At 38.1% G+C, this 288,358-nt stretch overlaps 2 protein-coding genes and 2 pseudogenes across 6 annotated transcripts; 1 reads left to right on the plus strand and 3 right to left on the minus strand.

Annotated features, from left to right (window-relative positions):
• Window positions 1–18,979: 18,979 nt before the first annotated feature.
• Window positions 18,980–199,440, minus strand: CRPPA (CDP-L-ribitol pyrophosphorylase A). 3 transcript variants are annotated; one of them, XM_080665299.1, is made up of 10 exons: window positions 198,957–199,440; window positions 186,552–186,828; window positions 174,454–174,603; window positions 155,577–155,681; window positions 148,919–148,964; window positions 126,326–126,423; window positions 111,030–111,122; window positions 110,465–110,557; window positions 96,129–96,260; window positions 18,980–22,039 (listed from the first exon to the last, which is right to left on the minus strand). In XM_080665299.1, the coding sequence occupies exons 1-10, from the start codon at window positions 199,175–199,177 to the stop codon at window positions 21,935–21,937; spliced, it is 1,320 nt and encodes a 439-aa protein (XP_080521425.1). In that variant the 5' UTR covers window positions 199,178–199,440; the 3' UTR covers window positions 18,980–21,934. The 3 variants fall into 3 exon arrangements, with proteins under 3 accessions (XP_080521425.1, XP_080521426.1, XP_080521427.1); XM_080665300.1 differs by lacking the exon at window positions 96,129–96,260; XM_080665301.1 differs by lacking the exons at window positions 126,326–126,423; window positions 148,919–148,964.
• LOC308245974 (ferritin light chain-like) lies at window positions 33,565–35,148 on the plus strand (annotated as a pseudogene). The gene is made up of 3 exons: window positions 33,565–33,641; window positions 34,553–34,712; window positions 34,765–35,148. The product of its transcript is annotated as a ferritin light chain-like (transcript).
• On the minus strand, window positions 93,735–94,381 carry LOC308246925 (large ribosomal subunit protein uL1-like; annotated as a pseudogene). The gene has a single exon. The product of its transcript is annotated as a large ribosomal subunit protein uL1-like (transcript).
• Window positions 199,441–245,072: 45,632 nt separating the features above from the next.
• SOSTDC1 (sclerostin domain containing 1) lies at window positions 245,073–249,073 on the minus strand. Its single transcript, XM_080664637.1, has 2 exons — window positions 248,779–249,073; window positions 245,073–246,314 (listed from the first exon to the last, which is right to left on the minus strand). Exons 1-2 carry the CDS (start codon window positions 248,981–248,983, stop codon window positions 245,899–245,901), a joined length of 621 nt encoding a protein of 206 aa, XP_080520763.1. The 5' UTR covers window positions 248,984–249,073; the 3' UTR covers window positions 245,073–245,898.
• Window positions 249,074–288,358: the final 39,285 nt, after the last annotated feature.

The following is a 288,358-nucleotide window of genomic DNA, read 5'->3' on the forward strand; positions in this document are numbered from 1 at the left end:
GTGGGTTTCTGCTTCCATATGTAATACTGACAAATCTAAAGGACAGAAGTAGAATTTGTCAACAGTGATATGGTTGCTTTATTCTGAGGTTATATAATAACATGCAGCTGGATAAAAAATATATTACAGTACATTGAAGGAAATCAGTCCATGTGTCCTTAGATGCATTCATTAAACCCAAGCGTAGAAAAAGAATGCAAAATCACATCATAGCTTTGAAAAAGGTAAAGGATCCTCCAAGCCAAATGAAGGTAGAGCAGACAGTAGTAAAACATAATCTCAAAGTTACTGCATAGCATAGCCAATTGTTCTAGGGTGTTTTTTTTTTAAGTTCCCACTATAAAATAAAAGTAATCTATTTCTAAATATTTTAACATATAATCCTTTCTAAATCTGATTCATTTCATATCCCTCAGGTTTTCAAACTTCTACTTTTTCCTAAAAGACAAAGATGAGTAAGAAAATAGTTTTTAAATATAATAAAAACAAAATAAGTATTTCCCAAATAAGCAGTACTTCTAGAAGAAGGCACTCTATTTCATTTTCCTTTGGTTACTGGTAATCTTTGACTCTCACACAGGCAAAAGAAGAAGGTTCCAATAATTAACCTTGTGCTGTTGACCTAACCAAAATTAACTGGCTATGCAACAATTTCGTTGTCCATATAAAAACAGGAAGAGAGATTTCCCCAAGTAACCCTTATTCACCATGAGAAAAACAGCTGGCCCCCTCTCCATGTACGCCTGTGGGGCACGGATGAAAGGATGTATATTTCTGATATCCTCTCTTGTAAATGGGTGGGTGTGTTTTCTTTTCCAGTGGAAATGTGCCAGCACTCAGTTCCTGAGAGGCGGGGACCCAAGAAAGTCTGGTCAAAATATTTAGAATTGTATCTTTATAAGATGAGGTCTGTGGAAATGAACAAAGTTTCCTTAGCAGTGTCACAGGGATAATCACTACAGAACCACAGTGGAAACCTATACCTTTTCTTCTGACGAGAGGAGGGAACGATTAATAAGAAACACTGCCCTTCCAACAACCAAAATCAAAGTTTTAGTACCAGACTTCTTTGTGTCCTGTTTTCCAGTAGTTCTGCTACATTTCCCACAGTACACTGCTGGGATTTTTTATTTTTTATTTTCGCTACGCATGCTCACACATCTGTTGCACATGTGTGATCAACCGACGAGATGTTTTGAGCCAAATGTCCTGTTAAATGGACAGAGTGGGCATAGCATTCCTTTGAGAGTTAGATTTGGCCTCTGGTGGATTGCCTCTAAATGCAATGGTGTAATAAAGAAAAGAAATCTGCTCATTTGAATTGCATTGAAATGAACTGTGTCCTCCCCTAAAATACCATATGGTAATGATCCCTGGAGGTATGGCCCATAACACCTAGGCCTGGCAGACTCCACTGGAAGGCTGTAAACGTCCCTGTGCAGTGAGACTGTGAAAGGCAAGATAGTTGACAAGAAGCATGCAGGGTGAAACAAGAATCCTATCTGATGTCCTTCAATCAACCCGAAATGAAAGAAAGTAGACTGAACAAAGAAATCCTAGCATTCTGCTTGGAGAAATCCTTCTTCTCTCATTAAAAAGCAGTTCTTGGATCTCACCTCCAGTAAAGTGAAACCGTATGGAAACAGAGCTGTTTCACCTGAGCAGTAGCCAGAGTTTCTTTGCAGCAAATTATCTCAATAAGACTCAAGTGCATGTCTGTGAAGCAAAATGCAGCCTTCATAATCAAACCTCCACCAGAGCCCAGAGCAGATGGAACCAGTAACCGGAGACGCTGAGAGTCCTGCCTCTGCTTTGGCTAGCATTCAGCGAACCTGATCCTGCCGCAGGTAGTAGCTAGTGGCCTGCATGCCATTCTATGAAGTCTCTCGAGAGACACAGGCGCGCGCACACAGACAGACAGACACACACACACACACACACACACACACACACACACACAGGCGCACGCACACGTGCACACACACACCAGTCTCTTTTAGCGAAGAGAAACTATTCAGGTGAAATTGGTGGTGAGATACTGAGGTGCCTGTGTGCCAAATAATAGAAAAAATAGGCTATTTTATCCCTTACAGCACTGAGGCACTGCTATAGAAATTAGAGTATTTTATTTAACTGCAATAAAACCCCAATAGCCATTAGTAGTTGTAAAATTTTCACTTATATCAACAGTTCAATTCTGGTCTTTACTTTTATCTTTCTTGTAAAGGAACAAATTTTCCACTGATTTAGTCTATAATCAAATATATTTATAGAAATAATATGGGAAAATTACCCCAAGACATAAAGTTATTCCTACCTGATTTGTTTCTATTTTAATAAATTCAGACATAAATGGTGTATGTCTGTTCATGGGTGAAAGAATTCCTAAAACTATAGTTTCTTCTCAATCCTCCCTTTTCCTATCCTAGAAGCTTTGACAAATAAATAAAAGCCCATCTACTTACCCAACTTTAAATATTGGATTTATGTACTTGTTCTTTATTTCCTGAAAATTTAAGTGTTCTTTTTCATGTCAAATGTGACTTAGCACTTTGATTTCTACAATTCCTTTGTGATCATTTTGAGATATTCAATTATATATAAAACATAGACATTGTATAAGGAAACTAGTAGCCCCGCGCACGAATCCGTGCGCCAGTAGCTCTCCGCGAGGCCTGGCCACTCCACACCCGCTGCCCAGAGGCTCTCCGCGGCCCACAGGCCCATCCGCGGCCAGGCGTGGAACGCTTGCTTCGTCACTATGGCATTCCACCAGGCTGCTCACGCTGCCCGCTCTCAGCAGCCACCCTCCCCCCTGCCCCCCCAGGACTGGGGGACTCCGGCGGGGCTGAGAGGACTGGGCACCGCCATCTTTGTGACAGATTGATGATTAATTTGCATATTACCCTTTTATTAGATAGGATAATAGCCGCTAGCACATACTGGGCAGTTTTATCTTAAATTAGTTAAAAGTAACTCGTTTAATCTTAACCATAATCTACTAAAACTGGTATTTTTATTGGCCCCATATTTTACAGGTGAGGAAATTGGGATTTACTGGGATTTTGTAATGTGCCTAAGCTTATAAGTAGGCGAGGCAGCTGAGGTGTAACCCATCTTGTTTCTGGAGCCAGAGTTCTGAAAGGTCTGTTACACCATCATGTCAGAGGGTTTTGGGTTTTTGTCTGGCTTGGTTTTTGAAATCCAGGCTCTAGAATGGTCATTTCAAACATGTCTTCCCTAAATTCTGAAACCATTGAAGGGGGAAATTCTCTTCACCTCAATCATTTCATAGTACTTTTCAAAACCATTCTGTAACAATATTTTTCCTCCTTCAATTCTGAATATTTGCCCTGACTAAAGTATTCATCCCTTGTCTTTAAATTCTGCCTCTCATAATATTATGGAACTTAACTTTTTCTTCAACCTTTTGTTTCATAGGGAAAAAACACACAAGTTTCTTTAATCTTACCACAGAAATCACCTTTTTCTCTTACTTTCTAAACCAAGCTATTTTGACAAAAGTAGAGACCTCTGAGTAAAAAATACATAAATATATTTTTTGAAATATTTTGAAAGAAATGTGCTTTAATTGGAGTCTTCATATTGATAAGGTCTCTCCCTCTCCTTGTTTGAGTCACTTTTATTCGAGGACCTCTATGAATTTGGGGATCAAAATATGGCTATTGGAAATCATGTAGCAGGCAACTGACAAGTCCAATGATATCTATATTTCAGAATAGCCCTCATGGTATTAAGACGGGTGTTCCTTTTTTTATTTATGATAAGATCTTCAAATTTGAAACACCAGATAAATGTCAGCCTCTCTTTGCCGCTGATAAAGAGGACACTGGAGGCTGAAGCAGTCCTCACATCTATACATTACAAATCTGTTCATCATCTGAACAGAGGAACCGAGCGCAAAGTGTGTGGGAAGAATATTTATCTTATTTTTACAGATCAGAAAGCGAAGGCATAGAGATTAAACTATATTTATGAGGTCAATAAAAGATCAGCAGAGCTGTGATGAGCCAAATCTGCATTCCACAATAAGTCTGAAAATAAATTGGATTTCCAAGTCATATATTACCAGCATTTTAAAACATCTTATAAAATTAATATATTCATATATTCATGCCTTTCATTTCAGCTCTAATCTAGGCTATCAACAATTTATCAGCTTCACAGGAAATTCCCAGCACAGTGTGCCAACTGATTTAAAAGCATAAAGTCCAAAGGAGTCACATCCAGATATATATATAATATATATATATATATATATATATATATATATATATATGCATTTTTTAAATTTGCAGGACATATATTTATAAAATGCTCAGTATTATCTGTGATAAGCAAACCTAAAAGTACTAAATTTGCTTTTAGATGGGGACAAGATTAGGGAAGTACAAACTCTCACACTTCTCAGCTCATTTCTATAGCTGTTTTCTGTAAATAATGCTACAAATTGCCCTGAATATAATTTGGGTGTACCTGTATTTCTTTTTTGGATCTTTGGTGTCTTCTAATCATTTTGAATCTTAATTATTATAATAGAGGCTTGATTTATTCTTTTGGGCATCAATATCAATAATTCCTACTTCTTGCTGAATTTAATAAAATTGTTAAATATGTTTTAATAAAAGCAAATAGCATTTTCTACCCATTAGGATCTCCAAGACTAGAAGTAAGTTCTAAGAATATTTTTAAAATATATATATTTATTTATTTCAAAGAGGAAAGGAGAGGAAGAGACATAAACATAAATAATGAGAGAGAATCATTGATTAGTTGCTTCCTGTACACCCCCTGCTAGAGACTGAGCCCACAACCTGGGCACATGCTCTGACTGGTAATCAAACTATGATTTCCTGGTTCATAGGTTGATGCTCAATCACTGAGCCACACTGACCAGGCACTAATAATATTCTTAATAATTCTTCCAGATACTTCATTTTTGAATTCAAGTTAAAAAAATAACATTTATAGATTCTCTCTGTGTCTCTCACATGCAGAAATAAGCAAAAAAAAAAAAATCAAAAATAAAGATTTTGCACACCAGCCTCAGAGGGGTGCCTCAGAGACTTTTTGTTCAGTTTGCTCTCCAGCTAGCGAGGATGTGCTGTGTGTTAAAACACTCCTGTCTGTCTAACCAGGACTTAGAGCCCAGCAACACCTCTGCTTGCTTTCTCTCCCCCCACCTCCCTTCCCAATGTCCTTTTACTTCCTAATTTGCTAAATCAAATACTAAATCATGAGCGATAGCCTACAATTAGCCTTTTCAATTAAAATGCAGAGTTCAAAGTTGACTCCAGAATGAGTAATGGCTTTTGAAAACCACAGCCAGCAGGCAGCTGCCAGATTATTACAACAGTTTATTTAACCTCAAAACATCTGATCAATTTTATTATCTCAGCAGAAGGGAGCCATCCTGGAGAGCGGATTTAAGATATACTGCTCAACCTAAATGCCTGAGAGAAAATAAAAGTTCTTCGATGCTATGCATGTCCTTCTGCCATCACTTTGCTGAGAAAACAAACTGGAATCATACTTTCTTCATTTGAAAGTCAACAGAATTAAAGACACTGAATGCAAAAGCATCATGACATCAGCTGGGGCAGGAGTGCAAGGAAGGGGGCCAGGAACAGACAATTTACAAAATTACAAGGTTTAGAAACATTCAAACATCCGGCTCATGATGTTTGGGGTTTTTATTCATCCAGAAAGGAGACACAGAGAGGGCCGCCAGCCTCACCAAAACAAAAAAAAAAATGTCACGTTTCCAGAATCCTGACTTGGCTGTCTCCACAATGCTGAATTTACTCTTCTCAGATCTGCTCTAGGGATTGAGGGATGCAGGGAAGGGAAATCGCATTGTACAAGTGGGCTGAAGGCCCCTCAGAGCCCTGTCTCCCTGCAGCCAGGCCAGAGCACACAACCCTCTGGCCTCCACAAAACCTCTGGGGATTTCTCCCAACTCCTACTTCCTGACCCTTCCCCCATCCTGTGGGCCTCCCCTGCAGGTCTTGGGATTCAGTCTCCCCCGGTGCTTCTGGGAGCCCAGTGCAACCTACCCCATAAACAGGTTGCGCTGCTTACTTCACCTTCCCTATCCTCTTCTACGAGGAGGCGCCGGTGGATAAGAACCCAGATCTTCAGCTGGATTTCTTTTGTTGTTGTTGTTAAATATATTTTTATTGATTTCAGAGAGGAAAGGGGAGGGAGAGCGAGATAGAAACAATGATAAGAAAGAATCGTGGATCAGCTGCCTCCTGCACACCCCACACTGGGGATTGAGCCCACAACCTGAGTATATGCCCTGACCAAGAATTGAACTGTAACCTCCTGGTTCAAAATCACTGTGCCACACCTGCTGGATGACCTTGCTGGGTTTTAATCCCAGTTCCATTATTCACTGAGAGAAAATTCTTGGGCGAGTTACTTTATTTTTCTGTGGCTCAGTTTTCTCATCTGTAACTTAATCACTTTGCTGTGAAGATCGTGTGTCAAGTGCTGAGAACTGGGCCGGGTGCGTAGGAAGTGCCATGGAAGTTTTAGCTGTTTGTTTTATCGTCCACTCGGGGAGGGGATGCACTCTCTCGTTCCCTTTCGCTCTGGACCTTGCCTGTTGGACTGTCCTGGCCACTCTCAGGCCCGGCTCCCAGCTCTTGGAACATCTCAAAATAGTCTGGAAGGAGAAGGTCAAACAGCTAGCTACCTGGGCTATTCTTGTGTCCTGATGTTGGGGTCATGTTATAAGAAAGCTTTATGTACCTCTCATCTTTCCAGCAATTTAACCACCTTGAATATGTCCCAGGTAAACCCAAAATACAGGTAATCCCCAATTATAGTGTCCAAAATCTACCACCAGTCACAGCCACACAAATATAGCTAGATACTAAATCCCATCACTGCATTTAGTATTGCATGAGTATTATATCTTGTGTGCTCATTTCAGCAACTGTCGACTTGAAAGAAAGAAAAAAAAACATTCAAAAAACAAATCAATTTAGAAAGTGTTCATGAGAAATAAACCATTTTTACAAAAAGACATCCGTATCCCCCAAAAAATAAATAAATATATAAAAATCATGAAAACAATGTTTAAAACATATTCTTTCTTTGTGTTTTATTTTCTGTCTTTTATGTCTATTCCCCAATCCCATTTCATTCTTCCTTCCTAACATATTTGATAGCCTTGAATTCCCAGGAATTTTATATAACATACAATGTTATATGTATATTTTAATGCAAAGTACATTGATTTATACCCTAGTAATCAATAAAGGTTATTGATTTATAAAGATTTTGAATCGTTCTGTGTTATGTTTAATCTTTCAAGAGTGTTCTTGCAATATATATATATATATATATATATATATATATATATATGTAATTTTGTGTACATCTAGTTTGTTGCTTTTATTTATTTTTTTTATTATTTTTTTAAAATATATTTTATTGATATTTTACAGAGAGGAAGGGAGAGGGAGAGCTAGAAACATCGATGAGAGAGAAACATCGATCAGCTGCCTCCTGCACACCTCCCACTGGAGATGTGCCCGCAACCAAGGTACATGCCCTTGACCGGAATCAAACCCGGGACCCTTCAGTCCTCAGGCCGACGCTCCATCCACCGAGCCAAACCGGTTTTGGCTAGTTTGTTGCTTTTAATTACTGCAGAACATCCTAGAGTGTGTGCCCATGACATTTTTACCTAATCTCTCAATGCATGCTATTTAATTAACAACAACATACATATTAGCATCTGATAGTCAATCTCATATTTGACCAACCTGGTCTAAACTCACAGTGATTCTGGTAATTCACTGAAGGAATTTTTTTTTCTTCCAATATTTTGCATAAGAGTTTACCACCTGAATTATCCAGACAAATGATTCTCTCTTTCACTTTCCAGTAAAGATACCACTCAGAAGCATTAGCATTTTTTTGTTTTGAAAGCTGATTGTTGGCAACTGACATGTTTTGTTGGTAAAAGTAAATATCTTGCAGAGACACAGACCAACATAAAACACAGACAATTAAAAGCTTTGTGGAAATAGGCCATGAATAAAAAGTAAATAATAAGCCAGCCATGTTTCCAGCATCTACAGCATTTTAATTATAAAAAATGTAGGATATGCATGAGATCCCAAAGATGTTTATTCTCCTGCCTTGCAGCACTATTCGACATACTGCAATACTGAAAACAATTTAAATGCCTTTCAATAAGAACCTGGAGTCAAAATAAAATATGGGATTTTATGCAACTCCAAAAAATGAAGTAATTCTGTAAGTACTAACACAGAAACATCATAAAAACACATTGTTAGTGGAAAAAGCAAGCCACAGAAGAGTATTATTCAGATGATCCCATTTTTGTAAAAAAAAAAAAAGTAAAGGAAATACACGTTTAATAATGTGAATATATAAAAGATCGTGCAGAAAATATCCAGGAAGATTCAAATTGCACAGAGGGATAGCAAAGCCTAAGAGAAGGGGGAAAAACATTTTACCTTTTAATTTTTGCCTGCTAGTACCATTGATATATTTCAGGTTGATTATAGCAAATATTAATTTTATACTAAACTTTCCCCAACATAAGGAAAATAAAAATATAACAAATAGGCCTGGCTTTTGAGGAAGGTTAGAGATTGGTTTTATTTACAAATTGGGTAATGGACAATCCGACCCACTGACAGCATCCTTCAGACAAGCAGAGGCAGATGTAAGAAGGAACCAGAGCAGATAGCTCCCTCACCCCAAATCTCTTACTAAAAGGCAATATAAAATCAAAATAGCATAGCTGTTTCCACATGGACATATCACTTGAAAAGATGTGTGTGTTTTTTATTGTAATGAACTGAGAGGTTAGGAAAAAACTATTTTATAGCCATTGATGCTGACAGTAGGGTAACTTAAAAAAAATTAAAAAGTTTTTAAAATAGCTAAGATGCTATGAAATTAACTTTTTATTAAAATATATTTGAAATAACACACCTGCACTGTTTCATTGATGAAAAGTATGTAAATGCACTTTAAAATGTATTTTGCCAATAAAAAGGTAATATCTCAATTTTTCATAAATATTTTACTTTTGAACTTTAAAAATGATGTTTTAATGTTCAGTGCTTCAAAATAGGTTATAAATTACTCCAAGTTTTTTCTGCAAATATTCAAACATAAAAAGTTCAATCCAAAACAGAACTTGGAGACTTACGTCAAAATTTGACTGTATTTCAAATTATTTACAGAAACGAGGAAAACATATTTTTAATGGAAATATGAACATAAAAAAAAGGAAAATGCAGAACCATGAATCCTAGAATGACTAAGTAGTGCATTTATCCCTGAGAAATACCCATTTTGAATTTTCCTAAGACAAGTAACAAGTTATTGCTTTTTTTAACTTAAGAATTAAAAATTGATTTTGTTACTTTATAATCAAACCAGTTCTCTAGCGACGTAGTTATCTTAAATGTATGGGAAAGCTATAACAGAAAGTGGTAAACTAACAGATAAGTATTGGAACTATATCCATGGCAAATAAAGCAATAACAACAACAGACTTAACTTTGGTAAAACATACTCAGTGTAAAACATCTTATTGACCTAGATCCACTTCCACACATTGATTTTAAATTCTGGCCTCTTTACATACATATTACTGTTACATAGTATGTACTACACGAGTTTCTTTGCAAATTTTTTATCAGCACATTTCACATTTTAAAGAGAAAAATGTTAGAATACGAAATAAACTAGGTATTTTCAGTTGAATCTTGCTTTCTTGCTAGCTTACCAAAAGCAAGGCAGCTGAAAGGCAATATTTATGATGTTATACTCCCTCTAGTGCCCATTTTTAAAATAGAAAGTTAAGTAACCTCCCTACACACTTCAATGTGTTTTGAGCCTCAAGACTAGCATGAACCTGAATGGCAAGGGTTGTCTAGTGCAGATTGTATAGTCAATCATTCCTATGATGCAGGAACCTCAGAGGTAGTCGGCTTGTGCTCAGTCCAAGTTTCATTCTTCAAGGAAGCTACTGTTTCTACCTTGGGAAAACTGTTGCTAGCAGGTCATGTTTTGCCCATCCTTACCGCATATTTAGAAAGATCTCATCATAAGAGTAGCCACTAAGCAAATGAAAAAAATGCATTAAGTATGTATTTTAATTATGTTTTGTTTCAAGCAGGAGTAACAAAATAAGAATATACCATTAATAATCCATGCAATTACAAACATAAAAATTGTCATTATCCATCACCGGGCATATCCCAAACTGAGTGTTGTGCCTAATAGCAAAAGTTTATGCTGACAAATATGCCCCCAAAATGTTTGTTAATTTGCATTTTTAAAATGTTCCATTCACTTTGCATAAAACTGCACAATGCTTTGCTATTGTAAGGAACACCTAGCGCAACTGATGATTTTTGCTAGCCCGCAGTGGCAGAGGAACTCTGCCTGGAACTAAAGGACCTCGAGCACCTACGGCCCAAAGGGTAAAACAAGAATATCTGTGCAAAGGACCAGAAATTATTCATAGTCAAGGAATTGAAAGAGAACCGATCCTACATACGCTCCATTTCATCTCCCCAACTGAAGGGATTCATACTGACTCCACTGTTGTGCTACACACCCCGCGGGCAGGAAACTCCTCCTATCCCTTTACCCCTTTGAACTGGCAGAGCACATCCCCCCGAGTAGATGTGTAAGTCATGCTAACATGAAGATGAAGATGAAGATGAAGCCCCAGGCTTAATGCTTGGGTTCACCAATATTTATTCATTCCCATTTACACTAAGATAGGAGAGATGAACTTGCCTTTCAGATTATCTGCTGCTCATAGAAGTGTTTTGGAAAGGTATGGAGAGCCACTAGACTTAGAGCAGGTCGCAGGGTGTGTCATGGTGGGGAAAACCTTGGCAGTTAGGGCACCAGCAACGTAGGATGGAAGAAAGGCATTAAAGGACAAGGTAGGGACACCAAAGACACATACTGTCTAAAGCTGCCCAGATCCACTATCCCACGAAAAAGGAAGCTCAGCCTTTACCAAAAGCACAGTGCCACCTACCCCAGAGGACAATTACAGGACTTTTTCTATAAATAATAATTTTATCAACCCTAGGTCTCCTGAGAAGCACAATTACATGATTGTTGGGGTAAGGCAGGTATAAGGCAGAAGAGAGATACTGGGGTATGGAAAACTAGATAGATTTATTTGTAGATTAGATTGCTTGGGCATGCATTGATGTTTGCACAACTAAATTACTTATATGGGGTGGGGGATGTAGAAGAGATGAGAGTGGGGGGAGGTAGGCTCTAAAACAGGGCTGGGGAACATCCAGCTTAAGAGCTGTATAAGGCCTGGTAAATTATTTGGTGTGGCTCTGCCAGGGCATTATGGGTGAGTTAATTAAATGTTTGATCAAATATAGCAGGCTAATTTTTAAGGTGATAATTTTTTATGGCCCGAAAATAATGTTATAAATATCCAAATGGCCCTTGGCAGAAAAATAGTTCCCTACCCCTGCTCTGAAATATCAACTGCCATCCTATATAATAAAAGGCTAATATGCAAATTGACCGAACGGCGTAACGAGTGGTCACTATGACACACACTGATGACCCGGGGGCAGATGCTTAAACCAGGAGCTGCCCCCTGGTGATTAGTGCACTCCCACAGGGGGGGCGCTGCTCAGCCAGAAGCCCTGAGCCAGGCTCACGGCTGACAAGCGCAGCGGCAGTGGTGGGAGTCTCTCCAGCCTTCACAGCAGCGCTAAGGATGTCCGCAGGGAGCGGCCCTAAGCCGTCAGTTGGACATACCCTGAGGGCTCCCAGACTGCTAGAGGGCACAGGCTGGGCTGAGGGATCCCCCCAAGTGCACAAATTTTGTGCACCTGGCCTCTAGTGGGGACAATAGTAAATAACCTTGTAAAAATCCCCTAGAAACTGCCATTTAGAGACCAACATGCCCTCAATGAGATTTCCCTTCTCTGTGGGAAAGGAATTGGTTTTCTTTGAATAAGCACTAGATTATATACTTGTCCAGCATTTGGAGGCCATGTTGAAAAATATTTAACTTTAAATTCCAGAACTATCTTGAGCTTGGAGACTTACATTCAGAGAAGCCCTGGGTAAGAAGAGGCAGAAGATTTAAATCCTTGTTTTGTCTAAAGCAGAGAAAGTGCTAATAAACTGAAGAGAAAGATATATTGATTTATTAGTTCATCTATTCATATTTAATGATTTTAATATCAAGACAGTGAATGAAATTAATGTGATCCTGAGAGTTTGTTGTATGTCTAGAAATAGCATTATGAAAAATTATAAATATAATGTGAGAGACTTTCCCATTGATCTTTTATTTTTAGGTTGATATTATAAAATGTACGAAGGATTCTAGTTAAATGGAAGAAAACCATAAGGATAACTAGGTGGAGCTAAAGAAATGACTTTTAATTACTCACAGGTGATAACAGAAGGAAAGTAAACACTACATTTTTCGATAGGAATGGAATCTATTTCAATATTCACTTTAAAGTGTCATGGTTTATTAGCCCATTTAGTTGATGTGATTATTTAAATATATTATAGTTGATATCCCCAACCTCCTCCTTATAAACCTGGTATATGACTCTGCAAATTAGTGTACTGTGGGATCTTAAATGAATATTTAGTTCTGGGGGCTTAACTTTCTTCTATGCCCCTTGAATATGTGCAACCATATATATCCGACAGCCAATACCATTTAGAATACACAAGGTTCTTCTTCCTGTGCCATAATCACTTGGAAAATTTTATAAAGCATCACTCTCTTATTGGGTTGCAAAGTGTCAGCAGTTTTCTGGTTCAAAAGCAATGGCGGGGGCTGGGGGACGAAGGGGGGGGGATCTTTCTAACACACATCACACATCTGGGAAGGAACATCAACAATATGGCGAAGGTAATCATAATTAAAAACATACTCTATGCCCAGGTCAACTGCAGGGGTATGAAAGGGCTATGTGAATTTATGCTTTTATTTTCTAAGCACTATTTCAATCATAAACCTAGAAGAGTATTGATGCAGAGTTCCTTTTGGCTAAAAGTGCATTTCCCAATTGGAGAGTATATTTACGTAAAGTGCTTGATGTGTGCTCAAATCCATTCTATTGATAGATTCTCATTATTCTGATGGCTAAGCTGTAACATTTAACTCCTAATTCTCCAATACAGGTAGACTGTACTTCCTTCTCAATGCCTTCCATTTACTTCATTGTCAAAAATCCACTTGCCATGAACTTGAACAAGAGACCTTAAATCTGTAGTAACACTGGCTGTGGCCTTTCCACACATAAGATAAACTGTAGCAAAATCACCTTTGTTACCTTGAGATTTCTCCGCATGTCATGTTCAAATCTAAATAATCTATGCAGAGACTATAGGAATCTTGGGAGAAATTAAAGAAAGCCTATCTTTTGAATCATATGATTCTTATATGAATCATAAAAGCCTTTACATTCTTCCTTTACTATCAAGGCATAAATCAAGTCCTTTCAGAAAGCAATTTTGACATGAGATAGGGGTGGGAGGAAAGATGTGGTTTGTGATTATCATACTAAGATTATGCTGGTCATTGCTGAGAGCCCCAATGTAATGGAACGTTTGGAATAATCAAATGCTGAATGCTGTGTTTTAAATGTCAACGTCAGTAAAATAAATAACAAGTACATTTCACAGTTTTTGTGATAGAGCAAAGCTTGCAACACACACACACACACACACACACACACGTAATATGTATGGGTGCATAGATAGAGATGTACACAGATTTTGTTTCACTGCTAAATTGATCTCAGTGCATAAGCTGAAGTTCAAACAAGAGAAAAAAATTCTACCACCAGGTGGAGCTTAGCTTCCATTAAAGCAGCAAATGCATAAAAAAGATGATCAACCAAAGGACCTGTATGCATGCATATAAACATTACCAATGGACGCAGACAACAGTGGGTGAGGGCGAGGGCAGGATTGGGGGGTGGGGGGGTAATGAGGGGATAAGCACACATTTGTAATACCTTAATCAATAAAGGGGAAAAAATCAAGGGATTATTTAAATTCTTTGTATATCTTAGGAAAAGATTGAAGTAAAAGGTAAACAGCAAAGGAGCATGAGTATTTTAAAGGCGGCCAGTTATAAAGAACTGTAAGCATCCTTATGAGAGTACTCAACGGATGCATGCTAGGTGGCCACTCCCAAGTGACTTGACAACTGCCTTCCTTCCTGTTCTTTTCCATTTCCTTGTGTGAGAATATTGTTAAATTCCTATACATTTAGGCACTTGCTAGAAGAGGGCCTGCGAAGTAAAATTATCAAAAGAGGTAGCATACATTATGAAGAGATTGTACAATTTATGTTACACATTAGATGAAATGAAATTCAATGCCTAAGCCTCTAATGCAGGGCCTGCTGATAAAGGTGATAAGAAAAGTAACTTCTGCCCTATTCACAAGGAGACAAACATTTCACATGAATCATGATTCATCCCCACCTAATCAATGTTTCAGGTGTCTACAAAATGCTCACTGTGAGTTCAGTGTTTCTAGGCCTTGAAGAGCAGCCAGTGTAAATTGAGATTCTGTGTTTGTCCTTCAACTGAAGAGAAAAGATGGTAGAGAAATTAGCAAGTAAACTAGGACTTAAGGTGTGAATTTATACCTTCTACTTCCTATCAAAATAAAGAGAAGTCAGGGAAGGTATACCAGTCCAGCAGAAACAGGAATGGATATTATCGGAAGAATGGAGATTGAACCAACAGAGGACGGTGACATATTCTGGGTGAGGCCAAGAAAATGAGTCCCAGTGCAGAGCAGGTGTGTGGTCTGCATTGCCAATGAAGAGTATTATGTATAACTATTATGTATGAATATGTATTCATTACATATAAACATGTACAATGTATTTTCTTCATTTCCCTTATTTTAAAATATACTTTGATAAATCAGTGATACTCTCTATAAGTTCTTGTAGTTGCATATAAAACAGAAGCTTACAATGCAATTGTTTTACAATAAGTATTTCAAGAAAATGTTGACATGAAAAAAATAATATTTTTTCTTTCTCTACATTTTCTTTCTACACACATGCACGTGCGCACACACACACACAATCAAGAGGAATTAATAAAGGTATCATAATGGTGAAATTAAACTTATAGGTTGTCTTTCTCAAGAGCAAGTTTTACATTTAAATTTGAACTTTGGGTCAAAGGCCATAAAAAGACCCCAATTTTCAACTCATATGCTGAAATAGTTGCAAGAAGAGATTCCTATCTAAAAAGCTCTAGAGGAAAATCCTCAATGTATCAAAATGTCCCCCATCTTATTCACAGATATATATATAACTATGCAAAGAGAGTCACTAATTTGTCATTAATGATAAGAATGAATAATTTATATATACTATGGTTAGTGTACTAAAAGGATATAAAACAGTGTTTTCAGAGTTTAAGGGCTGTTTGATATTAAGCATAAATTAAAGTTAGTAAAATAAAAATAAAATTCCCTTTAGGCAACATATAGAGGTTTGGGGAAATGTAGTGTTATGTATAACCCCATAATTAACCCAAATCTTTTAATATCCATTAAGATTCCCAAACCAGAGCCAAGAATATTTGGTCTATAGTTCCTTCTCCTTGCTATCTTATTAAAGCATCTTGCACTTATCTGAAATTCCTGATTTATGTAGGAACTTATGGATATTCCCACTGGGATTCTCAAAACTCCTAATTTGTTTACATATTTTGGCTTCTTTCCAGATTTATGTGAACAGTAACTGATCCAAGACACAAACAGGCGGAAATGTCTTTGAATAGCATTCTTTTACTATCAGGTCATACATACCTCCATTCAGTAAAACAGGCAACTGAATTCCTGAACTGGGCAGTTCAATAATACATTTTTAAAAACTCAGGGGGAGATTAAAGAGAATTATTTCCTATTCAAACAAGGAAAGAAAAAGGAACTATGAACTTAACAGGGTCTTAAAAACACACACAGGATGAGAAAGAAATTCCTCCAAACTATTGAAAAAAATTAGTAACATACAGATTTTATCATCTATTTCCTCCTCCTCAAAGGGCTGTTTTGTTATCCACTCAGACTGAAGAGCTTGCTTTCAACCAAATTAAGGGCTCAGATGTAAGGAATGGGAAATAATAAAAGAAAAACCTGACATACCTACAAACCAACCAATTTCACTAGTCCATTTTATAATGAGGCAGAACAAAGAACAAAATGGATAGCTCCAAAATGGCAACGTTCCAGAAACCTCATTCAGTTAATCTAGTAGATGCTTTGCCAAACCTTATCCAAATAACCCAATTATTACAGTCTACAGACTAGGGGAAATTCTTAAAAAATTGGCCTCCATGTGGAATCTCAAATCATGTCTCCACTTGGGTCAAAAGGATCAGTAGGATTGCTTGTGGAAGCTTTTGCCTCTGGGCTTCACTGCAATTTTGCAAAATGGAAAATGATGGAATGCATCCAGGTAAAATTCTGGATGTAGATTTAAATGAAATTAAAAAAAAAAAAAAACTTAAGAACAGTCCCTCCTCATTGTAATCTAATTCTCTGAAAAACTGTCCAAAATAGAGGCAGAAATTCTGGTCTGGGTGATCATGAGCCCTTACTCTCTGCATCTGCCATTTTTCAATCATCGTATCACAAGGTTCAGAAAGACCTACCTCACAGAGACCATGCTAGGATTAATTAAGGTTAAACTGGAAGGAAAAAAACCTGCACTAGACAAGCCAGGCTTTATCCATGCTGCTAAACAGCCCCAGATGTTTTAACAACTGTTCAGATTATTTGGTAGCATCCTCACTAAGGAGAGAATGCATTTGCATAATGCATTTCAGCTGTGAAGACATTTTTAAAAATCAAAGATTCCAGTATTTCAGATGGGAAGAGAAAAACAATCTGGCTCCAGTCAGGTTGAACTCATACTGAGGACCATTCACCCCAGTTTTCCCACTGAGTAAGCATTGTGAACATATGTGCTGAGGAAAGTCTCGAGGCAAGGGGAGACTTCACACTTCACGCCTGAACAAGTGGTCGGCAAACTCATTAGTCAACAGAGCCAAATATCAACAGTACAACGATGGAAATTTCTTTTGAGAGCCGAAAACCGACTTCTGCACATGGGCCACGAAGTTTCAATCGCACTGTATGTGCGCGCCCGCACGTGGTATTTTGTGGAAGAGCCACACTCAAGGGGCCAAAGAGCCGCATGTGGCTCGCGAACCGCAGTTTGCCGACCATTGCTCTAGACCTTCCTTTCTATCATAAAGATGGTGATGGAGTTGAACTTCTCTTTGCATGTCTTTCTGTGTTGCTGAGGCACAAATGGCTATATGCAACTGCAATTCATCTTTTTCTTCTTACACTTTCATTATCCTAGTGTCTGATCATACATTGCCTGAGGAAATCCCCACAACTATAGAGCTCACAGAGATGGTATTAATAATACTTGTATATGGGCATCAGTCTTTGAAGATTTTCTTGGCACATGCAGATCCAACGATGTTCCAAAATGTTTGTGTGTTGCGGGTGGTGATGGGCAAGGAAAGGAAGGGAAACACTGAGGGTATAGAAACCATTTTCTTTCTCTTGCTATTCAAGGGGGAAAAAAGAACCTAGCACTTTAGGATCATTGCCCTGACCAACATTTCTCAGAAGTATTTTGCTTTACGTCCTAGAGTTGTGAGGGCAAATATACCAAATACTGCCACAGTTGGTTACCAACTGGTGTACAATAAAAAGATTCAAAACTCATTATTATTTTTTTAAATATATTTTTATTGATTTCAGAGATGAAAGGAGACAGAGAGAGAGATATAAACATCAATGATGAGAGAGAATCTGATTGGCTACCTCCTGCATGCCCCTTACTGGGAATCGACCTGCAACCCAGGCATGTGCCCTTGACGGGAATTGAACCTGGGACCCTCAGTCCGCTGGCCAACGCTCTATCCACTAAGCCAAACTGGCTAGGGCAAAACTTGTTATTATTTTTTAAAAATGAGCATTTATAGAACTCACCTCTCTGTTGGAAGTCAACTGAACAGCTGGGCTTGTTCATCCATTTGTCAGTTCATCTCCTGGTGGTGGCAGAAGTGGGAGAGAACAAGCAGCAACATAACAGTCTCTCACCTCTAGTCTAGATTTAATATCCAGATCTATCAAGGGTGCAGTGCCATTTTGACTCACTCTATTGGTGAAAGCAGGTCACATGATGAGCTCCAAAATCAAGAGGTAGAAATATATTCCTCCCATGGAAGCTAAATGGAGGGAAGGAATATTTCTGAACAATAATTCAATGCAGCACACTCATGTCAACATTGTTAAGTGATCACAGTATTCTTTTCCATTGTGTCTGAGTAAAGGTTTTAAATCCTTAGCAGCCACTATATTGCTAGGAAAGCTGCTAAATATGAGGGAAAAAAGAAAAAAATCTAGTTAAGACTTCTGGTTTTGCACATATTTAATGTATTTTATAGGCTAATAGATCTGGATACCAAATTCTATCTTTATACCAAATAAAACATCACATTTTTATATTTTCAGAATAAATGTTATATTGTTATTAAATTGTGATTTAGTATGAAAATGTTCATATATACAATAAATATCAATAAAAATTGACATTTGATTTTAAAATATAAGCGGTTTACTTATTTATTTATTACCTATGTTGTTTGGTAAAGAGAATATATTGAGAATCTTTAATAGTAGTTTGGTACTTTTCATTTAAAAAATACCCATGCAGTTTTCTCAATTTTGAAACTAAAAATTAAAAATGTATAAGAACATATATAAATGTTACAATATCAAAACCACCAACACAACCACTTCTAGTCCACTTATTTTAAACCATTCTGATAAATACTAAACGGATATGTATTTTTCATTTATTCTGTTTTATTTTTGAATTAATCTTTTAAAATATCTCCAATTTTTCTTCTTACAAATGACTTTCTTTACATTTTAATGTAAACATTTTGATGCTTCCTTGACATAATTCATTTAAACATTAAAACGAAGTACAATTTACAGATTCAGTATAAAAATATTCTACTGCAACTTGATTTTTATAACATAAGCATTGTGTTTATATAAAGTAAAATTTGCTTATAATAAACTAGCATGAGAAAGAAAGGTTTCCTGTTAAACAAGTGCAAAATGCTTAAAGTGACCACAGAAAAAATGGGTCTGGATAGAATATGCAGGTCTGGATTTTATCTGTAAATGAGTATATATGCAACAAGTTATCTCTCAAATTGAGCACTTTAATAAAAAACAACAACAACTACTACCTCCTACCAATATGTCATTAATCTAAACAGTGATGACACTGTTAAATTCCTAAAAAGGCTTTCTTTAAATTGCATTTATTAATTAGCATACATTTAGGTGGGTGGGGAGAGAGTCTTTTTACAAAATTGTCCATAGGTAAAAAGAAATTCAGCAACCATGAGGCATAACAACTATCATTTTAAGGGATTTTGGAAAAATAAAGTGAAAACAGACAGTTCTCACGAAAATAATTAGGTTTACAGAAGCTGGGATGAAAAGGTAACTGTAAAGTGGCCTCCGGATCTCCTAAACAATAGAAACAACTAACTGATCTTTCTCTCCTGGTCATTCATTCTCTCCACTCCCTTCATCCGTGGATACAAGGTTTGTATGTTGGAAAGATGGCTGGAAAGCCAAGAGCTTCAGAAATTTCCTCTGGTAATTGGGCAGAGTGACCCCCCTTGTCCATTCTTCCAGGGCTCATGTGGAGCTCTGGCTTGTTTCCCACAGCCTCTCTGCTAGGTGCCCTCTGCAGCAATCGTGGTTATATAGGGAGATGCGCTTAAAACATCTCCAGTGGGTCCTGAGTCTAAGCCCTGCCTTTCGTTACTAGGCAGCCACATGGCTCTGGGCAAGGTAGTTGAGCCCCTGAGCATAACTTCCCATCTTAGCAATGAAAGATGTGAGGGGATTTCTTTAAGTGATTTCAATGTTGTGAATCACTTGTAAACTATAAAGAAAAATAAAATTTGATGATGATGGTAGTGATTGGTTTAGACACAAGTTCATATTTTATTAACTAAACCTCATTATACTAATTGCTTCCCATTACCTTAGGGTAAAGTCATACTGCTTACTCCCAGATAAAGTTTTGTCTGGTATAACATTCCATTAGCAGGCTAAACTTGAAAACACTCACCCTCTCTTTTAAACCTTGGTAACATTTCCCTATTGGCCTGTATAAGCAATTTCAAATTCTTAAAAACATTTTCACTTAAAGACTTCAACAGGCTTCAGAAGGGGTGAACCTTCCACAACACAACTAGTTCACCACCTTAACAACATAGACATTCTAACCAAAATTCACACATTTCCCATAGATGTTCAAGATTTGAATTAAATGATTTATTTTATATTTCTTAACATCCCGAGAGAGAAAGTAGCAAGCCCAGGAACTCAGATCCAAACTACATTGAAACAATGCATTTTATGTAGGGGAATGAACTGTAACCTTTACTCCATGTCCATTATTCTCTACTGACTATCACTTAAATGTAACATATACACTCTCCTACTAAGAGAGATACTTGAGAAATATAGGAAAACTCATCCAACACGTTAAGAAGAAATTCCACAAAGTAGATATGTTATAGAAAACATCCCATGCAACTTTTATAATTTCCATGTGTAACCTAAGCCCTCGAATAGTCTGATCTATTGTGTGTTTAGAAAGTCAATGTAGCCAGTCCCAGCCTTGTAGCTCAATGGCTGAGCATCGACCTATGAACCAGGAGCTCACAGTTCCATTCCCGGTCAGGGCACATGCCAGGGTTGCAGTCTCGATCCTCAGGAGGGGGCATGCAGGAGGCAGCTGATCATGTTTCTCTCTCATCATTGATGTTTCTATCTCTCTTTCCTTCTCCCCCCTCTCTAAAATCAATAAAAATATACTTAAAAAATAAAAGTAAGAAAATGTAAATATGGAGTAAAAGGCATCTCTAATGACTGCACGCACATAATTATACAATGTAATTAATATAGGGGAAATCATCAATATTTAAGATGTACATACCAGTGGAAATTTGAAAGCATAGAAACTTGATTTAAAAAACAGTATCTGTATCAAAAGAATAATTAAATTCTTGCAATGACTCCCTGTCTTTTTGAAGACTAACTTGGGCTCCGTTAAAATAACTCACTTTTATGAAGCTTTCCAGTCTTAAATGCATTCAGAAAGATGAGAGACCTTTTAAAATTAGTAAAAATTATGTAATCCAAGGAGTATATTACATCTCATTTAGGGATCGTGAGTAATGTTGAGGGCCAATAGTGAATATATTTAAAGAACTCCTACAATCTCCTGTTGTTGTTTTCTGTTTGTTTTTATGTTTGTTTTTTAAGGCATGGAAAATTAGAACACAAGTCAATATCTAATGGTGAGAGGACAATTTTAAAATAAAGAAATATAATTCTGAACCTTATCTATTAGTTTCATTACAGTGTGATTTACTAATTAACACAGAGAGAATAGTTCAAGATTTCTAAGTTCTCATTCCTTGGAGGATTAGCTCACACATGATTGTTTCTATTGATCTTTCATGCTTTTGTAAAAAGATTATATGAAGGCTATTATTTTCCACTTACCTATCCTTTTCTGTTTGGGCAATTTATATATGACATGCATAAAAGTAAATTTTTATTTCACAAATATAAAACATTAATCCACATTTATAACCCAAGCATCATATCCTACAAATTATGAGACATAAAAGACAACTTAAATATTCTACCACACACAACAGGGAGGGGAAGCAGGAAAGAGGGACTTAGATAAACGTTTCTATAAACTCAGAGGCAATTTTCTCTGTGTCCTTCATGCTACCAGTAGCTGACCAATGAATGCAGAATTTCTCTCTTTGATGAGTGTGGCAATTATTGTGGCCCCTTGCCTTAAACTGTCCTGGAGTTTCTGCTCATCCTGAAAAGAAAGGGTAAAACAATATTTTGGAAAGATGTCACACACTAAATTTAGTAAAGAGTTACTTTAAAAATACATATTCATTTATTTAAATGTTTTCCCCAGCTTCATAGAGATATACTTGACACATAACATTGTATAAGTTTAAGAGACACAACTCAATGATACACACAAACACACACACACACACACACACACACACACACACACACACACTCACACACTAGGGGCCCGGTGCACGAAATTCGTGCACTTGTGAGGGGTCCCTCAGCCCAGCCTGCCCCCTCTCACATACTGGGAGCCCTCAGGGGATGTCCTACTGATGGCTTAGGGCCGCTCCCTGTTGGAGCAATCTGGCCTCCCTTTGTGGGAGGCGACTGGGTTGATCAGGGGAAGGCGCCAGCCCCATCACCCCACTACTGCAGCCACTGCCAGTCACCGCAGCCACCAAGGTATTTTCATCAACATGGACTCCAGTCCCTTCACCATGAAAAAATGACAACTTTCTTTAGGCATTTTCAAGATGTGCCTTTCATAAAATATGACATTTCTTTCTTTATTTTTCTTTTTATCCTCACCTGAGGATGTGTTTCCATTGATTTTTTTCCCCTTCCCTCCGATTTCAGGCTCGGCCACTTCCCAAGCCTACAGCCTCCGCCCCAGGTGCCCCCGTCCCCCAAGCCTAAAGCCTCCGCGGGATGGCTGGCTGGGAGTGACCTGGGTGCCAGGAGGTTCCCGGGACCCAGGTATGTATGCAAATTAACCACCATCTTCATTGGGTTAATTTGCATACTCACAGTGATTGGCTGTGGGCGTAGCAGAGGTACGGTCAATTTACATGTTTCTCTATTATTAGGAAAGATATATACACACACACACACACACACACACACACACACACACACACCCCACACTAGGGGCCCAGTGCACAAATTCGTGCACCTTGAAAGGAACTGTGGGCCTCGAAGCTGTGGTGGGCACAGGGGCGGGTCTCAGCCCATCCTCCGCACCCCTACCGGCTCCTCCCACCGCAGCCCCGGTCCCCTGTCTGCTGGCAGCCCCGCTCCCACCGCTACCACTCCCATGCACTGGTAGTGCCGGCCCCGTTTGCACCCGTTGATGGTGCGGAGCAATTGGGGCCGGCGCCAGGAGCAGGTGCGAGTGGGGCCTGCACCAGCAGTGGGTGTGAGTGGCGGCTCTGGCGCCAGCAATGGGTGTGAGAGGTGGCTGCTGCCCCCGATCACCCCTCAGGAGCAGGGGGAGGTGGAGAAGCCCTGAAGGATGAGCGGGGCCGGCACCGGCAGCAGGTGTGAGTGCCGGGCGGGACCATGATGTGCGGGAGCAAAGAATTTTCAGTAACCACCAGAGGCTCGCCCCAATTACAGCGACCGGTGCACCGCCTTGGTCTGGTGCTCCCGCTCACCTGCTCCACCTTCCTGCCATGGCCGACGCCTGCCATGTTCTGCATGTGCCCCCTGGTGGTCAGTGCACATCATAGTAAGCGGTTGTTCCACCGTTCGGTCTATTTGCATATTAGGGTTTTATATATATAGATACTAGAGGCCCAGTGCACGAACTGGTTAATGGGTAGGGTCCCTCGGCCTGGCCAGCAATCGGGGCCCATTAGGGGCGGGGCCAGGCTGGCCAGGGAGGGAGGGGATGTGGGAGGTTGGCTGGCGGGGGGGAGGGGCCGATCAGGGCAGCCACCTGGGGGGGGAGGGACCGCAGCTGGGGCCGGCCAGAGGAAGAGGCCGCGGAAGGTTGGCCAGCAGGCCCTGCACCCAATCGGGGCCCATTGGGGCCAGGACAGCCGGTGGGGAGGAGCTGCGGGAGGTTGGCCAACTGAGGAAGGACCACAGGAGGTTGTCTGGCTGCGGGGAGGGACCAGAGGATGTTGGTCGGCCACAGGAGGTTGGCTGTGGGAGTGCACTGACCACCAGGGGGCAGCCCCTGTGTTGAGCGTCTGCCCCTTGATGGTCAGTGCAGGTCATAGTGACTGGTCGACCAGTCGTTCCCGTCGTAAAGGTCGCTTAGGCTTTTATAATAGACTAGAGGCCCAGTGCACGAAATTCGTGCACTCAGGGCGGGGGTCCCCCAGCCTGGCCTGTGCCCTGTCACAGTGTGGGAGCCCCGCAATCGATCACCCCAAAGACATAGGCCCCACCCATCTGGGGCTCCTCAATGGATTGCCCCAAAGAGGTAGGCTGGAACCAGGGGTCCCGCCTCTGCACCACGTGGAGCCAGGAGGTGGGACCCCCAGGACTCTCAGGCAGGCCTCGCCATGCGGAGCCGGGACCCCCAGACAGGCTCCGTGCTGCACACACAGTGTCAAGCCCAGCCCTGCCCACCTATGTGCACCCACTATGCATGCAGCCATCTTGTGATGGCGTGAGGGCATCACAGCATGATGACTACTTAGGCTTTTATTAGTAAGGATATTATCAAATGATGAAGAGAATAGTTACCACATCTATCACTTCATAGTTACCATTTGATGTGGGGGGGGGGGGTCTTAAATATTTAAGGTCTACTCTCTTAGCAACTTTCAATTATACAATACAATATTGTTAAGTATAATCACCATGCTGTACAATACTCAGAACTTATTCACCTTGTAACTGCAACTTTGTACCCTTTGGCCACCATCTCCTCATTTCCTCCATCCCTCAGCTACTGATAAAGACCATTCTACTCTGTTTCTATGAGTTCAAGGAGCCACTGTTTAGGTTGGCTACTCTCTGGTCTTGGAATTCTATGAAGCTCAGACCATAGCCACAGGCAGGGACTTCGTTCCCCAAATAAAGGAGAAATGCTTTTGCAAGCACCTTTTATTAAAGACAAAAATTATCTGCTGAAGACCACTAGAAAAAAACGGATGCAATTTCAAATGCTAACACTATGAAACAAAAAGATTATCCTATATAATAAAACCCTAATATGCAAATTGACCAAACAGCGCAATGACTGGTCCCTATGACACGCACTGACCACCATGGGGCAGACGCTCAACGCAGGAGCTGCCCACTGGTGGTCAGTGCACTCCCACGGGGGAGCGCCGCTCAGCCAGAAGCCGGGCTCACGGCTGGCCAGCGCAGCAGCAGTGGCGGGAGCCTCTGCCGCAGCGCTAAGGAACCCTCAAGGATGTCCGACTGGGAGAGGGCACAGGCCGGGCTGAGGGACCCCTCCCTGGTGCACGAATGTCATGCACTGGGCCTCTAGTTTTCTTTTAATCCAATATCTGACCAACTTTGGCTCTTCACTGAAATGTGAATATTTCATTGATTATGCAAGCCTTTTCTTCATCTTACTCCTGGGTGTCCTCCAACAGACTTATAAGCTGTGAGTACTAGTGTGGGGGAAGGGAGGGAAACTGGGAAGGAAACTGGCTTTTTTGTAAAGTTTGAAAGGAATTTTAGGGATAAAATAAGCAGGTTTAGGGAATTTTAGGAATAAAGAGGGTCCATGGGGGAGGAATGTATTAGGTGAGGGCTTGGAGCCGCCAGAAGGCATACATTCAGAGACTAAAAAAGGTTCCACAGGATAAGGGGAGAAGAAGACATACATTCACAGAAGATAATGAAAAGCCAGAGTATGGGGAAAAAGGAAACAAACTTTCACAGAGGATAGAGAAATGCCAACAAATGACAGAAAGAGGAAAACAGATTTTCACAGGAGATAGAGAAATGTTATAAGATAAGGGGGAGGGAGGAGTACCACATGGGCTTTAGCCTTTGAAACTGATACTATGTAACAAAATAACCAATGAGGAGAGCATGGGGGCCCAAAATTAATGAAAGGTCCAATTAGAAAGGGTCAGGTTCAAACAAAGAACTACAGCATGTATAAACCGGAGACAAAGGGACACAAGGTAGGATTTTTTATTTTATTTTGCCCATTAGAGAGAGAGAGAGAGAGAGAGAGAGAGAGAGAGAGAGAGCAGGTATTTCCCATTTGGGGGTCTCTTCCCAGGAGATCCCCTTTGGGGACACCTCTGCCCAGATGGAATTTGCATATGCTTCCAATAAACTTCTACATTTTTATTAAAGAAACATGTTAGTCCACGAATTTATTCTTCATCTTTGTGGGACAAGAACCCACGAGAAGAAGTCTGTACCCTGAACCCCATGTTTCAGAAATATCAGGCAAATTTGTGAAATGAGTTATCTCACAAGTTGTTAAATCTTGTTTTGCCTTTGAAATCATATTGCCTATTAAAATATATTTATTCTAATCATTTGGGCTTCTTGACACTATAAAGAAGTGATACTGTGAGGGGAAATGAAAAGTGGAAACAGCTAACATCTTTAAGGTGTCTGGGCGAAGAATTGTGCTGTGTTCCAAAAGTGAGATTTGGTAATCAGTCTCTGAACTTGGCATCAACCTTAGTGCCTTACAACAAAGTGTCACCAGCACCTATTGCTTCTGCTTCCTTCATGTTTCTTGAATTAATATTCTCCCCTCAAACTGTCCCTGCCAGCATAATGTCTTCGCCCTGAATTACTGGAACCATCCCATAAACAATCTCTCTAAAGTCTTACACTGTTTTACCCTGTTTCTCACACAGCAGTCAAAATACTTATTTTAAAATATCAATCTGACCCCATCCCTATCCTGCCTGAAATCCTCTAAAGGCTACTTCAAACTTCAGAATCAAGTCTGAACCATTTATCTGGTAAAGACAAGAGTCTTTTTTAATCCTTCCAGCCGCTTCTTAAAAAACACTCAAATCTCCAGGCCACACACAACTGGTGAAGATTGCCCAAGCAAGCCTTTTCCCTAAGCTTCAACCCTTTGCACCAGCTCATCCTGTTGCCAGAAAAGCTTTCCCACTCCCTTCCCAGCTTAGCTGACCCCAGTTACTCTTTGTGGTTCCACCCACATATCAGTGAATCTTGAAATCGACCCTAACTCCTAGCCTCCAGCCAAATTTGGGTGAGACGAATCTGTTTCCACAGCTGTGAATTCCTCTAGCACACTGAATTCTAAATAGTCTTTTTAGTTGACCATTTATTTCACCACATGATGTTTCTTGATGTAAAGAATTTTTCATTTTATCTTTGAATATGAAACACTTAGCTCAATGCCTAACACATGGTTACACTTCATAAATTATAAGGAATTCAAAGCAAAGGAGGCTCTATGATAGAGATATCATCACTCTTTCAGTTTAACTCATTTGTTAACAATCACCACTATTTGGTTACTTTGTTTACTCCTATTTGCATGTTTAGCCAGAAGCCTTGGCGGTAGTACAAAGAAGAATATTCTGTAAGATTTACCACTGCCACTATGCCTGGCCCTCAGTTTCTCATCTATGAGGATGGTGGTGAGAGACCACCTCTGTTTAAGCTACTCTTTTCATCAGCTTCCCGGATCCAGTTCTAAGGGGTGAAGCTGGGCAAGACACACAAGGGGCTGAATGGTGGCTACTTGGCTTCTTGCATGTGGGTTTTAAGGACATTTCAATATTGGATTTCAAATGCTGTACTGGCTTCCAAATATCACAAGACCTAAATCACATAAAAATAAATAATTCTAAAGCCAAATATGTTTGGGCTTAAAATGTGATTCACTTATATGCCACATCACTCATGAACAAAGCAGGACGTATTCTCAAACTGAAAAAGATACAAACCAACTATAGATATGTATTTGCCCCCTTGATTAATTAATTACAATGTCACGGGGTTCATAATGCACATCTACTCCCAAATCTCATTTATTAAATTAAAACATAAAACAGATGACAATTAAAATTTCCCCTTCGAAAATAAACAGAAAAAGGCTATCTGTGTAGCCTCTTTGAAACCAGCTTATACTTGTCAAAGTGAAAGCAGCACAGTAACAAATGGAGGCGGAGGAAAAATCTATTTAAGATTGTAGGTCTAGAAAAATAACATTTCCATATCTTGAAAAAAATTTTCTATGCTCATTTTCAAAGCTCCATAACTTACATATCTTCAGCTAATTAAGAATTTAAGTAGGAATATTCCTTAAAATCCATTTACTTCTGCATATTTTATAGGCATTATTTGGAAAGATTAGAATTTAGTGAGAAGGACCTGTTATTCCACTGAATGTTTGTTTTCCTTGTTTGCCTCATCTCTATTGATCATTTCCTACTTAAAAAAATATGGAAATTTAAAAACTGATTAAATAATGTGATACACAAAATTCTAGTGGATACAAAGATCAGATAGTCAAGCAATTTATGGACTGCAAACTCATCTCACAAGTCCATATGTCTATAAAAGTATTGATGACACAGGTTGAAAAAAATGCACATTCAAATAGGTCTTTTAAAAAAGCATTTCTTGATGCCTGTGGGTATCCAAAACTGTCATTAACCCTTAACCAGGATGGAGAGTGAAAAGGCATTATAGGTGGTCATTTTATTATCATTCACACATATGTATTAATAAGTATATATACATGCATGCCTTTGTGTGTTCCAAATATCATGTAATATAAATGTTTTTTTTAATGTTAGCACCAAGTAAGCAAGGTAAACCTGAACAATGAAAAATCATGTTGATGATGTGCACTCTTGATATGACGGGATGCAAGTGGCATTCATCTTTGTGGTCTTTTCTCCCCAAAACCCGTAACCCCAGTCTAACTCATGAGAAAACCATCAGATGAATTCCAATAGAGGGGCCTCCCACAATATCTCTGTCCAGTACTTTCCAAAACTGTCAAGATCATCAAAAACAAGGGAAATCTGAGAAACTGTCACAGCCACGAGGAACCTAAGAAGACCTGACAACAAATGTCATATGGTATCCTGGAAAAGGAAGGAAGGAAGGAAGGAAGGAAGGAAGGAAGGAAGGAAGGAAGGAAGGAAGGAAGGAAGGGAAAGAAAGAAAGAAAGAAAGAAAGAAAGAAAGAAAGAAAGAAAGAAAGAAAGAAAGAAAGAAAGAAAGAAAGAAAGAAAGAAAGGGAGGGGAGGGGAGGGGAGGGGAGGGGAGGGGAGGGGAGGGGAGGGGAGGGGGAGGGGAGGGGAGAGGAGAGGAGAGGAGAGGAGAGGAGAGGAGAGGAGAGGAGAGGAGAGGAGAGGAGAGGAGAGAAAAGAAAAGAAACGAAGCGAAACAACATTAGGTAAAACTAAGGAAATCTGAGCAAATTCTGGACTGTAGTTGTTAATAGAGGAAACTGGCTGCAGGCCAGATATGAACTTGGTATGACTGTCTCAATATTTCTGTGAATCTAAAAAACAAAGTGCATTATTTTTCAAAACAGGTATGTATGTGTTTAATTGCAGAGCCCAGAACAAACAAGAAATATTTTGGGAACAAGAAATTATGATTAATTTTTATTGTGGCATGGAAGCTAGACCTTCCAAAGATATTGCAGGAAAGTGGGCACCCAAATTCCCATAGTAAGAAAAAAGAAAAAACTCAATTAAATTTATCAGCACTTTATTTACAATTTGTAACTCTAGCAATTTCCAGGCTTCAGATTTATCTTGATTTCTACTCACCAGCCATAAAGAGCACAAGCTATAAACATGGCACAACCATGTTCACACACCCATGCATAAAAATCCTACATTTATTGAATTTAAAGAAAAACAGGAATATCTTTAATTATATGTGTTAAAGTCTGCATTATTGCTATAATTGGAATTACTTATTTTATATTATCACTAGAGGCCTGATGCACGAATTTGTGCACATTGAAAGGAAATTAGAAATATTTTAATATCGCTATTCGCCCTTTATAATAGAAGTGTCAACCACATTCATGATGGACAATGACAGATGGAAACACATGTGTGCAATTGCTGCCAGCGAGAGCTTTATAGCCTATATAATAAAAGAGAAACATGTAAATTGACCATACCTCTGCTACGCTCACCAGCCAATCAGGAGTGAGTATGCAAATTAACCCAAAAAATATGGCGAGTTAATTTGCATACACAGGCGCCGGGCAGAGAGTAGAGTGGGAGAGCCGGCGGAGAGTGGAGCAGCTTGGGGAACTTGGCTCCCCAAGCTGCCAGACAGAGAGCAGAGAGGGAGAGCTGGAGGTTTGGAGGACTTGGCAGAGCAGGAGGCCATGGGACAGAGACAGAGCAGGAAGGGAAAACCCAGAGCATGGGGAGCACCAAGAATTCTGGGAGTAGTAGTTCTGGTGGCAGCCCCAGGACTGGAAGTGGAAGCCCAGAGCACGGGAAGCACCAGGAATGCTGGGAATAGTAGTTCTGGGGGCAGATGGATCTCCTAGACACTAGAGCAAAGTGAGCCTAGAGCAAGTTACTGTTGCAGTGGGGGATGGAGGGAAAGCAAAGGTGAGAGACATAAGTAAAATCAGAGTGTCTAGGAAAAATTAAAGGGAAGATATCCTACAACTTCCAGGAAATTTCCACCAATGAAGCAAAGAAAAAAAAATGCCTCTATTATTCTGTGAGCAACAAACCAAACTGTGTTGGGATCTCAGACAATTCGCTCATATGATTGCAAAGACAGAAAGAAACTCCCAATTGGAGAGGGCTCCCCTGAGGGCTCCCAGGTTGGAGAGCGTGCAGGTTGGGCTGAGGGACCCACCCCCCCCCCCCCCCCCCCCGTGCATGAATCTTCATGCACTGGGCCCCTAGTATATAGATAAACTTGCTTAATTAGACCTGCTTTCTGATTTAGCTAAACTTTTTCCAGCCCAGTGAAGCATCTCAACTTCTCTTTCAGGTAACTGTCAGCAACACAGCAGTAAATATCAACACGAAGCAGATTATTATTGTAGATCACACAGGGAGAACAAAGGGTGAAATGTTTAACTACAGCAGTGTTTGACTATATTCTGTGCAGTGAGAAAACCTGAAGTAATTTTCAAGTTCCACCATTTCTTACTTTTTTTCAGTCAGGTCAAGTTTCTAAACTTTCTAAATCTCCTTTTTTGGCTAATGAAAAGAAAATAGAATTCTACCAAGTCTCCTATCTACCTACTCCAGGACTTCTGTGACGATCAAATGAGATGAGGCACTTGAAAATGCTTCACAAACATTTGGTTAAAGTTTTTTGAATTTTATAGTCTTCAATAAAAGGCCCAAGAAAGAATGATATGAACAATTCACAAGTCTCAGCTTTCTGCTGACAGAAGATGGAGAATGACAGTAGCACCTCCACAATTAGAGCAGCTCCTCCTTTCTCTCCTCCCCACCACCCACCTCACAATTTGGACAAGGAAAGTCTGCAGTTCCAGAAGCAAATGACTAAGAAGTTGTACCTTGCAAGTGTGTTCAAATAGTCACTTTCCTATAATGCCCATGTCTTCAGAATTCTTACTTACTGTCCCTTTCAATGTTCTCAAATGACGCCTTTGGCAAAACTGTTACCAGTATACATAAACTCAAAAAACTCTTTAAAAGTATATTTTAAAACATTAAATGCTATCATTGTACCACACAGGTCTCAGTACTTGAATGAAAGAGGTGTAAACAAATGATGGTATTATTTTACATATGAGTTTATACGATAACAAATCAAATTTAGTTCTCTGAGTACAAATGATGGTATGCTGTTAGAATCACATTTATGTGGATTTTGTAGAACACTGTCTCAAAGAATAGCAGGAAAAGCTATGACATCATTGTTGTCCAAATCTTTATAGACAACTGGAAAGGAAATCTTAGAGATAATCATCCTCCATACATATCATACCTAAAGAACACAATGAACTTCAATTGTAACTCAGTTAAAAGGAAAACTATAAAGGAAAATATATGTATATATATTTAGGCTTTAGATGTCTCAAGGGATTACACAACCCTTCTTGAAGGGTAAACTTTAGGATGTCTCAGCAAATTCCATGCCGAAAGCCTAATTAAATTCTTATGAGTTACAAAGCTGTCCTGAAATTCAGATGCTTATATTTTGATATAAATATTCTTCTTCCTTCCATTCTTGTTTTGGTGAACTCATGCAAAAATCACCTCAGTGCCACAAAATTTCACTCTATATAAACAAATAAAAGTATATAGAGAGAGATCTACAAATATCTATATCTATCCAGTCATAATATACAATTACAAAAACCCTTAATTGTAGGCTTTATAAGCATTTTAACAGTTTTGTTACATTTATAAAATAATTAATTTCAAATTTAAAAAAATCTATACATTTTGCTGATTTGGAAGGGAAAAAAAATCTAATGGTAACACACTGTCCCCTAGTGGAGATGAAAATAAATGTTTGGTGTTTGTAAATTTCCCAAACTGCAGGAAAATGCAGTCAGTCTACCTGTTGATAGAATTTGAGGAAAACAAAACAGTCTTCTCCAAATGAAAGCATTTTCCTCTTGCTCATTTGAAAGAACTATGACCTAAAATCTCAATAATAAAGTACTTGTGAAAATGCACGTGGGTTTACTTATGAACACATGGGAGTTTTCATCTCCTTTATTCTCTGTGCTTAGCACAATGCCTTACCCATTCTGTAGGTGCTCAATCAGTATGTGTGGAATGAGGGAATTAAGAAAAAATCATTGGTCAATAAAACTCTGGGGGGCAGCACTGTGACTTTGCTAAATAGGAAAGACCTGAACTGATGCAGTGCTAAGAGCCAGAGTGCAGTGGGGTAAAACACGGGCAGCCGAAAGCACCAGACGTCTGGCCTGAGAAACAAGCAGCTCATTATTGCGTCAATTATTTCTAGATCTGGGACTTGTCACACTGTCAGGCTTTATTTTCTTACAACATTATTCATAATATAAATTCCACAACTTAATGAAGTTGAAAGAGCGATCTCATACACAATGTCCCTTTTAATTAGCAAAACTGTTTTGATCTTACACAACTCACCCAACAGTTACCACGTCCTGTGAGTTTCCTACTGTGCCATCCTTCACCAGTCAGACCCTGTCCACTCTAAGTCGACAGCCACACCATCCTGGAGCTGGATTCCCCCAGGATGCCCTCACTGACTACTTCTCTTTGCCTTTGGCTACTGCTCTAACCTCATTACAACAACCATTTTCATTATATCAAACCCACATTACTTTCAGCACAAACTTTATCTTAGCATTCGAGGCCATCCATAAACAACCTAATCAACTCCTCTAACCACAGTTCTCACTCTAGGATTATGCCATCCTGTTATTCCTTCTCCAGTCAAAATGTTTCTCAATAACTTGCTTTCTATTCATGTTGATTTCAAACACTTACCTGTGACAACTTCCTTGTACGAAATCATCTATTTTACTGAACATCAGATATTTTCACTGTCATGGTCTCACAATTCCTTAGTAATATTTTTCTTAGGTTCACATATGTATATACCTTATTTTTTAGCTAAATTGTAGATAGCAAAGGACAATTCTTTTGACTTCAATTGTAACTCAAATAAAGTACTATGCTCATAGTAGGTACTCAATAAATATCCACTAACTGGATTAATTTGCTAATCAATTCTATAAAGATCTGACTTTATATATAACTATTAAGACATCTTTTAAACATTAAAGTTTTTAGATAAAGGATATATCATTATTAAATAATGAAAAAAAACACGTACCTATACTTGGAAACCAGAACGATGTCAAAAGCTAGAATTTTTTGCTATGTGACACCCTCTTCTGTGAAAGAATGCCTGGTCTGCAAGATAGGCGTAAGGTACACTGGTAAATTTACACTAATATACCCAAGTATGGGAGATAAAGGCAGACGATGAGGTGGTGTTCTCTTAGATGAGGTGTCTGTACAAGAAGAAAAACTACATACTATGCATTGGTGAGTAACGGGTACTGTTTTTTAATGCAGGAGAAATGATAATAAGGGCAGAAAGATTACTCAGAAAAGTTTCTTTTTGAGTGGATGGCCCAGATGTTAGTAGAAAAACTTGATAATTTCTCCTGAAGCAGAAAGACTGGTTAATTCCCCCCAAAAAATATAGTTTCAATTTTTTAATTACAAACTTAATGCAAAGAATTAAATTGAGTGACTCAAACATATCTTCCTGGTAGCAACATGTGTGTGTGTGTGTGTGAGAGAGAGAGAGAGAGAGAGAGAGAGAGAGAGAGAGAGAGAGAAGAAGAAGAAGAAGAAGAAGAAGAAGAAGAGGAGGAGGAGGAGGAGGAGGAGGAAAGAGAGAGAGAGAGAGAGAGAGAGAGAGAGAGAGAGAGAGAGAGAGAGAGAGAGAGAGAGAGACAGGGGAGAAGTTACTGTTAGAATAATTTTGAGCAGTGAAAAAAAGAAAAAGATGTCTGGTTAACTACATTAAACTCTTATATGTTGATTAAATGGGTGAGTAGCTAAGTATTCAAAGTCTTAATCTCAGAATCCCACAGAAAAGTGTTTACCATTAAATTGAAAGTTCACTTCCTGATAGTGCCCTTGGCGGTCCGGATCTGTCTCTCGCCTCAACAATGTTTGGAAGGAACAGACCTAGGGACGCCCCTTCTTCCAGCCTCAGACCACTCTCCTGTGTCTTATCCAGTCACCACTTTCAGAACCACCTCCGAGACCAGCCAACACACCGTTTGTTTTTTTCCTACTTTAACTCCTTATTGCCGAACAACCATAAGCTCCCAAATTTGTCAGCATTATTCCACCGAGGTGGAGGCTGCGGTCAACCGCCTGCCCAACCTCCATCTGCGGGACTGCCACACCTACCTGTCTCTGGGCTTCTATTTCGACCGTGACGATGTGGCTCTCGAGGGTGTGGGCCACTGCTCCCGCGAGTTGGCCTAGGACAGTGGTCGGCAAACTCATTAGTCAACAGACCACTGGCCTGAAGGCCCAGGAGAAGTGCAAGGGCGCTGAGCATCTCTTAAAGTTGCAAAACCAGCGCGGTGGCCGCCTTCTCTTCCAGGACATGCTGAAGCCTTCCCACAGTGAGCGGGCAAACTCAGGTTGCCATGGAGGCCACCCTGATCTTGGAGAGGAACCCAACCAGGCCCTCTTGGAGCTGCATGCCCGGGTTCTACCTGCGCAGAGCTCAGCTCTGGGACTTCCGGGAGGACACTTCCTGGGTGAGGAGGTGAAACTCATCAGGAAGATGGGCAGCACCTGACTCACCTCCCAGGCAGCCGGCCCCCAGGCTGGGCTGGACAAGGATCTCTTAGAAAGGCTCACCCTTTGGGGGCCCTCCACCTTTCCCTGGTGTCTGGCTTTTACCTGAGCTTCTCCCCCAGATTACTAGCCATTCTTTTAACCAACCTTAAGCCCTCTTCCATGCATTGGACCAAATAAAACAATAAAGCTTTTTTCAGAGGAAAAAAAAAAGTTCATTTCCTTCCAAAAAGGAGGCTTTAATTGCAACCTACAAAAAAAAAAAAGAGAGAGAGAGAGAGTTCTATCCTGACCAGACTGGTGCTGGTCAGTCTTAACTAGCAAAAGACTAGTCTGGCAAAACTTCCTCCCAGAATTGAAGCAGAAACAGGTCCTTTTCATGAAGAAGGCCATGGATGGTAGATTACTTGTAGTGCTTTTTCCCAATAAGGAGTAAAATGAATATTAGCAGATATGTGAAACAACTTTCTAAGTGGAAAGAACTTTCTAGAATCTACAGAATTAAATATCTTCTCTGAAATGAGACTACAAAGTGAAGACAACATATTAGATGTTTTCTGATTTTTAGTCTCAGAAAGATTCAAGAGAATGATTCAATCATAGAAGTATGCACAAAGTAGGAATAATTTTATGTCACAAAATATTTCATGTAGATATTAAATAAATGTATTTGAATTAAAAACCTCATTTGAGGTGGTGTAAACCTGCTTTGTCTACATAAAGATGAATTAGATAAATAGAAGACAGACTTGAAAATGTCTAGAACTCAGAAGAATAAAGAAGTGAAAGTAGTATGAGAAAGTTCAAGGTGTTAATTAAAAAACTAAATTATACAAGGGAAACCTGGGGAGAAATCACAATAGATATTACAGAAGTCATTATAAATAAAATGCAGAAGGAAATTCCCTGATGAGAATAAAGATGAGAGTGTGCAGATAAACAGGTGTCATTTAGTGCTTTACAAAATTACTAATAGAAACTCAAAAAGAAGCCATATTCAGATGATACATTCAGACTTAAAGATAAAAATTCAACAGCTTCTAGCAGACAATATAGATTATTTTGATTAAATAAGAATGGCTGATGTGTAACTTTTCTGGAATGCTAAATACCACCAAAAAATGAGATTTAAGAAAAAGATTATCTAAGAATCTAGGCTAACTGATAAAAGAGAAAACATTGTGGAATATGCAAGGGAGCATATGAGTGAAATATGCAATGAGTGCATACCCATTAGTGGAGCATTTCTTTAAAAAAAAGTATTTAAATGTTTACTTTATCTAACAGTGAAATAAGTGAGAAAAAAAGTGGGGACTACTTTCAATGATTTTATTTCAGGAATTCAACTAATACCAGGCTATAAACTATATATTAAGATGTAAAGAAACAGACATAAGAGTTTATTCCCTTATGAAATATGGAGTCAGCCAATTCAGATAAATGCATAAATGCATTCATAATTACAAGTTAAGAAGGTAACAACAAACCAATTTAATATAAAAAATAAATCCAACATTACAATTTTCACGCACAAAATATTTTTAGAACTATCTAAAAGATATCTAATTAAATGAACATGAAATCACAAAAATGATGAAGCAAGACTAGACTTTAAAAACAAATACAGTCATGCCAACATGGCTCAGTGGTTGAGCATTGACCTATGAACCAGGAGGTCATGGTTCGATTCCGGATCAGGGCACATACCTGGGTTGTGGGCTTGATCCCCAGTATGGGGTGTGATTCTCTCTCATCGCTGATGTTTCTATCTCTCTCTCCCTCTCCCTTCCTCTCTGAAATCAATAAAAATATATTTTAAAAATAAATAAATAAATAAATACAGATTTTACCAAAAAAAATTTACAAATGAAATACATTGCTGAATTTAAGGCAAGAAAAAACAAATCTCAAAATATGTGTCAAACAACAAATTAGACAAAGGTGAAAAGAGAATTATTGAAACTGAAGACAGAATTGAAGAAATTACATAGAATTCATATCAGAGGAAACAAGGAGTAGAAAACATAAATAAAAGTTAAGAGATTTGGCAGATATGATAAGAATTTCTATATGTATTTAATTAAAATCCCAGAAATATAGAATAGACAAATAATAAAGAAGTTATTGCTAAAAAATATCCAGAAGAAGTTATCAAATACATGAATTCATTCAAAAAGGAAACCCAATGAATTCCATGATGGGAAAAAAAAACAGAAAAAAAACTCAACAAGTACACAAACTAGAAAAACTGATAGAAATAGACAATATTAATGTAGCTAGAGAGAAGAGACCAATAGAGGACTAACCATTAGACTTACAACAGTCTTTCTCATAGCAGCAATGACAGTAAGAACACAATGACAATTTGCAAAGTGCTAAACACAAAATGCAAAAATTAACTCTCTGTTTTATACACACACACACACACAGAAGTAGACTTACAGTTATAATATAAATAATACAATAATTAATAAATAAATAACAGTACAAGAATAAACTGTTCCACATGCTCACAACTATAAACCTACTTTTGCCCCACCCTTTATGTATCAACCTCAAATGCTTACACCCTTCTACAAACACTATGAAGACTGAAGATAGAATATGGGCTTCCTCAGATAAACAAAACATAAAAGTATTCCTAAAAATACTCTCACACTAAAGGGAGGTACGCAAGTACACAAGAAAAAATAATTTTTAGATGGAAGGTCTAATAGGGTAAAATAAAGAAGTGCATTAAAATAAATACATACATCTAAAAAAAAGCAACACTTCCAAAAATAATCAAACTAATATTTAAATACAAGGACATTTAATATAACAATAGAAAAATATTTGATAAAAACTGCAGCATAAAATGTGAAAGGTGACTAATCAAACAAAATGTTCCAAAACCCATGAAATTGTTGAGAATGTAATTAAATGTTAATTTTAGATTTTTGCATAAATATGCAGTCATATTTCAAAACACATCTAAATGTCTAACAATAGAAAAAATAGAATAAAAAACACACAATATAATTGAGGCTTCTGGGAGGGTAAAGCCAATGGCAGTTCCCTCACTACTTTCTCCAAAAGTTGTATCAAATGACAAGAGGAGCAAACAAAACTACAGAGACACACACACAGAAAACCACCAAATTTCAGTGAGCAATTTCTCATGCCTGTCACAAAAGGCAACATCAGGCAGGCTGAGAAGAACTTGGGAAGAAGGAAGAGGGGAACTGCTGATGAGTGTAAAGTCAATCTAAAACCACCATGAAAAAGAGTAAGCCTGCCTTAAGTGTGAAAACATCAGTGTGGATGTACAACTAGAATGACCACTAGAAAGTGACTTTAAGTGGCAGTCTACTCCTGGCAGAGAAAAACACAAAAAGGAAGAGAGAAGCAATCTCTGGCAATTTAGTGGTAAAGGGGAAAAGAAGAAAAAGAAAAAAAAAAGTCCCAAAATGCAAAGGCAAACTATAAAGTTGGAGGACACACAACTCCTTCCATCACCATTGAAAAAGAAAAATTAACTAAAGAAGCTGGGTTTTGCTACATTGACAGAAGAGGGCGGCATTGAATTAGGTATCCTGTAAACTAGCCAAATACACACACACACACACAGACAGACACACACACACACACACACACACACACACAAAATAGGTGAGAACTTAGTACAACTATACAGAGAATTACACAATTGAAAAAAAAATCAACCACCTCCATTAATGAACTACCCTCCACGTCCCTCCCCCAAAAAAGAAACAAACAAAAAACAATTAATAAAATAAAGCAGACAAAACTCCAAACTGAATAGAATTTTTGCAGTTTTGGCTTCCAGACCAATGTTAATATTTCAGACATTCCAAAAAATAAAACAACCAAAATGGAGGGGTAATCCAAAATTGATTACTTTCAACATCAAATAAAAACAAAGATATTATAAATAACCAAACAGAAGAGGGTGGAAAAGGAAATAACTAACCTATTTAACTTTGTAAAATATTATTTTGACACTAAACTTTAGGACAAAAATCTATATGCAACTATCATACTCTAATAAGTAAATTTGTTATCCCAGAGATATGGATCAGCAATTCTGAAATTACATATATGTGTATTCCAGGATTGAACAAGTAAATACACTGTTGATAATGAAAGCCAGATTCCACACTGTTGGAAAAAGCGGTTACATATAAGGAGAAGGAGAGCCTAGAAATGTTGAATTGGAAAAAGAGATTCCAGTACAAACTTGTGGTTTATTTTAGATAAATGGTATGTTATATATAAACACACACATATAGAAAGAGAAATACGTGTATACAAATGCATCTTTTCCCTAGCAATATCTGCTGAAAGGGCTAACAAACAAAGATACTCTGGGAGCAATGAGCACCCTTATTGCCCAGCTCTTGGTTTCTAAATACCATTATCTAATAAAAGAAATTTGGGTTCCTTGGAGAAATTGCTGATTATAAGGCTGGGAGATAAAAAAGAGTAAGATGAGCCTAAAACATCTTTTGGTGCCAAAAAGTAAGGAGGTGCTCAAAATCTGTTGAGAACATTTTGAAATACAATAGAAGGTAACAGGAAGGGGCTACCAATGACCAAATCTGACACAATTTGAGCAACAAAAATAATGAAATTTTAAGCAGAACCTAGGAAATAAAATTAATACCTATATGTCCATCTATATATATATATAAGCCTAAGCAACCATTATGACTGGACGACCGGATGACCGGCTGGTAGCTATGACGCGCACTGACTACCAGGGGCAGACGCTCAACGCAGGAGCTGCCCCCTGATGGTCAGTGCGCTCCCACAGCCAACCTCCCGTGGCTGGCCAACCTACTGCGGTCCCTCCCTCCAACCAGCCGGGTGGTCAGTGCACTCCCACAGCCAACCTCCCACAACCAGCCAATCTCCCATAGTCCCTCCCCGCTGCCAGCCAGCCCTGATCAGGACTGGGCGAGATGGCCCCGATTGCCGACCAGGCCGAGGGACCCCACCCATACACGAATTCATGCACCAGGCCTCTAGTAGATGGATAAAAGAGAAAGAAAGAGAGACTGAAAATGTGAGTGTTAGAAGGAAATAGCTCTTCCTTATTGTAGAATTCCAGTTAATAAATTTTGAAAGAAGGGTGGAAACAGAAAATCACCATTTGACAAGCACTACCATGTAATTGTTTCTAGCAAGAACCATCAATACATACTAAAATTAACTTGTGAAACTATGTTAATTACTGGTATATTTACATAGTCTTGAGGTAACCCCCACTAGATATTTATTATTTATAAAAGGAAAAATAATAAGTTTCATTGAATACACTTGGCAGGCACCACCTTAACTAAGGTATCATAATTAACATCAGCAGCAGAGAGACACATGGACATCATGTAAGCCCTGATATAATGCACTGAGAAGAATACATTACTTCGGTAGTGATCTTGCCAAGATGCATAGTCTGGATTTATTCATCAGGAAACATCAAACAAACTTAAATTGAGAGACATTATACAATATTACAGGCCAATATTTATCAAAAGTGCAAGGCCATCAAGACCAAGACTGATGATGTGTCCCTGATTAAATGACACTAAAAAGAGATGACAACAAAACGCAACATGTGTTCCAGGATTGGATCCTGGACCAGAAAAAAGGTAACAGTGGAAAAATTGACAAAATGTAATAAGATTTGTAGACTAGATAATAGTGTCTCATCAATGTTAACTTCCAGATTTTGATACTGTAATGGCGTAAGATTTAATATTGGGGATTCTGGATCAAGGATATACAGGAATTCTTTGTAATATTTTTGAATTTTACATTTTATACAAAGTCAACACGATATACATTGTTTAAATCATAATTGATTTGAGGTTAATAAGAAAGGAAAAAGTAAATATGCATGTGAAATTCAAGAAACAATCAGCAGTAGTATGAAACAGAATTATACCTTACAAAATCACTAGGGGGAAAAGTAAATAAAATATAACATACACTATAATAAATTCTATTACTTAGAAACTTAAACTAAGGGAGATTGAATAACTTGTCCCAAAGCCATATAGATAGTGAATGAAAAAATCAGACTTGAAACCAAAATCAGAATCCAAAGAGTCCAAGCACTTAACATTAGGGACATTCTTATCTAAGAAAACATGCTTCTAAATGACTATATCCAGTAATTGTCTTGCTTAGTTTAATATCAAATTAAAAAACATAATTCTTGTTGGGATATTTAAGACTCAGAAGCAAAAAAATTTACTAATTTATGTTTAATGACATAAGTACAAAGATGAGAGAACTCAATCTCTTGGGTCAAGAATAGTAAAATCTCTATTTGTAAGTAATTGGGACATTGATTCCAGATTTTGTAACATTCAGATAAAAGGTAAAGGCAAGCATTTTTCAGTGACTAAATTTTAAAATAGGAGTTCTATAAAACAGATGTATGGAACATAAAGCAAAAACGTATTGAGTCAAAATGTCATTTTCCTTTATAGTTTATATGGTCAGATATATACACTGCAAAGGTAAGCAGGAAGCCTGTCAGTTTCAGGAACTGTCCCGCCCTAAAATAAGAAGTCATAGGGAACAACAAATACCAGAGTCAAGTTGCTGAAGCGAAGGCAAAAATAAAAACTCAAACCAAAACATACATTGATTTGACTGTCATGGTTGGTTGGGTTTGGCATGATCCCTGGCAGGCTCTGTTTTACATTGAGAAATGATGAAGGTTGGCTTTCTCTGCCGACATGTTTGCAGTGAGGTGTAGAACATAGGAAAGGCTAAGTAACATTTTAATGATTGCTCCAGCATTATAATAAACTGAAAAAGATCTGGGAGAGCACAAATAAGCAGCACATTAGAAATCTCCTGTGGCACCCTGGAAACCTTACAAAGGAAACGCTGACAAGTTTTCCATTCACTCAGCCTAAAGCACAATTCTCCAGTTTCCTGGATATACTAATTTCATAAAGAATAATTGAAGTGTCATATAGAACACACACAATCAAAAAGAAAAGAAGGACTACAAAATCTTTCTTCCTTTTAATTGTTGATTCATTCTGATTGGGATCGGATGGCTTTTCCAAGACAAATGAATGCCTGATGGCTATTAAATAATTAAAATGCTAGCAAAGAGGAGTAATAATTAGAAAAAACTGTAAATAAAAAGAGTGAGAGATACAAGTGAATATTGAACACTGAGTTATAAAAGTAAAAAAAAAATAACTGATAATCTTCATAGGAATGTATTAAAGATAAGACTTTTAAAAGTAAACCCAAGTTCAGCAACAGAAAGGCCTTACAAGTAATTGCATACATCATTTTTGTGAAAAAAAATAGAGTCCTATCATAGAATGAAATGTTTATTTCTATGACTTGAAATATGAAAAGAAAACATGTACTAAGACGTATAGCTGGCTTAGATTTGTTTTGCTTGGATTTAAGTACTTTACTTGGAAATAAGTTCTCATCATTTCAGCACAAAAACATATACTCACAGAGACTACCTATAAAAACTAGAGCTTACAGTGGCATTCTTCTAGAATCTAGATCATTGTTAGAAGTAAGCCTTGGGAAGTTTAGGAAAAGAAAGGTAAGGCAGGTTTGCCTAATCATCATGGAAGAAGCCTTTGGGTTTGTTCATGTTCTTGATAATCAATAGTGGAGGACCATCCTGATTTACAATAATTATTTTCATTCTGAGGTAACAATGTCTTGACAATCCCTTTATAGCATGTTACCTTTCTACCTTTTACTAATTATGTGGTGGATAGAAGAAATAAAGTGGTTGTTTTACAACGGAAGCAAAATAGGTTTGTTTAGTCAAACAGTAAAAGTTCCTTGTTCTTAACTAGGCATATTTTAGGCATAGGATTTTTAGAGAACACATGACATTGGAAAGAGTTTTGTATATCTCATAACATTAGTTTGGTTGCTTATAATGAGCTTATTAATCCAAAAGGAGGTTATGGGAAGGTTGTAAATGTAATTGATAAATGCCATATTTAAATATGCTTAACATTTAACCACTCTAAGGAATGACACTAAGCTTTTAAGTATTTATTCTTCTTCCCTTAATAACAAAATAATTAGTTGTCTTTTCCTGCAGTCTGATGTTACTAATTTCTAAGGCACATAGTTTGCTATACAACAGAAAAAAATAAGCTTAAGTTATAGAAGATGAATATCGAATACAGATGAACCATATGAAACTCAAATTTCAGATAAGTCCAAAGGCAAACTATGTCAGATTCAAGAACAGTTATCTTGTTTGACAAAAAATGAGATTAAAAACCCCAGTAACTAAGGGCTCTGTCTAGCAACACCCATTTTTACCTGGACCACAAGAGGCCAAGGGTATTTTTTTTTAAATAACTGTTTTATAGATTTTAGCAGAGGATCGCCCAACATGTTAAGCCACCAATAAAGATCACGTGATGATGATGATGAACTCTAAAATATCAACTCAGTGCCAAATTGTGTGCTGGAGAGACACGGGAAGAAGTCATAATTAAGTCCTGAAAAGGTCAGGTAAACCCACTGACATTTTCAAATTAAAATAGGTAGAGAGAGTAATTATTTTTAAATATAAAATGAGGGAGACCTTGACTAAAGTAATGAGGATAAGACCTATATGTCTCAAATACATAATAAAGAAAGCTTATACAGAATTCCCTTATTGATTCATTTCTAGTCTTAGTTATGGAAAAATACTACTCAAAAAAGGGTTTTAAAGGAGAAAATATATGTTTTAATAAGGTGAGGGGAGGTGTGGAAAAGAGAGGTTGAGAGGATGATTTCTTCAAATGAAACCTATGTCTACAGAGAACAACAGTCAATAACTTCATGAATTTTTTCTTATGTTTTAACAGACAGGTAAAAATACAAATAGAAGTGACACAGAAATGGTCTGAGAATACGACCAATTCTGACATTCCTAAATTTGCTTTTGTAAATTATGAATGAACTAGAGCCCGATGCACAAAATTCGTGCAAGAGTAGGCAGGCCTTCCTTTCCTTGGGTGCCAGCATCCAGCTTCCCTCTGGCTGCCAGCAGGCACCTGGGACCCCAGCTTCCCTTGCAGCCCAGGCTTCGTCCGGGAGGTCATCTGGTCTAATTAGCATATTACACTTTTATTATTATAGACTAGACGCCCGATGCACAAAGATTCGTGCAGAATGGGCCTTCCTTAGCCTGGCTGCTGGCACAGCCTTTGCTCTGGCCTGGAGCTGCCTTCCTGCCTTCATTCCGCCTGGAGCCGCCTTTCCTCCTTCCCATGCTGCCCAGAGGCCAGGAGTGGCTGGGGTGGTGCGAAACACCTGGTCATCGCCATGGCGATGATGCAAGTGTCCTGCCCCCAGCCACTGGGCACCTGTGTATGCAAATTAACCTGCCAGCTTTGTTGGGTTAATTTGCATACTCACTCCTGATTGTCTGGTGGGTGTCACAAAGGTATGGTCAATTTGCATCTTTCTCTTTTATTAGTGTAGATTGCAGCCAGACCAAACATAAATTTACCAGTCAAAAGATTAGCAATGTCCCTAAAATGTTGTGCAAAATTAAATCTAATCATAAAACAAAGGTATCGGATGAGAGGTTCTATATTTAAGTGAATACTACATCAAACTTTTCTGATAAGAAAAGAATAATTTTGTAGTATGATTATTGACTAATATGACTGCTTTAGAGTCTGGATTTTTATATTGCATTTCCCTAAAATGGAACAGGTGATTAAAATGATAAATAAGTACCAATAAGTGTCCCTGGTCAAACAAAACCATTTTATTCCAATATACTTAAGCAAAGAGGGAGAATTTTCTGCCTTTTGATGATCATGTTTTTATCATTATGGTTGGGTGTTCTTGGAAATGTTTGCAACAAAACAGAAAATCTGTAAAAGGATGTTTTAAGTAGGCATAATTTCAAATGCACGGCCAGAAGGTTTTAATAAATTTAAACAAGTATAGTGTCAAGCAAAAGGTTAACATATACCTCTGTGAAGACCTCTGTTTGACGGGTCCTTGAATAGTTTGTGGTTAGGTAAGACTTTGTTACATAAACTATATATTGAGCTTTATGCCTTGTAATTATGTTAAGTGTTATTTGTGAAAGTTCCATCAACGTATTTGAAATTGCGCTTCCTCAGCTGGCAGCAATTACAGATTCAGAGACCACCAGAAATAATTCTTCAGTCCCTTTTGGGATCCACAAGCTTGTTTGAACACTGAAGCAAGGGTACGAGAACATTCCACTCAGATAATAAATAAGGCCAGAGGGAAGGTTCTTCTTTTCCATGAAGAAGAAAACACCGCTCATAAATGATTCAAAAGCCTAAAGAGAAATAATAATTCTACCAACGTATGCAACTTTGTCTGAAATCAGAGCCATCCTATGCAGGATTTTGAACTTTGAAAGTAACAGCTCGCACAAGTTACTGACTACTTCTTGCCCAGTCAGTACATTCATCTAACAAAGCAATTTCCATATGAGCAACCACAAACATTTCTGGCTTTGGTTGTTAATCTCCCATGAAAAACTATTTCCATACTATTTTTAACTTATATATGGTAGTGATTATCTGTTTATCTCTGAAGCATGAAAACTCTTACAGTGCCCTTTATAATGTATTTATACCATTTTCCCTCCCATGTCCTTGGCAGATGGAAGTATTCACATCTTCCTCCCAGGAACAAAAGTTGAGAAGCACATTGCTTTTCTTTCAAAACTGGTTCCTCTTTGTCTCCCAGATTCTCACACTAATAGGTCCACTTCTCACTAGCTTTTCAATTTCACCCTCTGAGATAAAAAATGCAATTGTGTAAAACTTGAAGCCAATTAATATTGAAAAGTAGGTTAAACAGCAAATGCAATTCATAATTCACCTTGACCATTTGTTTATAAAATTAAGTATTAAATATTTTACTAGAAATTAGGACTTGAATTTAAAAAGCATAGGAATCCTTTCAAGGTATTTAAATAGAGATATAAATTAGGATTTCTTACACACATTTTAACAAATGTTTTAAATTAACTCCTTGAGTACACTTTATATCCATATAACATAAATATTCTTTTATCTTTACAGATGAGAAAAATAAACTTTAGAAAAATTACATATCTCATCCTAGTTTAGAGACCAAATAAATGATGGTTGTGGTTATTGAATCTAGTTCCATCTAAATTTAAAAAATAACTTCTTCTATGATTCTGTGCTCTATCCTTTCTGAAGTTCAAGAAGGACTGAATTACCAGCTTGATAGACTTCATATATGTAAAACCTAAAACAGAGTTACAAATTAATGCTATCAATTGCAAAACTATACATGGACTTTATTCTTAAAGAACTCATAGTTGAGCGCTAAAGACAACATTTTAATTTCCATGTTGTCTTTTAGAGCTGTGTCCATTGCATCAAATACATGAAACATCAACATGACACAGACAAGCTTTCATGGAAAAAAATGGATACCCATTATCTATATGGGTAGAGTGAGAGAAAAGTAGTGGGAAGATATATAATTATATGTAATTATATTAATATTGTATATAATATAAAATAGAATTATATTATGCAATAGGATTATAGTAACTATATTGTATTAAATATAAAAATAATATAATTATATTAATTAATATTAATCATATTCTTAATAATGTAAAGCAATATGTTATACACACATATGTATATAGGTATAGATATAGATAGATATCTTCCCACTACCCTACTTTCACTTCATCTTAATAAACAATGGATACCTAATTTCTTCCATGAAAACTTCTCTGTGAAGTGCTAATAATCCATGTATTTTATAACACACATATATACATTTACACACATATGTATAAATGATATAGCTATATATTATGTATGTGTGTACATACATTATTTTAATATTGATGTATGTATGTACATACATTATTTTTAAATATATTTTATTGATTTTTTACAGAGAGGAAAGGAGAAAGATAGAGAGTTAGAAACATTGATGAGAGAGAAACATCGATCAGCTGCCTCCTGCACATACTGGGGATGTGCCTGCAACCAAGGTACATGCCCTTGACCGGAATCGAACCTGGGACCCTTCAGTCCATAGGCCAACGCTCTATCCACTGAGCCAAACCAGTTAGGGCTACATACATTATTTTAATATTTATGTCTAGATTAAAATCTCTAAATGTATTCCCTCTATCTGAGAGCTCTGAGTTCTATACTTTGGGTCAAGTTTGAATTAGCCAAGATTATTTCTTGAAACACTCTGCTACAGAAAATAAGATTAAGATACACTTTATAAAGGAGAACTGAGATGTTCAACTGTAATATAACCTTTTTGATGTAGATAACCATGAATGGAAAATAGTTGAAATCAATGAATGAACAGGGACTTTTGCTCTTTATTATATATACTTCTTTTTTTCTAAAAAAAAAAAAATAGGTTCATGTATTGATTTTTGTAATGATGACAATGCCAAAGGCATATTGGCATTCAAAATTAAATACTAAAAGGAAATTTGACTTTAGACAAAACTATATAAAATCTCTTTTATTGGCAGATGATTAAGAACACTATTTAATATTTAAATTTTATTTTCTATCATCTTAATCCAACAAGAGGTTAATTTCCCCTTCAACCTTGATTGACACTATACATGAGTTTTTCATTAGAATACCCACTGCTTTAGAGGATCTATTTTTTTCCATAAGCTTTTCATATAGAAAAATAACTTCAGAGTAAACCTAATAAATATTTCAGAGCCAGGTTATAAATATTTCAGAGCTTTTTCATTACCATATCACATACAGTATATCAACCCATGATGAATTGTATAGTGCATGCTTGCAATTATTATATTGCAAAAATATGAATATTTCGTGCTAGTTAAACAATTAACGCTTAATTGAAACTTTACAAAAATATCCTGTAGGAAAAATATTTTACTATGTAAGCTTTATTCATTATTGAAGTGACAAAAAATAGATAACATAAATATTAAAACAACAATAAAACCAGCATGCTTATAAATAAGCAAAGTTAATAGAACATAAAGTATGTCAATTATTCATATATATCTGACATATTACTCTAACTGAACTCTTTCCGGCTGAAGATAGATATATGAAAACAAGATCATCACTTCTAGAGAATGTCTGCTGTTTACTTATCACCTACCATAATAATTCAAGTAAGACAAATCATTTACAGCCTAAATACCTATAATTCCCCAAGAAAAGGATTTGGCTATTGAAAGGTATAACCGAATAAGGTACTATATCTTGAGTGGGGGGGTTAAACTATTCTTGAGTGTATCCTGAAAAATATAAAAGCCAATTTGAAGTATTTAAAAAATATTATTCAAGATTGTTTTCAAATCATTCAAGAACTTTTACGATGGTATTCAAATTATACTGCAAGTTCACATTTACCTGTATTAACCTTTATTTCAGGTTTTACCTTACATCAATGAGATGTATATGCTTATTACAACTGCTATCCTACACACGCTCCAAAACATAAATATGAGGAGGAGGAGGAGGAGCAGTAGAAGCTGAAGATTTACACTGTAAGAACATTGTTATCTTGGGTATCTCAGTAAGCTTCTAGAATTCTAATTTTCTTTTTCATCTGCAACACTGAGAGAAAAAAACCTGACATGCCCACCCCTGAACCTGCCCTATCACAAAAATATTTTTCTACAGTTTAAATGTGAGTTCTGATAAAGTCCTGATCAAATATAACATTTTATGAAGTCACCACAATTTTTATCACTGATTCCCTGTATGCTACTGGGGGAAAAATGTTAAATTAAAATAGTTTAAATTAACACTTTTCAGAAAAAAAACAGTATTAATACTAAAATAATATAAAATAGAAATGTGAAACAGAAATGTGATAACGGATATCAGATGCTTTTTGCAACTAGACTACACCTGCCTTCAGATGTTCCTGGTGCCTGGCAGATAGTGGTAGTTCACAAAAATTGATCAATAAAAGAAAGAATGAAAAACTTATCTCTTGTGTTACCCAGACTGAAATCTGCTGTATGGCTTAAGAGTTAATATAGCTTAAATAGTCCCACCTCAGATACTTGGCATAATTTTCCACCTTGGAATTCCATCTATAGTTGCACTGCTCTTACAGAGCAGAAAACCTGTTTCAAAATACAGGGCAGTGCCATGGCTAACAAGCTCAGTTTGGTCAGCCACACTTCCCACAGACATAATTAAATCTAAGGTTATTATTATTTTGCCCTCATTAAAATTATTTGTAAATTAAAAATATCAAATAGAATTATTGCTCTTGAAAAAGTACACCCGAAAGCATACTATACAGACTAAAAGAAAATATAAATACCATAGTTGTTATTCAATTCATTATAGGACAGGTTTTTAAGTAACTTTCCTTTACTCATATAAATTACTATGCAGAGACATAAACAACTACAGAGTTGAATGGCCTCAGTTGAAGAACCAGGATGGGGGAGCAGAAAAACCTTCCTTCTCTGGCCCCTCACTCTCCACCCACAGAAGCCTCAGGAGGGATCTGACAAATATCTTTGTAGAGCACAGTTCAAAAACCACAGCCTTATATAATCCTTTCTACCTCAATCTTGTAAGAACACCCTTTCTAATTCACAGGGAAACTTTTATGAGAGTAGATTATTTCCCAGCATCTCTTGTATATCTGTTTCAATAATCCAGGACACATTTATAATAATAAAAGCGTAATATGCTAATTAGACCAGACAGCCAAACAACCTTCCGGACATCCTTCTGGATGAAGCTGTGGCAGTGGGGGCCGAGGCAGAGGCAGTGAGGGGCAATCAGGCAGGCAGGCAGAGGCAGTTAGGGGCAATCAGGCAAGCGGGCAGAGTGGTTAGGTGTGATCAGGCAGGGAGGCAAGCAGTTAGGGGCGATCAGGCAGGCAGGCTGGTGAGCAGTTAGGAGCCAGTGGTCCCGGATTGTGAGAGGGATGTCTGACTGCCGGTTTAGGCTGGCAGACGGACATCCCCCAAAGGGTCCCAGATTGTGAGAGGGTGCAGGCCGGGCTGAGGGACCCCCCCCCCCCACCCCCCCGTGCAGAATTTCATGCATCAGGTTTCTAGTCTACAATAATGAAAGTGTAATATGCTAATTAGACCAGACAGCCGAACGAACTTCCAGATGAAGCCAGAGCTGCGAGGGCCGAGCCCCTTTCACAAATTTCATACATTGGGCCTCTAGTTTATTTATAAATTTAAGTCATTTTTAGCAAATAGAATGTATTGTTATTACATTGGAGGGTCATGGGCTGACTGCTAAGAACATTATCGTTTTTTAGAACCTATTTTTGAGCACCTAGCATGCCTCAGACACTAAAGACAAGCATGAAACATTTTATGAGAAAGAGGAACCAATGCACATTTTGCATGTTAATACCCAATGCTGGTGACGAACCCAAGGACAAGAACCTTTCCTTAGTCAGTCCTCCCCATGTGTTCCTTTAATGCCCTATTTCCTGCATCTTCCACTGCTATCTCATTGGGATCCTACAGCAGAAATCAGAACAAATCAAGGCTACTTCCTGTTTTTGCAACCAATGTGCCACTGGAATAAAGTTATCCATCCTTTTAGTATTTGCCTGGGCTGCCCTCGCACTACAAGGGCAGAGCTGAGTACCCTCAAGGCCCCTTTATCTTCTTCCACCTTTTGTAAGAAAAAGAAAACTATTTTATAACAACTGACAAAAAATATTTTTTACATGTAGGCTTAAATTATACAGTTTCATTTCTTAAATATTTAATCAACGCTCGACACCTGAATTTTATGCAAAACACTGAGAAACCAATGTTACTATATTTTTCTTCTCTAATTTATGTAAATGATTTAAAAAGTAGACCATAAATGAGCTAACAGCTGCACAGAACTTTTGATTTAGCTTTCTACAAAGACTAATAAATCTAAAATATTAAACACAAGAGATTTACGTGAGCTATGTAAATATGAATATTAATACATTTCATTTTAAAGGGCATACTAAAAAGGTACCATATATATTCTAGCACTCACTATAATTCTTATCCTTCCCAGACTAGTAATTATTATTACCAGAGTGTTAGGAAGATTATTTATTTAACTGCATTTGAAATTGCTTGATAAGAGTTTTCTTAACTCTGGCAAAGCATTGGTATGAGTAATTTCAGGCAAGCCTGGATTTCACTGAGTACAAATTATGCACATGTTCATCTACCAAGTTCAAACATTCAGTTTCTATAGTAATTTCAATACAGGACCATACTTAATGGGAAAAGGTTCTAATTTAAAGAATAAAGTTCCATTTTATATTACAGAGATTGTATAGGGAGAGAAAGACTTTACACATTGAGATGCTTGGTAATTTAAACATAAATATTGATGAAACTGTTGAATTTTAAGTTACTCATAGTCAATCAACGGCTTCAAAATAGTCCCCATTTCCTAAAGGAAAGTGAAATTCGTGACAAGTTTCCCTAGGTTTGTCTACACACACTAATATTTTCAATTTAGTTGGCTACCTTCCAAGCCTATTCAAAATGCAATGTCTACCTTATAAGTATAGACCTGTAATAAATCTACTCTTGAGAATAATGTATAATTCAAAAATCAATCCTGTGTTAAATTCTAATGTGGTTTTAAGCACGTTTAGATTTTAGCACATTAATGCTTTATAAATCACTAGAGCAAATAGAGTAATGAGTTTCAACTCTAGTTCTTAGATGCTTCCTGCTCAGACAGGATTGTCATAAGAGCTCACCAAGATGATTTAAAGATGAATTATAAATGCCTGAAATATATAAATAGAAAACTATAGTAAACATTTGTACCTGGGTAGCTGGTAGTCTTATACTATATTTGAAGCCCATGGTTAAAAAATGATGTTTGAAAAAATAAAAGCTATTCCTTACCTTGTAACTGGCTAAGTTTATGAGTGCAAAGTACTCATAAGCTGTATACAGAGTCCACATCAAGATCATTACCATCACAGCCAAAACCATCATCCCATCTTAGAAATAAAGCAACACAAACAAGCCAAAAACAACCCCCCCAAAAAAAAACTCATCTATAGACAATTTTCCTCTCTGGGGGTGAAGCTCTTCAAAGTACACATGATAGAAATTTATGCTTCTGGGTGTTCAAAAGGTGAACATTTTCCCTATTAAGGAACCATTTTACCATATGACACACCGGGAATTCAACACTTCTCAGTAATTTTGAGACTAAAGCCATAGAAATACAAGGTCCCTAGTAGGGGTGTGCAGGAGGCAGGATTTACCTAATAGTTTATTTCCCCTCAATGTAAACTTCTTCTCTACTTTAGAAATTTTAAAATTTATTTTAACTATTAAAACAAAAACTTTCATCTTTTTAAGCAAAAATTGTTAAAAATGCATAGAATGGCTATTCCGGGGCCATGTTGGAGTGATTCCATTCATTACAAAGTCACCGCTGATACCCACGTGGGGTGGCTCAGTTGGCTGGAACATCATTCTGTACACCAAAATGTTGTTGCAGGTTTGATCCCTGATTGGGGCACATATGGAAGGCGGAAGGCAACCCATCTCTCTCTCTCTCTCTCTCTCTCTCTCTCTCTCTCTCTCTCTCTCTCTCTCTCTCTCTCTCTCTCTTCCCCCCCCCCTTCCTTACTCTCTCTCTCTCTCTTAAAAAATCAATAAACATATCCTTGGGTGAGGATTAAAACTAAATAAATAAATCGCCACTATTAAGGATGCAAAATGTTAGGGTTGAACCTGAACAAATCCTTTGACACACATTGAAAGTATGAACCAGGGCCTTTGAGTCACTTTGCATCTCACATTAAAAATCTGCTATAGAAAAGGAAGTGCATTCTATTTTGTTATTTTTAGAATTAAAATAAATAATTAAAAGATCAAGACCACCACAAAGGAAAAACCACAAAGGAAAAAAGTTGAAAGTTAAGGCTGTCAGTCAGCAACATTTCCTCAGCCAGCACCATATGCTGTAAGAAAATACTAAGGGTGCTATTTTCTAATCACTAATAAAAAACAAATAGTTGTGTTCTTAGAATTTCATCAGAGACCCAGCAGGACTTCAGAATGGTAAAAAGGACAATGTCAGTAGGTGGGTGTTGTGTCTCTTAATGCCTAAAAGAACCAAAGGTAGTAAAATCATATTATTTGTTAATTTGTTGCCTCTTCCAAGACAGGGAATACTTGGGTTCCTAACAAATATGACAAAGGAGTTTCAAAAAACTAGAAATCATTGCCTGAAATCATCAGTGTACCAAAGCCCAAATTGGAAGAACTCAGTTTTCTTTTTCTTTGCTTAATACTGTATATAAATTATATGTAGATTTTGAAGTAATATGTAAAAATTCATGTTTTAAATTACACACACACACACACACACACACACACACACACACACACTGTAGTGGGGGCATGGAAAAAATAACCACTATCTTGACCTCTAAGAGTTTGATTTTTATTTGTGCAGCACCAATACTACTTAATAAAAATATTGTTATGTATAACATTTTCTTTAAAATATCTGTAGAAATATGAATTGGGTTTCCTTTCTATCTTAAAGGAGCTTTAGTTTTCACTAATAAATACTTCCTAAGTTCAATGCATTTTTCAGAGAAACAAAACCAATGTTGCACATTCTTCAGCATATATTCTGGTGTGATTAATTGTGATCACCTTGATTATCAAAATTATTGACATTTTGGATTTTACATATTTAGAATTCCAGCTTCTAGGACAAATGAGCACTTGGTAGATTGTTTACCTGACTTTTATTTATGCTTAGCTTTAAGTAAAACTAACAATGCAAATTTGAGTTTATCCAATAGAATACAAATTAAAGATCTATTCACCTATCAGAAAGATTCATTGTAATTTTCTTATAATAATTTCCTCATATATAAATTACTTGTGAGGTATTTAAACTATATTTATAATCTATATATATAAAAGCCTAAGCAACTGAACAACTGAATGACCAAACAACCAAACAACTGGTCGCCATGATGCACACTGACCACCAGGGGGCAGACACTCAATGCAGGAGCTGCCTCCTGGTGGTCAGTGCACTCCCACAGCAGGAGTGCCGCTCAGCTGACTGACGGGCGCCAGACGCCAGGCTCACAGCCGGCGAGCACAGCTGTAGTGGTGGCACGAGCCTCTCCAGCCTCTGCGGCAGTGCGCTACCAAGCAGCGGTGGCAGGTGCAGCAGGGCTGTGATGGACGGGAGGGGAGCCATGCCTGGCCCCAGAACTACATCCCTTGGGGGATGTCAGACTGCCAGTTTTGGGGATCGGGGATCCCAGCCTGTGGGGATTGAGCCAAAACCAGCAACGTGACATCCCCCAAGGGGTCCCGGATTGTGAGAGGGAGCAGGCCAGGCTGAAGGACCCCACCAGTGTACAAATTCATGCACCAGGCCTCTAGTATTAATATAAGACAAAGGTCAGCAAATTACAGTAATTCAAATCTTGCTCTGTGGCCCGTTTTTGTTAAATTCATAACCTAATAATGATTTTTATATTTTTAAAGGGGTGTAAATAATGAAAACTAAAAAAATATGGGACAGAGACTATATGTGGCCTGTGAAATCTAAACTTTTTACAATCTGATCCTTTACAGAAAAACGTTTGCTGACTCCTGTTATAAGTAATTTACCATCATTTTTTTAATTCAAAAACTTGATTTAGCCATCTTTCAGAATATATTTTCTGTATGAAGTAAAGCAAAACTTCATAAATAGAATGCAGACATATATATTATCAAGTCATGTTTCTTAAACTTTTATCACACAGAGGAAGCTAATTTGTTCACTATAGCACAGATAGCCAGCAGGTATTATACAAGAGGCTTTACATTAACTTAGTTGTATCTAAATTAGTCTCATATCCTTGAAATTATAAGGTCCATTATAGAGGAAGAACCTAAACCTTTAGAAGACTAAGCAATTTTTCTTCTTAAAAAATGAATTTTTGATAAATTCACCATGTAATAATATTCTCATTTTTTTAAAATATATTTTATTGATTTCTTACAGAGAGGAAAGGGAGAGGATAGAGAGTTAGAAACATCGATGAGAGAGAAACATCGATCAGCTGCCTTCTGCACACCTCCCACTGGGGATGTGCCTGCAACCCAAGTATATGCCCTTGACTGGAATCGAAGCCGGGACCCTTCAGTCCGCAGGCCGATGCTCTATCCACTGAGCCAAACAGGTCAGGGCAATATTTTCATTTTAAGTAACAGTATAACTCCCTCATTTTGGATTTTCCAACTTCCCTCTTTGTGATTAAGAAAAATGATATAAATGGAACAATTTCAAAATGGAGTCCAAGCCGCCATCCCACAAGAAAGGCCTTGCACATCTGGCCCCTTGAACCTTTGGACTATTTGAACTGGGCAAAAAGCCTTTGGACTGAGCCAAACCAACACTGTCTTCCAAATAACTGTTTGTAAAGCTAATAGGAAAGCAGACACCCTGACTACAAGGACTGAAAATTAAGGACATTGTTTAAAATTGGCACCACCATGTATAGCTAAAGAATAACTTAGAAATAGCACCAATAGAAATTCCTTTCTTAATTTATTAGCACCAATAGAAATTCCTTCCTTCTATTTTCATGTAATTATTTCCCTTCCGTTCCTCATAAAACCCTCTTGCCTTCACCCCATAACTGAACACTCTTTGATTTCTGCCTGAATCAGTGCTGCCTAATTGCTATTCTTGATCACAAATAAATGCTTGTTGTGTCTCACTTTGACTGTTTTACTTTTAGGTTAACATGCTAACTTACTCATCAGGCAGACCTGAGGAGCAACTACCAGAATTAAGTATCAAGCATAAACAGTATCTTCCAATATTGTATTTTTAACTCATATCAACATAATGCCAATGTGATTTGTGTTGGATGTAGTGGAGCTAGACATTTAACCATGCAACTCAAAATTATAATTATAGACTAGCATTTGAAACAATTGCATCTAAAAAGCCTGTTATTGGGTAAATCGTTTGAAGTTTAATGGTAAGTGGCTTTCAGATGCTAAAGTAATCCAACAAATAAGCAGTGGTAAATAACTTCTTAGTGGGTAGTGGGAGGGAGGCCCACGTGTAATGGGGTGAGCCCAAACCAAACAAAAACAGAACTCAAGATTTCTATTTCTATTTCCTGGAATTTAATGTAAACATTTAGTGAGCACTGGTTAGTTTATGGGCTTGATTCCCAACATAAATTACATGTTGAGTGGGAAAGGATGCTTATTAAGAGTATATCATGTCTAACTACTTGTAGTAACAAGATCAAACTTCCGTTATACAAATGTAAGAGTAAAAATGCATGCCTGAATTTTAAATACATAATAATCACTGATCAATTTATTTCTTCTTAGACTTAGTATCCAGATTCAAACTGGAGAACACATGTGAGATTTTCTTGTTTTTAAGACTTTATTACAAACCATGAAAGTCTTTTTAATAGTTTTCTTTGATTAATACTTTTGTATATTATTACTTTACTAGTAATTCTTATTTCAAAAGTTTGAAAAATAACGTTATTGCACTTGAATTCTAACATACTGCTGTTTTGTGTGCATTGCTTAATTTATCATTACTATTAAACCATGGGCCAGCTATCACTGATACACATCACCGTCCTCTTGTTTTAATAGTGCAAAAATTCCTGAAAATCGTATTTCTGCAATATCCAGGGAAGTTATAAGTGGACTTACCTCACTGCACAAGCTACAGACCAATCAGATATTGCTGAATTTAATGTGGTGGGACGTGCAACTAGACATATAGAGGAGGAACACAACGATGGACTAAAGAAAATTAAAATTTAATAAAACAAACAAAAATGGGTTCTTTAAAGTCAAATAGTTTGAGAATCAAGGATATAAGGGGAAGTCAAGGTGAGGGAATAGCATAAATATGATTCAGGTCAATGTAGATACTATATAAATTTCTTAAAGACTAAACCATGTTTATAAATTAACTAAGCAAACACCAATGAAGCTAAACTCTGTATATTCTTACTGAGTTATTTAGCAGCAAAAAGTAATTTTGCTACCTGAAATTTAAGACATTTGTTGGGGTTAGTTTATTGAAGCATTAGCTAAGGATCAGATTTAAAAATAGCTCGAGGGTCAAGATTCATTCTCATTTTATCTCATTTGCTTTATCTCCGTAACTGTCACTCTTCTGTCTGAGTTAGAAAAGCTCTTGGCCAGTTTTGCCCACACTTGTACTTTGCAGCCAATTTCTGAGTCGAGGACAGACGTTGGCAGTTGTTTCAAAAGGCTGTGCGCCAAGGTTTAACATTCTTTCTTGTGGTTTGCATGAGTGAAGGGAAGAAATTCTAAATATGCCCCTGGTCTGGAGAGTCAGGTGGCAGAAGTTTGACCACACACAGAATGCTCCCTTTGGTGACTTAACTTCACTTGATGTTCCCGCTCCCTTCTCTCCCTCAGGGACCAGATGCTGGGATTTTATGGATGGCACCTTAGAAGACCACAGAGGCACTAAAAATCTTATGAATGAATTTATAATATGATAAGCCTACTCTAAAAAAAATCCACATCATATTATGTGGAATATTTTCACTGCCATCAAAAAAAGGAGTTGTATGACAAGAAATCCAGTCCTCCTGTCAAATGATCATAACAGTGTTGTTTTGTTTTTAACTTTTTGGGGGCTCCCAGAACCCTAAGAATCTGATGAAAGCTGTGGATCTTGTAGAAAAGTGCATCATACATCACCTGAAATGAGGCCAATAGCCCTAATTTAAGAAACCCTGATCTAATCCAACCCTTTCATTTTACAATTAGCAGAATAAAAAATTAGCTCCAAAGAGGTGACATCTGTTGCCTAACACAACACAGCAAAGTTACCAGCAAAAACATACAAGTTTTTTCACTCCAAATCTAATGCCCTGAAGAGACTCTTAAATTAATTTGTCTGATAACAAAGACTTCAAAGCAAGTTATAGAAAGCTCCTGAGAAAAAGAAGAAATACTTCTAATGTTTTTGCAGATGTGGGGAAATCTTTCAGAGCTACTGTGTGTGGTGATGTTGTTGTTTTTTTCCTAAAGAGACAAGAAATGAAATTCATAAGCTTATTTTTGTTGAAGAAGATAAGCAACTGGAGTTAAATAAAGTACCTGGAAGAACATCTAAGAGTTGGTCTACATCTAAGATGATTCTACAACAAGTCTGTAGTCATTAGGATAAAACCAAGTCATCCTGAACATTATCATAATTCAATTAATAAAAGAATATTAATTACATTTATAAAACAAAACATGTCTCTACCCTCCACCCCCTTCTTGCTGCCCTCTCTCTTCCATTTTGGACTCCAGGGCTCACTACCACCATCTACACTGACTGCAAAAAAGAAACCCGAGCCATCATAGGCCCCTCCCTTTCCTTTGTTCCTCTCACTCTCTAAACCTATCAATTCTACCCCAGAGTGGTAGCTCTTGAATCCACTTTCTGCTCCCCTCCCCATCAGCCCTGCAAATCTCAAACTCAAGTCACCTCTCACCGGGCCTTGCTTGCTTTCTACTCCCATCTCTTTCTACCTTTCTTCCTTTCCCATTCATCTGCCACGCTGCTCTGAAAGGATCATTGTATAAAGCAAATCTAATCATATTCCTCTCTGGCTCAACCTCCTTCAGTTGCTACCCATTACCTACAAACTTCCTTTGAAACTTTATTTGAATTTATGAAATATCTTCAAAACATTATATGATAATCACTTTATCACCTTGCATGTTTTAAAATAATTCTCATTTTAGATCACTGTATTAGCAAAGATTATGTAATAAGAATTATCCCTTATCCTTTTTAAAATCACTTTATATGTAAAAAGGAAACTTCTGTTCCTCTCATTGAAAAAGGATATTTTTATTGATGTATATTTATTAAGAAAAAATGATTTAAAGCATATTGCATATTAAAATGTAGACTGAACTATTATTCTGTTACATAATGAAAAACATAAAAATACTATTATACCCTGAGATTTGAATTTCATTTTTTTAGCTTAATAAATTAGATTATTTTTTTAATAATATGTCAGGCTTAAAAGCTAAGATAAAAGAGTAAATATTCTAAAGTATCATTCGCAAGGACTTCTTCACAGTGACATAAATCCCAGGAAAATATTCACCTACTCCACAGGATTCAGAATCACCAACTAGCTCATGAAGACTTAACCAGCATTTCACTCAAGAACCTTCTGAATACTCTGCCCCATCACTGGGCCCTTCACTCCACTTACATCAACTAATATAGAGTTCCCTAGATCCATCCCCTGGAAAATGCCAAATTTTTCTTAGTGTTCCTTTGATTTCCTTTTTCTAAATATAGACATTTCTATTCACTCTTTACACCCAAAGTAGAAATCACCTATTCTCTGAGGCCTTCCTTCTCCAACACACTTCTTCCTCTTTGCCACTTTTTTTATGTATTACAAATCATTTCTGGGTAGTAGGAAATGCAGTGCCAAACATAATATGAGGCAATACATATTTATGAATAAACTTATAAATGAAACCTATAGTTAACTTAGGAAAATAACTCTAACAGGTACAGGTGAAATCTTTCTAAAGACAACATGGCTTTTTATCTGATGTTATGCTGTTATTCTCTCATTTAATAAACTTTTTTTCATATCTAGCATATTACATGAACTTCATTCATTTTACTCAGTCTACAATGGCACAGAGTAATCTGGCATAATATTAATGTGACAACACAAATTTTTACCTGTCAAGATCTCTTAATGAGTGAGATAATGCTCTTCAAACAGTAGTTTTCCACAATTGTATCTGTGTCAGATATTGTTAGCTGTCCGCTAAAGACCTTCTCCTCTGTCCTCCAGATAGTAAAGCATGGCTAAGACATGGCTGCTGGCTGGGGATTGCATTTCCAAGCACCCTTTGCTACATGTATGCTCATGTGATTAATTGCTCATTGGTAATGGAGTACATAGTGGAATAATGGGAACATTATTTGACTTGCTTAACACGTTAAGTGCCCAGCCTGTTTTCTCTTCCGGACAGGAAGTATAGTGTCAGTCACCAGTGACTGACAGGGCGCTAAACGTGTTAAGCCATTGCATTTTGGGATCACTTGGTTAGAGCAGTTTAGCCAGAAACATGGGTATCATCTTGGATTTCTCCTTTTGACAATTTCCAAATGCTGTTATGATATAATCTCATACAGTGTTTTGATTGTAGTAGCTCTGTGAGGCTGTGTTAACCTCATTTTATAAAGGAAGATATTTGTGCTCAAAGCAGGTAAGTGCTTTGCCCAAAGGCACAAAATTAATAGTTACAATGATGTTTTGTTTTGTTGTTTTTGTGGTGCCTCACTTAGTTAATACATTTATGCACATTCTCTCATTTAATCATTAGAACATTTCTGTGACCAAACTCTTTTATTCTCAAACTAGAGGCCCAGTGCATGGATTCGTGCACTGATGGGGTCCCTCAGCCTGGCCTGTGTCCTCTCACAGTCCTGGACACCTCGGGGGATGTTGGATAGCCAGTTTCGGCCCGATCCCCGCAGGCCTGATCCAGACAGGAGCGAGCCCAATCCTGTGCTTTGAGCGTCTGTCCCCTGGTGGTCAGTGCGTGTCATAGCAACCGGTCGTTAGATTGTTCAGTTGTTTGGGCTTAGGCTTTTAGATAGATAGATAGATAGATAGATAGATAGATAGATAAGGTAACTAAGCACATGCTGAAATTAAGCCAGTCATTTGAGGAACTGAGTCAGGATTTGAACTCGAGTCTATCAGGCTTAAAATCTCCTCTTAATTACTCCTGCCCTTAGTAAATTGCAGAGTAGAGATCTAAATCCAATTTATTTTCCTGGTAGGCAATCTTTCCATTGACCAGATATACCAGTGATGGGATATTTATGGCTTAATTTTGAGACTAAAAGCTCTATAAGAAACTGTTTTACTTTACACATTTAAAAAAATAATTTTAAAGACATTTTATATGCTCTTAGTTTTGCAAAGTCTAATAAACCTAGCTGTTATTTTAATGATTGAGGAATTTATAATGCTTTTTAAAGTTATCATTATTAAAAACAACTTCTATAATAGTGCTGGAGTTCTATTGATAGAAAACATGGCAGAACATATAGAAAACCTAACACAGAACAGACCCTGGAAGCTACTTTTATTTAGAGTGATTTTATAAGTCTATTTTCTTTCTGACCTAAAATTAAAATGCATAACTCTTCTCTATGCATCTTCCCTAACCCTCTCCAAAAAAATCCAATCCTTCTGGATAGTTTTAACTAATAAAGACTGTAAGTTTTGTTTATAATTACATATGATAAAAGAGAAACACTGAGAGATTAACTTATCTAAGTCATATAAATAAACTAGCAATAGTACTAGGTACATAATACATTTACATCTGTCTTATAAACTAAACCCAAGTACTTGATTTTTGACATCTGGGGAATAGAGTCCCATTTCTCAAATATGTTCAGCCTTCATCTATTCCAGGAACTAGATCAATGCCATAAACATATTCTTGCCATTGAAGAGCAACATAAGACCATATATGCTATAGCCGCAATCTATGTATAGGACCACCCCACATGAGGAAAACTCACCCATTAACTAGCTTCCTATGTGCCTTTTGTCAGATGGAACCCACATGTACATGTACAATCAAAAATAGTCTTTTTGTTAGAAAATACTTAGAGGTTTTGAAAATGCCATAATTGCTTTCTTCTACCTCACTCTCTTCTTTCTCCCCTACCCCCAGTTTGACTGCTATAAAAATCATAAGCACCCCAAAATTATTGAAATATATAGCTCATATAGCAAACTTGGTCAGGTCCATTTCTATACAGCCCTAGCCTCTGTAGACTGAAGGATCAGACTCAGTTTATCGTCCTATTATGAAACATTGGGGTTGAAAAAAGCCATTAGTTACTTTATCCTCACTCTTTTTTTGTTTGAAAAGCTCCAAAAGCCCACATTAAATTTTTCTTAATTGAAAGAAAGTGCAAAATTCCCCTGATCACATTCTGTCTAAACATGAATGTTTTTATGGGCCCCCTTTCATTTACTGCCTCTTAAATGTTATAATATCCTTGTTTGTACACAAAATTAAATTTCTGTTCAACAGGCTTTGTTAATTACAATAGTTTTGCCTGTTTTCATTTGTAAAGTCTTAGAAGAAAGGAGATGTAATAATAAATAATTCTCTATTTAAATGTTGTTTTTTTTAAATAACACTGGAGTAGACAGTTGCATGTATATCTCTAATACTGTTGTGATAGCCTAAAGTATTTTTAACAGACCATCGGAAAGAAGATTCTACAACTTCTGTTATCAATTGGTGAAAAATACATGGGCCTAGCGAGAGCCTCCAGTGTCTCCTTACTATCAATTGTGCCAAGTTTAAAGTCTTTGGACTATTTTATAAGACTCTCACAGAATATGGCCTCACTGGGCCTCTACTGGTCATTGATACCAACCCAGAAACTCTCTGCTGTAAGTATCTTGCTCCTTTCCATCTTTGCCAATGCCCTTCTATTTGCTGTTTCCAACATAACAAGACAATCCTAAGATTGTTCATAACCTCTAGGAAAAAAGCCGTCTCCTTTTTTCCAACTTACTTTCATCACCAACTTCTCCAATATTTTTTCTCAACATGGTGAAAACAATTTATGCCTTTTCTTTGCATATGACAAATTCCCTCTGAATCTTAGGCAGCATTTATTTTTAATTTTTTGCATTGACGTATTACTTATTTTTTAACTTTATTCTTCAATAACAGCTTACACTCAACACTATTTTGTATTAGTTTCAAGTATATAGCATAGTGGCCAGATAATCAAATACTTTACACAGTGATCACCCAATATTTTAAGTACCCCCCTGGCACCATATATAATTATGACAATGCTAGAGGCCCAGTGCATGTGTATGGGTAGGGTCTCTAGGCCTGGCTGGCGATCAGGGCCAATCAGGGCCTTCAGAGCCCCGTCCCCCCCTGCCCCGCTGGCTGCTGGCCAGGGCCTTCCTTCATTCTGCACCACCTCCTGGTGGTCAGCACACGTCATAGTGGGTAGTTGAACTCCAGGTCAGTCAAATTCCTCCCAGCCTGTCTCCCAAGGGGACAATTTGCATATCAGCCTTTTATTATATGGGATTATGGAACATACTCCCCATGCTATACTCCACATCCCTGTGAGTATTCCATCATTTCCAATTTGTGATTCCTAATCCCTTCACCTTTTTCACCCAGTCCCCCCACATCCCCACCATTCTGGCAACCACCAGTCTGTTCTCTATCTATGAGTCTGTTTCTATTTTGTTTCCAGCTTCTCTAAATGTGTAGAAAATTTGTTAGGTCATAACACAAACTGGCATTTATTTATATGCTGCCTCCTAGCTGATTACACTGAATCAATGCCATCTTATCATCTGATTTCTAAACTCCCTAAGTACAGGAAATACGTCTTATACTTTCTTTGGGCCTTACCTACCAGATGCTGCCTATAAAGAAGATCAATACTACATCCAAATGTACCAACAGATCAAAACATCGCCTCTCCAGATTTTCCAGGACAGGCAATCCAGTCTGGAATAAAGGTACAGAGTCCAAATTGCCAGTCTATCGTTCATCAATGTGTTCCCTTCACCTTGCTTAGTGGGGTACTTTGGAAAGGGAATGGGCTTGTGGCTACTTCAGCTTTCCACTTCTTAGTTGTCTTATTTAGGCAAGCAGTCTCATCTCTGAGCCACTGAAGCCTGTGTATAAAGTTAAAAATGAGAATACTTACATTTCACAACTTCTTTGCTTTCCTTGAATATACTTGCCTGTCCTGCCTCAGGGCTCTTCCTTCTGCCCTTTTCTTCTGGGAAAATATTTCTTCCCTATCTATCTATCTATCTATCTATCTATCTATCTATCTATCTATCTATCATCTATCTATCTATCTATCTATCTATCTATTTAAATCCTGTCTATTCTTAAACATAATATTCATACAGAAGCTTTCCTTCTTACTCCTTTCTCATCTCTATTTATTCAATGACCATCTTCCCCAGGAAGCTGTACCTTGCTAGAAAGTATGGACACATGGTATTATTCCGTACTGTGTATTCAGTGCTCTGTGTAAATATGTGAAGATGAGTTCCTGAATATTTCTTTCCCTTACTTTTTTCTCTTACTTTATTTTTATGACTTATTTCTCATAAGTGACTTTTTCTTATTCTTGGATGTGTTAGCATTTGATGATAGTCACCAACAACCATGCCATAATTTGAGGTTGAAAAATGCAAATATTATGTTACTTACATAAAGAAACTGACAAGATCAGGCAAAAATGGGCCACACCCCCTTTGCATGAACTGGCTGAAGAGAGGATTCATGGTAAATGCTAAACTAGCTGCTCATTTTGACACCTATAATTACTTCTTACAACCTGATTCACCGTAGACAATATGGTTCTTTTTTTAATCAATTAATGTGAAACAAGTTCATATTAAATGAACAGAGAGGAATAACTACAAGATGGAACATGAAAAGGTAAATCTGGAAATCCCTCTTTGAACACAAACCTTTATTAATATGTACTTCACTGAAATATTCCTGTGACAGAGAATATGAAAATATTCAATTTACAAGCATTAATTTTTCATACCTGGCATCAGTGTGTTCGATCTCATTAAACCTGAATAAGAATCCAGACTGACAGAAGTGAAGTAAAATACACACACACACACGATTGACATACACTGAAATAAAAATTGACGTAGACATTCTCATTGAAATGAGAAGACACTTGTTATCAAAACAAGAGAGTTCTAACAGCATTTAATCACAAATAGTAGTGTGTTTATATAAAATTCTAAAAATACGCAGTCTATACAAATAAAGTATCTTGTTTAATTTAGAGTGAAGTTAAGGTTAATCAGTACACCCAAAAGGGGAAAAAAGGAAATATGTATTACTTGGTTTTATTTACACACTGTTAATGAAGATAAAGTTGCTCAACAAACAGGTAATGAGAACTACCCAAGCAGTTACAACTAGATTTGGCTGACAGTACCTGGCAAAGCAATGGTCCCTAAGGGGCTTCTCCTATAAAATCATAACCACATACAGTTAAGGATTTGTAGGCAATGCCAACATCTATGGCAACTTTTGTTAGGGAAGTTTCAGGCCTGTAGGATATAAGAAATTAAAATCAAACTCCCAGAAACATGACTTTCTATACTCCTTAGCAGAATTGTACAATTTATTACACAAATTTAAAAAAAATCTTATTTCCACATTAATACCCAATTTATACCTTCCTTAACTTATAAAAGAAAGACTTCATTCAAATGGATATAAATACTATCAGGAAACACTAAAAAGTACATGTACTGTATTAGTAAAAAATGAAATAAAGCAAGGACAGAAAATTATAAGGTAGAAAAATTCAATCCTTTCCTATTTTAAGAAATAGAAATTTTGTTGAAAGATAAAGCATGCTTCAGTGGTACATTTGCTGAACCCTATAATTTATTTAATGCATTTTTATGATTGAATATGGCTAATCATAATCTAAAACTGAGATCCAGGAAGGTGAATTATACAGAAATGGAATACTTCTCATAAACTGGTAAAATTATTGCCAGTAAACATTCACAGGGAAGCATGCCTACTCAGACAACAAGGATGTAGAAAGCTTTAGGATGAAGTATTAAATCTTTAAAATTCAAGAAAAAAAGAATTCAGTGACATTTAATTCAATGTCCAGCTAACTCACAGTGTGACTCAGCCACCTCATAACTGGTCCTACACCAGAGATCATTATGGGATCAGCACTGCATTAGTGGCACCCTCAAAGACTTTTCCACAAAAGAAAACTATACTATTCTTGTGCTTCTTCTAAACAATTGGCAAAATGAGGTTATTTCCAACAATCTTCCTTTTGTCTGCTTAGATCATGGGAAAACAACTCTCCATGGATCCAGAAAAATGAGGAGCACTTAGGAAAAATAAAGACAAACACAAATACTAATATTAAATTATAAGCAAATGATTTTGACTTTCCTGGTAGACATGATAATATACTGGTTTTAGGAAGCTCTAAATTTCTGACTAGCAGCTAGCATTTCTAATTAGCCTATTTATTAAAGGGAACCTTTAAGCCCTAAATATATTAAAACAGGATATTATAAGCAAATAAAATATGTAAGTACACATCACAAGTATACCATAAAGTCCATAAAGTAAGATGTCATTACTTCTGTATAATCTCTTTGAGAGCACTATTCACCCATATCCTCCTATTTCTTTGCAGGGACAGAAAGTAATTAAAACAATTAATTAACAAATAAACAATAAATGAAAAGCCAGAAGAGAAATATTGGAACCCAAGATCTTTCAAAAATTTTTATAGAATATATCTTTAGCTGAAACACACTATTTTTAAATCTCTCACTCTTGCATATCAGGAGGCACCTACCCAGCATCAACAAACATTTTAAATGTTACTTCCACGCTTTATGTAACATAACTTACTGCCCAGTCCTTTATAATTAAAAAGCTCATTTAGATAGAAATTTAAATAATAAAATATAAAATTCTCATAGATTATTATATTACTTGTTTCTTTTACATAACCGTTCTTTAAAGTCTATCATTAATTTTTAACCTTAAAGGTATTTTTGCCCAGGCTGGGTGTCTCAGTTGGTTGGAGCATTGCCCAGTACACCAAAAGGCTGCAGGTTCAATACCTGGTCAGGGCACATACCTAGGTTGGGAGTTCATTTCAGTCCGGTCTAGTGCATATGGGAGGCAACCGATGGATGTTCCTTTCTCACATCTCTCTATGTTTCTCTCTCTCTCCCTTCCTCTGTCTCCAGAAATCAATAAAAATACATGGTCAGGTGAGGATTTGAAAAAAATATTTTTCAAGAAAACCTAACTAGAACAAAGGATGAATTTTCCCTTAGGAGTAAGGGTTTCTGCCACAGCGGTTCTGCATATTTTCCCCTTGCCAACATTTGAGATCTACTACACATTCTTAACAGGTACATTTGCTCATTGGCATCTCCTCGTACTAACTCTTTTGACAACCATGGTACAATTTTTTTCAGTAAGTTTCCTTAAATAGATAAAGGTAAACTATGTTGCAAACAGTACAGTTTTCTTCCTTTCCTATTGAATGTGCCATTTCAGTACCATATACTTTCTTCGCCTCCCTCCCCAAACTGGCAGAGTATGGCTGATATTCTACCTCCTACACAATCTTAATTTGATCATTAAGACCCCCTCCCCAGGTCTTCTTTGTACTATTGTTTGTCCCTGGGCTATCCATATATGCATATTCGTTCTTTGGTTAATATCTACTTGCCCCTCCATTCCCTCTGAAATACCTCAATCTGTTCCATGTTTCAATGTCTCTGGATCTTTTTTGTTCATCAGATTTCACATATGCGTGAGATCATGTGATACTTGTCTTTCGCTAACTGGCTTTTTCGCTTAGCAGAATACTCTCCAAGTCCCTCCATTCTGTCTTTTTTATAACTGCATAGTATTCCATTGTGTAAATAAATGTACTTTTTTTTTTAATCCATTCATCAATTGATGGGCACATGGGCTGTTTCCAGATCTGAGCTATTGTAAATAACGCTGCTATGAACATAGGGGTGCATATATTTTTCTGATTGGCATTTCAGACTTCTTAGGTTATATTCCTAGAAGTGGAATCTGGTTTAAATGGCAGTTCCATTTTCTTTTTTTTTTTTTTTAAGAAACTCCACACTGTTTTCCATAATGGTTGTACTACATTTCTACCAGCAGTGTACTAGGGTTTCCTTTTCTCCACATCCTTGCCAGCACTTGTTCGTTGATTTATTGAGGGTAGCCATTCTGACAAGTGTGAGGTGATATCTCATTGTTATTTTAATTTGCATTTCTCTGATGATTAGTGACACTGAACATTTTTTCATATGACTCTGGGCTATTTGTATGCCCTCTTTGGAAAAGTGTCCATTTAGGTCCTCTGCCTCATTTTTTAATTGGGTTGTTTGTCTTCCTTTTGTTGAGTTGTATGAGTTCTTTATATATTTTGGAAATTAACCTCTTATCAAATACGTTGGGAAAATTAGACAGATACATGCCCAAAAAATGAAACTAGATCACCAACTTATATCATATACAAGAATAAACTCAAAATTAATAAAAGATTATGTGTAAGTCATGAAACCATAAAAAATCCTAGAAGGAAACATAGGCAGCAAAATATCAAACATCTCATGAAGCAGAATTTTCACAGATACATCACCTAGGGCAAGAGAGACAAAGGAAAAAATAAACAAACGGGACCACATAGAAATAAAAAGCTTCTGCACAGCAAAAGAAACCAGCATCAGATTGGAAAGGGAACCCACTGCATGGAAGAGCACATTTGCCAATGGTACATCTGATGAGGGGTTAATTTCCAAAACATATAAAGTATTCATATAACATTTCATTAAAGCAACTCTGAAATAAAAAATAACCTCAAGTTTTCCCACACACTTACAGTGATTTTCAATTTATTACCCATTTTCCCAGTAAAATGTCATAGATAGCTTGCCAAAACAATATACAATATACAATCTTTCAATTTAGCTCTAAGCATAAAATCTATAGTCATGCACTGTTTCACTCCATATTTATTTCATATTTATTGTGTAGAACAATTTTTTTCCATTTAACGTTTTCTTGACCTCCCACCTACGTGAAAGGTATCACATGTGGTAAAAAGGTAAAAGGCCTCATATGAACTCAAAATCTAATATATATATAACAACCGTATTATTCTTAATCCATCAGAAGATATTGTCTGGGAAATAATTTTTTTACTGCTTCTCAATGGCAAAGACACCCTGAGATATACAATTAAAATACACATGCTAGTTTTTCATTGATTGTTTTTAAAGTAAAGCCAATACAGTAAATAAAGACTAAGTCCCCCAATCTAGTCACTATTAGTAACTGCATTTACTTTCTTCCTTTGTTTTTTTTTTCCTAATGCTTATGTGAGTTGAGGTGTTTTGTTTTCATTTGTCCATTCCTTTATTGTAGATTGATTATTTATAACCAGAATCATATCTTCTCATATAATTTTGATTATTAGGCATAACAAATATTTCCCATAACTGTTAGTAACAATTTTTAATAAATTCAAAATCTACAATTACTGTTATATATCAGTTTAATAACCATTCCTATGGAGTCTTTTAAGTAATTTCCAATGTTTGGGACATTTTTATGCTTATACTTTTCTACAGTTATAATAACAAATGGGATAAAATGTCAAAAGTAAAATTCTGGGTAAGGTAATATAGACAATTTAAAACTGATATATATTTTGAAGGTTCATTTTACTCTACACTTTCTTATAGTTCTCTAGTCACGGCACAACAAGGATGGTGGTAGTAGGAATAGAAAGAAAAGCTCAGTAATTTTGTATGTGGCCTCTCTTTATACTAGTAGCCCTGCACACAAATCTGTGCATCAGTAGCTCGCTGCCGCCCTCCTGTAGCTCTCTGCCTGCTGCCCTGCCCTCCTGTAGCTCCCCCGCACCCCCCTCATAGCTTACTGCCCTGCCCCCTCCCCCTTCCTGTAGCGCTCCACCTCCTGCTTGCTTGTTGCCCTGCCCCCTCCTGTAGCTCCCCCTGCCCCCTTAACCCCCCTCACAGCTTGCTGCCCTGCTCCTTCCTGTAGCTCTCTGCTGCCCACTTGTAGTTTGCTGCCCCACCCTCCTGCAGATCCATGATCCCGTCATTATGAGGTTGAATGTTACACCTCACAGCGTAACGGATAATTAGCATATTCCTCTCTTATTATATAGGATAGGCAAAACTTACACGTTAGATGATCATTTATTTAGTTTTGTCTCAAGGCCAAATGATGACTAGGAGAGTAACAGTAATTGCACAATGAGAACCACTGGAAATAAATGATTTATGTTTCACAGGGGATTGAAAATCCTCCAGGTGTCAAGTTATATAGGAAATGCCATTTATGGCTAGTGGCATGGTCCCAAGGCATTGGCACAGTGAACAAAGGAAAGCAGTGGCAGTCACAATAATGAGCTACCTGTAGTTCCAATAACTAACGAGGCCATCGTAAAAGGATGCACGTGTTACTGAACCTAAGAATTCCACCTCCAAGATTCAACTATTTCTCTTTTACAGGAATAAACACACATGAGCATGATAGCACATACTTACACACCTCAGTCATCTCCACAGAATCAGTAGGTTATGAAAGAGCTTACAGCAATTAAAACAAATGATAGACTTAAGTATATTAGCATAGAAAGTCCTCCAGGATGTAAAAATCCTTATGTATACATACCTACATTAATATACTAGTAGACAGTTTTAATGATGCATAGAAGTATTATCTAGGTTAATACCATTAAAATGTAAGCAGTCGTTTTCTTTGGAGAAAGGGTGAGATTAACAGGAATTAATTGGTTGATGTATGATGCATTTATTATTTTTCAACAAATATACATGTTTCAAATGATAGTCTACTCAGTCAAATAAACATAATAATGACTATCAAAGAAGTCATAGCTTCAGGATATGGTTCCACATAATTCATTATTATCAAACATCTTGACTCCTGGTTTTCTAATAATAACAAGGACAAGAACAAAATGTGCATCTGGGTTTCCCATATATACTTGGAAGACACTGTTGGACATGCAAAGCCAGTGACAGACTCAGCGGAGGGAAATATCAAAGAGGGGACTCAGTCCCATCTTCAAAGGTTGCAATGAATTAAGTAATATTTGTTAACTTATATTGTAATTTGCTGAAGCATCCATCAGAAGAGATCTAAGAAAGAATTTTAATTTTCTAAGTTTAGCCTATAATTTTATTATAATTTTTCTCATGTGCAAAAAGTTGAAAATAAAGTGTTTAAGTGAAAGTCAAAGCTCCTTGCTCATACCATCATAATTTCCACTTTTCAGAAAAGGTTTTAGAGTAATAATTTACAGGAGATGAGGTAAGCAGTCAACAAAATGAGACTCTTCCTTTTTTCAATTTCATAATGATATCAGAGTTAAAATTAAAATCTCAATTTTAATTTGTGTCATGAAATAATATGCAGTTATTTGTAGACCAAATAGTAAAGACAAGGTTGGTTTTCTTTCCTCAGGTATTATTACCATCATGCTACCTAGATTATAATTATAGGCCCCTTAAGCATATGGACTATGTGGTTTCCTTTCTGTTCTATTTCTGCATGTTAGTCATGGTATAGTGTAAACACACAGTCTTTAGGCAAACTTCTAGGAGATTTTCTGTTTCTAAAACTTGAGCCTCTGGATTATGGCCTAAAAAATGCATTTACCATTTTTATTTAGTTTAGACAGAAATATTTTATTAGCATTTTAATAACCCATGCTAGCATAAGCACTGTAACAGAGGAAAATCATATGGAATGGCATTTTCCAAGCCTATCAATATTCAAAATATTCTAGCTATTTCATCTTTTTCTGTTAACCTTAAAAGATCCAAAGAAACTCATTCAACAAAGAGCAAGTACCTCCAGTATTCAGTAAAATTATAGATGCCATGAAGGAAGCAGATAGATAAAACACGAGAAAACATGTAAGGCTCCATATAAACAGAAATATGGCCCCAATGTGATAGATGCATACACATTTCAGTAGTTGTGAGGGAATGTGGGATGGAAAGAAATTAAATAATTCCTTAAGAAATGGGAGTTTCTGAATAGGACAGATGAACTTCATGGGAAGATGGAGAGGCAAAACTTCATAGAAGCAAAAACAGGAAGGGTTTGAAGGAGAATCTGGAGATTTCTCTGGCCGAGGCAGGCAAATGCTTACAGTGATAAAACATATGTAGAAGCTGGGGGAGTGAAAATACCCAGGATGAGTGTTTCATGCCTCAATGTGGTCTAGCTTATGGTTTACAGATAAATGAGAAATTGCCTCAATGCCAGGAGATATATGGATTGGGGTGAAGTCATTATTTCCTTCTGTTTAAGTAACCTTTGGTTTGTTCTATTTTACAGTGAGGACAACAAGGACAAATGTGTGGGGATGAGGCAAAGAGACGACAAGCCTCCATACAAGTTTCAAGATTTAAAGGAACCCCATTTCAGTTCTTCCAGCCATAATAATTTAAAAGAAAACAAAAGAAAATTAAACAAAAAAGGCAAAGAAATGCAGACTGAATGACTGATTCCCATGCAAACATCAAGTATGTTTAGTATGTTGCAACCTCATTCAGTATCTCCTGGCCAACGGTGGACAGACACACAGCAAGCCTACATTGACTTCAATGTTGGCCTTTCATCTCTTTAGCTGATATAGGTCCTTGGGACTGGAGTTCATCTCAGCAGGAGTGTGGCTGAGCCTATCTCATTAAGTCCCAGTATCAACCAGTATAATAACAAAGGAACATATCCCCTCATGGTGAATAAAGCCACTGCAAATATAGGAAGCTGAGGACCCACAGAACATGGTTAGGCAAAGGAGAGCCATTTCCCTGTGACCAGATCTCATTTACTATTCCCTGAGATAAAAGGTACATGTGAAAAACTCAGGATCTAGACTGATTACTACCCAGAGAGCAATATTGTCTGGAAAAGCGTGGCTGCATATTTACCATCTGGCAAGTGGAAAGCATTAGCGATCGAACATCTAGATGTTTGAGCAAGAGCTATCACATACCTACATTAGTGGAAACTCTGAATCAGCAGCAAAGCCAGAAGCATGCATCCTGCCAAAGGATGAATATTCATAGGGTTGCCAGTACCACACAGGTTGAAGTAAACATAAATGCAGACAACTGTTACCATTTCGTATTGATATTCTGCCTGACAGCAACATCAAAGATCAAAATATAGCACAATGTAATCAAGGACGTGTATATAGTGTGAAGAAATGAACTGGAGACTAGCAGTGATCATAGAGGCACGGCTTTCCCGAGTGGGAAAGAATGCTACTCAGGAATCCTATCTAATAAAAGAGAAACATGCAAATTGACCGTACCAGCCAATAGGAGTATGCAAATTAACCCAACCAAGATGGCGAGGCCCATAGCGGCCAGGTGACGTTGGGGCTGCGGGGGCAGATGGGAGACACAAACCAGCAGGGAGGCCGGCACCCAGCAGCCCCAAGCCCTGCCATGGCCACACTGGGGCTGCGGGGGGCCGGATCGGAGACACAAACCAGCAGGGAGGCCGGCACCCAGCAGCCCCAAGCCCCGTCACCGCGGACCTGGGGCTGGGGGTGGGGGAGTGGATTGGAGACACAAACCCGCAGGCCTGGCACCCAGCAGCCCCAAGGCCTGAGGCGGAGGTGCTAGGGGTGCTGGGGGTTGGGGGGAGGGGGCAGCGGAGATACAAACCCGCAAGGAACCTGTGGAAAGGGAGATAAACTATCATAACTTTATCTCCCTTTCCACAAGATGAGAAAACTGCCCCTGGATTATTTAGTATGTGGCCCACACCTTTCTACAAGCACAGGGTATGTTATGACCACTTCCAGGAAGGTCTGGTCAGAATACCGTCTCCAGGGAATAATGCTACTGTGGCAAATCATCTAAGAGAGGAAACAAGCTTTTGTTGGGTTTATTCTGAAGGTCAGAGAACATGCCACCCCAACATATGCTGTGTTGTTATATTGATGATCTTGAACTGCAGATGCTTGAAAAACAGCAAATGCATGCAGAGGATTTCACTGAAGTCTCCTGATCTGCCTAAAATCGGACGCCCCTAAAGGAGCTCAAATGTCATAGGTCCCCTTGACGGGAGAAGTGTCATCAGGCAGAGAAGACTGACTCCTGTCACAGGACAGGAGAGTAGAAGTTGACATCATACCCAAACTTTATTACAAACTATTTCCCCCCACCCCCATTCATCTTTCCTAAAAATCACTTACTCTCCTCTAAGAGGCCTACATCTCCTGTCCCCTTTCCCTAGGGAGAAGGTATTTAAATCTGCATTCTAAGCCACCTTGGGGAGTTACTCATTTTTCCCTGGGATCTCCCACATATACACGAGGTACACATGTTAATGAACTTTTGTTTTTCTCTTGGTGATCTGTCTTTCATTACAAGGGCCTCCACTAAGAACTCAGAAAGGTAGAGGAAAACTATTTTTCCTCCTCTATAATTCTATCTCGGGAAATCAAGTCCTCAGCTGAACAATGAGGTTGGCTCAAGTACCAAGCAGTCTTGGCTGACGGGAGGGAAGCTTCTAGGGAGAAATCAATGATATTGGCATCAAAGTGGGACGGAGGGCACACGCATGGTTGCTGGTGGGAGTTTAAAGTGGTTCAACATTTTTGGAGGATGATTTGGCAAATTCGATAGAAATGTTCAAGGTACATCCAAGAGTCTTCTTCTAGGAATCACGTCTGCTGAGATAAAGCACAAGCGCATAAGCCCTGGTCAGAACCCAGGATGCTACTATGGGCTCCCCTTCCACGATAGGAAAACCTGGGAACAACCTGCATTTTTAGGACAAGGTGGCATCTATACTAATAAAAGGGTAATATGCTAATTAGACTGAACATCTTCCAGACATCCTTCCCGACAAAGCCATGTTGGTGGGGCCAAGGCAGAGGAGGTTAGAGGCGATCAGGCAGGCAGGGGAGAGCAGTTAGGGGGACCAGGCCAGCAGGGGAGAGCAGTTAGGGCGAACAGGCTGTCAGGGGAGAGCAGTGAGGGGGATCAGGCTGGCAGGCAGGTGAGCAGTTAGGAGCCAGAGGTCCTGAGGGGTCCCAGATTGGAGAGAGTGCAGGCCGAGCTGAGGGGACCCCCTTCCCATGCACGAATTTCGTGCACCAGGCCTCTAGTAAAATATAAAACACAAAGAGAATCCCAAGTGAAAATATCCAAGACAAATAACAGGCTTTGGGAATCCTTTACAAAGAGAGCATTGCTTTAGCCTGTCAAATCTGTGTATGTTGATTTCCATCTGTCTCAAGTCTCTGAAAATGTATTTATCACTACTCAAACCATTCAATAGAAAACATCAGCAGAGGGACCTTTACTGACATTACATATATATTTCCAAGTCTCTCATACAATAATTCTTTGGTTCACCACAGTTTATCAAGATCAAGAAAATAAGTTCAAACACTGAAGGCTAGACTTTCAAACATGAGGCTAATATGGAAGTTCACCCAACCATATAAATGTCAAATCAGCTTGCAGACACATAAACCAGATATCCATCTGCTAGCATGCGCACAGACCCTCACAAGGGTTTGTTTTCACTGCTCCCAATGTTTCACTTTAAGTTGTCCAGCCAAGGCTAAGCTACAACACTGCTTTCCATTGTTGACTTTTAATAGAAGACAACTCTTTCTTGGAAGTACTAATTCACATAATGCATAATGCAAAGATATTGGGATTTGAATCTCTTCTAAAGCATTAAGAACAAAACATTAAGTACAGTGCCATTTGGATCACTGTGTTACAGAATGAATCAAGTAACTATAATTAAATAATATGCATTCCTCAATAGATTTATTCCATTTGGCTTCCTCTGTATAACTGACAATAAAAAGAAATCTTCCAAAAACACAGGTCTGATCATGTTATTCCTCCAGTTAAAACTTTCAAAGGCCTCCCTTGTCTTTAAAAACAGCAAATTTTTTAGTGTGGCTTTTGGAGCCAACTTCAAGCTGGCAACCTCATAGCAAAGAGCAGAAGTTTTTCCAATATTTTCCAGAAGGAGGACCCATTTCAACTTTAGAATTGCTCACACAGAGTATACCACCCAGCATGATCATAGCAGAATTTTGATTATCAGGTGAATAATGCATACTGATAAGTTAGCAATGTCATAAAATTAACTTTACCAATAACACCTATATATCTTTGAAAAGAACATATTTATTGTTTAGAGAAAACTCTGAGAGCAAAACAGATTTAAAGACTTTGTGGACCATGGTTAAGGCATCTCTCCTATGATGAAAAGAATAAGGAATTAGCAATCTCTTGGGCACAATATGTATTTGTACTGTTGAAGCTCTGTTGCCTAGAACTGCACTTTCAGAAAGAGTGTGCTCAGCAGCCTGGCTGATATGGCTCAGTGGTTGAGTGCTGATCCAGGAACTCAGAGGTCACTGGTTCAATTCCCAGTCAGGGCACATGTCCTGGTTGCAGACTTGATCCTCAGTAAGGAGGTGAGCAGGAAGCAGCCGATTGATGAAGTTTCTCTCATTGACACTTCTATCTCTCTATCCCTCTCCCTTTCTCTCTCTCTAAAAGTCAATAAAGACTTAAAAAAAAAGAGTGTGCTTAATACTTACTTGTAAAAAGAATGAACTACTTAAGCCCAGGGCTATAGTCTTAGTGACCAGGCTGCAAGGCTTTGTAGTATTGCTTCCTCTAGTGCAGTGGTCGGCAAACTGCGGCTCGCGAGCCACATGCGGCTCTTTGGCCCCTTGAGTGTAGCTCTTCTGCAAAATACCACGGCCTGGGTGAGTCTATTTTGAAGAAGTGGCGTTAGAAGAAGTTTAAGTTTAAAAAATTTGGCTCTCAAAAGAAATTTCAATCGTTGTACTGTTGATATTTGGCTCTGTTGGCTGATGAGTTTGCCGACCACTGCTCTAGGGAACTGGCTTTCCTGTGGTCTCCACAAGGCTCCTTCCGTTGGCTCCTCCTGCTAGTCACTGCTGAACTGCTGCCTTTTTAATGAGGCAACCAGCTGTGTGAGATTATCATCACCGCCTAACTTGCTCCAGGTAGGTTTTTCTTCCAGCACGTATCATCTTCTATCATCTAGCTCACTCACTAGAGAATTTCTTTTGTATTATTTTTACTCTGTCTACCACCCACTGGAATGCAAGCTCTGCAAATGCAGAGACTTTCTGTGGTTTGCTCACGGGCACATTCCAAGCTTCTAAAACAATGCCTGGCAGAGTGAACTTTTTAAATGATTAAATCTTTGACAAACCATGCCATCTCGTCGATTCTGATCCTTCATCTGTAAAAACAAAAAGGATGAAATCTCTAGTATTCAATTTACAGAGTGGTTTGAGGATCGAGTGAAGGTGATCCAATCATTGTTTTAAAATTTATGTGATTAAACTTGTAATTCTTCCTAAACAGATGGTGAGGAAGAAGAAGGTGGGAGAAGGGAGCCTTCCCCTCTTGCCTAGTGGACTACAATTTGGAAATAATTCAGCTCATCAGCCAACTGTAGTTGAATTCACAAACCTGATCTTATACCTTTCTTAGACATGACCAGTTTGACAATAAAGATAGCCTACATGTTTTATTTACAAATTATAAGCCATCCCGTTTCAATTTGGAATGTGTTCTTTTCCCTAAAATGTCTTCAGCTTGCCAAAGGTGACCAGATTAAACAGTAGTCAAGAGTCTGATCCACCTTCATACTCTGAAACTTGTACAAACTTTTGAAATTATGCTATGTGAGTTTAAAACTTTTGTTGTTTTTTTTTTGTTGTTGTTCTTGGTGGGTTGTTGTTGTTGTGTTTTTTGTGTGTTTTTTTTGGTGGGGGGGCGGTGATCTGAAGATGCCTAAAAGATATGGCACATTTTCCAGGAATGTTCCTAGGGAGGTGGCACTTGGCAATAGGTAAAGTGGAGAATCCCTTGCCTGAGAAACTCCCCAGGTCATTCTGATAGATTCCTGCACTAACACTGCTATTACCCCACCCCATAAAGATCTGTGGAGACAAAGCCTAAGTAAATAAATAAGGCATGAAAAAACACCATTTAGAACGCTCTTTATAATATACAATTAGGAGCCCAACCCAAAGCAAAGTAAGCTACACCATGATCACTGGAAGCAAAGATAATTAAGATAAGCAGATAATTAAGGTGAGCACTATTAGAAAAACAGTGTTATGGCTCCCTAGTACTCACTGGAACGTATCCCACAAAGCCAATTCTGGCAGGGAAAGGCAGCAAGCATCTAAGAACAATTCCTCCTGGAACCGAGTAGTTCCACAGAGATCTTGCTTTAAGAAAACAAAACAGGTTAAATTTTAAACTGACTTGAGATTTTGCTCTACTTCTCTACAAAATTGAAACTGTTTTTCTAACTCAACCCTACCTCCAGCTGATTGAGGCAGCCCAGGTCAGGAAACAATCCATCCGGGTACCCTTGATGACACAGCCAGTGTCAGATCCAACTACACTGAGATGGGCACTTCCCAGAAGAGCAAAGATGGGCCTCAGCCTCCCACATTCAATTGATGCAGAACAAGTCCTGGAAGTCCTCTCCTTCCTTCTGGACAGGAGTAGGGTCTGAGAAAGTTCAGTGAAACCTGACCAAGCAAGTGAATATTCTCTTCCTGCCTTTGGGACCAGGCTGTGGGTGCCCTGTTATCAAAAACCTCTTCCCCTTGATCTAACCTGTTCTTGGGAATGTCTTCAGGCTGTGCTCCCCAAGGCTCCTCCCGTCGCTGCACATCCATTCTTGCAGCTGCACAGGAATAACCACTTGTTTCAGCTCCATTTCTTGTTCTTTGTGCCTCTGTAAAAACTGATGACACAGACTGCTTCTGGGTTTCCAAGTACACCCAGGCCAGGATTCCTTTGGTTGCTCCCTGCTCCATATCCCATAGTTAAAGAAAGACCTTCGCAAGCTGCATACCCAGCAGCATTCATCTCCACATAGCCGACTGGAGATTGGATCACAACATAAGCAATATAATCTAAAGAGCAATGTAAACTAGTTTGATTTTTAGGATAAAGGAAAAGTCCACAAAATGTTAATAAGTAACATGGCTTTCATTTCTCTCTCTCTCTCTCTCTCTCTCTCTCTCTCTCTCCCTCTCTCTCTCTCTCCCTCCCTCCCTCCCTCCCTCCCTCCCTCCCTCCCTCCCTCCCTCCCTCCCTCTCCCTCGTGTGTGTGTATTTTAAAGAAGCTCTTCTATTAATGCCTTGGTGAGCAGGTGAGCACTGTGATCCAAATCCAGTTCAACCACTTATTAGTTCATGTATAGAGTATTACACTTTCCAGGCCTGGGATCCCTAACCAGTATGTGGTAGAGCTATGAATACCTATATCACAGGACTATTCTGAAGTTTCAATGAAAGTGTACAAGAAAGTACCTGGTACACACAGTGCTCAAAAGTGTTAGTTGTTTTCCCACACACAACTCTGCTTCTTAGGATTCATATTTTGGGTGAGGTAGATGGACAATAAAAGCATATTTTACATAAGTATAAAACACTGGGCACCAGATTGTATTAAACCGCGATGGAAAAAAGGGATGAAAGGTTATGGGGATTACTTGAGTGGAGAAAGGGCAGGATCAATACACCCTCATATAACTACATCTGGAAAGAAACCAATATGGTAAAGGAAATCAAAGCTAAGCATTACAATAAGCAGTACAAATATATGAAAGCTCTAATTATGTTTTTCTGGAAAGAAGACAATATGGCAAGGCTGACAGATATGGTAGAAGAATAGTTCTCAATATATTTCCTTCCACTCTAATGAAAATGAGAATGATGTTCAAGGTGTGAACTAGCTTCTCCTTCCTCTCTCCATGCAGCATGTTTGAATGGAAATGAAACTAATGGGTATTACTATTATCATAGCTGATTATTTTTATTAAAATAAATATTTTCCAAACTTTGGAACTATTTTTAACAATAAATAATTTACAAGGCATTTCCTAAGTGATTAAAAATATCTGTGATTTGCAATATTTCAAGAAGACTTTTAAAGTCCACTAAAAATCTGATACTCTGTAATTCCATAGGTAATTATTAGACAAGCACCCAAATTTATACCATGTGGCCACAGCTATTGTCTTTATCTTACACATGTACTAAGATGGAAAAATGCCCTAAATAATAAATTGTCTTAGATAATTCAGGAAGTTATAATAAATCACCATTGACTGATCAAATTAAAAACAAATATTTTCTTCTCACAGTTCTGTAAGGCGGGAAGTCCAAGATCAAGATGCAGACAGATCTAGTGTCTGGTGCAAGCCCATTTCCTGATTCGCAGATTGCTGTCTTCTAGTATCCTCACATAGCAGAGGTTAAGGGCACTAATCCCATTCACTGGGCTCCACCTTCATGACTGAATTATCTCCCAAAGGCCTCTCACCTCCTAATACTTTCAGAGTTGGGTTAGGATTTCAACATATGAATTTGGGGTAAACATACATTCAGTCCATGACATAAACAGATAACCTGTTTGGGTCTGTCCAGCATGTGTCCCCCATGCTGTTGGAATGGTACCATAATTTTCCTTTGGGACTGCACCCAATCCTTATACTCATCCATGAACTATGGGTAAGTTGGCCTGGCTCCAGAGATAGGCATATTAACTAGGCCTGGTTAATAAGATGAACACCCACATTGGACACAGTGGGTGTTCAGGGGGAGAAGGGGACTTTGTAATGTATTTGATTGTCTAAGCACTATGCTTACACCTGTAAATAAACAAAATAATATTAAATATAATTAAAAATTAAATTTAAAAGTGAAAATAAATAAAATGGTACATTAAAAAAAACGTAAAGAAATAAGTTGTTGGGTATAGGCAGGTTAAAGAGACAGATAACAGGGGAAACAAGGCAATTTACCCTTTCAGGATATGGGGCCAGCAAAGTCTAAAGTCATAGGTTTTTAATTCTATTATTAAATCAATTTATGGTGAGTTTCTGACATTTGCAATTAAAAATTCCTGACTGATAAGCCAATTAGTTCACCAAATTAATTCCACTGGCTTAAAAAGCCATTCTGCCTTGATTTTCCTCCAATAAATTTAGTTGAAATTGAAAAAAATGCTGCATTTTTTAAAGTTGTGAAATAATAAAACTTTGTTCAGAAAGTATAATATTGAAATCTATATTCTAACATAAAGCTATATAAATATGTATACACATTTATTAACATATATATTGAAAAACCAAAAAAAAATCACATCACTGCTTTTCAAAATATTAAGGTAACCAGCTGAAAATTTTAAAATGAAATTAAAATTGACATGTCTATGTTAAGTAACTAGTGTTTGTTTATTTCATAGCTCATTAAAATTATTATATTTACCTAAGTTACAGTTTTATAATTTTCAAAAAATACATAGTCTTCATTTTTCTTTTTAAAATAAAATTTTTAATAAATGTGGTATTTTGGCGAAACAATTTTACATTTCCCATTTAAACTCTCATAAGCATTAGTAAATACATGGAATTTAATATCCAAATATTATAAATCAATTAAAACACTGACTGAGAAGGCTAGAAATTAGCAGTAATTTAGTCATGATATGCAAGACAAACTGGATACTTGATAAGACAATTACACAATTCTAAAATTTCCATTTAAGTTTAGCATGTAAAAGTAAATTAAAGGTCATGAGAGAAAAATTCCCTTCTTTCATAAACTTTGTTAAAGTCAGGGATACTATAACACTAGACACACATTTAGTAATTTCTGTAACTTTTCTAAGATGTTTTAGAAATCATAATTTGGCAAGTATTTTGGATTTTACTATTTTTGTTTACTGTGTATTTTAGTCAGGAAAAGCACAGATGAGACAGCTCTCTGTCATTCTGTCTTAGCACATGTGCTTTCTTATTACATGAGCTCCCAAAGGTACACTAGGGGGAAAAAAGGTCTGCCACCTCAAGATAGAGGCTTCCACAGAACCAGCCACACTGGCAAAGAAACTATTTCCCATTACTTATTTTCATGAATTTACCACAAGGGTCGCATTTGCCAACCTCTGGGATACACATATCTGTGAAAATAAAATCCAACATACAAACAGCCAATGAATGTTAACACCCAGTGAATCGGATACAGTTCCTTCAGTGAAACCTCTCTCACTAAGGGCAAGGGTCAGAGCTCAGCCATCACCTGACTTCCTCCTGATGCCTGGCAAAGGGCTTTTCTTGCACAGGCTTGAAAACAAACAAAAAACAAAACAAAACAAAACAAAAAAACCTGTTTCTCTCCAAGGCCTTAAAACAATCAGCAAAAATTTGAGGAAAGGTAAGAAGCATTCACTTGTGATTTACTTGAGAAAGTATATTTGAGAAGAAAACCATGTTCTAAAGACACTGCTGGCAAAACCTATTCTTTTAGTTTATGAAAAAAAATGTAAACCACAAAACAGAAGGCACAACTTGAGAAAATATGACTGAGGCTTTCTGAAATCATAGCGGCTGGTTCATTTTTTTGAAAATTATTAAGCTCCTCTGCTACTGTGTTTATATAGTTCTTTGGTAGTTTTTAGGCTAAATGCAATGCCTTCACTACTGAATTGCTATCAAGGTCTAGAAATGTGTCATTGCATGTTTCAATCTTTGCTCTATGAATAGCATATTTCAGGAAAATTATACAGCATCTTCATCTTAAGTATTAGACTATGCCGATTCTCTTCATGAGCCATAAAGGAGAACTCAGAAACTGTATTTTTAGCAACTTCTTAATCTAGGTTTTTAGCCTGTTTCTCCTCATGAGGGTCAGAAAAACAATCTGTGAAAACACTGCGCTTTCTTAAATTAAAAAGAGAGAAACCTCCCTGAAGAGCCAAAATCCTTTAATTGCATCAAAATATCTTAATAATGAAGTCAGAAGTTTAATAAAGGGATGAGAGATTAAGATGGTGAAGACTATGGCATAATTATGTTAAACTCTGGTATACATATTTAGCAAAACTTATTATTCCTATTCAAAATTCAAAACTAAATAGAGTTAGACTTGAAGGCATCTCCCTAGTAGACAAGCAAGAAATGACCTGACGTTTCACTAGAAAGGCATTAGAAATATAGAGTATAATGTAGATGCTTCAAAATACTATAAATGCATACATTCATACACTAAAAAGAAGTTTATATGCAGCTTGGTATTTAGTAGTTGGTACCTTTTCACAGCAGCATACCCTCAAAATGCTCTTTTGTTATCTTACTTTATAAGAACAGAGCATAATTGGCTCAAACCTGAAAACTGAATGTAAGGACATACCAGTGAGTAGCATATAGATTAGTCCCTATTATATTGCACATGACCCTAATTTTAACTTGAAAAACTATAAACAAAAATCAAACTTCCTTTTTTGCAGTACTTCCACCAAAAAATCTTTGTGGCAAACAATTAAAAAACACACACACAAATAAAGCATGTCCTAGAGTAAACAATTTATTGTGTTCCTGATACCTCTTTTTAAAAATCTGTCCATGGAGCAGGAGATCTGTGGCCTCGTTATAAAATTTATTACGATTTAAAAGCATTTAGGCCATAAAGATAGAATGAGAATCACTTTTTTAAATCCTCACCTAAGGATATTTTTCCATTGATTTTAGAGAGAGTGGAAGTGAGAGGGAAAGACAGAGAGAAATATCGATGTGAGAGAAACACATCGATTGGATGCCCCCATGCACAAGCCCCGACCAGGGCTCAGGCCAGGGAGAAGCCTGCAACTGAGGTACGTGTCTTTTATGGAATTGAAGCCGGGACCCTTCAGTTTGCAGGCCAATACTCTACCCACTGAGCCAAACTGGCTAGGGTCAGAATCACATTTTTCAAAAGGAAATAGAGTAAAAACTCAAAAGATTAAAATATATATATAAGTTTAGCTGGAAAATGTGGTAAATTATCTCTGCTTCTCTTTAAACACGACTTCCTTATATTCTTCCTGATACAGGGTTTCAGCATAATATGGTGATTAAAAATATACAAAATATAAACACTGACCAAAGCATAATAATAATAATCATGAATAGTTTCTTTGTGAAACATCTGTGTTTTTTCTGTCCATTAAAATCCAGATTCTAAAAGAGTTGCTGTAGATATGTTTGTTATTAAACCAACTCATTTCCTAATAGCATTAGTATATAATTGCCATGATGCATTCAGTAAGAGGAAGTTGAAGCTTAATTAAAATATATTTCTTTACCAACTGTCATAAGTGAGTAATGAGATGAACTGAAAACTAATAAACCTCACCATTTTCCAAACACAAATCTATATGCCAAACATTACTCATATCTCCCTGATTCTCAGTGGAGACAGTCAATTCTGTATTTCCATTGTGATCATAATCAGAAATGCTGATAGGATTTTCAGAGAAAATAAACACATGTTCTAATTTTTACAAACGATTCTCTTTTCTAAATATGGACTGTCTGGGGCAGGAAATAAAAAATTTACATACAACCAACTCTTATTGCTGGAAAACCGTTCTTAGTCATGATTTTGGAAATGTTACCCTTCATCTAAATTACATGGAATATCTAACAGTCAATAGGCCACGAATATTTCAAAGTACTCAGACTCATTGACATAAAATGTCAAACCTCAAAATAATTATTTTGGCTTCACATTTCTCCTGTTTAGTTTTACTTCTCAATCTACTTGAGATTTTCAAGTCTCTAGCATGCACATCATGTGCTCTGCCTGATCCAGTTAAACACTGCAATTTTAGCATTCTTTGTACAGCTGCTTCAGCAGGGCGGATAATTAGTGTCCATAAAATGAAAATAAACAGTAAAGTTATCTCCCTCCTTCTAACGTTATTTAAGGAAAGTCTGCATAAAATTGCTATGAGCAGGATATATACAACACATTTTATTGCAAAAGGTTGAAATAATGCCACATACATGAGAAAATTCTCTATTTTCCAGGGACTAATTATTCAGTTTGTTCTTTCAGCCTATTTGTCATGCCTATTTTTTTTTCTATTTTACTGGTCCAAATATCAGAAATTAAATTGCATATTATTTTCAACTTTTTAATGACAATGATAATACAGCAGGAGTTTTACTGGGGGACAATATGACTCCCAACAAAGTTTCTCAGTATTTTCTACAAGTGCACAAAGATGTCTTCCCTGAAGATTACCAGCAGGATTCCAGTTATCAGATTTATTGCCTTCTTCTTGTCTCTAGTCCTTCTCACTTACTACCTCAAGTCTGTTTCCTGGAAACTTTTCCAAGACTCACAGACAAAACCCTTATATACTCTTAAGGTAATGGGTCAATTTTCTCAAACGCAACACCAAAAAGTCATTTTATAGCAATGATGGTTTTTATTACCTGGCTTCACTAACCTGAATTGAAATAATATAGTCTATTTTTGAATATATGCCCTCAATGCATTTGATATGTATCTGACATGAATCAAGCTCTTTAAAAACAACTATAGAGAAAACATAAAAACAAGTTTCCATGTCTTTGGCTCTCTACCTCCCTGCTAAACTGCTCTGACTGTGACTACTCTATTAATATGTCAGGAAAAAATATATGTATGTGTGTATAGTAATATATTTAATTGTTTGTGGCAAACAATTAAAAATGTAAATAGGAGAAACCAAGATGACGGCATAGATAAACACCTAAACTGCTGTCTCGCACAACAATTTCAAAACTACAACTAAAAGACAGAATGGACACCATCCAGAACCACAGGAAAGCTGGCTAAGTGAAAATTCTACAACTAGAAGGAAAGAGAAAAGCTCACAGAGAATTGGAGGTACGGCAAAGGGTCTTTGTGTGCACAGAGAGGAAAGGTGGCTGAGAGCCTGGCTGACTTTCTCTGGCGGAAGGGGGAAGGAAGCCCCCGACCGCACTAAACCCCAGTTCTTACTGCACTGAACCCCAGTCCCGGATGAAACCCCGTGGACCCAGGCTCATACAGGGGGAGTCTGGACTGTCAGGTAGAGAGAAAGGCACCCGGAGACTCGGAGACCTGGGGGAGACCCGGGGGAGCCCCGGCAGGCAGGGTTCTGGAGGCGCACGCGCCAGTGTGCACAAAGGCTGCGGAGGTTGCCACAGGCTTTCCCTAGCAGAAGGGAGTCTGAAGATCCTGACTGCACTGAACCCCAATTCTGACTGCACTGAAACCCAGTTCCAGGCGAGCCCCTGGGGACCCACGCTCTTATGGGGGGGAATCTGGACTCTCGGGCAGAGACTCGGGAGCCGGGGAAGGCAGAGGTCTGCAGGCACGCGCATGCCAGTGCGCACAAAGGCTGCGGAGGTTGCCACAGGCTTTTCCTAGTGGAAGGGAGTCAGAAGCTCCTGACTGCACTGAGCCCCAGTTCTGACTGCACTGAACCCCAGTTCCAGGCGAGACCCTAGGGACCCACACTCTTGTGGGGGGAATCTGGACTCTCGGGCGGAGACTCGGGAGCAGGGGAAGGCAGAGGTCTGCAGGCGCGCACGCATGCAAGGGCAAGGCTGACTGGAAGCCAAGACTGTCTGCTCTGCCCTGAGACTCCACCCCATCCAAGCTGAGCACAGAGGCTATTGCAATTTGGCAAGTCTAATCCTATAAGGCTGTCTCCAGCACCGAACTTCTCCCAGCGTAGACACAGCTGATCCTTACAGCCAACTGGCCTAGAGGTCAATTCCTCCCAGTGATACCAACAACAATCAAGACTTAACTACAACAAGGCTGTACACACAGTCCACAAAGGGGTGCACCAAGAGTGTCCACCTCAGGTTAACTGGGTAGGCCGACCCACTGGGCCATATAGGAAACCTAGCACACAAATCTACCCTACCAACTCAGGGAAGCAATTAAAATGCGGCGTCGAAGAAACAGATCACAAACGAAAGAAATGGAGGAAAACAAAAGACTGGATATAGAATTCAAAACCACGGTTATACGGCTTTTCAAGAATATCCTAGAAAAGGCCGATAAATATAACGAGACCCTCGAAGATATGAAAAAGGACCAACTAGAAATTAAACATACACTGACTGAAATAAAAAATATTATACAGAGACCCAACAACAGACTAGAGGAACACAAGAATCAAGTCAAAGAATTGAAATACAAATAAGCAAAAAACACTCAACCGAAAAAGCAAAAAGAAAAAAAATCCAAAAAGTTGAAGATAGTGTAAGAAGACTCTGGGACAACTTCAAGCGTACCAACATCAGAATTATGGGGGTGCCAGAAGAAGAGAGAGAGCAAGATACTGAAAACCTATTTGAAGAAATAATGACCGAAAACTTCCCCCACCTGGTGAAAGAAATAGACTTACAAGTCCAGGAAGCCCACAGAACCCCAAACAAAAGGAATCCAAAGAGGACCACACCAAGACACATCATAATTAAAATGCCAAGAGCAAAAGACAAAGAGAGAATATTAAAAGCAGCAAGAGAAAAACAGTTAATTACCTACAAGGGAGCACCCATATGATTGTCAGCTGATTTCTCAACAGAAACTATGCAGGCCAGACGAGAGTGGCAAGAAATTTTCAAAGTGATGAATAGCAAGAACCTACAACCAAGATTACTCTACCCAGCAAAGCTATCATTCAGAATTGAAGGGCAGATAAAGAGCTTCACAGATAAGAAAAAGCTAAAGGAATTCATCACCTCCAAACCAGTATTATTGAAATGCTGAAAGGTATTCTTAAAGAAGAGGAAGAAGAAAAAAGTAAAGATAAAAATTATGAACAACAAATACATATCTATCAACAAGTGAACCTAAAAATCAAGTGAATTAAAAACCTGAGGAACAGAATAATCTGGTGAATATAATGAATCAGGGGCATAGAAAGGGAGTAGACTGATAATTCTCAGGGGGAAAGGGGTATGGGGGGGGGGGTGTTCAGGAAGAGACTGGACAAAAATCATACACCCATGGATGAGGACAGTTGGGGGGAGGTAAGGGCAGAAGGTGGGGTGGGAACCGGGTGGAGGGGAGCTATGGGGGGAAAAAGGAGAAACAATTGTAATAATCTGAATAAATATTTATTTTAAAAATAAATAAATAAATAATAATAGTTTGTAAAAAAAAAATGTAAATAAAGCATGTCCTATAGTAAGCAATTTCATATACTATACAGTATAATAGAGGCCTGGTGCACTAAATTCGTGCACAGGAGTAGGAGGGTCCCTCAGCCCAGCCTGCACCCTCTCACAATCTGGGACCCCTCGGAGAATGTCCGATTGCCAGTTTAAGCCTGATCTCTGCAGGCCTAAACCGGCAGTCAGACATCCCTCTCACAATCTGGGACTGCTGGCTCCTAACCGCTTACCTGCCTGCCTGCCTTATCGCCCCTAACCACTCTGCATACCTGCCTGATCACCCCTAACTGCCTCTGCCTCAGCCCCCGTCACCGCGGCTTCGTCCGGAAGGACGTCCAGAAGGTCATTCGGCTGTCCGGTCTAATTAGCATATCACACTTTTATTATTATAGATATACATACACACACTATGTGTATGGTTGTTGTTTTTTAAATTTAAATATTTCTAGCCCTATTTTGGTTACAAACCCCTTAATTTGCATGGGTACAAATAAATACAATTTTTAGTCTGCAATATTAGAACTCTGGTATTACTGTGGTAGGCAGCATCCAATATGGCTCCCAGTGGTCACCAGCTCCTATCCATGCCTGTGTGATTGCCTCCCTTGAATGTGGGTGGAACCTAGTACTTTGCTTCAGATGAACAGAATGTAATTAGGGTAACAGGGGTGTCACCTGGTGATTATGTTACAGAAGACTGTGACCTCCATCTTAATTCTCTCTTTTGCTAGGACTGATGTGAATGCTCTAAGGACCGGCCTCCATGGCAAGAAATACAGGCAGGACCCCATCCACAAGCTTGTGGAGAACTGAGTGCTCCCAATCCACCTAAGTGAGCTAAGGAAGCACATTGTTCCTAGAGGAGCCTGGAGATGGCCATACCCTTGAGAACTGCCCAGAGCCAGAGAACCCACAGAGACTGGGAGATAATCATGTTTTTAAGCCACCAAGTTTTGGAGTAATTTGTTATGCAATAATAGCTAACAAATACACTGTTCAAAGGAATTAGTTCATTAAGAAATTTCCATGGCATTTTCATTCATAAAAGTTGATTCTTTTACTTTAAAAAAATTAAGGGGAGATCTGTAGCAGAGGTTTGTTTCTAATATCCCATGTCATTGAGATGTATCTAAGTCTAATAGCTGACTGCCACCCTCTCTAATAGGTCTTCCAAGTAAGCTAACCAAACTCCATAAGTCAGTTTTGTTTCTCAAACTTACTCAATTTTCAAAAGGCATTATGTATTATGACCTTCACATTTTCCCAAAGAATGACTAAGTCTAACAATAAAAGCCAAAACAATATTGAAAGTGAAAAATATTTAGTCTCATAAACATTCCCACATCAAAAGAGCGTGATTGCTCTGCACAGGGTATTATGGGTTTCTGTAAACAGATTTGGTGCTGCCTGTTTGGTGTGCATGCTCTGTGAGTCAGTGCAATGGAAAGTACTGTGTGTTTAGTAAATAATCCCCAAATGAATTCCAAGTAATTGCTCACTGTAGGAAGTAGAGTTTTAAGTCTAGCTACCCCAAGATTATCTTCTTTAAAAAAATCTGTGTTCTGCTACTTGACAACATATGCCTATTTGTTCTGCAAAGGATCACATACTTGCAGGATAGCTCATGTCTAGAAGACACAAAGCAAATGGAGTGCATATGGAGGAAACAAAGTGCATATGGAAGACACAAAGCAAATGGAGTGCAAAGCAAATGGAGGAAACTATTGGTGCTAATTGTATTCTACAAACGCAAGTCTTTTGGCACAAAGGTATCCTAGAGGAGGGTAATTACAAAGAGATTCATAGTCAAGGATGTTTTCTGAGTATCCTTACAGTACATACTTCAAAACCCAGACAATCGCGGACAACAGTATTTAAATCATCAAAGAGAGAGATCTCATTTATACTTTGTGACAGATGAATTCACACAGCTTTATCTAATTGAATGTTGTTACCAAAAAAGCTTCATTTCGTTGTTCCATGTCCTATTTTTGGAATTATATAGAAGGATTTTTATAAATCTTTTATAAATAATTATTTTTGTAAAGTACAGAGCTGTTTTGGCAATGTTCTCCCTTTTTTGTATGCCTCCCGGTACGATAGTTGTAGGAGCAGAAGTAACTTGGCATTCAGGAGCAGGAAGAGGTAATAGAGCTCCTCTGATTTATCCGCTGACCTCTTCACGGCCTGGTTCTCATAGTTCTGGTGATTGGTGCACCCTTTCCAATAACCACTTCTTGTGAAAACACTCATTTAACCAAACATTGTTTGCAAAAGTGCTATAGCCACTATATCCAACCCAGTGGAATGACAATTCAAAGGAGAAGGAAGGGGAAAAGGGAAAGGGATAGACGACAGTGGTGCACACTCCCTGCCATGCTAACATGTTTCCTATTTTCTTTAAACTTTCTCTGATGGACACAATTCCTAGTCATGGACTGACTGTTTGTGTCCCCCTTCCACACCCCCGCCAAATTCATATGTTGAAATTCTAACCCCCAATGGGATGGTAGCAGAAAGTGAGGCCTTAGGTTGGTGATTAGGTCATGAAAGTGGAGTCCTCACAAACAGGATCAGTGTTTCAATTAAGAGAGACCCCAACCAGGCCTCACCCTATCCCCACCCTGTGAGGATAAAATGAGAAAATGGGGTTCCGCAACCAGGAAGAGAGTCTTCACCATGCCAGCCCCTGACCTCAGCCTCCAGCCTCCAGAACTGTGAGAAGTAAATGTCTGTTGTTTATGAGCCACCAGTCTCTATGATGTTACAGCAGCAGAACAAAGACATCCCCCTTGTTGTCTTCTACTTTGAGGTGACGGGGGGAGGAGGGAGGGGAGAAGAACAATTCCCTCTGTGAACTATAATAAAAGATTTGAACTATAATGAATAATGTATAAATAAAATAAGGAGCCGAAACCGGTTTGGCTCAGTGGATAGAGCGTCGGCCTGCGGACTGAAGGGTCCCGGGTTCGATTCCGGTCGGGGGCATGTACCTTGGTTGCGGGCACATCCTCAGTGGGAGGTGTGCAGGAGGCAGCTGATCGATGTTTCTCTCTCATCGATGTTTCTGGCTCTCTATCCCTCTCCCTTCCTCTCTGTGAAATATCAATAAAATATATTTTAAAAAAAAGGAAATAATAGTATAGTAAGTTTTATGGTCACATATGAAGAGAAAAGAAAACCCAGGCTCAGCTCCAGAATTTCCCGTGTCAGAGGGAGACGGTGGATGGTGTCACCTGGTACAGCCTGTAGACCACCTGTGTCTTCACCTTCTCATTCAACAGAGACTTTATATAGTTCTGACTTCTGCGTTTTACATGAAAAACTGGAGGCCTAGAAAACTTGTATCACTTTAACAAGATCATAGAGCTAGCTTTTCGATCACAAGGGAAGACATTGATTCAGTGCAATAAATAAGAAGTTATAATAATTTGGGGAAGCTCTTTAACCATGAACCTGTTCACTTTTATCTCTAAAGCCCTGAGCATGTGAAATGCACAAGTTACATAGAAAACTGCTATATGACTTTCTAAATTTCATGGACTTTATAAATTTTATTATCATAAAAGTTCATATGCAAATTTGTTTTTCAAAATGTATACTTGCAAATACTTCCATGAAAAAAAAATCATCATAAAAATATTTTAGATTTCAATTAAATTAGTACTGTGAACTCAAGGTATTGGCTTGAATAGTTCATTCCAGAAATACCAAAATCTATAAGTTCACTGCTATATGATCAGATATAGATTTTTAAATAATTAGAACATGTGCCCCAAACATATAATTTTATATCTTGGACCTCAACGATCACTTGCCTAACAAAGTTAAAATAATAGGATGGATGAAGAGTAATATTTTATGTATAGAAATATTAAAAGGGAACTATATATGGATTAAACTATAAGATCTGGTTTTAATACTATTTATAGCTGTGTCTGTATGGTTATTTCAGAAAGAAGGGTAAGACCCGATTTAAATCCATTTAACAAATTGTCAAGGTAAATTTTATGCTGCATTTCTTGTCTAGAGCATAAATTTCAAATATTTTCTGATTTATTAACAATTTGAGGAACTGAGCACTGAACAACAGTCAGAAAACTTTATACTGTATATAAATGGTCAAGCCAGCCATTCGATCCTTAAGTCTAAGATATCCACAAAGAACTTATTTTAAACTTTTAATTTTCTGAGTCACTAGAATATTTTAAACTGAGTTTTAGGGAAAAGGTTATTTAGTGCTTTATTACACTGATATAGCTAAGGAACTAGCATATTCAATAAATTAACAAGTAATATCTTTATGATTAGAAAAATGCATATATATGGAGCATAACTAAAGTTAAGCAAAGCATTTGTTAGTTTCTTGTGTCAGTAGAGAAAATATAAAGAAATTGAGTTGAAATAGTATGCAATTAGATGCATTTATCAGTTTTTGAATTATCAAAGAATCATCATTAACTGATCACAAACAGTATTGTAGAACATTTAGAGGTACTGAAAAAAAAAAAAGAATCTAACTTAGCCTTTTCCAAATGAATGTTTCCCTAAAGGTGTTCACAAGTACAGACAACATCTAATTTGTAAATTATGTGAAGAAAGAAACTATAGCTAATTAATCATATACTATATTTTACACCAAAAAAGGTAGTAAGACTGAAATACTAGAAAAAAAACTAAGTTTAAATTTACCAAACACAGAAAGTCTTATACATGTATATAAAAGAATTCTACACAAACAAAAGCTTAACAGCATCATGTGTTTAAAAAATAGACTTACATAATTCTATTTAACTATAAACATCATATACATCAACACAGTGAAGGTGCAGCCAAAAAATCAAGACCATCTACATTATCAGAAATATTATGTCATAACAAGGCAGGTCTTCTTTAAGCCAGAAAGACCATATGTGTAGCACAGATATTGAAGTCAATTAACTATATTCTCTCTTCCAAGAAGGGAGTATCATTAACTGAAAACCTATCCAAAGAAGTACTTGATGTTAAGTCTTATGAAAAGTTGGCTAAAAATCTAGAAAAGCTTTATTAATCAGAGACTTAAAAGAACACACAGTAACTATGTAAACAATTTAATGGTTATCACAGAGATGGATTAGATTCAGGGAAAAGTCTAATGTGGGTACACTACAAAAAGTTGTATCTTATACCACCCTGGAAAGAACAAACCAACACTCTTTTCACTAAACAGTAAACAGAAGATTCACCTTATATTTTTTCATATCCTTAGTGTTAAAAGAATGCCTGTTAAGTAAGCACTCAATATTAGAGTTACTAATATAACTAAATGGAAAAATTAGTATAACTAAATGGAAGTATACTAGTAAAAAGATGTGGCCAGAGGTAAAGATTTCTTTACGTAGGGTATATATGTGAGGAGTGTTTCCCAAAGTTTGTTTTATGGAACATTAATCCCATGGATTATCTACAGTTAAAGGGTTACAGAAGAACATGGAAAATGGCACACCCCTTGTCCCCAATTTGAATAGATGAATCACTCAGTAATGGATTTGTGAGAAGGCCTTCATTAAAGAAGTCTGTTTAACTTTATTCCTTGATGCTTCCCATTTTTTAAACCATAGCCCCTTTTTAATGGCATAGCTACTGAACATCAGGGGATCTTTGGCAAATACTATTTAAGGTGGAATTATGCACAGAACAGCTTGTTGGGCTAATAAGAGTCAACTCACACCTGGATCTTTGAGGACAAACATATATTAAACTTTCTCACATATCTGAAACATCTTCATTATTATTCTTTTAAGAAGGAATAAGCTGCACCTAAGTATGCTATCTTTGCTTCCTAAAATTATGAGAGGGATATATCTTTTTTAAATGATAGCAATATGGTTTATTCAGATGTGCCTTAGTATAGGCATGAGGGCTTGCCTATGGTGCTCTTGATCTATAAGGCCGGATGTTCTGCCAGATCTTTTTTAGCAAAGACACCAAGAAATTGACAGCTATGAGGATGTTGTACACAAGCTCATCATCTGTCATCTTCACATGGCCAACAGCCACTGGCAGACAAAGCAACCTCTTCATCTGGAACTTGATCGTAGATTTCACTTCGTGGACTTATGCCACCATGTTCTCACTGGGGGTCAACAGGAAGGGAACTTGCCAGCCTTATTCAGGCCTGGGCCCGAGATTACTAGGATCTGCTTGATGAGAGACTCTGAAGCCAAAAAGGCATCATACTTCTTGGCCAGCTTCTTGACCAGTTTCTTATTCTTGTTGAGTTTCTTCAGCACCTGGGTGTCCATGGGAGGTTATTCACAGCCTTGGCCTCATCACAGTGCTGCTGGTCCCAGAACAATATGGAGAACTTGAGGCTGGAGCGGATTTAAGCCTGACAGTGCCCGAGAAGTGTTTGTCCTTCTGAGGGTTATATTTCTTCAAGCTGATCTGCAGCTCCACTGTCTCCAAAAACTTCTGGTGCTTACGCTGGTTCCCATGCAGAACTTCACGCATTGCCTCCTTCAGAGTGTCCTGGGAGACTTTGCTGCTCATGGCTCCTCAAGTGGCAAAAAACAGAAAAGACAAAGGCATATCTTGAAGTCCTTGCGGGATCATCTTCTCCCCACTTTTGGAAGCTTAGCAGAGAGCTGGCTTAGCAGATCCAACTTTGCTCAAAACAATGAAGCAGATACCAAGCAATAGATAGCAAAGGTTCCCCCTTTCCATCAAGGCCACCTCTCCAAACAGGTAGCCTTCACAGGTACAGAGTCACATATATACTCACCTGACTCCATTCCACAAATGTGGGGAACATGCCAGGGGCAGGAAAATGAATAGTTTTATTGCAAATAAAAATTCTACAAGGGTTATTAGGTTTAGCAAATAAAAACACAAGATGTCCAGTTATATTTAAATTACAGAGTAACAACAAAAAATTTTTAGTGCAAGTACATTCTATATAATATTTGGATATCTATACATATAAAAGCCCAGCTACCGGAACGGCGGAACGGTTGGACACTGCAGTGGCCAATTGGCTGGATCCAGGCCCCAATCGCCCCGCCCCCCCCACCCAACCTCCTGCAGCCCCTCCCCGCAGCTGGCCCCACCCCACCCCAAACAGGCCTCCCTCACCCCCATCAGAGGTGGGGCTGGCTGGCCAACCTCCCACGTCCTCTCCCCCCACCGGCCCAGCCCCGATGACCCCCATTGGGGCTGGCCCACCAGACCCCAACCGTGCACAAATTCATGTACCGGGCCTCTAGTAGTTATACTAAAATTTATAGACTGTCTAAAACTCAAATTCAACTGGGAATGCTATAGTTATTGGGCAACCATACTCACCATTGGAATGCCAGCTATAAAGATAATCCTTATATTTATGAAAATTCTCTTGCTTCAAAAGAAATGTTACCTTCAGGCTAAAAATACACCTTAAATATTTCAGCAACAATAGCTGTTATTCATCATCCATATAACTTTAAATACCTGTCATTTCCTGGACAGTCAGTACCAAATAATTTTTATTTCAAAGTATTTTAAAAGCAGTTGACTATTTCATTTCTTTGACTACTGTGTGGTACTTCTAAGAAACTCTAGAGCACTCTTCAAATTCCATGAAAGGTATCTATGTAAAAGGAAAAATCCACCTTCTCTAATAGTTTCTCCAAAAGTTTGATTTGTATAACATTTCTCTGCACAAAGAATTTATAATGCTAATTTCTTTTACCTTCTCCTTAACTAACTTGCTGCTATTAAAAGACAGTGATGATAAGAGTTTTCTGTAATTAAATAACATGTCCTCTTGTAATCTGAATGCCAAGTACTGCTTTCAAATGATTAAAAACATGTTCACCAACATCTTCAGCTTAACATAAAGTAAATAAGTGATTCCAAATCATACAAATGGCTAAGAATTATGACATTAGGGTTACCAATTAAATTTTAAAAGTCCAGTTAAATATGGATTGCAAATTTCAAATTCCAAATTTGGAATACACTTAAAATTATTTATTATCTGAAATTCAAATTTAACTGGGCATTCTGTATTTTTATTTGCATGTCTGGCAATTCTATGGGGGCCACCTAGTGTAAGACATTTGCTAATTTTCATGTTTTCTTTTTCCTAATCAAAACACTTGTTTTGATTTTGATTTTTCCCCTCGAATAGAGATAAGTAATTTTCCAGCCAATATTTTCCTTATGAACACATCTCTTTGCTTTTAACAAAGTCAAGTTCCCACTACTAAACCTGTAATCTATAGGACATACAATCTGAAGTGAACAACATTTTACCTACCTGTGGGTAATATATGAGAAGTCCACATAGTAAAATATTTCTTTCTTTCACTTCCTTTGCTAGTTCCCTAATCTGCATTAGGCTTTCCATTTTATGATCAAAATGTACTGATTTATAATCAAGAAAATGCACCTGCAAAATAATATAAAAGTTAATAATTAGAATACTTTTTATTAACTTTTCTTTGAACATGTAACATTAAAGAAACTAAAATTATAATATTATAATTATTTTTATCAACTTGTGTTAATTTGTAGTTAAGCATTCCAAGCCATAAATATTTAATATGATCAATGAATAATCTTTTATAAATACAGATGCAGTAAACACTCATAGAGAATAAAATGCTGAAAAACATAAAGTGCTAATATAATATAATGTATAAAAATATGATTATACCAATTCACTCAACTTAAATCATAATTTATAATTTGAAACTAGGCAGGAGGTAAATATTTATAAATACTAGTACATGTTAAATGAACAATATCAATAAAATTTAAGCATGCTTACTTAAGTACATGAAGTTCTCTAGAAGAATCCAATTCAAAGTAATTAATTGGATAGCTAACAAATAATGAACTAGTTCTTAAATTTAAAAGAAACTTATACAGAATTATTTTTAGCAGTGTTAAAATAATGTTTTCTTGAAATTATTCTAACAACTTTTTTAAACATTATTTTTAATTTAAAATTTAAGGACAGGGTGATCTTTCATCATTTCTCTAAATTACTGTGGTTTTACAGTACTATTTTTCTTTTATGGGATATAAAACACATGCAGCCTTAAAATAAGTAATTTAAAATGCAAATGCACATATAGAATGAACATTCAGTAATATGTATATTCTTTCACAATACCAAATTATAAAAACTTTCAAGGACTGCAATTTGTTCAATTATGTACATTTATTAACTAGAAGAATTTTAAAGTATACTCCACCCTCTCTCCTACTAGTCCCTTCCCTTTGTCTCAGCTCATTTATATGAATATACACTGTTTTAGATAAATGAAACAACAAAACATCTTACCATGCTCTTTCTGTAACACAGAGAATAATTTTTTAGCAATGATAAACATACAAATGACTGAATTATAAAAACACAATTTCCAAATCCATAAACATAAACATAGAAGGATGTTTTACCAAATTTCTCTGAGAAACTAATATATCAATCAAACAAAAATGAATGGTATAAAGGCTTTTTGCATCCAGTGCAACAACTGAGTTGAGGGTTTTTTACGCTTCCTCCCAAGGTTTTAATTCTATTGCTGTTTTTCTGGCTATTCTTATCTAGGAAAAGTTGCATATGAGCTGATGCCACTTCCTTTCTTTATCAGTCATATATATGGACCCAATTCCTTTCTTTATCAATCACATATAAATGAATTTTTCTTACAAAGATTTGTGCTGTAGCAAAAACATATAGGTTGAACTGAAGGACATGGTACCGTGGTTTTTTGACAGTTTTTTTAAGGAATTTTTATTGATTGTTAGAGAGGAAGGAAGAGGGAGAGAAAAAAACAAACAAACACTGATATGAGAGGGAAACGTCCATTGGCTGCTTCTTGCATGCTCCCAACTGGGGATGGAGCTGGAAACCTGGTATGTGCCCTGATAGGGAATCGAACCCACAACCCTTCAGTGCAGGGCACAACACTCCAACCAACTGAGCCACACCAGACGGTATTGTACGATAGTTTTTAAAAGTTGTCATCAAATCATGAGATGTCTAAACAGGGACTGGAAGACTTTCACTCCAGCTATAGATGGTAAGAAACAACAAACACTAGCTCCTTGGAAAGAAAAAATGTAACAACACTTTTTAAAAAATCAGTAGGCCAATGCTGTTCACCACACAATCCATGACTTCAATTAAGGAAATGGTGCATGAAAGTGAGTTCCAGGCAAGCTATTTATACATCTACAAACTGCCTATGTTATCCCATCAAGCCAAGAATGTACTTAAATTATAGGGAAACGCAAGACATGAAGTAGTAGAACATAGAAGATTAATGCAGACCCTATACTTTAGTAATTACTATATGCTGGACATTGTGCTAGTTGACATAATTAAATTTTAAATAAACAGATGTGGATATTGACTTATAAAATGTATAATCAGGTTGAAGAAGTAGGATGCATCTCCAAGTTCTCTTTTGCCAGAAGGGGAGGCCTAATGACATGAGAAGCATAAGATAATTTCCAGCAGGTGTACTTCCTACTACCAATACCATGAAACCTGAGCACATACTTTTCATTGTGCTACTAATTTTGAACCTCTGAAATATAGCAGCTACTTATCAGTTCCAGGAAAACTTTCAGTTGATACAACACAATCAATTTTAATTTTAAAAACTGGGCAGGTTTATATGACTACAGCAGAGGGTTGTGAAATGATCATAATAACTCAAGAGAAATGTAAATGTTTTTGCCTTAATAAAACAAACTTACAGCTGGACAGGCTTACATCCATTGAAATAGAGCAAAACATTTCATTTGGTTGAAATCTTTGATCTCTTTTTGCACTATTCACTAATTTGCTACATGTAAATTACTGTAAAAACAATTTTTCCCATTTAGTATGCCATTTCTAACAGTCCTTTTTCATGCATACATAAATAAAGATAAGGATCTCTTCCTACCCCCGCCCAAATGTATATTTTTTTAAAAGGTAGCAAATTCACTCCTATAAACTAGTAAATTGCTTAAACATATAACATGTGGGTAGCTTCATAGCTTTGTGGGTGGGCCAGGTTTCCACTCACAAAGTTTAGAAAAGGATTCTCTGGGCCTCCTATCTTCTACATTCAGTTGTACACATGCTTTCTATTTCTAGCAACCATTTAATATGTCCCTGGTCCCAGAGGAATTCCAACTGATTTTTTATACTTTAAAATGTGATTTTTTTTCTCTTGTCTCTGAGGACAGGTACATTAAATAAAGATAATAATGAACATCACATACAATATTCTTTAAAACATTAGGAATGTTTCATAACCCGACATGTAATACTTCTCTCATTCCAGAGTCCATGTTCACGTGAAGGCCTGAGAATGGAGTCAGGATTCTCCATAGGAGGGAAAATAGATTCTTTGTTTATTTGACAAAGAAGAAAGTAAATTTGTGAACCATAAATATGTATTCAAATAATGCATTGTTTAATGCCCACCAAAGTGGAAGGACAGTCAAAATTAAAGTTCTGGTAATTAACAAATAATTGAATTAGAATGAATCAGTAGATAGAACAGAAGTTCTCTGAATCCACACAATAGATACTGCAAAATTATTTACATATGTGTACAGAAAAGTAAATTGTATGAATTAGGCCCAACATCTTCAAAACAGCCGTTTTCAAAAGAAATAGGAGGGAAATCTAATAACCGATGAAACTGGCCAATACTAAGCAGATCAAAGTAAGAGTTCATCTTAAGGATTAGAAACACTAGAAAAACTTTCATCTCACTTCAACTATTTATAAATTACATGGGTTCTATTAATGAAAATTGCTTTAACTTAATGAATTGTGCTTTTAAAAAGAAAAAAGAACAAGCTTTCAATATTGAATCACTGCATTTTAGAACAAATTTAAATTAATGCCATCATGAAATTCAACTCATACTTCTGATGAATAGAAACTAATTAAGTTATAAGCTATCATGGAAACTCAGAGCAAATGCTTAACAACCCATTTGTAAATCTTAACAGAATAAAATGCCACTACAACTAATAGACTGAAAAATAATGACATGTAACAAAAGGTAGGAAATAAAATAAATGTACTTTGCATAAAATTATTAACTACACAAAAGATTTAGATGTTTCTATTTATCCAAAGAATTAAAAACAAATGAGTTTTATATCAGTACAAATGTCACATTTGTGTACACTTTTTTCAAATCTTATTTAAAAGATCAAAGAAGTAATGAATCCAGAACTTCACATTTTAAAGAGTCAATGGAAAAACTAACATTACTTTAAAACATGTTTTAAAAATCAAAATGAACATTTTTTTCAGTTACTCCACATAGTGATTTCTCCTCTAAGAACATAACTTTGCCACTGCTGTATTATGTCACAATTATCTGAAGCATTACATCCTCTACAATTAACATCTGTATTCTCCATAAAATTTTTCAGAAGAAAAAGTTAAAAGCAATCCAATGATTAATATGAAGCCTGAATTTGTTTAGCTAACCTTGTTTTTAAGATATAACTATGTTTATTTACTAATTTTTCTCTGAACAAACATCAATCAATCAAAACCAACTTAAAAGTGAAAAATATATTAAAATTAATAGAAAATGACATTAAGATCATTAACAACTGTGTTCCATGTATTTAAAAATCTACAAGAAAGAATGAGCATGTTACATAGAGAAAAGAAAATGTAAATAGTCCTAAACCTAACTTCTAAAGTGAAAAAGTAGGATCTGAGATTTAAAAATTAATAACACTGGAGGGATTAACAGCATATTAGACATGGCAGAAAATATGATTAGTGAACTTGAAAATATAGCAACAGAAATAATTTAAAATGAAACTGAGAAAAAGGAAATAAAGACTATGACTCAAAGGATAAAAGAAAAAAAATAAGCAGAGCCCCAGTGAAATATGGATCAACTTCAAACAACCTAATATACAGGTAATCAAAGTCTCCAGGTAAGGAGAAGGGCAGAAAAAATAATGAAAAAATAATGGCAGAAAATTTCCAAGTTGAATGAAAATTTAAAAACCATATAACACACCTTAAATAAACACAGACAAAAAAAAATCCCAGGCTTATAAAGAAGCAGAAAATAGGGTCCACAATAAGGAAATAAATACATCACTTATAATTGACTCAAAACTGAAAAAGATAGTCAAATTAAAAAATATATTAAAATTATAATGGTATCCTATAGATTCCAAAGTTGAGCACAGAAAAAAATATAAAAAGAACCCAAATCAAACTTGTAGAGAAGAAATCTACAATGCCTAAGATGGAAAATGCACTATATATATTTTTTTAATTCAGGCCTAGGCATGTCTGCCCACAGAGAATCGAACAATGAGATACACTTTCATGGCATATGAGTGCTGAGCTCAACTGAATAGCCAGCATGGTTAGGAAACATCTGCTTAGCACATGCGTTCATGATGGTGTAAGAGTAAGCTGCGGAACACAGATCACTGAGTGAAACATCACATTCTGTTGATATATTGTAATCATAGCATATAAGTTTGAAGATAACTTTGTTCCATATTATATTTATGACAAGGCCACATCTACTTACTGGATCCAGGCTTCTGGATCCATTTAAATGAAGAGGATAGATTGCAAGAAAAAAAACAAAAACCTTCTTCAACTATTAATATTTTTAGTATCTAATAGGCCAATCAGTATATTTCACAATCCAAATAAAATGCAGAAATAGACTAGGAAAAGAAACCTCCAACTATCTTCCATAATCTTTGATTCAAACTTTTGTCTTGTTCAAAATAGCCTAGTATTTCTTATTAATTAAATATATAAGTAAATGCTACCACATGAACTAAAAGATAAAATTAATGTTCCTAAATACAAGTTTTTTACTTGCTTAATATGATACTGCAAAATTAATATGATAGTGATCCATTTAAAGTTTATTATTTTGAAATTTTAAAAAATGCCTCCTCCAAAAATGTTGGAAAGTCACCCCCTAAATTCAGTTTACAAGAGAAAAATTGTCCCACTTAGGAATGAGAAACATTTAAAGTTTAATCCTATATTTAAGAGTAACAACAGAAAATGAATTAAAAGAACACAGTAGTCATTTATTGGCACAATAAGGTATACTTTCTAAAATGAACAATGAAGGTGAGATTTACAAAAACTAAAAACAGATCATCTGTAAATTAGACAATTATAATTGTTGAATGAAACAAAATTTCTTTTTCTAAAAGGCAAAATGGGGGGAAAAAGTGAACTACCAAAAAGTAAGGAGGATAACATAAATCAAAATAGTGAAATTCATAATATTAAAATTTATACAGAGCAAATAATGTCCTAAAACCTCAGGTAGAACAGTAATATCCTCCTTAATAGAATGTAGCTATTACTTGAGAAGTAATTTCTATTTAGTTCCTCATTTCCAGCCTCCATTTCTGCAAGTTGCCACAAAGCATCTATGTGTGGTAGGCAGCCCTGAAGCAGGGTGAAATAGGAATGTCAAGGTAAGTTCAAGTCCGTAGTCATTTGTGAATGCCTGCTCACACTGTCGAGAAAGGGGAAAAGAGTCTGAGCACAGGGGTATGAAGGGAGGACTCCAAGAAGAAATACGTTTGCACTGTAACACTCAAATTTTAAGGATAACAACAATCAGGCAAGCAAACACTAGAAAAATGGTGTTTCAGGTAGAAAAACTCACCAGAGGAAACATAGATATGTCAGGTAACGGGGGACATGTGGGAACCACATCAGATGAGAGCCACCAGAGGGCAAAGTGTTCAGCGAGAATAAGGACTGTAACATTAGCAAGAGCCCGCCCAGGCCCAGCCTTTATGATCTGACTGAGCTTTGTCCTGTAGATTTTAATAAGGAGGGTGGCTGGATCAATCTGCAATTAGCAAAAGTTGTAATGGTGTCTAGGATGAGGTCAAAATTGAAACACAGAGACTTGGGGAAAGGGAGAGTTCCTGAGGGAAGAAGATGAATTCAAAATTTTAAACTTCAAGCACTTGAACATTCCTGTAAAACCTTAGAGAAATTATGAAAACTAGAGATAGAAACTGGTACATGAGCAACACTTTAAATCATGAGGCTTGATGACTCAGGAAGTATATGTCCATTAAAGAAATATCTAACAGATATTTTAGGTCACGATGATAATTAGCTGTAGCAGGTCATTTAGGAATAAGAAATCTAAACCAAAGTTTAGGAAACAACGGTTCATGGGTGCAATCCAGCCTCCTGTTTTTTAGTAAATAAACTTTTATTGGAACACAACCACACCCGTTTTTAAAAATCTTATCCATGACTGCTTTTGCACTATAACAGCAGAGTAGAATAGTTGCACCAAAGACATATGGTCCACAAAGCCTAAAATATGTCCTACCTGGCCCTTCATAAGAAAAATGCACCAACCCTTAGTATAAAGAAGTTATCTCAGATCCAGGCAAAGAAAATGGCCTGGGTTACCTCTGGCAAAATGAGAGCACACTACTAAATTATTTTTAAAATCCTCTTCTCCTCTAACAATGTGGTTTCTATTACTTGAAAAGGGCAAGTATTGACATCCCTAATGAACGTCATGTGGCAAAGTGAAATGAGCATGAGGCATAGTCTTACAGTGAGATAATGGCATCTATGATAACCAACTCTCAGGATTGCTCTGAAGATTAAACGGGATCATGGATTTTAAAGAAAAGAATGGTGATTCATTATTTCAAGTATTCAGTAAGTGTCTGTTGTTATTAACACTAACAAAATTATACTAATAATGTGCATTAGCAGGCCACATTTGTTGGGGAAGGGCTGAGATTTATAAATGTAGTGTGAGTTCCATCTCCTACAAATGGGAAGAGCTCAACACACAAGATTACAGTTGGAGTCTTGCTGGTTTAGCAAAAAACTCAGTACTCTGTCATTTCCATAATCATAGGAAACTTTAAAAAAATAGAAATGGATGGTTCTCCCTCAGAAGACCTAGAAATGGGAATAACACTCAAAGTATTCAGAAGAGACATGGAGGTGCCTTGAACCTGGCCTGTCATTCCCACATAAGAATTTCCAATGCTGCCCTAGCTGGTTTGGCTCAGTAGAGAGAGCATCGGCCTGCAGACTGAAGGGTCCCAGGTTTGATTCCAGCCTGGGCAAATGTTCCAGCACATGCCTGGGTTGCAGGCTCGATCCCCAGTAAGGGGCATGCAAGAGGCAGCCAATCAATGATTCTCTCTCATCAGTGATATTTCTGTCTCTCTCTCCCTCTCCCCTCCTCTCTGAAATCAATAAAAATCTATTAAAAAAAAAACAAAAACAGAATTTCCAATGTTGACACTAACATCTCACAATACTTGCTGCATCCCACCCTAGCAGGTACCAGTGAATCAAATACCCCAGCATTTAAGTAGAGTAAGTTAAGCTTCAAAAGCCCATAAAATAAAACCTTTAATGCCAGGAAAACGTCATCATACTATACTTTTCAAAAGTATCACACGTACATTTATTATAAATGGGGTTCAAGCCAAAGCATGTTTGGAGCAAAGAGCTTTTTGCACTGGTTCCATCACCTTTCTATGCTTTCAATAAAGAACAGTTCAGGCTACACAGAAAACTGTGGAAGCATATTTGTATTAGCATATGTATTACATGAATTTATTATTAATTATAGACATATAACATTTAATTTTAAAACATTAATGATATTAAAAATATGTGATTCTATTTTTTTAAAGAAATAGCATAACATATTAAGCTAAAGAATGTTCCCATTATTTAAAATACAAAATCCAGTACACACACAAAAACCTAACAAAATTTTCCCAGGCATAATTTTTGAAAAAAAAAAATATGAGTGAACAAACCAGTTTTTCAATTTCTTTTCTAGGGCTAAAATTAATGGAAGCTCACTGACAAAGAAGGCTAGTTTCATTTATTTTGCCTCCTGTGCGTTTCATGTTAAATTTTATGCACTGATTTACTAGGACAGCCTTAGCAAATAAATTCACAAATAATTCTGCTCATCTGACTAAGCTCAGTAAACTATTTAAAATATGAAAATGAATAGTGATCCCAAGCCTGGTGCTTAATGGAGAAAGATAATTATTCATAAAACAGAGGAAAAGTCTTCTGCAATTCATTTATTTGCACATTCCATTAGGACATAATTCTATCTGAAAATGAACAACCTATATCACTAACAGAGAGAATATAAGAAATGTGTGTCCTGTGAGAATCATGTCTTTACACATCATCACTTGCATATGCTTCACAATTAATTTTAGAGGACTTCTATATCCCACAACACAAACTTTCCAGTGACCACTGAGTCATAAGCAAAGATCTCCAAACTTAAAATAACAGTCAATTCTTTCTATTCAACACCTTCTACAAGAATGACTTCATTCCTCATCTTCGTGTTAGATATGAATCCTTTCATAACTGAAATTGTTAAAAGGTATTTTAAAGCACAATTCTTTAGATTTTATTATTGATTTAGGCAGGAAATACCTGAGACTTATAATATTAGCAGAAAACAAATGAAAACATTTGTAGAATTTGTGGAAGCGATTGCATTTCTGCCACTGTAGCTGTGTACAGCCATGAAAGAGAAAACTGCAATGTATCTTAAGTAAAAACCTTCTAAGATTTCAACATACAATAAAGTTATACTTTTCTGAAGGACAAAATCAAGGTAGCCATAAAGGTACAGAAGCAACATGATTGAGATGGAAATAGAAGAGGTATTTGGACTTACTCCATGAGTCATTCATTGCCTATTAAACACACATAAAATATCCATTCAAAAATACATACAAATAAACTAGGGCTCTGTAATATATATGTATAAATGTATCATTAATTATAGAAGTATAATATAAAAGCATATAGATATAAATAAATCCAATATGAAGGCAGTAAGAATTATAACAGCTCTCTTTTGTTTGTTTTATAAGAACTTGTGCCATAATAACACATTTTCTTAGCCTACCGGTAATAGGGTTAACAGGAGGACATATACATAACAAAGAGTTAAGTAAAAGTTGACAAAGGTACATGTCCAGATCACATGGTTTAAAAATTAAATTCAATAAAGGCTCAATACCCTGTGAAGCTAAAGTAAGAACTCATTAGCACTTAAAAGAAGGAATGTATATGTTTTTTCAATTGTCATTTGTTCTTTATTAGGAAGAAATATTAAATACATATATGTGTGTATATGTATATTTTTAATCTTGTTCCATCTTATTATTTAACACATAAAAGTAACAAGTGCATTTGATACACTGCATATTGGATTGATTCTGTTCCTAGCTTTGGCACTGGTGAGTTGTAGAACCTTCTGGAAACAATTTACATCTCTGTGACAGTTCCCCCAGATGTGAAAAGTATCAAGTGTCAATGGATGATGGTTTTCTATTTTTTTTATTTGCTGACATGTTCAAATAGTAAACATTTTGAATTATTTAAAATATCATATATTCTGATCTGTTATGAAAATAAACTATTTTCCAGTAACTAGAACTAAATTAGGCACTTTTGAAGGTTTATTTAAGTTTTTCAAAGCATTAAAATCCCATATGATAATTTATGTTTTGCTGAAGTGAATTCATGAAGAGATTCTTATCTCTCATAAAGCGCCAATAAAGTTGTCTAAATTGTCAGAAGAAAGAACTCTTGTGTAACTGTCCCAATAGTTATTGTAAAATTATTTTGCTATAGAAGAGTGGTAAACTACTTTATGAAGTAAAATTAAAGAGTTTGCTTCAATTTTGAACTTCTATTTAGGTTTGTTGCATATTACTTTGGGCTATGTTCATTGAGAAAAAATAAGCTTTAAATAAGAATATACTGTTCATTATCTCATCTGATAGTAGTACCAAGGGATATTTTATAAAAATCCTACCAAATCCAAATAAATTAGAATCCCTATTTTACTTTCTAAACCTGTGGAGGTATTTTTCAGAGCTTTCATAATCTTGACCAGAAAACAGATATAGTTAGTTCTGTCTCCTGAAACTCTCTTATCCATTGTCACACACAAAATAACAGATCATTCTAAGCCAAGAATTCAGCCTATAATTCACTCTTGCACTTCTGAGTTTTGTTTAATTTAGACAAAAGCCTATGTTCTTTGGAGTGATATTTATATCAGAAATTTTATGAAATTACCTTATACTGTGTTGATACATTCAATATATTATTTTTCTAAATATCTCTTCATCTTTATTTAATTAGTGAACAAAACACATGACAGGAGTAGAAAATAGAAAACTGAGCATGTGCCAGGTTGATGGCTATTGTAGCAGGTGATTTCAAAAAGAGCTTCCAGATAATACCCTTGAGAGTTGCCAACTGAAAGGTGTCAGCAATACTATATACCCGCTGGTAACCACAAAGAAGAGAAGGCTAAGAGTAACTTCAGTCAACTCAGGATAAAGACTTTGGCTCCCTGATAACTTAACAGGACAGACTAAATAGCTTCAGAAATCACATCTGAACAGGATTCTCAAACATAATTGCTGCACTATTTAACTGTACAAAAGAAAGTATTGTTTTTCAATGTTTATAAGGTGTTCTTATTAAAAGACATAGAAAGGATTCTAAATTTTTAAAATTCCTTTATGCCAATCAGTCTCGAATTTAAAAAGCGTTGTTTTTCTTGCAAGTAGGGTGTATTCTCTTAGTACAAGGTGTGCTTGGTATCTGAGTATGTATTTCCAAAGGCCTGAAGTTAAAAGACTGCGTAGGATACAAAATAGACACTCATAGATTCTCTGAGAAACAGAGCACTTATAAAGTGACCCCATCAAACTATGTCTGCCCACTTTAATGCTGGCATGGATTTTAGCCAAAATCGTCAACAGTCCTATCAGTCAGTCTTGAGCTGATTGCAGAAATTTGGAAAATTCTGATAATTCAATATAATTACAATGAAATTAAGTTACATCTACCAAGACATAGGATGTCATTAAGTTGATGAAATTAACATTGGTAAATACCTTCAATCATACCCAGCACCATCAACAAATGAGAACTTGGCAAAATTACAAAACTTAAAATATATATAAAAAGAAGATAAGAAGTGCAAAAGAGCATGTTGAACATCAAAGTATTAATAAAGGAAATGTTTACATAACTAAATATGTCCAAAATATTTTTCAGAAATGATCACTTGAAGAAAATCACATTATCATATAATGTCTACAAGATCACGCAAAAAATTTCATTTTTGCAAACATAACCTAATTTTCTTAAATAGAAGATAAAATAGAATAATTTAAATAAATATATTAGTTCTTTTAGGATAAAGTTTCAATTATTTTTTTCTACTCTTCAAGTAAAGTTTTGTTCCTTTCTTTAAGTAGTTCTTAAAGCAGTAGCCTCTACCTACACCAGTTTATCTTAGATATGAAAAACCTTCTACACTGACTGTTTCCTAACCCATTTCACGGCCATAAAAGCCAGAGAGAATTTGACATTGTAACAATCAAAACCCAACCAGAACCTGAAATGAAATCTAACTATGGTAAATGTCCCTTCTTTACTCTACTTTCCCAGTGATTTGCACCATCCTAAGGATATAGATTCTAGATATGTTCCAGTGACATTTTCCTGATGATTTTAATAACCTTAATATCAGCACACTGAGTCTACCTATGCAATAAGAAAATAACTGTGAACAAATATTAATTATAATAATTGGAGTGACAACTCTCCAATTTAACGTAAATCTTTTATAGTGTTTATAGTATGTAGATTTACAGTATACAGACTTATACTCACACTAGTTCTGAAAGAAATTTCCTCTCTAAATAGAGGATTGTCAATCTTTTCCCTTAGTTTGATACAGAACACCAGGTAGTCACACAAATTCTTGCATTTACTGGGATACATAAAATGGAACTCAACAGAAGCCAACAGAAAATTAAATTCAAATATTTACAGAAGCAATATAAAGGACTGAGGTTGAGATAGAACAGTAGAAAAGAAACTGAAGAACTAACAGTTTAAAAACTGTCTGTGCATGTCTGTTTGATAAAGAGAGGCAGAGGAAAAAGGTAGAACAAAATTTCAGAAATGACACAGATCCCCACCCACCTGGGTGCCTGCCACAAGGGCATTGCCACTAAGAAAGTCAACTTGATGGGGGATAGATCTGATATGCCAGGTGTGAGAAGATAGCGAAGGAAGTACTTAATAGAATGTTGAAAAATGTATGACTGAAGCTGGCGAATCAGATTAAAGCAGTGCAAGTACACTTTGAGTCATCTCATCCAAACTGGAAATAAAAGGAGCTAGACTATTAAATGAAACTAACATTATGTGCCAGCCAAGGGCCCAGTACTGTGATGTCAACTAAACTTTGCATGCACTCATTTTAATCCTTAAAGATTTAAGAGGTAGAGTTATTAGCCTCATTTCTAAAGTGAAGAAAGTAAGCCTCATAAAAGTTAAGAAACTTAATGAGGGAACTGAGGTAGTCTGAGATCCAGGCCTTGCCCTCGTCATAGCACTGTACTGCTTCTTCAGAATAATATCTGGGAATATGGACCAAGTGAAATTTCTAAGCAAGTTATAATATGGAGAAAAGAATAGATAGCCAAACACAGAATTCTGAACTTACCACTATCCTACAGAGCCTTGGAGCCTTCCAGCACTGGGTACATTTTCATAATGTTCTTTAAAAACTTCAATTAAAACATCTATTAAAATCAGTCAAGTGGAACTTGGGTTTCCATAATCAGCAGGACCTAAGCAACTTATCCTTGGGGCATATAACCAAATACAACAAACAGGGCAGTGAACTAAACCTCCTTCAATTGCTAATTTGTTTCTACTTGCACAGCTTAGTCTAGAGTTACATCTTTATAGTGCGAATTATCTTTACTCTGTATTAATGATCTTACTAACAAGAATTAATTTTCCACACTATGGAACAGGCCTAACCTTTAGGAACTTGGCAATTGCTAAGCACTTGTTGGGAGAATTTCATGTTAGGAACCCCTTCCCACATCAAAATGCTACAGACCAGTTTTGGCTCCTCATCCAGAGTGGCGGGCCTGGCTCTAGTTTTCCTTCTTCTTGGTTTTGCTCTCTGATATCCCCCTCTGCTACACAAGTAAATTCTTTTAGTCTTTCACAGAAAGATCTCTCCAAAAACTGTATGGGCTATCCGTCTAGTAATTCTCTTCGATCTGTTGCTCACTCTACTTTTGCTGTCCATATAACAGAGAAGATGAAACAACCTAAGAGTAAATTTCATCTGGTTTTTTCTCTCATTTTTTTTTAACTTCAGGATTTCTTCTCTAATGGGATCCTGGTAATATGCTAAATAAAGCTCTTTCACATTATCTAAACAGCTAGTCAATGCAGCAATACATTATGAGACTTTACTAAAGAAAAAGAAATGAAATTGGTTGCTTGCTAGGTTGAATTACACTGTTTTCCAAACCTGTCAGTTCAACCAAATAAGGAGATGCAGTCGATAGAATTCATAGTAAGAGAGTAAGTTCAAGAATCCACAAAGAAGAGTTTCGTCTTTGGGGTTTGAATGGATTTCCTCAGTTTGATGGAATTGTGTTAGACAAAAAGTTGAATTCCAAAAAAAGAAGCATATGTTTGAAGAGAAAAATCTGCATTAATTCACTTACTGAAATAACAACAACAGGATACAAAACGGAAAGATGACTCTCTTTAAGCATATTCAGTAGTTTCTGGGTTTCTTCAAATTCAGAGGTCATAACCTGAAAGACCAGAAAAGCAAAAGGAGGTGAAAAGAAATTCTTAAATTATTTAAAAGTTAATTCAAGGAGAAAACATGGAGAACTTCTATACAATCACTCAAAATATTTATAAAGCTCAATTTTTAATTTTTAATCAGTTTTAAAGAGCACCCGTAAGTTTATACCTATTAAATGTGTATTAGTTATTAATTTGAACCTGTGTTGTCTTATCTGCTTTATACCACGTACAAAACAGAAAACTGAAAATACTGTCCAAGGAAATATCAACATCTTCTCATGATGAGAATTAGGTTGTTAGAAAATGTTCTATTTCAAAAGATAAAAAAATAAAACTTCCAAGTACATATTAAATGCACAACTCACCTATCAAAACCTTAAAATCAAATATTTACTGATCAAGAAACATAGGTTCTCTTCCCCATTACATGTGTAAGATCCCCAGTGCTTTCAGTCATTTGTATTTACTACTTACATTCACACAAACAAAACTGTAGCATTGCTCTAAGATGATTTGCTGGAGATCTCTGCCAGCATGACACAGAGGCCCAGATGTGACTTTAACATGCTAGGAGAGAAAAAATAGAGGGAGAAAACAGAGTTTACAAATTAGATAGAAAGACCAAACATGAACATAAACAACTTTGTTATAAATGAATACAAATTTGCTGTAGACACATAGAGCCAAGGACCATATGTAAAAACAAATAATTCAGGCTAAAGTTTATGAGGTTATCAAGAGAAAAAACATTTGAACTAGTCCATAAATAATGATTATTATTTTAGCAAACAAGGATATTGGGAAATTATTTCAGATAAGAAAAATAAGTTAAAAAGGCACAGGATATATTCCTATACACCATAAAATTATTTTCGTTGCTACTTCATAACTGTAATTTTGCCACTGTTAATGAATCGTAATGTAAATATCTGTGTTTTCCAATGGTCTTAGACGACCCTGCTAGCGGTTCTCAACCTGTGGGTCAGGACCCACAGGTTGAGAACCGCTGCTGTAGAGCCTAAGACCATCGGAAAACACAGATATTTACATTACAATTCATTAACAGTGGCAAAATTACAGTTATGAAGTAGCAACGAAAATAATTTTATGGTTGGGGGTCACCACAACATGAGGAACTGTATTAAAAGGGTCGCGGCATTAGAAAGGTTGAGAATCACTGCCATACAGGCAAGTAGCCAGGGGTTTTCTTACACAAAGAATGTATTGCAGAGAATGTTGGAATAAAATTGAAAGGTTGGTTAACTTGTTGGAGAATTCTGGAAGCATGTTAAATTACTACAGTTACAAAGAATAGGTTTAACAAAACCTGGAGTGACTAGAAGCCAGGAAAGCAATAAGAAATTATTATATGTGATAGAGAAAAGAGTTGAACTAGGGCAATGATAATAAGATAAAAGAAGAGGTGAAGAGATAATTACTAGTGGTAGTCCCAGACTAGGTTTAGAAGGAATGGTACATATATTACAAACACTTACCTAATAAGATTTTTATTCCATAAGGTTCAATATTCTAATTAATTTATATTACAACTTAATTATGAAACAAGGGATCTGTTTAGTAATATATTTTTTTTACATGAATGTGTGTGTAATTCCTTTTAGATTAAATCTAAAATTGTGAATTTGTCATTAAAGTACTCCAGATCTACATATATTCTATTCAAATCTTAACCATCCAACTTCACGCTTCAACACAAATATTCTTAAACTCTAAGGTCACAAACACTGGGCTCATTCTTGCCTGTGATGGCCATCCCATGTTGACTTCAATATATACTATTTCCTTATTAAAACTATTATATAAATACATATTTCTTAAACTTGATTATGAACAGTTAATAAATATAACATAAGCTCTTAGAAAATAGGATATAGATAGAAAGCACAGTACCCAGCATAAGTTTTAGTTGTTCTTCTTCTTATTAAAATGTATTTGCTCTACTATTATGTGATAAATTAAAAGCTTCATGAAATGCATGTGCAATGTTTTTACAAATGGTATTAAATATATTATCATTTTGTACCCCCTTTAAAAAAAACATAAAACAAAATTATAATTTTTTTCCTTCTTGAAATTGAGACTCTTTTAATAATTGTTTCCAGTTAAGTATAATTATTTTATTTGGTTATATTGCTTTCCTTCCAAGCAGAAACAAACAGTACTTTCCATGCTTGAGTAAAGAAATTTAGAGATTACCTAAATATAGCAAAGGAGTCTTTGACACCTTTAATAAACAAAGGCTGCATTAGACAATGCTATTAGGTTGTTTATGAAAAGGCTCTACAACATCATCTTACGCTGTCATTCCTAATGTTTCCACACTCACACACAACAAATGGAACAATCTGCTGGCTAGAAGAACTCCTTGTTCTGTAAATATTTTGGTTCAAAGAACATTTAAACAAAATTTAAAACAACCTTCCAATGTGTTCAGTAAAATTGAAGTATACAAAAAATAAAGTGAAATACTTTCCTTACATCAGAACAAATAAGAATTTAGAAAAAATTCAATGTTAACTAAATGCAAACATCTGCATATTCAGAATATTATTTAAAGCATGAATTTTAGGAAAGAAGATAGGCTGTCAACAAATGTTTTCCATTTCAAGAAGAGTTAAGGCTTAACTGAAGCTAAGAGGCTTTGGTTCATGTCCCATGAGTCAGAGGTTCAAAAATCTTTTTACAGACAGAATATGTTGGCTAGATCATCTCTGATCCTGAATCCCTCAATTTTCAGCCCCCTCCTGTTTAAACAATGGCACAAATGTGGGTATAAAGAAGGGAATTGGAGAGAGATGCACTTTCATTCTACCCTGTAAACAACACTAAGAATTAAAAGTCTTACGGTTGTCTGGGGCTGGGGTGTGGGAGAAATGGGGAGACGTTGGTCTAAGGGTACAGAGTTTCAGCCCCACTTCTAGGGATATATACTAAGAAACCTGAAACACCAATCAAAAAGAATGTATGCACTCCTATGTTCACAGCAGCACTATTGACAATAGCTAAGATCTGGAAACACCCCAAGTGCCCACTAGTAGATGAATGGATAAAAAAGCTGTGGTACATTTACCCATGTAATACTATGCAGTGGTAAAAAAGAAGGATCGCTTACACTTTGAGCCAGCATGGAGGAACTTGGAGAATATTATGCTAAGCGAAATAAGCCAATCATAGAAAAGCAAGTATCACATGATCTCACTTATATGTGGAATCTAATGAACAAAATAAACTGTTGAACAAAACTGATCCAGAGATATAGAGGCATGGAATAGACTACTGAATCTCAGAGGGAAGGTGGGGGTGGGTGGATGGGTGGGGAGAAAGAGATCAACCAAAAAACTTGTATGCATACATGCATAACCCATGGGCACAGACAATAGGGTGGTGGAGGCCTGGGGTGGGGGACAAGGATAGGCTATAAGGGGGTCATTGGGAAAAAATAGGGGACATATGTAATACTTTTAACAATAAAGTTTTTTTAAGGTTTCAGTTATGCAAGATGAATATATTCTGAAGTTCTATCGTGTAGGCATGTTGACTGTAATTAACAATACTGTATGCATATTTGAAATTTACTCAGAAAGTAAAACTTAAGTGTTTTTATCAAATAAAAAAGGAAGAAAATGGTAACTATATGAGGTGATGGATAAGTTCATTAGCTTGACTGTGATAATCATTTCAAAGTGCATAGCAAAATATCAACTTGTATATCTTAAATATACACAATTTTTATTTGTCAAGTATACCTTCATAAAGCTGGGAGGAAAAGACTTTCTATAATGCAAATCCAGGTTTTTGAAGGGACCCTTCTGTAGCTATGACTGCTGCCCACTGAAGGCTGAGACTGGCCATCAGCTCATCAGTCACTGCCTTGATCAGAGCTGTCTCTAGCTTATGGGTGCTGCATCTAGGCCTTCAGCCAGAGGATAACAGCCAGGGCCTCCCCATCTTTATTCTTAGAAATCTTCACCTGAGATACTCCTTTTAGAAGTACTCACTATTTTCAAATTTTGAGGTGCCAATTAAACTTTTCTTCATGGTTATTTTTAGACTTCTGGGGAGGTTTTGCCCACCCAGGATGCAGCATGTACTGTACTGTTTTTAGTTTTTATTTTTGAGTTAGCTTTAAAGCATCGTTTTGTAGTTATGAGCACGGCCTCTGAAGCCAAGCTCCCTGGGTGTGAATCTAGCTCTGCAACAAACCTGCAGTTTACTCATTAGGAAAAGCAATACCTCAAGATTGTTGAGAAGATTGGTTAAATTAATAGGTGAGATTTAAGGATTAATTTTTACAGGAATTCATCCCTATAGGTTAGCCTCCTGGAAAGCTTCAAAGAAAACAGCTCTCAGGCAATGAATCTTGGTAGAGTTTTGAGGTAACAAATGAACCAGGTTCCTATTCTGCCATGTTAAATGGATCTCCAACCACAAACACTGAGCTGCTGGATCATACCAGTGGCCACCACAAGACTCATACCCTAGCCTGTTGGATAGACCAGAAAAAGTTGTGATATTCTCCCAATCCTAAATGCTGGACAGGCAGAACAGCTCTAGAACCAAGGTGATGCCATGGTACTCGGGTGTTGAATCCCAGTCTCTTACCACACCCGGGGAAGGGCTGGTGCTTCCCTAGTAATTCAGCTTCAAAGCCACACTACACCAAGTTTGGAGTCTAACATTCAGCGTGGAAGATCCATTTGCAATGCCACATAATGCACTGGATGCTGTGTCCATTCCTGAGACCATGGACTTTTCCTCAATACCACTGTTCTAAAAAGTCTAAAGGCTAATGTGAATGCTGCCATGTCAGCCAACCTTGCACATACTGCTATATTAAATGTTTGCTATTATCATTCTACTCACTTTCATTTAATTTCCACTTCTGAAAATTCCCTTTGAAGGCCAATTATTGTTCTATGCAAAAGTACAGGAATGTACAATGGAAAAATAGCCTTAATACTAACAAACCTGAGCACAAAAAATTCAAGGTTCCCATTTTATCATACAGATTATATGTCCAAATCTAGATAATGTCTAAACAAAAAAACAAAGCTGCCAAATGCACATTGACTCAAGTTTATTTTTTCCATTGAATTTTACCACAGATGTTAAGCTACTTATAACTAATGGGCAATATTGCAGCAAATGAAAAATGACTGGAGGTAGCTCATATAAATTGTGTTTGGCAGGCATATTTTGTAAATATCATCCTTTTTTTCCAGGATGATAAGTTAAAAAGGTATGTGCAGCAATATAACCTCTTTGTGTTTTGTAGTAATGCATAAAACATTTGCAAGCTGAGAATTGGCAAGCTGACATAAACAAATCTTATCTGTCTTAATTTAACAAAAGTCATGAAGAGTAGAGCATTCTATCCACTGATGGATGAGTTTCATTCATTCAACCAATAAATGTTTATTGAAAGCTCTGAGCCAGACACTGGCAATAAACTAAACAATGCTTCTGTGGTCATAAAGCTTACATCATATTGGGAAGAGGAAATAAAGTTTACACCTGTGTCTCTCCAATTTCAATATGTATAAGAATCTCTGGGAATTTATTAAAAATACAAATTTGTATTCCATTAGATGTGATGTGCAGTCTAAGCATCTGAATCTATATACCTAAAAGCCTAAGCGACTGAATGACCTAACAACCTGTCGACCAGTGCTATGAAGCGCACTGACCACCAGGGGACATACTCTCAATGCACAGGATTGGGCTCCCTCCTGTCTGGGCCTGCGGGGACTGGACTGAAACCGGCTATCCAACATCCCCCGAGGGGTGCAGGATTGCAAGAGGGTGCAGGCCAGGCCGAGGGACCCCACTTGTGCACAAATCTGTGCACCGAGCCTCTAGTTCATAATAAGATACCAGCTGATGTTGTTATAACTGGTCCATAACCACACTTTGAAGTAGCAAGACATTAGATCATTTTAACTCACCTTACCATAAAAATCTTCTTTCATTTTCAGTAGACACATTTACTGAGGAATGTGCTTCCAAGAAGCAATCAGAAGATAACTTTGACCTTGACTACCATAGCTATTGCTTTCTGTAGCCCCCAAAATAAATCACCTATATCTTTATTAAATCTATCAGTATGACAAACATAAGTGGCTAAATTAAAAAATTAATTACTTCAACTGTTTTTCCCCTCAAATTCTTGCCAAATTTATAGCACAATCTAATTTACATTTATGAAAGTTTAACTTTTTCTAAGTAATACAGACACTACCCAGATGCATACAGAAGTATAATTAGAGCCTGTTTTCCATATAAATATGCTCTAATAAAGTATGTACAAGTAAATTATATTCTAGTCAAAATGTCATTAATTTGAAATTACTAATTAGAATCCATGCCAACAAATATTGTTTCCAATCAGTTTTATAGATGATTTAATTTGTCTACTAAAGACTATAGTTTATTTCATTTAGCTATGTATTCATTTTAAATTACAAATATGATATATATAGTTTTATCACCTAGCCAATTTAAAATTGAGTGGTTCATTAAATGAAATAGGTTATATTAGCAGTTCTTTAAGTGTGGGCGACTTTGTCCGTAGGGGAAATTGAGCAGTCAGGAAATATTTTCAATTGTCACAGTGGATTGGGAAGTAGTACCGGGGCCTGGTGGCTGGAGAAGACAGGGATGCTATTAAATATTCTATGAGCATGCACAGGGCAGCCTTCAGTGCGAAGAATTAACTGTATCAAATGACAATAGCATAGCTATTGCAAAATTCAGAGTAAAAGAATTCTAGTTTTTGGTCTTTAGCACTTATTCATGAACCAATAACTGACACAAACAGCAGTAATATTCTAGTGACTTGAAGACTTTAGTATAGTAGCCATCCTTTTTACATGAGAAATACCAACATTGCATTTTACCTAACAAATGTTTAATGTAATTTTATTTATTTTTTTGCTTTAATGTAATTTTATTTTTTCATTTTTAATGTAATTTTAAAATGACAAATCACAAATGTAACAAGTATGTTCAAAATGGCTAGATGAGTTATATAATAAAAACAGATTCTGGGCTAAATAAACTTCATCTACTACCTAGTTTTCACACCATCTCCAATTTTAAATTAGGTAGGAAATAAACAAGAAAACTAAAATCAGCTATAAACATGTATGAGCAGCTCACTGAAGAGTTCCGTCACATAGAATCACAAAGACACTATGCACTAGATTCATTTTTAAGGAATATTTAATGCCACCCCCATAGATGTACAATCCAAATACTACCATTATAATTCTTCAAGTACTACAGAGCAAGCAAACCATTTTTCACTAATGTATTTTCCACTCAAGTAAGAACTATAATTGCTATATTTACATAAAAAATAAATTTTTTATCTCACACAACTTTCCATTATGAGTGGCATATTAGTAGCCTACTGGATATATATTGTTTAGCCTATAGGTCAAAATATTTTTAAATAGTAAGAATAAATTACATTTTGAGCAAAAATAACAAACACATAATCATGTGTCTTATTTCAGAAGTATGTGAACATGTGTATACCTCAGGATGTTTTTCACGTAGTACATTTCTAGATAAAGCAAGGCAGATTCATATCTTGATAGAGAATCTTATCACAGATTCTAAAGAATAAATCTTGAAGTGTTGTTTATGGGCCTAGCTCCCCACCCACTGTAACACCGCTGGGAGCTCATTTCCCCCTCGGTGCCTCTCTCCTTTCTGACAGAAGGCTGCTGCCCACCAACTGACCACTGTTGCTAACTGCAGTTCACCTGACCTCTGCAACATCTGCTATTTCCCCTTCTCTTCCCTCTCTTTGTGAAAACAGTTTTCTTAGGGTTGGGAAATCAATTAGGACTTCCCGGGTGTACTTTGTGTTCTAAGCTTCTCAACTGTTCACATGATTGATGGACGCCTGGCGGCTACCTCTTTATCTCCAGAAACGTATTTGGCTGATGTCCAGGTGCAGAGGTATTCCAGAAGCTTTCTTATTCATTATCGTATCCCATTAACCACAACTATTTATCTGGCTCCCACCATATGTGCAAGGAATCAGCACTGTGCAAGGGATCAGTGATAAAAGAGATAGTGAGAGAAATGTACATAATTATGATTAAAAGCAGGATATGCAGAATCACACCATTTCTGGTGGGTAGGAAGTCCAAGAACCAGAAAAAATGGGGACCACGTCATGGAAAGAGTAATGTGAAACTAAGCTTTAAATAAAACATGAAATGGACAAATGGAGGCGGCATTCAATGAAGCAGAATGCTGGAGCTATTATTTAGCTAAAGCCACCAGAACAAAAGAAAAAAAAAATCTACTTTTTTTGGTGTTATAGAGTTATACTGCATGCAAATAGTTGAAATGACATACATTTTCAAACTTAATTATTAGAAGAAATATATTAATTAATAAGTATAAAATAATAATTTAGCCGAAACCGGTTTGGCTCAGTGGATAGAGCGTCAGCCTGCGGACTGAAAGGTCCCAGGTTCGATTCCGGTCAAGGGCACATACCTTGGTTGCGGGCACATCCCCAGTAGGAGGTGTGCAGGAGGCAGCTGATCGATGTTTCTCTCTCATCGATGTTTCTAACTCTCTATCCCTCTCCCTTCCTCTCTGTAAAATATCAATAAAATATATTTAAAAAAAATAAATAATAATAATAATAATAATTTAAAAACATGGTTTCCTATATTTGGGACCAAAAAAATCAATAAAAAATCAATAAAATCAAATTACAGTGAATAAGCTCTAAAACTGTATATCTCAATTTCAATAGCATAAGAGAATTAGTATATATATATATATATCCATCAAAATCAACTATTGAAGGTTAAAAACTATAATTTATATGCCAAAAAGCAATTTTTTCAGGTTTTTATAAGGATTTTCCTTCAAAATATATACTTACCATGTTGTAAAATAAATTAATTTCCTGAATTAGAAGACCTGATTTTTATAAGTATATGCCCAAAGCTAGATGTTGGCTATTCTTTTGGTTTATTTGTTTGTTTTTAACTCAGTATAACAGCCGTCTAAAACTTGTGAACAAAGACCTCATTCCTAAGTGGACAAAGATATACAATATCATATATATACTTATATATCTCTATCTATCTATCTATCTATCTATCTATCTATCTATTGTCTAAAATTTACATATGCCTCCTTTTTTCCCAATTGACCACTATCATTTTTAAAAGTTAACCATCTGGTTCCTTTAGGAAGAATAGTATTTCAATATGTCACTGTTTCTGAAAGATACAGACAGATATAAAAGGTGAAGCTATGTTAGGTATATAAAGAAAAAATAGAGGAAGTAATATTTAGGGAGAATTATCCCTATTCCCTCATTAATAATCATATTCTAAAACCATGACAACCAATTAGAATTATAAACTCTTAATATTATTAAATACAGCACGAACATAATTAATACCATCATGAGCAACTAGGTGGTCCAATAATTTTGAACCTTCTTTTTTACCTCTGGAAAACTGATCAGGAAATCTGACTAACATCCCAAATAAACGGAATGAATTTAATTGGATGGTCTTCAGCTAATTTCTGCAGTCTTGTACATACACCAAAACCACATACTCTAAATGAATTAACTTTGTTGGAATTGTTCAGAGTCAGAGGCCCAATGGGAGAGTTTACAATGTTATTTCACTGTTATTACACTCTTTTACAGTGTTCAGCTTCAAAAAATAAAAAATCTTACATCTCTAAACTAAAATATTGTTATAATCTGTGTCAAAATAAGCACACCAGAGCCCTATTTCGAATGGGCCTCACAATGCTGCAATGGCTTAATTTGTTCTGTTTCTTTTATTTCTGCCTTTCTTCATTGGCTATTTTTGATGTTCTGTTTGATAAATATGTCATATACCAAATTCAGTTAGGTCTATAAGAAAAAGCAGAGACCCATACACTGGACACAACCTGGAGGGCATTAGGAAAAATAAACTAGGTACCACAGTCAGCCTCAAAAACCAAAGCATGCCTGACACCCAGGAAAACCCATGATTTTCAGACACTTCCTGCTTGTCATTTGTGGTTACACAAAACAATAATCAAATTATGTGCTCCAGGAAACAGGAAGGGGTGGATAAGCAAAATACACCAAAAGTCCCTGTAGTCCCTGTTTGGACAAAATATAGATCAGCATTCATTTACTTTATTATACAAAAGAAAATTAGGTTGAAGTAACGTGTTTTTAGAGGTAATGTTATATCTGAAATGTTATATTTAAATCCTACATGTCTTCTTCTACACAATTTTACTTTTTTTCTATGATATTTTCTTTTTTATTGAATTTATTGGGATGACATTGGTTAATAAAATTATATAGGTTTCAGGTGTACAATTCCATAATACATCATCTACAATACACAATGTTACTTTTAAGGAATAGCACCCAACATAATCATTTTATAGAAGTAAATTGGATCATATCTTCATTGTAGCTTTCGTTTTCTATCACTTCATTTTGTTCTTTGGACAAAATATAAGCACAGTATTAATGACAATTGTGGTGGTAGCCTTAATCTACTTAATAGGCTGCATCTAGGCATGATCCCAACTCTATCCTTGTCTCCCATCCCTCTACCTCCCTTCTGATCATATCATTCCAACCAAAGAAATCTTATTCAAGCCACCATGAATACGAAAGTCCTTACCTGCCTTTCACAGGCCATTCCATCTGAATTTCTCTTTAGACAGCTATTCCTGATTACCCTTTCAGACTTAACTAAATGGCACACCTGCCAAGAGATTCAAGCTCACTACCCTCCACTCCCAACTTTAAGTGATTTTCCAAAGCTCTCTTAAATAGGCAGTTTACTCTTTCTTAAGAATAATTACCACCATTTGTAATTAAAAATATTTTTGTATTTTACTGTTTTACCCCCAACTTAACAGTATGTTCCTTGAAGACAGAGAACCATATTTGCTCCTTATATCCAATGACTAAATCTTGATGTGCATTTATTATTTGATAAATTAGTGAATTAATTAACTAAAAAAATGATCACCATCTTTCTACTTATGAATTCCTTACTACTCTCAGCACCATGTATAACAAAAAGTATTCTTCTTAGGAAGAAGTGAGAGCAGTTTCTTCATGATGTATCTCTGAGACTTCTATCTCCAAAGTAGGTAGGTCCTGTGAAATACTTCAAATTCCTTAAGAATTCAAAGAAGAAATAATATAAAATATTAATAAAGCCTTGAAATTGAAGTATGAGTTTGAAATTGAAGAGATGTGCATGTGTATGAAGGGTGGAGGGGTGTCCCTTACCCAGTTAGTTTCTTGTTTTACTTTTTAACAACTTCTTCCATGTATTTTGTGTGTATCATTACATGGGAGTTCAGATATTCAGTTCACCTCTGAGGTATAATCTCAAAATCGAGCAAAGCATACCCAGTTTCAATGAGAAACATTTTTCTTTTCGTGCCAATAAAACAATCCTCCCGTTGTGTGCTGAGCAGCTCCACCCACACTGATCTTCCCTACAGGTGCCTGGATTTCCACTGTGGTGACTTCATCCTTTTTATAGGTTCTTTTCAAGTGAGACAAAAGCTCTGGGAGGTTAAAGTGTTTGAAGAGGTATTTGATGTTTGTAAGTTATGGGCTGAACAATGCCAGAAGATAAAGTTGCCCTTATAAAGAGAGAGAACGTTTAAATAAAACTAGAAATTTCTTTCCTGAAGGGACTTCTTTCTAGACTTAGGTATAATGTCAAAAAGGAAAATCTAACTTTCTTTTATATCGCCTTTGCTTAGAAGAGTATTAAGTAGTAGAAAATATAAGGAATCAACTAGCGCCAACATTCATTAGTTATGTGATCTTAGACAAATCATCAAACCACAAAAATTCCCTATTTCTATTTGTAAAATGAGAGGGAAGGTCCTAAATTGTTCTAAAGGATTGAGGCATGTGGCACTGTCTCTGGCACAAAGAAGATACTCAATGACTGTTAGAGTTTCTGACTGCAAGAAAACATTCTGGTAAGTCCTGTACTGTTTAACAAGTTTTAGGAAATATAGAAGCTAGGGCATATTTAAAAGAAATGGATGATATCTCCTTCCAAGGTCAACCAAGATCATCTAATTAACAGGACACACAGAATTCATTTTTACAAGTGCTACATTATCTCCTAGTTTAAAAAAGAATCTAATCCAGGGGTGGGCAAACTTTTTGACTCGAGGGCCACAATGGGTTCTTAAACTGGACCGGAGGGCCGGAACAAAAGCATGGATGGAGTGTTTGTGTGAACTAATATAAATTCAAAGTAAAGGAGCGGAGGGGAGAGCAAGAGAACCCTCCGCTCTTTCAGCTCCGCGGGCCGGATAGAACAGCCGAACGGGCCGGATCCGGCCCGCGGGCCGTAGTTCTCCCACGGCTGAATCTCCTCAAAGGATGGTATTACATACAACTAAGCAGTACTTGAGAAACAGCGGTATTCCTTTATTTTGAGCATCTGTATACATTTTGGCTTTATTATATAAATAAAATCTCTAAGTTCACGTCAAGCCTAACTTTTAAAAATAGTTGTTATCTGTAGTTATATATAAATTAGATACTTGAAGCTAAGGAAGAAAGAAATTTAAGTGCTTAAAAATTAAAAATACTAAGCACAGCATAGACCCTGAATAAAGGGGAAGAAGATTCTGGAAATACAGTTTTTAGTCTTAAATCTTTGCAGATTCCACCATAAAAATAGTGCAAGGAGGACTATGATAAAGACAATGGAGATGTATACTTAAGAAGTTCAAAAATAATTTTTTGAAGCCAGAATGTTTTTTCATCTAGCCAAAATAAATGTGTAGATTTTCAGTCACAGAAAAATTCTGTACATATGCAATAACTTGGGAATACTGTATCCCAGAGCCCTCCTGAGGAAATCTATTGGAGGATTAGTTTTGGAGAACCAAAATGGTTTGCAAGATATCAACATAAGGCTTCATGGTGAGCATTAAATATATGTTTACTTATGGATCTAAGAATAAATAATGGTTTTGAGAGATATGGTACAGTATATAATCACATATAAATGGGAGAATATATAAAATGTGATAAAAGTTTGCTATTGTTTTACAGGTATTAACTGGGAGTTTAAAAACATCAACTCAAATTAGTTACTGAAAGGCAGAAGGTAGGAGAAAGAAGAAACTATTTAATGTCAGTGTTGCCCAGACAGAGAACCATTAGACAATAGTCAAAATGTTAAGGTTAATAAATAAAAGACAATGGTATTTTATAACAATATTAATATAAAGGTAGTCATCAAGGTAGAGGGAGAAAAAACCTTAATAAATGCCAATAATTTTGTCCCTAGCATTTTAGTCCATGGCATTTCTGGTGTAGAAGGCCAGGGATGCTGCTAAACAGAACAGGGCCTCACAATAAAATCATCTAACCCAGATGCCAGTAGTGCTGAGGTTAACAAACTGAGTTAGCATTCGAGGAGGTTTAAAATATTCACTGAGGAGAATGGGGAGCGGACTATGAATCATGGTGGCTTTACAATAGTCAGTGCCCACTAAAGAATGGTGACCAGTGCTTTTTAATGGCAACAACCTGCACTGTTGTAGGATTCTCCCAAACGTCATTAAGATTAAGTGTAAAAGTGTAGAGAACTGAAAAGTTTGACTTAATACCTGGATTGGATTTTACCAAATGGGTGCATTCAAAGGATAAGGTAAATGAAGATATTGGTAAGAGAGCCATGGTCCACAAAAGTGAGGGAGCAGAATCTAAGCCAAATAAGGGACAGGATAGAACAAAAGGTAGCTGAAAGAAAGAAAAAAGACAGGCAACCTATAAATAAAACTTCCCTATAAATTTCAAATATTTGCAGTAGGATAATTTAGTAAATGATATGAAATGACAGCATGTGATGGTCAGAAGTTGAGAAATAGCCTTAGTATTAATTTTTTAGTACAGTTAAGGTGATGGCAATATTCACACGGGGCCCAATGGATAGGTAGGTGAAGTGCACTGAAAAAAAGGTCACTGGAAGTGAGAAGGATAAGGACAGGGTAATGAATACATCACAGAAGGCCAGCAAGGTACAGCGTGTACCCCTAAATCCCATGTCATTTTGTCACTAAACATATACAGGAGAAGTAGCAACAAAAAGTGATTATTATAATAATTCTAACCAAAGGATTCCTTGCAGAGTCTAATACTAGAAAGACCAATCAAGGAAAGAGTGACACAGAATCCACCAGCGAGGTGTTTGACAGTTACATAAAAGCCCAGCTCTTTAGCACTGGCTGGTGTGGCTCAGTGGGTTTGGCATCGTTCCGTGCACCAAAAGGTTGCTGGTTGGATTCCTGGTCAGGGCACACACCCAGGTTGCAGCCTTCATCCCAGGTGGGGAGTATGCAGAAGGCAGCTGATCAATGTCTCACTCTCACATCAAATGTTTCTCTCTCCCTTTCTCACTCTAAAAATCAATTTTAAAAAAACTTAAAACACTCACACACAAAAGCAACTCTTGAAATTTAGGGTTGGTTGATAGCCAGAGTCCCAATAATATTCTTTCAGGACCCCATGTTGCTGGTTGTTGCATTAATTTTATAAAGAATGAATGAGATTATTCAAGAGTAATAGACCATTTTTTGAGGCAAAGGGGTGCTTCAGCGGGTCAGGCAGTGGTGGCCGGTTATCTACTATTAAATATTCTGCAAGGTACAGCAGTGGGGCACTGAACTTAGAACAGATTCTTAACAGGTAGAGTTGAGACAGAAAGCAGAGAACAGGTACTCAAATTTTCAAGGATGAAGGGAAATTTCCAGAAAGTCATTGGATAAAAGCAACAGGGGAGATTGTAGTATGACCTTTATGCCTAAGAGACAGCTAAGATGGCTATTATCTTCTCAGCTTTGGGTTGTCACTCTCAATGCTACTGGTAGAATCTGGCACTCCTTGCTATCAAACCACCTGAGGGAGCTTGTTGAAAACTTAATTCCAGAGCTTATCCCAGACTGCGGGTCATTAAATTTTTACATATTCCAGGAATCTACATTTCTAACAGTTCATGCATCTACTACAGGATGGAAGCTTGGGAATCAGTAGTATCAGCTACTTAATACTGCCACACCTCTTTTCACCTCATCTGCGAAAGCTTAATTATTACAGTTCACATTCACTGAAAACTCACCATAAGCCAGAGGCATTTATAAGCACTTTAAATCTGTTTATTTTATTTAATGCTTCTGAAAAGTTTACCATGTAGATATTATTACCATTTTCTACTTAAGACAAAGAAATCAGGTAATAAAGCTGACATCTGAGCACAGGCAGTCTGATAAGAGAGCCCATTCTCTTTCCAACTGTGCCATCAGGATAAAATTTGCTAACTGAAGTGAACTTTTTCCTTCAGCTCTTAACTACAATTCTATCCTAGATGTTGTTAAAAAGTCATCATATGTTCATCATAAGCTCTGACTGCTGGTGATACATTTTAATGAAAACAGGGAAATTAAAATTGAATAATTTCAGTTTGGCAAACAAAACATTTTACATACAATGTTGTCATAAAAATATATAATGGAAGCCCTTACTGATACAAGTTGCAAATAATTCCTATAGACCTCCTCACACTTACTACTCCTTCTCCCATTTTCTTAATTGTAATATTAGATATGAGCTTAACTAGGAAGTTGATCATTTCAAAAAACAAGAAATGTACATTCACCTCTTTAATCATTAAATTCGATATGTGAATACTTACATTTAATTCATTTTTTAGCATTTCTTCAAGATGACGACCTACATGTTCTTCATCTTCTTTGATGTCCATAACTATGCAAATGTGTTGTGAAATTCTTTCTGAGATACAAAATTTAAAAAAGAAATAAGTTTCAAATATAATATGGAACAAAATCGTAGTATACTGAAACCTATGCTTGCCTGCTGTTCATAGATACTGAACAAGAAGAGGAAGGTGCTGAAGAAAAAAAAAAAATGGCGGCGGAATAGACGGATGTGTCCCGAGCCTTGTCCCGGAGCAGATAGAAAGAGCAGCTGTGGATCACACGGGGTGTGTTTGTTGGAGATTTAAGGGACAGTTATACTCCAGGAGAAGGTGGGGGACTGCTGGACGGGGCTCCCCTGACCTGGCAGCCCCCACTGCTGCTGGGTCCTCTCCTGGAGCCACCGGCTCAGATGCAGAGACCGCGCCATCTTAAAGGGGAAAGTGGATGTTATCAGAACTGCAACTACGGCACCCACTGAACAGCTGGGAACCCCAGAACACCAGTCCCCAATTGGCGCAAACACGTGCATTCAGAGGAGCTCTACACTCCACCACGGAGGGGTCAGATTTCGCCTGGGATAAGGTGAGGTCTCTGGTCCCGGCAGGACAGAGAAGCGTGCGCACTGTGGGAGCTGGAGGACCGGGGGAAGTCTGCCCCTAGAAGAATCCATGGCTGTTGGCGCTGGCGTGATCCGTGAATGTGGAAGGGGGTCCTCAGAGCTGCTAATAGGGGAATCTCTAAAAGGCACCCCATTTTGATCTGGCGCAGGACAGCCTAGAGATTTTAAAAGTGTTCTGGCTGCTTGGTCACAAGGGGGAAAAAAAGGACTGTGCAGACTTGCGCGCAGCCCCAGAGTTCACGCACTTGCGATTTCCTCTTTAAATCCTTGCTTCTGATTGCTAAGCCCAATACATAGGATCACCCAGCTGGGGACACCCTGGGAGAATGCAGGGGAAAGTTGTTTTTCTGGAACCTGGGGATCGGAGAGGGGAGTGACCATCGAAGAGCCAGCTCTGGGGCAGCCCACTCCCACAAACCAGTAATGAGTGCCACAGGGAAAGCAGGATCTAAGCACAGGCTAGAGAGGACCTATAGACCCGAGGTCAATCCAGAAACACTGTCACCCAGGGGTTGAATCACAAACTGACTCTTGTATAATCACAAATAAAGGAATACAAGAAAACAAGACACTCTGCCTGCTTAAAAATCAGGACTGGCTTACAACATTGAGGAGAAGTGGAATGCAGGGAACTGCAATACTGTCCTGACTGGGAAACAGGAATGCCAAACAGAACAATAGAGGAAGTGAATGACCTTCACTACTGCACATTTTTTTTATTTTTATTTTTATTTCATCTTTTACTTAAGAAACTAATTTTTTACTTTTTTCCTCACTTGATTTTACCTTTTTAATTATTACATTTTTATTTTCAATCAGTATTATTACTAAATATTTTACCTTTTTTTAAAAAAAGTGTTATTTTATTTTCTCTTTATTTTACTTTGGGATTAGTGTTCTGCTTTCAATTTTCATCTTTCTTTTAGCATCACTTTACTCTTTCTCAACTCTACCTTTATGCCATCACTCTCTTCCTAACCTTCCCCTTTTCGGTGTCCTGTTTCTCTTACCCTTTTCCTGCTTTAGATTTTCCCTATTCTTTCTTTTTAACCCTTGTTAAAATTTCACCCTATTTATATATCTAATTTCCAATCCCCTGCTCCAAGTCCATACACACCTCTCTTTTCTCTGTCTTCACTATCCAAAAAATTATTTTGCTGTCCTTTTGTTGTTGTTTGCTTGAATGTTGATTATATCGTTTTCGTATGCTTCTTTATGAGATTGTTTTGCCTATTCTTTTGTTTTGTTTTGTTTTGTTTTTGTATGTTTTGTTTTTGTTTATTTTTTGCTTCTGTTTTCCCTCACCTCATTTGATATTAGTTGATGTTTGTAGTTTGTATTCATCTCCAGGTACTTGTTGCTGGCATTTATTGGTATTAGTGGCTGTTCTATTGGAGTTTTCTCCTCATATATATATAGTTTGTTCCCCTTTTCTTTCTTATTCTCTTTCTTTTCTCTCTTACTTTATTTTTCCTTTTCCCAATTTCATTTTCGCACTCCTTTCCTTTTTTTTCTCTCTTCTTCTTTCTCTCCTATTCTCTAATTTGCCTTTCTCTGGTGGTCACCTTTATTTGGGGTTATTAATATCATGAATACATCTCTGTTCACTGCCTTGTGCGCTGTACCTGGTTGTGTTGTATTTTGTGCCTTTAAATCAACACAGGAGAGAGAGAACTACATAATCAGACACCCAGAGAAGAGAGACCATGGGGAGACAAAGACACAGCCCGCATATGAAAGAAAAGCAGGCATCACCAGAAAAGGAAGTAAACGAAATGGAGGCAAGCAATCTGCCAGAGAAAGAATTCAGACAAATGGTCATAAGGTGGCTGAAAAGAATGGAAGACAAATTTGACAATATGAGTAAGAACCAAGAGAGAATGAAGAAGAACCAAGAAGAAACGAAAAATGGCATTGCTGCTGTAAAGAACTCAATAGAACGCATCAAGTGTATACCAGAAGAAGCAGAGGACCACATCAGTGAGAATGAAGTCAAGGTGAAAAAAAATACCCAAGTAGAGCAGCTTCTAGAAAAAAAAATTAAAAAGTAGGAGGAGAACCTAAGGGAACTTTGGGACAACACAAAACAAAACAACATCCGCATAATAAAGGTTACAGAAGGAGAGGAAAGTGAGCAAGGAATAGAAAACCTGTTTGAAGAAATAATGACAGAAAACTTCCCTGATATAGGGAAGAAAAAACCCACACAAATCCAAGAAGCTCACAGAGTCCCAAGCAAAATGAACCCCAAAAGACCAATGCCAAGGCACATTATAATTAAAGTGGCAAACACCAATGACAAAGTAAGAATCCTAAAAGCAGCCAGAGAGAGACAGAAAGTTACGTACAAAGGAACCCCCATCAGACTAGCAACTGATTTCTCAACAGAAACTCATCAGGCCAGAAGGGAATGGAATGAAATATACAAAGTCATGCAAAGGAAGGGTCTGAATCCAAGAATACTGTACCCAGCAAGGCTATCAATCAAAATTGAAGGTGAAATTAGGAGCTTCACAGACAAAAAAAGACTAAGGGAATTTATTACCACCAAACCAGCAATGCAATAAATGCTAAAGGGTCTGCTGTAAAAAAAAAGAAATAGGAAGTGAAGAAGGAACACAGGGGTAAAGAATAAAAATGGCGACAAATAAGTACCTATCAATAATAACTTTAAATATAAATGGATTAATGCCCCAATCAAAAGACATAGGGTAACGGATTGGATAAAAAAACACGACCCATATATCTGCTGTCTACAAGAAACCCACCTCAGCAATAAAGACGCACACAGACTGAGGATGAAGGGATGGGAAAAGATTTTTCAAGCGAATGGAAATGAAAAAAAAAAGGTGGGGTAGCAATACTTATATCTGACAAATTAGATCTCAAAGTGAAGGACATAACAAGAGATAAGGAAGGCCACTTCATAATACTAAAGGGAGCAATCCAACAAGAAGAAATAACTCTGGTAAACATATACGCACTCAATACAGGAGCACCCAAATACATAAAAAAAACTCTGGGAAGATATCAAGGGAGAGATTGACAGCAATACAATCACAGTAGGAGACTTTAATACCCCACTATCACCATTGGACAAATCCTATAAACAAAAAATCAGCAAAGAAACATCAATCCTAAATGACTCACTAGACCAGATGGAATTAATTGACATCTTCAGAACATTTCACCCCAAAGCCACAGAATACACATTCTTCTCAAGTGCACATGGGTCATTTTCAAAGATAGACCATATATTGGGTCATAGGCAAAGTCTCTTCAAATTCAAGAAGATAGAAATCATATCAAGCATCTTCTCAGACCACAGTGGCATAAAACTGGAAATAAACTACAATAAAAACAACCCAAAGAAATTAAACACATGGAGACTAAACAGCATGATATAAAACAATGACTGGGTTACCAGAGAGATCAAGGAAGAAATAAAAAACATCATGGCAACAAATGACAATGAAAACACAACAATCCAAAATCTATGGGACACAGCAAAAGCAGTCTTAGAGGGAAGTTCATAGCTTTACAAGCCTACTGAAAAAAACAAGAAATAATAGTAATAAATTACCTAACCCTACAACTCAAAGAATTAGAAAGAGAACAACAAAAAAAGCCCAGTGTAAGCAGAAGGAAGGAAATAATAAAGATCAGAGCAGAGATAAAACAACATTGAGACCAAAAAAACAATACAAAAGATCAACAAAACCAAGAGCTGGTTCTTTGAACGGATAAACAAGATTGATGAACCTCTAGCCAGGCTCACCAAGAAGCAAAGAGAGAGGACCCAAATAAACAAAATCAGAAATGAAAGAGGTGAAATAACAACAGACCCCACTGAAATACAAAGGATTGTTAAAAAATACTATGAACAACTCTATTCCAACAAACTGGACAACCTGGAGGAAATGGACATATTCATAGAAAAATATAACCTTTCAAAACTCAATCAGGAAGAATCTAAACATCTCAATAGGCCAATAACTATGGAAGAAATTGAGGCAGTCATCAAAAAGCTTCCAGCAAACAAAAGCCCGGGGCCAGACGGCTTCACAGGAGAGTTTTACCAAACATTCAAGGAAGAACTAAAACCTATCCTCCTCAAACTATTCCAAAAAAATTCAAGAGGAAGGAACACTTCCAAGCTCCTTCTATGAAGCCAGCATCACCCTAATACCAAAACCAGATGAAGACAACACAATGAAAGAGAATTACAGGCCAATATCCCTCATGAACATAGATGCCAAAATCCTCAACAAAATTCTAGCAAATTGGATCCAGAAGTACATCAGAAAGATCATACACCATGACCAAGTACGGTTTATCCCAGGAATGCAAGGATGGTACAATATTCACAAATCAATAAACGTGATACATCACATAAACAAATTGAGAGAGAAAAACCACAGTCATATCAATTGATGCAGAAAAAGCATTTGACAAAATCCAACACCCTTTCTTGATAAAAACTCTCAACAAGGTGGGAATAGAAGGATCATACCTCAACATAATAAAAGCTATATATGATAAACCCACAGCTAACATCATACTCAATGGGCAAAAACTAAAATGATTTCCCCTAAGAACAGGAACAAGACAGGGTTGCCCACTCTCACCACTCCTGTTCAACATAGTACTGGAAGTATTAGCCACTGCAATTAGACAAGAAGAAGAAATAAAAGGCATCCAAATTGGAAAAGAAGAAGTAAAGCTGTCCTTATTTGCAGATGACATGATGTTGTACATAAAAAACCCCAAAGACTCCATCAAAAAACTAATAGACTTAATAATTGAATTTGGCAATGTAGCAGGATACAAAATTAACGCCAAGAAATCTATGGCATTTCTATACACCAATAGTGAACTTACAGAAAGAGAGACTAAAAAAGCAATCCCATTTACCATTGCACTAAAAAAATTAAGATAACTGGGAATAAACTTAACTAAGGAGATAAAAGACCTATATGTGGAAAACTACAAGACACTGAAAAAAGAGATAGAGGAAGACATAAACAGATGGAAGAACATTCCATGTTCATGGATTGGGAGAATCAACATCATTAAAATGTGCATAATACCCAAAGCAATCTATAGATTCAATGCACTCCCTATCAAAATACCAATGGCATATTTCACAGACCTAGAAAGAACTCTCCAAAAATTCATCTGGAATATAAAAAGACCCCGAATAGCTACAGCAATCCTGAGAAAGAAGAACAAAGTAGGTGGGATCTCAATACCAGATTTCAAGCTGTATTACAAAGCCACTGTTCTCAAAACAGCCTGGTACTGGCACAAGAACAGACATATAGACCAATGGAAAAGAAAAGAGAATCCAGATATCGACCCAAACCACTATACACAGTTAATATTTGACAAAGGAGGCATGAACATACAATGGAGTCAAGACAGTCTCTTCAATAAATGGTGTTGGGAAAATTGGACAGATACATGCAAAAAAATGAAACTAGACCACCAACTTACACCATACTCAAAAATATACTCAAAATGGATAAAGGACTTAAACATAAGACAGGAAACCATAAAAATACTAGAGGAATCCACAGGCAGAAAAATCTCAGACATATGCCAAAGCAATTTCTTCACCAATACTGCTCCTAGGGCAATGGAAGCTAAAGAGAAAATAAACAAATGGGAGTACATCAAAATAAAAAGCATTTTCACAGCAAAAGAAACCATCAACAAAACAACAAGAAAGCCCACTGTATGGGAGAACATATTTGTAAATGTTATCACTGATAAAGGTTTAATCTCCAACATCTACAGGGAACTTATACAACTTAATAAAAGAAGACAAATGATCCAATAAAAAAATGGGCAACGGACCTAAATAGAATCTTTTTGAAAGAAGACAGAAGGAAGGCCAAGAGACACATGAAAACATGCTCAAAGTCACTAATTATCCGAGAGATGCAAATAAAAACGACAATGCGGTACCATCTCACACCTGTCAGAATGGAAATCATCAACAAATCAACAAACGACAAGTGCTGGCGTGGATGTGGAGAAAAAGGAACCCTCGTGCACTGCTGGTGGGAATTCAGACTGGTGCAGCCACTGGGGAGAACAGTATGGAGTTTCCTCAAAAAGCTAAAAATAAAGCTCCCATTTGATCCAGTAATCCCACTTCTAGGAATATATCCCAAGAAACTAGAAACACCAATCAGAAAGGATATATGCACCCCTATGTTCATAGCAGCACAATTCACCATAGCTAAGATTTGGAAACAGCCTAAATGGCCATCAGCAGATGAGTGGATTAGAAAACTATGGTACATCTACACAATGGAATACTAGCTGCTATAAAAAAGAAGGAATTCTTACTATTTGCAGCAGCATGGATGAACCTGGAGAACATTATGTTAAGTGAAATCAGCCAGGCAATGAAAGAAAAATACCACATGATCTCACTCATTTATGGAAAATAAAGAACATTATAACCTGATGAATAAAAAGATATAGATACAGAGGCAGTAAAGCACCGAACAGACTATCAAATTACAGCGGGAAGGCTGGGGAGTGTTGGGGAGGGAGGGAAATAGATCAACCAAAGGACTTGTATGCGTGCATATAAGCACACCAATGGACACACGACACTGGGGGGGGGGGGGGGGATGAGGGCATGCGACAGGGGGTGGGGAGGCTGGGGGAAGGTCAATGGGGAAAACAAAGGAGATATATGTACTAATATATGTAATACTTTAAACAATTTAAAAAAAAGATAGAAATCGTTAAAAAAAAAAAAAAAAAAAAAGATGAGCTTCCAAAAAAAAAAAAGAAGAGGAAGGTGCTAACTTTGGGCTAAATGGAGTGACTTGGACTACACACTGAGATGTCCTTGACTCTTTTAACTCCCAAATCAGTAAGTGTATCTGTTTTACACTTTGTGGGTAGCTAACCAGGACATGTATAAGCAACAGACATAAGAAATTCTAGAATACATTTGAATGGGAGTAACTGGATATAATAGCCATTCGACTCGTCGATTCAATCTTTCCACGTTTATAAAGAGTCTTACAGATTCTGATAAAATCCCATCTCCCAGGGAGATCTCTAGGCTCTATTTCCTGTGTGTAGCTCACTGTGCCACCTAGTGTCCTGGTTAAGTACAGCATTCTCCTTGGCATTCCTCTTAGTTTAACTTAATACAAATAAGTTCCTACCACTTAAGCATTACCACAAGTGAAAATGCCAAGTGGATTTTCTTCAAATTTGAATGGCTTATTTCACGTGATCTGATTTTACCACATAAGCTATATGACATAGTGATATTCACTGCTGTAAACCCTCAACGCACTCTCCCAAAAGATGTGCAGTCTTGTTCTACAGTAGACAGATCTGACATACTAAGAAAGAGCTGAATTGCTGCCAGTCAAGGAGACAGTGCATGGTATTATGTCATGGATGAAGGGGAAAATTGTAATTTTAAACAGAAATCCCAAATCAGTTACTTTGATTAACATTTGACCCAGCTGCTTCTCACATGGGCAACTCCAGACAACATGCCTTAAAAAATCATCGATCTGGAAATAGTTAATGATTCTTCCAAGCATAGTTGGGGAGGACAGACCATTTAAAATAATATCATCACAAGTTAGTAATACTCTTATTACTAACTACCTCCCACCTATCAAGAATATTATAGTAAATGTTTAGAGAAATTTGGACTGTGTCATGTCCTAGCAAAAATTCAGACAGATTTGCAAATGCCTCTCACACACACAAAAAAAAATTTATGATTAATTTTTTTATTATATGGGAATAGTAAAGACGGGATTTTGATAATTAAATGAGTGTGTATAAAGTTATGTAGAGTGCCTCATTATAAGTAAATCACAGGGTAATTATTTTTGCTGTCATGGTGACATATATTCAGTGATAACTGAATAAGATTCCTTTTGTCTACACAAAACATAACCCAACTCTAACTTCAAACTGTCCCTTGTGATTTAATATTTCAGAGTTGGATAAATAATCGCTCTCAACTTTGTCCCACTAAGGCTTCTTTTCAAATTTCAAAGTTTTACCAAATATGCAGTAGTTATGTGTAATAATGGAATATTCATCTTGAGTAATAAATAACCCTATTTCTATCCCTAAATTCCTTTAAAATTAACATGGATACCTTCTACTTAGTACTGTTCACATCTTGGTTTGTTCATTAGATATAGGTTGAAGCATCCTATGTGAATTTTATTAATAATTCCACAAACACACCCTGACAATCTAAACTGGGAATGTTAATGTACTTAAGGTCTTCATCAAAAAAAAGATAACAGCAATGACTATACATGTGCCATACATCTGAAAGGCCAAATTGAAAAAGAATGTAGCTATAGGAACAAGGTTCAAATAAACTGAACCTCTTCAATTTATTGCCCAACTAATAGAGAAGAAATTTATATAACACTTAAAATTTTTTTTCAAGAAGCACAAAACTCTCCAAACATAACATGATTAATCCTCATTGTTTCTCAAAGCAACGTCTTTAACATCCTCCTTGAGGTTAATGATGAAATCAAAACAAAAAATAGACGCCTTTAGAATTTTTAATCTGTGATTCTACTAATACAGCACGTCTTAGAAATTTTTAGAGGTTAAGATAAAACAAAAGCACTGGTGAGAACTATAAAATCATGTTACTTCCCAGAATCATAAAAACTCTAACACAAGAATCTAGTCTTTGTTCTCTCCCCTGAAAAAACCTAAGGATAAGTTAGAAAAATATTGGAATTAACATTAAATCCTACCTGACCTGTCAACTTGATGACTAATGTTAAACCCTAAGTTTTCATTTTCACACTACCTTCTAGCTTTTAAAAATCTTCCTAAAAGGACACTTGTGGCACATGATAAAATATTTTGATAATGAAACCATTAGGATACATCCCCCCCCCCCAAAAAAAATATTTTAAACATGTACTCTCCAATTGAAACTGTATAACTCTTCATTTATATATAGCATCTGAGTGTCACATAGCTCAGTATGACTTAACAGAGAGAAACCTTAAACTGGAACAGGCCTTGAAGTCTACAGGTTGGTATTAAAAGCTGTAAATATTAACTAATAAGTCCACATTTTTCAGTTAATATCTTATCCCCAGGCATGATAACTTTTAAGTGGTCAAGGTATTGTGCAAAACTGCCAATGCAGTCTTCTCCCCTGCCCCATATCTGATGGGTATATGTTCCAAGATGCCCAGTGGATGCCTTAAACCATAGATATACCAAACCCTATATATACTGTTTCTTGGTATATATACATACCATTGATAAAGTTTCATTTATAAATTAGGCACAGCAAGAGATTAACAGCAACAATAATAAAATAGAACAACTATAACAAAATCTATATTTATAAAAGCCTAAGTGACCAAATGACCGAACAACCAACAGGTCGATCGGACGCTATGATGCACACTGATCAGGGGACAGACACTCAATCCACAGGATCAGGATCCCTCCTATCTGGATCGGGCCTGCAGGGATCGAGCTGAAACTGGCTATCCAACATCCCCTGAGGGGTCCCGGATTGTGAGAGGGCACAGGCCAGGCCAAGGGACCCCACCAGTGCATGGATTCATGCACCAGGCCTCTAGTACTGTAATAAAAGTTACATGAATGTGTTCTCTACTTTCTTCTGTCTCCATGTTTCTGATGAGAAATATACACTGAGTGGCCAGATTATTATGATCTCTGAACACATAATAATCTGGCCACTCAGGATATATACATATATATATTAGAGGCCTGGTGCACAAATTCGTGCATGGGTGGGGTCCGGCCAGCCTGGCCAGGGGGAGGGAACATGGGCAGTTGGCTGGCTTGCCTGCTGGTCAAACTCCTGATCGAGGGGACAATTTACATATTAGCCTTTTATTATATAGGATATACACTGAGTGGCCAGATTATTATGCGTTCAGAGATCATAATAATCTGGCCACTCAATGTATAGTCATTCAAATTATTGCTCCCCTACAATCAATGCATCATTTCTGATGACTTTCAAGATTTGTCTTTATTTTTTAGCAGTTTGATTATTAAGTATCAGGTGTGGATTTGTATGAGGTTATCATGTTGGACTTAACTGAGCTTCTTGAGTCTGCAGATTTATGTCTTTAATCAAATTTGGGAATTTTTTCATCTAGAATTTCTTCAGAATTTTTTCCCTATACTGCACTTTCTCCTCTCCTTCCAGGATTGAGATGATCTGTTACTTTCCCACATATGATGAGCACTATTCATTTCTATCCCCCAATCTCCTTTAATTCTGCAGTTCAGACTGAAAAAATCTTGATGATCGAATTAACTTCACTGGCACTTTCTCTGTCAACAACAGTCTGTTTTTTTTTTATTTTGGTTAGTGTATTTTTTTTTTTCAGTTCTAAATTTCCATTAGAGTGTCCTGTATGTCTTTTATGCTTTTTCTGAAACTTTCCATCTTTCATTTCAAAAGCATTCCCATAATTGTCTAACTACTATGCTGTACAACTGAAACTAATCCTATCTAATAAAAGAGTAATATGCAAATTGACCGTACCTCTGCTACACCCACAAGCCACACCCACTAGCCAATCAGGAGCGAGTATGCAAATTAACCCAACCAAGATGGCTGCAGCCACGGAGCGAGCAGGAGGCTTGGGTTTCCCTGGTAATGGAGGAAGCCAAGCTTTCCGCACACCCTGGCTGGCCTAGGCCTCCACTCAAGGCTACAAAGTTTCAATTATAGAAGATAAATAAATCCCAACAAAAATGGTGGCAGCCACAGAGCTGGAGAGAGCAGGAGGCTTGGGTTGCCCCTGGCAATGGAGAAAGCCAAGTTCCCGCCCAGCCTGGCCAGCCCTGGCCTCTGCTCAAGGCTACAAAGTTTCAATTATAGAAGATAAATAAATCCCAACAAAAATGGTGGCAGCCACAGAGCTGGAGAGAGAAGGATGCTTGAGTTTCCCCCGGCAATGGAGGAAGCCAAGCTTTCCGCACACCCTGGCCAGCCTAGGCCTCCACTCAAGGCTACAAAGTTTCAATTATAGAAGATAAATAAATCCCAATAAAAATGGCTACGGCCACAGAGCAAGCAGGAGGCTTGGCTCCGCTCAAGGCTAATACGTTTCAATTATAGAAGATAAATAAATCCCAGATACCAGGGCCTCCACTTGGGTCACTGGGGGGCATGGCCGGCCTGCAAACCACCACAGCCCCCTCATCCAGGCCACCCCACGCCCCAAGGGAACCCCCACTCTGATCCAAGACACCCTTCAGGACAAACCAGCTGGCCCCCACCCGTGTACCAGGCCTCTATTCTATCTAATAAAAGAGTAATATGCAAATTGACCATCACTCCAACACACAAGATGGCTGTTCCCATGTGGTCAAAGATGGCTGCCCCCATGTGGACACAAGATGGCCACCACAAGATGGCCAGCAGGGGAGGGCAGTTGGGAGGGAACAGGCCTGCAAGAGAGGGAATTTGGGGGCAATCAAGCCTGCAGGGGAGGGCAGTTAGGGGTGACCAGGCCAGCAGAGGAGGGAAGTTGGGGGCGACCAGGCCTGCAGGGAAGGGCAGTTGGGGAGACCAGGCCTGCAGGGGATGGCAGTTAGGGGTACCAGGCTGCAGGGGAGGGCAGTTAGGGGTGACCAGGCCTGCAGGGGAGGGCAGTTAGGGGCAAATAGGCTGGCAGGGGAGCAGTTAGGCATCATCAGGCTGGCAGGGGAGTTGTTAGGGGGTGATCAGGCTGGTAGGCAGAAGCAGTTAGGGGAAATCAGGAAGGCAGGCAGGCGAGCAGTTGGAAGCCAGCAGTCCTGGATTGTGAGAGGGATGTCTGACTGAGCTTTTAGGCCCGATCCTACCGGGATCGGGCCTAAAAGGGCAGTCAGACATCCCTCAAAGGGTCAGATTGGAGAGGGTGCAGGCTGAGGGACACACCTCCTGTGCACGAATTTCGTGCACTGGGACTCTAGTACTAAATAATATTGAATGTAACCTGTAATTTAAAAAATTCTTTTTAATTTTTTAAAAAGCTTTTCTGCTTCTTTATTGTAGCATTTTTATAATCAGTGTTTTAAAGTATTTGTCAGATAATTTCAACATCTATGTCATCCCAGCATGGGTATCTATTGGTTGACCTTTCCCATGTGAGTTTAGGATTTCCTGGTGGTTTGTATGCCAAGTGATATCGGATTATATCCCGTATGCTTGGATAATATCCTCCCCTACCAGAGTCTCTCCTGTACATTCATATCTCTAATGCAGCCCTTTTCAGCACTCCATGATGTGTTTTCATAAGTGTTTAATTTCAGTATTATTTTAACTAAAGTCCATCTAAATCTAATAGTTTATAAATGAGACCAAAATTTTATTTGTAATATACTCATTTATTAAGTTCCTCTTGGTATACATAAAGTATTCTGTTTTTGTTCAAGGTTTAGAAAATAGATGCAATTGGGGTCTTTTCATTTAACTTCACAAAACAACATATACAATTTCTAAAATACCATATGACAGACCCACTGACTCATTAACATGGAGAAAAAAATATCTAGACATTTGCCTCCATTAATTAGTCATCAGTAGAAACTCACCAGTGCTCAGGATGGTGTTTGTATTTTATAAGAAATTTTCAAATAGCATGGACAAATTTAAATACTATGTTAGTTCTACAAGCAAGTGAGAAAAAAATTCAGAAGTCAGCCTGCCATTTTCTTAAAATCATTTAATACCATATCATCCATAAGACCTCATTAGCCATTATACAGATCTCTTTCTTGTTTTTTTTTTTTTGGCCTTGAAGCTAGAATTTATTTACTTATTAATTTATTATTTTGGTTAATCCTTATCTGAGAATATCTTTCTTCTTTTTCTTCTTCTTCTTTTTTTTTTTTTTTTTTTTTTTGTAGTCACACAGGCCTCTGGAGCCAAAATTTTAGTGTTCTTAGGCAAATAAACAACTATACCAAATCAACCATAATCCTTTCCAAAAGATGTTTCGAGCCTTGATCCTTTCAAAGTAAGGATAGCTATGTTCTATTCTCCTGTTGAGTTCCTTGAATCAAAAGCCAATCTTTTTTTAAATATTTTTATTGATTTTTTAAAGAAAGAGGAAGGAAGAGGGAGAGAGACATCCACATGAGAGCAAAACATTGCCCTGCCTTTCAGTGCATAGGACAATGCCCAACCAACTGAGCCACACCAGCCAGAGCTCAAAAGCCAATCTTAAGAGTCTATTTTCTGTCTTATGTAAAAAATTTTAAAGTAGTATTATTAAACAGAACCACCACTGTTGAAGTCCCTGACTCAGTCTCACCTGTAAGTAGATGCCTAAGGTTTCTCTGAACACCTTGATAGAGGAAGCTATTAGAACAGGAAGGGGGGCAGCAATGAGTCAATAAATGAAAAGCAGCCAATAAGCCTGACGACAGGACACGTGGACAACAGGGCCAGTGAACAGACTCACAAGAAAACCATACATCCCATAGGGAAAAGTCAAAGTGGTCTTCTGAAAGTGAGCTCTACTGTGGACAATAGAGGGCAATGGTACATAGTCAGATTTTTTGAAAACATGTTTTATATCAGATCTTAACTAAATTTTGCAATGAGTCACTAAATATAGGATAAAGTTTCCTACCTTAGAACTAATAAGGATACATGTGTGACATCTTGTTTCCTGCACATGTTTTTACATGTAAGAACATTATAGTTGTCCAAATAAATGATGCAGTACTTTCTTTTTTCCTTTTCAATGTATGGATTCTCAGTTAAAAGAGAAGTAAATCTGAAGGAAATGCTAAGGAATCTTCAGTAGATTTACAAAATGTGTAATTGCTTTGAGCATAAAAGTCATGTTTGCAGTTTTTGTTGTTGTTTTTCCCTACCTACATCAGAGTAAATTGTAACTGGCTGGCTTTTGATTGTTATCAAGTCTTATTAAGCTAGTTGCTTAGTACTCACAGTGACCTTAGAAGTTTTTGAACATGACAGATTTACAAGTATTTGTGTTTGAATTAGCATCTCACTAATGACATATTTTAAAAAATTATAAAATTAAACAAAAAAGTGAACTATACTTTCTCTAATCTTGACCCAAATATTTAACTTTCTAATTCAAAAAAAATTTTTTACAATAAGATTCCAAGGAAGCCAAACAGCTATTAAATCATATTGCAGTCTTCCTGTTCTTATTAATTAAAGCTTGACGCAAATGTTCTTACGGATCCGCGTAAGATACAGTGCTAATGCAATTATTTCCAAGAGAGGGAAGAACAAAAACTATATTATGTACAAAGAAATTATGGTATTAATGTGAAAATTTGGAAAATGAAGTATCATAGTAAAATGCCAGACATCAAAAATTACCATTTCCATGTAAGTCTTAGCTGTCACTTTGCATAGCCCAAAAAGCATAGTTAATAACATAAATGGCACCATGGCTGGGTATCTAACAAGAAAAACCTGAGAAGGACATACCACAGATGCAAAACACTGTCCACTTATAGATGTAGAAAACCTGATTTCAAGGTTCTCATCTTTTCAATTTGATTGAAAAAAAATCAAGAATTTTTAAAATACCATGATTTTAAGTGAAAATATTAATGTAACACAATAAAATTAAGACATTAGTTTATTAATATGTATACAATATGCACTATAATGCAATGAGTCTTCTTAGTTCTCAGTAACACTAAATCAATTTGATTCACATGTGATTTTATTTTATTCCTTTCAGACAGAGCCAATTTAAAAGTATGTTCAGCTACTTTCAATGTATAAGCACAAAAGAATCCAACTGCTTCCCTACAGAATATTTTTTAACTGTATGAAATAATAAAATGCAGGTTTTTCTGGATTTAGAGCTTGACTTCATAAATACTTAGCATTAAAATAAATCCCCTGTAACACTGATGTTGAAGATAAAAGCGTATTTTCAGAATATAGTCTAAATTTCTGAACCAACAGGCAATGTTCTATGTCTGAGAAATTTAATTCAATTAATTTTTTTTAAATTAAGTGCTTATCAAATAAAAACATTACATATGACTGGGAAAAGACATGAATTTTTCCATGAACATTAATATTAACCATTTGAAACTAATATTAACTAATGCCAGTTAAAAATAAATAATTTTGAATTTTAACTATTTTATTTTTCCATTTTTATATAAACCACTATATGAAAAGAGGTTTTTTTATATCACAAGTTTACTTCGGTTTGTACAATCATAACCAGAAAAGAATAAAATCTAGTGAGTTTTAAAATACTCTTAAGCCACAAAATTACATATATTGAAACATGTAAGAAGAATGATGGTGGAAAATAAGTACAATCATTTATTTAGGAGTTCCATAGGGAATTTTCCTCTTAGAAGATTTTAGAATATTGATCCTTTTGCCAGAATAGGGTCAGCATATTAAATGTGGGTTGAAACTGCTTGTATGGCATATGTGAGTCTAGATAAAGTATGTTACTGCTGGCATCTGTCATCACATTAATAGTTTGAGTAGGTTTGAGCATACAGAGCAGGCTTGGGTGGGCTCAACCAGCTTGGGTGACAAAAGTACAAAACCTCTTTGTTAAGTGGCTGTTTACACACTTACCAGTCAGCCCAGTGTCTTGTCCCAATTAATCACATTACTCCCAAGAAAAGTGTGTTTTAAATTTCACTCATAATAGAAGCCTAAAAAGGATAAAAACTAAAGAAAAATTACCAAGTCCATTTCTCTGCCTCAAAAAAAAAAAAAGAATATTAAGAATGTTGTGTTACATGACAGTAAATTTTTGATTAACTGTACATTTTTCATTGCAGATGACTGTATAAAGGACAAATATGGGAGTACTACTTTATATACATGTTTCCTACTACTGAATAGTTTACTACAAATGAAAATCCAGCTGAATATATTGGTGCTAAAATAAACTTAAAAATGTAAGCTTATCTAACAACATGAAATAAAGTTCAAATTTTGAGACTTGCTAAAAACCATAATTCAGGGATCTTAGTCAAAAGTTTATCTGAAGTTAGTTACATCAAAACTCCCATATTTGCCCAGCTGGTGTGGCTCAGTGATTGAGCGTCAATCGATGAATCAAGAAGTCGTAGGTTTGCTTCCCAGTCAGGGCACATGCCCAGGTTGAGGGCTTGATCCCCAGTAGGGGGCATGTAGGAGGCAGTAGACAGATGTTTTTCTCTAAACAATGTTTCTATCCCCCTACCCTTCTCCCTTCCTCTCTCACTCTCAAATCAATAAAAACATGTTTTTTTTAAAAACTCCCATACTAAACTAAAGATATAGAATTGCACATAAATTAAGATAGACCAAAATATACATGCTGTTCCAGTCGACAAGTACATTTGAGAGTATAAAATGCTCCTGCAAGACATGATGCTTAACAAAGAAATGTTTTATCCAGTCTGTAAAAACTAAACTGAAAATAGTTACACCAAAATATAATTTTCCCCAGCTGGTATGGTTCAGTGGCTGAGCATCAAACCATGAACCAGGACCCAGACTCCTACGGGGAGAAATTGGACTGTCTGGCATTGTGTCAGAAAGCAAGGGTGGCTTTCTCACAGAGTACTCCCAGGAATCATTTTTACTGTGCGGGCGTGTGGGACATGGGGACATGGAGATGCAGAGAAGGCTGACTGGCAGCCATCGCTGTTTGCTACGCCCTGGTGATTCCCTGATACCCTGCCCCACCCAATTTACAACCCCACCCAAACTGTGCCCAGCGGCTTTTGCATATGAATGGCCTGTCCTTTTGCAGCCTAACCTAACAAACTGCAGGTGGGTCAGAGAGCTCCAAATCTTCCAAACCCTAAACAAAGAGGAGAAATCTGTAGATCTTGCTGTAGCTCCTGCTGGGTGGCCTCAGGCAGTAGCTAACTTTACACCTCCTTGGAGATCCAGGAGCCAGTGTACCTAGTGGTCAGTGTGAGACCATACCAGATTTCAACTCCTCACATCCATAAGTGACACACTCAAGAGGCAGACTTAGTGAGCACCAAAACCCCACTGAAGCAAGTCCTGCCCCATAAGGGTGTCTCCAGCACAGAAGTTCTTCCATTATAGACACAGCGGGTCCTCACAGCCAATTGGCCTGGAGGTCAATTCCTCCCAGTGATACCAACAGCAATCAAGGCTTAACTACAACAAGACTGTGCACACAGTCCACAAAGAGGTGCACCAAGAGTGTCCACCTCAGGTGATTGGGGAGGCTGAGCCACTGGGCCCTATAGGACACCGACCACACAAAGCCACTCTATCAACTCAGGGAAGCAGCCAAAATGCGGAGACAAAGAAACATGTCACAAATGAAAGAAATGGAGGAAAGCAAACTACTGGATATAGAGTTCAAAACCACAGTTATAAGGTTACTCAAGAATCTTCTAGAAACCTCCGAGAAACTTAGTGAGACCTCCGAGGAACTTAGTGAGACCTTCAAGGATCTTAATGAGAATGGCAAAAAAATGGAAAAGGACCAGTCAGAAATTAAGCACACACTGTCTGAAATAAAGAATAATATACAGAAATTCAACAGTAGACTAGAGCAGTGGTCGGCAAACTCATTAGTCAACAGAGTGGCAAACCACAGCTCACAAGCCACATGTGGCTCGCAAGCCGCAGTTTGCCGACCACTGGACTAGAGGATCCCAAAAATCCAATCAAAGATTTGAAATACGAGCAAGCAAAAAACACCCAACCAGAAAAACAAAAAGAAAAAAGAATCCAAAAATATGAAGATAGTGTAAGGAGCCTCTGGGACAACCTCAAGCGTACCAACATCAGAATTATGGGGGTGCCAGAAGAAGAGAGAGAGCAAGATACTGAAAACCTATTTGAAGAAATAATGACAGAAAACTTCCCCCCACCTGGTGAAAGAAATAGACTTACAAGTCCAGGAAGCACAAAGAACCCCAAACAAGAGGAATCCAAAGAGGACCACACCAAGACACATCATAATTAAAATGCCAAGAGCAAAAGACAAAGAGAGAATATTGAAAGCAGCAAGAGAAAAACAGTAAGTTACCTACAAGGGAGCACCCATACGACTACCAGCTGATTTCTCAACAGAAACTATGCAGGCCAGAAGGGAGTGGCAAATATTCAGAGTGATGAACAGCAAGAACCTACATCCAATATTACTCTACCCAGCAAAGCTATCATTTAGAATTGAAGGTCAGATAAAGAGCTTAACAGACAAGAAAAAGCTAAAGGAGTTCATCACCAAACCAGGATTATATGAAATGCTGAAGGGTATTCTTTAAGAAAAGGAGGAAGAAGAAAAAGGTAAAGATAAAAATTATGAACAACGAAGTGACAACAAATACATATCTATCAACAAGTGAATCTAAAAATCAAGTGAATAAAAAATCTGATGAACAGAATAAACTGGTGAATACTATAGAATCAGGGGCATAGAAAGGGAGTGGACTGACAATTCTCAGGGGGAAGGGGACGTGAGGGGTGCGGGAAGAGATTGGACAAAAATCTTACACCTATGGATGAGGACAGTGGTGGGGGGTAAGGGCATGGGGTGGGGGAGGGGGGAAACCGGGTGGAGGGGAGCCATGGGGGGAAAAAAGAGGAACATCTGTAATAATCTGAACAATAAATATTTATTTAAAAAAAATAAATAAAACAATACTTTAAAAAAGGATATATGATTTTGGGATAGATTCACTGTACCTCAACATGCATCTGTTGGAAGCAGGTAGAGAAGAATGGTGAGAGGGAATGGACACCTACCTATCCCCACAATTTAAGGTCCCCAGATTCAAAGGGAAAACACACGTGTAGCGGCACCCTTGAACATATCACTCAATTCAATTCAAGTCAATGTTAGAAGATGCAAAAGAAAAAAAGACTAGACATTCTTCCCACATTCACTGATTCACAACCTCAAAGAGGTTCACATCAAGTTATAGGCAATGTTGAAATTTGAAAAGTTCTTAAAATAAATGTTTAAACTTTCAATATATAAATTTGGTGGCCAAATCAGTCCTAAACTTGAACTGGCTGGAGGATCAATAGCCATTACCCTTGCATTGAATGTAAACATTTACATATTACAAGTCTTGTTATATGGTGAGGTCCCAAATCCCACTGATGATGTGACATAATATGTGGCGTAATGCAGTAGCTTTGGAGAATATAAAGTATTCCAAGTTCCAAAACACATGTAGCCCAAGGATTTCAGACAAGGGAATCTGAACAATATCTACTTAAAGAATAAAAGGAAGAGTAACATTATAAAGAGGTAAACTGCCTAAGGTGGAAACCTGGATTGAAGAATGTATTTTCTATCCCTTTTAAGTTAGAATTGGCTTAGAAACCTTGGATATTGTGTAATATGGAAACAATAACACTGCTTACACCACTGAGTTCCTGGAGAAGCAAGAAATAATCCATACAAAATGCTACAAACAATGCCTGGCACAAAGTAAATACCAATAAACGCTGTGGAAAGGAAGTGCCTAGAAAAATGCTTTGAAGACTTACTAGGAAAAGGCAAACAGGTGAATACAGAGTTCAGATAGTTAGCCGGCTCTATACCATATTTTGGAATTTTATTTTTAAAAATCCACGAGTTTTCTTTTTCCTCTGCCCAGAGGTATTTCTACCATCAGGTCTCAGAGGTGGTAGTATTATTGCAAGTCCTGGAGGCAGGTAGCAATCTCAGTGGAGCGAACGAGCATGTGGAGCTGATGGAACGTACTAAGATACCAAGACCTCAATGCACAGATATATTATTTGGAAAGAAATGAACAATGAAGAGCAACCTAGAGGAATGCTTCCTGAACTTAGTGTACAAACTAATCAGCCAGAGTTTTTGTTAAAATGTAGATTCTAACTTAATGTGATGGGGCCAGAATTCTGCATGCAAGTTCTCAGGGAGTCAGAAGGCTGCTGGCCCACACGGGGAGTAGGAAGGCCCCAGAGCAGTGGTCCTCACTGTGAATAGCCAACATCAGAATCTCTTGGGAGTTATTAGAAAAGCAAACCCTGGGGCATAAGGAAATGCTGGGAGATTGTTGATCTCAATTGGCTGTTTACATTCCGTCAGACTTTTCCTGGGAATAAAAGTAGAATACTTTTTTTTTTAAATATATATTTTATTGATTTTTTACAGAGAGGAAGGAAGAGGGATAGATAGTCAGAAACATCGATGAGAGAGAAACATCGATCAGCTGCCTCTTGCACACCTCCTACTGGGGATGTGCCCGCAACCAAGTTACATGCCCTTGACCAGAATCGAACCTGGGACCTTTCAGTCCGCAGGCTGACGCTCTATCCACTGAGCCAAACCGGTTTTGGCAAAAGTAGAATACTTTTTAAATACATTAAAAATAAAAGGAGTCCAGGAGACTATGTCACCTAAATAAGAAAACTGACTTCTCTCTGCAAGCAATTACCAAAACTATAGCCCTGCAATTACACTTAAAATGTAGGCTTTGACATGCTAAGAAGCCTGCTCTGATAATATAGAGGCAGAATTGTACAGAACCACTTACCAACTAGTCACAAAATAGATGATTTCCATTTCACCTAGTTAACAGAGATTGGACTTCGTAAAGAAACCAAACTGGATGTAACCCAACCACATCATGGTTTAGCCAACTTCTCCAAAGTAATGTTTACACATCCCCTGGCTCATATGTAAATATATGTCAACCATTTGATTTATAGCTATAGGTGATCTGTTTATATACACAGATACACAGACACAAATTACAGTACATTAATGGTTTGAAACACAATATTTCTAAAGGACGAAAAACCTGGAGTGTATAAATAAAGGATGTCATGACCAGAAAAAAGATTTCAGTTTTTTTATTGTAAAATAGGTGGTTTTCCCAAAACTTTATAATAAACTGATGCATTCAGAATTCAGATTTAGTTTTCTTTTCCAACTTCCAAGTTTGAATTTACAAGTTCACCTCTCAGAAACTGAGCACACAGTTCTGTCCTCAATCTATTTTTAAAGATCAGTTACTGACCTTGAAAGGCACTGCACTTGCTTCAGGACTGGGGGTGGACCCCCTTGATTTCTGCCAGGACCATGCCTTTCACACAGTGCGGTCCCCAGAACATACCTCTGGTGTTCCCACCATGGGAGCGGGGGAGGGAGGAGTGCTTCTGAATGTAGTGAGCAGAGGCCAGGCTTGCTGCTCAGCACCCAAGGCAGGAAACAGTGCCCTCAACAATGACCCAGCCTCAAATGCCAAGACCAGGACCCCATGATTTAAGCAGTTGGGGCTGCAAACACAGAGAACGAATGTCCTGTATAGGCATCATTATTATATTCCTAGCACAGCGTGAAGCACAGTGATAAATATTTGTTGATTATTAAATAAATTACCTCTGTGTAGCTGGGACCTTAGAGTCATAGAGATGAAAAAGAACGAGAAAGGGGTTATTATACATGTAATGTCTAAAACTACCAAACAAAATTAGTCATTGTCAGAACCAGAAAAAAATTTAAAAAGTCAGTCAGCCCAATCTCCGTGTTTTGGGAATAATATTTTCATATGAAAGATGCTTTCTAATGCACTGATATTATAGTGATGGGGGATCAGTCTTCTTAACAGTAAAAGTAAAATATAAGATCTTTATAAATTTACTAAAATATCAGTTTCTACTTTGAATAGTGCCAATGTCCCAAACTTTCATCAAATTAATAAAGCATTTCCTCTATAAAAAGTAAGACCAATATGACATAAATCACACATAATAAGTGATATTTCACAAGCGGGAAACAAAGCAACATGTAATTATTTTTCAAAAAAGCAAATCACAGACTTCCATGGCCTACAGGCATTTATACTTCTGAGAATTCTGAGATCTAAAATGTCATGAGAAATTCTGAACTGGCTTACATTTCTGAAACACAGGAACTGAGAGTCACAAGGCCAAACATACCCTTAATAATCGATTCAGCTGCATACAAATCTCGTTTGTAGGTCACCTAAAGGACAGATAAACCTCATTAGACTTAACAGAGCAGGAAGGAATGTGAGAGCAATAAAATTATGCCCCCAAGGAAATTCTTGATTTTGGAGAAACTATAAACACATAATACTGACAATTTCTAAATTACATCAACATCAGCAAATTCTGAATAATGTATTCTATTTCTACAAATGGTTAAAGATTTGTTTATTGAATTCTCTTGTCAATGTAACAGAAGTTTATCAAAGAATATGTGGTAGTATTTATATGAAAGTATTAGAATTATTGTTTAATAGTGAGGTTTTACTTAGAAAGGAAGAAAAGGTAAGTATAACAAAAATCACCAAATCACATTTTTAGCTGAAATGAGGAAATTCTCAAAGGTCAATTCACATTAAGAAGGGAGTTTCTTCTGAATGGAGTATGTCTGTATGTACCCACAAGGTTCACCTTATGAGGATTTTTGGCTCTGATAAAAAGAGCATAGAAGGCCCCACCATGTACATAAGAATCATCACAATCTTTCCTTAAAAACATGCAGCCTCCTTGCAATTGTAACGGGCTCTTTGTAATGTAACCTGACATGGCCCTATGGCAGATACGTCCCAGGCCACACACTGAGCTCAGATATAGAACATGTCAGGTGTACTGCATCACAGAATAGTTCTCTATACCAGTGGTCGGCAAACTCATTAGTCAACAGAGCCAAATATCAACAGTACAACGATTGAAATTTCTTTTGAGAGCCAAATTTTTAAAACTTAAACTTCTTCTAACGCCACTTCTTCAAAATAGACTCGCCCAGGCCGTGGTATTTTGTGGAAGAGCCACACCCAAGGGGCCAAAGAGCCGCATGTGGCTCGCGAGCCGCAGTTTGCCGACCACAGTCCTATACCATAGAACTGAAAATGTACTAAGTAATGAACTAACTAATAAATACTATAAGGTCTTAGGAGCTCATCATTCAAGTGCCCAGATGATTAGGATGCAAATAGTCTAAAAACCCACTTTGAGAAGTACTCACCAAATTAGTACCTTTCTATGCCTACAATTTAAACTATTTTTCCCCTCCAAATTATCTCATAACTACACTTGTACAGAAACTTTGCTCAGCTCAAGTGGCCCAGGGCACTTCTACCCAAAATAGATTCCTGCATATGCCTTTATCCTGGCTGATAAATCCTAACCCAAAACTACAATCCAGAATTAAAGTAGCGGTCAATTTGTAAGATAGATGAGAAATTGCTCAAGCATTCAACTAATCTATTTAAATTAAATGTGACATTGCTACATTATCTCTAAATCAAGACATGCCAACCAAAACTAGTACTATAGTTACTGATCTATTATCTGGAAAAAAATAGAAAACAGACATTTAAAAGTTCACGCTGTGCATTTTACCAAATTAAAGGATGTACTAGTATTGATCTCATTCATTCATTTAACAAATACTTATCATATAACTACTGTGTTCTAGGTCCTATTCAAGGTCCTGTTCTAAGTGCGGGCAATAGAGGATTCAAAAGAATGGGCAAAACTCCTTCACTTGAGTGGACTACATTTTAGTGGAGAGATTTTTCTTATAAGAATTAAATGTTTTTCTTTTGTTTCTTGAAAAATCAAAGTTAGCTACATATCTAAAATGAAGATTCAATGTTTGCAATTTAAATGAGAAAATGCCTTTTTTTTCTATATTTGTCCGCTGTGTAGGGTAAACTCAGAAATTAATGGGAAGGTGGTTAATTACCTTAATCACCACTATTCATCTCTATCCCCTCCTGCTTTTGTCGAGGGATAAGACTGCATTACAACTTAAAATAGAATTGTGCAAGTCCATTTTTTTTCAAATGAATCTTAATGATGGATTTAATTAAAAGAAAACTTGGTTTCAAATACTAAAATGTTTTTCTAGCATACTTCCAAGACAACATTTTTGCATTGGAGTTCGTTTTATAAATAAAATACATGTCTTTATTACCCAAAGGTCCTCTCTCCACTATCTATACTAATGAAAGGGTAAATTGCTAATTAGACCAGGAAACCTTCCGGGAAACCTTCCAGATGTCCTTCCAGACAAAGCCATGGTGGCAGGGCTGAGGCAGAGGTGGTTAGGGGCAATCAGGGCAGGAGGGGAGGGCAGTTGGGGGCAAGCAGGCCAGTGGGGGGGCGGGGGGCAGTTGGGGACGAGCAGGCCGGCAGGGGGAGGGCAGATAGGGGCGATCAGGCCGGCAAGGGGGGGGCAGTTGGGGGCAAGAAGGCCAGCGAGGAGGCAGTTGGGGATGAGCAGAGTGGTTAGGGGCAATCAGGCAGGCAGGCAGGTGAGCGGTTAGGAGCAGTGGTCCTGGATTGCAAGAGGGATGTCCCAGATTGGAGAGGGTGCAGGCCGGGCTGAGGGACACACACCCCCGGTGCACGAATTTCATGCACCAGTGGTGTCCCTCAGCCTGGCCTGCATCCTCTCGCAATCTGGGACCCCTCGGGGGATGTTGGAGAGCCAGTTTTGGCCCAATCCCTGCAGGCCTGATCCAGACAGGAGGGAGCCTGACCCCACAGGCCCAATCCAGACAGGAGGGAGCCTGATCCTGTGCGATGAGTGTCTGTCCCCTGGTGGTCAGTGTGCATCATAGTGACTGGTCGACCAGTCATTTGGTCACTTAGGCTTTTATATATAGAGATTAATTGTGCAAACAAGAAAGAGTCCTAAATTTCCTTTTATTTTCTACTTTTTTCTTATAGGCTGTGGATACCAACTATGTGCTGATTAAAGGTCTTGTATTTTATTAATATCTTCAACATAAAGCCATATTGAATACCTCAGCTATACTTCTCAATCACTGATGTAATGAAAATAAATAACAAAATATTTCTGTTAAACTTGTTAAGTACTGAGTCTAAAACAGCCCTTTTTTCTAATATATATCAAAGGGAAAAGTACTGGGAAATGTAATTCTGAATTAATGACTTACTCCTTTTCTGTCAGACTCTTATAGTAATATAGGTTGCCCTTTCCTTATTTTTAATTTCAAAAACAGTTTAATGATCAGTTTTGAAGTTGATTTTCTTCTGTCAGCATGATCTATAGTTTTTCTTTATCTTTACATGACACATTATGACAGTTATTTTAAAAAGAAATCAACCTTGTAGTGATGGGACGGAGCCTTGGTCCTCTGATTTACCTGTTTTCACGCTGGGGCTTCAGAGCCTCGGGGGCCACCTGCACTCCAGGGGAGGGGCTCTGTGCAGCTGAGACTGTGAGCTCCACACCTGCCACTCACCTAGCAAAGCTCAAGTTCTGCCTGTGTAGTTCGACTGTGCTTCTGTGCAATATTTCTCTGGGTAAAGTGTTTAGATAAAATATAAATATGAAATACACTTACATATATACACATATGTATACATGTGCATATATACATATATGTATATTTTTTTCAATGGAAGAGAAACTTGAAACTGAGAGCCACAGAGATAGTTTTCTTCCAACTACTAGGCCAGGGCTCTCTCGGCTACCTCCAGGTGAGCACCAAAAACACAAACACGTCACACCTACTTAGTGTTGTTCCATCTGCATTAACACTCAGTATCGTAAATGAGACTCTCAGGGCCAAGTCCAGTTGGCTATCACCTTACATGAGTTAAGTTTTACTACACTGAATGTTCTCCCACCTTCCACTGCATGAGAAATGAATATGTAACTCCAATAATTAGAATCCAGAAAATCTTAAAATTTAAAGATATAGAATGTTTACTTCATACAAATGTAGACTGGGGGATATTTATTATATTTATTTCTATTTCATCAATTACATCTATGTTGAAAATATTCTTTCCTCTAGACTGAATAACTAGATGAAAACCTCCAAAAAGGAAATTATGCCACCACAGTGTATTTTTCAGATTTTAAAAAAAAGGCAAAAAGTGAGACTTTTGTTTCTTTAGTTCTGAACAAGGATGCTAGAACACTTGGCTCTTTAAAAAAAAGTTCACATCAAAAGGAATCCTCAAAAGTCAGCCATTCCGGTAATACTGTGATGACTCAAACACTTCAGAAACTCCTCCTAAACAAGCCTTTTCAGACTACGGGACACAGCTGAATTTCTTAAATAACTGGTTATAAATCTCCTATAAATCTTTCAAGCCTTGAGGATGGTTTTACATTTAGAAACAGGAAGTCTGTTCAGTTAGATTTGTACAGTGTAGTAAGTGATCAATATTTAATTATATTCGGACAAAACACGGCACATCTATACATTAAAGAGATGGAAGTCCGGTAGGCGAGACGGAATTCCACTGAGGGCAGTAAGTGTTCACTGAGCCTGACAAGGCACCAGCACTCAGAAAGCATGAGCGCTAACACCTATTTCTGGTCTCTTCTGTGGTTGGTCACTCTTTGGGGAGGAGGTGGCTCATTTATGGGGATGGCCTCTACTCTGCAGGGTGATTTGAAAAAACTGATGTTTCCTCCATGCTCCAGGGTACCTGCTGCAAGAACGTTGACATCAAGTTTGAATTTTACCTTTTACATTTATTTCTACCAAAAAAAAGTATGTAAAATACAGAAATAATAACCCTCCTGGGATTTCTGGTATCAGAGTAACAGTCCTAGTCATTCCTCACACCACTGAGAGGGTGAACAGCCTGACTTGGGAGAGGTAGGGGAAGGCGATCTGGCTCTGAATCATGCTCCAGGTACTGGGCACAGCCACCCGAGTCCAGTACTAATTTTAGCATAATTATACTAAACCTTTTCTCAAATCCGAGTTTTAGCCAATGGTAGAAACATTGGAATTATTACATAATTAGAGCACTAATGTCAAAGTGTAGATTCCATTGTTTTGGTTTAAAAGCAACTGAAATAATCTTTATTCATACAAAATGGTAACACCATAAAATCAATTAAATTAGAAGCCTATACTAAAGACATCTCATACAATGTCATCATAAGAGGCTAAATAGGGCTAAATAAACAGCTGGGAAATTATTAAAAAAAACTAGGGGCCCAGTGCACGAATTCGTGCACCTTGGAAGGAACTATGCGCTGTGAGGCTGCAGTGGACACAAGGGCAGGTCTCGGCCCATCCTCCATGCTCCCACCTGGCCCCTCCTGCTGTGGCCCCTGGTCCCATCTGCCAGCAGCCCCGCTTCTGCTCCCGCTGCCACCACTCCCATGTGCTGACTGCACCGGCCCCACTTGCACCTGCTGATGGCACGGAGCGATTGGGCCTGGCGCCAGCAGTGGGTGAGCGTGGAGCCCAGTGCTGTCAGCAGGTGTGAGTGGCTGCTACCCCGATTGCCTCTCAGGAGCAGGGGGAGGTGGAGAAGACCTCAGGGGCAATTGGGGCCAGCATCTGCTGCTCACACCCACTGATGGCGCTGAGTGATCGGGACCGGTGCCAGATGCTGGCAGTGGGTGCGAGCGGTGGCTCTGGAGCTGGCTGCAGGTGCGAACGGGGCCAGTGCCAGCAATGGGTGCAAGTGGGGCCATCGCTGGCAGTGAGTGCAAGCAACGGCTGCTGGCCCAGATCGCCTCTCAGGAGCAGGGGGAGGTAGAGAAGCCCTGAGGGGCGATCGGCGCCGGCAGCCGTCCCTGACACCCATTGATGGTGCTGAGTGATCGGGGCTGGTGCCGGGTGCCGGCAGTGGGTGCGAGTGGCAGCTCTGGAGCAGGCAGCAGGTGCAAGCAGGGCCGGCACTGGCAGCAGGTGTGAGCACCAGGTGGGACCGCAGCGCGGGGGAGCAAAGAATTTTCAGTAATCACCAGAGGCTCGCCCTGATGACAGCGACTGGCACCCCACCTGGGTGTGGCGCCCCTGATCACCTGCTCCACTATCCCACCGCAGCCGACGCCTGCCATGTTCCGCGCGTGCCCCCTGGTGGTCAGCGCACGTCATAGTGACTATTTGTTCAATTGTTCTGCTGCTCTGTCTATTTGCATATTGGGGTTTTATATATATATAGATATAATGGTGGAAGAAAATGAATGACAGGAGGCAGAAGAAGGAAACAGGGAACCAGAAACAACTGCAATATTTATACTCTAAGTAATGTCACCTCACTTAAGAGAAGAAATGTGATATCTATAAAAGGCCTCACGCTGTCCTACGAAATACTTTTTGCCCAATCCATTGCATTACATGCCCCTTTAGAATTCAAGATCCTGTTAAAGCACATCATTATTCCAAAAAAATTGGCACTCTCACCCCAGGACTATTGTGGAAAGCACAGTTCCATCCTCAAATCCAGTTGAGTGTAAGGCAATAGAGTAAAAGGACACACACAGAGAACAAGGAAAAAAAATGTGAAAAAAGCAGTCTAACTGGCTAACTAGATTTTTAAAAATAAATTGTGTCAAAGTAAATGTTCTTAAAATCAAACAATAGTAATGATACCATACTTTGATGGCTCAGAAAAAGACTGAAATACCCAGTGAAAGTCTTTTAAATACCTTAACGTATGCACGCACACGCACACACCTTTTCTTCCAGAAATAGTGTTTCAGCATGAAACCAAGTATTTTTATACTATTTCCCCATTTTCTAAAGTACCTATAAGGTGTTTGTACTTGCAACATGTGTCTTCAGGAATGACATAAGCACAGACAATTCCCAGAACAAAGTACCAATTCCATTACCTTCCAGAGATCAGGTGATCCTTCCACAAGTTTGGCTTTGACGTGACAGTATTTTAGAGCCAGCTGCAAACACTCAGTTCCAAATTCCAGGTCATAGTCACTACACTGGATAGGGGGAAACAGAGTTAACACGTTAAAATAAAATTTTAAGGAAAACTTAATCCATTATTGTATAATCAATTACATGGAGGAAAGGAAGAGCCTAGAGAATTTCCAAGCTCTTTGATTAGCTACTGATTATTCAAGTTATAGAATAATTTTCCCTATGCCCTAACCGCCAATAGAAATAGGAATGTTGCAATGGTAAGTCTCAAACTTCCTCAGTCATTTCAGCTGTCAGAATATTTAATTTCTTTTGTTCATAAGCGACCTTTCCAAACATGTTGCTAAAATGCCTGAGGATTTCCATATCATAATTTGATTTAACAAATATATTCATAAAATTCCATTTGGAGTATTCATAAAACTCCAAATCCCCTACCTTACATGTATACCAATTTATAGTTGTAGGTCATAGGTCTCTCATTCACCTTAATAGTTTAAATATCAATACATCCTTTTAAAATGATTTATATTTTTATTCCGAAACTGGACACAGTTTTACAAAGGTCTTTTATAGATTTAGGAAAATATAAACAACAATATTTTAAAGCATATTAAGCAGAATCATTAAAATGACCAACATAATATAATTCAGCTGAATAATACTTAGTGCCTATTACATGCTTTGTATTAAGTGACACCATATAACTATAAAGGAGACATTTATTGTGTCCTCAAGGACTCAAGTCTAGAAGGGGAGACTGGTTTATAACAAACATTTTGCTACCGAATGTGACAGATGTCGCCCTAGAAGAGAATCTAGAAGTAGGTCAGGAGATAAAGTACTTAATGCCATGTGAGGGCTTCAGGGAAGGCCTAGCAGAGGAAAACCTCTATTTTGTACTTCCAGCATCTGCACAATCTCATCTATTAGTGTGTGAGGGAGATGTATGTACAGTGAACAGTGTTCTAACCTGTGGTTAAATCCCAAAGATGACGAGCACTGATGCTTTTCCTGACTCTTCCCAGAGGCCGGATACTGAGCACACCTGGGGACAGCCCTCAACGTGCTCACAAAGTGAATACTGAGGGGAGCCCGTAGCATCAGCTACTCCTGCCATCCCAGCTGGTGGGTAAGAATATTACTTGATGCTGAGCCCGGCCAGCCATGTGATGTGCTAGACAAGATGGCAACAGCCTATAAATTGCATAAAGTCTCTAGGTTTCCAGTCACCACGGTCACTTGGAATCATGAAAAATTATGGGTCAGGTATAAATATATACCAGAAATAGAGGCTAAGAATTTTGACAGAAAGACTAGTCCAAACTTTCCATTCATTGGATGGAATGATATTACAACTATTCATGGAGTTTTTAGTAATTTTTGGCATTAAAACCTTACTTTCATAATGAGTTCAAAACAATGTATGCTTAATGACAAGTTGCATTTGAACTTCTGTGTCTTAAGAACACTGACAATGACTTCCACTTTTCCCTAGGATATGGGAAGTTGGAAAAAATGATGCTCATTTCTGAAGAAACAGCAGGTAAACTATACAAGCACAACTTTTTCTTGAACCCAGAAATGAGGCCACAGATAATCACTAAACAGACATTTTTAAGTTATGAATAAGAAATCAATAGTGATAAAATGAAATTATAAGAAATAAGATATTAATACGAAGGCAGACAGAAAAAGAACAGATGGAACTAATAGAAAATACCCAGCAAGATGGTATTTAACCAAGAACGATAATGACTGTGTAATTGCACAAAATGTCAACATTTATTATCCAGCATGGGAGGCGTAGTGATATCACTTATCACATGAAACACACACACACACACACACACACACACACACACACACACACACACACCACACAGATGCTGAGAACTCCATGCCTCCCTAAACTTGGAGCCCAAGTTAGTGTGGAACAATGTTCTCCCCAGACAGAAGTCCTGAGGACACTGTTTTCAGAGGTCCCGAAATTCACAGCCCATCCCAGTTATGTTACAGTAAAGGTCACAGTCAACAAGTTTCATCCTCAAACCCACCAACCAGTCTCTAGCACGCAAACATGAGCAGAAAGCCCCGATTTAACTGAAACCCAAGAAAAAACTCAAACATTAAAGTTAAAAAGGCAAAAAGTAAAAATTTTTGGAGGAACTAGAAATTATGCAGTTAAAAAAAATAAGCCCAGAATGAAAAAGTATACTCATAAAACAAGACAGGATAATATTTAAAAGGATGGAAAACTGAAAAACAGGAGAGAAAAGAATAATTGATGATAACCACAAAGTCCAATATGTTTTTTGAAAGAAAGAAAGAAAGAAAGAAAGAAAGAAAGAAAGAAAGAAAGAAAGAAAGAAAGAAAGGAAGAAAGAAAGAAAACAGAAGGAAAGAACAGAAAAGGGTAGGACAAGGAAACGACCTAATAAATTTTTTAAACTTCAGTAATGAAGAACATGACTCTCCAAATTAAAAATCCTTATGAAATAAAGAAGCTAATAGATGAAAGTAGAATTAGCAGCTACAACAAAAGGTCTTATAAAGAAGCAGAATTCCAACTTAGTTGAGACTTCTTAATAGCAACAATAAAAATCAGAAAAACAATGGAATAGTTTCTTCATAATTTTGAAGGTAATGATTGTCAACATAAAACTATACTCCCAGAAAAGCTATATATCATTTTTGAGGACAGAATATGGAGTTTTACAAATATTGGAGGTCTCAACAGAATTTAAATTTCTATGGGCTCATTTTTGAGCTTTTTAATAGACTTTGGGGAGCAGTTTTAGGTTCATAGCATAATGGGGCCGAAGGTACAGATATTTCCCATATATCCCCGACTGCCACATATTCACAGCCCCCCCCCCCATAAAAACCCTACACCAGAGTGGTACATTTATTAAAATCAATGAACCTACACCACTAAATCATTATCACCCAAAGCCCAGAGTTTACATTAGAGTTCACTCTTAGTGTTTCATATCATATAGCAGGGGTCCTCAAACTACGGCCCGCGGGCCACGTGTGGCCCTCCGAGGACATTTATCCAGCCCACCGGGTGCCGCTGCCTGTCCTGCTTAGCAGCCGACTCGTCCCGGGCCCACAGTGCGCATAGGAATTTGTTCATAGTTTTTTTTTTAACTATAGTCCGGCCCTCCAACGGTCTGAGGGACAGTGAACTGGCCCCGTTTAAAAATTTTGAGGACCCCTGTCATATAGTTTGATACAAATGTATAATAATCTCTATATATAAAAGCCTAAGCGGCCATTCGACCAGTAGCTATTATGTGCACTGACCACCAGGGGGGAGACACTCAATGCACAGACATGGAAACATGGAACAGACTGACGAATCTCAGAGGGAAAGGGGGACAGGGAAGGGCAGGAAGAGATTAACCAAAAATCTTATATGCATACTAGAGGCCCGGTGCACAGATTCATGCACCAATGGGGTCCCTCGGCCTGGCCTGTGGGGATCGGGCCAAATCCATGCACCAGGCCTTTGACATCCCCTGAAGGGTCCTGGATTGCGAGAGGGTGCAGGCCAGGCCAAGGGACTCCATCAGTGCATGAATCCATGCACTAGGCCTCTAGTAAAATAATAAAAATCCTCTGTGCACCTCCTCCACCCTGCACCCAACCCTCATTGAACTTTTTCCTATCTTCCTAGTTTTGCCTCTTCCAGAAGTAATATACTTCAAATCAGACAATAGCCTGTTCAGAGTGGCTTCTTTGACTTAATATAATGCATCTATGGTTCCTGCATGTCTTTTGTGTCTTGATAGATCATTTTTTAGCACTAGATAATATTCCATTGTTTGAATGTACCACAGCTCATGTATGCATTCATATACTGAGGGACATTTTGGTTGCTTCCAAGTTTTAGAAATGATGAAAACACTAGCATGAACATTCATGTGTGAAGTTTCTTATAGTCTTTTCAACTTATTTGAGAGCCAATACGAAGGAGGGCAACTGCTGGACCATATAATAAAAGTATGTTTACTTTTGTAAAAAATTGTCCAATTTTACTCCCAAGTAGATGTACCACCTTGCTTTTCCACCAGCATGAATGACAGTTCTTGTTACTTCACATCCTCACCAACATTAAGTGTTGGCGTTCTAGATTTTGGACATTCTAGTAGAAGTGTAGTCATAGCTCATTTTTGTTATAAGTTGCATTTCCCTGATGATATATGATGTGGAGCATCTTTTCAAATGTTTATTTGCCATCTGTATATCTCCTTTGGTATGGTATCTGCTCAGGTCTTTTATAATTTTATTGAAATTGAGCTGTTCATTTTCTTATTGTTGAGTTCTTTGTATATTTTGGATAATAGTCCTTAATCACAAATGTCTTTTGGAAACATATTTTTCTAATTTGTGGCTCTTATTCTCATTCTTTTAAAAGATTATTTTGCAGAGCAGGTTTTAGTTTTAATGAAGTCTAGCTTATCAATCCTTCGATAAATCATGCCTTTGGTGTTGTATCTAAAAAAAATATTGCCCTACCAATGGTTATCTAGGTTTTCTACTGTGTTATCTTCTAAGAGTTTTATAGTTTTACTAGAGGCCCGGTGCATTGGGGGTGGGGGTGGGGGGTTCCTCAGCCCAGCCTGCACCCTCTCCAATCTGGGACCCCTTGAGGGATGTCCGACTGCCCGTTTAAGCCCGATCCCTAAACGGGTAGTCGGACATCCCTATCACAATCCAGGACTGCTGGCTCCCAACTGCTCACCTGCCTGCCTTCCTGATTGCCCCTAACCGCTTCTGCCTGCCAGCCTGATCACCCCCTAACAACTCCCCTGCCAGACTGATTGATGCCTAACTGCTCCCCTGCCAGCCTGTTTGCACCTAATTGCCCTCCCCTGCAGGCCTGGTCACCCCTAACTGCACTCCCCTGCAGGCCTGGTCACCCCTAACTGCACTCCCCTGCAGGCCTGGTCACCCCTAACTGCCCTCCCCTGCAGGCCTGGTCCCCCCCAACTACTCTCCCCTGCAGGCTTGGGTCCCTCCCAACTGCCTTTCCCTGCAGGCCTGGTCGCCCCCAACTGCCCTCCCTTGCAGGCCTGGTCCCCCCCAACTACCCTCCCCTGCTGGCCTGATCGCCCACAACTGCCCTCCCTTGCAGGCCTGGTCCCTCCCAACTGCCCTCCCCTGCTGGCCATCTTATGGTGGCCATCTTGTGTCCACATGGGGGCAGGATCTTTGACCACATGGGGGCAGCCATCTTGTGTGTTGGAGTGATGGTCAATCTGCATATTACTCTTTTATTAGATAGGATAGAGGCCTGGTGCACAGGTGGGGGCCAGCTGGTTTGCCCTGAAGGGTGTCCCGGATCAGGGTGGGGGTTCCCTTGGGGTGTGGAGTGGCCTGGGTGAGGGGCCTGTGGTGGTTTGCAGGCCGGCCACGCCCCCTGGTGACCCAAGTGGAGGCCCTGGTATCTGGGATTTATTTATCTTCTACAATTGAAACTTTGTAGCCTGGAGCGGAGCCAAACCTTCTGCTTGCTCCGAGGCGGCAGCCATTTTGGGGGGGATTTATGTATCTTCTATAATTGAAACTTTGTAGCCTTAAGCAGAGGCCTGGGCCGGCCAGGGTGTGGGGAAAGCTTGGCTTCCTCCATCACCGCAGGCAACCCTAGCCTCCTGCTCTTTCCAGCTCCGTGGCTGCCACCATTTCTGTTTGGGTTTATGTATCTTCTATCATTGAAACTTTGTAGCCTTGAGTGGAGGCCTAGGCTGGCAAGGGCAGGCGGAAAGCTTGGCTTCCTCCATTGCCGGGGAAACCCACGCCTCCCTCCTGCTCTCTGTGGCCGTAGCCATCTTGGTTTGGTTTATTTGCATATTCGTTCCTGATTGGCTGGTGGGTGTGTCTGGTGGGCATGGCTTGTGGGTGTGGCGGAGGTACGGTCAATTTGCATATTACTCTTTTATTAGATAGGATGTTTTACATTTAAGTTACATTTTGAGTTAATTTTTGTGAAGGGTGTAAAGTCTGTGTCTAGGTTTTTTTTTGCATGTGGATGTCCAGTGTTTCAACGCCATTTATTAAAAAGATGATCTCTGCACTGTTGATTGCCTTTGCTCCTTTGACAAAAATCAGTTAATTTTATTTGTGTTCGTTTATTTCTCAGTTCCCTCTTATGTTCCATTTAATTGATGTCTATTCTTTCACTAATAGCACAGTCTTGACTGGTATGGCTTTATAGTAAGTCTTCAAGTGGAATAGTCTCAGGGTTCCAACTGTGTTCTCCTCCTCCAGTATTGCATTGGCTGCTCTGGTTCTTCTATCTCTCCATATAAACTTTAGAATTAGTTTACCACCAGCTGTAAGAATTGACATCTTGATATTATTCAGTCTTCTTATCCATGAACATAGAATATCTCTCCATTTATATAGTTCTTCTTTGATTTTGCTCATCAGAGATTTGTAGTTTTCTTCATACAGCTTTTATATACATTTTATTAGATTTATAACTAAGTATAGAATTTTGGGGGTGCTAATGTAAATGGTGCTGTATGTTTTTTTAATGCCACCTATTCATTGCTAGTCTATAGGAAAGCAATGTAGTATTGCATACAAACTTGAATCCTGCAACATTTCTACAATCACTTACTAGTTCTAGAAGTTTTTTGTCAATTATTCCAGACTCTCTACATAGACAATTATGTCATCTGCAAAGAATGTTTATATCCTACCCAAACAGAATGCTTATTTCTTTTTCTTGTCTTATTCATTAGCTAGGGATCACAGTTTAAATGTAATATGGCAACATCTAGTTTAACAGGCACTTATCCTGCTTGGTGTTCTCTGTGGTTCCTGGATCTGTAGATTTGGAGTCTGACATTAATTTGGGAAAATTCTCAGTCATTATTGCTTCAAATATGAAAAAAAAAAATTTCTCTTTTTCTTCGTCTGGTATTCCCATTATGTGCATGTTATACTTTTTGTAGTTGCTCCACAGTTCTTGGGTATTTTCTTCTGGGTTTTTCTTTTCCAGGCTTTTTTTTTTTTTTTCCTCTTTGCCTTTTAGTTTTGAAAATTTCTACCAAGACATCCTCAAGCTCACAGATTATTTCCTCAGCTGTGTCCAGAATACAAATAAACTTAAATATAATCTTCATTTCTGTTAGTAGTTCTAACAGTTCTTACTCATTTCTTCTTGAAATTTCCATCTCTTTGATTACACTGCCCAACTATTGACATTATACTGGCTGAATTCAAGGTCCATGTGCACAAAGTTTCAAATGTACTCTAGCAGCTTCCTTGACTTTTACCTTCACTTGAACAACTAATATCTGTAATAAAACCTGGAAACTTGGTTTCAGCTCTATCCATGGCTCCTCTGAAATTTTTTATTTCTCTAACTCAGTCTCTGACCAGCAGCTTCATCCTCTTACTCTCCCCTTGCATTAAAGTTGACCTCAAAGTTATCGCATGGAGGCATTCAATCCTGTAAAACGTTCATTTAATCTTGGTTAGAAACCCTCCCTTTCCTTAGACTGTCCTTATCAATCAGGAAACCACAGTTGAAGACATGAAAAATTTTATTACAAACACCCCAACTGCCTGATCTGTTGTCCGACCACTAGGTCTCCTTTATAAACTCTATCTATCAATCAGTAATGTAACCTGTTTTCTTATTTTATAAATTTTAGTTCATATTTTATCAGTTATAAATGTACAGTTGCAAAAGCAAATATACAAACAAGATTAATTAAGAAAAAGTTTGCCCTACTCCCTTCACCCCACTTTGTCTTCCCAGAGACAATCATTTTCCCTTTAAATATGCATACAATCGCAGTGGCATACAACAATAAACTTTTCTCACTCATACAACTGTGTGCTGGCTGAGACGACTCCGCTTCCAAGCTGCAGGGCTGTGGGCTAGCTGTGGCAGCTCTGATCCAGGGACTGCACTCTGCAGGCCAAACTAGAAGCTGCAAACACCCAGAATACGCCTTCCTCATGGCAATAGTAAGAACACAAGGGGACAAGCTCAGTAACACAAGCACATTTAAGCCTTTGCCTATATCACTTCTATTAAAATACCAAAGCAAGTAGGAGGCCAAACTCAGAATCAAGGAGGAAGAAAATATATTTCACTTGCCAGGAAGCCATGGCAAGGGTACAAAAGTAGAACACTGTGGCAGAGAATGAAGAATTGGACCAAATACTTTGCCTATCATACCATATCACATCATAATATACTTGTGATGCTGCCTCTTGATTTTCAGAGTTGGCCATCATCTTCTAACCTTTTTCAACATGGACTATTCTCTGCCAGCCACACAGATATCATCCAAAGAACTCCCTATATCATCATCCAGAGGATACTCTCCATCTCTCCCCTGTCATGGATCTCCTATCTCCTGTATCCCATATAACTTTTCTTGATTTGACTCCCTAACTTTTTTGGAACAAATCATCTAGTAGCTTTCTCAGAAAGGGAGCATAAGAGGATAAGTTTTTTAAAACTCTTTTTGGTACATTATTTCTTTGATACTTCTTTCCCTCCATTTTTTTCTTTTGGAAACTTTTGTTATAGAGTATTGGCTCTTTTGTCTGGACTTCAAGTTTATTTCCTTTCCTATGTACTTTTTGCCCTTTGGGGGAAGGTTCCTCAGATTTATTTTTAATCCTAGATTTTCTTTTTCTCTAAATATTTTCTAGCATTTTTATCTTGTTTTATGTTTCAAATAACTTTTCTCTCTGAAATGATACTTTTTGTTGTTAATCCTCACCTGAGAATATTGATTTTTAAAGCGAGTTGGGTGGAGGGGGAGAGAAACATGAATGTGAGAGAAACACATTGATTGACTGCCTCCCACATGCACCACGACCAGTGCCAGATCGGACCTACAAGCCAGGTGGGTGCCCTGGACCAGAAATCAAATCCACAGCCCTTTCGTGCACAGGGCCAGGTGGGTGCTCTAGCCATTCAGGCACCCAAGCCAGAGCTCACTTTTTAAAAGTTTTCCTTCCCCTGCTTCCTCCACATTACTCTTTTCTGTTTGTTTCGGTCTCTGTCTTCCACAGTAGGTACATTCTTTAGATGGTATGATAATACTTGCCAGCTTCTATTTAAGAGTAGAAGATTAAAAAGCTATAACACGATGAGTACAGAAGAGAGAGCTTTGCTATAGGGTGATGTGGTTGAGAAGTTGACTGGGGAACGTCTAAGGATAGTATTTTTAGGGCTTTCTTCTTAGACTGAACAGATTCCCCAACTAAACTTCCAATTTCTAGCTGGAAGGGAAAGGCAAGCCTTTAGGATACTAGCTGCTCAGTAGAGAAGAGGCCACAGGCCTCCCCATTCATCAGGCACAGAGTCTGTTAGTCACGGTTTGGTCAAGACATTCATTCTCTTGACTACACCCAATACTCTCCCCTCACATGGGGGTGCTTCACCCCCACCTGCCTCTGTAGGTAGAACGGTGGGGTCATAAAGTAGAGAAGGTTATTTAAAGATCAGACTGCTTCTAAATAGTGTTCAGCAAATCTACCTTATTTTGTTCCCTCCACTGAGTTCTAGAGGTAGCTAGCGCTGCAAGGTCCTGAACTTTTTGGGAATTCTACTGTAGGCAATTTCAATTTTTAGCCATCCCTACATTTTTTTTTTAAATAATCCAACCTTCTCAGATCTACTGCATTGATTACTACTCACTTACCTGCTTCCCAGGTATTTGTTTGCCATTGTCCTTTCTCTTATTCTCCTTGTCCTTGTGGGTCCATGTCATTTTTTAATCCCTTTCTAGTAGCTTTAATAAGGTTTGAGTAGTGAAAAAATTAGATACACATTCAGTTGGTTATCTTTACCCAGAAACAGGAGTATGTGCATTCTAATTAGATAAATAATTCCCAGTTGTCTTCCATAAAGGTGGTTTCAATTTATGTTCCCATAAGCAGTGTAGGAGAATGTAACATGGTTGTTAACATGAGGTAAATGAATAGGGCTCATAGGGACTGTAAAAACCTCTGAAAAAAATATTTTTTGTATAATGTGGTTATTTTTCTTGGAAGATATTTCACAAGTTTCAGAGATTTTATAACACACACAATAAAGTTAGGAACCATTGTTTTATGGTAATTATGTAATGGTCATGGCTACAAATAATCCGATTACATATCTATCCTTCCAGCTTTAACATCATTCACAGTATTATTTCTGCAAGGCAGCCTGGGAAGTTTGCCCAACTAAGAACAATATACAGTATACATTAGAGAAAAACTAAATCAAAGGCATGCTTGCACAGGTTTCTCACTCTGCAGTCACAGACCTAAGCTCAGAATGTCTCAAGTAGAAACAAAATAGGCTATCTTACAATTAGATAAACAATGAACACCTGCATTCAATTTATCACCTGAAAATCAAACTTGAAGCATTTTGCATACATTTACATTGTTTGAATTGTGCAATATATTTTTGAATGGCAGGAGAGACAGTTATCCAAGAAGCTTTGTTCTCACAATACATAGGATCACTTTATGAGTAAATAAATAAGTCCATATGAGACTGATAATAATAGCTTCAGCCCTCACTCTTCAGGAAACAATGTTCAAACCATCTGGCAAAGCCTTAACTGGTTTGGCTCAGTGGATAGAGCGTCGGCCTGCGGACTGAAGGGTCCCAGGTTCGATTCTGGTCAAGGGCATGTACCTTGGTTGCGGGCACATCCCCATTAGGGAGTGTGCAGGAGGCAGCTGATCGATGTTTCTCTCTCATTGATGTTTCTAACTCCCTCTCCCTTCCTCTCTGTAAAAAAATCAATAAAATATATATTTTTTAAAATGATCTGGCGAAGGACAAGATTCCTGTGGGTATAAATTTTTAAATAAGTTTACATAGAGTTACATTCACAAGAGGCTTTCAAACACCTATACATTCTAATAGAAAACAAACCTGTCAGCTTTTCACATTTTGCCAGCCCTACCCAAGCAAAATCTATTATAAACTTAGAGGCAAGCACCATCCATATCTAGCCTTACTAAACATTATCTAGAAGATACTATTTCTTTTTCTGCACCCAGATAATTAGGGGAAGTAACATGGGAGAACAAATTTCACCAGTAATTCTAAAACTATGATTTTAACCATTTTTATTGACTTTCACAACCAAATATTGTCAAGCACAATTAAAAACTCAGAGTCTGACTGGAATATTTTACTCTTATCTCTTGTGTATCTCCTTTGAGAAACAAAAAAAAAACCGTGAAAAGTTAGCAATAAAATTAAAAGGAAATTAAAATACTGCCCAGAAACACACTGAGTAGACATAGTCTTGTCCCAATGTAAACTACTAAGGTAAAAACTGAATCCTATAGTGCTATCCAACCCCAGAGAAAAGGCAGCTTTAAATTCATGCACAGACAATGGTTATAAAGCTCTTATCATAACCTCAAAAGATCATGAGGATCTGAAATAAATGGAGGAAATATAGAGAAGGGAGGGCCCAGAACCAGAAGTTAGTTCAGCAGCAACAGGATTGGCGATGTTATTACCCAGGTTGGAAGATGTAGGAAAAAGAGCAGGTCTATTGGATAGGTTAATGGTACCAGTTAGACTGAAGTTACCTGTATGACATCTAGTAAAAGTAGTGAAAGAAAATTATAAATACATGCCCAAAATTTATGAGAGAAACCTGAAAAAGAATGATCATGATCAGAAAAATTGAGGAACATATATCCATTTACTAAGCAAATCATTATGGAACGTTTGCCAGACAGCACTCTAAGCACGAGGCTGGAGGAAAACATACTAGCAAATGCAACACAAGGAAATGACAGCAATATTGGAGACATATTCACAGACTAAGGAAAATGAAAAGAAGAAACAATGATTTCACAAGATCAGTTTTATTTATTTTTGACACGTTTATAGATTGCAAAGAATTTAACCTGAGTTCAGTGCAAGCAATTAAAATTGTATCTGCTTTAAATACGAGTTAGACCATTATCTCAAGTCCTTTTACTGACCAATAGTATAGTTGAAAAATTATCACACCTTCTACACAAACAACTTGTCCAATAGTCTCTTTCTGACCCACTCCTTATATTAATTTTAGTACCTTAAGCCTACTGCGAGAATTGAAAATTCCATGTTAATTTAACAAAGGAAGTGTATCCTAGGATAAGACTGAAGAGAAAATTTTAATTCACCGTTTCAAGTGACCTAACAGTCTTTAAAAACAAAAACAAAAAAACAAACAAACAGGTGTGTCCTCCCCAGTCAATCCCCACTCTATACAAACTCCCACTCCCACAGCAAATGCCCATTCCCAGGGGAAGCTTAGACACAACGGATTCCCAAATGAGAACTGCAATCAAAGCAAAGAGCAGGTAGCTCTGACTCAAGTAATAAGGATGCATCTCTCTTGTTTAACTTTAATACATTCTAATATATAATGGCACATATGAATTTTAAAGTAAGAAAAAATATATAATTAAATTAAAATGTGATATGGCTTATATTTAATTGCTATATATAAATTTTAAAGTAAGAAAAATATATATATATATAATTGAATAAAAATGTGATATGGCTAATGTGTTTTAATTCTGTAGGCTGGGGTGAGCAGCTGCTGAAGTCTCTGCTCCTCTCATTCAGGCTTGCAGTTCATGTTCTTCCCTCGGTCCTTTGGAATATTGCCCCATATGAGCGTAGTTCAGTAGTCAGCACATAATCCTGCCTGTCTCTGGGCTTCCTACATTCTGCAATATGTCCCCCAATTCCAAACTTCCCTCACAGGCCTATATTCCATTCTTTGAATTCTCATGATGATAATAACAATAACCATAATAATAATAGCTGTCTGCCTTGCCACTATAGGCACTAAGAAGAGACAGAGGGGAAGAGGGGGAAGGCAGAGGAGGGAGGACCAAATGTATCATTCAGCATTCAGCCAGGAGTCATAAACTATACAATAATTTGAACAAGAAAGATTTAATTTACAGCATGATTAACTTAGTACTAAAGTTTAACTACTAAGAAAGAATAAGACAAAATTCTAAAATATGCAGTAAATCTGAGGGAAAATACCCAAGGAAGAAACAAACTTGGGAAAAAGGGCAGGGGCGGTGGGGGGAACTCTCTCCAAGGCTGAGATTGGAACCTCATTGAAGATTTGGCTCTGGTCCTCTGGCTGGTGGGGAAGTTTTGAAGCTTGACCAGTAGCAGAGGTGGTGCATAGACGGCAGGCCAAGGCTGGTGTGGTAGCCAAAAAGCGGGAGGACTGGCAAGCCCGGAGCCTCCCTCTGATGGCCAGAAGCCTGAGGCTGATGAACAGAGGGCTGCAGAGAGGGACTGACAAGCTGGCAGCCTGTCACTGGAATGCCAAGAAACCAAGGCTGGCAGGCATGGAGCCACAGTCCAGGACGGGCAAACGGGAAAATCTCCACCGTGTCAGCAGGCAGAAGCCAGCAGGCAGAGAATGGCAGGCCAGAACTGGCATCACACGCCTGCTAAAGAGTGAAGGGCACTTAGTGCCACGGATACATGCCCGTGGCAGCCGTGGCAGCAGGAATAAAACCAGGAGGAAAGCCCCTTCTGCCGGCAGTGTCCCTGGAGCATCCTCCACTGATGAAGCTTAAAACCTGGCAAAGGAAAGACGTCCACTGGCTGCAGCAAGGCTTAGTGAAGAGTGGATTTAGAGCTGACTACCACACCGTGTAAATGTGGGCCTCACCCAGTGTGACTCCCTTCCTTAACAGCTGAATCCCTTCTGATTTTTTTTTCCTATTTTTGGTCACCCTTTACTGCCATCATACAAATGCAAATCTATACATCTGATATCTCTGTATACCTGTCTCTGTCTTGCTCAATAGAGAAAGATAGGTATCGGTCTATAATTTTTATAACTGGAAAGTTGGCTGTTCAAGCTATTCTGTCATTACTAGGAGCCAATACAGTAAGTCCTCACTTAATGTCATCATAGTTCTTGGAGCTGCCGCAAAACAATGTATAATGAAACCAGTTTCACCAGAGGCCAGATATTTTCAGCCTTTTTCATCTCATGGCACACATAAACGAATTATTAAAATTCTGTGGCAGCCCTAACCGGTTTGGCTCAGGGGATAGAGCGTTGGCCTGCGGACTGAAGGCTTCCAGGTTTGACTCCGGTCAAGGGCATGTACCTTGGTTGCGGGCATATCCCCAGTGGGGAGTGTGCAGGAGGCAATTGATAGATGTTTCTAATGCTCTATTCCTCTCCCTTCCTCTCTGTAAAAAGTCAATAAAATATATTTTTAAAAAATTCTGTGGCATACCAAACATATTTTTTTTTGATCTGACAAAAAAATAGTATAATTTTCATTCATTCACACAGGATGGCTGTTGTGTAGGCTGTTGTCATTTTTTTTATTTACAATATAAGGGAAAAGAGGTCAGTGCCCTTAACTAAATGGCATGTTTTAAAAATTCTTGCAGCATACCAGCTGAAAATCATTGCCATGGGCTAATTGATATAAACAAGAGTTAAGTTCCACAGCATCTCATCAATGCTGTAACAAAATGATGTTGAACGAAATGATGTTTTTGAGGACCTGCTGTGCTGTAAGCAGGAAACTAGCACCTCTATTTTATGTTTCAGACTACCTACTGTGAGGTTTATGAAGTGCATGTCTACCTTGGCATTCAGTGATGCATATAAATTTCACTAACAAAAAAAAAAAAATTTCACTAACAATAAGTCTTTGTCCAAAATACTCTGTGAAAAAATCGATTTCCACTAGTCCTAAAAAACTTTAGAAAAAAATTAGTTTATTCAAAAGCATATGAAAATATCTCTTTAACTGACCAGATAATGCTAAATTCCATCTCTAGATCATATTCTAAAATAGCAAACTCTTGCTCAGGATATCAATGCCTGCAAATAATAATGACCATAAAATAATGACAAACTTTGAAATCTCGTGTAGGGAAATGATTAAATTTTTATTTGTTAAAGGTCCATAATGTTTAGTACATGTTGAAAGGCACGTAGTTAGAAGGGTTGGATCCCAGAGAATGATTTCAGATCTCATTATTCTCTACAAGAAAGGTGGTTCCTAAACATGCCAGCTTTAATATTAGTGGTTAATAACTTTTATGTCATTATATTGGAGTTTTTCAATATTCTAGGCAGCAGACCAACAAAAGTAAACCCTGCCAGTAAAATTTTGCTTCTAGTTCTTTCGGCAATACTTTGTACAACGCCCAAAAGAAAACTATATTAAAAACTCAAACAACTTTGGCACCAAATACCATGTAAAAGTATTACTTTTTAAGAGACCTGTGTATCTTCTAAAAATGTATTCTTTCCTAATCAAGGTAAAAAAAAATTAGTGATGGTAAAAAAAAAAAAATCAGAGTGGCTTGTACAAGTTAGTGGACATAATATGGACACGACTCTCTGGTTGAATTAGATGATGTATCAGTCTCGGGGGCAGGGCCACTGTACAGTTTTGTCGCTGGAGAAGGCGAAGACTGGAAGGACGCCCTAGCCGGTTTGGCTCAGTGTATAGAGTGTCGGCCTGCGGACTGAAGGGTCCCAGGTTCGATTCCGGTCAAGGGCATGTACCTTGGTTGCGGGCACATCCCCAGTAGGAGGTGTGCAGGAGGCAGCTGATCGATGTTTCTCTCTCATCCATGTTTCTCTCTATCCTTCTCCCTTCCTCTCTGTAAAAAATCAATAAAATATATTTTTTAAAAAAAGGACTGAAAGGGCAAGTTGAAGGATCAGGATAGATATCCTTGACTAGTAAACCTGGCTAGATAAGCATATCCAGCCATTAAAGTTAGACCTTCAGGGGAAAGCCATGAGGACAGTTATTTCTGTGTAGCCACGGTCTCGGCCAAGTATCCAGTAATGAACTGGAGCTAGTGATACTCAATGGTTCTAGCATTCAGGAACACAACGGGATGGCAAGGACAGGTTGCAACCCACCAGGCATTTCTGTGACAGTAAAAAGAAGAGAGAACTGGATTCTGCTTACTTCAGCCTTCTAAATTTCAGACATATGGTTCTTTGGGCCAATCTAACCAAGATAAATAGTCCCCAATTTAACCAAACTGACACAGCGACACCTACCACAGATGAGTAGCACATAATTCAGATATATACAGAAGAACTTGCACTAATTCATCTGCTTAACACAACAAACACAGTTTGCAAAAAAGGTATAAGTAAAGTTATATAAATTTTAAAATTTATATTCCTTTATGATAAGGTATATCCTCAAAGTATCTCACTATACTCTGCCCATCATTCTGCAATTTTTCTAAAGTAAAAGAGTGTCAAATAAGAATTGAAGTTCTTAGCTCTGCCCAGGAAATTGATTTTGTTTTGGCCATGAACCGCTAAGCTACCACCCAGAAGCTACTGCATACACTACACAAATTTAAGACCAAATGACAAAGTGTGGTCAAAATTTATTTTCTCATCTGATTCTGGATGAACCCATACCTCATGGGATTTCCTTTAGCATTCAAGTCAACCGGAAAGTTTTTCATTTTGAAACTATTTATTCGCTCTAAAAAATGGTATCTCTTTACTAGGCACACATAGAGATCATGTGATCATGGAATTACTTGGTAAGTGACAGCTCTGTCATCCTTGGAGGAGGATGAATTAGAACTGCCTGGGTACTAGTGTCTGTCAGCATTTGCCTCATACAAAGCCTAGAAACTGATGGTCACTTATGCATGTCTTCAGTGACCATCTGTGTAACTTCTCAAGGTCTTTATGGCTCCCGCCCTCTCCTGCCTGCCTTCCAGAAGTCAGTACCTAGTTTGAGTTGCAAAGTCCTACAGTGAAAAAAAAAAAAAAATCAAGAGAGACAAATACTATGTCTCTCAGTTCATTTCTGTTTATTTTTTTAAAAGCAGATTTTCTTGCCAAAGTCTGTAGCAAAGAGATCGGGGGTTTTAGAACATAAAACAAAAAGCCCTTGGCAACTCCAAGAGGCCCTCCTGCCCATGACAGAATAAGTATTTCCATTGTATGCCTCTTCCCACACATTCCATTCCCCACCTTGAACTTTCCCACCAGAAAAGCACAAACACAGAAGAGATTTCCAGTAATCTACCAGACTGAAAAAACAATGTTTCCCAGGATTTATTCAATAACATGAACTCAGGACAAACCACCAGAAAGAAAGTAACAATCCTGTTGTGTTTGCTATCCTCTTTCCAGTCTGATTCTGTATCCTGTTTGCCTCATCGTTTGTCTTCTCTTGTTCTTACAGACACTTACAATTGCAAGGCTCAGAGTCCAGTAGTAGAATCAGATATTTTATAAATGGTTTCCCAAGTAATTAATTATAATTTTGATGCTGGGAAGAAAAAAACAGGGCGCTGCACTAACCTACATTGAGGAGGGGACCAGAGGGCAGGAAAGTAAACATTTACCTAATATCTAAGGAATATGTAACAAGATAAGAAGGCAGTCAAGTTCTAGAAAGGAGGAAACTTTTATTGGAGCTCCAGCCTCACTGCATCAGGGCTTAATTCTCCAGCAAAAAACTGCTAAAAAATGATACTTTAATGTGAGGATTGTGAAAGAATATTCAAATTTTTGTCTAATATTTGTCTAATTTATCTTAATAAATTCTTTCATTAATTTCAAGAAAGATGGCAGATGTAGTCTAGCTCAGCAAGATTTACTAGTAGGCTATAAAATAGAATATTTGGATAAAAAAGCCAAAGAAATTTATAGTAGCATAACATTTATAGGATTAATGATGAAATACAGGCAAATTCCTATGCTTCATATTCATTATTTTAAGAAAACAATATAAACCATGGCTGACTATTCATATCATTAAGATGGATTCTAATTTACATAATCTCATTTTAAAACAGTAACAGGTAGTCAAGATTGAATGATAATTTAATGTATGTATGTGATTAAGTACCTTCTATCCAAAATATGTGGTATTTTTCTATTATAAATGTCAATATTCATATTACTATTATCTCATATTTACTGATTTTTCTAACATCAACCAAGCACTGGGCGAGTCTCTCTAACTTATATTTCATTGGGAAGTTTTGGACAAGAATAATACCTGATACTCAATAACTGTATGGCAGTAAAATTTACATAGGTACAAAAATGTCTCCAAAACATGAAACACAAAGGTAATCTAGTATAATCTAAACATGCATAAATTATTTGATGTTTTCAAAGAAGTTACCTTTTAAAATGTGATTAACAAAATGCCTGCATAGCTGTGCAGAAAATGTATCACGAAAAGCCTGAGATTGCTGAACTTAGAAACACCTGTTAACTAGGCGGGCCAGAGCCAGCACATGGGAAACTGGTTCTTGGAGTATTCCCGGTGAAGAGTTAACTGATAAGGGTGGCTGTCTGTGCCCAGAGTGTTTGCATAAACAATACGGTTTATGTTAAACCCCTGCTTTCCTCTGGGAATCTGGATTTTATTTTTATGTGGTAGGCAGGATGTCTACATGACCAATCCCAACAAATACCTTGGACACCAAGTCTCTGATGGGCTTCCTTGGAGAGAAACACCATACACATGTTCATTTTTCATTTTTATTTTTTGCTGCGGGGAGAGGAGAGGGGGATAGGTGGTGTTTGTACTACCCTTCAGGGGAGGGAGAGAGTATAAGGAATCCTGCACATGGATTCTTCCAGAATCTGACTATGTCTCTTTCTCACAGGATCCAGCTGTGCATCCTCACTACTTCACTGTAATCAATTTAAGCCATGAGTACAACTATAGACCGAGACCCACGAGTTCGAGAAAATATCCAATATAGGGGTGGTCTTAGGGACCCGCAACACAGAAGCTTTCTCAAAAAGCCAGAATTCTTACCTGCTGATATGCTGCATAGATCACATCATATAGAAAAGCCTGTGGCATTTCACTTGCTCTGTGTCTGGCACGTTCCAGTGAGTGGTCTAAGCAACCATCGGCAGATGGACTGATGACAGTGGATACAAGAGGGCGAATGGCTCCTGCTGCCTAAATAACAAACAGAGGCAAGCAAGACATTGTTTCACCTAGAAAACATTTTGAAGCCAAATTCTAAACTCTGTATCTTATTTTTGAAAGCAGATGTTATTCATACCTTCAACAAACTACCTCAAGAAAATATTTGAGGAGAAACCAAGATGGCGGCATAGGTAAACACCTGAACTTGCTGCCTCACACAACAACTTCAAAACTACAACTAAAAGATAAAATGGACATCATCCAGAGCCACAGGAAGACTGGCTGAGTGGAAATTCTACAACTAGAAGGAAAGAGAAAAGCACACTGAGACTCAGAGGAGGTGCGGAAGTAAAGTGCAGAGGTACAGAGGCACGCATGCGGAGAGGGCTGGCAACTGAGTACGCGGCTGGCTTTTTCAAGCCGGAGGGAGACACAAGCTCCTGACTGCTCTGAACTCCAGTTCTGGGCGAGACTCTGGGGACCCAGACTCATACGGGGAGAAACTGGACTGTCTGGAAGCAGGCAGAACTCGAGGGCAGCTTTCTCTCAGAGGTGCTTACAGCAATTACCACGGGACACTGAGACCTGGGGGCCTCTTAGGTCAGGGCTGACGGGAAGCCATTGCTGTTTGCTCTGCCCTGAGACTCCACCCCATCCAAGCTGTGCGCAGAGGCTTTTGCATAAAAATGGCCAGGTCCTTTGAAACCTAAACTTATCGATCAAACTGCAGCTGAGTCAGAGAGACCCAGAACATCCAAAAGAAGGCCCAAGGCCCCACAGCAGCTTGCATTGCTTCACAGCTGGGCCTCATCTGGACACCTCCAAACCCCAAACAAAGAGGAGGAATCTGCAGATCTCTCTGTAGCTCCTGCTGGGTGGCCTCAGGCAGAGGCTAAATTAGCACCTCCTTGGAGATTCAAGAACTGGTGCACCCAGGGGTCAGAGTAGGACCATCCAGATTACAGCTCCTCAGATCCATAAGGGACACACTCAGGGGACAGACTCAGTGAGCACCAAAGCCCCACTGAAGCAAGTCTTGCCTCATAAGGGTGTCTCCAGAACAGAAGTTCTCCCATCATAGACACAGCTGATCCTCACAGCCAATTGGCCTGGAGGTCAATTCTTCCCAGTGATACCAATAACAATCAAGGCTTAACTACAACAAGACTGTGCATACAGCCCACAAAGGGGTGCACCAAGAGTGTCCACCGCAGGTAACTGGGGAGGCTGAGCCACTGGGCCCTACAGGACACCTAGCACACAAAGCCACTCTATCAACTCAGGGAAGCAGCTAAAATGCAGAGACAAAGAAACAGGTCACAAATGACAGAAATGGAGGAAAGCAAACTACTGGATATAGAGTTCAAAACCACGGTTATAAGGTTACTCAAGAATCTTCTAGAAACCTCTGAGAAATTTAGTGAGACCCTCAAGGATATGAAGAAGGACCAACTAGAAATTAAGCATACACTGACTTAAATAAAGAATAATATACAGAGATCCAACAGCAGACTAGAGGATGCCAAGAATCAAGTCAAAGATTTGAAATATGAAGAAGCAAAAAACACCCAACAGGAAAAGCAAAAAGAAAAAGAATCCAAAAAGTTGAAGATAGTGTAAGGAGCCTCTGGGACAACTTCAAGCGTACCAACATCAGAATTATGGGGGTGCCAGAAGAAGAGAGAGAGCAAGATACTGAGAACCTATTTGAAGAAATAATGACCAAAAACTTCCCCCACCTGGTGAAAGAAATAGACTTATAAGTCTAGGAAGTGCAGAGAACCCCAAACAAAAGGAATCCAAAGAGGACCACACCAAGACACTTCATAATTAAAATGCCAAGGGCAAAAGACAAAGAAAGAATATTAAAAGCAGCAAGAGAAAAACAGTAAGTTACCTGCAAGGGAGTATCCATATGACTGTCAGCTGATTTCTCAACAGAAACTATGCAAGCCAGACGGGAGTGACAAGAAATATTCAAAGTGATGAATCGCAAGAACCTACAACCAAGATTACTCTACCCAGCAAAGCTATCATTTAGAATTGAAGGTCAGATAAAGAGCTTCACAGATAAGAAAAAGCTAAAGGAGTTCATCACCTCCAAACCAGTATTATATCAAATGCTGAAAGGTATTATTTAAGAAGAGGAAGAAGAAGAAAAAGGTAAAGATAAAAATTATGAACAACAAATACATATCTATCAACAAGTGAATCTAAAAATCAAGTGAATAAAAAATCTGATGAACAGAATAATCTGGTGAATATAATAGAATCAGGGGCATAGAAAGGGACTGTACTGACAATCCTTGGGGGGAAAGGGGTTTGGGGGTGCAGGAAGAGACTGAACAAAAATCATACACCTATGGATGAGGATAGTGTGGGGTGGGTAAGGGCATGGGGTGGGGTGGGGTGGGAACCGGGTGGAGGGGAGCTATGGGGGGGAAAAAAGAAGAACAACTGTAATAATCTGAACAATAAAGATTAAAAAAAAAAAAAGAAAATATTTGAACAAGTGTTCATTTGGTTCATAAACCAAATCATGTCACACCAAGAACCAATCTCATAATATTACAGTTCCATATATAAGAGGTAGAAAATTTTCTTCATCATAGGTTTAAAATCCTTTTTAGGGAGAAACCAAGATGGCGGCATAGGTAAGCACCTAAACTGCTGCCTCGTACAACAATTTCAAAACTACAACTAAAAGATAGAACGGACACCATCCAGAACCACAGGAAAGCTGGCTGAGTGAAAATTCTACAACTAGAAGGAAAGAGAAAATCTCACAGAGAATTGGAGGTAAGGCAAAGGGTCTTTGTACGCACAGAGAGGAAGGGCGGCTGAGAGCCTGGCTGACTTTATCTGGTGGAAGGGGGAAGGAAGCCCCCGACAGCACTGAACCCCAGTTCTGACTGCACTGAACCCCAGTTCCAGGCGAGCCCCTGGGGACCCATGCTCTTACGGGGGGAATCTGGACTCTCAGGCGGAGACTCGGGAGCCGGGGAAGGCAGAAGTCTGAAGGCGCGCGTGTGCCAGTGCACACAAAGGCTGCGGAGGTTGCCACAGGCTTTTCCTAGTGGAAGGGAGTCCGAAGCTCCTGACTGCACTGAGCCCCAGTTCTGACTGTACTGAGCCCCAGTTCTGACTGCACTGAACCCCAGTTCCAGGCGAGCCCCTGGGGACCCACACTCTTGTGGGGGGAATCTGGACTCTCAGGCGGAGACTCAGGAGCCGGGGAAGGCAGAGGTCTGAAGGCGCGCATGGGCGCAAGGGCAAGGCTGACGGGAAGCCAAGACCGTCTGCTCCGCCTTCAGACTCCACCCCATCCAAGCTGAGCACAGAGGCTATTGCAATTTGGCAAGTCTAATCCTATAAGGCTGTCTCCAGCACCGAACTTCTCCCAGCGTAGACACAGCTGATCCTTACAGCCAACTGGCCTGGAGGTCAATTCCTCCCAGTGATACCAACAACAATCAAGACTTAATTACAACAAGGCTGTATACACAGTCCACAAAGGGGTGCACCAAGAGTATCCACCTCAGGTAACTGGGGAGGCTGACCCACTGGGCCATATAGGAAACCTAGCACACAAATCTACCCTACCAACTCAGGAAAGCAGTGAAAATGCGGCGTCAAAGAAACAGATCACAAATGAAAGAAATGGAGGAAAACAAATGACTGGATATAGAATTCAAAACCACGGTTATAAGGCTTTTCAAGAACATCCTAGAAAAGGCCGATAAATATAATGAAACCCTCGAAGATATGAAAAAGGACCAACTAGAAATTAAACATACACTGACTGAAATAAAAAATATTATACAGAGACCCAACAACAGACTAGAGGAACACAAGAATCAAGTCAAAGAATTGAAATACAAAGAAGCAAAAAACACTCAACCGAAAAAGAAAAAGAAAAAAAAAATCCAAAAAGTTGAAGATAGTGTAAGAGGACTCTGGGACAACTTCAAGCGTACCAACATCAGAATTATGGGGGTGCCAGAAGAAGAGAGAGAGCAAGATACTGAGAACCTATTTGAAGAAATAATGACCAAAAAACTTCCCCCACCTGGTGAAAGAAATAGACTTACAAGTCCAGGAAGCGCACAGAACCCCAAACAAAAGGAACCCAAAGAGGACCACACCAAGACACTTCATAATTAAAATGCCAAGGGCAAAAGACAAAGAAAGAATATTAAAAGCAGCAAGAGAAAAACAGTTAATTACCTACAAGGGAGCATCCATATGACTGTCAGCTGATTTCTCAACAGAAACTATGCAGGCCAGACGGGAGTGGCAAGAAATTTTCAATGTGATGAACAGCAAGAACCTACAACCAAGATTACTCTACCCAGCAAAGCTATCATTCAGAATTGAAGGTCAGATAAAGAGCTTCACAGATAAGAAAAAGCTAAAGGAGTTCATCACCACCAAACCAGTATTATATGAAATGCTGAAAGGTATTCTTAAAGAAGAGGAAGAAGAAAAAAGTAAAGATAAAAATTATGAACAACAAATACATATCTATCAACAAGTGAACCTAAAAATCAAGTGAATTAAAAACCTGAGGAACAGAATAATCTGGTGAATATAATAGAATCAGGGGCATAGAAAGGGAGTGGACTGATAATTCTCAGGGGGAAAGGGGTATGGGGGGTTCAGGAAGAGACTGGACAAAAATCATACACCTATGGATGAGGACAGTGTGGGGGAGGTAAGGGCAGAAGGTGGGGTGGGAACCGGGTGGAGGGGAACTATGGGGGGAAAAAGGAGAAACAATTGTAATAATCTGAATAAAGATTTATTTAAAAAAATAAATAAATAAAATAAAATAAAATCCTTTTTATACAGGCCATTGAAGTCAAATACTAAAAATGGATGCAATGATATAATTGGGTATTCTCTAAAGATGGAAGAAAGAGAAAGACTATATGAAAGAACTGAAATGAATTCCTAATTAGTATGCTTTCAAAAGATTTAACTTACACATTAGAAAATTAAGGAAACAGACATTTTCCCTAAGATCCCCAAAATGAGACTCAACAACCTACGTAAGAATGAATTTATGTTTTGCTCTAATTCCAGTGAAAAACAGTTCTCTTCAAACATAGCATTAATGGAATGCTCCCTCAGTCAAAATATCCATTAATATCAATTGTTCTGATAAAAGCTCTGTTTCATTTATAGAGGTATCTAAATTTTATTAAAAAACACACCTTCATATCTGACAATTTTTGCCTTTAGCTTTAATACAGTGTCTTTGTAATATAGACTTAGAGGTCATTACCAAACAGCTGTCTTGGAGAAGTAGCCTTACAATATAGTTCCTATGGTAGGCAATTAAACCAAACCTCCTTATATTTTATCCAAAATATCCTATCTCCCCCGTAATTGCTACATGGGGATTGCAGCACATGAAGCTAATATACAAATACAACACATTTGGCCTGAAGACCAACATCTGAGCAAGAAAGATAGTCTATGAACTAGTTTACAGAAGCCAAGAGACTGGCTAAAAATCAAAGCTAATGTATGAGCCATGTAGACAGTTTACAAACTGTCACCATTTCCAGTGACGCAAATAAAAATTTGGACCCGAGGCATAAAAATGAGACCATCCGAGGGTGACAGGGAGGAAGTAATGTCCAAGTAGGTGAAAGGTAAGTAAGGAACAAGCCCAACTGGTCAAGCCTATCAGTAGGGGTTAGAAGACAAAACAGGAAAGAAACACATGTGCACACATGTATATACATACACTGCTTTTTAAGAAAAAAATTAAATTTCCATTGCAACTACTTATGGCTAATTTTATGCCAGGCCATGAAATAAAAATTTATTTAAAAGAGAACATGAGACATACAAGTGTCAACATGAGAAGCTCCGCAGATTTTCTCCCGAGCAAATTATAAATAGTGAAAAGTATTTTAAAAACAAAACAAAACATGGAAAAGCCATTGAAAATTGTCCTAAGGGCATTCAGCAAATTAGGAAACTTTATTCAAGAAAACCTTCTAAATCTTGGTGAGACCAGACAGAGCCTGTGGTGCTTAAGTCATATCCATTTCTTCTCTCATTCCACACCCAGTTTAGTATGGCTGAAGTTCCTCTTAGAATAGGTATGGCCAAAAAATGGGGCTCCCTTTTGTCCTAGTTCCCAATGGGAGAAGCAGAGTGCTAACGTTTCCCATCTCACCCAGTTCCATGTCTCCCACAGAAGCTAAATAACAGGCAAGAGTGGCCAAGAGGTTAGAGACACCCACCTACAGGGTAAGGATCTGCTCCTAAGGCCCCCCTGCAGCACCCTGCTCATGAAGCAGGGGTATCAGTCTGAAAGAAACAGTCATCCTGCCCACCCACATCTCCAAAGAAGTGGTGCAGTGATTGTTCACAAGGCAGGAGACAGGCTCTAAGAACAGAGGGCTACGAAGCTTTCCCCAAGGGAAATCACTCTATTTGGAAGTTTAAGCCCAAGGACACTCTCAAATGAAATGAGATTGTCATGATAAGTAATTAAGAGGAGGCCAGCAGACACAGGAGACGGAAAAGCGAAGCTGTAGGCCGGCTAGTTAACCAGAGAACACCAGGGAAAGAAACAACAAGAGCCTCCCTGGAATAAGAACAAACCTCCAACACTGGCCTCAAAAACCACCCCTGCAAAAGGACCAGAACTTAATGGATCAAACTGTAGAGCAATTTATGCCCAGAGCATTGTCCCCTGCCCCACCCCCCACCCCCCCAAAAAAAGAGCAAAGAGTTGGCAATAAATGAAGCTTATCAATTAGGTGTGATGTCAACAGTGGCAGTCAGTATAACAGAAAGATCAGGGAAGACGGTCAAAGAGGACCCTGCTAAGACCACACGCCCAAGATGGTCCCCTCTGAGAAGTGACACCAGAGGCTTCACCCTGTAGAGGAAAAGCCTTCACTAAAATAGATCAGCAAAGTCGCAAACAAATAAGCAAACAACAGCTCCTAGGGATGTGGGAAGGAGAGAATCCATATCTAAAACTTATAAAATATATTGCCAAAACCGGTTTGGCTCAGTGGATAGAGCGTCAGCCTGCGGACTGAAAGGTCCCAGGTTTGATTCCGGTCAAGGGCATGTAACTTGGTTGCGGGCACATCCCCAGTAGGAGGTGTGCAAGAGGCAGCTGATAGATGTTTCTCTCTCATTGATGTTTCTGACTATCTATCCCTCTTCCTTCCTCTCTGTAAAAAATCAATAAAATATATTTTAAAAAAATAAAAATAAAAAAATAAAACTTATAAAATATATTATTTAAAATAGCCAGTTTTTCAAAATATTGAGATGCAATGAAACAGAAAAGTTTTTTTTCTATAGTTATTGCTATACATAAAGCAGTGATCATGAATGAATGAACTATAGCTGCAGATTCACATGCATACATTTCCCAAAATATATTGTGCAAAAAAAAAGCTGTCAAGATATATGCAAAACATAAGATTTAGAATACCATACAAATGTATGTTAATTATATGTCAATTATACCTCAAAAAATAAAATATAAAAACAAATCATACAAACATAACAAATGTTCTTTAGGGATACATGCTACAAAACTGAAGAAAAAAAGCAAGAGAGCAATAAAAACAAAGTTCAAGATAGTGTTATCCATCTGGGAGGAGTAAATAAGATCAGGGCAGGGACACAGTTTCAAACTGACTACTAAAATTTGATTCATTATACCAAGTGACAGATCTGAAGGTGTCCAAAGTGTTCTGTATGTTTTCAGCATTTCTAAATGTGTATTTATGGACTCATTCTTTATTATTAAAAACTAACTTCTTGAGACCAAAAATCATACGTATTTGATATGCCATGGCAGAATGGGGAATTCCAAGAATTAGTAAGTCCTTACCTATGGAATCCAAAATATCATTTAGAAAGTAGTACAATATGAAGACAATCGAAAATACAGGCAATTACCAGCTTCTGGGGTTTTACTAAACAAAAGGCCCAGAAAAAGGGCCACAAGTGGAAATAACTCCTTTGCTGACCTTTCTTTTCTCTGACTACTATTCCAGCTCTCTGGTATAAACAGTATAGAAGAAAGATGCTAATGCTAATAGACATGTACGGTATATCTAGTTCCCTGGTAAGGGACATTTGTTCAGAAATAAACATGCAATGAATCCTCAAGTATATGATCTTTTCTGAAATTCTACGCATCAAATTATGACACAAGTATGGACAAAGATGGTTAGTTGCCTCCCAGATGCAGTGACCTGGGGAGCCTGTTATATGAAGTATGATTCCCAAGTGATCAAATACACTGTCTCCTTGGGAATTAGTATAATAAGCCTGAATGGAAGCTTAACAGCTCAGCACCACAGTGATTACTTGCCTCTCAGGCTAATCTATCAAAGTATTTCCACATGTCAATGCATGGAAATCGTTATAGATTTAAAGCATACAATGTGGAAATAATGAACCCCACCTCTACTGTTCACTTTTTAAAGCAAAATTGAACAATGCTAATCATCCATCCACACAGCAGGTGCGAACAGGCATTACTCCTCAGCCATCTGCATTCAAGCTAATTATGATAATGTATATCAGAAATCCTCCGACCTTGTAAATACAATTTCAGTTAGCTCCGTGGTCAGCAAACTGTGGCTCGCGAGCCACATGTGGCTCTTTGGCCCCTTGAGTGTGGCTCTTCCACAAAATACCACGGCCTGGGCGAGTCTATTTTGAAGAAGTGGTGTTAGAAGAAGTTTAAGTTTAAAAAATTTAGCTCTCAAAAGAAATTTCAATTGTTGTACTGTTGATATTTGGCTCTGTTGACTAACGAGTTTGCCGATCACTGAAGCTGATTTGTCTTTATTGAAACACTACTTAATAAATATTTACAGAGTATGATCTTCAAAGCTAATCATTAGCAATTATAAGATTTTGAATATTTTCTAATAGAATACTTCCAACTTCCTTTTTGACAAATAAAAAGAATCTATTATTTATTCAATATAGAGATATAGATATTTTAGAAAAACCTCTGTCCAAGTTACTATGTCACTGCAAAATACCCCTAAAAGTAAATACAAGCAGAAAGAAAAAAGGAATTCTCCATTTTACATACTACTGAATTTTAATTCCTGGAAGCTAAGCTAGTAACATTTACCTTAAATCTAATATGACCAGGTATGTCACACTTGAATATGTATGTATTTATTTCATTATAATCCCTAGATATACTCATCTTGCCTTGATCTACCCCTTTTCCAACTTCATTTTAAGGTAATTCATTGAACAGATATACAGGGGTTGGTAATTTCAAGTAATGCAGTAAAACAAAAGCTTTTTCACACAGTATCTTCTCCAGCATCAGAAACAAATCAAGTTTCACTCATTCTATGGCATTTAAATCTTTATCAAAGTAGGTCTAAAATTTACCACTAAATCAGAACTCACTGCTTACTCACAAATAACACTGATTCATCACAGCTAGGATTTAATCAACACCAAAGTGTCTCTCCAATAGTTAATGACTCAGGATCCAATGACCCAGGGGAGCTCATTACCTGAACCCCCTCCCAGGACTAAACTCTGCCCTTCAATGGCACTTTCTCATCAGCAAAACCATCCAACAGAGATCAGAACAAGTGACAGTTAGCCTTGGTTACCTCTACCCAATGTCAAATTTCCACCAAGTGATCTTCCTTCTCTATTTTAGAACATGCCCAGAATATACTACACAAAGTTGCAAAATTGAGTGGTGGGAAAGTACATTCTTCCTGATGCATACAAATAAAAATAGAATTTCCAAAGTGCTATCAATCATTGGTAATTATAGTCATGCTGCAGAATCCAAACAGATCACATACGAACATGCCCACACACCACATGTCAAAGTTTCTGGTTATTATATACATTTCAGTTTCTCTTTAGAAGATGACTCAAAGACTTTCTAAGTAAAAACTAGTTAATGTTTAATGAAGAAATGTATATTCTTCCTATACAAGAAAGGATGTCCACATAAACCTTTGATTTTAAGCCCTCTGTAAGATTCTACCACTATGGAAGTCCTTTAACTGTTCAAGAAACAAAATATCCAGAGCCATTTTTAAACTGACATCATACCCAATTGCTCACTAAATTACAGAGACAACTATTTACCTTAAGAAAAGGAACAAGCTGGTGATGACAATCTATGTTAAGTCAAGTCGTTATGCTGTATACCTTAAACTTATTTAGTGCTGTATGTTCATTATATATCAATAAAATGGGGGGGGGAGAAAGAAGGACAAAATCATGTGTGATATTATGATTAATTATGTTCTAAGCCTGTAAATTTATTATCTACCATATAACTGGTGTGGGAGTTGGGGGGTAAACAGGGATGCTGCTAACCACCCACAGTGCACAGGACAGCTCCCACAACGAAGAATTATCTTATCAAAATGCCAAGCTTGAGAGACCCTCTGCCACACCAATATTCAAATATAGAAAGAAATTACAATGTGGAGCCTGCTATCAGATGCAAAAATCCCTCTTGTTTTAAATATTAGAAAGCAACCCAATACAAGGGGACCTGGTTTTATGAGAATTCAGTAAAATGTTCCATAAACCAGTGCTCAAAAGGTCCTAGGCAATTAGAACTCTTAGCTAAATACAATAGCCATGGGTAGGTCTGCAGAGTTGTGGCAAGCAAGATAGTGTCTAAACTGTAATATTACAAAACCTTGGAGAGATGTTGGGGTGGGGAGATCAGAGCACAGGGATTTCAGGAGAAGACATGTTGAGGCCTACTGTCAGAGAAAGGGAGGAAAAATAAAAGCACACAAAATCCATGTCTTTTCATAGTTAGCCGACTTCCAAAAGCTGGATAAAAGCCAGGAAACAGTTGTATCATATATTTTCAAAGTATTGGGAGTTAAAAGCTGAAGCCTTAGAATCTGTATACCCAGACAAACTATCATCAAGAGTAAGGATGAACAAACCCTAAAAGAATTTCACTGCTGGTCCTACTGAGGTCATCAAATCCGTGGAACCCAAGAATGGTGCATACACAATGAAGAGAGCAAAACTGTGTCCTTGTGATACTTTTGAGTTCCTGTATGCAGGAAACTCTAATGTAAGCCTTAATATTGTACATCTTAGTCTCTTGAGGTAATTAATACATCTACATTAATTTGTTTTGTTTTGTCCAATATGTAATGGAAGTTTAAAAAAATCACAGTTATCTTTAGTATGTATACCACCTCAGGGGCTGTCACACTGTGTAGCTTACTTAGAAAATGATTTATCTGAATAAGACCTTTTGGTAGAGCTTGAAAATTTGGGGCTAAGAAAAGAAGAAAATCTGTTCAGAGTCTATAGAACACAATTTATGAGAACAAAGGACAAGGAATCCATGGGGAAAAAATTGTGAAGTGTCTTTGACTGAACAGTCGTCACTCTTTTCTTGCCTTGGATAGTATTTGATTCAGGCCAATATTTTGCAATTTATTGGCCAGTAGTTATAAAAGATGCCAATTCTTCCCACCAACATAAGAACTTCAACTACCAGTATAAGTTCCTATTAATTGCATTTATGTTTTTTATGATTAGAACAGTATGCGGGTTGCAGGAAGTAGTGCCTGGATTTCCTGAAGCTATTGGATCACTATTCTAACCATTTTAAGGAAATTTAGAATATATACACACACATTCATACATACATATTGGAATTTTGACTGAATTCTTAGACATTTTCCATACTCTGAGGACAGTATTACTACATTCTTCTCCAAATAGCTCATATTACATTATGAGGATAAATGACTATAGCAAAGATAAATTCCAGAACAATCTCACAATCTATAAACTTCCTAAAACAAATTACTCTAACCGCTTCAGATCATCATGCCCATTTTAATAACTTCACATTTAAAAATAATTCCATCAAAACTCAGCAAATGAACCACTTTATATAGTGTTTGCCTCTTTTATCCATTCACATAAGTAAAAATACTTACCCCATATTCCTTAGCAGCTGTGGCCACTTTAAGGAGAATCTCTTCCTCCACAAAAGGTCTCACAGCATCATGGATAATCACTACTTCTGGCTTCAAGAGCTTGGAGTCTGGCTGATCCTCAGCCAGAGCTTTTAGACCATTGAATATTGACCTGTGGCGGGTCACTCCAGCTTCGACTAGTGAGATGCGCTTATGCTGGTACTTCTGAATAATAACCTTCATTGCTTCCATGTTCTCTCTAGTTACTGACACGACAATGTCCTTTATCCAACATACTCTAAAAGGAAAGTACATACACATTTTATATAGATTGATTTGGATACAACAACCAAAGTTAAGCTAATAACAGAAAATTAATTTTAGTAAGTACTAGTATATCTTCATAGAAATACTAAAAACTGAAAGTTAACCAGTTTTATGTATTTTTATCAAGTCTAGTAAAGAGATTAAAAAATAAAACATCAGTGTCTATGTCACACTATATAGAAACAGACAGATATAAACATAGTATTTCACAATATATAGTGTGAAATTATCTATAGCGTGAAAATAGATATGATATATAGATATAGTATAGATTTTGACTTAAAAGTTAAATTTCAATAATTACAATATTAATCAGTAGAGAAAAAAGAATATAACAAGAATATGCTTTTAAATTGATTTTCTCCAAATAATTTTTTTCTCATAGAATAGGAACCCTTCAAAGCACTTTTAAACTCCAAAAGCTCTGTCTCTTTCTTCCAGAAAGTTCACTGAACTGACAACAAAGGTGGATAACTAACTCAAACTTTGCTTACATCAGAGTGAAATATTGTAGCTTAAATGAGGAAACTACAATAAATTAATATAAATATAAATCCAGCTTGAATAAAATGGGAAAAACTCATAATTTAGTAAAATATAAAATTTAAAAAAAGAAATTAATCTGTTGAGTCAGATACAAAATTTAAAACTTTTTTTTTCCTATTGTAAAACATTTTCTTAAAAAAGAGCCACTGACATACATTGAGTGATGGCTATGTTAAAGAAGTTTGGCAGACTTCTCTTGAACACCAGTGCTAACAAAGGGTAATGCCATTTTAGACACAATGTTCCACAGCCCACAGGCCTAAACCAGGAAAACACCCTCTGAACCATGACATCAAATCTGAATGAAGGCCACTTTAAAATTTAATGAAATCCCTAGTCTATGAGAGTCAATATGTTCAAGTCAAATATAGTTTTAAAGAGATGAAAGAGGGGTCTTAAAGTACTAAGTAGTGAAATTAACTCTCCACTTGATTGAAAAAAAAATGAATGAACAACATTCAATAATTATCAATCTCCTACTGTCTGTTATTGAACAAATCCTTTGCATAATCCAAAACTCCATTCTGCCTGGGGCTACAAGAATACTATACTGATGAACAGAACCAAGAGTTACTCAACAGGCATGCTGTCTTTTCATTTTAAGTCCATTCCCTTAACAAATATTTACTGAGCACCAAATAAATTATCAGCATTGAGTATACAATGGAAACAGTCACTGCCTTCACAGAGCTTACAGATGCAACAAATAAGAACACCAATAAAGAATTGCAAGTTGTGATCAAGTGCTATGAAAGAGCAGTCCAGGCTCCAGGACTGTGTACAAGTAGAATATTTAACCAGCAGAGAAAAGTTCAAGATGAAGATGAGACTGACTAAAGTCATTTATTCGTTCAACAAATAATTGAATACCTCCTAGGTATAAAGTGTAAAACCCTTTAAGAAGAGTTTGCTCTACCATGCAAGCTGAGAGTGGCAGGAAAACAAGCAAAGGGGTTAGGGAGGGAGAGAAGGCTGGTGTGAGCAGAGGCCACAGCAAGGTCCTAAAAAGCTGGGAAGAAATGGAGTTCTATGAGCAAGGGGGAAAAAAGCGCTTGAAGTGGATGGAGGCCCAGGAAAGCACAGGGCTGGGGAGGCCATGCGGACCTCCCAGGCCAAGGTAGGGGTTTAAGTCTTTGATCCTAAAAGTATTAGGAACCCATAGAAAAGCTTAATTCATAACAAGACATTTATGCAAATAAATAAACTAACAAACAAACTCATTTACACCAATGTTCTAGACACTGTTCTATGACATGATGGTAGCAGAATAATGGCCCCCGAAAGCTGTCCATCTCCTAGCTCCCAAAACCTGTGACTATGTAACCTTACACACCAAAGCAATGATGCAGATGTGATTAAGGGTCTTGAGATGGAAAGATCATCCTCAACTATCTTGGTGGGTGCAATATAATCACGAGTCCTCATACATGAAAGAGAGAGGCAGATGAGTCAAAGAAGGAGGTGTGATCACAGAGTGATTCAGGAGCACAAATAGAATCTAGAAAATGCCAAATAAATGGACTGTCCCTAGAGCATCCAGAAGAAACATAGCACTGTCAGTATCTTTATTTTAGCCCACTGGGACTGATTTGGGGCTTCTGACCTGCAGAAGTGTAAGATAAATTTCTATTGCTTTAAGCCACTTGGTTCATGGAAATTTTTTACAGAAGCAATAGGAAACTAATTTTACAGCATAAATTTTACTCTGGCTGCAAGGTGAAAAATAGACGGAGTAGACAGAGAAAGAATGACGATAGACCAGGTAGGAGGCTACTGCTAAAGTCTGGGCAAGACAACGATGGTAGTCTGGCTACCAGATGGAGCTTCTAGATGGGAATTAAGAGGTAAGTTAGAGGTAATCTACATTAGCCAATAACATTGGCAATATAAGTCAATTATCATATAATGTAAATAATAATAGTTAACATAAATTAAGCACTATATCCTAAACATTAGTAATATTCTAACTCTCATGTAATCCTCACAACACTATACTGTCTCTAATAATCTGGGAAACAAATCAGAGAGATATCTGATACCTAATTTTCCTACACTACCAATTTATGCCAAAAATAAAAATAAAATACTTGGATAAAAAAATATGTTTTTATCATTTTTCGTCAAGATAATACAACATGCCATCCTTTAGAATGTAGGTTCCATGATAGCAGGAACTGTTTTGTTCATTGCTTTACACTTTATACCTAGGAGGTATTCAATTATTTGTTGAATGAATAAATGACTTTAGTCTGTCTCATCTACCAGGAGCAGTGCAACACCTTACAACACTGCATAGTTTCAAAGATTATGAGAATACAGGAAGTTCTCTTCATTAACCTGGTTAGCTATAAAAATCAAGAATAAAGACAGCCTTTCCTCTGCAATGTGGTTTTGTGGATTGTTTTGTTTTGAGATGTTTTACTCTTTAATTCCTAGATCCTATGTCTCCTAGAGGGCCAAATTACTTACATATGTAAATAATGTGAGGGGATTAACTCACAGAATACCAAAGAATAAATTATATGGCAATCTGTGCAGGCAATAAAAGGAATTTTGGAATAAGCTAAGTATGGGTGCTCTTTGTTTTTTAGCCCACCCATTCTCCACTCCTTTTATTGCAAATTTAAAATTGATACAACTTACACTATACTGACATGGTTTAGAGTTATACTGTACTTAACAAAGCCCTTAGCAAGTAACAGTGACAGTTCCTCAGTGTTCCCAAAATATGGGGTTTCCCAAGATTCTGTCTGCATTGGCACAGCTCTCCCATAATGTATTACACCAACCTCTTTGCTGGTCTCCTTCTCATTTTATCGCAACAAAAACCATCCTCACCAGTTCTAGATGGTTTTCTTCAAGTGCAAACCTGCAGGCTCTTGAGCAGGGCCCTTCACTTCCTGACCTCAGCCTACTTCTCCCTGCACCACTTGATCTCTCCATATCCCTCTTACTCTACTGAACACATTCTCTCTCACACCCATGACACTGCTTGTGCTGCTTCCTTTGCCTCTCAACACTATCTCCTGACCCTGTCACCCCCCTATCCCCACCTACTCTAGGCTGAGTCCTACTCTCTTCAGTTGTCAGTTTGGGTATGGCCTCCTCCAGCAAGATGTCCCTGTTATTCTGGGTGAAGCATTGCTTCCAGAAGGCTCTTATCACTAGGGAGTCTTATCAAGCATCATACTGTATTCTGTTTTCTTTTCTATATCCCTGCTAACTCACAGAAAGAAAAGACTACACCCCAGGGCTTGGCACCTACTAAACTTTCAGTAATATTAATAGTAGAAACAGCAACTAAGATGTACTGATTGCCTGCTAGGTGCCAGGTACTGGAGCATTTGCCTGCAATATCCTATAGTATCTCAATATTCATATCAGCTCTATGAGAGAAGTTACTATATAATTTCCATTTTACAGTGGATACAGATGCAGTGATCTGTCTATGGTCACATAGTTAGGAATGAAGGGACCTGGGAGAACCCAGTTTGATTTTGGAACTCACATTGTTAACCTCCATAAATGCATTAACACTGTCTCTGAGAAAGAGGCCATAATATTCCAGAGAGATAATATTATGTCTGAATTATTGTGTCTCCAGCACTTCATTTATTTATTTATTTATTTATTTTAAATATATTTTATTAATTTTTTACAGAGAGGAAGAGAGAGGTATAGAGAGTTAGAAACATCGATGAGAGAGAAACATCGATCAGCTGCCTCCTGCACACCTCACACCGGGGATGTGCCCACAACCAAGGTACATGCCCTTGACCGGAATCGAACCCGGGGACCCTTCAGTCCACAGGCTGACGCTCTATCCACTGAGCCAAACCGGTCAGGGCCAGCACTTCATTTATGTTATTAGTGTTGAACCATATACATTGCTGCATTTGTGGTAAAAGAAAACAAAACATCAACTTTCTTATAATTCAAGCAAAAGTAGGTATTCCTTCATCCGTGTGTTCATTTAGTCACTCAACAGACATCAAGCATCTAGCATTTGCCAGTCACTATGCTAGACACTGGTGATATAATAGTGAACAAACCCTGGCAGAATTCCTGACCTTGCAGACCATATGTCAATAAACATCTGTTCAATGAATCAAAGAATAGAGAAGAGAAAGCGTAAACAATTACAAAGGAATAAAAACTGCTCTTGAGTTTATTTATAGAAAAGAATTTCTAAAAGTAAAAAATATATTTCAGTTGTTTATTAATGCAACATCACACTAAGCTTATTTTTAAGATAGAGAAATTATAAAAGCATGCCCAACTAAATCGGTGGGCAGGATTGTTTTATAAGACAAGAGCTTAACTTGTACCCTAAGTTATCTCTGTTGCTTTTCATATTATAGTCTACCAGAAAAATAGGTTAAAAGCAACTTTTAAAGACATAATAATGCTGTTTTTTATCAAAAATTAAGTTGAATTAAATGTTAATATATAGAACAATTAAGAGGGAGAAAGATGATGGGACACTGCTTGACATAGAATAGTCATTCAAACATCTGTTCATGAATTAATGAACTCCCAAAGGTAAATCCCAATTTCATCAGAATGCCTTAAAGTAGCTATAAAATAATCATCTATGGTCCATCAAACAGAAAGCAAACTAGATGGATATAAATAATTACCAACAGATAAACTCCTGGCTTTAGGTTATTTCAACACCATTGTATGAAGTTCTAAAATAGAAAAGTGTTTTAAACCAGTGTTTCTCAAACTTCAGATTTCAGGACCCACTAGTGTGCTGTAAAATCAGTTTAGTAAGATTAGACTAATATTTCTGAGTAAATGAACTAGAAGTTAATAGAAAATTTAGAATGCATAGCAAATAGTAAGGATAGGTTGTTTTCATGAAATTCTTTCCAATGTGTGCTTGTGTATAAGTATGTGTTTGTCACAGTCATGAATCAAAGTGTAATTCTTATAACAGGTCACAATAAAAAAGTTTGAAAAACACCATTTTAGACCATTCTTGGAGATAATGGGCTTATTATGCTGTTTTGTTCGGCAACCCAAGCATATCCCCAGCACTTGCAAGCCTTTATAAATACTGTTTGTGTTTCAGAGGATTTATTCACATTCTTTTCTAGTTATAGAATTAAGAGCCTTTCACAGTATTAAAATTTAATAATGTAGAATCATGAAACGGAGAAAGAACCTAAGTACCTCACACAGTGCCTACTGCACAAATATTTGCTGAATAAATGGATCTGGTTGACCTCCTCAGCTGAAGGCAAGTCCACACTGAACCCCCTGTGTCTGGATTTTATCAAGATCTCCTAGGTATTTCCTTCCTAGCACATTCCATGGGAAAACTACAAACCTGGCCTCAAGCTCCATTACACCTACAGATATTTTCAGAAAAAAATATAATACCTCAGATGTTATTTTCTCCCAGAATAAGATATTTAGAGGAGTACTCTGCTCAGATAGTTTAATAAGATCAGCTGAAAACAGAAGATGTAAACAAACGTTTTAAAAAAGAAACAGATGGGAAAATCAGGCCCTCTTAACACCTCTAAAGTACTGTCATGAGGCCAAAAAGTTTGGCCCCTAGGGACAGTGGCAGCTATGACTCGTTGCCATGACAGTCTTCTACATTGTACTGTGGCCCATCTTGATATTTTAGAAGCAAAATATTGAATCTGTTCAAAAGGGCTGGCTTCTGACTGCCTTCACAAGTCAAGTCTCCTTACTACCGCCCATGAAGGCTTCCAGAGGTCAAGCTGAGTCCACCAGAACTGATCTTATCTTTAGTGTTGAAGGAGCCTTATGAGAGCCACTGGGAACTTAACACAAATCTCTAATCATCTGATCTCTACAAAATGTAGTCTTTTTGTATTTTTTTGTACAAAATATAGGCCCATCCCTTCCTCTGACTCAGACTTGACCCTTTTATTAATGAAGCATTAAGACAAAATTTTTTAAAGTCAAATTCATATATCTGAGCAATCAATCAACTAAAAGCTTCCTAAATGCCTATTTCTGAATCCCTTATCCAATTAATCACTAAAACCTGTCAATTCCTGTCTAAATATTTCTCCTGGCTTCCCTACTCCATTCCTACTTTCAGCTTAATTCAAGCAATCAACATCGCTCATTTGGATTAATGTTTATGTATTTATTTCTGTTCTATCTTGTTCTAACAGAATTTGCAGTGGTTTCAGAAATATCAGAGAGAACTTTTTTTATAAGTGCACAGAAAGCAAATATGAAAGACAAGGAGAAAACATAAAATCATATAATCCATAAATTAATAGACTGAAAGACATACCATAGAGTCTTAAAACACTTAGTAAAAATGGGCTCTCATTGATTTTTAAAGTGGTAAAAAAGCAACCCAATCTCAATCACAAAATAGAGTTTCCATAATAAACACATATAAATGGATAAGACAGATTTTTTTTTTCAAATTCATCTGGAGTTACCAGATTCAAGACTAACTCATATTAACCAAACTAATGAAGGATTGAAACATGAATTAGAATGCCAAGGTTTTAATATAAAATGATATACACTACTTTCACAGGGTCTGGAATGCTTTTTATTAGTGGGATAGCACATTTTCCTCCTACAGAAGATTTGTATGGGAAGCCAATTCATAATAAGGTTTTGATGAGCATGGGACCATATCAAGGAACAAGTTATCTTAAGCAGTGTCCCCCACCTAAGAGAACTGGAGAAAGTTCAGGAGCTAAGGGGAAGGCTATGCCAGATATTGTTCAAATCTATTGTCAAGAATCATCACCCCACCCAGCCCACCACCACTGCCAAAAATCTCAATAAGCCAAAATTTGCATCTTTAACTTGCTTTTGTTGTGGTTGCCATTTTAATCTGTTTAGCTAGTCCAGGTAGTCTAATCCTCCTTAATGATGCTTTCTTTCCTTAGATATTTAAAGCCAAAAATTAGATTACTGGCAGAAATTTTTACTTCCTCCTTCAGATCTGAAAAGACTTTTTTTAAAGTAAAATTTAGATGTATGAGTCTCTCAGCTGTGAGCCAATTTTACAATTTAACTGTCAGAGCTTTATGCCCTGCCAATAATACCACTTTCCCATGATTTCTTTTCTTAGAGAAACATTTCCTTTTAGAAACTCAAGTCATAAAGTAATAATTATGTAAGAGATTAATACTTTTGATCTCAGTTCCTTGTTAGTAAAATGAGAAAAATCAAAGTTCTCTTCAAGTTATATAATCTGTGGTTCAATAATTTATATTGCAATTCCTTCTAAAAGGCCAAAATGAAATTTTCAAACTCCTAGAAACTTCAATCAACTTCTGAAAAGCCCTCGTTTCTAGTGCAACCTAAAAATTAGTTGTTATTCTTGATTCTTTTAATCATACCCATAATGTACAGATCTGAACGACCAGTTGCATAAGATTAATATAGAATTATGAACATATATAAACATATACATCCACTTCTACATGTCTATACATATGTACATAATGGATAATTATAATAAACTAGGGGCCCGGTGCACAACACTCGTGCACTGGGGAAGGGGGGACCCTCAGCCCAGCCTGCGCCCTCTCACAGTCCGGGATGCTTCAGGGGATGTCTGACGGCTGCGGAGGCAGGGAGGCTCTGGCTGAGTGGCACTGATCAACAGGGGGCAGCTCCTGCATTGAGTATCTGCCCCCTGGTGGTCAGTGCATGTCATAGCGACCGGTCATTTCACTGTTCAGTCAATTTGCATATTAGCCTTTTATTATATAGGATGTACCTCAACACAACTGATTTAGACATACTTTAAGTCTCCATTTGTCCAGATAGAGCCTTTAGCCAAATACATCAGGTTTGTCAGGGTTCAGAGATTCTTTTGAATCTCATTTAATCTGATAAACTGGTATCGAAGAAATTACACACAAGTAGAACTTGGCTAATCTAGAAAAATGTGTATTTTTTCCAGTTTCACAAGCAGGAAAACACAAAACAAACAAACAAAAACAATATGAAGTTCCAGTTGATTCAAAAGATAGATTTTTGTCTCAATATTTCTTCCAACTTCTAAATTATATATGAACAGGTTCTTTATATGTAACACTAGAGGCCTGGTGCACGAAATTAGTGCACAGGTAGGGTCTCCAGGCCTGGCCAGCGATCAGGGCCAATTGGGGCCTTCCAGCTGCCGCCCCGGGCCTTCCTTCATTCTGCGCCACCCCCTGGTGGTCAGCGCACATCATAGCAAGGGATCAAACTCCCAGTCTCCCGGTCAAACTCCCTAGGGAACACTTTGCATATTAGTCTTTTATATATATATAGAAGATATTGTTACATATACCTCTAATACATGTACCTCTAATTCCTGAACCGTTTAAAGCAGGGGTCCTCAAACTTTTTAAACAGGGGGCCAGTTCACTGTCCCTCAGACCGTTGGAGGGCCGGACTATAGTTTAAAAAAAAACAAAAAACTATGAACAAATTCCTACGTGCACTGCGGGCCCGGGACGAGTCGGCTGCTAAGCAGGACAGGCAGCGGCACCCGGCGGGCCGGATAAATGTCCTCGGTGGCCCGCATGTGGCCTGCGGGCGTAGTTTGAGGACGCCTGCGTTTAAAGGTTCTATGACCAATCAACTTGCTTCTTCATGGATGTTCTAGCTGAGAGCTTAAATTTCCACTTTCTTGGGTCTGTTGAATCTGATTGGTTAACATTTCTTTATCACCTTTCTTTCTTCTAGAGTTTTATCTTTTATCTGCTCTACTTCCTCTTGCATTCACTAAAAATGGCTATAAAGTTTTAGTCCCTTTGAGTGGGTAAGTGAAGGAATGGAAATTAACAAGTGTAAATGGCAGTGTTAAAAAGCAAAACTGTTCATGTTTCTTCACATTTTCCTATCCCAATTCAGAAATATGGGGTCAAACTTTGAGAGTGCCCTCCTTCTCCGTCCTAAACCCTAAAGAATTTGTTGGTTCAAAATTCCAAAAAAGAAAATCAACTCATAAGGGTTCTTTTTCAAAAAGTATCTTTAATTTTTTAGTCAAAAGAGAACTAAGAAATAAAGATTACTCATAAAAACATCTTAACCTTCTATTAAAGAGATGGCAAAGCTTGAGCAAGGAAAATCCTAACTATGAAAGGCACAGTCAAACTCTGGACATCACATACTCACAACTCTTAAAGGGCAAGGAGAGCTGACACCTTCTTAATAGCACCTGGATGACTGACAGTGATGACACCCAATTACATCTCTTTTTATATAGAACATTGAGAGCTGTGCTACACTTTAAATAAGTAGTAAGTATGCATAATTCCTCCAAAGAGCAAAACCTGAGAGTTTTAAAAGACACTCTATGCTTCCATTTCCTTTCCTTATTTGAACTTGTATAATTTATCTCAGGGGTTGAAATATCCTAGGCCTTTTAGCACCAGGCTATAGAAAAACTATCAGCCGTGTAGGGATCCCAACTTTTACCAAGAGAATGGCTTCCATTTGGCAAATAGCTCACAAGCACCAATACATACACCCCTGTAATGCAAGGTTTGCAAGGATTTCCTGAGACATATCCCAACTATAATATTCCATAGTTCTTCATGCATTGTAATAGTGAGAAAAATGAGCCCTGGTGTATTTCAAAAGGAAGGTTTTGATTAGTTACCACTAGGATTTGTGACTGCTGTTATCAATTAAATAAAAATGGAAAACAAATATTGCATTTTCCATAAACAACGCCTTCCAAAAACATTATTTTACTTTAAAAGTTGGTTTTATTTTATTTGTATTTTTTAGTACCTATCTCAGGCTGCCTCAGAAGTTAAGATGCAAACCTGCAAACCAATACATAAGTTTTCATAGGGAAAAAAAGTTAAATGTCAAAATACACTCCCCTACATCTAATTACTAAATAGATAAAAATCCTGCTGGCCAAGGTCCATTCTGTTCCATAAGATTACCTGCATAAATGAGCTACTGTCACAATGTCTGTCACACTAGAATATTAGGTGCCTGATCCATACAATGGTTTCAAAGAACCCACCTTCAACTGCAGAGAGAAATGGAAGACTACAGAAGGAAGAGAGGAAGCACTTGGAACTGTTTCAATGTTTTTATGAGTTTCAGATATAACCACAGGGCAGATTACATGAATCAAGGGTGATTAGGGCTCTTTACAATTCCACTTTCCAAATGACAATATTTAAAGAGTAAAATAACAATATGCAAAGCAACTTGGGCCCTCTGGCTTCTTTGGTGTGTGAAAAGCATTGGAGGGGGCGGGGGAGACTGGGGGCATAACATGCTACTATCCTTTGACTAGAATCTCACTAACTTCCTTTTCCTTAAAGCTGCTAGCAAAGGCTATGCTAAAAGACACCATCTATCTTTAATTCAAACATCTCACATCAATCCAAGGTTTAAAATACTATCATAGCTCCCCACTAGCTTCAAGAAGTTTAAACACCTCAACAAAATGAATGTGGACCTTTGCAATCCCCGTTTCCCCCCCTGGAGCCTCACCCCATGCTCCCTCACATTCATTACTAGATGTTAAAAACAAGGCCAATAAAATAGTATACCCCTCTTTTCATCTCCTTAGCTCCACACTACAGCTCTTCTAATCCTCGTCATCCCATCCCTGTCTCTCCTTCATTTCCCCAACTAGCTAATCAGCCCATTTTCCTAATAAAATAAGGCATGTGCTGGCCTCAAAGCAGAACTGTTAAATCTGTTTCGTCCATTAAAAGAGGTAAATCAGCCCAGTGTGGCTCAGCGCAGACCTATGAACCAGGAGGTCACGGTTCAATTCCCCGTTAGGGCACATGCCCAGGTTGCAGGCTGATCCCCAGTGTGAGGCATGCAGGAGGCAGCCCATTATTGATTCTCTCTCATCATTGATTTTATATATATATATATATATATATATATATATATATATATATATATATATATATATATATATATATAATCTCCCTCTCCCATAAAAAAAAAAAGGCTTGGATTAAATTCTCCTCTGTCCACCTTCAGCACCTAGTAATTAGCAGTGTATTATATTAATTGCTCAGTTAGTGTTCCTGAATGCATGGGTAACATGAATGAGCAAAGGCCCACGAACCCATGCGCATGCGGGAGGGCGGGAAAGAGCACGCATGCGCCACAGGAGAAAGCCTAAGCATGGGAAGGTGAGAATGTGCGAGACTGTAAGAGGGACAGGCAGGGACAAGGAGACTCCGAGCCCAGCTTCTCCTCGTTAGGCCACAGCGGCCACAGGTAGAACTAAGGTCTCTTCGCCCCACCCATGTCCGCCTCAGCCCCGCTTCGCTGAGAGCAGGCTTTCCCCGCTGCGTCCGAGGCCTGGGCTCCGGGCCCCGCTGTTAAAGGGCCGAGCGGCCCGTCTCTGAAGTGCGGGCGGGAATGGAGCCCACGCTCCAGGGACTGCGCCGTGCAGTGGGCCCTCCGTCACCGGGAGAAGGCGCCCGCGCGAGGGCAGCCGCAGGGGAAGGCGTCGCGGACGGGCCTGGGCGGAGGGCGGAGGACGGAGGGCGGAAGAGGAGGGAGCAGGGCGGGAGCCAGGCCGGGCGCGCCGGCGGCGTGGGTTACCTTTCCAGGGCCTGCAGGGTGTAGCTGATGAGCGGCCGCTCCAGGACCTGGCAGAACTGCTTCGGGGTGGGGACACCCATTCTCTCCCCGCTCCCGCCCGCCGGCAGCACGGCTGCCACCGCCAGCGAGGAGGCCGAGGCCGCCGGGGCCGCACCGCACACGCCGCGCACGCAAGGCCCCGGCTCCAAGGGCCCAGAAGCGCCTAGAGGCCCGGGCTCCATGGAGGCGGTCCCGCTCGCTCCCGACCAAAGCGCCCGGGGCTGCTGAGGCAATCGGGCGGGGTCGCGGGGTGCAGGGCGGACAAGCGCAGGGGTGCAGGGCGCGCAGATAGACAGCGCCCACCGGAGCTGAGCGCCGGGCAGTCGCGGTTCCCCAGGGAGCGAGGCGGCTGCAGACCTTCCCTCTCCGCTAGTCGGAGGCCTCTGCGCTGCGCCCAGCGCCCCCGGCAGGCCTGAGTGCCCCAGCTCATGGTTTCTCCTCGGGCTGGCCCAGCAGGAGCCGCAGGTGCAAGTGTTAGCCCTCAAATACCCAACTTACAAGTGTGAGAAGACTCCCTCTTATCCCTTGAAGATTTGAAAGAATTTGGACTAAAGTCACAGGATGGGACAGAGAAATGTGCATCTCGATTATCTGACTTTCATTAAACTATGGTAAAGACAGGTAGATGGACAAATGCTATTAGGAGGCATCAATAACCCAGTCTGCAAATTGAAGCCACCTGGGGAGTTCCAAAGCTGCTGCCCCCTACGTCCCACCCTTAGAGATCAGGGTTGTGCGGCCTAGGGCGGGGTCGGCAAACTAGTCAACAGAGCGGCAAACCGCGGCTCGCAGTTTGCCGACCACTGGCCTAGGGTTTGAGATGTTTTTAAAGACCCCCAGGTTCCAATAAGCAGGTACATTTTGGAACCACAGAGCAAAAGCCATAATACGAATCACTGCTGAACATTCGACGCACATTATCTCATTTAGTCTCTAGGAGAACCCAACTATTCCTGTATCCCTTTTACAGAGGAGGAAAAAAAGGCATAATGTTGAAGTAACGTGTGTAAGATTGTACACATAGTGGCAAAGCTGCCTTAAGGCCCTTGCACAGAAGTATAGAGTAGAAGAATATCCAGCCTGAAACATATCTTCTCTTTTTTAATACTGGCCTTGTTGGCCGAGATTAGCATGAAAAAGTGTGTGGAGTGTCAGAACATACTATATTAGTTCCCTGGGATATAAACTCCATGAAAGCAAAGTCCTTACTTTTTTTTTTTTTTTTTTTTTGAGAAAGGCATTACATATGTGTCCTTATCCCCCCATTGTCTCCACCTCCCCTCACCTCCCTCGCCCCCCTCATGCCCTCACCCCCTTGGTGTCTGTGTCCATTGGTTATGCTTATATGCAGGCATACAAGTCCTTTGGTTCATCTTTCCCCCTTACCTCTCCCCTCCCCTCCCTTCTCTCTGAGGTTTGACAGTGTGATCAATGCTTCTCTGTCTCTGGCCTTACTTTTTGTTTGTTTGTTTCAATTTGTATTCCCACCACCTGGAATATAGCAGAGGCTTAATAAATGTATTGAATGAACTGCTGATTAAATTAATGTGAATTGAAGTATATATAATTAAATATTTGCTAATTCATATTTATCCATCTTCACCCAGCAATAGTTAATATAAGGTTCATAAAAAGGGAATCTTTTAAGCACTGAAAATATCATCAGGTTATAATATTCTGATTTGTTATTTTTCCCCAGTTAAGATTAAAGCATACACAGCAACATTAGCAGGGTACAAAATTAATACCCAGAAATTGATGGCTTTTTTATATACCAATAATGAAATCTCAGAGAGAGAAACTAAAAAAAAATCCCATTTACCATTGCAACAAAAAAATTAAGATACTTAGGAATAAACCTAACTAAGGAGGTAAAAGACCTGTACTCCGAAAACTACAGGACATTGAAAAAGATTGAGGAAGATTTAAATAAGTGGAAGAATATACCATGTTCATGGATTGGTAGAATCAACATCATTAAAATGTCCATACTACCCAAAGCAATCTATAGATCCAATGCAATCCCCATTAAAATACCAACGGCATATATCACAGAACTAGAACAAACTCTCCAAAAATTCACATGCAATAATAAAAGACCCTGAAGAGCCACAGCACTCTTGAGAAAGAAGAACAAAGTTGAAGGGTTCACAATATCAGATATCAAGTTATACTACAAAGCCACTATACTCATAACAGCCTGGTACTGGAATAAGAACAGGGATACAGACTAATGGAACAGAACAAAGAACCCAAAAATCAATCCAAGCCACTATGCTCAATTAATATTTGACAAAGGAGGCAAGAACATACAGTGAAGTCAAGATAGTCTCTTCAATAAATGGTGTTGGGAAAATTGGACAGATACATGCAAAAAATGAAACTAGACCAACAACTTACACCATACAAAAAAAAATAAACTCAAAATGGATAAAGGACTTAAACATAAGATGGGAAACCATAAAAATATTAGAGGAATCCACAGGCAGCAAAATATCAGACATATGTCGCAGCAATATGTTTACCGATACATTTCCTAGGACAATGGAAACTAAGGGTAAAAAAAACAAATGGGACTACATCAAAATAAAAAGCTTCTGCACAGCAAAGAAACCATCAACAAAATAACAAGAGAGCACACTGCTTGGGAGAACATATTTGCCAATGATACATCCGATAAGGGGTTAATCTCTAAAATTTATAGGGAACTCATACAACTTAACAAAAGGAAGGTAATCTAATTAAAAAATGGGCAAAGGACCTAAATAGACACTTCTCAAAACTGGACAAACAGAAGGCCAAGAGACATATGAAAAAATGTTCAAAGTCACTAATCATCTGAGAGATGCAAATCAAAACAACAATGAGGTACCACCTCACACCTGTCAGAATGTCTATCATCAACAAATCAACAAATGACAAGTGCTGGAGAGGATGTGGAGAAAAAGGAACCTTCCTTCACTGCTGGTGGGAATGCAGACTGGTGCAGCCATTGTGGAAAACAGTATGGCGTTTCCCCAAAAATTTAAAAATGGAACTGCCATTTGACCCAGTAATACCACTTCTAGGAATGTATCTCAAGAAAGCAGAAACACAGTCCACAAAGGGGTGCCCCAAGAGTGTCCACCTCAGGTTATTGGGGAGGCCGACCCACTGGGCCATATAGGAAACCTAGCACACAAATCTACCCTACCAACTCAGGGAAGCAGTGAAAATGCGGCATCAAAGAAACAGATCACAAATGAAAGAAATGGAGGAAAACAAACGACTGGATATAGAATTCAAAACCACGGTTATAAGGCTTTTCAAGAATATCCTAGAAAAGGCCGATAAATATAATGAGACCCTCGAAGATATGAAAAAGGACCAACTAGAAATTAAACATACACTGACTGAAATAAAAAATATTATACAGAGACCCAACAACAGACTAGAGGAACACAAGAATCAAGTCAAAGATTTGAAATACAATGAAGCAAAAAACACTCAACCGAAAAAAAGCAAAAAGAAAAATAAAATCCAAAAAGTTGAAGATAGTGTAAGAAGACTCTGGGACAACTTCAAGCGTACCAACATCAGAATTATGGGGGTGCCAGAAGAAGAGCGAGAGCAAGATACTGAAAACCTATTTGAAGAAATAATGACTGAAAAACTTCCCTCACCTGGTGAAAGAAATAGACTTACAAGTCCAGGAAGCGCACAGAACCCCAAACAAAAGGAATCCAAAGAGGACCACACCAAGACAAATCATAATTAAAATGCCAAGAGCAAAAGACAAAGAGAGAATCTTAAAAGCAGCAAGAAAAAAACAGTTAGTTACCTACAAAGAAGCACCCATACGATTGTCAGCTGATTTCTCAACAGAAACTATGCAGGCCAGACGGGAGTGGCAAGAAATTTTCCAAGTGATGAATAGCAAGGACCTACAACCAAGATTACTCTACCCAGCAAAGCTATCATTCAGAATTGAAGGTCAGATAAAGAGCTTCACAGATAAGAAAAAGCTAAAGGAGTTCATCACCACCAAACCATGATTACATGAAATCCTGAAGGGTATTCTTTAAGAAGAGGAGGAAGAAGAAAAAAGTAAAGATAAAAATTATGAACAACAAATACATATCTATCAACAAGTGAACCTAAAAATCAAGTGAATTAAAAACCTGAGGAACAGAATAATCTGGTGACTATAATAGAATCAGGGGCATAGAAAGGGAGTGGACTGATAATTCTCAGGGGAAAGGGGTATGGGGGGGTTCAGGAAGAGACTGGACAAAAATCATACACCTATGGAAGAGGACAGTGGGGGGGAGGTAAGGGCAGAAGGTGGGGTGGGAAATGGGTGGAGGGGAGCTATGGGGGGAAAAAGGAGAAACAATTGTAATAACCTGAATAAAGATTTATTTAAAAAAAAAAAAAAAAGAAAGAAAGCAGAAACACCAATCAGAAAGGATATATGCACCCCTATGTTCATAGCAGCACAATTTACAATAGCTAAGATTTGGAAACAGCCTAAGTGCCCATCAGCAGATGAGTGGGTTAGAAAACTGTGGTACACCTACACAATGGAATACTGCGCTGCTGTAAAAAAGAAGGAACTCCTACCATTTGCAACAGCATGGATGGAACTGAAGAGCATTATGCTAAGCGAAATAAGCCAGGCAGAGAAAGATAAGTATCATGTGATCTCACTCATGTGGAATCTAATAAACAATATAAACTGATGAACAAAAATAGACCCAAAGACAAAGAAGCATGGAACAGACTTTCAAACCTCAGAGGGAAGGCAGAGGAGGGGGGTTGGGAAGAGATCAACCAATGAACTTGTATGCATATATGCATAACCCAGGAACACAGACAATAGGATGGTGAGAGCCAGAGTTGGGGGGTGGGGGCAGTTTTGGAGAGGCCAATGGAGGAAAAGGGGACATATGTAATGCTTTCAACAATAAAGATTTTTTTAAAAAAATTGCAGCATACACAATTAAAATATAAATTTTCTGCTCTTATCTTCTCTTTAATCTTGTTATTGCAAGCACTCTAAGTTTCACTTGTGTTCCTGTCATTATAATTCACATTTAGCTCCATTCTAGTTGAAGATTGTTAGATCACTGACTCTTAACTCATAAGTAGGCATCATACTAAACTTGATTCTGTAGCTCCACTACCACACCTATGTCTGGCTTTTCTATGCATTCAATTAATATCTGTTGACCAACAAGATGAATAAGTGTGTCTATCTAGAGAGGCAGAAAGACAAATCAATTAATTGTTTCTATTAATATTGATCTTTGTGCCTCCCTTTTTAATCTAACAGGGGAGTTAAAGCTAGTGTTCATTTTCTTAGTCTTGAGGAAAAAAAGAGCATAGAAATAAAGGCCTTATTATGCCAATTGCTATATAATTACTACATATCACTAAACCTGGACAATTTTTAGCCAGAATCTTATTTTATTTTTTTCTTAGAGCAAATATACTAATTTTCCTCTGTTCACTATGAATCCTTATATTTTACATACTGTATACTAATAACATTTAGCATATAGACTTGTATAGAAAAAAGGGACAGACTGTTCATTTGTATATCCCAATAGAAGAAGCAATATTTTTTCTGTATCTTTTTATCTTTAATAATAAAAGGGTAATATGCTAATTAGAACGGATGTCATTCCAGACGCCCTTTCTGACGAAGCTGCACTGGAGGGAAGCAGCCAGGTCCCAGGGGCCTGTGGGCGGCTGGAGGAAAGCCACCCTGGGTCCCGGGCAGTGAGGGAAGCCAGCCCAGGTCCCAGGTGCCTGTGAGTGGCCCAAGGGAAGCCAGCCCAGGTCCCAGGTGCCTGCTGGCGGCCGGAGTAGAGAAGCCCGGGTCCCAGGTGCCAGATCCGAGTTTAGAGAATCTAAACACCCCATTAAAAACGGGAATAGGAGAAACCAAGATGGCGGCATAGATAAACACTTAAACTGCTGTCTCACACAACAATTTCAAAACTACAACTAAAAGACAAAACGTCTATCACCCAGAACCACGGGAAAGCTGGCTGAGTGGAAGTTCTACAACTAGAAGGAAAGAGAAAAGAGCATTGAGACGTGCACAAGCGCTGAAAAGCTGAGGTACGGAGGTGCGCGAATTGGGCGGGTGGCTGGTGTCTGGGTGCGCTGCTTCGTTCAACCCAAAGGGAGACAAGCTCTGAACTCCAGTTTCTGGGGAGAGGCTGGGGACCCAAACTCCTATGGGGAGAAGCTGGACTGTCTGCCATCAGGTCGGAAAATGAGGGTGACTTTCTTGCAGAGGTGCACCCAGCAATCATTGTTTACTGCGCTGGGGCGCGGGACGCGGGGACTTGGAAACGTGGAAATGCAGAGATGGCTGACTGGCAGCCATCGCTGTTTGCTACACCCTAGCCTAGTGACTCCCTGAGACCCCGCCCCACACAATCTACAAACCCACCCAAGCTCCACACAGCTGGCTTTTGCATATAAATGGCCTGCCCTATCACAGCTTAACCTAACAAACTGCAGCTCTGGTCAGGCAGCTCCAAACCCCAAGCAAAGGGGAGAAAACTGTAGTTCTCGATGTACCTCCTGCTGGGTGGCCTCAGACAGTAGCTGACCAGCAACCCATTGGAGATCCAGAAGCTGGTGTATCTAGTGGTCAGTGTGAGACAACACCAGATTTCAACTACTCACATCCATAAGTGACACATTCAAGAGGCAGACTCAGTGAGCACCAAAGCCCCACTGAAGGAAGTCCTGCCCCCTAAGCGTGTCTCCAGCGCAGCAGTTCTTCGTTATAGACACAGCGGGTCCTCACAGCCAATTGGCCTGGAGGTCAGTTCCTCCCAGTGACACCAACAACAATCAAGACTTAACTACAACAAAGCCGTACACACAGTCCACAAAGGGGTGCACCAAGAGTGTCCACCTCAGGATACTGGGGAGGCCAACCTATTGGCGCATATAGGAAACCTAGCACACAAAGCCACCCTACCAACTCAGGGAAGCCGCGAAAATGTGGAGACAAAGAAACAGATCACAAAGGAAAGAAATGGAGGAAAACAAACGACTGGATATAGAGTTCAAAACCACAGTTATAAGGTTTTTCAAGAATTTCCTAGAAAAGGCCGATAAATTCAACAAGACCCTCGAGAATATGAAAAAGGACCAACTAGAAATTAAACATACACTGACTGAAATAAAAAATTATACAGAGACCCAACAGCAGACTAGAGGAACACAAGAATCAAGTCAAAGATTTGAAATACAAAGAAGCAAAAAACATTCAACCAGGAAAGCAAAAAGAAAAAAGAATCCAAAAATTTGAAGATAGTGTAAGAAGCCTCTGGGACAACTGCAAGTGTACCAACATCAGAATTATGGGGGTGCCAGAAGAAGAGAGAGAACAAGATACTGAAAACCTATTTGAAGAAATAATGACTGAAAAACTTCCCCCACCTGGTGAAAGAAATAGACTTACCAGTCCAGGAAGCACACAGAACCCCAAACAAAAGGAATCCAAAGAGGATCACATCAAGACACATCATAATTAAAATGCCAAGGGCAAAAGACAAAGAATATTAAAAGCAGCAAGAGAAAAACAATTAGTTACCTACAAGGGAGCACCATATGATTGTCAGCTGATTTCTCAACAGAAACTATGCAGGCCAGACGTGAGTGGCAAGAAATATTCAAAGTGATGAATAGCAAGAACCTACAACCAAGATTATTCTACCCAGCAAAGTTATCATTCAGAATTGAAGGTCAGATAAAGAGCTTCACAGACAAGAAAAAGCTAAAGGAGTTCATCATCACCAAACGAGTATTATATGAAATGCTGAAAGGTATTTTTTAAGAAGAGGAAGAAGAAGAAAAAAGTAAAGATAAAAACTGTGAACAACAAATACATATCTATCAACAAGTGAATCTAAAAATCAAGTGAATAAAAAATCTGATGAACAGAATAAACTGGTGAATATAATAGAATCAGGGACATATAAAGGGAGTGGACTGACAATTCTCAGGGGGGGAAGGAGTGTGGGAGGTGTGGGAAGAGACTGGACAAAAATCGTACACCTATGGAAGAGAACAGTGGGAGGGAGGTAAGGGCAGAGGGTGGGGTGGGAACCGGGTGGAGGGGAGCTATGGGGGTAAAAAGGAGAAACAGTTGTAATAATCTGAACAATAAAGATTTATTAAATTAAAAAAAAAAACAAACAAAAGGGGAATGCATAATTCTTAGTGTTTCGGAATGGCTGTTTCTAACTCTGAGAGTTAACTATATCTTTCGAGGGTTGCAATTTTTTGCACTTTCCTTTGGGGTTGCCTCTTGCATTCATGCATTCATATTAATTTGAGTCACTATTAAGATCCGACTCATCTAGACAAGGCAATGGATTCTTTTAACCGGAAAAAGCTCTAAATTTAAAAGAAATAAAATTTTTTTAAAGAACTCTCTTATTGTTACAATGGCCAGTCATTAAGATATCCTATATAATAAAGAGCTAATATGCTAATTAGACTGAATGGTGGAACGACTTTCCGGAACAACCAGTGGGCAGGGTGGTGGGGCCGCAGCGGGGCCATGAGGCAGCCGAGGCTGTGACACAGCCGAGTCCCTTGCACGAATTTCGTGCATCGGGCCTCTAGTCCTTAATAAGATGGAAGGACAGAAATGAGAATGAAAACCAAAGTCCATTCAGATCCCTTCCTATTTGCCTTTGAACATTGGCAGATACTATAAAAACTCAAGACATTGGAAATACAATTGTCCTATACTTAAGGAAATAAAAGGAAAGGAAAATAGGCAAAATCTTAACTAAAGACAACCTAAAAATTTTATGTCCAAAAAAGTTGGCTTGGTAACTGTTAGGTTGGAAGCTCCAAAATATGGCCAGACAGCAATGTGAGCTAAACTTCATTTACTGTGGGGTCCTATGAAATTGATGCCAGCCCTAAAGGATATTATAGCCTAAACTTACAATAGCAATTATGAGAAACATTCCAATTAGTTGAGATCATTTAAAAGTGCACTTAAAAGCAAGGGCTTCCAAATCAAATATACAGAATAAGTTACCTATATTTTACTGGTATGCAAGAGCCTCCATAAGGCTTCAAAAAACTCTAAAATAGCTTCATTGGCAGATTTGTTGCAAAAGGCCAATGAAGTGTTAAAAAGAACCTAAAATAAAGTCTCTTTGATAATTTAATAAGACTGATGTTACCGCTTATAGGTGATTGTCCTCCAATAGCTTTTACTTCCTTATCAAAGGACCATCTATAATAATAAAAGGGTAATATGCTAATTAGACAGGATGTCTTCCAGACGTCATTCTGGATGACCTTCCTGATGAAGCCGGGGGCTGAGGGAAGCCCGCCTGGGTCCTGGGTGCCTGCGGGTGGCCAGAGGAGGGAAGCAGCCTGGGTCCCGGGTGCCGGAGGGAAGCCAGTTGCCAGAGGGAAGCCAGTGCTGGCAGCTGGGGGAAGGAAGGCCTACTCTTGCACGAATTTTCATGCATTGGGCTTCTAGTAATTAGATAATTTATTAAACCCTGACAGGACCCTCAAAATTTTTTTTGTAAATGGATTATGTCCTAAGCCCAGTGAAAGAAGGAAATAAAATTTGACATTTTCCCTTCCTTACCAAATCCAGAACAATTAGTTATTGATCTTTTCTTTCCCAGTGATAGGTATTGCCTATGTCCTAAGATTTGTCTTGGCTCTCTGCCTGCCTTGGGCATGTAGGCTATCAGTTCCTTCTTTTGGTTATCAGAAGGAATGACTCCAGAAGTTAATAACCTTTGCATCCTTTTGAGTCCATTTGAGTCCATGTATTGTCTAATATTGCCAGAAATATTTACTGTTGTCCCAGCTGAAACCTGACAAAATATTTGAAAGGATTTAACAATTCTGTGATTAAAAATTCGGACAAATTGGAAGCTGAAGTTCAGTACATGATATGAATTTGAGGAGGGGAGAGGGGATCTTTTCTGAAGCTAAAATGAAACTATGTACCCAGAGGAAAAAGAAAAAAATAGAGATGATGTAGTTGGACAGGTAGATCAACCTAAGATGTCACTTAAGTTACAACCAATTATTTGGGAAATTGAGACCAGTTGTTCTTATCTTACATATCTTTGAAAAACCAGAAATGCAGTCTAGAAGCAGTTCAAAGCCCACCTATCTTGACCAGCTTCAGTTCCTAAGACTGGAGGAAAACAATAGGAAATGAGGGATTTTTTGGAAAGCACCAACTGCTGTTCTGGTTCTAAGGTTGCCTTGTTAAGGACAAATACAAATCGCAATTGTCTTCACAAATATTAATAAGAAAAAGCTTAAGCCATCTGAGCAGATAAAATTATTAGCTATATCATGGTTGAAATTTTTAAACGAATGCTAGGAGATCTCTGTTTGCATCTGTCTGTATGTTCATTTGCATTTTATGGTATTTTCGAACTTCAAGTGATATTACTAATTTGTAAACACTATTTAATTGGCTTAAACAAACACTTTAAAAATTCTCAAAAATATAATGGAAACTAACTAAATGCTTTCCAGGTTCATGTAATCTGAGGGAAATACTTGGTATTAAGCTAATTAAGTTTGTTGGTTTAATTAAAACATGCTTATCTTTAAAGTTTCTATCATTAAGTATAATACTTTTATTCTACCTGGGCTTATTAGTCAAATAAATTCATATTATTTACATTGCAAAACTTTGCCAGCAAGACAAATAGAGATGATGTAGTTGGACAGGTATTGCCTATGTCCTAAGATTTGTCACAACCCACAGGTTGAGAACCACTAGCAGGGCCACCTAAGACCCTCGGAAAACACAGATATTTACATTAGGATTCATAACAATAGCAAAATTACAGTTATGAAGTTGCAACGAAAATAATTTTATGGTTGGGGGTCACCACAACATGAGGAACTGTATTAAAGGGTCGCGGCATTAGAAAGGTTGAGAACCACTGTCTTAAAATAAGTTGGTTATTTCTGAATGGGTAAGAGAACAAGACAAACTGCACGGAAAAAGGAAAATTGTAGAAGGTTTGTGAAAATAAATCTTTTTTTTTCTTTATTGTTGAGATTATTACAGATGTCCCTCTTTTTTCCCCCTATTGCTCCCCTCCACCTGGTTCCCGCCCAGCCCCAGGCCTTCACCACCCTATTGTCTGTGTCCATAGGTAATGCATATACACATTTAAGATCTTTGTTTACTCTTTTCCTGACCCACCAACCCCTTCCCTCTGAGAATCATCAGTCTGTTCTATTTCCATGCCTCTGATTCTATTTTATTCACCAGTTTATTCTGTTCATTAGATTTCTTATTCATTTATTTTTATTTTTAGATTAAATTGTTGATCGATATGTATTTGTTGACATTTTGTTGTTCATATTTTTTTATCTTTTTCTTTTTCTTCTTCCTCTTCTTAAAGAATGCCTTTCAGCATTTCATATAATACTGGTTTGGCGGTGATGAACTCCTTAGCTTTTTCTTATCTGTGAAGCTCTTTATCTGACCTTCAATTCTGAATGATAGCTTTGCTGAGTAGAGTAATCTTGGTTGTAGGTCCTTGCTATTCATCACTTAGAATATTTCTTGGCACTCCCTTCTGGCCCGCATAGTTTCTGTTAAGAAATCAGCTGACAGTCGTTTGGGCATTCCCCTATATTTAACTAACTGCTTTTCTCTTGCTGCTTTTAAGATTCTCTCTTTGTCTTTTGCTCTTGGCATTTTAATTATGATGTGTCTTGGTGTGATCCTCTTGGGTTCCTCTTGTTTGGGACTCTCTGTGCTTCCTGGACTTTTAAGTCTATTTCTTTTACCAGGTAGGGAAAGTTTTCTGTCATTATTTCTTCAAATAGGTTTTCACTATCTTACTCTCTCTATCTCTGGCACCCCCATAATGCAAATGTTGGTAAGCTTGAAGTTGTCCCAGAGATGCCTTACACTATCTTCAAATTTTTGGATTCTTTTTTCTTTTTGCTCTTCTTATTGAGTGTTTTTTGCTTTCTCATATTTCAAATCATTGATTTGATTCTCAGAATCCTCTACTTTACTGCATATACTGAATCTGTGTATATTATTCTTTATTTCAGTAAGTGTATGCTTAATTTCTGACTGGTCCTTTCCATTTTTTTGGAGGTTTCTAGAAGATTCTTGAGTAACCTTATAACCATGGTTTGGAACTCTATATCCAGTAGTTTGCTTTCTTCTATTTCTTTCATTTGTGACATGTTTCTTTGTCTCTGCATTTTGGCTGCTTCCCTGTGTTTGTTTCTATGTAGTGGGTAGAGCTGCTATGTCTCCTTGAGTTGGTAGAGTAGCTTTGTGTAGTAGGTGTTCTATAGGGCCCAGTGGCTCAGCTTCCCCAGTCACCTGAGCTGGGAGCTCTAGGTGCACCCCTGTGAGGGCTGTGAGCACATCTTGTTGTATTTGAGACTTAATTGCTGTTAGTGTCACTGGGCCAATTGGCTGTGAGGACCAGCTGTGACTACAGTGAGAGAGCTGCTGTGCAGGAGACACCCCTATGGAATAGGAACTGCTTCAGTGGGGCTTTTGTGCTCACTGAGTCTGCTCCTTGAGTGTGTCACTTATGGATGTGTAGAGTTGTAATTTGGTATGGTCTGACAGTGACCACTGGGTATGCTGGCTTTTGGGTCTCCAGGGAGGTGCAAAGTCAGCCACTGCCTGAGGCCACCCAGCAGGAGCTGCAGAGAGATCTGCAGATTCCTCGTATTTGTATCAGGTTTGGGAGTGCCCAGATGAGGCCCAGCTGTGAATCAAGGCAGGCAGGTGCTGGTGCCGGGTCTTGGGCCTTTAACTGATAGGTTTGGAGCTCCCTGACCCAGCTGCAGCTTGTTTGAGAGATTTTACCCTGAGCAAGGATCAGGCCATTCATATGCAAAAGCTGCTGCACACAGCTTGAATGGGGTTGTAAATTGGATGAGGTGGGGTCTAGGGAATCACCAGGGAGGAGCAAACAGAAATGACTGCCAGTGAGCCCTGCAACCCAACCAGGGAGATCCCAGCATAGGAACAATGATCCCTTCAAGCACCTCCAGTCTGGGACACAGCCGTCCCTGAGTTCCTGCCCTGATGCCAGACAATTCAGTTCCTCCTGGTACGTGTCTGTGTTCCCCAGGGTCTCGCCCTGGTGCTGGAGCTCAGAGGAGGCAAAACCTTGTAAGTTCAGTTTGTGGTGCCAGCCTTTTAAGAGGAACAGCTGGGTCTCCAGCAGCCTCTGTGTCACTGAACCCCAATACCCACTGGTTTTTACAGCTTGTAGTTCTTACTTCTTTTCCCACCTCTGGGACCATGAGCTGTGGGTCTGGTGTGGGGATAGGACCCCTTGCTCCTCTAGGTGGGCTCTGCAAAAACAATCTCCCTCCCAATTAAGAAAGCAGCACACGTGGGTGCCAGACTATCCCATTCCGTGCCTCTGCACCCCCTACCAGTCTCAGTGTGCTTTTTTTTTTTTTTTTACTTTTCTAATTGTAAGACCTCCATTCAGCCAGCTTTCCCATGGTTCTGGGTGATAGTTGTTCTGTATTTTAATTGTAATTTTCATGTGGTTGCGGGAGGTGGTGAGTACAGGTGTTTACCTACACTGCCATCTTCTAAATTCTCTTATAAAAATAAATCTTGAGAAAGAAATTTTATGTGTGATCAAGCTGTATAAGATTGAATACATTTGTTAGAAGGGATTTTTAAAATAAGGTTTAATATCAATAGTATTAAAACTTAATATTCAAAGTTTACTTGTACTATTGGTCTACCTCTGATAAGATAACTAAAACGTTTTCTGTCAAGAAAGCAAAGATTCTGTGTTGTATCAAAACAGTTTTCTTGCCCTGGCCAGGTGGCTCAGTCAGTTGGAGCATTGTCCTGTGGTCTTAATTCTCAGTCAGAGCACATACCTAGGTTGTGGGTTAGATCCCCAGTAGGGATAAATATGGGAGGCAACTGATCAATGTTTCTCTCTCAAATTGATGTCTCTCTCTCTCTCTCTCTCTCTCTCTCAAAACCAATAGAAGCATATCCTCAAGTGAGGATTAAAATAATAATAAATAAAACAGTTGTTTGTGTATTAGGTCATCTTAATCTGGTTGTTGCTTACTTAAGAAACCTGAATTTTCACATTAGTAAAAGCTAACCCTCTGTATTTAAAATGCACTAGCTGGCTTTGATACAAAGGCAGCAGTAAAAACACACACACACACAAAAAAAAAACTGTGGGTATGTACCTGACATTATTAAAGGGAGCTGTGATTAAGTTAAAACTTCTGAGATGGGGAGAATATTCTGTGTTATCCAGAAAGGCCCAGTGTAATAAGAGGTCAGAATTAGAGAAAGAAATGTGAGAATGGAAGCAGAGGTAGGAGTGATACAGGGAATCTCCTAGAAGCTGGCTAAGGCAAAGAACCAAATTTCTCCAGGAAATTCTAGAATAACATAGCCCCAATAACCTATTTTCAGACTTCTGATATCTATAATACTAAGCTAATAAACTTGTACTGTTTTAAGCCACTATATTTATGGTAAATTGTTTCAATAGGAAACTTATAAAGCTTCATGCTCAGCAATAGCTTCAAATTTACACGTTGACTATGATCTGCAAATAAAGTTATATGTTGTTAGAAATACATGGATGTGATTGAAGAAAGAAAACACTGTTCATTCAACTTTGTGTCCCATAACCAGGTCCTGGGTGCACTATGATTGCTTTATAAACGCTTTAATTAGCCTGTGAATGACAAAATGTATTCTAGTGTACTTGGAATGTTTAAAGTGTAGTTGTATTCAATGTGCACCACAATTTTATAACCTCAGATTGGCACGTCCTTATTTTTTAATACATGCAGAAGTGCTCTCATCTTTTTATGTAAAAGGCTTAAAGCTCCCCTTCTTGTTTCTCTGTTTCTGCATGTCAGTATGCTTTGGAATATTTACCTTGGGAATTTAAAAATTATTATTAGAGAATTTTAGATCAATTTTCTATTAATTCAAGCATCATTAGCACTGTCAGTCATCTCCCTCCTCTCCAACTGCACTTACTGTTTTAATAGTACTTCTAGAGGTTTTTGGGGTGTTGCTCACAAATGCTAATGAGCAGGTTAAAGGTTTACCCTTTAACTCTTGAAATCCAAGCCAAAGAAAATAAATTATTATTCTACCATGGGCCAGCCCAGCATTTCTGTCAGCCTATGAATTCTAATTCCCACTTTGCCACTGTGTATCTTATTTGGACAGTACTGTCTATTGACCTCTGACTTTTAATCTATTTATATACATAAGAAAGGTGGCACACAAAATTGAGGTTCTTCTGTAGAGAATTCAAACTAAATAGCACATGACAACAAGGTTTTTATCTTTCGTTTTCTCAGTATTTCTTTTACAGTTAATTATTAACTGTCTCAACTGTCCACTTTGTTTTCCCTATATACCTAAAAAAGTGAAACAATAGTGAATATTTAGCCTTTGGACTGAATGATATATTTGACATCATTAATGCTACCAAATTTTAACTTTTCATAGAAACCACTTGGGTACAATTGTTAATATATATAAAATTTCTTATATATTTTTATAATATAATCACTTACATACCCTATATAATAAAACCCTAATATGCAAATCAACCGAATGGCAGAACAATTGGTTGCTATGATGCACACTCACCACCAGGGGGCAGATGCTCAACGCAGGAGCTGCCTCCTGGTGGTCAGTGTGCTCCCACAGGGGGAGCACCACTAAGCCAGAAGCCCAGGCTCATAGCTGGCAAGCACAGTGGCTGTGGTGGGAGCCTCTCCTGGGGGAGCGGGCCTAAGCCAGCAGGTGGCCATCCCCCGAGGGGTCCCAGAGGGCACAGGCCAGGCGGAGGGACCATCCCCCCCACCCAGTGCATAAATGTCGTGCACCAGGCCTCTAGTTATCTATAATAATAAAAGCGTAATAATGCTAATTAGACCAGACGTTCTTCTGGACAACCTTCCGGATGAAGCCAGGGCTGCAAGGGAAGCCCAGGTCCCTGGCAGGCAGCCAGAGGGAAGCCCGGTTCCCGGGTGCTGGAGGGAAGCCAGTGCTGGCAGCTGGGGGAAGGAAGGCCTACTCTTGCATGAATTTCGTGCACTGGGCCTCTAGCCACATAATAATCTTAGTAAACATATTACTGGCAGCTTCCTACAGAAATTTTGATATGGTAGATCTTTAGATCAGAACAACAACATCTACTCAAAAGATATCGACTCCATAGATTCCTAGTCAAAGCAGGGCAGATGATTCAAAGGATTTTTCATTGCCCTTTTTCCCAAGATAAGAAGAGGTCAAAGAATTAGAGGGTAATCTCTATGGTCCGATCCACTCTTTGCAAGCCTTTGTTTCTACAGGTTATTCATTATGAGCTATTACTAACTATGCCAAACCCTCTTCTTTACCATCATAAAAGCTAAAACCAGGGCTGAAATATTAACAAAGTGAGTATATACCTAAGAAATTATTTCTGTTACTGAAAACCCTATGGTTATATATCTCAAGTGACAGACCAAGAACTGATTTCCAAAATGTGACAAACTTTTGGTCACTTGTAAGTAAAACTCTCCTCAGAACCATACTATTTGGCCTACACTTTATTAGAGAGTGAAATACTGATGTGAAAGTTCTTCATTATTTGTATTTTTTCACTTTTTTCATTATAATTGTGTTAAATATAACTTTAATCAGAGGTAAAACTATTTCACATGATGGTCTTAATTTAAAATTCAATAAAACTAAAAATATGGGGAAATTTTGCAATAACACAGATGGCCAACACAATTCCTTTAAAAGTCTATGAACAATTTAGAAGGTGGCTTCTATTACCCCAAAAATGGCCACACTTCGTTGTGGCCATTTATTTGACAGAAGAGCCATGTCTTCAAAATGATATGGGGTTTTTTCTTCACCTGCAGTGACAGACACCCAACAAAGAATTTCTTAACATTAAACCTACGTTATTTTGAAAAGGGAGCCAAAGGGCCCAGTATCTACTAGAGATGCACAAACTTGTTTCAAATGAATGACTCCATGGTTATTGGTTTTTGATAAACAATCCTCTGGTGTCAACACTAGCGGAGAAATCATGTATTTTGCCCAATTTCTTTCTTACGTTCAGGGGGTCCTGTTTCAACAACCTCGGCTGTCTAAATTACACATCTCTTTTGAAATCACGTGTGCTACATTTGAACTGTGAATTGCTTCTTCATATCTTGGGAGTGAAACTGGTTTGAGTCCTATCTTGTGGGAGACTTCTCTCCAGTTCCAAATCCTCTGAACAGCCTAAGTAAATATGTCAGACCAGAGAAACTGTCAAACAGAAGGGGAAAATCAGATGGAGTCGGGAAGGAGGGTGACTTTGACCTTTGCCATCACCTCGTATACTCTAGTTTCTGATTCCATTGCAAGTGGAACTAACAGCAACTAAGGCAAAAGCAGCCTAGGCAGAAACCCTGAGAATCTGCATAGTTGTGGTGGAAAAGGCAGGTACAGGCCCTTCTTCACACATAACCTAGTACCTAGTCCCCAGTCAGGCTACACATCAACATCATCTGTGGGGGTTTTACAGGTACAAAGTTGGAATCAGAATCTGAGGCCAGAGCTTGGAAGTGATTATTCTAATGAGCTCCTCCATTGGTAATCACTTTGCTAGATTATATACAAAGGTGAAAAACCTGGCCTACTTTAACAACTCGTGATTCATCAGGGTGAACAGAGGGCCTTATTGCAGTGTAATGGTTTGAGCACTGAATGAAGGAGTAGGTTCACTTTTACTCTGTGATGACGTACACTTGTTGAATAATTATAGCTAATTAATTATATATATGTTACATTGCAGGCACAGTATTGTGTGCTTATGTCAATAACCATTCAGGTCTACAACTGCTTTTGTAAGACAAAGCTGATCACTGCTCCCCTTTTACTGATGTGGAGCCTGAAATTAGTAACTTGGCTATTAGTTCTGTTTCAACTCTACTGACCTCTGAAGGAGAGTGTTTCCGATGTGTTTTCAGTACTCCTCCTGGTGAGGTTCACCTCTTTCATGCCACTAAATCTTGACAAAATGTTACAATAAACTATCCTTCAGTGAATAGTGAGCAATAGCTCCTACAGCAAACTTTTTCATATAGAATGAGATGAATTAAGTGAAGAAGGGATTGAAAGTGATAATATATCTTAGGAATTAAAATTTCCTTTTATCTTAAACTAGAGGACCGGTGCATGAAAATTTATGCACTGGAGCAGGGGGCGTCCCTCAGCCCAGCCTGCCCCCTCTCACAGTCCGGGAGCCCTCAAGGGCAGGAGGTGACCCGGCGATCAGGGGAAGGCGATGAACCCATCACACTTCTGCTGCTGCCACTGCTGCCAGCACAAGCCTCAGCTGGCTCTGGTACCTGAGCCTCAGGCGGCCCTGGGAAGCTGGGCAGCCACCATCCGAGGCTTGCCTGTGCCTCAGGCCAGCCCTGGGTGGCTGGGTGGCTTAGGGGACTGGGGGACTCCAGAGGCAGGTGAGTGGAATGGCCAGACCCGCCTGGGGGTGGGCCCGGCCTTGCCACATGCCTGCCACCCCGGCGGGGCTGAGGAAACTGGGTGCTGCCATCTTGTGGCGGTGGGTGCTGCCATCTTTGAGGGCATGACAGTCAATTAGCATATTCCCTCCTTATTGGCCGTGGGCGCCGCTCTCTTTATGAGGGCATGACGGTAAATTAGCATATTCCCTCTTTGTTAGATAGGATGCTGGCTCTTAACATCATCATCATCCTGTAATATAAATTAAAAGTTTTCTCCACATATTGCTACTTCTTCATTTTATTACCTGAATTCAACATTTTTATTATTTCAAAAGTTTTATTTTAATGTTTTCTGACACTAGCCACCACAATTGTTCTTGAATAGAAGTGTAATATAAGTAAATAAATTGAAATTGAATCCTCTGTTCATGATGAAATATTCCCAGAAATTGCATAGTGATTCCACTTTTAATGGCTTTGTTGTTGGATTTTGAAAAAGCTTTTTAAAAGTCTTAAATATGTTCCATTTATTTTTCAAAGATCCCTAGTATAACACTGAGGCCTCTTACAAAAATCGTATTTTCATTTCCTCATTAACTTGTTCTAGCTTAACACTTAGGAACCAAGGCCACCATGTTACAAAATTCTTAAAGAAGCTTGCCCAGGAAATACAGTGTAAACTTTGCTTCCTTGAGTTGGGCAATGCAGTGGTACAGACAAAACTTTCATTCATTATTCCATTCTGTTGTTAACTAATTTTAGAATGATGAGATTTTAGTGTGTGTGTTAGGTTTGGGATTAAAAAATATAATTGCATATGCCTAAATTACATGTTTTAGATTCTTCAAAGAAAGGATGAATTAAATTTTGCTTATTTTTTTCTAGTAAAAACTATTCATTGAGCTAAATCTTTAAAAATTGTGTTTCAATAGCACCATAAAGTTGAAGTGGAAAATGTTTTTCCATGAAGGAGGAATTTGTGGAAATTGTTAAAAAGTTATTAAAATGGTTTTCAACTAAAGAGTTTACTGTGGGAGGGAAAGTGATCTCTTCTTCATGAGTGGAAACTAAATGTTTTCATAAAAGTGGTGCAGTTATTACGACAGCACAAATTATATTAATAGCTACTTGGGAATTGAATAAAATGTTACCAAGTTTCAAAGGCTCCATTTTTAATTGAGTTTTGTGTGATTGCCACTTGAATGAAATCAAATCTAAGTATTTCTCCTTTTTGTGTTTGTGGTGCAGACATTCATTTGTTCAGGATTTTCCTGCTTATAATCATTAGCATTCAAACTTTTTGATTGCCATGTTGTCAAAAGCTGAAAAGTGCAAATGAGAAACAAACTGGTAGGAGGGAATATGAAAAACTTGCATCTCTAGTGTTTAATAGAGATATTAATGACATCAAGGGCAGATTTTTTTTAGATTGCTGATTATTCACTCCTATAACTTAACAGACATCCAGAACTCAATGATAGTACCCCCTCCACTGTAACACCATTCACATTGACTGCCTTCCCCTTTTATTACTCACTTAAATTCACTGATTGTTATTACAGCGATCTCTAAAAAAGGTATGTACACCCTCGGGAGTATGCAAGATAATAATTTGGGTACAGAAACTAAATGTTAAAGCTTCAATTTGTATTTGCTTTTCTTTTTCAACCTTTTTAAAATTTAATTTTTTGTGAATTTTGTAATGTGTTAATCTTAGTATAATAGTATATGTATATAATTTAATTTTTATATTTTATTTAAAATATTTTTATTGATTTTTTTTATTTTAGAGAGAGAGGAAGGGAGAGCGAGAGAAAGAGAGAAACATCAGTGTGAGAGTGAAGCATCAATGGACTTCCTCCTGCCTACACCCCCACCAGGGATGAAGCCTGCAACCTGGGCAAGTGCCCCAGAATCAAACTGGTAACCTTTCGGTGCACAGGACGGCACCCAACCAACTGAGCAACACTGGCCAGGGCAAAAAATTTTTTAATGTATATTGCTTCTACATGCTCAAAATTTTTTTTACTGATAAAAATCCATGTCTAGCAAAATTTAGAGCCAATAATTCTGTATTCATTTCAACACTTAAGCAATGACTGAATCTTCCTGGGCCCCTATTATCTTTATGATCTTAGATGAGTTATTAAATTCCTCTATGTCCAAAGCAGAACTAATAATGATACATTGCAGAGGATGCCGTGATGCTTGTATCATTTTTATGAGAAGGGTTTTGTAAGAGATAAGTGCTATTCAAACATGTGTAAACTCCTTGAGGGCAGACAGTAGTTTATATTTGTATCCCTGGGACTTTTGAAAGCGGCTGGCAAATACAATACGTTCAAAGAATGAATGAGTGAGTGAATGTCTGTATATCATTACCATTCTTATGAGAGCCCTCCCAGAGTGGCTCAGTTGGTTGAGAGTCCTCCTGTGCACTGAAAGTTTGCCGGTTCGATTCCCAGTCAGAGCACATACCTGGGTTGTGGGGTCATCCCTGATTAGGACACATATGGAAAGCAACCTATCAATGTTTCTCTCTCTCTCTCTCTCTCTCTCTCTCTCTCTCTCTCTCTCTCTCTCTCTCTCTTTCTCTCTCTCTCCCTCCCTCCCTCTCTCCTCCCCCCCCCCACTTTCGCCATGTCCTAGGCTGAGGATTAAAACCAATATTCTTAATGGGCAAGAGCAAGCTATGATGGAAAACATAAATGATCATAAATGAGAAGATCCAAGGTAAGTTTTGCTTCATCCCTATCTTGGCTAAGCTAGGTTTCTTCCTCTAAAAATTAAGTATAATGATACCATTTTCCTGCCCTACTTCACAGGGTTATTTTCAGAATAAAATTTATGTGAATTATTTATATAAAAGTTTTTCATGAACTCTGAAGAAAACTCTGTGCTAACGTTGGTGATTCTTTATTGTGGTTCTGTCATCTTCTCCTGGTAAATTGTACTTGACTGGAAGGAAAGGTTTCTCCCTGCTTTATGCTTTAGTTACATTCTCTCCCATGTCCAATAAAACTCTTTACCCATAACAAATCCTTTAAAAAAGAAATAAAAGCTTTTAAGGAATAGTGGCCTTCTGTTTTCAAAACTGCTCATGCTTTTGAGCAAAAAGGTGGAGGTGTTTGAGGGGTTCCTACCAGTACCAACTTGTGTACCCCCAAGCACTTTTTATCAGTAAAAAGGCAAAACATGTACTGGAGAGAATGCTTGATTTATACCTGTCTAGGCAATCAACCTGCCACCCACAGAAGTGTTGGAAGTTTGGCAGTTAATCAGCAAGGCAATTTTTTGTGCTCTGTTCTCTATTGGTGATCCTTTGAGTTTGTTCCATAATGGTGCTCCCCAGTCATTTTGTCCTAGAATGAAAGCTCTGTGGATAGGAATTTGCTCTATATCTCCAGAGCATCTCCAGTGCTGGAAAAGTGCCAGGCTTATCCCGCGTGCTCAGTAAATACTTGGTGGATTAATGAATCAAACAACCGTCATGGAAATGAAGAATATGTGTACACAATTAAAATGTTTAATTATTTGTGCAACCATTGATTTGACTTAATTCAGTAAGTTTTCCCCAATTTTCGTCTTCATAGAAGACTGAAAAAACTAGCTTGAGCTCAGTTCTTTTCCAGTGTTCCTCTTCCCCCTATATTCAAATTATATTGCAGTTTCTCTTTTATGTTAATGTGTATGCATAGTTCTTTTAAATGTATAAAATAATGGGCATCCTTTTCATTAAAACTCAGTTCTATCTAAGCTCCTATTTTTCTGGGACCATAATTTCATGTTTGAGAAAAATAAAAAAACAAGCTCTGTGTTTGAATATAAATACATCCATCCTCAAGAATATGCCTTTCTATGGACTAATTACATTTTTTTTCTTCAATTTATAGCCCATTACATTTTTACACACAAGCCAGAGAGGTTATAGAATTTAACCATTCAAGATAGCATTATATTTACTTTCAGAAATTGAATCATGAATTTGAAGATTAAAAAATAATCACATTTTTAGGTATTATTTAAAAGTGCTAAGACTCAAAATTTAGATGCATTTTTTCTCATTCTCCTAAATAGCACTTTTCTAAAGCAGTTGAATAGTATCTCTACAAGGTTTGAAGAGTAACAATTTGGAGGGTCCCAGAGTTGTATCCAGTTGCTCAATTGACCAATTAAGTTATTTTCTCACCATGCCCACCTTTTGGTGAATTAATTAATGAGGTGTGAATTGGCCAAAAGTCAAGAAGTGAGGATGAGGACAGGCGAAGTCCTGGATAAAAAGAACTAGCTAATTAAATCCTGGCTAGTCAAAAGGGTCGTTAAATTGCTGTCTCCTTATCAGACTGGAGAACTCAATTTATCAACATTAGTTGATTCTCTTGCAGATGATGTAACCTGACAGACAGCAACATGTAGGGATCTGGTGACTAAGGCAAGAAATTTGGTAGCACAGGGTAAGTGGGGAATGAATATTTTTTTAATCAATTAGGGTTGCATTTCTTAGATGTTATTTAGCCTGTTACACATTAACAGCATGTTTTAAACACATTTTGTGCTTTTTAAAAATTTCTATAATTATAGAAAATGAATTTTTCTGCTCACAACTTAATTATAGGAAAAATGATGATGAACTCTCAGATATTGACTCTTGCTCATGTGGTAGGATGTCAGGGATATTTTATAGGCAGGTAGGCATAATTCAGCTTCCTTTGGATGGACGACTAAATTGGGTTCAACTAAAATTTAATTTAGAGTTCAACCATAAATATTCATTTACTGCAATACAATGGAGTTCTTTTTTAAGTGACAGTTTCTACTCTCATTATTATATATATATGCAACAAATTTCCCGGATGCCTAAGAATATAGCCAAGGAAAAAAAATGCTTTTGAAGATTGAAAAAAGATTTATATACTATCTGGATCTCAGCTAGAAAAAATTAATTAATTCATAGGTCTAAATCATGTCTTTCCATAACGAAGCCAAAGTACCAGCTTCCCAGATGCGTGTAATGTCACCATCCCATATAAGTCCTCAAATGCTGACAGCACCTCCTTTGGGGCAGGGGAGATATAAAAGAGAACATATGCTAGCAGAATGGAGAGTGCAATCATGTTGGGCAGAATAATTATAGTTCTTAAAGCAAGGATATTCAAGGAATATTGCATAATCACGCATTACTGAAAAATTACAGTGATCCACTGACCAGTCTACAACATTCTCCACTGGAGACAGGGCACCTCCTGTCAACAAGTGCCCTCAGTACTGGAAGACAAATGCAGTGTCAATTGCCAAATGTTCTACATATGTGGACTGTGATCGTCAAACAAAGGATTCTTTTTCAGTGTGCTTTCCCCATTGTAGATACTTGGTTATTTCTTGTGCTCTCTTCACTTTCATCATTGCCATTGCACTTATAGCCATTTATGTATTTTCTTATTTGCGTATTTGTCTCCGACTCTAAACTCCAAACTACCCATGGTCATTTTTCTTAAAAAGAAAGACAATTTTTAAAAATATGTTTTTATTGATTTAAAGAGAGAGGAAAGGAGAGAAATAGAAAGAAACATCGATGAGAGAGACACATTAATTGGCTGCCCGCTGCATGTCCCTCCCTACCCCCTCACCCCCCAGGTGCTGGGGATTGAGTGTGCAACCTGGGAATGTGCCCTGACTAGGAATGGAACTGGGGACCTCTTGGTTCATGGGTCAACATTCAACCACTGAAGTACACCAGCCAGGCATGGAGACAATTTTTTAATCAAATTATAATTTATGCAGGGAAGTACACATATCCTCATGTAGAGGTTGATGAATTTCACAAATTAAATATAACTGTATAACAAGTATCCAAATTAAGAAACAGAAGACTACCAGAGACTAGCAGCACCCCAGAATACTCCTCTCTTCTAAGTTGCTGTGCTCTCTTGGTAAATATTTCCTGACTTTGAAAAGCCAACACTTCTTTGCCTATTCTTGTACTTAATATAAATAAGATTATACAGTATATACTATTTTGTGTCTGGCTTCTTTGGTTCAACATAATGTTTATGAAATTCATATTGTTGTGTATAGTTATAAATAATTCTATTTCTCTACAGTATTACTTGTGTGAAGATGCCTCCGTTCATTCTATTGCTGATTTCCCTTTGGGTAGTTTGTAGTTGAAACTATTACAAGTGATGATGCTATAAGTATATATTCACAAAAGTCTATGTGTTTTGGTCCACATATGTGTATATCTCTGTGGCGTTTATACCTTGTAGTGTAATTGTTGCGTCATAGGGTATGCATCTGTTCAGTTTTGATAGCTATGCCAGAAAGTTTTCCAAAGTGGTTAAGCCAGTTTACACTTTTACCATCAGTGTGTGAGCGAGGAGCCATATCTGATTTGTTCACCATTGTGTCTCCTGCACATGTCACAGTGCTTAGCACCTAGTGGGCACTAAAGAAGCCTTGGCTGAATAAATTCCATTGATATGTGTTAGAAGTGTCTAAATAACTATTATAATTTCATTGATTTTTACCAAGTTTGTAAGAAGCCAAAACAATTACTAGCCCATTTCACAGTTTTGCCAAAAGTCATCCCTAGATAATCAGTACCTAAAAACAAACAAACAAAAACAAACACATAATGGGGGGAAAAGGAGACTTAAGTAATACTTTAAAGAATAAAGAAATCAAATATTTTTAAAAAGCAGAGGTAACTGTGCTTAAAGGAATAATAATTTTAAAAAAAACAACAAAAAACCTCTTCATTGAATGATGTTTTCTAACACAAAGAGTTAATTCAATGGAATAAACAGAGTATGTATATATTAGGACAGAAAGGCATTTTAGTCTCAACTTTCCCAAATGTTCTTTATACAATTGAGGACATAGAGCCCGTGCCCTAAAATTAAGAAAGTATTCTTGGGATTCATAAGTTAATATTCTTTATTTTAATCTTTAAAACTTTGTGTTTAATGATTATTTTATTTGTTCAAGGTAATGAGTTTTGCTAAGAACAGTCTGGAGTTTTTATTTTATTGGTATAACATTCATATTTTTATTTTAACTACCCCCAAAACACATTTTTATAATTACTTAATTAGAATAAATTATTTTTGTCAATATGTAAAATTGTTTAGATTTTTAGCTCTGGAATAAAATTTGCTTTATTTTTCACATCAGATGTTTAGAATCAGTTCTGAGGATTAGTGGTTTTGGTTTTTGCATGGACTTTTTGTTTCTTTTTACCAAATACACCTAACGAATAAAACCATGTTGACAAATAATAATGCTCTAAGTCTTTCATCCAAAGAATTAGTACTTTATGTTGAATACAATGAAAATTGAGAGAAGTTCAATTCAACATATAATATGTTCCTACACAACAACTGCAAACACTCCTAGGACGCTTGAGTCATTGCAATGTTCCAAGGTCTAGGACAATGACCGGATGTGGGTGAAGATAAGTGTAGTAGATTTTACTAATGAATTTAAATATTTAACCTTCTCAGTATCAACACCCTTTGACATGTTACTTTGCAGTTTCTTCCAATAGCGAGACAGAGTACACTTCCCCACCCTTTGCCTTTAAAATCAGTTATGTGACTTTCTTTGAAATATAGAATGCTAGTGGGGATGAGTTACCAAAACTTAAAAAGCACCTGTACTATTAAGATTTCTCTTTTGGGCCTTCCCTATAACCATGAAATACCCTCACTAGCAGGCCAGTTCCCACAGAAAGTTGAGAGACATGTGGAACAGAGTCCAACTGCTCTGGCTAAGCCTGACCTAGATCAGCTGAACTCCAGTTGACCTCCCGATGTATAAATGAGTCAGAATCAACCAGGCTAATTTAAACCCCATCAAGATCAATTGACACCACCCCATCCCCCAGAAAATCCTCAAATGTCTGATTTGAGTACGTGCTTGTTATTGTATGTTGTGGTGGTTGTAATGCAGTGTTAACTGATACAATATCTAAGTACAGGTTGATAATGATCATGTTTACAGAGGATGGTAAAAAGGGCAGCTTGTCTGTAGATAAGAGGCTAATCCAAGTTAGGTATAGAGAGTCTTCAAAATAGGACTGCTGTTAGGCATATAAGGAACTTAAAAGTCACACTCTGTCCTAACAAGTAAAACCTTAAACAAACTGGAAAATCAACAATTCTCTTGAGATCTCTCAGAGAAATGAGATCGTAGGGTAAGCCCTGCCCACAAATGACTTTTATAATGTATTTTAGTTCAGAGGTGGGATTGGGAATCCACCTTTGGGATCCTTTCCATTTATTTAATCTTACTAACACAGTTTATGTGTGACATTTTGTCTTTCCAGAAATATGTTAGATCTTGCGTCAGAGTAAATTGTTTAACTCATGCCATTACTAAGGCTTATTAAATCTCAGGCCTCACCTGTAGTGGAAAAACACAATTTTAAAAAATAAAAAATGTTAGTAAGGGCTAAAGTGGTCTAAGCTATCTCGAGTTTTATCAAGTTAAAAGAACATGTCAATATTGACAATTTTTAAAAAAAATGACTCAAAAACAATTTTTACTATGAGCATCCTTAAAAGGAACTTAGGACCAAGAAAGAAGAAATAATCAGAATATAACTGCCTGACTCAACTAACCCTATTTTGATACAGAAAACCATATTAAAGAGAGCATGCATCAGTTAGACTTGCACAAAAACCTACTTTGTTTCATCCACATTGTTGAGATTTTTCTGGTTTATTAGACAGTGATTCTTTGTGTTTGAGTCATTGTGTACACACTGTAACTAGTCATCTGTCTGAGCTTCAAAAACCTGCTTGGGATGCTCATTTCACTTCCATAAAGAACTGAATTACAGAATTGAGAAATACAGTAGAAAATTGGGTGTGACATGGCATTGATATAATGAGCCCTTTAAAGAGTAGGGGGGAAAAATAAGAAACATTAAATAGACTTTCTATAAATCCCTGACAAATGCTGGATTCAGTCTTAGTGCTGAACTACTCCCCCAACCCCCAGCAAACCTCACCAATACATCTCATTTTTTTTATTAATTAATGTATGGCTGTCTTTTTAGCGTTCATTTGTTAGAGGGGGATCCCAGACATCTGCAAGGCCCACCATTAACATGGCTTGGGAAACGTTTCTGCTGGTGAGAAGAATAAAAGGTGGCACTTTTTACCATCTTGCTATCTGAGGGTCCCAATAGCTTCTGCCTGTCTCATAGCAAAAGTCAATCCCACCTCCCTCTAAGGGATTCTCTGGTTTGGAAGAACAAGAGAGTACTAACCTATTATGCAAGAGCTATAAAGATGGTACAAGTCCTGGCTTACCTCTCCCAGAAATTTCAGTGTAATTGAAGAAAAAAATGAGGTACACAAAACCTAATGCTATTAAAGGGTTGATATGTGCTTCAGGTTATAGAGGCAACAGATGAGAGAGGCTTCCAATAATAATGTTATTTCTATTTCCATTTCAAAGAGTTTTATTGTTATTCTAAAGTTTATGTGCTGTTGTTGTAATAGAAACATCTTACTAATCAGAACTGGTTTAACTTGTGTGTGACAGTAGTCTCACTTATGGAAAGCAGACACAAGACAAGAGAGAAAAGGGCCATTAACAGCTAACTGCTATTTTAAATTTACCAAGCCAGACCTTACTCCTAGTATAGAATAAGAAGACATGGAGTTTTCCCATTTGTAAAAATGAAAAGTCTAATGTTTCTAGTGTACCTTTTCAAATATAAAAAAGATACAAATGGGGAATTAATGTCCATTCTAAATACAGACATTAATTGGGAATATAATATTTCTCAAAGGTATGAAACAGATTTGCCAAGCATATTAAAAGTATACTGGTATAAAAAGTTTTATCATTTTTTATGCCAGTAAACTATGTTGAAAGAATCTTTAGCAACAAAGCCTTTTTGAATATTTTCTTATGAGGCCAAGAATAAAACATACTTTCAAATATAGCAGGATACTTTCCTGGTATTTTGCCATTGCTTTTTAGAATGGTGTTAACTACATTATTTCCATTTATGTTATTATCTTCTGGGTTCGCCCCCATAAAACCTTCTTGACAAAGAACTTAGTAAATAACGGAAAGGTTCATCAGGTTGTGATCTCAAAGGAAACTGTAATTTGTAATGTACAGTTACTGATAACACAGAACATTTATACTTATAAAATGTATAAGTTTTCTAAAATTATTTGGTGTTTATTATTTCCAGAGAATAAAGTAAAGCCTACTTGTTCTTTTTCTTTTGTATAACCAGTTTTGAAGTTTTATTAAACAATTGGAGTACAGAAAGAAAATATTTATTCAATTTTATCATTTTATTCAATTCCTGTTTCTTTTTTTAACTTTTTTATTTTTTAAATAAATCTTTATTGTTCAGATTATTACAGTTGTTCCCCCTTTTTCCCCCCATAGCTCCCCTCCACCTGGTTCCCACCCCACCTCTGTCCTTACCCCCCCCACACACTGTCCTCATCCATAGGTGTACAATTTTTGTCCAGTCTTTTCTGGCACCCCCACACCCCCTTCCCCCGAGAATTGTCAGTCCACTCCCTTTCTATGCCCCTGATTCTATTGTATTCACCAGTTTATTCTGTTCATCAGATTTTTTTATTCACTTGATTTTTAGATTCACTTGTTGATAGATATGTATTTGTTGTCACTTTGTTGTTCATAATTTTTATCTTTACCTTTTTCTTCCTTTTCTTAAAGAATACCTTTCAACATTTCATATAATACTGGTTTGGTGGTGATGAACTCCTTTAGCTTTTTCTTATCTGTGAAGCTCTTTATCTGACCTTCAATTCTGAATGATCGCTTTGCTGGGTAGAGTAATCTTGGTTGTAGGTTCTTGCTATTCATCACTTTGAATATTTCTTGCCACTACCTTCTGGCCTGCATAGTTTCTGTTGAGAAATTAGCTGACAGTCGTATGGGTACTCCCTTGTAGGTAACTATCTGTTTTTCTCTTGCAGCTTTCAAGATTCTCTCTTTGTCTTTTGCCCTTGGCATTTTATTTTATTTATTTATTTTTTTAATATATTTTATTGATATTTCACAGAGAGGAAGGGAGAGGTATAGAGAGCTAGAAACATCGATCAGCTGCCTCCTGCACACCTCCCACTGAGGATGTGCCCACAACCAAGGTACATGCCCTTGACCAGAATCGAACCCGGGACCTTTCAGTCCACAGGCCGACGCTCTATCCACTGAGCCAAACCGGTTTCGGCTGCCCTTGGCATTTTAATTATGATGTGTCTTGGTGTGGTCCTCTTTGGATTTCTTTTGTTTGGGGTTCTGTGCGCTTCCTGGACTTGTAAGTCTATTTCTTTCACCAGGTGGGGGAATTTTTCTGCCATTATTTCTTCAAATAGGTTTTCAGTATCTTGCTCTCTCTCTTCTGACACCCCCGAAATTCAGATATTGGTATGCGTGAAGTTGTCCCAGAGACTCCTTACACTATCTTCATATTTTTGGATTCTTTTTGCTTTTTGCTTTTCTGATTGGGTGTTTTTTGTTTCTTCGTATTTCAAATCTTTGACTTGATTCTTGCGGTCCTCTAGTCTGCTATTGGATCTCTGTATATTATTCTTTATTTAAGTCAGTGTATGCTTAATTTCTAGTTGGTCCTTCTTCATATCCTTGAGGGTCTCACTAAATTTCTCAGAGGTTTCTAGAAGATTCTTGAGTAACCTTATAACCGTGGTTTTGAACTCTATATCCAGTAGTTTGCTTTCCTCCATTTCTGTCATTTGTGACCTGTTTCTTTGTCTCCACATTTTGGCTGCTTCCCTGTGTTGATAAAGTGGCTTTGTGTGCTAGGTGTCCTATAGGGCCCAGTGGCTCGGCCTCCCCAGTTACCTGAGGTGGACACTCTTGGTGCACCCCTTTGTGGGCTGTGTGCACAGTCCTGTTGTAGTTAAGCCTTGATTACTGTTGGTACCACTGGGAGGAATTGACCTCCAGGCCAATTGGCTGTGAGGATCAGCTGTGTCTACGATGGGAGAACTTCTGTGCTGGAGACACCCTTATGGGGCAAGACTTGCTTCAGTGGGGCTTTGGCGCTCACTGAGTCTGTCCCCTGAATGTGTTCTCTTATGGATGTGAGGAGATGTAATCTGGATGGTCTCACTCTGACCACTTGGTACACTGGCTCTTGGATCTCCAAGGAGGTGCAAAGTCAGCCACTACCTGAGGCCACCCACCAGGAGATCTGCAGATTCCTCCTCTTTGTTTGGGGTTTGGAGGTGCCCAGATGAGGCCCAGCTGTGAAGCAATGCAAGCTACTGTCCAGCTTTGGGCCTTCTTTTGGAGGCTCTGGGGCTCTCTCACCCAGTTGCAGTATGTTAGGTTTTAGATTGCAAAAGGCCAGGCCATTCATATGCAAAAGCCTCTGTGTACAGCCTGGGTGGGGTTGTAAATTGGGTTGGGTGGGGTCTCAGGGAATCACCAGGGCGGAGCAAACAGCAATGGCTGACCCTCAGCCCTGCCCCGATGAGTTTCCCGGGTCTCTGTGTCCCGCGGCACTGTGCAGGAACAATGATCACTGCAAGCACCTCTGAGAGAAAGCTGCCCTCCTGTTCTGGTCTGATGCCAGACAGTCCAGTTTCTCCCAGTATGAGTCTGGGTCCCCAGAGTCTCGCCCGGAACTGGAGTTCAGAGCAGTTAGAAGCTTGTATCTCCCTCCTGATTGAAAAAGACAACAGTGTACCCAGTTGTCAGCCCCCTTTGTGCGCCTCTGTACCTCCACACTTCACTTCCACACCTCCACACCTCCTCCCGGTCTCAGTGTGCTTTTCTCTTTCCTTCTAGTTGTATAAATTCCGCTCAGCCAGCCTTCCCGTGGTTCTGGATGATATCCGTTTTGTCTTTTAGTTGTAGTTTTGAAGTGGTTGTGCGAGGCAGCAAATTCAGGTGTTTACCTATGCCGCCATCTTGGTTCCTCAATCAATTCCTGTTTCTAAATGTGTTTCATGATGTGCATAATATATTAATATAGTTATATATAATTTATAAGTAAATAAATGTGCATTTGGGAAAGGTGCTCAAATGTTTTTTCTGCAGAGAACATGTTTTAAAAAATTTAGAAAATGACTTTAGAGTTATAAGCCAGGAGTTAACACAGATTATAAGGAGAGAGAACAATAAAATAATATCCTGAACATTTAGGATATTAATAACATACTGTATTAGAATTATGAAAAAACAAGAATGAAATAAAAAACTGCTCTGTTCCATTTGTTGAAGAAATGAATGAGAGAGGGTGAGCCCTGATGTGACATATGGGTAAAATAAGCAAATAACAGTAGTAGTCAATGTTAAGTATAGGGACAAAAAAGAGAATATATGTGTGAAAATGTTTCCTATATCCATTTTTGTCATGCAATACATGAAATAAATGGGAAATGACAACACAGCTAAAAAAAGTAAACTTCAGGTAATTCAAAAAAAATGGATAAAGGCATTGACGAGAGAGAGAGAGAGAGAGAGAGAGAGAGAGAGAGAGAGAGAGAGAGAGAGAGATCCTTATTGGAAAATTACCATAATATCAAAGCTTTTTATTTTTATTTAAAATTAAATAAGATTTAGTCCACAGTATCTTCCAAAGAAGCTTCTGTTTTCCACCTTGCATTCTCTTTCCTTGGTACTCTTCCTTCTTTACTCTGCTTCTTTCTGTCCTACTCCTCATTTACTTTCTGGACCAAGGGCTTGGTAAAGATGAAGTCCCTAACCAAGTCTATATTCTCCACTCAACTATCTGTTCTCAGCATAAGAAATATAATAACAATAATAATAACAGTAACAACTAACACTATGAACCCTTACATTTGGGAGCTCTTCTACAGATAAATATAATTACCCCATTTTACAGATGAAGAAATTTCAACATTTATTGCTCAAGGTAGACAACTATTAAGGTCAAGGCCAGGATTCAAATACAGGTATTCCAGCTCCAGTACCTGCAATACTACCTAACAATATGGCAAATGAAATACAAATGAAGTCTGAATGGATTCCTCATTTAATCTTTTCTTTGTATTCCCATTCCTAGGATGCCAATACTCTAGAATCTTTGGACCAAGTACTGGATTAAGCCTATTGTATGACCTTTCAAGTGTAAAAGAGTAGAATAAGAGGAAAGGGAACTAGCCAGTTACAGATGTTACTTCTGTGTATTCAGGTGTAGGTGGAGAATGAACTGCAAAGTTGGCAGTGCTTCTTATCCTTTGCACAACTGAAGACTGCTCAGCGGAGTAACTACTAAGCAGAGCCTGGCACAGCTGTGCATTCTTTTTTGTCCTCTTTTATCTATGTAGTGCTTTCCCTTAAAGTGAGTCTTTGAAATTCTGAAAGCCAAGTGCTTCGTTTCCCATCATTCCACACCTAAGCCAAGTTTCAAAATGGACTTTGATGTGTATTTAAAGTGTCTTGGCATCCTGCTGCCATCATTCCCTGGATCCGTCCCACTCTGTGAAACTGTGATATGGCATCCCTGTCCCAAGTGAAGACACCAGCTGGTATGGAGCCATGAAGATGCCCTCCTACAGCTGTGTGTAGTTCAATGGTTAGTCTGATGACTGCTGGAGGGCACAACAGTCATGCTAAGTGTCACATGTCTTGAAATCATGTAGGAGTTATGCAGCTAACCTCCTTTTAATCCATAGACCTTGAACCTTAGGGTATTAGTTCTGAAGTTTCATTCTCACCATTAAATACAATGGCAGCCAAGCTTAAATACTGCCAGATCCAAATGCTTTCTTTTCTAAAGCTGAGAAATAAACTGAACACAGTATATAGTATTTGTATTATAGATAATGTCTTTTACTGAATAGTACCATATTTGGTGAAATGGATTAATGGAATAGATAGTTTCTTCTTCTAAGTTGCTAGTTCAAAGGTTGAATGGTTTTCATGAAACAAACTCCCAAATAGAAACTGATTTGTAGTTAAATCACCTATGATTACATGTTCTAGTAACATGGTTGTTATTAAAACATCTAACAACAATAATAGCAAAAACAAACACCCAAAAGCTATCTTTCACTCTATCTATAGGATATAAATAAGTGAAAATTTCTGAGTCTATAGGAATCTACAGTAAATGTCTCCTATTTTTTTATGTGCTACATGAGGTACTGCTGAAAAAGAATATTCTCATTTATGTCTTTTTGGCTTTAATAGGTCGATTTGTTTCTTGAGGTACATGATATCTAACCTTAAGATAGGCCATTCAAAGCTCTCAGAATTCCTCCCAAATGTCCTTTCAGATTCTTATCTCAAGTGTAAAATAATGAAATTGGAAGATTTATGTGGAAACGGACCTTGGAGAACATCTTAAATATATACATTTTAGAAACTAAAAAAGAGAGAGATTCTATAATGATTCAGTGCCTACTGTTAGATCTGATCAAAGTATTGAATCGGTACCCCCTCCCCTGGGAACTGACCTTTAGGCCACTTCACAATGGACATTCCACTTGCTTAGACCACATTCTACTTGCTAAGACCATTATCTCTCCCCTCCGGAGTCTCCCAGAATCCGGACCTGCACAGAGAATTCTCCACCCAGAAAAAGTCCTCCTGGAGTCCTTTTAAAACCTCTGACTTCCTGCCGAAACCGGTTTGGCTCAGTGGATAGAGCGTCGGCCTGCGGACTGAAAGGTCCCAGGTTCGATTCCGGTCAAGGGCACGTACCTTGGTTGCGGGCACATCCCCAGTAGGGGGTGTGCAGGAGGCAGCTGATCGATGTTTCTCTCTCATCGATGTTTCTAGCTCTCTATCCCTCTCCTCTCTCTTCCTCTCTGTAAAAAAAATTAATAAAATATATTTTTTAAAAAAAGAATTAAAAAAAAAAACACCTCTGACTTCCCTTTGGGAGCTGGCGCCATTTGGGGGCTCAACCTGTCTGGGTATCCAGATGACCTAATAAATTCGTAATTCTTCACCCCTTTTTGGTCTCCTGCATTCCTCCTTCAGCGACCTTAACACCTACTCAATGCAATACACTGTTCCAAATGTTGTGAAGAAAGTATGCCACGGAAGACGGTGCCAGGCAGATTATGTTTGGCTCTCCTTATCCAGCCTCTCCTCTTCACCCTGTCTTTTGCTCCGGGCTGACCAATACAAATTACACTCACCAGTTTCCAATCCAATGACCTCCAATAGAGTTAGCCGGTGGGGATCCCTGGCACGACCTCAATCAGAAGGCAAAGGAGAGAGGAGAGTGATCAGGGTATTATTCCCCTGGCTCTCTGGCTCTGCAGGTTCCTCTAGCTGACTCCTCAGACTTACTATAGCCACTGTTCCCCTCAGTGTGCTCCCACCTTCCAGGCTCAGATAATTGAATCCTTCGCTATTTTCTTAGGGTCTTCCGTTATGGCAGCACAGGTGTTGCTGGCCCTGGGCTCCTGGATGCAGATGACTTGTGCTTTCCCTAAACCCCACCCAGACTTTTATAATTAGGCTACCAGTAAATAAGTCTTGCTTAACTTATTCTGAGTGTGTTTCCTTTTAGGATGCTAACTAATACCGAGATGTCAACTCAGATCTCAGGAAGTTTACAATTTAGCTGCATTTCCAAAGGCTATTTAGAAGTAGCAGACTTGAAATTAGAATTCAGGTCTCCTAACTCCTGAGAGATTCTTCACGCACCCTTATGACCCATAAAACAACATAAACTGATCCAGTAAATGGACTTTCTTTCTTTCTTTCTTTCTTTCTTTCTTTCTTTCTTTCTTTCTTTCTTTCTTTCTTTCTTTTACTTTGTATATTTAGTCTATACAGGAGTTTCTAAATCTGCTGGTATTACAAATTAGGAAAATTCATATAAAATATTTGGATTTTTGGTGTGATTTTGCTGCTATATGTGTGAGTAGATTTGAAGCTACCCTCTTTTATGAGGGGCTTTTTCTATAGTTGCCACCATTTTCCCTTGCTTTATTCCCAACCTATTAGTCTTTGTAGGTCATAAGGTTGCAGACTTTATTTTAAATGTGTTTTCTCTTCCAGAGATGTTTGTTTGTGAGAGAAATTAAAGATGTTAAATAATGATTTTCTACTGGTGGGATATTAGGTATGGGTAGTTACAAAAAGAGCTGGAGAGGAATTCTTTTGTTTGTTTGTTGTTTTCACCCAGAAAGCAGGGCAGTAGGGCTTCTCATAGCCTGGAAATTATACAGCGTTTGAAGGTTCCTATTCTGGGCAGCAGTCCCAAGAGACTGTGGCTTTTCAGAACTCATTCCAGAGCTGTGCTGTGGTGTTGACAGCCTGTCCTTACAAACCTTTTCTCCCTGTCATCAGCCTTTTCCAGCTCTTCATTTCAGCTCAACATACAGCTGCCCTGGTGCTGTGGCCATCTTCCCATTGAACATGCTGATCTTCCTACTGGTAATAAAAGAGATAGTAAAACACAATAGAAAATCTTTAACCTGGAATGTCCAGGAACTATACCTGTTTCAGTTTAGTGGCATTACTCAATCATAAATGTCTTAATTCCAGAAGAACACACTGATCAAAACATAGCCTTGTTCCAGCTCCAACATCTGTTGGTGGCATTCTCTTGGATTTTTCCACTATTATATGGGTTAAGTGGGGATATAACATACACTTACACAAAGGCAATTTACATCTTTTAAAAAAACTATTAGCCTCAAACATATAGTAATGACAGAGAACTGACTTAAGTTATGCAATATCAGCGTGGGTTGCATGATATCACTGCAGCCATCTGGTGTAATCCATAAAATTCTCCATATTTCTGGAGGCTGCATTGCTGGCATATTACCATATACAGCCAGGTAGATCACCACTCATGTGCCCCTCTCCAGGTAAAATGAATTATAATGGCATTTTTCTGAAGTGTATCATTATTTTAAAGTATCAACATAAATGTTGGGTACAAGCAATATTTATATGAACAAATCTCTACATATCTTGTTTGCTGAAGCTGTCTGCAGCTATTTCCTTTACTCATGCTGTCATTAGCAATAAAATGTTTTCACCTATATGGAAATATATGGAAACTATCAGGAAACAGGAATATTTTGTTAAAAATCAATGTTTAGAAGAAAATGAACTACAAAAAAGCAACTTATAGATACAAGAATATTTAAATAATTAAACTGAAAATCTATATAAAATTTCTAAACAGGTTTATATAAGAAGGTAGGTTCTTTTAAAGAATTTAATGCTAAAATTATATCTACTTAACAATAAAATCTTCAGTTCATTTTGGCAGGCCTAACAATCATAAAGGTCATTTTTTCCAGTATATTTTATTTAAAAAAAATTTTCACTAAAGTTAACATACATGATTATATTAGCTTTAGGTGTACAACATAGAGATTTAATATTTGTATATCTTATGATGTGATAACCATGTTAAGTTTAGTAACTTTCTTTCATATTACAAGGTTATGATGATATTATTGACTATATTCCCTATGCTATATCCCCATGGCTTATTTATTTCCCCTCTATCTTTTTCACCTATTCCTCTACCCCCACTCTCCTTGCTATCATTTTATTCTTTTATCTTGAGTCTGTTTTGTTTTGTTTGTTAATTTATGTGTTCTTTTTAGATTTCACATGTAAGTGAAATTATATGATACTAGAGGCTGGGTGCACGAAAATTGTGCACTCGGGGGGGGGGGGGTCCCTCAGCCCGGATTGCGAGAGGGCACAGGCCAGGCCAAGGGACCCCACTGGCGCACTATTGGGGCTGGGGAGGGATGCAGGAGGGATCCAGGGCATGTCCGGCCCATCTCACTCAGTCCTGATTGGCCGGACCCCAGTAGCAACCCTACTGGTTGGAGCATCTGCCCTTGGTGGTCAGTGCACATCATAGCGAGCGGTTGAGTGGCCTTAGCATATCATTAGCATATTACACTTATTAGCATATTACACTTTGATTGGTTGAACAGATGACAGGATGACCAGACACTTAGCATATTAGGCTTTTATTATATAGGCTTTGTCTTTCTGTGTCTGACTTATTTCACTTAGCATAAAACCTCTAGGTCCATCCACGTTGCTGCAATTCCAAGATTTCATTTTTTTATTGCTAGGTAGTATTCCATTGTGTATTAATAACAGAACTTCTTTACCCATTTCATCTATTGATGGATACCTAGACTGCTTCTATATCTTGGTTATTATAAATAATGCTGCAATGAACATAGGGGTCTATATATCTTTTCAGATTAGTGCTTTATATTTCTTCAGGTAAATACGCAGAAGTGGAATTGCTGGATTATATTGATAGTTTTATTTTTAATTTTTTGAGGCAACTCCATACTGTTTTCTGTGGTGGCTACACCAATATACAATCCCATTGGGTACTCAAAGGTTTTCTTTTCTTTACATCCTTACCAACACTTATTGTTTGTTAACTTTTTTATATTAGCCATTCAGACAGGTGTGAGGTGATATCACATTGTGGTTTTGATTTACATTTCTCTGATGATTAGTGATGTGGAGCATCGGTTCATATGTCTGTTGGGCACCTGTGTGTATTCTTGAGAGGAAGGTTCTCAGCCCATTTCTTGATTTGATCATCTCTTATTTTTTCTTTCTTTTTTTTGCATTGTATAAGTTTCTTTTATATTTTATGTATCAACCCTTTATTGCATATATCATTTGTGAATACCTCCCATTCAGTAGGTTGCCTTTTTCTTTTTTGGATGGTTTCCTTTGGTGTGCAAAAGCTTTTTAGTTTGATATAGACCCATTTATTTTTGCTTTTTTGCTTTTGCCTGGGGAGACATATCCAAAAAAGTGTTGCTAAGATTAATGTTAAAGAGCTTATGCCTATGTTTTCTTCCAGGAGTTTTATGGTTTCAGGTCTTACATTGAAGTCTTTAATCCATGGTAGCTACCCCAATTTACAATCCCACAAGAAGCTCAAGGGTTTCCTTTTCTTCACAACTTTACCAACACTTATTGTTTGTTGACTTTTTTATAAGAGACAATCAGAAAAGTGTGAATTTATTGTTTTACATTTTGTAAGAGAGTGGTTCAGTTTCATATTTTTGCACGTATCTGTCCAGTTTCCAGTATGTTTTTTTGTTTGTAATAGTCTACCTTGAATTTTTATGTCAATAATAGCATTCCCTTCTGAAATATATTTTTCCTGTTTTATGTCCACATAGTACAATTTAGTTCATGGATCATAGCAATGATGTTCTAGAGTCTTGCTCAAAAGTGAGATTATGGGTAATTGCTTTTACATTTAGCAGTAGGGCATTTATTTTCTTAATTGAATTCCCATTTGTTCCCCAATGTATTCTTAGAACCTAACAAAAACAGACCAGATTTTCAGTATCATTAAAAAAATGAGTAAATTGATGAATGAATGTCAAATACCATAAAATATTTTGACTAGAAAAAAATCACTATCCCACTTATATGACAGTATGTATGATTTTGATTTTAAAAATGAAAACTTTCAACAAAATCATTACACAATTACTTTACAATAAAACACAATTCCTAGTATAGGTCACAAGTGATTTTTCTTATTATTTTCTGCAGAAATGAGTAGGTAATAGAATAGCAATGGTGTTTTCTATGGAGAAAAATTCTAACACATTTTCCTTGGTCCTTAACATCTTTCTGGCATTTGTTCAAGTTTGGACAAAATATGGGAAATGTTCCCAAACAGCTCCTATCTCAGCCCTCCTGGAGCTGGATTTCTAATGTCATCTTACATTGTATTGTCTGCCTTAACCAGGCATTTGTATGATGGAATCTGTCTATTCCATCATATGTCCGATCAACTTATTCTGAAATTTCACAACTGAGTGACCTAGAAACATTAGAAGTGGACAGTAGTGTTAGTTAAATCTGCCTGTGTTGAATGTCGGTGTGACTAAAAATATGGCCATATTGTTTGGGATAGATAACAGAACATGAGTAATTAATCTGGAAGACACTTTAGACATTATCTAGTTCAGCTCTACTTTATGGGTAAAGTCATTGAGCCTTAGGAAGCTTAAGACAAGTGTAAGTTCACCCAACTAATTAGTAGCAGCAGAATCTAAACCATATCTCAAGTCTTGTTTCCAAGATTACATGTCTTGAAGTCATTTGTATAAAATTGCTAACTTAAAATTTGCAGATGAGTCAAATTGAAAACTCTATTATTACTTTTTTTAAATGTCAAACTAAGCACAAGTTAAATGTAAAATGTTTATCAATTAGTATTCAAAGTGAATCAACTCTTGGGAAAGATAGTGTCAACAAATGGGCAAAATGGCAACCCTTTATTAGGTTATTAAATGCACTTGGCAATTTTTGTCTTTGGTTTGCAATAAGGAAATTTGAGGCAAGAAGGATTTGTGTGTTTTTAGTTGTTTTTGTTATTGTTGCTTAAACTCTCTAAGCTTAAGGAAGTAAAACACACACACACACACACACACACACACACACACACGAAATATTTTATCAACCACATGTATAAAGTAAGAGAGCAAACAAATACACAGAAAGCTTTACTTAGAAAAAAATTTTCAACTGAGTAACATAAAGTATAATACTGATTAAAGATTGTAAAGGGTTGTTAAAAAAAGTGCTGTTTCTGACTGTGCTGCTGGGTTCAGTGTTTTAGGCTGTTTCTGAATACCTAATTTAGGTTAACACTTCAATGAATAAAAGGACTCATGATTTTGTGAAAATTTGCCAATATTATAATGTAAAAGAGTTTAAAATTTGTGTGAATTTAATGACTAATTTCAGAAAAGGAATTTATTGCTACTGAAAAAAAGTGATGCTTGTATTTTAATAATGTTATGTTTAGGCCATGAAACTCTGGTTCAGCTTTAATAATAATGAACTTTGGCTGAGTATGGCTGTGTCACTGACTATGTAGTCAATATAGACATTCTCTCTCAGATTCAAGCACCTAATCCTATGCTAAAAAATGAAAGCAATAATACAAGGTAACCTTTGGTTTGCAGTTACTAATATTTAAAGAAAAATATTTAAGTTCCCTTATAAATCTCACAGACTGTTTCAGTCTTTATTTGTAACAGAAAATAAATCCTCCAGCTGGTCTGCTAATGCAGATGATAAACTATCACTCAGTCTAATTTGCACTGGAAATAATTATGCAGTCAGCTTTGTATTAATTCATTTTAATCAATTCTTGAACCTGGAAGTTGAAACATCTTCCCACTGGGATTTCTGCAATAGCTGTTACCCTGTAGCTCTTCCAGACAATTTGCAAAATATGCAGGCAACAGCACCAAGTGCCATGTTAGCACAGGAGTCAGGAATGATGGAAAAATCAATAACATTGAAAATGATACAAAGAGAATGATTTTGGGTATATCTATTATTGTGGGTCTCTCTTTGTAGCTGTAACAAAAATTTCTAGTGGCAAATGTCTACTTAGTTCACAAATCTAGATTCATTTCAATTTGACATAGAGCTATATTTAATAGTTTTTCATGAAACCAAAATGGCAGTCATCTCTATCTGCCCTGGAGGGAAGGAAACATTCAAACAAGAGAGTGCATTCCAACACTGAAGATCTTAAGTCATTTCACCTTGAACTATTTCTGGGTTTCTGTAAGGATTCTATCAAAGACTTAACATGCATTTCATTTTTATTAGGATTATATGACTACTGGAAGCACTTAATTGCTGAATTTAGAGTATGCAGTGAATTGCCACTTTAGTGCTAAAAACATGTTCAAGAGTTAAATCTAATCCAATTGATGCTTTAGTCCCAAATATAATGAATTAGATTTTGATACCTAGATTTCATGGTGATTGCAAAAAAAGAATATTGCAACATACTAAATTCAAACTTTCAAAGGCTTTCATTTTAGTCAGCATTTTGGAAGTTACCTGGTTTTGCTTTGGCAAAATATTTTTCTTTCTACTCATAATTATCTAATATAACCAGTCTACTGAGTGTCTATTAAAATAAATATCATGCTAGCCGAAACCGGTTTGGCTCAGTGGATGGAGCGTTGGCCTGTGAACTGAAAGGTCCCGGGTTCGATTCCGGTCAAGGGCATGTACCTTGGTTGCGGGCACATCCCCAGTGGGAGGTGTGCAGGAGGCAGCTGATCGATGTTTCTCTCCCATCGATGTTTCTAACTCTCTATCCCTCTTCCTTCCTCTCTGTAACAAATCAATAAAATATATTTAAAAAAAAAATAAAAAAAATAAAATAAAATAAAATAAAATAAATATCATGCTAAATAGATAGATCATGTTACATAATAAAAATAAATAGTTCTAATAGTATAAGGTAAATGAAACAGCTAGATCTCCTGGTAATACCTTACTAATGTCATTCAGTGCCAGAATGGATTAATATTCATTCTTAATTAAAGAGACTGAATGTTACCTAGAAAATAAAACTAATTTTCATTGCTTTTCAAAAATATACAGTAAGCTGAAACTGGTTTGGCTCAGTGGATAGAGCGTCAGCCTGCGGACTGAAGGGTCCCAGGTTCGATTCTGGTCAAGGGCACATACCTTGGTTGCGGGCACATCCCCAGTAGGAGGTGTGCGGGAGGCAGCTGATCGATGTTTCTCTCTCATCGATGTTTCTAACTCTCTATCCCTCTCCCTTCCTCTCTGTAAAATATCAATAAAATATAAAAAAAAAAAATACAGTAAAATAAACATGACTATTGCCAATTAGTGGTTATTTATAACTAGCATAAATGAATAAATATAAATGATTTATAATTAGAGTACTTTTTAAAATAGATATTTATATAGGCTTCATGTCTATGCTTAGTTTATATATAGACACTATATATCCTATCTAATAAAAGAGTAATATGCAAATTGACCATACCTCCGCTATATCCACCAGCCACGCCCACCAGCCAATCAGGAGCGAATATGCAAATAAACCCAACCAAGATGGCTGCAGCCACAGAGAGCAGGAGGGAGGCTTGGGTTTCCCCAGCAATGGAGGAAGCCAAGCTTTCTGCCTGCCCTTGCCAGCCCAGGCCTCCAGTCAATGCTACAAAGTTTCAATTATAGAAGATAAATAAATCCCAACAGAAATGGCGGCAGCCACGGAGCTGGAGAGAGCAGGAGGCTAGGGTTGCCCGCGGCAATGGAGGAAGCCAAGCTTCTACAGCCCTGACCTGCTTTGGCCTCCGCTTAAGGATACAAAGTTTCAATTATAGAAGATACATAAATCCCAACAGAAGTGGCTGCTGCCACATAGTGAGCAGAAAGCTTGTCTCCACTCCAGGCTACAAAGTTTCAATTATAGAAGATAAATAAATCCCAGATCCCAGGACCTCTGCTTGGGTCGCCGGGGGGCGTGGCCAGCCTGCAAACCACCAGAGGCCCCTCGCCCAGGCCGCCTCACACCCCAAGGGAACCCCCACCCTGATCCTAGACACCCTTCAGGGCAAACCAGCTGGCCCCCACCCATGCACCAGGCCTCTATCCTATCTAATAAAAGAGTAATATGCAGATTGACCATCACTCCAACACACAAGATGGCTGCCCCCATGTGGTCAAAGATCCTGCCCCCATGTGGACACAAGATGGCCACCACAAGATGGCCAGCAGGGGAGGGCAGTTGGGAGGGACCAGGCCTGCAAGGGAGGGCAGTTGGAGGTGATCAAGCCTGCTGGGGAGAGCAGTTAGGGGTGACCCGGTCGGCAAAGGAGGGAAGTTGGGGTGACTGGCTCTGCAGGGAAGGGCAGTTGTGGCAGACCCAGACCTGCAGGGGAGAGCATTTGGAGGTGACCAGGCCTGCAGGGGAGGGCAGTTAGAGTTGACCAGGCCTGCAGGGGAAGGCAGTTAGAGGCAAATAGGCTGGCAGGGGAGCAGTTAGGCATCAATCAGGCTGGCAGGGGAGTGGTTAGGGGGTGATCAGGCTGGCAGGCAGAAGTGGTTAGGGGCAATCAGGAAGGCAAGCAGGCGAGCAGTTGGGAGCCAGCAGTCCTGGATTGTGAGAGGGGTCCCAGAATGGAGAGGGTGCAGGCTGGGCTGAGGGACACCCCCCCCCCCCATGCACGAATTTCATGCACTGGGCCTCTAGTGTTATATATTTGTATATATACTAATAATTTTTCTTTAATTCTTACCATAGGTATATACATCTAACTATATTTCTAATATTTTAAATATAATTATACATATTTATATTCATCTGTCCATCTATATATCTCTATCAATCTACCTAACCATCTTCTATCTATTCAGCCATTTGAAAAAGTCCTTTATCCTTAGTGGCCAAAATAAATTTGATACACAAATCTTTTATATATAAATATTTTGAATGTGAACCAGAGTTCACTCTGCTAAAATGATCACAATTCACCCTTTTGAAATGATAATTACTAAGGTGAGAATATAATTATGCAGGGTGTAACCAATTGGAACATGTGAGTTAACTGAAAAACAAACAAACATGGAAATATAATCAACAAATCAGAGGCAAGTGCACTTTAGCACTTTTAAATAATAACTACAAAGCTACTCTTTCTGTTGACTTTTAATATTTACTTCACTGAGAGCCTGATTTTATCCTCAGCCTTTCTTATTCATTGCTGACCTTTTCCTGTCATTTGATGTTAAATACCATGCAACAAATGCATCACTAATGCAACATAGCCTGAAGTAGATTAGTACATTGAATATGACCATGAGAAATAGATCTAATTCTTGACTTAGCGGAGACCAAAAAGGTCTTATTTATAAGCTTCCTTTATTCCTTCTCATTTTTCTAGTGCATTCATCTACAAACATACCTTTAGTAATAAAATTAGTGATTTTAGCATTTCATTATCACTAAAACCTTTATTTTAATGTTTTATCAGTAAAAGGCAATGACATAGTCTTCTTGATTGTGAAAACTCATTGTCAGGCCAAGTCCTTTCTATGCCTCATATCTTAGGACACACTAATTTTGAGATCATCTCTAAGGCCTTCTATGGAAGGTGATATCTTATTGAGAAGGAATAAATGGCTAAAGTGTCTTTAGTTTTCTGTGTTATGCCTGTATTGAGCAATGATGAGCAAGTAACATAGACATATGAAACAATACAATTTTAGTATATTCAACCTATGATGTAATTATCATGAATATCCCATGTATTAATATGATGATATAATATGAAATAGTTTAATATCTTAGTTATTAAGATTGGAAGATAAATCAGTAGTGGAATTAGTGGACTATGAATCATTATTTTATTTGATGATACAAATAGTTAGCATTATTAGAAAATCTAGAGATATTTCCTCATCTTTACATATGTTGAGACTCTCCCACCTCTCATAGGGAAGAGACAGAATGCTATAGGAAATAAACATGTGACTTTTAGACTCATTTATTTACAAAAACAACTCCTTCATGCTCAGGACTCAAAATGGGAAAACCCAGAAGTTCTTACCAATACATAACCAAGCCTCTTTGGTTTTCTTTATTTGGAATGATGGGACTGATCATTTGATTGAGTTGACACATGTCATTTACCTATAAAATCTGTTTCAAGACTGTGATTATGTTGCTTAAATAGCAACATGTCAAACTTGAAAATTTGTTTTTGTTTCCTTTGTTGTTAATATATATTTTTATTTTTTGGTTTGCAGGCCACGCAATAGTATTCAAAGTTCCCCAACATATGATAGTGATTTCTGTACAATTTATTTCTCAAATACAGCTGCACAGTGGAATCACCTGGAAAAGTTAAAAAAAAAAACTGCCAATATCTGAGTTCTACCCCCAGATATTATGATGTATTTTGGATGGCAACCTGGGCATTGGGTCTCATAATATCTCCCCCAGGTGATTATAATGGGCAGCAGACTTAGCATCCCTGGGGGAATATAACTATGATATTCTTATTACAACTTATTGCTGGATCGCCACCCAACTTTTTCAATCATTCCATTTACTAAAAAGATGGTCTCCCGCTCTGGTGGTGTGGCTCAGTTGGTTGGGCATCATCCCAAGCACCAGGAGGTTGCTGGTTTGATTCCCAGCGCATGCCTAGGTTGAGGGCTTGACCCCCATAGAGGGCATGCAGGAGGCAGCCAGTCGATGTTCCACTTTCACATTGATGTTTCTCTTTCTCCCTCTCCCTTCCTCTCTCTCTAAAAATCAGTAAAAATATATATTTTAAAAATGATGGTCTCCCTTTCCCTTTCTTCTTTCTCACTATAGAACTTTCTGTCAACATTTGAATGTGCCTTATCTAACATATCAATTACTCTGGCACATTTATTCTGTAATTTTTGTAAACAGGTACATTTTTATATATGTTATAGACAAAGACAATAGCTTTTAGCAGTATTTATTTTTGTTAAAAGACACTGATGGAATTGAAGGTCAAATTGCCTTCTGATTGCACAGATTAAACAAGAAAGTATTTCATATTTTAGTTTTACAAAGCATCTTATTGATTTGAAAAGATTCATACTATTGATAAAGTTCATGATGCAACATATATGTAATAAGAAGACTAAAATATTTATTTTACATATCTACAACATCTTTCTAGACCAACCACAAATTATACAGGAAAATATTTAGGTACATGAAAAAGCTCCATAACATAAAAAAAATTACATTTTGAAAAAAAATCACATGTAAAAGCTCATTAAATAATAACATTGACAAATAAATAGTTAATCAACTTTACTTATTAGCTGCTGCCATGCATTTCTGGCATTCCATTCCAAGCGAGGGTCAGCATGCAGGGTATAATTTCATACTATGAGACTGTAAAAAGCTTCAGGGCTTATTTTTGAAGTGAAATGTCACAAGGTCTTTCACTCTGTCAAAGGAAGATCACTCATGGCTGCTAAACTGTTCCATGAAGATTGCCAAGAAAAAGAAAAAGCACCCTTCTGAAGTATTATTATAAATACTCAAGGCAACAATTTTTTTAACTTTTCAGTTTGGGAGGGATTTGCTGGGTAGGGGGATGGGTTGGGGAGTGCAGGGTAACTAAGAAGCCCTTTTCTCTTTTAAAAAGTGATGATTCAACATATAGTACACTGTGTGTGTGTGTGTGTGTGTGTGTGTGTGTGTGTGTGTGTGTGTGAGATTATATATATATATATATATATATATATATGTAGTATCACCGGTCTTTCAAGAATCGTGGGAAATTAAAACGACGGGATGCATGGAATTTAAATACAAATTGCACTCATGGATGTGTGTACATCTTGAAAAACGTGTAAAGGAAAAGCTACTCCCAGAGAAGGTCCTGATACTTAGGACAGCTTGCTGGGTTTGATCAAAGCAGAAAGCATATATTTTCAAGTAAGAAAATAGCAATGGCAGACTTGAGTCTTCCAAGCAATCAAATCTGTAAAGCAGATGGTTACCAGTCCGTCCAGTTTTAGAGTCTGAGTTCTAACTCATGCTGTGCTTGCTGGGCCTGCTGGCTCTCTTCCGCTCTCTGTGGTGCTGGCCTGGCTCGGCAGGCGACATGCTCTCGAAGTTATGGCTGGACTCGTTGTGCTGCCGAGTGTACCTCTTACACTTGCAGGCGGTGACCACGGTGATTTTGTAGGTGCGCGTGCTGCCATCTTGGCACTGCAGCTGGATCCTCTGGGTGCGCGTTTTGTCGTTGACACACCTCCACTCCTGCGAGCTTCTCCTGCTCCAGTACTTGGTTCCATAGCCTCCTCCGATCCAGTTGGGGAGCAGCGGCAGGGGCAGGCACTCCCCAGCGCACACCAGCTCCTTCAGGGGGCTGAGGCTGGTGCACTGGCCATCAGAGATGTATTTGGTGGAACGCAATTCCCGGCAACCCACTTGAACCCGAGCTGCAGGAAACAGAAAAGAAAGTGTGCAGAGAGAGGTATCAGCAAGTGGGCGTTTCTTAAAAGTAATCTGCAGTGACAAAGATGTTATGCAAGTGATAGCGAATTGCCCAATAGAAAGAAAATATCTACTTTATTTCCACAATGCAAAAATCTGCTTGCATGGTGGTAGAGACACTTTCATGAAAATGATCCGTTTACATAGCTATAAATTTTTTTGGAATAAAGTAAATTAGGCCTTATTTCTGTTCATATATGACAGTAGCTAATTGCTCACTCGAGTGTGTATTTGAAAATCCCATTTTCTTAGTCTCACTCCCCAGTATGGTTTAAGCAGCTCTTACATTTAAGTGTAAAAAAGAGTATATTTTAATGATTGTTTTGCTCGCAGATCATATTTGTTAATGTCTACAATTGCTTTTATTTAACTAGATTTTTAGAAATCTATTGAGAAAATGTGGGAAGTATTTAAATACTGTGTACAATGCATATGTATCTGTAATATCCTGTTTCAGTTATAAAACTTAGCTGCAAAGAATCATAAATATATATGTATAGACTGACACTTTGCATATCAAACTTAATAACTACATTTTAAACATAAATTCCCAAGCTATCTTTTAAAAGTACAAATATTAAAGTGCTTGAAATGCAAAATGGCACTACAACTCAAAATTTAAAGAATATAAAACCTTCTAAATCAGGAACGTATGGTTGCCATAACAACTTGGCTACATTTCCATGAATTTTATGGCAGAAAAATGCCTAACATGTCTGATTTACAACTGCAAAAGGAACCACGGTGCTCACTTAGTGAATATTGGTCATGGCAAACTTTTTGTTTAGTTATTTGAATTTAATAAGAATGTTCTTTAATTGGCTGTTTCTTGTTGCATGCTTTATGTAATTAAAGCAAAAATTAATCTTGAAATATTTGAGGTTTCCTTTCCATTGCTTTGTTATCTAAACTTGAGGAAAATTGCCTGTAATAAGCTTGGAGGAAAAAAAAAAAGCAAGGCTTGTTAACCAGAAAAAAAAGTTTAAAAGTATAACTGCTGACATTTAAACATTAAAAATTATCAAGGACATTGAAGTGGCCTTGCATAGACTAGTGAAAGCTAATTTGAAGTAAGTCTTGAACTAGGAGTTTGACTTCACCTCTGTCTCCCAGTATTTCTGAGGCGAGAAATCTAACCTAAAGGGATGTGAGAGTTATGGAAAATGTCTGCATGCATACATACATACATACAGCTATAGAGTGGGGGATTAAAATTAAAGGGTGCAACAGCTGGCCAGTCAGTGTGCTCTCCTGCCTGCCTCTGATTCCAGCTCACCTTCCGGCAGCTACCTCAGGAATGCACCTGGAAACAGCCGGAGATGATTGTGACTTGCCTGGCATTTTGTTCCTGTATACATAGAGATTCAGCATTTTTGCAGTGACAGTTCATTGACAATGAATACCCACCACATTGCTCAGTAATCTAATAATTATCAGACATTTCCTGTGTACGCAAAAACAACCATCTCCATGAAAGTTAAAACACCTTGGGTTTTTTTAGACCTTTGCAGTCATATGTGCTTTGACCTTTCAAAGGTCAAAACTACTTTTCACAGTTGAATGGAGTTGAGGAGGAGGAGCAAAAAAATGTTGTAAGATTTTCTGTGGTCTCCCTTAAAACCTGATTATTAGCATGTGAACTCTTCTGAAGGATAGAAGTGAGGAAAAGAAATTTAAATCCCTCTAACTAGTGGTCAGTGTGTCAATTAAGCACACAGAAAAAGGCGAAAATGCTCCCTGTATAATATATTATTGCATTGTTATTATTTTAAAATTTTAAAGGTATAAGAGTTTCCCTAGTCTTTCACAGATATATACAATAACCTGAATTTTGATCTGGTTAATAAGAAATTATCTCAGAAAAATATGATTCTCCAACCTGTTTAGTTTTAGCCCTTATTTGCATTGATTATCAAAACTTTCAACTATTTTCCTAGACATGTTTTAAAAATTCATGGTGATCAATTATTCCCCCCAGAAAGCGTCTTTTTTAACCTGTGATTTCTTATACATACTTTGGCTAGTTACCTCTATGCACTTTACCAGAATTGCACATGTCCTGAAATAAACAGAAAACAACCTCAATTTAAACTATCTAGTACAACACTTTTTAAAAATTCTTACTGTGCATGATTTAAAGAAGCAACAGTTTAATTCCTGGAAACATTTTCTCTTTGGATGTTTGATAAAACTTACTAGTAAGTCTGCGCCTGCATTATCAAATCACTGTCTCAGTTATGCTAACTTTATAGAAACAATGCCACTCTACACATGCAGCAGATTACTCCCAGATTATTTAGCAAAATATATATGGTTCCGGTTAGAAAGCGGTGAAACAAATTTACAGGAACGTGAGCTAAGTGCTACCAAAAAAGAAAATCAAAATCCATAGAAGAAAAACATACTTACTGTTCCGATCCAGTCCAGTGTTACTGAAATGCCTGCCTCCATTTCTGGCTTGATTCATCGTGCTGTTGCTGCTGGGGTGTGCTGGAACAGGTTTAACCACATGTGAATAAAGGATTTCTGTGGCATCATTTTTAAAAGCCAAACAGCTTTTCATTAGGATGCAAGCAAGGGAAATGAGATAGAAATGAATGGCAGGAGGAAGCATGGTGAGTAGAGGATTTGCTTGGCTGGAAAGCTAGTTAATTCCTTTCCCTGTGCTTCTGCACTGTACCAGTGAAATTCCTCCTCAAGGTTCCCTTTATATATCCCTGAGGTTTGGCGTTCATTCAGGTGTAAAGTTGTGTAGAGCTTCAGAGTGAAAACACAGAGAGGGGGTGGGATCCCTACATGACCCTGCAAAAGAATTTTACCAATGGAAGAGGAGACTACAGAAAAGGAGGAGCTTGGTACACAAATTGCCTGAAATTTCAGAGTTGGACTTCATCAGTTGTCTGTGAGCTGCAGCAGCCAGGCACATTCTATAGCAACTACAGACTCTTTCCCTCTCTCCCTGCCATTTCCTTTCCTGAATCTAGTTCCCATTCGGGTTTAATTTCAATGAAAACACACTGCTGTTCATTTAAGAAAAATTTACATTTCCACAGTTGTTCTGTACTCCCCTAAGAGTTTAGATTATTTGAAATAGGGAGGGGGTTTGTGAATAAGAGGAATTAAAGCGTGTTTAAATATTGTAGAACTTGCCTGAAGCACCTAGTTATATTTTGTTTCTCAAGAAGCAAACCAATATATATTTTTTCTTTAAAGTGTAAGGCACAGAGCTAGAATCTGCCCCCTGGACACACTTAAATAATGCAGCTTTGATCTGCATGAACTGCTGCGCAGCTAGGTAAATTATTGCCAGGGGTCTGTGCAAAGAATAATGAGCATAGCTCTGTCTGCATTAAAGTAATTAATATCCATTTTCATCTTAAAAATATGTCACAAGCATTAACATTCATAGCACCATTTTAAATTAAAGAAAGCCCATTTCTGACAGGTTATTGTTTAGCAAATTCAAAATAATGTTTTGTAGTGTTCTACCTGTATTTACTAAGTATTCCCTTGGTTCTGCTGCCCATGTAAGAAACATTGTACTTTTATGAACTTTTATCACACCTGGAACAGTGTTCTATTAATTAATACTAGACCACTCTTCTCCATACTTAAAAAAAATCATAAAATTTCATCGGATTTATGAGACACTTAGATTGGAATAATTACATATTTTGAGTGGTCTTTCCAATGATAAATCCATTTTGCCTTTTGTGTGGCTACTAAGAATGACCTTGTAGCATGGATATTTTGTACTGCTCTTCTTTATAAACTTTTGCCCATTTTAACTTCTATTCAAATCTATCTAACTATCTATCTATCTATCTATCTATCTATCTATCTATCATCACCTATCTGCATTTTTCCACAGTAACACTAGACATTTGGGGATAGATAATTCTTTGTTATGTGACACTGTGTGTTTTGCAGCATACCTAGCTTCTACCCACTAGATGCCAGTAGCAACCCCTAGTTGTAACCAAAAATGTCTTCAGACATTCACAATTGTCATGTGGGTGAATATCACCTGAAGTTGATATTAGTAGAACTACTAATTATCTATCCATCTACCTAACTCACTATAAAAAGAAAGTAGAGTTAAGAAGAAGAGACTATTTAATAATACTAAGGAATTACTGTTCTTCTATTTAGGAATAAAATGGGATTGTGGTTTTGTTGAAAAACAATAACTCATTTAGAGTTATATACTGAAATATTGCTAGATGAAATGATATGATGTCTGTAATGCACTTCAAAATAACATGGGAGTGGATGGTTAGAGGTACGAGTGGGGCAAGATTGGTTATGGGTTGGATGATGGATATTCTATTCTGTTTACTCTTGGGTATGTTTAAAATTGCACATAGTAAACAATTTAAAAACCAGAACAAAAAACAATGTATACAAACTGCCTAATAACAATCAGATCCCTATCTGAAGGTTGTATATAGACATTTATTCTAATATCATTCCTGGAAAAAAATACATCAGTTTATTAAGTACAAATGGAGAATATATGTCAGGCATCCTTTTAAAGTACTAATTATGAAGAATTTCTTTTTAAAAAATATTTTATTGATTTTTTTACAGAGCGGAAGGGAGAGGGATAGTTAGAAACATCGATGAGAGAGAAACATCGATCAGCTGCCTCCTGCACACCCCCTACTGGGAATGTGCCTTCAACCAAGGTACATGCCCTTGACTGGAATCGAACCTGGGACCCTTCAGTCCACAGGCCGACGCTCTATCCACTGAGCCAAACCAGTTAGGGCTATGAAGAATTTCTTATCCTGCTTATCAGAGAACTTGACATAAATTCCATGAAGTGTGTTACTATTAACCATTGAGCAGTAGATCCAATGCCTAAAGGAAGTAATAATCTAATCTCTTTCCCATAACTATTTTTTGTGTGTGTGCCAGGAGGAGATATTTTAATTTGAAATTAATTATTAGGTTGGGGTAATCAGATTGACCAAGGTAATGCATAATTGTTCAATCTTCCCTGCACTTACTAGTCTGCAGGCTCAGCCTTAGGATACTGCCTTAGGCAGATGACAAATTAGGAATGAAGGCAATGTGATTGGTGCATGTGGACAGGAAAAATGCTGAGTTCTAAGGCTCAATATATCTGTCAGGACCAAATTAGAAAACTACTATGATAAATTAGACATAATTGTAAATTTGATAGTTAACAGTTATCCTGATCAGTTTAAAACTACTTCATTAAGAATAATCACAAACTTGCCGAAACCGGTTTGGCTCAGTGGAAAGAGCGTCGGCCTGCGGACTGAAGGGTCCCGGGTTCGATTCCGGTCAAGGGCATGTACCTTGGTTGCGGGCACATCTCCAGTGGGAGGTGTGCAGGAGGCAGCTGATCGATGTTTCTCTCTCATCGATGTTTCTAGCTCTCTATCCCTCTCCCTTCCTCTCTGTAAAATATCAATAAAATATATATTTAAAAAAAAAAAAAAGAATAATCACAAACTGTAATACTCTGATAAGTATGGATATAGATGAACAATATAATTGATTAAGGATGTATTCCCCTGAGCAAGCCATGTTCTTTTCCATGTTTCCCCTTCTTCTTGGAACATCCTTCTCTCACCTTTTCTCATCCCCTTTTTTTTTCTGTTAAGTCCCATTTTTTAATGACACTAGGACTGGGAAAACTTTCCTTGCCCTCTACCTCCACAGGTCTAGGTTCAGGACCCCATCCATATGTACCAGAGTGACTAGCTTTGATAGAACTATTTTTATGAATATTGTTGAATAAGTGGATAAATTAATTTAAGAAATGTAGAAAAAATCTGTTCTTTTATATATAAAAAGATTGGTTAACATTTGTAGTAGGCAATTGTTAAGATGGCCCCTAATAATCCTCTTCTCATGGGATTCACACCCTGGAAGCTATCCCTCCCCCTGAGTGTAGGTTGGATCTAGCAACCAACTTCTAATGAATATAATATGGTAAAGTGATGAGATGTGACTTCTATGATTGGGTTACCAAAAGACTGTGACTTCAGTCTGGCTTGCCTGCTCTAGCTAACTTGCTTTGATGAAGCCAAACAATATGATGTAAGCTTTCCTGTGCAGATGCGCACATAGCAAGGAATTGGTGTCTCTCACCAACAAAGAATTGAGGCCCTCAGCCGAACAACCCATCTGCATCTGGATTTATCAATAAGCACATGAGTGAAAGCCAATCTCTCCACAGTCAAACCTTCAGATGGGGCTGCAGTCCTGGCTTCCACACCAACTGCAACTTATGGGAGACTTTAAGCCAGAGGCACCAAGAACTAGAATTAATAAATGTTGTTTTAACTAAGTTTGGGGGTAATTTGTTATATGGCCATAGATAATTAATATAACGTTATTTGCTTAAAAGTGAATATATAGTAGTAATTATGCCATCAGTTTTGTGCTAGGGCTTTGAAAGCATCAGATGTGGGACTATTAAATATAATGGTTGTGCACCTTTAATTCTTTGGACAAGACTTGAAACCTATTTCCCAGTCCTCAGCTGAGAGTCATCAATGTGTTGCCATTATTAATGATCAAATAATGATATTACTATTACTACTGGTCTGATATGCACAAGCTGGAAAGTTATTTAAATGCTCTAATTAGTATTGGTTACCATGTGACTCTTGGCAATGGAATCAGAAAATCTGAATTTGAATATTATTTCTACCATTTATAATCTGTATGAACTTGGATATAGTTCCTGAAACTCTCTAAGTCAGTTTCTTCATCTGTAAAACATAACCAAACTAGAGGAATAAAGAACATTAAAGTGTCTAACACAAAACCTGGCCCAAAAGAAATATGGAAAATATAATCTTTAATGTGAGTTTAAGAGTACTGTTTCTCATTAGAGTCTTTGAATTTAAAAATGAATTTGGAGAGATTCAAGAAATCTCAAATACAATTACCCTATTTAAGATGGACAACAAAATGTTGAGAGAAAAGAGTTGTTCAGCCTGATTAAATATGAGATAATGTGTAGGTGTCATTTTATTTAAAAAATATATCCTGACCAATTGTTTTTATATTTGATAGAAAAAGAATCAGAATAGGGTAAATATAAACAAAATATATTTATTGAATGCGATGTTGAGCTATATCTGGTTCTCTATGGATTTAAACTATTTTCAGAAAGATCCAGTTAATAAGATAAAACTTGTAACTAGAAAAGTAATTAATCATCATTATATTAGACCAAAAGAAAAATACTAATAATCTTCATGCATAATACTGTAGAATCTTCATGCATCAAAATTCTTGAAAAGAGGATGGACTAACATCTTTAATACATTTTATTGTTTTCATTCAACATGTGGTAAGCCCAGTATTTGTCAGAGCTGTAATCCAGGAACTGACAAGCTGACTGAGACATGGGCCTGCCCTCTTCCCTTTAGAATTTCACTAAAGGAACTCCCTCTAACCTGACCTCCCTTCATGATTTTCTTCTCCCTCACCAAGTTTATTAGTTGTGTGTGGTTTTTTTGTTTGTTTCTTTGTTTAAATGCTTTTTAGTTTTATTTGTAGAATCAATGTTCTTTTTATTGTAAGCTGCCTTAACAGATAACAGTAATTTAGATAATGCTGCTTATAATGCCCTGTGTAACCTGATATAAAACCCAAGTGGAAATTCCAGACCCAGTTGATATATTTCTAGATAGAGCTTCATTTTAGCACCACTGGCATTTTGGGCCAGATAATCCTTTTTGTAGGAGCTGTCCTGTCTGATGTAGAACGTTTAGCAGCATCCGTGGGCTCTACCCACTAGATGTCAATAGCAGCTCCCTCACCCAGTGATGTCCCTTGTGTGCAAAATCATCCTGGGTTATAAATTACTGGTTCAGGCAAATTCTCCAGTAAATTCCTAAAAATGCCAGCAAACTACTATTAAGGAAAACCTCACATGCAAGCTCTCAGGAGCAGGTTAGGGCAGCAGGGAAGGGGCTTTTATCTGATTGCACCAACAAGGAAGAGTAGTAAGTTGTCCTTTTCACTGACATTTGTTATCGTGTGCAGTAGGAATTGATGTCCTCACTCTGCGTATTCAGCCCACACAAGTTCCTAAACGAAATTAGACTAAGGCTGGCAGCATATTACATATCCTATCTCCACTGGTGGGTGGGAGCTGGAGTTAGTTTTGTTCCACAAGCCTGAGAGTTGTTCTAAACCATATTTCACTTGGGAGCTTATTAAGGCAGCACATTCTGGGCCTGACATCAGACCTGAGTCAGAATCCCCTGGTGGAACCCAGGAGCCCGAGTTTTAATAAGCTCTCCACATCACCCTTATGCTTGCTAACCTTGGAGATGCACGGTTCTAGAACACACATGTGCCCTCCTGTGGCCTGTCCCATAGTCTCCACTACAGTTGCCTAATCTATTTAACTGGGCCTCTGCTCCAGATTCTTCTAGTTTGCGCAATCAGATGAGAGCCCTAAAGGTCAGCCCAATGGGCCAAAACCCAAACCAATTTCCTTTTCCTGTGTGTATTTCTCCCTAGGGACAGGATGCGCTCAGTGTCCCCCAGAGAATGATGAATGTTTTGTTCCACAGAAATGGCAACAGCAGTGCCTACAGTGTCATCATCACTCCCTGGAAATTTAGGCAGCCATATCTGATATCAGTGTTGACCCAGATTTAGGCAAAATACTTTTGATCCCTGTAGTTTTGGTTGTTGCCATCCTCGGGAGCATCCCATAACCAAGTGAGGCTCCTCCAGTCTTGCTTCATGATTTCCTGAAGAGTCTCTTACTCTAGTACCAATGGGTTTCATCACCAAGCCTAAGTTGGTTATGAGCTTATATCTCCAATAGAGACTTAACAGTTTGCAACTCCTTGGTATGTCAGAAAACTGGAGAAGATAAATAATTTAGCAGAGGATTTGGCTCAACAATGCCACAGTCTTGTCTGGGAAATAAAGTTGTTGGCAAAATTTCTAATTACACTTCTGATATTTTTAGTGAACTGATTTGTGTCTAGGTTATATGCAGAATGAAGCTGTCATAGAAGGGGTCCTGTAGCAACCATATAGCTGGAGAAAAGGGGATGTGATAGGGAACATGGGAATCAAATTTGACTACATTGATTGGATGGGTAGATTGGAGCAGATCATTGATTACAAGCTTGCTTTGTAGGTTTAGAAATTTGGACATAATTTGGTAGAGTTTGGAAAGCCATTGAAGGTTCTATATGTGTATGTGTGTGTGTTTATTTTTATTTTCCCAAAGTGAAAACACTGTGTAACTTATACCCAGGTAAAGGAATAGAAAATTTCCAGCACCCAAAAGTTTCCTTCCCGTCCTTGCTAGAAATCATTTCCTTCTTCCTCTCTAAAATAAACTAGTATTCTGATTTCTGACACCAGTTGTTTTGCCTGTTTTAGAATTTGATATAAAAATGACTTTTTTGTTGCTGCATACTATTGCATTGCATGGACACCCACAACTTTTTATCCAATCTAGATTAGATTGATTTCGGCTTTTGGCTATTATGAATAATGCTGCTATAAACATTCTTGTACCTGTCTCCTGATGTATATGACATACATTTTTGTTGGATATATACCTAGTTGTGAAACTAACAGGTTATAGGATGTGTATATGTTTAACTTTAGTAGGTAATATCAAAGAGTTTTCCAAAGTGATTTTATTAAATGAAATTTCCACTGTCCCTGACCAATTTTGAACAGGGGAAGAACATGATCCACACTATGTTTCGGGACACTGCATCTAGCTGCAATGTATGAGATTATTTAGGTGTAGTTATACTGGAACATAGGGAGGGGGAACATATTGCAAGAGCTCAGGCGAAAGATAGTAAGCACCCACTCGGCATAGCTCAGTGGTTAAGTGTCGACCTATGAACCTGGAGGTCATGGTTTGATTCCCGGTCAGGGCACATGCCTGGGTTGTGGGCTTGATCTCCAGTGTGGGGTGTGCAGCAGAAAGCCTATCAATGATTCTCTTTCATCAATGATGTTTCTATATCTCTCTCCCTCTCCCTTCCTCTCTGAAATCAATAAAAATATTTTTTAAAGAAAAATAGTAAGATCCTGAACTTCAAGGAGAGAGACTAGACTAGGACACAGATTAGACATACTGTGGCGGTAGCTTGGCAGGTGACTGGAAATGAAGGCAAAGGTGAAAATAAAGTTCTAAAGCTGGATGCCTGGGGAGACTGAGGTGTCAGGACACCAGGATTGGCAGAGTTTAGAGTTCAGTAATGAGTTTAGACTGTGTTAGAATGAGGTGCTGGTGGGCATCTAAGAGAACATGTCTAAGAGACAGCTGGAATCAGAACTCAAAAATTTGTCCAACAACTGGCAGCAATTTCACTAGCATGCTTTCTTATGACATTGTAATGATATCACTTGTTTTAGAAGCTTTTTGTCAAATAACACTAAGAGTTTCATGTATATATCCTCTGTAATCTAACTGTGCCCCTAGATTTTTAAAAATATAACTCCCTACTCTAAGTAATTCCCAAGTAGTATGTATGATTGTATACATATATTTGTACAGTCTTGTAAAATGTATGCCCTGTATTTTATGTGGAACATAAATAAGCGATATCTCTCAACATCTCTTCTTTTATTATCCATAGTCACTAGCTTAGTTCAAGTTTTCATCATTATTTGCCTGAACTGCTGTCATAACATTCTTAACTGATCTCTTGCCTTCCATTCTTATCACTCTAAAGGTCTCTCTCTGCAATTAGATACAAAATGATCTCTTTAAAATGCTTATCTAACATTTCATTTTAAAATATCAGTTGTTCCTTTTACTTGTAGAATGAATACCTTCATGAGCAAACTACCCTCATTTCTTGCTACTCTCTTACTTATATGTCATGCTGCTATCGTAGATTTTCATGCTGACAATTTGACTTAGTGCTTTTTATGCCTTTTATTCCTGACTGTTATTTTCATAATTCAAAGTTCTGCACTTTGAAGTCTTTCTGTAATATAGACTTAATTAATGAAATAGTGAGAAACAAGGAAATGAGAATGGGGCAAAGGAAGCTTTTCTGAACATGTGGGAGATGACATTTTAAAATGAGATGTTCAGATAAGCATTTTTAAGTGATCATTCTGTATCATGTACTATGACTTAAAAGAATAAAAATACATTTAGTTTAATTTCAATAAAATTGTATGATTTATATTTCCAGCCCTTATATAAAGCAAAATGCATTTAGGATCAGTAAAATAATTTAATGTATAATAAAATGAAGTATAAAATAATAGAAGGAAGAATATATTCAGATTTTCAAGATAGAATATTTAATTTCTGAAGAATGAAAAAGAATACTGCTTTAAATTTTCAAAATTTTCTGAACAATATCCTTCTTAATGCTCTCATGATATTAATAATAAAATTAACATGATTACTTAATAGTTCTTAAGTTTATTTAAAATGTATTGGACAAATACAAAACTGATAGAATTATGGAATTATCACATCATCAAATATCTACTTTTAAAAAAAAAAAACTAAGGTTGTAAAATTATGAAGATAAAATATACATGTTGTAAAAATGTCAATAATTTTTTAATAGAAATACAAAATCCACCCTTCCCACCCCTCCTGCAACTTCATTCTTTAGGGTAATCAGTTAAAATCTTTTGGGATGTTTTTGAACATTGTCTGCATTTACAAGCACATTTAGGTATATGTGTATGCACATATATATATATATTTTTTTAAATATATTTTATTGATATTTTACAGAGAGGAAGGGAGAGGGATAGAGAGTTAGAAACATCGATGAGAGAGAAACATCGATCAGCTGCCTCCTGCACACCTCACACTGGGGATGTGCCCGCAACCAAGGTACATGCCCTTGACCAGAATCGAACCTGGGACCCTTCAGTCCGCAGGCTGACGCTCTATCTACTGAGCCAAACCGGTTTTGGCTGCACATATATATTTTTTTAAAATTTATACAGACTGGATCATATATATATATATATATATATATATATATATATATATATATATATATATGATTTCTCAAATTACACTTTATACTTAATGACCTATCTTGGACATTTTTCTATATCAAAACGTACAGATTTACCTCATTGATTTCTAAGAGTTGTATGGGTGTGACATAAACTAATCATGCAGTTCTCTATTGATGGATTATAAAGTAGGTTCTCTCCTTTATAAATATTTTAGGATATTTGTTTTGAGGAATTATGTTTATAGCCCCCTGATTTCCCCTTTTCCTTCATCCAAGTAGTTAAGGAGGGAATAAAATTGGAATGAAGCATGTGTGCTTCATGAAAGATCAGAAGCCAAGCCCTATTCCCTGATAGTCTCTTAGACAGGTGGCCAGACTTCAGAAAGGCATGATAACCACATTCTTTAGAGATTCTGATAAGATAGGCAATTCCAGAGCCTTTGGACGTGAAAGGACTGTGTAGATCAGAAAGGAGTAACCAGTGAGGAATGATTGCTGATGTTCAGTGCCCAGAGGATGATCAGTCCCTTGGATCTATGCAAGAAACTTTACAATGTCCTTGATGAGGGGCAAGGGAAGGAGAGGAAAGAAAATGAGGGCCAGGGTTGTAAATTAAATTGATTTAAAAATATAAAGAAATGCAATGTATATTTTGTGCCCATCTAAGCTTCTAGACTAGAATTCATACCATATTCATAAACATTTGCAGTTTCTAAGATACCAAGATATTTTATATCCCTATATAAAGTTGTACTTTACTTTTAGAGCTTTTTTATACATAAGAGAATAGTTTTTTTTCAATGATTAAAGAGAAAATTTCCATTTAAAATAGTATTCTTTTATCTTGACGTAGTTATATGTGCAATTTTGTGATATCCACTGGTTCTTTTTAAATACAATTCCAACAAAAATTAATCATACTTTTACTACAGTCTTAAGTTGTTAAGGATTTATTATACCACTTTGATTTTATACTGACATCAAACATAGTTTGAAACATAATATGAAGAGTCAAGAGTTAATAGTTTTATTTTGAAAAGAAAAAAAAATAAGAGAAGCAATGCCTGCATTAGGACCATTACTTTTTATTTTTGCATTGCTTTTCCCCTTAATTGGTACTTTTGCAATCTTTATTGAAGGCTTTAGCCTGGTTTAAGGTTGGCAAAAGATTAAGTCAATTAAAAATCTCAGGGAGACAATTTAACCACTATTCTCTGATTAAGAAGCATTGATTAAAATTGCTTTCAACAAAGAAAGACAGAGTGGATCCTTAAAATGTCTTAGGGCTTAGAATTTTATGTCAACTAACAGTTTAGTTTGTCTTCAGGCCTAACTCTCCAGCATGTTTATATAGCAGTTGGGGGTTGTTGGCCCGACGAGTGCTTGGGGAGGCACGAGTCCACTGACAAACAGCCAAAGAGGAACTTAAAACAGGCTGGGGAAGGTTCACTCCTGCCAGGACATTGCTAGCTGTTTAGTGACCATCTAAATGTTCTGCTAGTTTTGTTGCCATACTTGGTAGTCCCGGTAATCTGGCTAGCCTAAGAAGTTGAGCAAAACAAAATACAACTGTGCACAGCCACGCCCTAGAGTGACTGTCTCCAAATACCATACAAGTCCAAGGCTGAAGCACTTGAAAAGCTTGTATCCCTGCCGATCAAATCTTTATAAGATTGAGCCTTTAAATACAACCCTTAAGCGCCTAATGTTGTCATTTACAGCACTGTTTCGGCGCTGTTTTACCTTTCCAATCATATAGGTGGCTAATGCACATGGTAATTATAGTTCCTTAAAATGTATTCACTCTCAAGCAGATCAGCTCAGAAATGTTGGCACAGTGTCAGGGTTCCTTAACAACTGCTTGCCAAACCACTCTTTGATCCAGTGAAATCATCATATGATTCAAAATAAGGCCTACAGCCTTTCAAGAATTCACATCTTTAAATCCTCATCTTTTTAGTCGCCCAACCTCCCCATGCTCGACCTAACAACTGATTTTCCCTTATCAATGCCAAAGGAATATTTATTTTCCCCGTGGGGTTTATATCGTGCTTCCTTTGTTCCCCTTCATTTATTCACCATTTCTAACTAACACATATTGAGTGCTTATTATGTACTAGAGATTGTGGCTTGTCCTGCAGTGATAGAAGTAAACTACCTCCCCTAAATTCACCACATAAAGTGGAGACAGTTAAAAAGATAATTACAATATAGTGTTGTAGGGCAGGGCAGGAGGAAAGAAGTAGGGCTCAAAGCCACTGGTGGAGGCCAAAAAGATTCCCTGTGGAGGTGAATTCTGAGCAGAGCATTAAGGATAACTAGAAACAGGCAGATGATAAAAGCAGGAGGGTTGGGGTATTCTAGACAGAAGAAATGGTGTGTGCACTAAGGTCTGGCAGTGAGAGAAAGCATGGCACGTGTTAGAAGATGTTCTCTAGCCTTGAAATGGCTCTCATGGCGTAGCTAGAAAAGAGGTGGGAGAAATAGCACTGTGAGAGTCTGAATGACCATAATTACCCTCCTAAGGAGTTTGAATTTTATTCTAAAATCTCTGCCAGAAATGACAATTTCTTCCTGCCTTTTCAATGTTTAATATTTTGTTTCCATTTTATATTGTTACTAGTGGCCCAGTGCACGGATTTGTGCACATTGAAAGGAAATTCATTAGAAGGTGGCCAGTGAGGCAGGACTGGGCGAGATGGGCTGGACACGCTCTGGAGCCAACCTTCCGCGGTCCCTCCCCGGCCGGCCATACCTGGGATGGTGCTGTAGCTCGAAGGGAGCCTGTGGAGTGAGGGGGATCCCTCCAGCACGTGGGATCCCTTGGCCTGGTCTGTGGGGGTCGGGCCAAAACCAGCTCTCCGACATCCCCCAGGGGTCCCCGATTGCGAGAGGGTGGTCCTCCGGTGACACACCCCAGAATCAGGCTCCCTCCTCTCTGGTTCTAGGGTTGTCACCCAAGAACTGACACTGCCAAGTCACCACAGCTCATCAGCTCCTGCTTTGAGCATCTGCCCCCTGGTGGTCAGTGGACATCATAGCTACCAGTTGGACGATCGCTTAGCCTTTTATATATAAACTAGAGGCCCGGTGCATGAAATTGGTGTACTGGGGAGGGTATCTCTCAGCCCAGCCTGTACCCTCTCCAATCTGGGACCCCTTGGGGGATGTCTGACTGCAGGTTTAGGCCCGATCCCTGTATCTGGCCTAAACCTGCAGCCGGACATCCCTCTCACAATCCAGGACCGCTGGCTCCTAACTGCTCACCTGCCTTCCTGATTGCCCCCTAACTGCTCCCTTGCCAGCCTGATTGACACCTAACTGCTCCTCTGCCAGCCTGATTGCCCCCCAACTACCCTCCCCTGATGGCCTGATCACCCCCAAGGCTTTTATTAGTATATATATGACCCTTCACAGAAAATTTTACTAACCCTGCTTTACAATAAGGGCTTGACGATTGAATCATTGGGACCAGACACCAAGATTTCCTTTCTTTGAATAGTGGAGGGAATAATTATCTTGTCTTTAAGTTGCCCTGAAATTAAAATGAGATAATGACTTAGAAAAGTATAAAAGCACCATATAAAGACAACTGTCTTTTTCATGTACTTAAAAGACAATAAAGTGGTAAAATGAAAAACACTATTTTTATTCTCCTTCCTTCCTTCTTTTACAGCCTTTATTTAAACTTTGAAATTTATAAAAATTTCACTCCAGTTTTCATTTCTTTACATTCAATATTATTTTGTATTGATTTCAGGTTTTATATTAGTTACAGAATAGTGGTTAGACAATCATATACTTTACAAAGTGTTCCCTGATATTTCCAGTACCCACCTGGCATCATACCATCATTACAACACTATTGACTATATTCCCTATTTAAGTGACAGTGGGTTTACAGGTTCCTTCCAGTCTTTCTTTTGGGTTGTTCGCCTTTCCTTTTCTTTCTCACTTCTTCCCTCATTTTCCTTATATAGTATATCAATTGGCCATCAAAGCTCAGTGAAGGCACTGGGACATGCCGGTTAGCACTGGGAGCTTCTCTGAATCACTTCAGTCCGGTACCCTGCAGTGCGGCACCCCTCCACTGAGGTGGCACCGCCCCTCAACCCCCGCCTCAGGGCTGTGGGTCCTTGCCCTTCCGCCCCGGTGTCCTTCCATGCCCCTTGATCCCTGGCCGGGCCCACCCGCGTCTTGGGGCCACTGCAGAACCTCTCTCTCTGCAGGCAAGGCAGATCCCTGCCCGCTGGTCCCCTGCCCCAGCCCGAGCCCCCTCTGGTGTACCCCGCCTCCTCAGGTTTTTGCCTTTGATCTATGGCAGTGGTGACAGCACACTCCCAGCAAGCCTGGTACCCAGAGGGGCACAGGGCCAGTTCTTTGCCCAGAATGCTAGAGGTTGCAGTAGCATTTGCAGATGTCGCCCAGAGCGTGCTGGCGAAGGCAGCGCCTGTGTGGGGTGTCCTCAGAGGGATGGTGAGGCGCTGCTCGGCGCCCCTTGGAACGCCCGCCTCCTGGCCAGCCCCTTTGCCAAAGCTGTGGCACTCGCCCTGGAGCCGCCCCTCAGGCAGCCCCCTAGTCGGGCCTCCTGCCTCTTCTTCCACATCCGGCCTTCATCCATCCCTCTTTCCTGCAGTGCTTGGGCTCCAGGTCCGAAAGAAAAGAACCAAGACCAAGAAGGACTAAGCCCAAAGGAAGTGAGTCATGAACCCCCACATCCCATTCTCTGGATTTCCTCCCGCACCTCCTCTCTGTGTCACATCTTGAATGGGCACCCTGTGGCCCAGCCACATGGCCACCGGCAGCCTGGTAGAGTCGGTCTCCACGAAGCTGTGAATCTGTGGCCAGAGGCCCTGTCTGAGTCTCAGCAACCCCATGCCTGCGATGTTCACGGCCCCATGGGAGTGGCTAAGCAGGCCAAGCTGCGCCTCCCTGGGGCAGTGATGTTCCCCGAGCCCCTCGGGAGTGGCTAGGCAGGCAGGCCACGCCTCCCCGGGGCTGCGATGTTCCCAGAGCCCCACAGGAGTGGCTAAGCAGGCCCAGCCGCTCCTTCTTAGGGCAGCGATGTTCCCAGGGCCCCTCAGGCTTGGCTAGGCAGGCCGCTGCCCCTCCCTGCGGGTAACGTCTGGCACTGCCCACCCGGCCTCCCAGGGCCCTGATGGACTGGTACCTTGCCAGCAGTGTCTGGCACTGCCCTGATGGACCTGGACCCTCAGGGGCGGGCCTTGGCGCTGCCCGCCCAGCCTGCATATACAAATTTACTTGCCATCTTTGATGGGTTAATTTGCATACTCGCTCTGATTGGCTGGTGGGCGTGGCTTGGTGTAGCAGAGTGATGGTTAATTTGCATGTTTCTCTTTTATTAGTGTAGAGATTTATTTTTCTGGCTTAAACTGTGCTCCAATGTTAGTTTATAGCAGCAATGATGGGCAGTCTTGTATTGTTCCTGACTTAACCTGAAGTGAGTCTAGTACTTCCTTTTTAACGTGGATGTCTGTAGTTGTATATCAGATAGACACTTTTTAGTTGTCTCTAATTCTGTGATAATTTAAATACACTGAAGCAAACATCTTTGTGTATAAATACTTGTATTTTTATTATTTCCTTAAAAAGGATCCCATGATGTTTGGTACATGATGCCAAATTGTTTCCAGAGTTTCCTGTATAAACTTAAACCTGCAGTGAGAAGTCTCACTCTTATCAGTATTCAGTATTGCCAAATTTTAAGATCCCAGAAATTTAATTGATAAAGAATATTTTGAGACTTAACAGGTAAGAAACACTATATACAGGGTGTGCTAAAAATGTATACACACTTTAACAGCAGACAGCTCAATTCTGAAAATGAAATGTATTTCAATAAACACTGCCTTTATAATTATTCAACTGTTTTGTGTATACATTTTTGGGACATCCTCTATTTTAATTTCTTTGCTCATTGTTGCATTTGTTTCTTTTTTGATTTATTAATTGGTGATTAGATTTGTTCTGTAAGTTGTTCTATATTTTTATTTAGTAGTGAGTTCTGAAAATATATTACAGATAATGATTTTTTGGTTATTGTTTGTGCTCATTTTAGCACATTTGTGAATGCCAGTTGCTCTTCAAAAATACTCTATTTTATGATCTTCAGCAATATGTGAAAGTGCCCATTTTTTTCTACCCACCCCAAATCTGGGAAGAATAATGTTTATTGAATTGCCAATTCAACAGGTGAAAATTTTATATAGCAAATATTTGTTTTCATTTCTAAGATTGTTAATGAGAGCATTTTTCATTTTTATCATCAGATTTTCTTTTTTTATTAGTTGCCTCCTCATTTTTAAATTGCATTTACATTATTCTATATATTTGTTAGAGGTCTTTACCTATAAAGTTATTAATGCTTTATCATAAATGGGAAATATTTTTTTCGATTTGATTTGGCATTTCACTATGCTGATGACTTTGTTGTACTGAGCATCTCTTGTGCTCCATCTCAAGTCCTCTGGCCTCACTTCTGATGGTAGCCATGAGGTCTGGGAGCAATGGAGCTTCTTCTTTGTTCTTTCAAGTGGATATTCTAAGTCTTCTCAGAACATCCCAAGGTATAGAGTAGCCCAAGGCACCAAGGGTGGCCAACTGGATAATGTATCTCTGTATTGACTTTTCCTGCTAATTTATTTCATCCTTCTGTTCCTTACTCCTGCTGTCTGGGATCACATTTTCAAATAAACAACACACACATGGATCTTTGTCTTAGGCTCCTCTTTGAGACTAGGTCATACATGCTTTTTACATGTAAAGATTGTCTGTGTCTGTGTGTGGGCATGGGTATGTATTATCACATACCTAATTTATTTTATGGTTGCTGACTATATCTTCATGCTTATAAAGGCTTCCCCTATTACCAGAGTGAGACAAATGTATATGTTCTTTTGAGTCTTTTTCTCATTTTCTTTAATATAAAGTTTATTTGGGATAGGGTACAAATTAGTAATATTTTTAATTTTTCCCAAATAATTTAAAGTAAACTTTTAAATAAACTCCACTGAATATGTAGTCTTTTCTCACTGATTTTCTCTCAACATTGCAGTTTCAGGAGAATTATAGGTTATATAAAAGAATAAGCCTCTTACTCTTATCTTTTCACACATCCTATCTAATAAAGAGGGAATATGCTAATTGACCCTCACGCCATTCCAAAGATGGCAGTGCACACAGCCAATAAGGAGAGAATATGCTAATTGACTGCCCCACCCTCAAAGATGGTGGTGCCCACAGCCACAAGATGGTGGTGCCCAGCCCCCTCAGCCTTGCCGGGGTGCCTGCCTCCAGAGTCCTCCAGTCTCCTTAGCCCCCCAGCCACCCAGGGTTGGCCTGAGGTGCAGGTAACCAGGGCTGGCCCAGGCTTGCGCTGCCGGCAGTGGCCACAGCAGAAGTGTGATGGGGCATCGCCTTCCCCTGATCGCCGGGTCGCCTCCCGCCCCTGAGGGCTCCTGGACTGTGAGAGGGGGCAGGCCGGGCTGAGGGACACCCCTTCCAGTGCATGAATTTTCATGCACCGGGCCTCTAGTACTATAATGATGTCCACGGACAGGAGTAGATGCGTTATTGTAGATCCTTCTTGTTGGCTTTCTAACTGGACTCAGATACTGATGACAGTCCACAGAGAGTAAACAGCCCAACTCTAGCCTTACCCTAAGTCTTAAATATTTGGGGTTTGTATCCTCATTTTGGAATAACTTATATCAACAATCTGCTTCCACTTATGGACAGTTTTATTAACATGAAATTATCCAGGTTGTTGTTGTTTTTTTAAACAAACCTAATTATCAGCAAGGCCACAGTCCTATGAGAGTGAGCTGTAAGGAAAGACAGTACCCTAGTATTGCCTTAATCTTCTGAGTACCTAAAATAAACACACACACACACACACACACACACACACACACACACAAAACTGTTGCCACACAATCATGCACTAAATATTTATGTATACAGAGGTTGTTTCTGGTGTTCAGACTGTGTTGCTGAGTTTTCAGTCTACACCTGTGACAATACCACCAGGCATTAATGAGGCTTTTAAAATGTTTTCATACCTGGCAGAGCAAATCCCTCCTCATTTTTCTTCCTTTTCAAAAAATTGTTGGCTCTTTTTGTTTGCTTATTCTTCCAGTTGAACTTTAAAAATCACTTTGTAAAGTTCTTCCAAAAATGTGGCAGACACAGAAATACATCACCAGGATGCCCTTGCGAGGCATGGCGTGTTGCTCAGCTGCGAGGACTGCATAGACACATTCCAGCTGTCAGGTCCTCTGGGGTCTCACTCTTCCAGAGGCCATTCCCATTGGGCAGCTGGGGGAGGTGGTGATGAAAAATCAGTCATCTCAGCTGGCCCGGGATGACTCCAGGGGGCAACCAGCTCCCAGATGGTTGGCTGCGGCTTCGCTGCAGTCACATCTCAGTTCTTTTGTTCTCGGTCCTGCTACTTTCCCCTTCTTTCCTCAGACATCCATCCTCAACAAATGTTTGATACTCTGAATTCCATCTCAACCTCTTTCTCTGAAGCACTCAACCTACAACAAATTTAATTGCAATATAGTGCCAAACCTGCCGATTAACTGGTGAAAACTGAGTCTCCATTAATATTCAGTTTTCCATTTGGAAACATGAGATGTCTCCAAATTTATTCAAGTCTTCTTATATATTTTTTACAAACCTCTCTTCATATGGGGTTTACAGGTTTCATTTTAAGGTTTTTCCTGGTTCTCATATTTATTGTTATTATTTCTTTCTACATTATGAATAGAGAGCCCTTTATTATATTTTCTATGTTACCCATGACTATAAATTAATTTATAAATAATATTATAAATTTTATAAAACATTTTTAATTGTAACTTTACTAAATTCACTTATGAAGTATGCTTATTTAAAACATTGTATACCTTTTTCCTGGTATGCTTCCTCTATTCATCTATTATAATTTTTATCTGGCTTAATGCAATTATAAGCATATATCAAATTATAAGCATTCCAGTTTTCCACATTTTAAGAGTGATCTCAGAGTAATAGCATCTATTGAGTGCCTCTAATGTATCTGGCAATGGTAGTTAAATGGACCTACAGTCCTCACAGCCACCATATAAGATTACATTATAACTTATGCTTTTTAAAAATGTATCTTTATTGTTGAAAGTATTACAGATGTTCCTTTTTCCCCCCATTGACCCCCTCCACTCTACACCTATCCCCCCCCCTATTGTCTGTGTCCATAGGTTATGCATATATACATATAAGTTCTTTGTTATGCTTTTAAAAGAATGCATGTAACTTACTCATTAGCTGCTGCTAGCAAGTTATTGAACCAGAAGTCAAACCTAGGGTGACTGAACTCTAAGTAAAACAATCTAAAGACTTTTCCCCAAGGCAACATAACCAAATCAAGCCTTCCTGAGTTTGCTTTCACCTTTGTCATATGTAAACTAGAGGCCCGGTCTCAGCCTGGCCTGTGCCCGCTCGCAATCCGGAACCCCCTTGTGGGATGTCAGACTGCTGGTTTCTGCCTGCCTGCTCTGCAGAAACCAGGCCAAAACTGGCAGTCCGACATCCCCCGAGGAGTGCAGTAGTGCACAAAGGGGCAGGTGGCCGGGGAGGAGCCCGAGCCCGGGCTGGGCATCACGCTGCTCCTCTCATCCCGGCCCCGCTGCACCTGCTGCCGCCCCAGGTAGCGCGCTGCCATGGCTGGCACGTGTCAGTCCGCTGAGCGGTGCTCCTGCTGTGGGAGCGCACTGACCACCAGAGGGAAGCTCCTGCATTGAGCGACTGCCCCATGGTAGTCAGTGCGCATCATAGCAATTGGTCAAATGGTCATTCGGTCACTTAGGCTTTTATATATATAGATAGATAGTTAAATATTTGCTAAATATAAATTTCAACTTCAATAATATATGTATATTTAAATTTTAACACACATATACACCACATATATGCACAGAGGGTTCCTAATTTATGATTTTCAACTTTATGATGGTGTGAAAGTGATACATCCTATATAATAAAAGCCTAATATGCTAAGTGTCCGGTTGGCTGGTCGTCCGTTCAACCAATCAAAGAGTAATATGCTAATGTATGCTAAGGCTGCTCAACTGCTCACTATGATGTGCAATGACCAAAAGGGGTCAGATGCCCCAACCAGTAGGTTAGCTTGCTGCTGGGGTCTGGCCCGATCAGGACTGAGCAAGAAGGGCTGGACATACCCTGGAGCCCTCCTGTGGTCCCTCCCCAGTTGGCAACCTCCCATGTCCCTCCTGGCCCCTGTCATGCACCAGTGGGGTCCCTTGGCATGGCCTGCACCCTCTTGCAATCCAGGACCCCTCGGGGGATGTCGGAGAGCTGGTTTTGGCCCAATCCAACAGGCCAGGCTGAGGGACCCCACTGGTGCATGAATTCATGCACCAGGCCTCTAGTGTACATATAAATTGCATGAAATATTTAACACTTTGTTATAAAATAGGCTTTGTGTTAGATGATATTGCCCAATTATAGGCTAATGTATGTGTTCTGAGCATATTTAAGGCAGGGCAGGCTAAGCTATGATGTTCAGTAGTTTAGATATACTAACTGCATTTTTTACTTACAGTATTTTCAACTTATGATGGGTTTATTGGAACATAAGCCCAGAAGAATTAGTATATATATAACTTCATGAGTAATTTCCAAATGCATATTCTTTATATAGCATTCGAACAAAAAGCAATGTATACACTAAAAAGTTAAATTTCACCTTTACCTTACTCCCTTCCAAATGCTTGCCCTTCCCCAGAAGTAACTGCTATATATTCCCTCTTGCATTAATTTAGTTCACTGGAAAATTAATGGGTTCTTACCATATTTTTGTCTCCAAAAGCATTCTATCTTGTCCATTATTTTATTAGAATAAAGATTTGGCTCTATGTACTATAATCCAAAATCACAGGGACTTGTATAAAATTGATTTTTATTCTCCTACCTTTAACAACACAATATGAATTGTACACATCACTTCTGCTCATACCTCATTGTTCTAAAAATCTAGTCACATGGCCATATCTAACTTCAAGAAGGTTGGGAAGTTTAATCTGGGCCAGCATGAGCCCATCTGGATTTTTTTTTTTTTTCTGAGGATGAAGGGAGAACTAGTGGAGGGTGACAGGCTGTGCTCAGTAACCTCACAACTTAGTTTAGAAAAGTATCCAGTTACTTTTCCAGGGAAGCTACCTTTGTCTTTAAATACTTGATCTAATCTCTTAAATTTTTTTTAATTGAATTGAAAGTGCTAGTAATGCAAAACAGGAAATCTAGTTTTGTGAAGTTTCTTTACCTAAATCTATTGGCCATTATGAGCTGGGTCAACAACTTCATTTTAACAGTCACAGTAACTTACTCAAAAAGTCATTCACCCTACTAAATATTTATTGAGCAATAAATTCTTACATCAGTTCTGAAAAATACTCCAAAAATAAAGTAACAAAGTCAACTCCCAATAGTGTTTATATTCATCATATGATTTCATCCAAATCATCTGAACTGATAAATATTAATGAAGACATAGAAGCCAGTTTACCAATTACATTTCTATCCTGAAGAATTGTGTATTTCTGGTTTAATCTAACATTTGTTATAGGATTCAGACTATAAGGTTTTTACTTTTACAATAGTGAAATGAAACAAAAATAATAATATTCCAACAATCCTGTAGCCAAGAAATTCTTCACATAATTTATTTGAGTAACACATCTGGTGGAAATATGTTGCACATCAAAATTAAGCTGTCTTAACAGTTAAAGAGCAAATTTTACTTGAAAGAATAATTTGAGGTTAAAATAGAATGAGCAATGAGTTTGGAAATGAATTCAAGAATACGGGACACCCTGTTATCATGATGAATTTATACATTCACCCCTGACTATTTGAGAGGTTATATTTTTTTGTTGTTGTTAATCCTCACCCAAGGATATTTTTCCACTGATTTTTAGAGAGAGCGGAAGAAAAGGAGGGGTTGGAGGAGAGAGAGAGAGAGAGAGAGAGAGAGAGAGAGAGATCTGAGAGAGACATATGGATTGGCTGTCTCCTGCAGTGCCCATACAGGGGCCAGGCATCAAACCTGCAACTCTTTGGTGTGTGGGCCAACACTCCAACCATTGAGCAACACTGGCCAGGGCTGAGGGAGCATATTCTTGATCCCAGTTCAGCTCATGTATATTGAGGGTGTATATTAATGAGAGGTCCCAGAGATTGTCCTTGGGAACTGAGTAGTAAAGTACATCTCTGTACCAAGTTGAGTTTATAGAATAACACAGTTTAGGCTCCTGAAAATTTTTCTAACAGGGATTTTTATTGTTGTTCTGGATCACCATTAAGCAACATACTATGTCAGATGACTTTTGTCCTTAGGCAATTTGCACCTCACAGGACAATGCTCAATTTATATACAGGTTTCTCCTCATTCAGTCTGTGTGTGTGTTTCTTGGTGCAGATGCATTTGCTGACACTAGCATTTACTCTCTTGGAAAAGAATATCCAGACAGTAAAGTATATGCCTTTCTGAGTTAAAAATAAAATCTCCCAATGCATACCCGAACCAGACTATGCTAAATGTAATAATTTGCACATATGGGTGTCTGCCCCATTTTCTTACCGCCCATTTGCACATAGCATTTACTGACCCATGAACACGGCATTCTAGTAGACCCATGGTGTGTGGACGTTCAGTAAGGCTCAAAGGGAGCACAAAGTAAACATGGTAATGTCTACTATGAAGTAATAGGGGTGCGGTGGGAGGGGGGCACTGACAGCCCCAAGAGGTCACACTTCCCCATTTAAACCAGAACTTGTTTCCAACACCGAAAGAAAAGGAATGCCATTCTAATAAACACAGACAACCAGGAACCTTATCATAGCTTCCTTCCTCCTGTGACTCTCTTAGGAGACCACCTCTTACCCTGAAAATGATGACATAGAAGGAAAGAGAAAGTTAGGGCAACCATATCTACTTTTCCTTTCAGATTCCTCCTGCCCATCAGTGTGCCAAAGGCAGAGTGTTGGTAGAATGCCCATGTATCAAGGAGTGGAATTAAAACAGTTGAGTTCATTTTGTATAACTTCTACTCTTCTGGTAAGAATGAAATACATGATGCATGGACAAACTGTGATAAATGAATGGTGTAATTTTGGTAATTCTGCATGTAAGTGAAATGGTCTTATATTTGCATTTTAGACTGACGTTGTACAACATAAAGGTGAATGAAAAAGTCATATTATATTAAATGTTTCAATTTCAGTTGTTTAGTTAGAACAACATGAAATAACAAATAAAAAACACCAAGCCAACTTGTGAGAGAGCCTGCAGATAAAAGGAAAGAGCTCTATATTTTCATTTATTAGTGGAAATTTTCCTATTTTTTGAACAAGTGGCTCCTATTTTCATGTTACACTGGGCTCCACAACTTTTATAGCTCCAGTTTCTGTGCGCCTCGGCCACCTCTACAATATGATTTAGGCATTCTCATTTTTATGTCACTTTCAAATGTGATTCTCTTTCCCTTTTACCTCCAGAATCTATGAGCCACCTGGTCTCCTTTCACAAATTTCTTTTCTGTTTAATCCAGCTTAAACAGATGGGTGGGTTCTATTCTTTACAACTAAGCACACCAACTAGTAATAATAGTAGTAATATTGATAGCCCTAGCTGTTTTGATCAGTGGGTAGAGCATTGCCCTGCGGACCCGGGTTCAATTCTGGTCAAGGACATGTACCTTGGTTGCAGGCTCCTCCCTGGCCTGGGCCCTGGTTGGGGCTCGTACAGGAGGCAACCAATCGATGTGTTTCTCTCACATTGATATTTCTCTCTGTCTTTCCCTCTCTCTCTTCCACTCTCTCTAAAAATCAATGAAAACATATCGTTGGGTGAGGCTGAAAAAAACACACACTAATATTGATAGATTCTTACTTTATGCCTAGCACATGTTTTTTTAAATAATGAGAAAAATACTATTATCTTTAGTATACAGATGAGAAAATCTAGGGTTAAAAATTAAATAAATTGGCTGAGTTTCACCAGCTAATATGCTCAAGGACCAGGAGCCAAACCCAAATAGTCTATTCCAACCCTTTGTGAAGCCACATTTATATTACTGTTTGTCCTTTTTAATACTGTTGATCCCTATGGCAAGAATTTGACTGAGTTCTAAATAGACATTGTGCCACCTAAACAAATAGCCATTGTTAGAATCCAAGACAGTAAATGTTGGAATTGAGTCTTGTTGCTGAAAACATTATTCATAGGGAAGATCCAGTAAACTGGTTTTTCTGAGAATCCATGTCGGTGGTGATCAAGAATGTTCAATGGCTTTTATGTCTATGGGATTTGTTGACTCTGGATTTTATTTCCCCTGGTTTTATAAGATTTACCAGCATATGAATACACGGATTAGGGAAGGCCAACAAAGTGAGAAATTTAGGTGGCTTTGAATATAAATATTCACCTTTTTTCCAGAGGTGTTAAAATTGCTTTCTTGGCAAGATGTTTTCATGCTGCTTGTGTTATTGTTGTTCTTATGGAAGTTCACAGACATCCTGGCAGAATACAAAATTTGCCAAATACGACTGATTCTTGGAAGGTTCTGCAAGAATAAATAAGGGCCTAAAAACGGTTAAGATTGTTGGAATCTGGGAGCTTGGACAATACCTATTTGTTTGAAATTTATCATTCTGTCAGGAGTCCCTGAGTCTGTGAAAATTCAGTCACTTTATCTTAGGACATATGTCATTTCAGTTTTTAGATGCTTCCAATTTTTGCTGATACAAGGTAACAGAGACTTGGTGCTTTAAAAAAAAAGTGTGACTTACTGTAAAAACAAGTAACATGAAATGTGGGCTGAACTGTGCAAGTTGAAACACTACAAACCACAAAGGTGAGGATCATAGGACAAATATTTCTTTACCAACTATGGGTGGGATGGTGTCTTTATGATTTATTCTGAAATAACAAAACAATCTGAAACAATGAAGTGTTTCTCTGCGCCTCATGAATATATATGAATTCAGTTCATGACAGAACAAGTCATTGGCTGTCTCTGCCAAACAGCCAAAAGGGGCTGATTGATTGCTTTATGCAGAACCTCTCACAGACTAAAGGTACTTGAAAGCTGTGGTTGACGAAATGCAAAACACTGCCAAAAATGAATGTAACTCTTAAATAGCATCAAATATTTATACTGATGGCCCGGATGCTTGAGAACTAATAATCCCAAACTTCCAAATCCGCTGCAGATATCCTTACTCACACTATTATTTCTTTTATTACTTCTTTCAACAAAACTCTTACTGCCTTTAAATCACATATACTAGAAAACAGATTTGATTGGCTTTGGTTAGTCACACCATACATACTGGAGGGCCATTATTTCATAACCAAAAAAACGCTTTTTAACCATAAATTAACAGATTTGTGCACATTGAAAGGAAATTAATTAGAAGAAATATTTTAATATTGCTATTCACCCTTTCTGTATAATAGAAGTGTCAACCAAATTGACAGTCAACAATGACAGATCAAAACGCACGCGTGCAATTGGCGCTAGCGAGAGCTTTATATGTATCACGCATGCATGAGTCAACGTTTATTTTTAAATTACCAGTACACGTCATATGTACTGGCCAGTTGGTCGGTCAGATGGTCGGAGGAACAGACAGGGGTCACTTAGCCTTTTATATATATATAGATATGAGCAAGTGGCTTATTTTATTTATGGTCAAATAAACAAAGGTCCCTTCCTGAAATGTATATTACCTATTTTTTATTTGCTTAGAATCTAAAATTATATCTTCATGTGATTAAGGACCCATGTATTACTTAAACCTAATTTTTAAAATTCCTGGCTCTTTGAAATTATTTTGGAGGAAAGGATTGCTATGAGTTGTCTCTATCCACAAAAATGTTGTCTAAATTTAGATTTCCCCAAATATAGATACTAAGACACAGAGCTAATTTATTATTTGCAGGGCAATCACAGGAAGCAGGAGTGGAGGAGCAGGGAGACAGAGAAGAGAAGAAGAGGCGTGCGTGGATGAGGTTGCTGCTGCAGAGAAAAGACTCGGTACTGCAGGGACCTCTGAGAAACAGAATGCCCACACTCTCCATTGGAAGGACAGACACGTGCTGGGTGCTGATGCCCACCTCCAGCCCTCCACTGATTGCGGGTTACTCCTGAGGATGCATGAACTCACTCTCACTGCTGGGCACAGGCTGAGGGCACTGCTTTGGTTTCAGAGAAAACTCCAAGACAGAAATAGATTCTCCAGACCCAGTCAAGCCTTCAGATGCCTCCAGACCAGCCAGTATCTGACTACAACTAAATGAGAGATTCTAAGTGAGAACTGCCCACGAGTTTTTGACAAACAGAAACTTGAGCGGTAATAAATACTTCTTATTGTTTTAAGACACTATGTTTTAGAAGCGATTTGTTTGGCAGCAATGATGACAGGACGAATCGAGTAGGTGGGTTTAGAGCAGCCGTGGGCAAACTACAGCCCGCGGGCTGGATCTGGCTGTTCTATCCGGTTCTCTTGCTCTCCCCTCCACTCCTTTGAATTTATATTAGTTCACACAAACACTCCATCCATGCTTTTGTTCCGGCCTTCTGGTCCAGTTTAAGAACCCATTGTGGCCCTCGAGTCAAAAAGTTTGCCCACCCCTGGTTTAGAGTCATGCATCCATAACCGCAGGCTTCTGTCATTTAGAACAAGTAGAATGATGGATCCTGGTGATCCATTCCTCTATTTCTTCTTAGAGATTTCCCCAGCTTTGTTGGGATATGGTTAACATATAACATGGTGTAATATTAAAGTGTACAACATGATAATTTTGTACAGTTCATGAATTTGTACAATTCATGACATTGAAGTAACCGTGATATCTGACTTGTAGAGATATTGGGAACGGAAATTTTGTGGCATTTTTTTTCAAATCCCAGCTACTTGGATACCAGCTTATTTCATCAGCTCCTTAAGAGCTGTCTTGTGGTGAGCAGGCAAAATATAATAATAATAGCTACTTCTTAGGGTTCTTGTGAGGATTATAGGAGGACAACTTGGGTGGAGCTCTTAATGTAGTGCTGCTACATAGTAAAAGTTCAATTAATATTAGCTATTGTCGAATGATCATTGAAAGCTAATATGGCATGGAAAAAATATGGCATGTGTCCATGTGAAATCACCCTGCTTTTTACATTACTCCTCGCTCCACATTCCTGAGGGGAAAAACAGAACATCTCCCTTCCTGTTGCCAAAGAAACAGAGGATATGGGAGGTGACGGATATGTCAACTAACATTACTGTGGTAATTATTTCACAATGTACACCTCTATATCAAATCATCATGTTGTACACTTTAATATTACACCATGTTATATGTTAACTATATCCCAACAAAGCTGGGGAAGTTTTTAAGAAGAAACAGAGGAATGGATCACCAGGATCCATCATTCTACTTGTTCTAAGTGACAGAAGCCTGCGGTTATGGATGCATGACTCTAAACCCACCTACTCGATTCGTCCTGTCATCATTGCTGCCAAACAAATCGCTTCTAAAACATAGTGTCTTAAAACAATAAGAAGTATTTATTACCGCTCAAGTTTCTGTTTGTCAAAAACTTGTGGGCAGTTCTCCCTTAGAATCTCTCATTTAGTTGTAGTCAGATACTGGCTGGTCTGGAGGCATCTGAAGTCTTGATTGGGTCTGGAGAATCCATTTCCCAGGTGGCTTACTCATTAGACTAGCAAGTAGGTGCTGGCTCTGCACAGGATTGTTTGAGTGTCCTCACAGCATGGCACTGACTTCCTCTGAAGCAAGGGACATAAGAGACAAAGATGAAAGCTGCAATGATGCACATTAACATGACCTAACATTGGAAGTCACACATAATCACTTCCACACTGCTGCTCACACAGGGCTAACACACAGGGTATGAATGCCAGGAGACAAGAGTCGTTAGGTGCCTTCTTGGAGGTAATGCATACATTAAAACCTCCTGCAGAATATATGTGTCCAAAAGAAATTATATTATAACTAGAGGCCTGGTGCACGAAATTCATGCACTGGGGGGGGGGGGTCACAGTCCAGGACCCCTTGGGGGATGTCTGCCTGCTGGCTTAGGCTCACTCCCTGGGGGACAGGGCCTAAGCCAGCAGGCGGACATCCCTCTCAGAGTCAGGGAACCCTGCTCCTTACTGCCCTCCTGCTTGCTACTCCTTAGCACTGCCATGGAGGTGGGAGAGGCTCCCGCCACTGCCGCTGCACTCACTAGCCGTGAGCCCGGCTTCTGGCTGAGTGGCGTTCCCCCTGTGGGAGTGCACTGACCACCAGGGGACAGCTCCTGCATTGTCTGTCCCCTGGTGGTCAGTGCACATCATAGCGACCGGTCATTCTGGTTGTTCCACCTTAACGGTCGCTTAGGCTTTTCTTATATAGATGAGAGTGCTTTTGTGCTAGAGAATGCAGACAAGAAGCGTCTTTCATCACAGCTAACCTAAGCCTTGGTTTTTCATTTGTAGCCATAGGCAAATGCAACCTATCATGTCCTACCTTTTCAGGAAGGGCCTGAAGCAAAGGTGTAAAAGGGCAGCTCTCAAGCAGAATTCACCCCTAAATCATAGCCAGCTTGACCTACTCAGTGCATATAATGAAAATATAATTAAATGCCTGTAGAGTAGCAGCGGTTCTCCACTTTGCCACCACTCCTTACAATCTTAAATCCTACAAGTTGTATAGGGCTGGACAAAAGTAGGTTTACAGTTGTTCATCTGGAAAATAATACAGTAATTAATAAATACTAATACAAGGATGAACTCTGTGTTTTGCTTACTCACAACTGTAAATCTACTTTTGCCTCAACCTACATATTATTTGTTTGACCCTGAAAAGCCCATGCAATCCCTACCTTAAAGGAATGGAAATTAAAAGTGTGGGGAAAAGAAGGCCAAGGGGAATGAGGGACAGAGAGGAAAAGCAAGCGCACTCAGCTGTCCTCCTTCCCTGTACAGGATATTATAAGAACAAATAAAAGTCTTGGCAGTATTATCAAAGATTTAACATAGTCAAGAGAGCAGTGTTCTTGAGAAGGAAGTCTGTTAAATACTAAAGTAAGGAAATGGAAACTCCTTCTCAGGAGGTCTGCAGAAATAGGAAAGATTCTAATCTGTCTGGAAGAATTTAGGTGTGGTTTTTCTTGGGGGTAACTGGGTTGGTTTATATAACTCACAAAGTTTCTTCTATGATTTTTTGACCCCCTTCTATGACTTTTTAGAAAGCTATTTCCTCTCCCTCCACCCTCCCCACACACAAAGGCCCCTTAGGTGCTGAGTACTCTTGACTCTATCACGAAGCTCAGCAAGCCCCTCTTCTGGGAAATGGGAGACCACCCAGGCGAGCAGTGATAGGCTGCTGCCTAAAATCTACATATTTGGCTGCCTGTAAACTATCTGTTGTTTCATTCTTCCACGTATAGAATTATTTTCAAAGTCTAGTCATTAGTATTATCAATAAAAAAGTTTCTTTTTTATTTTCTATCTTTTTTTCCAAAATGTATCTACATGCAAAAATATTCAGATTTTTAGTATATTCAATAATATGTGCATTGTAAGGTCAACTCTCTTAAGTAAAGAAAAATAGTCTGTAATATAGGCCTTATCCAAGCCTCATCATTTTCAATGTGTGTGTTCTTATGTGAGGAAATCCAATACTTCCAACATATTCTTTGAATGTTATGTTTTCTTTTCTAAACAAACAATGTGATGATCAATTTCAACCTTATGCCCAGGCTTCTATACAAGTGTGTTTCCCATTAAAATTCATCATAACTTTTTCAAATGTGTTTCTCAAACAAATCAAGATTCTTTTATCCCTACATAACTAAATAATCTTGATTAAATTTGAGAAAAATGTCACATATCAGAGGTCAACAGAAACTGTAGCTGTCTGAGTGCCACTGTTGAAAACGTTATTGCACTAATGGAACGATATAATACACATCACCTTTTGGACTACACATCTAGAAAGTCCTTAACTCCTTTTTCCCTGTGTGATGCTGTAACTTTTAATGTGTTCACTCAGTGAGTCTTTTCTTTCAGCTTTATTGCGCTATAATTTACAAATAGATATTTTAAGTGTACACTGCAATGATTTGATATAACTATACATTTTGGGAGGATTCTCCCCATCAGGTTAATTAAGATATACATTACTTCACATGTTTACCTTTTTTTACCTCATAGTGAGAATATTTAAGTTGTACTCTCAGCAAATTTCAATGATATAATACAGTGTTATCAACTAAAGTCATCATGTTATGCATTAGATTCTCAGATCTTATTTATCTTTAAGTTAAAAATTTGTACCCTTTTATCAACCTCTTCCTATTTCCTTAAGTGAGCCACCCCCACCACCACCTCATGGTAACTATTTTTCTATTCTCTGTTTCCATGAGCCTAACTCTTTTTTTATAGATTCCACATGTAAGTGATACCATGCAGTATTTGTCGTTCTCTGTCTGGCTTATTTTACTTAGCATAATCCCTCATGACCCATCCATGTTGTCACAAATAGCAGAATTTCCTTCTTTCTCATGGTTAAATAATATTTCATTGTCTCTGTGTATAGTCTGTATGTGTGGATATATGTGTGTGTATACATATGTATCTCACATCCTTACCAGCATTTGTTATCTCGCTTTTTTTATGATAGCCATTCCAACAGCTATAAGGAGCTCATTGTGGTTTTGGTTTCCATTTCCCTGGTGGTTAGTAATGTTGAGCATCTTTTCATGTTGTCCTGTATCTCTCTTCTTTGGAAAGGTGTCTGTTCAGTTCCTCTGCCCACTTTTTAATTGTATTATTTGGGGTATTTATTTTTTGCTCTTGAGTGATGTGAGTTCCTTATATTTTTGGGGTATTGACCCCATATTGTATACATGATTTGCAAATATTTCCTACTATGTGGTAGGTTGCCTTTTTATTTTGTTCATGGTTTCCATTGCTGTGCAGAAGTTTTTCGGTATAACAGAGTCCCACTCATTTGAGTCTTTAAAATCTAGGTTATTTTACTCATTGTAAAAAATTTTAAACTTAGCAAACTTCAGGCTCAGTGGTTGACCGTCGACCTATGAACCAGGAGATCATGGTTAGATTCCCTGTCAGGGCACATACCCAGGTTGCTGGCTTGGTCCCCAGTAGGGAGAGTGCAGGAGGCAGCCAATCAATGAGTCTCTGTCATCATTGATGTCTCTCTCTCCCTCTGCCTTCTCTGAAATCAATACAAGTATATTTTTAAAAATGGAGAAATAGATAAAACAAGATAGCAAGATATTCTCTCTCTCTCTCTCTCTCTCTCTCTCTCTCTCTCTCTCTCTCTCTCCATATATATATATATATATATATATTTGAATTTTTTATTAAAAGAAATCAAAGAAAGAAGAGAAAAATAAAGGAAGGCACACAGAGAGGAAGAAATGAGTGAGCAACAGTTCATTAGCTTTAAAATATGTGATACTTAAAAAATTAAGTCAGTATATAGGAATATGTTAAAATTATGTTGAAGTCATATTGGGGTGCCATTTAATAGTCCATTAAGGATTTAATAATCTATTTTGCAATCAATGTAAATCTTGTAAGAAATTTTACACTGAACAATAGCATAAATAGCCTTGTTTTGAGAAAAAAACAGTTATCTTTAAATAATTTTGCAGTTAACCAATATGAAGTCATTTGAGCATAACTTTTAAAAAGAGCAAAATTTTAGTTGTTAACCTTAAAAACATACAATGCTCTTATAATAGTGAAAAGGTGTTTTCAAACTATTTCCCAGCTCCAGAGATGCTGAGATATTCTGTACTCCCTCCCACCCCATCCCCCAGCATTAAGTTGAGAGTCTCTATTTCATAGGGGGGTGGGAGAGGGAAGAAGATATCAGACAGGAGGCAGAGAAGCAAGAGGTCCCAGGACATCAAAGGGTAAGAAACAGAATAAACATGGGAGCCACTACCCAAAACCTTGCCGTTTCCCCCCTACAAGATATGGAAACACAGCATCAAGGGAATTGTGCCCAGACAGATTTCTGGCAGAGTCTGCCTTCAGCTGGAACAGATAGAACAAGGAGATGGTCTGTTGGATCCAAAGCAAGAGGATCAAGGAGAGGAAACAATGAAACTCTCAGTTGGGGTTTACAAACTTTGATTCGGGGAGCGTTCAGCCACTCTGTTAGTCTCCTTAGGCAAGTAGCAGCTTTCCCTAAACAGAGAGCTCAAGTGATTCATTTCTTGGAAACCCTAAACAAAGCTTCGCTGGGTAAGTCACTGCGAGGAGTCCTGGAGAGATTTGGCAGCAGCTGCTGGCTTCGCAGGGGGTCTGGTGGAGGCAACAGAGAAATGAGGTCACACAGTTTAGGGAAAGCCTCCTGACAGAGGTAAGAATTCAAGATCAGAGAACAGACACAAATGGTAAGAAAGGGTGGTATTGATGAATGGAATAAGTGAGCAGGGGCCAGTGCCAGAACTGCCCAGTGCTGATCTGATGGTGGAAGTGGCCATGGCTGTGGCAGGCAGGGGATCTGAAGAAAACAAGGGGAAAAATGAGCAAAAAGAGAACGTGGGAGTAAAATTCGGATGCTATTTTCTTTATCTGTAACTCAAGATACTGCTGATGGGTTGGGGGAATAGTTATATATAGAATTTTTTAATTTATGAAAACCACACTTACTAGTTGTATGTACCATAGCAACGGTGTGCATGTATAATCACAGCTTTCTATTCAGACAACTCCGTTTTTTTATGTGAATGGGGAAAAAATCTCATAGCTCTTTAAAAAATTTTTTGTACATAGCTATTTGCATATCAACTTGCTTCTTTATATAGACTGCTATAAAAGTTGCATCTGAGAAAGGTTTTAACTCTTGATGGAACAGACTGTTGCTGGGTGTCAGTCTCAGTGGCTGAAAGAAGGCATGGGTAGCAGCACCCAGGTTGGTAAAGAAGGCATCCATGGGTGGGGTGGGCCCAGCACATTGTCAGAGCATTCTAAGGGGGGTGGGGTTGGGAGGACAACTGGGTGCAGTGTCAGATTTGTGGAAGGTGTGGGGCATGTCCTGGTGGAAGAAGAGCAGCCCAGGGGGTGGTGAAGGAGCTTCAGCAGGGGCAGGACGGCACCCACATGGGAGTAAGGCGGACAGGTGTGGACTGGCAGCCTCCTCGTTGAGTGAGAAAGTGTCCACCTGACAGGGCAACCTGGTGTAGCCCTTCAGAGTGGATCTTGATTATCTACCAACCTTAGGAATGCCACTCCCTCACCAGTAAATGGGCATGTGACTTTGTTGGGGCCTAGCATACATGAAGTGAAGCATTCAGGGAAAGGTCTCAAGAACGGCTTCCGCTCTAGAAGGAAAGTGACAATGGAAAACAGGCCCCCTTCTTCCTCTCAGCAGTGACATGTCAGAACGTAAACCTGGAACTGCCACCACTGCCTTGTGATGAGGGAAGGCAGCCTGAAAAGAAAGCCAGCTTAGAGCGTGGGATTCAAAGCCAGCGGAGATCTGGAGCTCTGGCCCTGACCACATGGAGTCTGGAACTGCTCTCTTTTTGGATATATTAATGGAGGCAAGACATTTCTTTACTGTTCAAATAAGTAGATCTTAGTGTCCTGATATTATAATGAAAAACACCCTAATTGATAAAAATCATTTTACTCCAAACACCTATCATTGCCAATGAGTCAGTCTGCTAGTGGTTCTGTGCCTGATGAATCAGAGGGACATATATTCTGGGTTATTGGAAGCAACAACTGGAATCATTTATAGATAAACAATATATGATGCAGGGCTTAGAAGCTGCCCTGGGAAGAAACAGACTTTGTGATTTCCCAGTGGCCTCTCTCATGCAAAACTTCAGTCAAGAGCCTCAGGGTCATTCCACCAATTAAATGAAGTTTCTTAAATGTTCTTAATTAATATAAAATATGAACTTGTTATGTTACCATAGCTATACAGTTTAGGTGTGATCCATATCTAAGTAACAAAATGAAGTTAATAAAAAATAGTTTATTCAAATCAGAATAGTATATGGGGAAAAAATGAGGTGAGAGGGAAAATAACTGTTAGGTAAGAAGAAGTTCGGCTATGGAAGCCATCATTTCTTAGTAAAGAAACTGTCAAGTTTACCAGTCTAAGACTGTTCTTGGTAAATTTTCTTGTCAAGGGACTTCTGACAGGCAATTCCTGAACTTTTAGAGAAACCAGAACCAAAAAAATACCAAGAGATCATCTCAAAGAACAGAATCATTTTGATAGTAGAAATAATTTTCAGCATGGGCCACACCAAGATAAACAACTATGGGACTGCACATGTTATACCTTGAGTCATTAATTTGTAAAGGGCAATGATCGGAAATAGGGATTTTCTTCACCAAAAGACATCCTAGTTACTAAAGCTATGATACAAAATATATCAAAAGTCAACAAAAGAAAATTGAAAAGGAATGTATGTAATTACACCCAGGACAGGATGCATGACATTTTTCATCACCTAATATTACAATAGGTGGATGGATTAACTAACTGTACAAACCGACTTAGAAAATATTGAAAAGATTATTTAAAGTAATGTCATATAAAGGGCTTAGTTGACTTCCTTTTGTCAAATGATACTCACACTTTAGTGAAAGTATTTTAAAAGTTTATGAGCAAAAGTAGGAATGTAGTAAAAGTAGTTTTAGACCACCTACATTTATCACACATTAAATTACACAACACATTCCTTTTAGTAAATGCTCTTTTTTTATTATTGATTTCAGAGGGGAAGGGAGAAGGATAGAGAGATAGAAACATCAATGATAAGAGAGAATCATAAATTTGCTGACTCCTGCATGCCCCCCACTGGGGATCAAGCCTGCAACTAAGGCATGTGCCCTTGACTGGAATTGAACCTGGGACCCTTCAGCCTGCAGGCTGATGCTCTATCCACTGAGCCAAACCAGCTAGGGCAGTAAATGTGCTTTTTAAACATTCATTCCAGTTAGAGATAGAAAATGCAAACAGGGTTTAAATTAATTTTTCAAGTTCTTGGCAGCTGTCCAATCATTTTAATGCAAATTTTTAGAGAGAAAAGGAAATAGAAACCAATTCTACCAGAAATAATTCCAATTTTTTCCTATTAGTTCTTAGTTTGGGAGCTGAGGGTCAGGCAGGAAAGTCAATAGACACAAACCCTAGATAGGTGTTACAGTAAAAACTAGGGCCATTGTAGGCAAAATGTAGATCAAAGAAATTATATGTGTGTTCGAAAATGCCATGATATTATGACGTACACACTCAAGGAAATATTCCCATATTCACTGACTTGGTCAGACTTGATTTAAAGTGGAGGAACCTAATGTTAACCAGCTTATAACAAAAGGAGGTACATTGACTTGCATAGTCAAACTGCAGTGAAGGCAAGGGGAGCGGGGAGCTAGAACCAAGACTCAAACACCATTAGAACTGGTCTCTTGCTTTGTGTGTTAGTTTTATCTTCTACTGTTGGATCCACTTTCTATATAGATAGAAACATGGCTGATGGCAGCTTCTAAGCTCACACACCAACAGGGAAAGATTCTGACTGGCCTGGCTTGTGTGATTGACCAATAGTTGTGGCTAGGGTTGTGAGGTCTACCTAGGTTTAGATACCCACCTTTAGACCAATAACTATGGCCAGGAAGATGGGTCATGCAGACCCTATTCTAAATCACTGGCTCTTTAACCAAAGCTCTCATTATATGGATAAAGTAGAAAAGAATACTGAAATAATAATACCTGTAGGATAAATAATAATTAGCATTAACTAGAGGAGGGATAAAAACAATCTGTAGGGAATCATCAGGTTATAAAGACAACCTATAAAATGGGAGAAAATATTTGCAAACCATGTATCTGACAGCCAGCTGGTATTCAGAATATAGAAAGAGCTCTTACAACTCAACTACCAAAAAATAAACAAAATAAATTTTAAATGGGCAAAGGTCTGAAATAGGTATTTCTCCAAAGAACATATACAAATAGCCAACAAACACATGAAAAAGATACTCAATCATTACTCATTAAGTAAATGAAAACTGAAATCATAATGTGTGGGCAAGGAGTAGAGAATTTCAAACCCTCATACATTACTAGCGGAAGTAAAATGGTGTGTCCACTGTGGTAAACAGTTTGGTTGCTCTTCAAAAAGTTAAACATAGAATAACCATATGACAGTAATTCAACTCTTAGGCACATACCTAAAAGTATAGAAAGCATGTGTTCAGACCAAGATTTGTAAATAAATGAATGTAGCAGCACTATTCTTAATAGCCAAAAGGTAGAAATAACCCAAGTGTTCATCAATGGATGATTGGATAAACAAAATGTTCATAAAATGGAATATTATTCAGCCTTAAAAAGGGACAAATTACTGATACATGCTAAAACATGTATGAACCTCAAAAATATTCTAAGTGAAATAAACTAGACATAAAAGGTCACATATTGTATGGTTCCAATTATATAAAATATCCATAACAGGTAAATCCATAGACATACAAAGCAGATTAGTAATTGCCAGGGTCGGGGGAAGGGAGGAATGAGGAGCAGTTACTTAATGGGTAAGGGGACTTCTTTTGGAGTGATGAAAGTGTTTTGGAACTACATAGAGGTAATGGTTGCACAACATCAAAAATGCACTAAATACCACTGAATTGTGCAATCAAAAAGGTTCATTTCTATGTTTTGTGAATGTCACCGCAATAAAAAAAATTTTTTTAAGATCATCAACATATATAATCTTTAAGCCCCTCTCATTTTCTAGACAGAAAAACTGTGGATCTTCAAAAAGAATTTTAGTGCTTTTAAATATAAATACTACTTGACAGGTAGTATTCTAATTTCTTAATACTTTATTTTCTTCATAGGGGTGATTCTTAGATTCTTTATTTTCTTCATAGGGGTGATTCATAGGGGTGATTCATCTTCTTATTCCACTACAGAATATGCCTTGTGTATCTAGATTTTTTTTTCCAAATTATAGGACAGAGCTTATTTAGAAAGTTACAGAGGTAGTCGAAATGAGCCAGCTGGGCTGTGTAGGCTCAGGAAACAAGTTACAGAAGCTAAAGAAGAGCTCTTGGAGTTTAGGAGAGGGAAAGGTCTTGGGAGGAAGAAGAGTGGAAGAGAAAAGCACTCCCCGCAAAAGGGAGAGCCTCAGTTTTTTTCCTAGTTCATGATATTGGACTATCACTAGTCTTCTCTACCTGTTCTATACTCCCTCATCCTGAAAGGGATATGTAAGTCACATAATTATATACTTACTAAATAAAAGGCTATTATTTTAAATTCAAATATACTCTCTCACCTGTTTCTCTACATTTCTCTTCTCTCTTTTCTTCTCTATCATTGGCTTCACTGAATAATACTGAGGTGACGGTTAGTGGTGGAAACTCTCATCAAACTAGTAGAAGTAAAAAGGGCAATCTGAGTGAAATCTGTAGGAAAGGCAGACCTCAGTGGTGATGGGAGCCCGGAACTCCAAGTGCTCAGGCCTCCCTCTGTCTTTAGCTCTTAATTCTGTGACTCCGTGTGCTGGCTTTGTACTCCCAGCTCGGCTCCTTTACAAGGCTGGGAACATGCCTGGCAGCACTCAGGTGATATCACAGTTTGTTCTAATTACCCCCCCTTCACCTCTTTGGTGAGAGAGGAATTCCCACCATAGGCTTGTGGGGATGACCAATGCACAGCACCTGACGCTGGGGAGATGAGGTTGGTAGCAGTGTGTCCGTCACCTGTAGTCACAGCCCAGGCAAGGAGGACGCTGTGTACCTACCACGCAGGACCACACAGGAGTCGCACTCTCAAGCAAAGTGAACAACCGGCAGCTTTGGAGGGAACAGCCAGCAGCTGTGGGAGGCAGGCTTTGTGGTAATAAGAGGGTGGGGTGCCGTAGTTCCCACACAAGGATGTGATTGGGTTGCTTAAATAATTCTGTTGGCTGGCAGGGAACTTAAACCTGCTACTCAGGGATAAGCATCAATTACATTTGGTCTGTTTGATAAGGAGGGTAGGAAGGGAGCTTGCAGTTAGGTTGTGTGAGGCCCTCCCAGTGTCAGATACTAAGGCAGCACATAGCAAGAATTTAAGGCCTCAAACCACACAGCTTCACCACAAGGAATAGACCCCTCCTTTCCCCTTAGCTCAGATTTGAAACATGCAGGAGGGCTTATTCCCCTTACTCTGGCATGGATCATATGCCTACCCTTAATGCCAGGAGTTTAGAGAGTGATTATCAGTTATCATCAGTGTCACTGAGCCACAGGATTGGGAATAAAGCAGTGTCCCCAAAGAATCATATCTGTTTTCACAAGATGGCTGTGATCAAAAGGCACCATAATTTCTACTCATAATGTGTCCCTTTCCTTTGCTTTTCTCCTCCTTTCTCTCTCACCTGTTTCTCCACATTTCTCTTCTCTCTTTCCTTCTCTGTCTCCTCTCCTCTTCTCTCCACCCTTCTTCTCTTTTTCTTCCCCTGTCTCTTTCTCCTTCCACTGTTGTTCTATTCTCGCCCAGTCTCCCATATCCTCCACCCGTTTTTAAATAGTTCATGCCTGCAAATGCCACCCACTAATCAAGGCTTAAAAGAAAAATTACTTCCAAGCTTAGTCATCATTCTAAAATTTACCTAAAAAATCATAAGAATGGAAGAAGAAAATCTCAGCAGTTTCAGATCCTTGAGTTAGACAGAGTCTCAGAGGAACCCATATAATGATAGAGGTGAAGCCGGACCACAAGATAACACCTCAAATTTCACAAAATAATAGTGCTTCATACTGTCCCATTTTAAAAAATACATAGCACATTTGAAAAGATTTCATAAGCAGATGAGAAAAATATAAATTGACTTGGTAATAGTATTCATTCTGATAAATGATTTTTTAATCAGTTCTTAACCAAGATTAAGTTGTAGCTTAGTAAAAATCTCTTTTAAATTATCCTCTAATTAAAATATTGTCTATTATGATAAAAGAGTATAATTTATTTTTACATATAAACTTGTGGTTGCATGTAGATAACATTCCAAGAATAAATTTGTCTTTTCAAATTTAAATATCTGAAAATTTTCAGGATGGGAATTTTGTCAAATTTTTACTATGTATGGTGAAAAGGATAGGAATTCTTTTGAGAAGGATGGAAATTGACCACAGAGGACCACCTTTCTGGTTTTCTGTATATTTTTAATTTAAATATATATGTGTGTGTGTGTGTACACACACACACACACACACATCTCATGTCTATTATATAATACATAATAACATACATATATGTATAATTAGATATCTATTGCTGCATGGCAAGTTACCTCAAAATTTAGCAGCTTAAGACAAACTTTATTTTGTCCATTTCTGGAATCCGGGTTCGGCTCAGCTGAGTGCCTCTGGCTCAGAGTCTGCCAGAGGCTGCAATCCAGGCCAGGCCGATTGTCTTCTCAAGGCCCCACTTGGGAGGATCTGCTTCCAAACTGACCCACCTGGCTGTTGTCAAGCTCCAGGTCCTCTCTGGCTGTTGGCCAGACACATCAACACCTTGCGATATGGGCCTCCCACAACATGGTAACTGGTTTAGCTCAGAGTGGACCAGAGAACAAGAGAAAAGGTGTCTAAGACAGAAGCCACAGTGTTTTCTGTAACCTACTCTCAGAAGTGATAGCCCATCCTTCTGCCATATTGTATTCATTAGAAATGAGTTCATAAATCCAGCCCACATGCAAGGGGAGGGGATTAGTTACACAAGTATGAGAAAACCAGGAGGTAGGGATTACTGGGTCCTTGTAGAGTTAGCCTACTGTGTGTGTGTACATGTGTGTATATGCATGTGAATATACACATACATGCACACACATATATTTATGTGTATATGCATACATATATATATACACATA

Source organism: Plecotus auritus (genome assembly GCF_963455305.1).
Source record: "Plecotus auritus genome assembly, chromosome: 4".
NCBI lineage: Eukaryota > Metazoa > Chordata > Mammalia > Chiroptera > Vespertilionidae > Plecotus > Plecotus auritus.

Bases quoted from the DNA above. Each gene is read 5' to 3' on its own strand.
- CRPPA (XM_080665299.1), bottom strand. From the start codon at position 199,177: ATGGAGCCCGGGCCTCTAGGCGCTTCTGGGCCCTTGGAGCCGGGGCCT. The intron at 155,682-174,453 runs GTAAGAATTCTG...CCCCCTATCCAG, and splicing joins TCTATGCAGCATATCAGCAG to TGTAGTGACTATGACCTGGA. The intron at 110,558-111,029 runs GTAAGTAGTAAA...CTGGTCTTTCAG, and splicing joins ACAGTTTTGTTTGTGTGAAT to GTTATGACCTCTGAATTTGA.
- SOSTDC1 (XM_080664637.1), bottom strand. From the start codon at position 248,983: ATGCTTCCTCCTGCCATTCATTTCTATCTCATTTCCCTTGCTTGCATC. The intron at 246,315-248,778 runs GTAAGTATGTTT...TGTTTCCTGCAG, and splicing joins CACTGGACTGGATCGGAACA to CTCGGGTTCAAGTGGGTTGC.